The sequence below is a fragment of the Onychomys torridus genome, chromosome 5 (assembly GCF_903995425.1).
Source record: "Onychomys torridus chromosome 5, mOncTor1.1, whole genome shotgun sequence".
In the NCBI taxonomy this organism is placed as follows: Eukaryota; Metazoa; Chordata; class Mammalia; order Rodentia; family Cricetidae; genus Onychomys; species Onychomys torridus.
In genome coordinates, this window is record NC_050447.1 from 84,191,458 (window position 1) to 84,471,244 (window position 279,787).

Sequence of the window (279,787 nt, forward strand, 5' to 3'; positions counted from 1 at the left end):
TCAATCAGTAAGTGAAAAAGGACCAATCTGCCTCCTGTGCTGAACAATCATGTCACCCAAATGGAAGCCAAGGCAACTGTCCTGTCTTCTAAACACCCGATACACTACCTGACACTCAGACAATACCTCAGCAGTTTGTTAAAAACGCAAACATACACAATTATAAACTTGACCCCTCTGATCTAGCTATGGCTGAGCATATTACTGTGGCCTCTGCAGGGTAAGGAGCACATTTTCATGACCGATTAGAATTAATACCTGAGTGGTGTGTGGTTGAGGATGAAGGACAGAATTAGTGCCAGCTACCACTGAGGACACTAAGAAAAGGAGGAAATGAAATCCAGCCTGAGTGATGGTGGCAACGAGAGACTAGGTGATCAGTGCTGGGCCAGGCACGGTGGCGCACGCCTGTAATCCCAGCACTTGGGAGGCAGAGGCAGGCGGACCTCTGTGAGTTCGAGGCCAGCCTGTTTACAGAGCGAGATCCAGGACAGCCAGGGCTGTTACATGAAGAAACCCTGTCTCAAAACAAACAAACAAAAAATGTTCAGTGCTGTGGCTTTTCAGAGGACACCTGTAAGGCGGGGACAGAGCTGTATTCATCAAATAGCAAAGAGCAACCACAGAGCAAACGCAGCAATGAGAGAGAGTGTCAGAAGGAGGACTTGGCCATAGAAAATCAGTGTCACTGTCCCAGTGGCTATGAGCAGAGACCCAGGTGCTGTGTGACTATTTTGAGTCTAATCTAATTCCACACTTGGATTCGGTGTGATGTTTATAAGGAGTGATACCAGCTGGAGTCTGGGTGTTCAGGCTGGTGCTACAAGGTCCCTGGCAGGTTCTGTAGGAGGCAGAACAGGCAGGGTGCAGTCCTGGCCTCTTGCAGCCTGCAAGCCCAGTGCTCAGAAGCGAGCAGCTCACAGCAACCCCAACGGAGCTCATTAAATCAAGCCTCAGTGTCTTTCTCTTGCTGCAGAGATGAAATATTTGGAAAGCCCACGGCAAGGAACTTGCTAGAGACTTGGAGCTTTGTCCTCCCTTGCCTCATGCTTCAGGAAAGAAGGGATGAAATGGTTTGTCCCAACTGGGTGACCCCTTCTTCACATGGGCCTGTGGTATCTTCCATGGAACACAAAGAGACTGCAGGCCCCCAGCCTCCTGCACAGGTGCTTCTCAAGAGGATCCTGTGTTCCAGGAAACTCACGCTTCTGGCTCCCAGGGCAGGTCCAGGTTGCCTGTGGGAAGTTTTTCCAGAGTAAATTAAAGGTATATAACTTGGCTTGAAGGGGTAGCTGTGACCAGAGGCCAGCAGAACAAAGCATCCCCAGCTTTCACAAGCCTGGATGGAGGAGTGAGCCCTACAGACTCCACCAGCCAGTGCCCAACAGGCAGCTGCCGGCCATGCCAGCCAGACTCCTTGGAATGTCATTTTTTTTTTCCAAATACACCAAATGACAAACAAGCCAGGGTGGGTGCTGGTCTACGAACCAGACAGAGGTCACCGAGGGTGCAGCCACTGAGGCCAAGGGGCTGGGAAGACAAAGGCTGCATGGAGACTGAGCTCCTCTCCAAACCTAGAGAATCTTGGGCTGCGCTGCAATTTCAGACATGGACACTGATCTCTTGACTCCCCTCTTCCAGTCGGACTGCAACCAATGCAGGCTGTGAATGCAGCCAGCCCTGCCTGTGCCTGCAGAGTAGCAAACCATGCCTCCCCAGCATGGTGCCACCTCCCTGGTTAGCTGTTCCTCCCAGCCTGGGCTCAGATGCAATGGCATGTTCGAAGCTGACATGTTTGAGATGTTGGACCGCTCAGGAGACTCAGCCTGGCCAACTGTCCAGTGGCACAATGATTGGGGGGTCATCATTTCCAGACTTTCTGGGTATGGAGCAGTTGGGTCTGGGCTGTGGAAGGTGACAGTGGGGGCGGGGGGAGGGGACAGAGCTGCCAGCAGCATTTCTCTCCCTGGGAAAAGAGGCAAAGCCCAAGCTAGCCAGTTCATCTTTCTTTTGCCATCTCTAATTCGCCGCTGGTGCAGATCAAAGCGGCGCTCCTGCGGAGGGCTTTTATTTGTCACTAAGTGTGGGCAGATGTGTCGGCCTTCACTTCAATTCACCTACACTGTGGATCCCTGTGCAGACCCCACTGAGGGGTCTCTGCTCTCACTCCCTGGGGCCAGGGACACGTTTTTCCCTACTTAGGAACGTCAGCTTGGCTCCTCAGTGTTCCTCTGACCCTCATTCCTCCAGAGGGCAGGACCTAGGAGGAAAAGTGGAACTGCCCTGAGGCTGGACAGACAGACTGCCCACTGCCATGTCCCCACTTCCCAGAGGTAGTTCTAAAGAGGAGAGCTGTGCCCTCTGTCCTTGGTGGGGGAAGGGGGGACATGACACACACTGGCACTCCAAACCTGCCAGCTCCCATCCTGGGAGGCAGGTGTGGGAAGCCAGCATTACCCCCAGGGGGGAGCTAATGCTGGTCCATGTAGCAGCACTCTGTGTGTGAGGTTTACAGAAGCTAGTGGCTGATGCTTCCCTCGGTGACCCTGAAGCTCTCGGTGCTGTCTCTGCCTTGTGGACATTTACTGAACCGATTGTCCTCTCCTCAACCCTTGCTCCTATTGCTCCTTCTCGACGAAAACCTCTTCATATTCTTTCTCATTCTTTGAATTCTTACTTCAGGGAGACCATTACTGAGACCCCATCCCCAAGCCAGATCCATGGATATCAATGGCTTCAGGTTGCCATGACAGAGATGAGCGTAGATAATGGCAGCAGAGGGGCAGTGACAGGAAGCATGTCTGCATCTGCAGCCATGCAGGGTTAAGCTTTCTTCTTGACCATTTATTGAGAAAAAGTTGGACTAGATCAATGCTACATCGTGATAGGAATTTAATGTTCTCGGGCCAGGGATTATTAATACATATAAAACTTGTTGTCCGCCAGGAACTAGTTCCAGCAGTCTGCACACATGAGCTTGCACAGCAACCGCACAACACACCCTAGGCTTGCTATCCTGCTCTCAGTATGGCTGCCAGAGGAAGGTCTGAGAGATTCCCAAGGGTCTGAGAACTCCTGAGCTATTCAGAGTATCTTATATGACTTGGCACAGCAGGGATGTGACATCCTGGCTTACCTGAGTGACTTGCCAGGTCCTTAACTGAAGCCCTCATTTGGCTAAGGGTCCAGCATTGTTGCCCTCAGAACAGTGTTGTGGAGGGACTGCCATATTTTATACGACCAGAAGATAGCAGAAGAATAAATGACAATTACGTGGCATCTGTTAGTCACCTTGCTCCAAAGCAGGGTATAAAAGAGCACTCTGTGGTCTATGGAACCTAGGAAATGCCAAATTAACTGAATGTTTCTTTATTCCTAGGACCTCCCTTAGCTTAGATGTGCTGATTGTCCCAGGAAGAAAACAGACAGGAAACATTTGTCATACTTAATAGAACACTTGTGGAACAGTCCTGGGACCAGGTTCTAAGTCTATACTTTGGGAGATACTTCATGTCTGCCCTAACCAATATTCTCCCTTTTAAAGTGGCTATTGGCTTAAGGTTGCCTGGAGCTTGAGGCAGAACCAGTGTCTGATGAGGTTCACATGTTTGGATGTACTTCCAGGAGATATAGAGCATGGTGAAATCTCAGTAGTGGCTGTGTTGGCTGAGTGTACACCCACACCTTATCATAAAGAAACGACATGGTTTGAAATAAATATTTGCTTCGGTTGAAACATTATGCCATGTACATATGTAAAAATGTGTAAGAACATTTGCTATACACTTAAGCACCCTAGTTCAAACTCCCAGCACCTATACAAAAGCCTGGCATGGCTGTGGATGCCTGTAACCCCAGCATTGTGGGAGCAGAGATAAGAAGATCCAGCCTTCCTAGGCAAACCAGAAGTCTTCAGATTCAGTGAGAGACCCCGCCCCAAAGGAAGACAGCAAAGAACGATAAAGCAGGCTACCAAACCTCTTCCTGTGGCCTCTGTGTATGCACATGGGTGTATGCACCTACACATGCATGTGCTGCACACCCATACACCATATACAGACAGACATACACACATGAAAAAATAAAAATTAATGCACAGTATATCCATAAATATATATAACTTCTATGTTTTTTAACATAGCTGTTAAAATAAATTTTAAATAACTTTTCAAAATTTGAGAAGTTAAAAAAAAATACTTACACGGCATTTATTGAAAAACATTTGGGGCTGGAGAGATGGCTCAGCAGTTAAGAGCACTCACTGGCTGTTCTTCCCGAAGACCTGGGTTCAATTCCTAGCATCCACATGGCAGCTCACAACCATCTGTAATTCCAGCTTAAGGGGATCCAACACCCTTAGGTAGACATGCATGCAGGCAAAACACCAATGCACATAAGATGAAGATAAATAAATCATTTTTTATAAAAAGAAACATGGCAAGATTTTGGTAAGCATCCCAAGGCCTTGCCTTATTCTCTTCTCTGTAGCTCTATAATAATTTTGCAAACCAGCAGACTACCAGCTACTCAAGTGGACCAAATAGAAATCTTTTAAAGCCCCATCCTTAGACTTTTATTTGTGGGTAGGAGACACTGGGGACCACATCCAGGGCCTCCAGCATGCTAGGCCACTGATCTTCCACTGAGCTACAACCTAGTTCCAGGCTCGTCTTATCTGACCCAAGGCACACCAGACATCCCCCCAACCCCCGCCCTTAGGATAAGCAATCAGCTGCAGCAGCTGTCCAGACATCACAGATGCCTAAGGCAATGCAAACAATGAAGGCAGACCATAGGCCAACACCAAAGGTGGTTAGAGTCAAAAGAAGGCAAGGAGGTGCCAATAGGGAATCTGAGGCATTCTGAAGCGAGGCCTATGCTGACCCAGAAGCAGCTTGCAGCCTCACCTCCTGACCTCGAACCTGTGCACATGCAAAGCAGAAAGACCAAGTCAGAAGGGGTACTGACTGCAAACTGAAGCCTTACCCTGGTATGATGCAGAAGCCCTTGGCAGGGACTGGGACCCTAGTTCTCTTTCTGTGATCAACACCACAACCGAAAGCAACTTGGGGAGGAGAGGGCTCATTGGGCCTATGCATTCCATCAGAGTCCATCTCTGAGGGAAGTCAGGAGCAACTCAAGCAGGAGCAGAGGCAGAAACCACGGAGGAAACCTGACTGCTAGTTTGTCCTCTGTGGCTGGCTCAGATTGAGGTCAGAGCAACTCTATGTGACCTGGGACGATGACCGTTGGGGAGCAGTACGGATGGGAGTGGAGCGAGGCAGGGGTGGGTGGGTTTTACCTGTTGGACGCCTCTAAACAAAGAGACACCTGAAAGAAAGATACCTCCAGCGAGGGCACGATCCCCGACTACCCCACACACACATAAATATGATCAGGGGTCTCAGCAGGATTTTCTATAGATACCCAGGGGTAGCACCACCCACAATGGGCTGGGCCTTCCTCTATCAATTAGCTATCAAGAAAATGCCCCATAGGCTTGTCCACAAGTCAGTCTGACAGAGACAATTCCTCATCTGGGTTTTCCTCTTTCCAGATAACTCCAGTTGTGTCAAGTTGAACTACCCAACACAACTGGGAATCTTATCTATTTTGGACATTTGAAGTATCTCTGTTCCAGGGATTAATATACAGAAAGCTAATATATACCAAAAAAAGAAGTAAGGGCCAGTGAGTTGGCTCAGCGGGTAAAGGTGCCAGTCATCAAGCCTGACAACCTGAGTTCAATACCCAGGACCCACCCGATGGAATGAGAGAACCAGCTCCTAAAACCTGACCTCTGGCGCCCACACATACACACAGCACATGTGGCTCCCCCACCCACACTTACATAAGATAAATAAAAGTATAATTTAAAATTGTTTTAAATTGTTTTAAATAAGTAAATAATTTAACTATAAAATGGGTAATTGATCTGAATAGGCATAATTTAAAGGAAAATTTGGAAAGCAGTGTAGACTGTAGCCAGTGTAGACTGAGCAGACTCAATGGTGTCAGGGAAATGCTGGCTAATAATGAGCTTGATATGTCTCCTTGTCTTGAAAGAAAAACTCGTTAGCACATTTTGATAATTTGGGGGAGGAGATGTAAGGGGGTGAAGTGAACTTAATCTCCCAGACTACATCCAACCCAAAGAGTATGCTGTCATTTTGTTCATCAAATGGTCAATGAGCAATTGCAAACACTTACAAAAGAGAAAAATTCCAGCCCAGAAATAAGGTGGATAATGAGCTAGCTGCAAGTAGAGACTTCACACCTAAAACAAGCTCAGTGGGTAAGCTCTGGAACAGGATGGGGTGGACAAAGGGAGGGCATGTGGACTTTAGGCTACAACTGGAGGCATTATCCTCTCCAAACACTCCGAAGACGTTCCACAGGCAGACAGTCCCAAAGTCCACAGGCAGACAGGACTTGTGTAAATAAAGGAAAAGATCTGTCATTTATGCTACTGGTGCCTCAGAAGGATGAAGGTGGGGAGATGATGTGGAGAAATCTTTACAAGAAATATGGATGGAGCTTTAAAAAATGTGACAAAAGACATAAGCTTACAGATCCGAGAGTCTGAGGCAACCCCAGACAGGATAAGCCCAAAGAAGTTCAAGTTACGACACAGCACGCCCTGAAGACCTGCTAAGAGAAACAGTATCTCATGTAAATGGGGAAAACAATTAAAAGGAGTTGTACCAGGGGGCTGCAGAGATGGCTGGTGAGTGGTTAAGAGCACTGGTTCAGTTCCCTGCACCCACATGGTGGCTTACAGACATCTACAGCTTCATTCCAGGGGATCCAAAGCCGTTTCTCACACTCATGCAGTTCACACTTGATGCACATACATTCATACAAGCAAACACTCATACACATAAAACACATTTTTAAAAAGTTTAACAAAGTAAAATCCATTGTACTAGAGATGCATGGCTAACAGAAACAGAGATGGTTAATTAAGAAAGGGAAGGACACTTTGAGAATGGGAGTGAGCTAGTGAAGTGGGAAAAACTGCAATCAAATTGCTGGGCTCCTAGTCTCTGAGTCGGCATAGCCCATTTGCATGGCACCTGCCTTCTCTCTGGCTGGTACAGCACAGGCTTTTCTTGCACAGGCTCGGTTGCATGAAGCCCTGGTGAGCAGGGTCTCCGGTCCTTTTGTCAAGAGGCTCCTTTCGTATGTTAATCTGATATCTCCATACCCTGTTCTCCTGCCTCATGAAGACACTGCTCACATGAAAAGACAGAGCTCATGGTCAGCAGATATAACCTTGAACAGCTAAGCATTCATGGTCAGCAGATACAACCTTGAACAGCTAGAGGAGAATCTCAAATAGCAAATGGTTAAGGAGGATTCTTGGCATATCTGGGAAGGACAGAGATTGAAGAAAACAAGATGACTACAGCAGGCCGCCTTCCTGGGTTTTCTAAAGTGTGCTTGTTTAAAGCAAAGATTATAATGTCTTTAATATTGTTCTAAGTACACACAGAGGAAATTTTTAAGGCAATTTTATTATAAACAAGAAAGGGTGAAGAAATATAAAAGAAAATGAGGTTGCTACACTATGCTCAACCTGGTGCAATAATAATACCAGTAGACTACAATAAATTATGCATGTGTGTATAGCACAAAGAGGTATAGTCATAATACTGTGAACATCAAAATCGAATTCTAACAGAATTCAAGTCTGTAGTCAAACAGGGGCAGAAGAACAAAACAAAGTTCCAAACAAAACAACAGTCAGTGCAGGTCCACACATGTCCACAACAACATTACAGGCAAATGATCTATGATCTACTGATAGGCTATTTTCAGAACAACAGAACTAAAGAGGTGAAGGACAGACAAGTGTTTGTCCTGGGGTGGGGATGAGGAGAATGGTCATAGGTGATGGAGTACTCTGCATCCTGCCTACATGATGATTACACATGTACACATGTGAGAACCCAACATTGACGTGTAACACGGTGTACCAAGGCCAACTTCCTGGCTTCAATACTGTACTGTTGTGGCCACGTGGACACCTGGTTCCTGGAATCTCCAGGTGCTATCCTGCAACTTCATGCCAACCAATAGTCACAAGATAAAAAGTTAAAATTTAAAAAAGAAATAAATAGTACAAAAGGATTAAGGCTGCCTGGCTCTGCCTAGCTCCTAATGCACTATTATTTGATATCACAGGGGTGTGGTAGCACATGCCTGTGATCCCAGCCCTTCTGAGTTTGAGATAAATAGCAGGGTTGAGAGCTTGAGGCCACCTTGGGTTACAGAGACCCTCCCAAAAGTAAAACCGAGGTGTCTCGTAGGAACCAGCCACGGCCTCTTCTCCCACCCCCCACTTGCTCACTACAAATTCGATATTTACAAAAGTGCTATCATTTTAAAATCTGTAGCAGTCTCATTTTTCTAAGGAGATGCGGATTATTGTTGACATACACTGTTCCTTTTTCCTGTGGACCAGTAGTGGTAAAGTAAGAATTTGTGGAGCCTGAATATAGTTAAGTGATGGGGAATGATGGACGAGTCCTCTGCAGCCATGCAAGGGAAGGTTGCTTTCTTTGGGGACACGCTTCTTCTGAGCTTCAGTGTCACTGTCCATGCCCAGTGTTCTCATCTGCTTTCTACTGCTGTGATAAAATACTCTGACCAAAAGCTACTTGGGTGCAGGGTGTGGGGTGGTATTTGTTTTATACTTCTAGATCCATCATTGAGGGAAGCCAGGGTGAGAACCCAAGCATGAGCCATGAAGGAATTCTGCTTGCTTCCTCATACTCAGCTCGTTTTTCTATACAGCCTAGGCTCACCAACCCAGGGGATGGTGCCACCTGCAGTGGGCTGGGGCCTCTTACATCAATAAATAATCAAGACAATCCCCCACAGACCTGCTCACAGGCCAATCTGATCTGGGAAATTCCTCAGTCAAGAGTTTCCTCTCAGATGGTTCTAGGCTATGTCAAGTTGACTGGTAAAGCTACTAGAGCACCTGAGTACCATCTGGCTTTCTTAGGTGTAGAGAGTTTTCTTCCAACAGCGATCTCCAAGAAAGGTGACTCAGATCAGAGGAGTGAGGGAAGGCCACAGGTCTGAGAGTCCTTGTACAATGAGGGAAAGACAGAGTAGGGAGCCTGGGTTAGGCTGGTGCTACCTCACAGCAATGCTATGGACAGAAGATTCCAGAAGGTCCCAGTGTAGCTGAAGTTTTCTCCAGTCCTGCCTGGCCCACGGTCAGGACAAACCTCTCTCACCTGCCAATCCCGCAGCCACTCAGACCCAACCTAGTGAACACACAGAGACTTATATTGCTTACAAACTGTATGGCCGTGGCAGGCTTCTTGTTATCTAGTTCTTATATCTTAAATCAACCCATTTCTATTAATCTATAAGTTGCCACATGGCTCATGGCTTACCGGTATCTTAACATCTTCTCATGGCAGCAGCTGGCAGCGTCTCTCTGCCTCAGCCTTCCACATCCTAGAATTCTCCTCTCTCCTTGTCCCTCCTATACTTCCTGCCTGGCTACTGGCCAATCAGTGTTTTATTTATTAACCAATCAGAGCAACACATTTAACATACAGAACATCCCACAGCATCCCAGCACTGGAACGATATATTCTGTGGGAGTGTAGCAGCTCAGAAAATGTTCTCTTCTGCTAAGAAGGCTAGCTCCGACTCTCAGTTTTCAGCTTGTGGATGAATTCTCCAACAGGCCTTTGCCTCAGTTTCCCAAACTGTTAATTGAGAACTATAGTAACTTTTGTGAGCTAGGAACTATAGACAGAAGTTTTCCTGTGTCCCGTAGCTGTTCAGTCCCAAATAAACACACAGAGATTTATATTAATTACAAGCAATTTGGTCCATGGCCCAGGCTTATTACTAACTAGCTCACTCATCTTAAATTAACCCATTTCTATTAATCTATGTTTTGCCACATGACTGTGGCATTACCAGTCTGTTGGTATGTTGCTCCTTTGGCAGCAGGCTGGCGTCTATCCTGACTCTGCCCTCTTCTCCCTGTATTTCTCTTGAATTTCCCACCTGGCTCTTATCCTGCCTTATCATAGGCCAAAACAGCTTCTTTGTTAACCAATAGTAGCAACACATATTCACAGTGTACACAGAAAGACCATCCCACAGCAAGGGTTACAGCTCAGAAATAGTCTGATTAGTTCATGTGGAAGGCCATAAAGAAGATCCCAAGCTCTGGAAATAAGACACACACACACACACACACACACACACACACACACACACACACACATGCTTTCTAGAGCACTCAGAAGAATGTCTTAACGCTGTGTTAAGGTTTGCTATTTTATTATCAATCCAATATACAGTTAATGTCTTCCAAGAAGGCAAAGAAGAGAAGAACTCTGTATAACCTGGGAAGATGTCAGCTTGGGGGCAAGAGGAGTGAATGTAGAGGAAAGCAGGGGTGGGTGGGTTCTGCTTCTATTTGCAGCCCCTGCAACAAAGAGACACTTGAAAGACACCAGTGGAGTAGGCACTATCTTTTTTTCTCTTTATATATTAATATGCTTGGGGATCTAAAGAAAGCAGGCCACTTCAGCCTGTAGGCCCTCAGAGCAGATGCTTCCAGTAGGAGTGGTGAGCTCCTTCCTCAGCTGTGTGTAGGACTGAGTCAGTCCGTTCCTGTTACTGCCACTGAACCATTTGTTCTGCAGCCCTTCTGCAGTGGATGCCTGTGGTTTGGGCGAATTCCATACCACCCATCGCCCCTTCTCTATAAACTGCCTGGACTTCCACCCAGGTATTCACCCTCCTGGAAATCTCAGTCCCCTAATTCTGGTCAGTGAAAAGATGTCTGGGGACATAAACTAAGCTTCACTCCTAAAATAAAGATGCCACAAAGAACTGGGCAGTGAATGCTGGGCCCCACTGCATCTGGGTGAGGTATCTGGAGCAGTCCTGGTATCACAAGGACATATCGGAAAGGAATGTTTCAATGACTGCAAACAGGAGTAATGGAGGAAATGTGGGCCTTTCACCTTGTGACCTGTTGAACTGAGGAACGTTACTGTTACCCAACCTAGGAACTTCTTAGGTGGAATAACAAATTCCAGGTTATTCACTCAGACCTTTCCCTCAAAGGTGAGAATAAGCTCTCCCATCTTTTTTGTATAGTTAGTTAAAAAAAAATTTTTAACAGAAATGGTTAAAAGGGATAATAGACAAGGAGAGGTTCTTCTGATAGGCAGCAGCTAAGACAGAAGAAGCTCTGGCCAGTGCCAGGAAGAAATCTGGCTGTGACTGTGCAGTGTGTTTATAACTAAGATTATAAACAAAATTATTTTAAAATTCAATTAGTCCAATAGGAAGGACAAGAAGGATGAGAAAAGGGAAAGAGCAATGGATGTCAGAAACCCAAAGGCAGAACAGTAGGTTCAGATCTAACTATATCCCAATCACATTATTTGTGAATAATCTAAAGACCTCAACTAAAACACAGAGTGAAATAATCAGTCAAAAAACAGAGATTGTTAGAGTAGATCAAAAAGCAAGTTCCAACTATACTCTGCCAGTAAGAAATGCTAATGAGGGGCTGGAGAGATGCTCAATGGCTAAGATCACCTGCTGCTCTTCTGGAGGACTTGGGTTCCATTCCCAGAACCCACTTGGCAGCTCACAATCACCTATAACTCCAGCCTGGGAGATATGACACCCTCTTCTCACAAACACAGGCCCTTTTGAACAACGACCCAAGCAAGCTAAGAGAGGCCCATGCTTTTCGTGTCCAGTTGAAGAGCCTACATTTTTGTAAAACAGCCACACCACCCTCACTATGCTGGGGTTCCTGTGTTCTTTCCTGCACCAGATTGTATTCCAGAACCTCCTCATGCTACAGAACAGTAAATATCGACCTATTAGCTTTGCTCTATTACCCAGGACTCTCCTTTGACCAGGGCGGGAAGACTGGGAAGGAAGAAGCAGGGTCTGGGGAAGATGTGCCCAGAGATGTTGCCAAGAAGATGCCAAGAGGTACTTCATTCACCTGTAGGGTGATTAGTCCTGGTTGTCAACTTGATTGGATTTGGAACCACCTAGGAGATTGGTGAGGTGTACCTCTGGGAGTGTCAGAGATTTCCACTCAGGAGCAATTCAAAGGGAAAAGCCTCATTGATGAACTGCAGCATCCCATGAGCAGGAACCTGGCAAAGCAAAAGGGGTGTGTGCACACAATAGAGGGGGCAAAGTAGCAGCACTAGTCTTCCCTTCCACTGTTTCCTGGTTCTTTACCATGTTTCTGCCACCACAAACTCTGCCATGCCTTCCTGGCCATAAGGAATGAGATCATCTAGACCATGGGATGAAACTAACTTTCCCTCTGGTAAATTATTCCTCTGTGTGGTTGATATATTGTGCACCCCAGTAAACTTATCTGGGAGTCAGAGAACAGAACAGCCACTATATTAAACATAGAGGTTAGACGGTGGTAGCACACACCTTTAATCCTAGCATTCTGGAGGCAGAGATCCATCTGGATCTCTGTGAGTTCAAAGCCACACTGGAAACAGCCAGGCATGGTTACTCACACCTTTAATCCCACTTGAGATCTCATGGCTTGCTCAGGGAAGACATATGCCTTTAATCCCAGGAAGTGTTGGCAGGAAGCAGAAAATATATAAGGTGTGAGGACCAGAAACTAGAGGCTTTTAAACTTTTAGGCCTTTTAGCAGCAGTTCAGCTGAGATCTATTTGGATGAGGACTCAAAGGCTTCCAGTTCGAGGAAACAGGATTGGCTGAGAAGTTGGCAAGGTGAGGTTAGCTGTGGTTTGTTCTGTCTCTCTGATCTTTCAGAATTCACCCCAATATCTGACTTCAGGTTTTTTATTAATAAGATGTCTTAAAATTCATTGTATACGTCTGCGTTTTTTTCTGTCAGATATGCAAAAATGACAAATATAACCCGCCACCAATACTATCTTGAAACTTAGACTGAATCCCAGCATACCACATATCGACTGAGTGGCCTTCTGAACTACATAGAGCCTCAATTTCTCCATCCATAAAAATGGGTATTTTGTCCTTGTAGAGAATTAGAGATAATATGTGTATAACTCCTTCCCTAGGACCCTGAGCTCATTTAGTAATGGATATTATTGCCATATAGATATTTACATACGCATAACAAACCAACCAACTAAATAAATACAAAGCCATACTTGTATTTTTTTTAATTAACTTTCTGTAACAGAGAATTAATAAAAATAATGAAATCAGCATTTTTCCCTCAATGTGCCTGTCCTAACTCAGGGCATCTAGATCAGTATTTCAAATACTTCTTTTGCAAACCCTGTGGGCACAGGGCCAGGTGCAGAGGGTAGTAGATAAATTCTCCACTGCTCTGCCCCTATGCCCCTGCTGGAGAAGAGCCTGCCCAGGGCTTGCTCTTGTATGATTATGTCTCCACCTTGACAAGGCTCAAAGAGTTCTGAGTTTTCACCCAGCACTGCCAGTGGGTCTTTTGCGTGTGACACTAATTTCCCCTCTTCCTGTAAAGACAATCGCTCTCCCTGGCAACATTGTAGAAGGCACAATGCCGGGTGCCAGGAACCCCCTGCAGCCTGAAGCAGGGCTGCACCATAATATGTCACAAGACTCACCCAAGCATCTCAAATGCGTTTTTAAAAAGCCAAAGGTCTTTCCCATGAATAACCTCTCGAGTGTTTGAGCTTCATTATAATGTCTCTCTAATGGAGTTTGGGAAAATGAAATGAGAGTTATTAGCCAGATGTATAAGACTGTCTCCTGAGAAAATGGGGATGCAAAGGGGCTGACCTAGCAGACAAGCACACTGCTTATTCAGCTGGCCCAAAGACAAAACTGAAATTTACGAAGACAGAAAATATTCTTACCCCAAAAGCCAAGGCATGGTCATCCATGCCTGTAATTCTAGTACATGGGAGCCTGAGGAAGAAGGATTCTACCCCAGCATTCACTACACAGTCAGGCCCCGATTCAAAATACTGACAAGAACTCCCTTAGCCAGCAGCTACTTCCATGCTCCTAAGAGAAGCTAGAGAGAGGACCAGCTTCACTGTCTTGACCTAGAGGCTTTGCGTGCCCATCCCTCCGCAGCCATGTCTTAGAGCCAAGAACCTAAGATTCATTGATGTTAGTGGTCTAACCATAACATGCATGAAAACTCCTAGTGCCTATGGAAGGTGACAGCCAGGTCACTGAAGTGCACATGCATTTTCCATAAAAGAGGGCATCTTTCCTGGAAGATTGCTGAGCAAGGCTCCAGAATGAGAAGGATGTGAGTTCCCTCTACACAGAATTGGAAAGCAACCTGCTGCTGGTGCGGCGGCAGGGGGATGGGTGGTCATGGCTGTGGTGAGGCATGAGTTTGGGAAGGAAGTATAGCCAGAGGACAACACACTGACACCAGTCTCCCCAGGAAGGGGAGGATGGGCAAGAACTATTCAGCCTGTGAAGGGCTTTTTTCCCAATGCTCCTCAGTTTCCTGTGCACAGCCCTCAGATCACAAGAAGCTGAGGGTGGGGGTCTCGGTGGCACAAAACAATGATGCACTCCCTTCTTCTTCCTCTCCTCCTCCTCCTCCTCCTCCTCCTCCTCCTCCTCCTCCTCCTCCTTCTTACTAAGGAATTGAGTTAGTTTGTTTGGGACCCACAACCAAGTACCTCTGGAGCTGGTTTAGTAGTAGATGGTATCCTTGGTTTTCTAATACTGATGCATGAGCCATACAATCTCATACATTTTTAACGGCTTAAACCACAGCAGTTCATTTTTGTTTATTTGGTTGGTTTGGTTTGGTTTTTTGAGATAGGGTTTGGAACTCGCTCTGTAAACCAGGCTGGCTAAAATTTAGAGATTCACCTGCTTCTGCCTCCTGAGTGCCAGGATTAAAGGTGTGCATCACCATATAGGTAATTTTCTTAGTTCTAGTGGCTGAAAATCAAAATCAAGATGTGAGCAAGTTAGGTGTTGAACATCCTCAAAGACTGAGTGTCAAAGGTGTAGTCTCCAGAACGGTAGAATCAGAAGGTTCTAGAAGCTTTAAAAGGTGAGACATAGTAAAAGGTCTTTAGGTCATTTGGTAGTGTGGTAGTCCTCTGAAAGGGACTGTGGGGCCGCAACCTCTTTCTCTTACTTTCTGGCCATGAGATAGGCAAGCTCACATTGTTTTTCAGCCCACCCACCACAAGCCCAAACCAGTGATCCTGCTGATCCTGGACTCAATCCACCAAACCAAGGGCCAAAATGAATTTTTTCTATTTATACGTTCATTATCTAAGGCCCTTTGTCACAGTAATGGAAAACTGACTAATATAGTCTCACTCTGAGGGCCTGGGAGTGAAGACTTCACATGACTTTCAGGCAGAGTTGGAGGAGACTCAATCCAGCCCATAATAGGAACTTTTAGAATTTTCATGAGTGTTAATTAGTGTCAAGCCAGAGACAGGAGTCTCTGTGTCAGCTAATCTTTACCACACTTTATCAGGTAGTATTGTTAACAGTTTAGAGAACGGGAAACTGAGGCATGCTGTGGTTAAGTATGAACCCAGACCCCTGCTGTGTGGGCCTGCACTTTTAACCACACTAGTCTACATTTTTCCTTGTTTGCTACCAAGAAATGTGCAGACTATTAAAGACAAAATCCCACCCATCTTGGCTTATTTTAAAACATAGTTTTAGAGGCAGATGTACACCCACCAGATAGCTCGGTAGGCAAAGGTACTTGTGCCAAGCCTAACCTGAGTTTGATCCCCACGACCTACATGGTAGAAGGAGAAAACTGACCCCTGCAAGTTGTCCTCTGACCTCCAAATTCATACTCGCAAATAAATACAAGTGCAATTAGAAACTAAATTTAGATCCCAAGAGTTTTATGGAACTGCTTTGCTCCCGAGTACTGGTTGGTCTTAGTCACTGGTCTGCTGTGGTAGCCAAAAGAGATCGTCAAAGGTTTAAACTCTGCTTCTCAAGAACATAGAAGGGCCTGAAACAACCCTAAGGACATAGGTCTGGACTGGGTATAAAGGGCACGTTCCTTAAAGGCATGTACAGAAGGTGCCCAATTGAAATTAAAGCGGCCCCATTATCACCGACGTGCTAATGGTAACTCTCCCGGCCAGGGGAACAGATCACCTGTATTCGTTTTCTACATTTTTCAAGTGTTCTATAATGAGCATGTGGACACAATGACCTCTGAAAACCGCAATGAGAACAATAAATGTCATAAGAGAAAAATTAAAGCACGCCCACTCGGGCGGCCGCTCCAGCTCACTGCTTCCACGGGTTCTGAAGGCTTCCTGCACTGAGAAGGGAAAACAAAAGCAGACAGTCTGACGAAATCTATTGCAAACAACATCCTGACTCAGAAAAGCGACAAAGGGGGTGCCTCCCTGCAAACAGCCCGACGTGGCCATTCAAATAGTAAAAATGACGCAGGCAGCTGGGAACAAAGTCTTAGCTTTTGGTGCAGTTTCCTGAGCCAGGGAAAACAGCAAACCCCAAAGAGGAAATCTGCGCTGCCCAAACGTCCCCAGGGGCCCCTTGGCTAATCCCCATGCCAACACCCCTGAGGGCCAAGAGAGTTCATTCTTCCCACCCAGGTGCAGGGTCAGCCCCTGCCCAGGTGCCCTGTAGAACTTGGCAATAGTCAGCCCCCACAGCCCAGCAGCCTGGGAGGCCATGCCAAGTTTTTCTTGCAGGGAGCAAGGTCGCACTTGGATGGGGACCCACTGCCGGCCTGGGTCGTAGCTGGGCATGTGTCCCACCACTGGCCACCTGCTTCCTCCAGGCCTGCACAGCCGGGAGCCTGAGAGGCCTACACAATGGGCTGGACCCACGTCAGATTGTTAGGGAAAGAAAATTACTCTTTGTGGACCGAGAAGATGGGGACAGGATGTCTATGGCTGTTTAAAGAAAAGCCTGGTCTGCAACCCAAGCCTTCCCAAGCACTTCCGAAATGTCGTGCAGCCTGCCCAGCTCTTTAAATATCCAAACCCAGAATAAATGTGCATGCAGTGCCCCTCCCCAGCCCCTCCCTGCCCACAACGTGGGGCTCCAAAGCCGGTTGAGTCAGAATCTCAAAATGAGAAGGCAGGAGAGGACCTTGGAAATCGACAAGCCCAGGCAAAGAGCAGGTGACCAGCACAGAGGGCTCCCCTGAGAAGCAGACTACAGCCCGGTGCCTCACTGCAGGCCACTGCTCAGCCATCTCTCTCTCCCAGGGCTCCGGAACCACCTGGGTGGCCTCTGCCTGCATAGTTCTTTCCTCAAGGGGCTGTCCCACAGTGGAGTGGGGTGGCTCTGGGTTGTGGAAAGCACCTTAAGACCCTGCATCATTTATTTCTCTTAGAGAGCTTGGGACTTTTACCTTCCTAAGCTATTTCCGTGGTTTGTTTCTGTTCTAATTTTTAAGAGGGGGAGGGACGACTGTCATGAGTGGTACATGCCTGTAAACCATATGTGAGAGTCTGTCTATAAAGAAAAAAAAGAAAAAAATTAATTTGATATTTATCTTGTGTGTGTGTGTGTGTGTGTGTGTGTTCCACAGAACAAATGTACATTTGTTTAACTATGTAAAGATATGTTGCATTCGTTCCTGCTGCATTTGTTTAACTATGTAAAGGTGTGTTGCATTTGTTCCTGCTGCATTTGTTTAACGATGTAAAGGTGTGTTGCATTTGTTCCTGCTGCATTTGTTTAACTATGTAAAGGTGTGTTGCATTTGCTCCTGCTGCATTTGTTTAACTATGTAAAGGTGTGTTGCATTTGTTCCTGCTGCATTTGTTTAACTATGTAAAGGTGTGTTGCATTTGTTCCTGCTGCATTTGTTTAACGATGTAAAGGTGTGTTGCATTCGTTCCTGCTGCATTTGTTTAACGATGTAAAGGTGTGTTGCATTCGTTCCTGCTGCATTTGTTTAACGATGTAAAGGTGTGCTGCATTCGTTCCTGCTGCATTTGTTTAACGATGTAAAGATGTGTTGCTGTTTCACCTTGCCTGCCTGATTGGGCTAACAAAGCTGAACGGCCAGTGTGACCAGTAGCTAGTGAGGAGAGGAATAGGCAGGGCTGGTGGGCAGAGAGACTAAGTAAGAGAAATATAGGCTGGAGAGAAGGAGAATGAAGAGAATGGGAGAGAAAGAGAGGGACACGCCTAGGGCCGGAAGCCAGGCAGCCATCAGCCAGCCAGACACTGGAGGTAGCAAGAAAGTAAGATATAGAGAAAGAAAGGTGAAAAGCCCTGAGGGAAAACACAGATGAAGAGGAACCAGTTAAATTATAAGAGCTAGCAAGAAACAAGCCTAAGCTTAGTTGAGAATCCTCCACGGCATGATTTGGGAGCTGGTTGGTGGCCCCAAAGAAAGAGACTGATACAAGCCGGGGGGGGGGGGCGGCGGCGTTGGCAGCAGCGCACGCCTGTAATCCCAGCACTTAGGAGGCAGAGCCAGGTGGATCTCTGTGAGTTCGAGGCCAGCCTGGTCTACCAAGTGAGTTTCAGGAAAGGTGCAAAGCTACACAGAGAAACCCTGTCTCGAAAAACCAAAAAAAAAAAGAAAAGAGAGAGAGAGAGAGAGAGAGAGAGAGAGAGAGAGAGAGAAAGAAAGAAAGAAAGAAAGAAAGAAAGAAAGAAAGAAAGAAAGAAAGAAAGAAAAAGAGAAAGAGGAAGAGAAAGAGAGAAAGAGAGAAAGGAAGGAAGGAAGGAAGGAAGGAAGGAAGGAAGGAAGGAAGGAAGGAAGAGAAAACGACTTAGCAGACAACTGTAGGAGTCACTTCTCTCCATCCACCCTGCAGACCCCAGGGATGGGATGAAGATCATCAGGCTTAGTGGAGAGCACCTTCACCTGCTGAGTCAACTTGCTGGCCTCAAGGCAGAGTTTTATCCTAGGGTAGCTGACATTTTCTGCCAGCCCTCAGGATGTGAAGCACACATAAGCACAACTGATAACTGATCTACTGATATGACCCTGAAGCATCCTTACCCAGGTCTTTACCCACACCCACCTGTCCTAAGCAATGATGGGCAGAGTGCTGAAGACAAGCAGAGGTAATTAGGGGCATGTGCAGCCAAGACAACCCAAATGATCAGTTCTTTCCTTCATCCATCAAGGTTCACTGGGCACTTCCTACCGGATTTTTAATCTTGTGTCCCCCAAACACCCATGTGTGGAAGCCTGGTAGGTCTTTAGATCATTGGTGATGCACTCCTGAAGGGGATTGTGGGAGTCTCTTTTGAGTCCCAGACATAAAGTTAAGCTGGTCTGTTCCACTTTGTTTAGATATGATTTACTGCCCTGCTCAAAGCAATGAGTACAAAACCTCCAAAACCATGAGACAAAATAAACCCTTTCTTTTAATAAGTTTGTCTTGATTACTTCTCATTGCTGTGACCAAATACCCGACTGAAGCAAAGAAGGGAAGATTTACTTTGGCTGACAATTTGGGGGCCAGTCTTCTGTCATGGAGGGGAATGCACGGGAGGACAGCCCCAAAGTGGTGGGAGTGTGTGGCTGGGGCATGTGCACAGGTAGGCAGATCAGCAAGCAGAGTGTTCTAGCCTGCACCCAGAGAGGCCACTAAAGCCTCCAGGTCCACCTCCAATGGGCTGCTTCTCCTGAGGAGGCCACACACCCAGTAAGTTACAACCTCTCAAAACAGCACCACCGGCTGGAGACCCAGTGTTCAAACATAGGCGCTCAGGAGGACTTTTCACATCTGAGCTGTGACAAAGTTGATTTGCTCAGGGAACCCTTACAGCAGTGGAGAGCTAACTCAAATAGTATGTGCCAGCTAGCAATAATTAAAGCAATGTGGCTCTATCCTTCAGGGCTCTTGTGTTCTATGCAAGGAAACTCAGCAAATAAATAGGAAGAAAATCGCCAATATTTCAGAATTAATTTGTCTTCAAAGAATCACAATCAAGATCTAGCCTCTCTAGCTAGGATATATCACAAGAGGCTTGATGGGTGGCATGGCTTCTGAAGAGTTCTGGCATTTCACGAGGTGGAAAAGGGGGAAGATGTTTAACTCCATTAAAAGATTTACCTATGTCCAAAGGTGGGGTTACACAGGCTGGGCCCATACAACTCTGCAAAGTGTATTCACATAGACAGTGGAGTAGTGAGTGCCTCCAGGAACTGGCCATGCAGCTGCCCCAGCAGACAGTCCAGGTGTGCCTGGTGAGCTCGACCTAACCATGGGAAAAAGTTGTATGGAGTGGTAGCATGTCACTAAGAAGGGAGCAGCCTGGGCTACCAAGTGAGTTCCAGGAAAGGCACAAAGCTACACGGAGAAACCCTGTCTTGAAAAAGCAAAAAAAAAGAAGGAGGAGGAGGAGGAGGAGGAGGAGGAGGAGGAGGAGGGAGGCTGAGCCCAGAGTGCAAAGGGACTGGCCTACCCTACAAAGGCCCCGGGATTCCACTTTGCACACAGAAGATGATTGTTAAGGGCTTTTGAGCAGAAACATGACAATGGGTAAAATTTTAGGAAACTGGACATACCAATAGCAATAGTGTACGGTGTGATTAAATGAGAGAGAGAGGCAGAAGGCCATGGATCCTAGTACTCACGTCCAGCAGTTCACTAACACCTGTAACTCCAAAGAGATCTGATGCCCTTTTCTGGCCTATACACACACACACACACTAAGTTGTTTTTTAAAAATCACAAGAAAATCAGCTAAGTTTGATTGACATTGGATGACAAGAGTAAGAAATGGCCAAAGAGGTCAGCAGACCCAGATCTGGGTGCCTGGGAAAGTTGCAGGAATCTTTGTATGCTGAGGGGAAGCTGGGGCCTCCTGAGCCTGCAGTGGGTGTACAGGAAGTGTGATTTGGGTTTAGATGGCTCAAAACAATCAGTTTCAGGTACCAGCTGTGCCCTTAGCAAGGCCTTTAGGAGGGAGGCCCTCGGGGAGGCCTTTAGATAGATACTGGGGTATGCCTCGGGAGAGATTCCTTTACTTGAGAGCTACAGGTCAAGCTCCTCATGTCGATGACAAGGTGGTGTAGTATTGGGGGAAAGGTATTGGTGTCATCCATCTGGTTTTCTTTTCCTTCTCTCCTCCACAGGAAACATGGGACTCACATATGACAGCAAGCTGAAAATGAGACTTCCTTGTGGTGCATACCAGCCTCAGAGGGAAGAGTAAGAAAGGGGAACTCCCCCAGGCCCCGTGTTTTCCAGCTGAGCTGTGCCTGTCAGGACAAACAACGCCAAAAATAACTGCAGTTGCTTGCCACCCGGAATATTATTATCTGAACAGTTGGTGGATATGAACTGTTTTTAAAACAGGCTATCAAAATAAACCCAGAAAGAACATCTGTGGGGCCGCGGGCTGTGAGTCTGCTGAGGAAGGAAGCCACGAAGCTGTCAGCATCCCCCTTGGGTATCTTCCCAGGCAAGGGGACCGCCCCAACCATTATCTGGGCTAGCTGGGGGTGGGGGGAGCCACAGAACTGGAGTGAAGAAAAGACCTGGCTTTTTGCAGATAAACTCAAAGATACAGAAATCCAACTTCGAAAAACAATGACTTGAAGGAGGAACTCCAGATGGTAGGGAGGCCCAGTCACCCCTCATTTCATCAGAACTCAGGGCCTGGGCCAGTCTGGAGTGAAAGTATCAGGTGTAATTTGTAGGCATGGGTTGGAATCCCCATTTGTTATGATTGTAAAAATGAATCATAGCTTTTCCTTCCTTACCTGTTCAGCCTACTATAGAGAGGTGTTGGGGTCTATAACTTCTCCAGTTGGCTTAACCGATTTTCCTTTTTAAAAAAATTCCTGGGTGTGAGAATAGCAAGGGCCTCCTGAAGGGGAGAGAGAGAGCAGAACCATGTGGTGGGGTCCACCATGGGGGCCCGGGGAGCCCCCTCACCCCCACTCATTCTTGTTGACCTGAGGCAGGGAACAGCTTTCAAAACAAATTCTTCAGAGGAGTCTTCCAGGGGCCTTTGTTTGTGGTCTTCGTGTGTGGTAGAAAGGATTTCTACAGGCGGTGGCTTCCTTCCCTCTGCTCCACTCTCCTTATCCCCTAAATAAACTTAGAGACCCCCTCCTTCCTCTCTTCTTGGTCAATTAGCTGTTTTTATTCTCAAAATCCAAACAGTGTGCTATTAATAAAACTGACCAGAGAATATGACCTAATTGTGAAGCCAAGAGGATTTCCAAATACATCCCACTTCTTCATCACCATACATTTCAAACTAGCCTTCTCATTCTTAAATCATGAGGTACAATCAGTTTGTACACAAGAACATCTGGGGTAGCCAAGAAGCAAGTCTCAAAGAATAAATCATGTTATTTTTAAAAACAAGTAAGAAATGAGCTGGCTTGCTCCATTTTCCCACTTCGCCTACTAGACTGTTGTTTAATAAGAATTGTATACAGTATATTTGGATTATATTCATCCCCTTCCCCCAGCTCCTACCAGACCATATCCTACCTCCCTATGGCTGTGCCTGTCCAGCCCCTGGTCCCTGGTGTCTGTAAGTCCTGGTCAGGCTTGGTGCTGCTATCTCAAGAACTTCAGCTTCTGAGCTGAACTCATCCTGTATTCCTCCAGCCACTGTGCTCAGCACCTGGGTGAGTATGGCATCCCCAAACCAGCTCCCCTTTCCCTGTCCACCCACAGCTAACACACACACACACACACACACACACACACACACACACACACACACACACCAGTCACTGCTCAGCCTCCCCACCTTCCTCTCTTCACTCAGTCTTAGATCCATGCAGTTGACTCCTGACTGGTCCTCTCCTCTCTTCCCTAAACAGAATACAGGATGCAGTCTTGAAAGTACATGTCCAGTACTGGGCACCATGGCAGAGACCTGTTACCCCAGCACTCTGGAGACAGAGGCAGGAAGATCACAAGTTATAGCCCAGCCTAGGCTGCACAGTGAGACTCCGTCCCAAAATAAACAAACAAAACATAAGTATAATATTTCCTTCTAGTAACTCTTAGGTGCCTCAAGGCCTTAAAATGTCATTTTGGGGCTTTCTTTGGCCAATCACACTTTCCTTAGTCTGGGTCCAGCATAAGGTTACATTTCTTGAGACAGGACCTTCTACCTCACCCCCTGCCCAGCCTTACTTTTAAAGCTTTGGCTTATGCTCCTCCAAGGTCACATCCACATGCATAGACACATGCACACAGTACTCTAACCACTTACCTCTTTCTTTATGCCTGAAGCTGTCTACAGAGCACTAATACCTGTGCTTCAGAATGCCACATGGGCACCAGATCTCATGCCACCCACACCCACCCCTGCACTCCTCCTCCTCAACTCCCTCTGCTGGGAATGTGTTCTTCCTTTTCAGCCTTCCAGCCTTCCTTTCTCCGCACAACCTGACCTGCTTCCTGGCTGAGGGCATGACCAGGTCTGTCTCTTATTCGGCCACCCAACAGAGGTGGCAGCTTCTACAGGCTGGAACTGCTGTGTGTCCCAAGCTGTTATGGGCCCAGGGTGCTGCTGAGTGACTGGCTGAGGGCTCTAAGCACTCCAAGGCTAACTGTCCCCCTTAGGAAAGCCAAGGACCCAAGAGCCACCAAGCTATGCAAGGCCAGCAAAGAAAGAATCTAGATGTTCGTTAGCCCTGTTGGGTGGTGTCCCCAGGAAAACAGGAGTTAGTTCCCTGATGCCTGCTCCTAACTCAAGGAAACCTGGCTTCCTTCCTAACCTTCCTCCCACTCAGTCTGAGAGAAGGAGAAAGAGCCAGGCTGCCCTGGGCCTGCCCTTATCCCACCCTCCACCAACACACTAATTCCTCCCCATCTGCCTTTCCTTGAGATGGGGCCAGGCAGGGAGCTCATTCTCAGTAGGTAACTAGAGTTCTCTTTGTCTCTCACCAAACTAGAGGGGGGAAAAAAGTCAGAGTATAGGACATCCTCACTTCCGGTGTATGTGTGTGTGTGTGGGGTGCATCTACCCTCCTTCCTCTTGGTAGAAACATTTGGGGGAAAAAAGTCAGAGTATAGGGCATCCTCACTTCCGGTGTATGTGTGTTGGGGGGGGGGGTGCATCTACCCTCCTTCCTCTTGGTAGAAACATTTGCAGGACAGATTTCTGCAAAAAACGCAACGTGGAACCACAGAAGCAGTTCTATTCCTTAGAAGATTCCAGTGTGGCTTAGAAAGGGTTTTTTTTTTCCCCTTTCCTCCCGTTTTAAGAGCCAAGTATTTGGGAAATTACCTCACAGAGCCAGGCACCCAACACCAAATGAGAGCCATCTGTACAGATAAAACAGGGGCTTTTGTGGTACAGCATCGAGCTGTGTAGCTCATTCACTGTCAGAGGGGCACTGGATTCCGGGGTTTCTCTTTTTTTTTTTCTCTAACACAGAAGAATCCTCAGTCAGCATAGGAAACAGGAAGGAACCCGTTGTTTTAAATAGCAAACGGCAGAGAATTGACCCATTCTACTCTGTCCATTCAGAAAGCAGCAGTCAGAAGGACCCTGCATTCCCCAGATGCAGGTCAAGGGGCAGAGCCAGGGTTTTCTGAGCCTGGAAGAATTCAGCGCAGGCCCTTTCAAAGGGGAAGGGTGAAGCCCTAGTTTATCTTTCTAGAGACTTTACAACGGTGCTGTCTTTTTAAAAAGATAAAAATAAAAGCTGCAGAGACTTAGAATACCTGGAAGTCAGACAGCATCCTGTTTCCGCCCCTGCCCTGACTTACTCCATAGTGCAAGCCCGGCTTCCAGGCCCCTTGTTTGTCTTGGCAATGGCCTGTTTTCACTTTTCTGGGGTCTAGAACATTTGGCCCAGGGGTGTGTCTGCCAAGACAGAGGGTCCCACACAAAGGCAATTGCATCCAGGAAGAGGGAGAAAGGCCAGCCCACCCCCACCCCCACCCCCACCCCACCCACAGCGGTGGGGCCCATGAGTCCAAGGGTTAATCTGTCCCAAATCCATCATTGTGACAGCCGAGCTCACAAATTAGCCCTGCCTGAAGCTATCCTGACCCTGCCATTTAATTTTTTGAAGGTGTTTTGTATGGCATCTGAAGTTCAGATTGGAGCCCAGATGTCATGGTAGAAACCAGGAAGATTGAGGACAGGCCCAGGTGTACTGCAGCTCACCTCGTCCTCTGTGCCTCTGTGGTCTTTGTTAACACTGACCCAGAGCCACCAACAGATGCCCACAGTCTCACACTCATATGCCAGCCTCCCAGGCTGCCCCTGCTCTTCACACAACAGATAAGCCCCAGGGATCAGCCTAAGTGTTATACCCCCTTGGGGGGGGGGGGGCTTCCATGGCTCTGGCAGTCATTAGGTCTCTTGCTTTAAGGTACCTGTGAGGATGACTCCTGTCATCAAGAGGAAAAAGCAAACTACCCTCTAGAGGACATTTCTGTGACTCCAAGGGCTAGCATGACCCAGAGAGAATACAGCAAGTTCAAGTGAATACTGCCCTGTCCTTCTTCTTTCCCGGGCATTAGTGGGTGCAGGTGAACCTGGAAGTGCAGATCAAAGGACCCCCCCCCCCCACACACACACACACACCTCATCTCCTCCAAGTCAGTTTGATACCTACAGTATCAGTACAGGCTGAAGAATAAGTCTTGTCATGGATGAAGTGTTAGAGTAACGTTACAATCTGTTGTCTGAATTTCTGGGTCACTGCTGAGAGAGTGAGAGGGCTGTTGGTAACTGTACCAGAACATCTGAACCATGAGCTGAGAATTGGTGCCGGCTCCGGGACTGGACTTTCATTTGGTTTACTTATAATACAATCCTGAAGGTCCTACATGCAAAGAAGTAGACGTGGGAAAGAACAGAAGCCATTAGAAAAGCCTACCCCTGAAGGCCACCATGGTGATCCTGAAGGCCATGGTGTGAGTGGGATTGACTCACCCAAGAAAAGGCTAGTTTGACTACAAATGAGGGAACTCAGGTCCCTACTCTTGTCTGAAGTGCTTCTCTTAGCAAAGAAGCTAAGATCTGAGGCTGGAGCTGCAGGTCCACTCTGCCCACCAGCCTGGAGTCCCTGGGCTACAAAGCTGCAGTTCTTCAGTACCTGCTCATCTCACCTTCTAGTCCAAAAGTGCCTGTACATGCCAGCCATGTGCATGTTGAAACCCCAGCATTTGAAGATATTGAGGTCAAGCCTAGGTTGGGCGACATAGTGAGACCCTGTCTTAGACAAGGAGTCCAGATATCAGGTATTCATCTTCATACCCTCACCCACCCATGACAGCTGCCTGCCCCACCCTGAGCAAGGCCAGAGGGTCAGAAGCCATCCTCTCCCAGACTTCACCCTTGTAACCCCGCCAGCCCACACATCTCAGTAAAAACAATTTCCTCTATCTCCAGAACCAGCATTACCTGAAGTGAGCTATGTTAAAGCTTTTCCTCAGAACCCAAAAGGAAAATGTCACTGTAAGAATAGAGTTTCTTAATTTTAAAAGGAAAACCTTAAATGTAAATGACTTATATCAGTTAAGAATTAGATTTTTTTTATTCTAGCATAGAAACTCTTCACTTGTCTACAAAGGAACATGCTAAGTGGAATATAGTGGTGTCCACCTTAGGACTCAGGAAGCTGAGGCAGGAGGATCATGACTTTGAGGCCAGACTGGATTATAAGACAAGACCTTCAGCAACATTGTAGGATACAAGATCAACTCAAAAAAAATCAGTAGCCCTCCTATATACAGTAGACAAACAGGCTGAGAAGGAAATCAGAGATACATCACCCTTTACAATAGCCACAAATGATATAAAATACCTTGGGTTATGCTAACTAAGCATGTGAAGGACCTATATGACAAGAACTTTAAGTCCCTGAAAAAAGAAATTGAAGAAGATGTCAGAAAATGGAAAGATCTCCCATGCTCATGGATAGGCAGGATTAACATAGTAAAAATGGCGATCTTACCAAAAGCAATCTTCAGATTCAACACAATCCCCATCAAATTACCAACACAATTCTTCACAGAGCTGGAAAGAATAATACTCAACTTCATATGGAAAAACAAAAAACCCAGGATAGACAAAAGAATCCTGTACAATAAAACAACCTCTGGAGGCATCACCATCCCTGACCTCAAGCTCTACTATAGAGCTACTGTAATCAAAACAGCTTGGTACTGGCATAAAAACCGACATGTGGACCAATGGAATCAAATTGAAGACCCTGACATTAACCTGCACACCTATGAACATATAATTTTTGACAAAGAAGCCAAAAATGTACAATGGAAAAAAGAAAGCATCTTCAACAAATGGTGCTGGCATAACTGGATGTCAATGTGTAGAAGGCTGCAAATAGATCCATATCTGTCACCGTGCACAAAACTTAATTCCAAGTGGATCAAAGACCTCAACATAAATCCAGCTACTCTGAACCTGATAGTAGAGAAAGTAGGAAGTACTCTTGAACGCATTGGCACCAGAGATCACTTTCTAAATATAACACCAGTAGCACAGACACTGAGAGAAACAATCAATCAATGGGACCTGCTGAAACTGAGAAGCTTTTGTAGAGCAAAGGACATGGTCAACAAGACAAAGTGACAGCCTACAGAATGGGAAAAGATCTTCACCAACCCCACATCTGACAGAGGGCTGATATCCAGAATATATAAAGAACTCAAGAAATTAGACATCAAAATGCCCAACAGTCCAATTAAGAAATGGGCTATAGAACTAAACAGAGAATTCTCCACAGAGAAAGTTCAAATGGCTGAAAGACATTTAAGGAATTGCTCAACATCCCTAATTATCTGGGAAATTCAAATCAAAATGACTCTGAGATACCACCTTACACCTGTCAGAATGGCTAAGATCAAAAGCACAGAAGACAGCTTATGCTGGAGAGGATGTGGAGCAAGGGGAACTCTCCTCCACTGCTGGTGGGAATGCAAGCTTGTACAGCCACTTTGGAAATCAATATGGCGCCTCCTTAGAAAATTGGGAATCTATCTCCCCCAAGACCCAGCTATAGCACTCTTGGGCATATACCCAAGGAATACTCAATCATACCACAAGGGCATTTGCTTAGCTATGTTCATATCAGCATTGTTTGTAATAGCCAGAACCTGGAAACAACCTAGATGCCCTTCAACTGAAGAATGGATAAAGAAAATATGGTACATATACACAATGGAGTACTACTCAGCAGAGAAAAACAATGACATCATGAGGTTTGCAGGCAAATGGATGGATCTAGAAAAAATCATCCTGAGTGAGGTAACCCAGACTCAGAAGGACAAACATAGTATGTACTCACTCATAGGAGGATACTAGATGTACAACAAAGATGAGTAGACTGCTACACAACTCCAGGGAGGCTACCTAGAAAAAGGGATCCTAGGAAAGACCCAAGGACCACCCAATGACAGAGAAATGGATGAGATCTACATGAACAACCTGGATGACAGTGGGAGTAATGAAGGGCAAGATTTGAGGGAAAGAAAGCTTAGGGGAGCAGGAGATCCCAGCTGGATTAAGAACAGAAAGGGAGAACGAAGAATAACAGACCATGATAAATGAAGACCAATGAGAACAGGAATAAGCAGAGTGCTCGAGAGGTCCCCAGAAATCCACAATGATACATCCTCTGTAGACTGCTGGCAATGGTCGAGAGAAAGCCTGATCTGACCTAGTCTAGTGATCAGATGGCTAAACACCCTAACTGTTGTGCTGGAACTCTCATCCAATAACTGATGGAAGTGGATACAGAGATCCTCAGCCAGTCCCCAGGTGGAGCTCCAGGTGTCCAACTGTCGAGAAAGAGGAAGGTCTGCAAGAGCGTGAATTGTTGAATCCAAGATTGCAAAAAGCACAGGGACAAATAACTAAACAAATGGAAGCACATGAATTATGAACCAAAGGCTGTGGAGCCCCCAGCTGGATCAGGCCCTCTGGATAAGTGAGACAATTGAATAGCTTGATCTGCTTGGAAGGCACCCAGGCTGTGGGACCAGGACCTGTCCTTAGTGCATGAGCTGGCTGTTTGGAACCTTGGGCTTACACAGGGACACTTTGTTCAGTCTGGAAGGAGGTGACAGGACCTGCCTGTACTGAATCCACCAGGTTTAAATGAATCCCCAGGGGTGCCTTGATCCTGGAGGACATGGGAATGGAGGGGAGGGGCTGGGGGGAGGGTGGGGCTGGGGGCGGGAGTGGGGAGGACAGGGGAACCCATGGCTGATGTATAAAATTTAAAACACATAATAATAAAGAAAAAAAAAGAAAACACATACACACACAAAAAGGAAAAGTACAAACTACTACAGTCACTTTGGAAACAGTGTAAAGGTTCCTCAGGAAGCTGGGAACAGATCTACCTCAAGATCCAGCTCTACCACTGTGGGGCATATACCCACAGGGCTACATATTACTACAGGGACACTTGCTCATCCATGGTCATAGCTGCTCTATTCATAATAGCCAGAAACTGGAAGCAACCTAGATGTCTATCAACTGATGAATGGATAATAAAAATGTGGTATATTTACACAATGTAAATACACACAGTTATTCAACTGTTTAAGAAAAATGAAATTTGCAGGTAAATGGATGGAACTAGACACCATCATCCTGAGTGATGTAACCCAGACCCAGAAAGACAAACATCATCTGTTTTCTCTTATATATAGATATTAGCTTTTAAGTTTCAGATATGTGTGTTCCAGTTAAAATACCCATGGAAGTTATGTAGCTGTTAAGGGGCCAGTGAGGAAGAGGGTATCTTCCTATGGAGAAGAAAAAGAATATAGCTTTGTAAAGGAATAAAGGAGAAATTAGAACCAAAGAATTGAAGGAGGAGGAGAGGGCAGAATAGAGGAGTATGGGGAGGGATAACTAACATTTAAGGCCCTTTGAAAAACCATATGGAAAAATCTATACTATAGAAGCTTACTAAAATATATACATATATGAAAGAGTTTAAATGGAGTTACCTAATGGAGTTGTGGTTCCCCAACTAGACATCATACACTACCAAACAGAAACCCCAGTATAAGGAAGGGATTTTTTTTGAGTTATTGGCCAAAGGATTCTCATAGCCCCACCCCAAACACTAAGGGCTATTGCCTATGCTATTGGTTACTCCCCATCACCTGATGGTAAGACCATATTGCTGAAGACATCATCTACTTATACCACAGAACATGGGAAATCTAGCTGGTGCCCAACTAGGAGCTTTGCCCCTATGGACCATTGTCCACAGTGCTGGAAGTTGCTGTACATGCTACCAAAGGAAAAAAGCAATCATCCATCTCACCCAGCTAAAACACTGCAAGTTACAAAAACAACCTGCCTATAAGATGTGTCCATTGATGCAATAGAGCACAAATATTGTGGGAATAACCAACCACTTTTTTTTTTCTCTAAAGACCTGCTCCATGAGATGGAGTCCATAATTGACACTCTTTCTGAGTCCAAGAACCTGAGACCAGGTAGATCATGGGGAAACCTACTAGTAATATTCTGTTAAATGAACATAGCAATAAAAGGACTCCTAAGGACATATTGCTATACCCGTAGGGCAGAGCATTGTTCAACCCTTATCAGAGAAGCATCTTCACGCAGTGGATGGGAATTAACACAGACACCCACACACAGACCAGTTGTAGAGAGTTCGAGAAGCAATGGCAGTCAAGACATCACAATGCTATCTCTTTTAGGGGTGGAGAGGTTGCATATATATACTCATGTGTAGAGATACATGTGGAGGCCAGAGGTTGACATCAGTGTCTTCTTCTGTCACTCACCATCTTATTTCCTAAGACAGGGTCTCTCATTGAACCTGAAACTCACCAATTCATATGGACTAGCTGGACCAAGAGCTCCAGCAGCCTCCTGCCTGCCTCCCTGGTACCACAGTTACAGATGAGTGCTGCCACCCCCAGCCTCTTAGGGGCTGGGAATCAGAACTCAGGGTGTTGATGAGGATGTTGTGCAGCGAGCACGTTCCTGGCTGACCTACCTCCCCACATCGCTTTCCTTTTTAAAAATCTGAAACAAAAGAAAAGCCTTTTGGACTAAGAATGCAGCTCAGTGATAGAGCATTTGCCCAGCACTTGCGAGCCCTGGGTTCCATGCCCAGCACCACACACACACACACACACACACACACACACACACACACACACACACACACTAAATAATTAAAATGTAAATTAATATATTGTGGGCTTTCTAAGGATGAGACAAGAGCACTTACCACGGACAGCAATTACTGACAATGAAGTATTACTGCTCATAATGTAGGATCATCATTAGAAAGTGGCCTGAGCGAACTGCTAAGGGAAACAATGCAAAGCTATAGTGAGTACAGGAAATCAAATCAAATAGTAGGACATGTGAAATTCAACCCCTGCTGCGAAAAAGGCACAAGGAACAAAGCAGAAGCATAAAGCCTCGTGGGCTAGACTGTTGCAAACTCAACCAGGAGGTATGTATGCAGCAACACCGCACAATGGTTATGTGGAATGTAAATAGGCAAACGCCTTGGTTAAGTTGCAGAGACTGCCAGGCCAGCTACGAAGAGGAGTCACGCACTGTTAGTGTGAAGACAGACATGTTGAAAGTATCTGAGGCATATAGTGGGCAATGTCACATCAAACAGAGCGGACTTTAAGACAAACAGTGGGACTAGTTTTTCATAATAAAAATGCTTTGATCCCAGTGCTTGGGAAGCCGAGGCAGGAGAATGTTGTCTGAGGACATCCTGAACTACATAGTAAGTTCCAGGTCAACCTAGGCCACTGAGTGAAACCCTGTGTCAAGAAACAAAAGCAAGCTGCTGGTGGTGATATAGCTCCTGGGAGGCAGAGGCAGGTGGATCTCAGAGTTTGAGGCCAACCTGGTCTACAGAGTGAGTTCCAGGACAGCCAGGACTATTATACAAGGAAACCTTGTCTTGAAGAGAGAGAGAGAGAGAGAGAGAGAGAGAGAGAGAGAGAGAGAGAGAGAAAGAAAGAAAGAAAAAGGAACAAGCCAAGAACAACAAAAAAGAAGATGTGTGCATGCAACTCTCACTAGGTCTCCAAAATACTTTTGAAAAGTCACAAGCAATGAAGGAAGGAATTGATGGAGCCATGGGTAGAGATGGGTTTAGAACACCTTGCCTTCAATGACTGATAGGAAAAATACCAACAACACGACAGAGAGAATTTGAGCATGATCCACTAAGTTCACCTACTGTCCAGTCACAGAACAGCCTATGGCTAGGAATAGACCTAAGTGCCTGCTAACTCATGTGCCATGCAGTGATAGGAGCTCTGTAGGTATCAAAGGACAGAAATGATAAAAAAAAAAAAAAAAAAAAAACAATCATATGCTAGTTAACAAATCCAATCTCCAACTAGAATTTTGATCAGAAGGGTTTCTGTTTATGTTCTCTGATTTCAGTGCGATTAAAAATAAGAAGATCAATATTTTACACAAAACAATGGTTTTTCAAGTCCTAATCACTTAGATACTGAAAAATAATCTCCCAGCCAAGCCTAGTGGAATGCACCTATAACTCCAGCACTTGGGAGGTGGAGGAGGAGGGTTAGAATTGAAGACCAGCCTCAGCTACAAAGTGAGTTGGAAGCCAAGCTGGCCTACCTTAGACTCTGTCTCAAAACAAGACAAAACAAAAACTGGTTCCAAATCTCTTAATTAAAGAAGAGAGTTGGGGAGGGATGTTGTTTTTGTTTTTGTTTTTTAATGAGAGCATTATTAGAGAGAGAGAGTGGGAGGGAGAACACCATACCCTCAAATGTTTTTATTATTTAAAACAAAAGGCACTCAGGAGACTGAACAGGGAGATATCAATGTCATTCAGGCTACATGGTCAAAAGCTGCCCCACACCCCAATAAAGAAAGAGGAGGAGAGGAAAAATGAATTAAACCAATAAACCTAAAACGTGGTTGTGGTACTAGCGAGCTAGCTCCCTGATCACGAGCACTTGTGGCTTTTACAGGTTTGTTCCCAGCACCCATTCGACAGCTCACAACTGTAACTCCAGCCAGGGAATCTGATGTCCTCTTCTGGTGTCGTTGGGCTCTATCTTTCTTAGAGTTTCTATGGATGTGATGAAACACCACGACCAAAAGCAACCCAGGGAAGAAAGGGCTCATTTCACCTTCCATGTCCTGCACATCATGAAGGGAAGTCGGTGCAGGAACTTAAGGCAGGAACTGAAGCAGAGGCCACAGAGGACTTCTTACTGGCTTTCTTCCCTTGGCTTGTTCAGTTTGCTTTTTACATTACCCAGGACCACCAACCAAGGTGTGGCACCACCCAGAATGGGATGGGCCCTCTTGCATCTATCACTAATCAAGAAAATGCCCTTCAGGCTTGCCTACAAGAAATCTGATGGAACCATTTTCTCAATTGAGGTTCCTATTCCCAGCTAGTATCAAGTTGACAAAAACCAACCAGGACAGGCACCTGAATGTATGTACACACACACACAACAACAACAACAACAACAACAAATGTTTTTAAAATAACCAGTCATGGTGGCACACACTTTAATCCCAGAACTTGGTAATAAGAGGCAAACAGTGTTTGAGGCCAGTCTGCTCTATATAGTGAGTTCCAGGTCAGTCAGGGCTACACATTGAGAACCTATCTCAACAAACAAAAGAATACTTGGTTGTAGGACAAGAAACAGAATTGATAACCATTTGGAAATACAGCAAAGAAAACAACAAAGAAAGCAAATGAGGAAATGATAAACATCAGGATAAAGGGATAAAATAAAGCTGTGTGTAATTTTATGGTGCTATATTTGGAACTCTACATGAAGAACAATTTACCCAGCAACTATAAGCAATCAGAGTCAATATAACAAGACATGAGACTCTTGAAAACAACAAACTTAAGAAAGATATGCATGGGTCACCTTCCAAACACCCACCCATTGTAAAGAACTGATTGGGGCTTTTCTGGGAATTGTCAGAAAGGGATAACATAGGCCACATAAACTTTTTCAGAAATATATATATATGCCTATAATCCTAGTACTTGGGAGGCTGAGGCAGGGGAATCACCAGTTCAAGTTCAGACTGGACTATAGAAGGAGAGAGGAAGAATGGGAGGGAAGGAGGGAATAAAGGATGAGGAGGAAAGGGAACACAGGTGATACAAAAGTAAAGGGTGAATAATGAAGGGAGATAATAAGAATGGCCCTCACAGAGCTCCTGTATTTGAATGCTTGGTCACTGGGGAGTGGCAATATTTGAGAAGGATTAGGAGGATTGGGAGGTGTGGTCTTGAAGGAAGTTCATCACTGGAAGTAGTCTTGGAGGTTTCAAAAAGCTCACACCAGGCCTAGAATCAATCTCTCTCTCTCTCTCTCTCTCTCTCTCTCTCTCTCTCTCTCTCTCTCTCTCCCTCCCTCCCTCCCTCCCTCCCTCCCTCCTCCCTCTCCCTCTCCCTCTGCCTCTGCCTCTGCCTCTGCCTCTGCCTGCCTCTGCCTGCCTCTGCCTGCCTCTGCCTGCCTCTGCCTGCCTCTGCCTCTGCCTGCGCCTGCCTCTGCCTGCGCCTGCCTCTGCCTCTGCCTCTGCCTCTGCCTCTGCCTCTGGAACAGGATGTAGCTCTCAGCTACTGCTCTAGCACCTTGTGTGCTGACATGCTCCTTGCTATGATAATAGTGGACTAAGCCTCTGAAACTGTAAGCCAGCCCCCAATTAAATGCTTTCTTTAAGAGTTGCCTTGGTCATGGTTCACAGCAATAGAACCCTGACTAAGGCAAGTGAGGAGGTGATGCAAGAGTAGGGTGAAGAGGGGCTGAGGGAGGGAGTGCCAACATTAAGGATATTTAAAAAGCCACACAGAAAGCTCTTGTGGAATATTACTTTAACTAGGCAAAGATGTGTTCGATTTGTTTATGCTGCATTTGTTTAATTATGTAAAGGGATGTTGCTGTTTCACCTGGCCTGCCTAAGGCACCTGGTTGGTCTAACAAAAAGCTGAATGGTCATTAGCTAGGCAGTAGAGAGATAGGCAGGGCTGGTGGGCAGAGAGACTAAGTAGGAGGAGGAAGTTAGAAGAAAAGAAGGAGAGAGAAGAAAGAACAAGGGAGAAAGAGAGGAAGATGCCCGGGGCTAGAAGCCAGACAGCTGCCTACCAGCCAGCCAGAGCAGGACACACAGAAGGAAAGAAAGGTAAAAAGCACCGAGGCAAATGCAGATAAAGAGAAACATTAAAACAAGAACTAAGACAAGGCTAAGCATTCGTAACTTATAACAAGTCTCCATGTCATGATTTGGGAGCTGGCTGGTGGCCCAAAAGAAAGCCTGGTACAGAAACTTATTGTTATATAAGCTTAGTGTGTGTGTGTGTGTGTGTGTGTGTGTGTAAAGAATGTAATTGGACTCACTCCACATGGGCTATAATAATCCTCCCAGAAGACATAAGTTGCCCAATAAAAAGCCCAATGCCAGGTTTGGGATACCTCCATTGAGTTATAAGTCAGAGGTGCCCCCAGAGACCACCCCAAAGCAATATAGGCCATTGCTCTGTGTTGTTCACCAGACTTGATGGTAAGACAGTAGACACATTGGTCACAGTATATGAAGAAATCAAGTTAGTACTGACCGGAACCTTCTTTACTGCTAGCTGTCATGGCAGTCCACAGGCTGCTGGGGAAGAAAGTCATCAACAGTCTGGACAGCACGAGCGAGCTACAGTAATGACTGGCATGCCAAGATGTACCTGTGAGTGCAATAGTAGACTTATGAGATAACCAACCATTCCCTGATTGGACTTAAGGCCAGCACCGCAGGAGGGAAGGCCTGAATGATACTGTAAACCTGGCCCAGAACCCATGGCTGGGGAGCTTATAGGCCCTAGGGACAAATCTACTACTATTACTTTGCTAAATAGATGTATTATCAAACTACCCTCTAGATTTGTATCTCTGTATCTGTAGATTATTGTGGCTCTCAGACCTCATCAGAAAAGTTTATGCAGTAGATGATGGCTAACACAGAAACTCACAACTACTCAAGGTACAGAGAATAATACCAGTATTCAACTAGACATCTATATTACACTCCCCAGGACTCAGAGACTGTGGGAGGCCAGCTCCCACCTTTTCAAGGGTTCTTAGGAGGAGAGAGGGATAAGAAAATATTAGATAGAAAGATAGAGAAGAGGAGAAAGACAGAAACACAGGATAGCCTCGGGAGGACTTGAGTCAATGCCAAAGGGCCTTTTCCATTTATTCAAAAGGGCTTTTTATAACAATGCCAAGGGGCGGGGCAAAAGACCTCCCCCTTGCTAGATCAAAGCACACCTCAAAGTCAAGTGTGGACCCTAACAAACACTTGGTAACCATGCCCGTGGTCAAATCATCCCCTTACGCAGCCATGCTGGGTAAAGCAAGCTCGGATTCTTGGACCCTGAGTAAGTTCTCACTAGGAAACCTCTGTGGGTCTCCACAAAAGACCATCAAGGACGAAGGGGAAGAAAGGCTAGGAACATCAGAGGTCAAGGGAAGCAGAGCAAACATCTTCTGGATGTAACAAGACTTACACTCATGAGCTCAGAGCGGCTACAGCTGTCTGCACCAGAACAAACCTGTTAACATTCCATTATGGAGGGAGAAGCTCCCCTGACCAAGGAGCTTTTGACAGTTGGTGTCCTCTGGGAGAGGGAAAGACAGATTTCTGGAAAGCTGTGGCTCCTAGCAGGTTGACCACATTCCAGTCGATGGCCCCACACCCATGAGTATATGGGCAGTCCAGACTGGACTCAGTGGGGCATTAAGAGAAGAAAATTGGGAAGTAGAATAGGAAGTAGATCTATGAGGAGTTATAGGAGGGAGACTATGATCCAAGCACATGTATGAAATTCTCTAATTAAGAGAGGGCAGAAAGATGTGGCTCATTTAGGGTGAAATGTTTCTTGTTACCATCAAGACTGTGCACATGAGCAACCTTGGTGTGCACCCCTGATTTGCAACTTCTCATCATAAAATCTGCATGAGGCACCATCAGGAGCCCTGTGTCTCACATGGCTACAAGAATACCTCCTATGCCTCGGCCTCTCCTTCTCAATCACCTGAGACTCAAGGCAGGTCTTGGTGGCTCAGATTTTTTAAACTGCCACTAAAGAAAGGAGTGATTCCTTTCTTCCCCTTTCTCCTTCTTGCTGGCTGGATATTGGGGGTCACACTTAGCTTTAACTGTCAACTTGACACAGGCTGGAAGAGAGACTCAACTGATGGGTTGCCTCCTTTAGATTGGCCTGAGGGCAGGTAGGTGAGGGATTGTCTCAGCTGTTAATTGATACGGGCAAGCTGAGCTATTAATTGATAGAGGGTGCCACGAGGGGCCATGGGGTTGGGTATCATCTTTTGAACAGGTGGGCCTGGGCTGTATAAGAAAGTTAATTAACCTTTCCAGTAAGGCAGCATTCCCCCATGGTTTCAGTTTCAAGTTCCTGCTTGAGTGCCTACCCTGACTTTTCCTCAAGTGTTGGACAGTAGCCTGTAAACTGAAATAAATCCATTCTTTCTCTGAAGCAGCCATCTTGAACCAGGAAAAAAAAATAACAATAAAATATAAAACAGTGAGCTCAGAAGGTAGCCAGACTAGGTACAGTTTCTCCCAAGACTGTGAATCTGTCACTGAATCTAGAGTCACTAGAGAGAAGTTGGAAAGTGGAGGCTCAACACTGTCGTCCTCCATGGAAGGTCTGCCCTGCCCTCTGGGAAAGTTCAGTAGCCCCAGATTCAGGCCCTCCCAGCAAAGCCTGACACCAGGGCCTCCCAGGAAGCAAAGGCAGCTGTTGCCCACTGTGTAGCCAAATGCCACTCTGCTTTGTAATAGCTGAGTGAGTCCTGCCTGCTCTCAACTGCACAAAGATGCCAGAAAAATTGTGTTGGTGTTAAGCCAGGTAGAATTATCACTCTTTCTTGCCTTTATCCTGGATTACTTTAATAACTGTCTTTGTAAGCCTTATTCGGCGCTTCTTACAATTGCTAGCAAATAACTTCATTGGCTCTGTGCACATGAGGATTAAATACCAGCAAACTTCAGAAGCCTGTGTGGGAATAGTCAACATAGGCCAGATGTACCCTAAAACGTCCCTGGGACAAGGAGCCCTGTTCAGTGAAAACACTGCCATAAGAACCCCCGCCTGATGCCCAGGAGCTCACACCCCGGCTTGAACCTCTCACTCTTTTCCTCTATTCTTTCCCAGGGGCCACCTCACAGACACTCCCATTTCTGTGAGAAAGGGAGTGAGACTGTGTACCCTCTCCCCACACTGGCTGGTCTGCAGAAGACCCTGAGGGAGTGCAGTTCCACAAGGACCCCTTATTCTTCATTACCCCTGGCTAGAAAACATCCTCATCTCTCTGAACATACAGCCCTCTTCAGCCATCTAAACTAACAGCAAGATTGGTTGGCCTGAAATGCCCCTAAGGTGGATCCTCACATTGCAAGTCAACAGGTTTCCAGCATCTTATGTCATCAATCATTTCCTCCTCAAGATAGAAGAAGCTGTCTCCTGCACTGAGGAGAGCTACCAAGACTCGCTCTATCTTGTTTGCTTCTGAATAAATCTCTTGCCTCGACCATGGTCCTGCATTGGCTGAGCCTTTTGGGCCCAAGGGAACTTAGGTCTGAAGATAAACAGCTTTTACCATCCCACGGTCTGCTCTCCTCTTCTTCCCAAGCAGAGATAAGATTTTTTTTATTTCATTTTCTCATGCACTGAAGTTTAAAGGGCTCTTTTATTGCTTGATTCTCTGCCAAAACCATGCCTTTCACAGTCTCATTTTGTAGCCCAAAGAGCTTATTCAAGATATTTTCCTAAGGAGGGAAGAAAAAAAATATCTCCTTGAGAATTTAGTGTCGCCTCTGAACAGTTGTTCTTTTTTTCTTTTTTCTTTTTTTTTTTTAAGGTAGAATTCAGGACAGAGTCCATTCAGGGACCCAGCTCTAAGAGGTAATAAACTCTACAAACCATGGCTTTCCCTCACTGTCCTTTTTGATTCCACTGGGGATTCATACCTCGAATCCCATGGCTCCAGTTCCTCCCACACCCCCCACCAATTTCCCCTCCCAATGTGCTCATTTTTTAAAACCTGCTGGGTCCACAAGTTCATGAGCGCAGGGCCAGAGCTGCAGCATGGGCAGCCTGTCTGGTGATGCAGCCAAAGGAAGCTGACTCTCCCTCCCCCAGCAGCCATCCACCGCCAAGAGCTGCTCCACCAGGGGTGTGACTTTGTGAGTCGTCCCCACTCTGTGCTGAAATTTTGGCTGCCTTGATTATTATAGAAAACAAGATGACGTCCCTAAGGGCTTGGTCTCCAACCTTTGGGTGGTTCTTGGAAGATATGGGCCTCTCAAAGTCCCTCTCTGGTCTTTGTCAGAGTTTCTATTGCTGTGACAAAATACCATAACAAAAAAATAATAATAATAACTTGGGGAGGAAAGGGGTTATTTGGCTCACACTTCCACATTGCTGTCCATCACTGAAGGAAGGAAGTCAGGACAGGACCTCAACCAAGACAGGAGGCAGGAGCTGATGCAGAGGCCATGGAGGGGTGCTTCTTACTGGCTTGCTCCTCATGGCTTGCTCAGGATGCTTTCTTACAGAACCCAGGACCACCAGCCCACAATGGGCTGGGCTCTCCCCTATCAATCATGAATTAAGGAAACACCCTACAGATTTGCCCAGAACCCAGTTTTATGGAGGCGTTGCCTTACTTGAGGCTCCCTCTTTTGATAACTCTAACTTGTGTCAAGATGGCATAAAACTGGCCACATATCTCCCGTTCTGATCCCAATCCCTCTTCCAGCTGTTTTCTCCTGGAGCCCCACATAGCCTCTGCTTCAGGAAGACAAAATGCACAGCTCCCTTCTCTCCCAGCCCCATATCTTTCTCACATGGTGTCTCTTATTCCTTTCCTTTCCTTCTCCTAATTTCTTGATATCCTACCCCTCCATTCTAGAAGCCATCTGACATGGAACTAACTGTTGCCCAGCACAGGATCAGGCTGGTAAATATGCAGTGAACAGTCATACTGGAAAGCAAACATACATCATTTCAGAAGTCTTCGGGCACAATTGAAACAAATAGGTCACGGCTTTCTCTGAGAGAGGCGCACAGGCAGCCAGAGAAGCTTGTCTGCTCTTGGTGGATCCAGGAACAAGTTACTTAACCTCTCCAAGCCCTAGTGTCTTCAGCTATGGAATTGGGGGTAATAACCCCTCCCCCATGGGATTGGCTTCCTCACACCCAGTTGGCACAGCAGCTGGGATGACTTCTATAGCAATAGAATGTTAAAATGGATGTTTCCCCATGCTCTTGTAAGTGTTCTACCACACAGGAGACCCTAGAGCAGCTGCAGAATTTCAAAGCTGACAGGATCTTGAGTCTCTGAGCTCACGGCATGGAAAGGAGCTGAGAATGGAAGACTGAAGGGAGAATTTTTTAAAGAGGGTGCTTTATACTCCTGCACCTGCCAGATACCCCAAAAGCCTCACAGGCAGTGGGGGAGACAATCCACACAAGGTGAAAAATGAAACTCAAGTCCATACTAGCTTTGCAGGCAACGGGTCAAAACTTCCGGAGTCTGACCTCGTAGTTTATTCCTCTTATATAGTTAAGCAGGGTAAAACTTTGCAAAGGGGTTTCCATGTGTTAATTATCACAGCAAAGCTTTAGGCATTGCTACATAGAAACTCCCTAGCAAGGTAGCAGAGCACCTGTGACCTTTGCAATAAGAATGAGTGCTATTGGCTGACAAACAGCCCAGGGCTAGGATCTAGTGCCAACATCTGTGATAAGCACAAGGATACGTTCTATTGGCAGGGGATGCAAAGTGCATGGCCCATCTTTTGTAAGGGCGAGTTCTATTTACTTGGGATTAGGTCCTAAACAATGCTCAGGATATTGGGGGATTCTGGTGGAGGCTGGTTCCTAATAGAAGAGCAGAGGATCACCAGGTTGCTTGGCAACTTTCACTCTGGCATTCTGGGTGACCAGGTATCATTCATTTCCTTCCATTGAGGAAAATCAGACAATCCTGGTTTCTCCGATGCTTACTCTAAACTGTGCTCCCAACATGCACCTGAGACTCAGGAATCATTTTAGAAGAGGGAGTAGAAATAATCTAAGAGCCAGATCATAGAGTTTGCTGTGAGATTGTGTCTCCCAGGAATGTCAGAAGCTACACCCATAAAGTCTCATCAACAAAACTACCTAAACATGAACTGAACAAGGACAATGCCAATAGCCATGCCAAAGTGGAAAGGAGGAAGCCCACGAGGCCTCAACCCTACATAAAGAACTGCAGATGACTAAGGAATGCTGAGAATATAGGAAATTGTCTTCCCCAGGGAAGAGCACACCAATTGGTTACACAGTGCCAAGTGCTCAGTCCTGAAAATGCAAGTAAAATTATACAGACTAAGCAGGGTGTATTTATGTATTTAGGAATATACATGTATATCTATGTACATATATATAAATAACAGAAATGAATGAAAAAAAGAATTTGAAGAAGAGAAAGTAGGGGTATATAGGAGGGGCTTGGAGGGAGGAAATGGGAGAGGGAAATGATGTAATTATACTATAATCTCAAAAAATAAAAGAAATAATTTTGAGAAGGAGAATGTTTCAAGACTGTTTGTTACTATGGTCCCAACTTCATCCCAAGCATAGCCATGTGTGTAGGTATGTGTTAGTTACTTTCCTTGTAGCTGGGACTAAATACTTGACAAGAAGCAACTTGATGGAGAAAGAGTTTGATTGAGATCTCAGTTTGAGAAACACAGTCCCAGTGACTCACTTCCTGCCATGAGGCTCCACCTCCTAGAGGTTCCATAGCCTTCCAAAACAGTGCCAACCACTAGGACCCAAGTGTTCAAACATACATATTCATGAGGGACATTTCATATTCAATCCATCATAAGGAGTGTCTTCTTGATGTTTCCTCTAAGTCAGTCCCCAATTGGTGCCTGGGAAAGTCTGAGCATGTGTGTCACTGAGCTGGGGTCACCATTGAAGTAAGAGCTTTGGGTGCTCACAAAATGCACCACTGAAGCTCCGAGCCAGCCCAGGAAGAACATACTGGTTCCCATGACCCTTGGGTCAGAGTGACCTCACAGTGTTTATGTCCCCATGCTTTCAGGCTTCATAGCCTGGTCACGCTGCAACTTCAGAAAAGTCCAAAAGTAGAAATCCAGACCCCAACAGAGCTCTAAAGGCTGGGGGAGGTGCTGTCCACAGCTGATCAAAATGGACCTGAGTTTGGCTCCCAACACCCATATAACTCAGCTCCAGGGCATCTGACTCTCTCTACTGACCTCATGAGTATCTGAATGCATGTAGCAGACAAACACATGCATACATACAAACAAAAATAAATCTAAAATGATTCATATAAAATACTACTTTAAGCCAGGTGGTGATGGCGCACCCCTTTAATCCCAGCACTCGGGATGCAGAGGCAGGCAAATCTCTGTGAATTCGAGGCCCACCTGGGCTACAGAGTGAGTTCCAGGAAAGGTGCAAAGCTGCACAGAGAAACCCTGTCTCAAAAAGAAAGAAAAATTGTAAGAGATTTTTTTTTCCCTACTCCTAGCTAAAGAATCATTAGTCATTGGTGGCTGCTGGGTTGAGGAGAGTCTGTTTTCTTGAGGTAAGTGGCCTGTGCTCCAGCGGAAGATTCTACATTCGTGTGTGTATGGGCAGCACTAACTGGGCTCAGCAGTCATTAACAACAAGAAAAACATGAAGTTCAGGGGTGGTAGAGGTTCTGAGAAGAGTTGGAAGGGAAACTGGGAAGTACATATAATCAAAATACATTATAGACATGTACAAAATATCAAAGAATAAATGTGTATGTGTGCGCATGTGAGTGTGTGTGCGCGCGCGTGTGTGTGCGCTTGTATATGTGTGCACATGTGAGTGTGCGTGTGTGCATGCGCGTCCGTGTGTGTGTGTGTGTGTGTGTGTGTGTGTGTGTGTAGATTTGGGGACTATCAAGAAGGGCTCAGCAGTTAAGAGCACTCGCTGCCCTTCCAGAGGACCCTCGGTCAGTTCTCAGAACCCACATCAGGTGGCTCACAACCTTCTGCAACTCTGGTGCTCTCCTCCAGTCTCCTCAGGCTCATGAACACACACACACACACACACACACACACACACACACACACACACGAATGCACACACACCTTCTTTCACTCTGGAGTTTTAACCTGTCACTTTCTGCACCACACTGAGCCCCAGCATGAGGTACAGGGCGGCTTTCCAAAGCTTTATGCACCAAGACATTAACTGAAGCAGTGTGCACAATGAAAAAAGAAAGTTAGAAAATTGTTCCATAATGAACGTATCAATGAAGTAAGTGGTGGTATATTCTCAAAGTGAATCACTGCACAGTCAATAAAAAAACATTTACAAAGAATTTTTAATGACGTTGGGAACCATGAGGATGAAAAAAGCACAATATAAAATCACACATAGAGTGTGACCTAAAGCATGAAAAATGTGTGGAAAAACTTGGAGCAAAACATACTGCATCAGCTCCGTCTGAGTTATGAGAATTTCCTGATGGTTCCTTTACATTCCTCTATATTTGATGAGTGTGTTCGTTACAGTCGTGTCCATGGTTAAACACCCAACAGAAACTACCTAGAAGTGAAGCCTTTGGTTGCTTTGCCCCAGGCACTTGGACAGAGCCAGGAAGTGACGTAAGGAGGCATAAAGGAGGAAGGGGGTGCGGGAGAGACTGAGGACAAGGTATAACTCAAACACACACTGCTTCCTCCGCTTGGCCCCTCCTCCTAATGTTCCCATCACCTCCTAAAACAGCGCCACCAGCTGGGAAGGAAGTGTTCAGCTCATGAATCTTCAGGGACAGTTCCTATTCAAACCATGGTAACGGGTAAACCTTGCTTCTATTGTCAGGGGAAGAGAAGCACCTTCATGCCCTGGGCTGTTGTGGGCAGTGGGACACCTTCAGTTCCAGCCTTGAGGGCCGGGCTGACTACACTCTACACCAGAACTCCCTAAACATTTTCTGCTCACAACGCTCTTCCACCTAAGAAACATTTACACAACCTTAGGTGAGTGGATCTATATAACAGGTGTGCAAATCAAATGCTTACTAATATAAACAACACAGAATTTTATTTTAAAATAATTCTCTGGTATACATATAATTTCACCAGTTATTAAATCAACCCAAAAGCAAATTTACAAACTAAAAAGATAGATGTGCTTTACCTTTTTTTTTTTTTTTTAACATAAAGAACTAAATCTCAGGCCAGTAAGGTCGCTTGGCAGATAAAGGTGCTTGCCACCAAGCATAAGAGCCTGAGTTCAATCCTCCAGAGCCCGCATAGCAGAAGGAGAAAGCTAACTCCTACATGCTATCCTCTGACCACCACATGTGTATCACACACACAATAAATAAATAAGTAAACAAACAAATAAATTTTTGAAGAATTAAATCTTGCCAAATATTTAAAATACTACAGGACATAATGAATGTTCAACATTTTTCATTGATTGGTTGATTGATACTTTGATTTTGGGGGTTGGCTTGGTTTGGTTTTGGGTCAAGGCTCAAGTATCCCGGGATAATCTTGAATTTACTATGTAGCTGAGGGAAAATGTGAATATCTGCTCCTCTGGCCTCTGTCTCCCCAGCAGGGATGACAAACATGTGCCCATTTTGATCAAATGCAGATGTGTTACACAGTAGATGAGCGCTCCAGCATCTGAGCTACATCCCAAGCCCCTTGGTCACTGTTGTTTTGTTTTGTTTTTGTTTGTTTTGTTTTCTGAGGCAGGGTTTCACACTATACTCCATGCTGGCCTTGAACTTATACGCTATCCTCTTGCCTCAGTTTCCGAGGTGTTGGGTTTACAGGCATGTACTGTCATACCTGGCTTAAGATATTTTGATTTGTAATGATGGATGCTGAGAATACAGTTTTGCATAAATGTAGACCCCAAATGGCAGAAGTTATGTTTATGGTCACAGAAATTGTCGGACGTTCCATCCTGATCCAAAGCCAAAATTCATTAAACAATTTTTTTAATGACACTCAAGTCGTTAACTCAGACAGCAGGTTTTTTTTAACTCAAACATTCTACCACAATAATGCACTAACACACTGACTTGACACTTTCACGCTGTAGTGATAGGAAGACATTACAGTCTTTGTTTTCTGTAAGCATCACAGTTCACAGCAGATGGACTTCAGGCTGAGCAGTGTTCCAGGCAGCGTTCTTTGGTGATGCATGGTCATTGCATGCATGGTGCAAAGTGTGCCATGGCTTGTGCTCAGAGCGGAGGCTGTGGTGAAGTCTGCCACCAGAAAATACCTCGGGTTCTGGATAAGTCTGGTTTTGAATCCATTTTCTATTGTGTGTTCAGAAACCTTTTATTGCCAAATTCTTCACAACATCACATTCAATATAGGGTCACCCCCACGGTTTAAGAAGCCATGTTCTAGAACCCTCTCACCCATCTGCGTTTTGACCCTAAGTCTACGGTGCCTACATGGTCTGTTCTGAATGTTAGTCCTTGTTAGCAATTATCTACCATGGTTTCTCTCCTCAACAGACCAAGCTGTTGTAGCTTCAATTGTTAGTGTGACAAGTGAGAGAGCAGCGGCAGGAGCTTGAGCAGCTAATCACACCACAGTCAAGAGCAGAGAAAGGAATTCACCTATCCTGCCTACCTCCCTGACTAGCCTGTCTGTCTGCCTATCCTGCCTGCCTGCTGGCTTCCTTTCAGCTCGCTCTCTCTACTCTAGTTTTGTCCAGAGCTCAAAGCCTGCGAAGGATGCTTCCTCCTTTCAGCCTCGGTCTTCCCACCCACATTAATTAAAGTGATCCAGACACTTCCCCACAGATGTACACACAGGCCAAGCCAATCTAGATAATGCCTCATTAAGACTCTCTTCCCAGAAGATTTTAGGTCACGTCAAGTTGGAAGTTAAAACTAACCACCACACGGAGGAATCTAGGTCACACAGGCCACAGCATTCCTGTGCTCTCTCCATCCTGTGGTGTCCTAGAGCAGGGCCACACCTCCCTGGTAGAAACGCTCTGGAGTCTTGTTTTCTCGGTGTTAAATTTAGGCCAGTGCCTCATTCCAGGTTCGCTCCACAGTTTGGACGGAGCTCAGACCAGCCTCTGTCTTGATCGATGAGGTGGAAGGTGCAGCTGTCGAGAAGAGGCCTGGAGAGGCTGGTGGCTCCTTGAGTCAAGTTCTCCTTGAGGGAACAACAGGGATTGGGGAGGAGACGTGGAGTCACACAGTTGCTCTTGAGTTACACCGCCAGATGAATCGAAAGACAGAGGAGGGGGCACCAAAGGAACACAGCTCTGTCAACACCTTGACTTCATGATTTCTGATCCCTGGAGCTGTAAAATAACAGATCAGTTTTGTTTGGAGGCCCTAGTTTTGTAAAAGAAAAAAAAAAAAAATGCAATAGCAGCAAATGGAAGCTAACACCCAAGGACAAGGACAGGTGTGTGTCCTCTGTAAAGGGATGACAGCAGTTTGTATCTCACCAAATCACTGAATCCATCCAACCCTTGCTTATCACTGTGTGTACTGAGTGCTTGGTGTGAGGCCACAGTCTCTCACAGCTTTGTGCAGCACTTTATGGGGATCAGGAGACAAAAAGAAATCAGACTAAGCAGAAAAGGTGGCTTTACATAAACATCACCACCATCCAAGTGACACTGAGAACACTCGGGAAAGTCAGGCAAGTTGCTTAAGGTTCCACAGCTGGCTACCAGGAGGCAGAACAAGACGCTCCATTCTTGACCTTTGGATGGGGGGACACTTTACCACACTTGTGACTCTCCACTAGCAAATCAGTTAAGTATGTAAAGGTGCCTACACCACAGCCTGCTATAAGCAGGTGACAGTGTGCCCATGAATCTGCCTCTTGCCAGACTCTTTTTACTCAGGCTAGAGAGAGGTTTCTGACAGCTGTCGAGCTGTGGAATGCTCCCAGTCACTCCCACCTCCTTGGGGAAATGGGAAACCACAGTTACCCTGTTATGTGCTTAACTCTTTATTTTTCACACAGAGAGAAAACTGAACCAAGGATGGCCCACCTGCCTCCCAGTGCAGATCAGCACCACTGGCTTGCTTCTGTACTCACATACAATCCTCTGTGGAGAACATTATAATAAATGTACTGCAGATACCAAGTGCTTGTTGAAACTGCCTAAAGATGGGGCATTCCTTCCTCTGGTGGCAAATTGTCACAGTTCACTTTTTTCAGGATCCTCTGATATTTACTTAAATTTTCTAATCTCTTCCAAATGCCTTACTGGGTACCAGTTTGCACGTCTTTGAAATCAGGAGCTGCACTCTGTTCACTATGATGTACTACTCTAGACAGCTCTGGAGGGGTCCTAGGATGGGTTGCCACTGGAAGCTCCCTATGTTTGCCATGGGTACCCTGGTGAACACATGAACTAAACACTGGTTTTCCCTTGGAGCCCAGGCCTGTCAACACTACAGCCTCTCCTGCCCCAGGAGAAAGCCCCTCTTGTGTGAGTGGGGTTAGTATCGAGAGGCCATCACCTGCCACAGTGATGCCCCAGCTATAAGATCAGTAGACTGGAGTGAGCTGGTCCTGACTCAAAAGCTGAAATTGGTTAAGCAACAAAACAAGAAAGAGCTTGGCAGCCTCGTGGGTACCATGTCACACATGTCACCTTATGTTCTGCTTCCTCATGGTCTGCAAGATCAAGCCCAAACTGTTCTCCCGGGGTGTTCCAGACACTGCTCACTTGTTATACATTCCACCTACCTACTCAGATGCTTATAGGGGAGTCTGGGGAAGTGAGAGAGAGCAGCACTCTCTCGTACAGTGTGAGCAGCGCTGAGCATGGCACTGGACGGCAGCGTGGGCTTCTGTTCCAGAGTGTAGGGGAGACAGGGACTTGCTGGGAAATAGTGCTGGGAACTCTGCCATGGAGCTCAGAAAAGGTATGGGAAGGCTCCAGAAGGGTGTCTCATTGAGATGATAACTGGACCCTAAGAGGCTGAGGTTTGACAGGCAGGGCAAAAGAGCCTGTGCTAAGCGTGAGGAGCCAAGATGGAGATGAAAGGCTTTATACATATGCTAGTAATGGTCTGGGAGAGAGAGGAGAGAAGGAGAGAGACTGGAGCGTAGAGAGCATGTGCTGGGCACAAAAGGGAGTAGGTCTAGCCTTGCCCTAAGCTCTCAAGTAGCTTAGCATCTCTCAGGATGCCAGGTACCACGCACATGCTGACGATTCCAGCTTCCATTTCTAATTTACATGTCCCACCAGATTGACTATAAAATTAACCAACACAGTCTCCCTATTAATATAGGCCCAGCTGGCCCCAAACTCCCTATGATGTGCCAGTCAACTTTGAATGCACAGTCCTCCTGCCTCAGTATCCCAAGTGCTGGGATTACTGGCATGAATCATCATGTAAAATGCCAGAAGGGTTTTCTTGACAGCCCTGAAAACTTTACACAGAGAAGGGACAAACCAAGGTTCCTGAATGGCTAACTCAGAGCAGGGGTGGGAAGGCAAAACCCTTGGTAGTGTTGCTAGGGAGTTCCTTATCTCCTACAGAGCAGGGGGCCAAGCCCAGAAACTGGCTCAAACAATGACAGCCAAGCAGAACCATTAAAAATGTCCACCCCACTGGATTTCTCATGCTTACCATAGGTGGGGACGTGGGACATGTAAGCAGCCCCAGATGTGGCTATCAAGTCACTTCAGGACCCACTTCCACGTCTCTCTTTGTTCCAGACCCACGATGACAGTTTTATTTCAGGATAAGCAAGATAGAGAGAAAGAGTGTGGGAGGAAAGAAATCAGACATCAAAAGCCTGGAAAGGAAATCAGCAGGAGTCTGCAGAGCTGACAAGAAAAGCAGTTCTAAGAGCCTTGGATGGAGAATGGGACATGGAACTCAATCAGGAAGGGTCTCATGATACAGGAGGGTTCACTCGAGCTCTGGGGTCTGAGAAGCTGGCATGAGCACCTGGGAAGCATCAGAGCATTGTTGGCTGACGTTAGCCTGGACTCAACTGTGGCTGGCGATTAATAAGGAATATTCTAGAATTCTGAAGGAAAGGAAAGTGAAGGTTCAGGAAAGTGGGGGTGTTGGAAGGGATTTGTTCTATGCATCATGTTTAGCTACTCCTTAAGCACAGTCCCCCAAGGGCCCAAGGACACTCCTTTCAAAGCCGGTAAGACTGTTATTTCAAAGCCGGTATAGTGCTCACTGGCACCCTGAGAAAGCTCTTCCCAGCTGCTAGCTGTAAGCAGGAAATGGCCCTGGGGAAGCTACAGGGGATTGGGCCCCCTGATTTTAATGGGATCCCAGAAGTATAGAGGTCAACAGAACATAGTTTCCCCAACGAACTTCAAGACTGGGAAGTAACAGTGCTGTTCAGCTTATAGGGATGGGTAGTACCACGTGAGTTATTGTGAGTTCTCCAGGGCTCAAACAGATATAGAGACTACTGGGGCTCTTCTTGAGATATGTAGGCAGAGAAATTCCAGGTCAGATAGGCAAGATCACAGTGGAGATGTAAAACTTACTTACTGTTCAGACCCCCAAACCCAAATCCCTTGCCTTGCCTCAGAAGAGGAGCAAAGAGGCACTCCAACCAAAACCATCTCTTCCCCACTGCCAAGACAGTGGGTCCAGAGTACTGCCAGAACCATGGAGGGATGGGAAATTTTAAAGCCATCAGACACTTCGAAGATGAATGCATGGGATCCTTATCATGTGTTTGTTTGGCTAGTGCGGAAGCCTGATGGACCATCCAGCATGCCTGTAGATCACACAGGATTCTGCAGCAGGTTGTTGGGACCCTTTAGTAAGGCAAATCAAATCACCTAGTACCTGGAATGTAGATCTCTTGCTATAAAACTCCTTCATTTTCCCAATTTCAAGCAGTAAAGATAGTTGCTGTCTTAGGGTTTCTATTGCTGTGTAGAGACACCACGACCACAGCAACTTTTATAAAGAAAACATTTCATTGGGTGGCTTGCAGTTTCAGAGGTTCATTATCATCCATTATCATCATGGTGGGACACAGCAGCATGCCAACAGACATAGTGCTGGAGACAGAGCTATATCTAGACCAGCAGGCAACCGGAAGTGGTCTGAGACATTGGGCATGGTTTGAGCATATACGAGACCTCAAAGCCCACCTCCACAGTGACACACTTCCTCCAACAAGGCCACACCTACTCCAACAAGGTCACAGCTCCTAATAGTGCCACTCTCTTGGGGGGCCATTTTCTTTCGAACACCACAGTTGCCTTCCAACGGTTGGGACAACAGTTACATCCACCAGAGGCTTCCCGCAGGGCTACATCCACTCTAGCCCTCTGCCACACATAGTCTTCAGAGACTTGAACATCTTGACATCATACAGACACTTAGAAGTATTTCACCATAGATGTTGCGCTAGCTGGAACTGGTGAGCAGGACATGACACATGTTTTACATGCCTTAGTAATACAGTTGCATATTCGGATGTGGGAGATAAATCTTGTGAAAGTTTGGAGTCACTCTCCATTGTGAGATTTCTAAGGACTCAAGAATCAAAAGATGTCAGGAGTCAGTGCAAAAATCTGTGGCATCTTGCACTTCTAATTACAGAGAAAGAGACAGGTTTTGGTAGACTGAGGCTGTTGAAGACATGTACCATACTTTGGTATATGCTGCTCTGACCCAGTGAAGCTGCCAGTTCCATTGGAAGCACCACCTCCAGAGATCTTCTGGCTGTAGTGAGGGCAGTAAAAGAGACATTTCTAGCCTATATGAAATGCTGTCTGCAGAGAACTCTTGGGGAACTGCATGGAGATCCCTAGAGTCTACAGTAAAGCCTCCATTGCTGACCTCTATTCTCCAACAGGAAAGTAGCCTATGGCTTGCCCCTAGGCTCTCAGCACCACTGGATTCTCCCATCAGAGATCACCAAAAGAGTAAGTGAGCAGACCCACCCACGAAGAGCTGTATGTTATCTCCTCTACAAAATTAAACACAAGAAAACCCCATATATAATACGTTGCTTAATTTTATTTGTCAATTTGGGTGGGCAACAGGATCTAGACAGCCAGTCAAATCCTATTCTAGAAGTGGATTCCAGGAAATCAGAAGAGAATCACATTTAAACTGATCGACTAAGAGAAGCAGAGTGCCCTTCCTCATGGCTGAGCCTTGTATGATTCCATGAAGACTTGAGCAGAACCACCAAACAACAAGAATTCACCAGCAAACTGCTTTTGGATTTGAATTGCAGCCTTTGTTGAGTTCCAGCATTTCCCCTTCAGAGTTTTGTCTCAACAAACCCTTCACACTCACAAGAGCCAAACCCTTAAAGCCACGTTGTGTATCCTGTTCTCTGATGAACCCTCAAAATACCAGCGTTTTGTGCCTGTGAGCTCTGTGCCTGCTGCCTAGCTGCCTCTCCCACAGCACATGTGCCTGACTCCACGGATAATTTCCTTTGGCTAATTAAGGCAGGGAAAACAAATCGGCAAGACTAGACTACACAGCATCCACGGGCAGGAGAGGACCACATGATGGGCTGTCTCCCAGTGGGCACCACTTTGTGCAGTTTCTCTGCAAATAGAAGAAGCATGGTCTAAAATGCGGCTCTGCATTGATTCATACGCAAAAACTAAGAACTTCAACAAAGCCAGAGGACTGGCAACAAGGGGTACTTTATGGGTGGACACACACGTAGACTTCATTGAGGGTGCAGACCATGAGGATATATAGAACCCATGTGAACACCTACCTGAGGGTGTGCCCAGCCTTAACCACAAGGATGTTAGAAGAAGCAGCTTCCAATCTTTGAGAGACTGTGGGGCCAACCACACACAGCTAACAGCAGAGGGCAGTACTGAGCTCCACAGGAGGCATGATTCCTACACTCAGCAGTGGGCCACCTGGTGGCAGGTTGATGGGGCAAAGATTTGTCTTACTCTGAATGGATTTATAGTCTATATGGTTTTGTTTTCTCAGCTGCTGGCTCTCTTCCCACACCATCATTATCACCTGGGCCATTCATCGTAACATATAGAAAGTGGAGTACATGTGTCTCCCACATACCAGGACATCCAGAAGCAGATGGTTTGGTACTGCAGTGGTGTGACCTCATGAAGCTGTGGGGAGATGACATTCTGCAGAGATGACGCTGTCTCTGGGATCTAGCAATACCTTAAACCAGACTCCATGCTAACAAATGCGGCTATACTGAGCCAGCATCCAACACAGAGTGTTGTTGTAGAGCATGGCCAGAACAGCCAAGTGTAGGAGTTGTGGGAGATGTGGAAGTAGCCACTCACTCTCACACCTCTGAAGTGTCATTTACTGCCTATTGCCAGCCTCTTGAGTCATGCTTATTTAAAATGGATTATTGCCCTCCGATTGGTGTCAATCCTTCTGTTCCTAGTGTTTCTCACTCTCTGAACCTGTGATTCACTTACCTGTGCCCTATGTAAAGGTCCTCAGCTCCACATGTATGCAGCCACCTTAAAAACCTATTGTTTATAAGAAGGACAGTAGTTTTAAAAGAGGCTCCCTGTCTATCTGGCTCAGACAATAGTTTACTTGCTAAGAGTATCTAGAACATTGTGTCTTGACACTAAACATCTTAGGAAGAACATTCCTAATTGTGGAGACTGAGGCAGTAGCTCAATCAGTAAAGTGCATGCTAGGCCATCATGAGGACCTGAGTCCGATTGATGCCCAGAACCCATGTAAGAAGTTAAATGTAGCAATGCATGTTTGTATTCCCAGTGATGAGGAAGTAGAGACTGGAGGATCCCTGGAGTTCACTGGCCAGGCAGCCTAGTCCACAAGGAGCTCCAGGGCTATCTCAAAGGAGTTGGATAGTGTTCCTGAGGGCGATTCCCAAGGTGGTCAGTCCTATGACCTCCACACATGTGTGTATACACACACAAAAACAAATTTTAAAAATAAATAAAACATTCCAAACAATGAGCAAACTGGAAAGCTACTAGTAGTTCTAGGCATATTTGTGAGATGACCCAGGATCCATACCGCAGCTGAGCAGGGCCTGGCTATGCTGGAGCAGAGTGGCCTCAGGATTCTTGGGAGGCATCTAGAAACAATGGGGTCTAATGACATGGCCCACAGACTTGTGGACAGCACTCACAGTGAGCACTGTCCTCATCTGTTGCTCTGCCTTCCCCACCTGACCACGGGGACTTGAGCAGCCAGCCACAGAGTCTGCAGCTGCTGCTGCCACAGTTAAGAGCCCATGAGCTGCCAAGGCTCTGTGCTCCGTGTAGCTAAAAGCATGGCCCACAGCCCTAGAGGGCCACATGGGTGTACTCTCAGAAGACATGCTGCTTGCACTAGCCCCCTCTGTCCCCACACATTAGACATTTCTGTCAAAGTCATGGATGCTGTCTCTCATTTTTGCTGCCCAACATAGCTAATGTAGCACTTCTCCAACAACGCATGATTGCTCTGGAAGCCACAGCATCTTGATTCCACAATAGTAGATGTGAAATACCTTCACTTGAATTTAGAATTCTACTTATTGAAAATCACCCTGAATTTCATAAAGAAAGTGTTATGCAATTCTTTAAATATAAATACATAATAAACATGTTTGCTAAATATGAACATATATATACATGTTACACATAATATCTATAGGCAGATACACAAATACAAATATGTATATTTGAATGACTGTTAAACATTGTCTTACAGGTTCTCACCTACCACTACAAAAGTCTCTCTTCCATTTTCTCAGGTTTCTATGTTATAAATATGACTGCCTTCTATCATGCCTTATGGGCTGGGTCACTGCTTTGGGACACTGGCCACTTCATTCCCCTGCCTCTGATCCCTGCCCTGCCATACAGCACATGTCTGAACCATAACTATGAGTTAAATGCTGAGCTGCACACATGAATTAAAGATCTTCTCAACTCCAAATAACAACTCCCCAAATCCATTCAGAAAATAACCTGCTAAAGAAATTAAATGCATGCCCATGTATATTGTCTTCTGGGGTTCCCCAGTATAAGAATACACCTTAATCTGTGAGGAATCTGGCTGATTTTGAGCAGTAAAAGGAATAAAATAACCAGTAAGTGGTTCAAGTAAAATTCTAGGGCTGAGAGGTAGCTCTGTGGTAAAACATCTGCCTACAATGAGCAAGGGCTGAGGTTCAGTTCCCAGCAAACACACGCATACACAGACACACAGACACACAGACACACAGACACCTTCTGACTCAAGGATCTGATACAACACAGGGACCGTCAGTCACAGTCGCAACAGTCAGTGCTGAGATAGCATACCTTAGTTTTTAGATGCCTAGATCTGATTTTACAAAAAGGCAGTGGGAGCGAAACTGAGTGACAGAGGGGATGAATGAAATACAAAATAAGGATACACAAAATACAAAATATAAATCATGTGTCACTGCATCTTTATAAAAATGCAACAGGCAGGATGAATTGTTATTGTCTGCATTAGCAACCAGGACAGAGTGGTTAGCACAGACTGAGGGAGACAAGGATGGCAAAGGAACACAGAAGGCGGTTCTGTGTGTACAAATTTACCAAGTTGAATTCTTACAATATGTACGGGGGGGGGGGGTTGTTTGTTTGTTTGTTTTTTGTTTTTTTGTTTTTTCGAGACAGGGTTTCTCTGTGTAGCTTTGTGCCTTTCCTGGAACTCACTCTGTAGCCCAGGCTGGCCTCGAACTCACAGAGATCCACCTGCCTCTGCCTCCCGAGTGCTGGGATTACAGGCATGCGCCACCACCACCCAGCAATATGTACGTTTTTAATATGTGTTTATTATGTTCCGGTGAGAAAGTTTGAAGAGCGGAGACAGAGGGGCATGTTAACCCAAAGAGACGGGGTAGGCTGACAGTTCAGTGCAGAAACTTCAGCAAAGATCCGGGTGGCTGACCATAAACGCCATGAAATAACGCAATTGTGTTACTAGAAAAAGTAACCAAGCTACCCTTATCCCTGGGCTACAGCCAAGAATACACACGTGTAGAGGAAACAATTCCACCACAGTGCAGCAGCTCAAGCCCTGATGAGGAATTGGATAACACCGATAAATACTTTATAAAGGATACTAAACTAAAGGGGCTTATGGGGAGCAATAGAGATTGTGGGAAATAGGGTAGTCAAGAAGGCTCAGTAGATTAAGGCCTTTGCTGCCAAGCCGGAGGATCTCCAGAACCCACATGGTGAGAAAAATCAACTCCTGTAAGTTGTCCTCTGGCCTCCACACCCTTACCGGAGACCCACACAATAAATAAATCAATTATTATATACAGTATTTACTTACGTGTTTTTTAAAGGTACAAAAAACATTTAAAATAACGGTTGTTTTAAAGGTCAGCTGGCCCTCCTTTCATGAAGAACTGTAAAAGGACTCCCCTGCTTGTCCTCCATTTCTTTGTCTTCTCTTCTTTATTGACAAGTGAACTTATAAAGCCTAAGTCACCCAGCTGACATTAATTAACTGTTAATGGCACTCTAAAAGAAAAAAAGCTATTTGGTCACTTAAAAGCACTCACTAAAATAGTCGGGGTTACTTTGGTTCAGTGATAGCCTTAAAATAGTAGAAGAGTTTGGAAAAATCACGTTGTTCCTCATCCTGCAGCCAGCATGGAAGCAAATGATCTACAAAGGTTTTCGATGCAATTAGAGGAAGAAGGGACAGGGAAGCAATCACAGGGTCTGGGAGATAGGTAGAACCAGACCATTTAGACCAGGTGTTTCCCCCACCCCTTAGATGTGTTTATTTATTTTGTATCTGTTTCTGTGTGCCTAAATGTGCCACCTGTGTAAGGATCAGAGGACAATTTGTAAAAGTCAGTTCAGCTCTCTTTCCATGTGAATTCCTGGGCTCGAACTCAGGTCCGTGGGCTTAGCAGCAAATGCCTTTACCCACTGGACCATCTCAGTGGCCCTGTTCTTTCTAACATCATGAATTTTATTGGCTCCTGAAGAATGAGTTCGATTTTATTTATAAGAATAGTTTACATGTGTAACCCCTCTATCCGCTCCTCAGGGGCGCTTTCCAACTCATTTGCCTCTGTTCAGAACTTGTTTGGAGTTGATGCTGCCAGAGGACACTATGGGGCTCACTGCAGCTCCTGGGCAGCTGGTGGGCAGGCTCTGACCTGCAGCCCTTCTACATCCAAAGAGCCTGCCAGGACCACAACAGGACGCAGGTGGAGAGTGCAGGCGATCACCCGTCACCATGGTGACCTCACAGCCTGCAGCTGCTCTGCCATCACAAAGGTGTCTGAATGACTTCCTAGGAAAGCTGTGGGCAGTGGGCAGCTCCAGCTGAGTCCAAGCCTAGGGAAGTCCTGGCCACTGACTTAGCAAAGCCAATTGCCTCTCTTGGGGCTCCTAGAAGAAGTCAGGGTTCTCCAGAGGGCAAGGCTTTGCCAGAAAGCCTGAGAAATGCCTCCTGGCACTAATGTGCTCTACTCCCCTGAAAAGTCTCCGGGAGAAAGTCCAAGGATTAGACCTTACTCGGAGGCTGTCTTTTCTCTTGTGATAACTGAATTATGTGGAATCTTAGGTCTAGCTCAAAACTTTATCTCCTTATCCACCTGGCATCAAGTCCATTTTGTAGCTGTTTCTATCAGGAGACCTTCCAAAGCCCTCTAAATACAAACCCAGAAAACATAGCAATGTCTAGTAGTCCCTCACCATCGACATCTTCTGTACCCCTGCCCGCCCTGCCCTTCCAGTCCTGTGCTACAAACTGCAGGGCCAGTATCCCACCTGGTACCTGGCACACACGAAGCCCAGCCAGGGCCAGCACCCAAGGGAGCCCAACAGCTGGCAGGCCTCTCAGCGAGGCTTCAGAAACGAGGGGAGGCCAGTGTGGGCAGGGGGGCTCCTGATGGGACGTCTCCAGCAAGACATCTGCTTCCCTGGCCGGGAGATCTGAAGAGCGGATGCAGGAGATTGGGGGGAGGGTGACAGAGCAGCTTTGCCAAGCCCCACACTGCTCCCACTCTTTGGAGGTGGCTGCAGCCTGTCCCCTTTCAATGCCTGTCTTCTCTCCCTTCCCCCTCATCAGCTGGCGTCTCAGCAAAGAGAAGTGTCACAAGAAAACAAAGCTGTCGGCTGGCAGCTGTCCCAGCCTGGCCTCCACTCCCCCTGTGAAGCCCACTGGGTACCAAAGGCCCTTCCCAGAGCACTGAGCCCACTCCAGGCAGCCCCTGGGACCTGGCCAGGTCGGTATAGGACACCTCCTTGCTTCCGTGGTCTAGTCTGGCACCCTGGCAGGTGCCAGGATTGATGGGTTCAGGCCTTGAGGTCCAAGCAGCTGCCTCGGGGAAATGGGAGGGACGGGGCAGAGGGGACCTGGGCTTGTCTCCTCACTAAATCATGAATCTGGAGCCTGACTGGCGGCCCAGAGAAAACAGTCACCTCAGCCCTGCTTTTGCTCTTCTGAGGCTGCTGGATGCTAGAATTGCAGCTCCTACACCCTGAAGAAACTGGTCTGGGAGTGAGCACTAATTTCAAGGACCCAAAGCCATTTCTCTAAGTTTGATCAGAAGCCTGTATTCCCCAATTAGCACGTGGATTTAAAAATAAGCAGAGCTCAGACCTCACCAGTTTAGAAACTGACAGAAGGCCATAGCCCTTGGGCAGCTTACAATTTTCTTTCATCCACCTAGACTGCTGTCAGTGTCAAGATAGGAAAGCAACTGTCTCATCGAGGGACAGTATTGAAGGTGACCTCCCGGCTCAGTCATGGAGGCAACATTGTCCCTAGTAACCAGTGGCACCTGTGTCTTCCAGAGAGTACTGTCCTGCTGGCATCAGCAGGCCACAGATGTCCCATTTTTGGATGTTCCCAACAGAGTACAATAGCCTAGTGACAAAGCCCTGACTCTGTTGCTCCACTGCCAGCAGCCTGGCACTGTCCTCTGTCATCACTGTCTGCCCACTGACTTCCTGGCTCTGATCTTCCTTCCCACACTCCTGGTGACTCAGAAACTTGTCAGAAGAGTCCCTAGGCATCAAACTTGGCTTATGGGTGACCAAAGCGCAGCCTGCAATGATCCCCAACGTGAATCTCACGGAGCTTCCACCTGCCGTGGTGCGTGTTCCAGAGACTACAGACAATACAAGCCAGACGGGTACAGTGCACGTCAAAGGCCAGCTCAAGCTGAGACACACAAAATGACGGCTAGTCTGGATAGAGAGACGTCTTAACACTTAAGAACACTTGTTGCTCTTACAGAAGGCTCCAGTTCAGTTCCCAGCACCCATGTCAGATACCTCAAAGCTGTGGGGGCCCAGTGTTGGGGTTCAGCCCTGACCTATTGAAGGGTTCCTTGAAGAGGGGAGTGAGGAGTTGAGGGGAGTGAGGAGTTGAGAAATGCCAGATAGAAATATAGATGAAGAAAAAGACAGAGACACAGGATACTTTGGGAGGGCCCTGGGTCAAGCCCCAGCAGCCTCAAGTTTATTTCTAATGGGCTTTTTATACACTAGCAAGGGGAGAGGCAAAAGACCTCCCACTTTCAAGATCAAAGCACAACATACACCCAGTGTAGACCCTTCAAAACGCATGGTAACCATGCCTTTGGTCAAGTCATCCTATTATGTAGCCCTGCTGGGTAAAGCAAGCTCAGACTTTCTGACCTTGAGTAAGGCCTTACTAGGGAGCCTCTGTGGACCCCCACACACAGCTATCTGTAAGTTCAGGTCCAGGTAATCCTGTACCCTTTTCTGGCCTCCTGGGGGTACCTGCATTCACATGCACATACCCACACCCACAATACACATCATTAAAAATAGAAAATAAAACCCCAAACACCAGATGACTAGTGGCAGCTATTCCCTTGCTGAACTCAGACATGTACACACATGTGAGCATGTGCACATGCACATGCACAACCATGCACAAGCATGCCCCTTGCCCCACCCCCCTTCCCATGGTCCACATCTCCATCACTTTGCTAACAACCTGTCTGTCTTCATCTGGTTACTGTCTCCTCCTGTAGTTTCTCGAAGTGGCAGCGGGGGCAATACCACAGTCCACCACCTAGGACAGACAGCCCTTGATAAGTGTTTACAAAGTAATTGAACCCTCAGGACCTGCCACTAGTTCCCAGCTCAGCCACAAACTCCCAAAGTCACAGCCTGACATGAGCTCGCCTGGTTTCCTGGACTCTTAACTTTCTCACTGTCTGCACTAAAGCAAAAGAGGGTTCTGCTTTTACATAAAAACAGGGAAGACACTTAGCCATGTACACTAAATGGGACTATTCTCCCAGTGGTTAGAGCAGAATGTGAGACACGCTCAAAGGAAAAAAGGGGTGATCTCTTGTGCACTATTCCCTCAATAGATTTTGCTGGTTTTGTACCCCAAGACCCAGAAAGACAAGGGAAAGACAGTATGCATAGCAGGGGCCCAGCATTACTATAAAACAACCAGGAAATCTAGGTAACCATCGTGGTGTCCTCAGGAATACCACTTGCCCCCTGTGAACTTATGGTTCCCCTGAGGACAACCATAAGACCCTGCCCTGTCTCAGAAGGTGAAGGCTAAGTGGGGAAGAACCAGAAAGAGCTTTAGCAAACCAAGCCACTGAGGCACAGTGGCTGTGCAACCTCAAAGGTCTCCTGGTGGAGAGAACCTTGGAACAAATGAAAAGGATGTGGCACTGGCCTGCCCCCCTCTTCAGCGGCTCCCTTCCTGTGTACGCTTACTCTGGGCTGAATTGTGTATCCTGCCCCCCTCCCCATGAAATTTATATTTTGAAATATTAACCCCTAGGACTTTAGAATGCAATGGTATCTTGGAGACAGGGCCTTCAAAGAGGTGACTAAGTTAAAATGAGATCATCAGGGCATCTCCTCCACTGTAACTTGGATGTTTATAAAAGATCAGAACACAGACCAACCCAGAGGGCAGGACCACATGACGACCCAGGGAGCCCTGGGAGGAAATCAACTCTATAGACTCATTGGTCTTTGCTGTTCAGCCTCTAGAACTGTGAGGAAGTGAATGCCTGTTGCTCGTCACCCAGGCTTTGATGCCCCCCACACCTTTCTATACCCCTCCTTTGCCTTAGCCAGGGCTCAGCTAGCAACTAGTCCTAGAAGCTCTCAGAAACCACCCAAGAAGCAAGTTCTCAAAGCTAAGCTCATTCTTCACACCAGACCAGGCAAGGCATGCCCATGGGAGGCTCCCTCCACAGGGGCAACTTCCACCACTGCTAAGGGAGAGTGTATTCCTGTCCACCATGACCCTTCCTAGCAACGATGAAGTCCCTGCTCCAATGGATCCCAACCACTGTGGGCTGACTGGCTGAGTACTGACTGACTCCTGAGGTCTCTTGGAGATGCTAAAGCAGACGCTGACAGGCAGGTTCTGGGAACCTCTTCTTTCCAGAGCACAGCCCCAATCCCAGACGGATGAGCAGCTTGCCGCGGCGAGGGGCGTCCCTGCACTTCAGTCAGCGGTAGGTGAGGATGACAGCTTTCCAGTATAGCTGCTCAGAGGATACTGTTAAAACACAAATGCCCAGCATGTCCTGAGAACTGCCTCATGAGGTGGGATGAGCCCCTGCCTCAGATTCCCTCTGCTTGACAGAACTCAGTGAAACATGACCTCAGCCTGGGTAGCAAACAAATCACAGGATAACAAAGGCCGAGAGGCATCACGGGGTCCAGCAGTTAAAGCCTGTACTTATCTGTAAGAGAGAGCAGTGGTAAGAGGTGGCATAACCCTGTGTCTCAGTTTGTTTTGCGGTTGCTAAGATAAACATCATGACCAAAAGCTAGGGAGCTCCTCTGGCGTACAGGTTACAGTCACTATTGAAGAAAGGCAGGGCAGGAATTCAAGCAGGAACCTGCAGGCAGGAACAGAAGCAGAGACCATCGAGGAAGATTGCTTACTGGTTTACATTCCATGGCTTGCTCATCTTGCTCTCTTATAGAACCCAGGACCACAGACCTAAAACTGGCACTGCCCACAGCAGTCTGGACCTCCCCATGTAATCATCAATCGAGAAAATGCCCCACAAACACGACCACGGAACAATCTGATGGAGGCAGTTCCTCAGTTGCGGTGCCTCTTCCCAGGTGACTCTAGCTTGTGTGAAGTTGGTGAAAACTAACCAGCACACCCTGTCTTGCCTACCGAACCAGCTGGAGCGGGTCCTGGCCCAGGCTTCCTCACTCCATGTTCCATTGTCGCTTTCTGCATCTATCTCTTACATCCAGTTTCTGAATATGATTGACAGAAAAGAAAATGGGACCTGATAGGCCTCTGCTTACTAAGCAACTGCATGCCAAGCCCTTTGTAACAACATCCCATTTAGTCCCGATAGACCCTGACACATTCCTCTTCCCTTCACACACACAGGAAGGTGGAGGCAGAACTCAACCCAGGTCTGTTCCACTTCAAGCCCATCATCTGGGCATGAGAGGCCTGGATTGTGGGAAGTGCTGGGTGACCTGTGTGACACTGGTGCTAGTTCTACCCCATCCTCTCTGTGGCCACAGCTGGTCTTCTGAGGAGACTTCCCACTGCATTCCACAGCTGCCTGGCTCTCACACCCTCTGAGAGGGACTAGTATTGCCAGTGACCCCTGGGATCTCTCATGAGACACCCTCAGATGACACTGTCCGGGGTGTCCAGGGTCAGAACAGCCCTGACAGAGGAAGATGCACCCCCGACCTAGCATCTCTGTTTCCTCTTTGCCTCTGGTCACATGAGACAGGCCATTTCCCACCAGTCATGGTGATGGGCGTTTTGTTACATATCCTGAGGTCCTTGCCTATCTGTCCTTGCTACTGTCCCTGAAGCCAGGTATCCTTAGGAGTCCCCAGAGGGCAGCACAGAGGTATCAGCAGAAGATATAGTGCATCCCTACACCCACTGCCTCCCTGGATAGGAGTCCTCTCACCCCTGCCCGTGACCTCCTTAACTTCTCTTTCTACAAACCTCCTACTCTCACCTCTCCTGCCCTGTGAGAAAATTCTGGAATCTTTCTACAACATGAGGTATACTGTGGGGCTTCATCCATACGTTCATTTACACAACAATTATTTTTTTAAGTAGGTGATATATGCCAAGCATGGTAGACAGGGCCACCAATAAACAACACAGACTAAAATCTCTGCCTGTGTGGAGTTTTGTTCTAGCTGAGGAGACAGAATTAATATTAGAGTATAAAGTAAGTTAGTGAGAGTGTCAGAAAAAAAAGAAAGAAAGAAGGAAGGAAGGAAGGAAGGAAGGAAGGAAGGAAGGAAGGAAGGAAGGAAGGAAGGAAGGAAGGAAGAAAAGAAAGAAAAAAAAAAAGCAGAGCAGCAAGTCTGAAGGGACAAGCATGGTGTAAGTCCCAAATAAAGGGCCAGGGAGACACTTTCTGGAAGCTGCTTTTGAGTAAAAGCATGGCAGAGCAAGCAGGAACACAGCAGGTTGGGTATCTGCAGAAGGGTTGGCCCTCTAGGCAGAGAGAATAGGAAGGGCCCTTCTACAAACACAGACTGGAGGATGAAGTGGATGTGGGCCGGTGTGGAGTGGGTCAATGCAGGCAGAACTCCACAGGGGCTGGCAGAGGCACGCCAAAGTCAGCCTTCCCACGGGACAGATTGAAGCAGGCAGAGGACGAGACAGGGGGACCTGTCGGGAGGCTGGGGAGTCCTGGGAAGGTTGGGTGGTAGCTGGCCACAGCAAAAAAAGTGATAAAATGTGGTTGAAACACATTTTAAGAGTGGTGGTAATATCCACTGTTGACCTAGAGGTGGCGCTGTCTATTCCCACTCCTTTCCCCTTATCTGCCCGCTTATACGCATGTCCAAACACAGGTCGCCACATTCCCACACTCCCATATTCCCACACTCCCCACCCCCCTCAGACTTTCACTTTCTCCCTCCCACAGCCTCCGTCCCTGTCCAGGAAATCAGGTCAAACTCTGATGCTTTGTCCAACGTGGTGACCTTGAGATGACCTTGGGCAAGTTATTTTATCCCATCTGGTGCTCTTTTTAACTGTAAAATAGGAGATCACATTTACCCTCAAGAATTATGAACGTGGACCTCGCAGACCACACACCAGGGACATTCCATCATTGGTGACCACTGATCAGACCTGTTCTTACCCACATCTGCACCCCTGTGACCTAGGTGCAAGCCACCCATGCCACCCTGGCACAGGCTGGTCAGCACCGGAGAGCTAGGTGCTGGGCTGCCATAGGATCCAGAGGACACATGCATAGGACAAGAGAAAGGTCAGCTCTGCGGCCTTCCTGGGGCTTTGGTGCAGGAAGCCAGACGTAGCCAAGGTCTGTCTGCAGAGAAGAGAATGGACAACAGCAGCCAGACCCTATGGCACAGCAGCAGCAGGGAAGCAGAAAAGTGCCCTGGCCAGAGGTCTTCCGGAGCTGACACCACAGAGCAGCGCCAATCAGCAGGTTTTCACCGCCCCCAGTTTCCCATGCCTGGGCTGTTCTCCACACTATTTTTGTCCTAGGCCGTAGAGTCCTCAGACTCTGGCCTTTCTCACCTCTGCCTACAAAGATCCTTCCCGGGAAGCTAGGTCTCCTCCTACCTGTGCCTGAGAACCGTGGGGTCAGACCCCTTCAGTTTCAATCACTCACGGGCCACATGGCCTCTGGCCAGTTACTCAACACCCCTGCACCTCCAGTTCTTCTTCCATGAACTGGTGTGAATCCAGGACTCACTGGAGGCAGCAGCTGTGGAATGTAATGAAACCGTCAATTGGAAGCACCTCCCCGGCTCAGCCTCCTGGTAAGTGCTCAGACTTGAGGAATCACCAAACCCTGTAAGCCTCTACTCCGACTCTCCTAGAAGAAAGAAAAGGCATCCTGTCTTCTTTATGACCAAAAATGGTAAATAAGCCCGAGTCCTCTGTTTTCAAGATCTAGGCATTATAGAACACACCTACTTTGGGGGTAGTCCATGCCTTCCCACAGAAAATGTGAGAGGGCAGCTCTTGGGAACACCGTGCATTTAACTAAAGATATGCCTTTGGGCATCTGTGTCATGGTTTGAATCTGAAATGTCCCCCCATAGGCTCTCATTTTGAACACTTGGGTCGCAGCTGTTCGGGTATTAAAACTTTTAGGAGGGAAGGCATGGGGACGGGCCTTTCAGATTACACCCCTGCAGCCAAACTCTACTTGGTGGCTGGCTGGCACACTAACAGCCTCTGCCTACACTACAGAGGGAGTGACCCTGCCAGGCCTTCTCCACTCTAATGCACTGAAACTGTCTGAATCCTAAGCCCAAATAAGACTCTCCTCCCTTAAGCTGTTTCCATTAGGAAGTGCAGTCACAGCGATGTAAGGAAAAGTCCACAGTGAACTCTGCCCAAGTGTTTGTGGATACCCAGGGCTGGACAGCCTCCTCCCTGCCCAGTCTGTCTCCAGCCTCCAAACGCCTGGGTTTCTCTTCCTGCAGGCAGTGTGCCCTGCTAGCAGGTGAAGATGGTGACTGTTCTCCTTCCTGGCTGGGAATTCACAGGCCTCTGAGCCAAGGGGCTGTCTCAAAGACGTCTGGGTGGGAGCCAGGAGATAGAGCAGACAATAGGGACATGCTCTGGGGCCATTTTCCTTTCTGAAAAGATCTTCATTTCTACACTAATTGCCATTTCAGATCTGCCTGTTTCAGACTCAGCTGTATCTGCCGAGTCTTCTGGCAGGTTGCTCCTGGCCTGTTTTCCTCCACCTTTTGCGTGGCCGGACATGGCCAGTACTAATTTAACAGGGAAAAAAACAGCTCTCCAACTTGTGTTGGTACCTTATGTTAGGTTATTATGGCATCTGGGACAAATCCCAAACAGGATTCAGCTGCTGCAGGTGCTGACCTGAACTAACACCTCTTTCCACTTTGCCTGTGTCCCTGCCAGCTGCTGTGGTTTGGATGTCAAACACTCCATGTTGAAGGCAGTTGATGACACCACTGGGGGATGCTGGAACCTTTAGGGAGTGGGGCCTTGTGATAGTTTATATTCATTGTTAGTGTGACTGGATTATAAATTACCTAGGAGATTGGTGAGGTACATCTTGAGAGGTGTGTCTTTCCAGAGATAGCTGATGGGGAAGACCCACCCTGCCAGGCTCTGCCATCTGCTCTTTTCTTGCTTCCAGGACTAAACTGCTCTGCTCCGCTGGACTGAGCCCTCTGAAACTGTGGGCTAAAGGAAACCTTTCCTACCATAAGTTGTTCTGTTAGCATTTGGTTAAAATGATGATAAAGTAACTAATATGAGCTCACTAAAAGGAAATTAAGTCACTGGAGATGGGCCTTTAAAAGGGATGTTGGAACCCTAGCTTCCTCCCCCTCCTTCTCACCACTTCCCAGAATCCAGGAGCAGCTTAGATCCTCTCTATGATCCCTGCCATAATGCTCTGCCTCACCATAGGCCCAAAGCAACAGAGCCAAGGGTCCATGGCCTGGAACAGTGACCCCAAATAGATCTTGTAAGCTTCATTTTCTTGGGTATTTTGTCACAGTAGCACACACACACACACTCACTCACTCACTGACTACAAATGAACCCCATTTTCCTCACACTTTTCCAGGATGTTCCAGGCAAGGATCATGTGAAGACTAAAGCCAGGCTGGATCTCCTGAGTAGGCAAGTATTGAGAGACATGGAGACCTCTCTCCCAGAACTAGACTAACCCTCACATCTGAAAGGCTTTCTTCATTCTTGTGTTTTCTTAGGTCAAAGCACTCAAGGAATAGACTTCAAGATAGACCATAAGTGAGTGAAGAAAGGGGTGTTTGCATGTGGGGAGGGGCTTTAACAGGTAGTAGGTATGTATGTGGGGCAGGACTCAACAAATGCAGGAGCCACACTGTGTGTGTGTGACAGATTTGGTCCGTCAGAGCCTGCTCCACACTTCAGACTGTACAGTCAGGGACCTTGTGACTAGAACTCCAAGGTGAAACCAGGAACCATAAATTTTGAGACCACAAATGTTTATGAGAAAAGACTGTTTTTCAAGGATGGACATAGAGGAGATTCTATTTGCTGAAAGGTTCACAATCTAAGAGTGACGCCTTTGGTGGCAGCCTGTCTCTTCATGCTCAAGGCTGCAAATAGAGATTCAGATAGGTCCACTGCCTGCTTGATGAAATTTGTAGTTGGCCTGCATGGCCGCTAAAGAAGGGCAAGGATATGGGAGGAGGGAGGGTGGGGGGCGATTGTGGAATCCAAAGGACCCAGACCACCCCCTTTTACGGCAGCTCCTCTAGAGACAGGTCCTGGGTGGGGGTAATTGTATTCACTTTGGGAGAAAAAGGACTTTAACCTCTACACGACAGTGAGGGGTAAATTTGTGCTGTTGGCTTTATCTAGAGTATAAAGTCTACAGGTACCAGAAGGCAGATATTGTTGGTGGGCTGGGTCAGCACAGGCAGCAGCAGGTTGTGAAGTCTAGGAATGGTCCTGGGGTCCAGGAGGGTCATAAATATCAGAGGAAAGGGTAGCATTTGTCGTTTGCTTCGAGCCCCTGGGTCCCCGCTGGATGACAATGATGCAGGAGCAGGTGTGGTCAGAGGGTGAGGCCCACCCCCGTAGGGGAACTGCGACAAGCCTGTGGGAGTCTCCAGCTTTCTCAAGACAGGACAGGGTAGGGCAGTGGGTGGTGGGCGGGACCCCACGCGCGGCTGCGGAAGGACCGCCCCGCGGCTCCCTGGCTGAGGGCGGCATCCTGACGAAGCAGGTGCGCCTGCGTGGCGGTCCAGGTGGGCGGTGACTGGTCCTCGTCCAGGATAGCGCGTCTCTGGCAGGACAGGTCCAAGTGCACTGCAGCCAGGCTGTCGGGACGCAGGGTTCCTCCCTCCCGGGCCTCTTCCCGGGTAGCCCGCGATAGGGTCTAGCAGTAACCTACATTGCCCACCAGGGGCGGGTCATCCGGCAGCTCACTGATTCGCGAGTTCTGGCTCCGCCCACTAATTAGCCCCGCCTCCCTCGATCCTCATTGGCCGCCGGCCCCAGCGCTCCACGAAGCCACCTATCCTCTTTTGCATCGACTTACAAAGGGTGGAGAGACTCCTCCTGGCCGAAGTCGTTCCCTGCTGGAGAAATCAGCTGTCTTCCTTAATTGAGATTAATGCAAGCCCCAGCCAGAAAGGCCAAAGGCGACAATATTACCTACAGCCACATAGGTCCAGGGAGCACTGTGAGTGCCTGAGCCCCAATAACCATCCCTGGCCGGTGCCAGTGGCCAAAGAGCCCTCAAACATAGCCTCCAAGCACTAGCTCATTCCCCATCCCAAGGTCTGGCCTCTGATTAGAAGACCCAAGCCCCAGGCCTGGTGATTCAAGCCTTTAACAACAAATCTTGGGAGTCAGAGGTAGGTTGATCTGAGTTTGAGGCCAACCCGGTCTACAAAGCCAGTTCCAGGACAGCCAGAGTGGTTACACAGAGAAACCTGTCTCGAAAAACCATACTTTGTGTGTGTGTGTGTGTGTGTGTGTGTGTGTGTGTGTGTGTGTGTGTGTGTGTGTTCTAACTCCAGACTCCAGATCTCTAAAACAGGACTGTTTAGCATTCAAACCTGAACCGTAAAGCACCTGATGGGAGCTGAATTGACTATTTATTTTTCTGTCTCTGCAGGGAGAGAAATTGCTGTCTCATTCCCCCTTTCCAAAGAGGGAAAAATCAATAGGTTTTTAATCTGCAAGGGAGATGAATTTTCCATTCAAGCCAAGGAGATGTGGAACAGCTCAGGGCTGAGGATTGATGGGACTGTCAGATGTCAGCCAGCAGGGCCATAAGTAATCCAGTGCAACCCCTAGGCTTTACAGATGAGTACGAGGCCCAGAAACGTGAGAAGGCTTGTGCAAGGCCACCCAGCTGTCGAGAACCCACATAGAGGGCCTGTGAGATAGCTCAGCCAGTAAGGCATTTGCTGGTTAGCTTGCCAGTTTGAGTTTGGTTCCTGGATCCAACATGGAAGGGGAGAACAGACTCCAGCAAGCTGTTCTCTGAGGACATGCATGTGTGTGTCTCCCGGAAAATAAATTAAAATGTAACTTAAAAAAAATAAGTCTTAAGAGCCCAGATAGAAATCAGTACCTTTTCTGCTATGGCAGTTCTGCAAGAGGCAGGCTTTGACTCTGAAGGACTTCCCGCAGGTTTCAAGTTCCAAAGTGGCTAGTAGCCGGGCTGTAAAGCTTTAGGTTGGCAGCATCGTGATTGATGGCCAGATTCTCTTATTTCCCAATGACACCGAACCTGCCAGGTTTGATGTCTGTTAAACTTGGCCACCATCCAGGAACAAATGTTTGCATTTCACCAAACCCAGTTCCTGCTTTGCGGGCTATCTTCTTCAGCCTAGCACTGTGTTTATGGAACTTCCATGCCCCCCTCAAATGATACACATTTGCCACTTTCACAAGAAGTACTTGCCCTCAGGGCTCTGTCAGTTTAGTGAGACAAAGCATCCACATTTAAGAACAACCGGGTTGAACCTACCTGGATGGTTCACACACATGGTCTGAGGGTGCAAATGAGATCTCTCAATATTAGTGCTTAATGACTTGAAGGCCCACCGACGAACAGGACCTTTGGCTAGCTCTCTCATCCTTGGGGTCAGGGTGGCTCAGAGTCTCTCTCATCTGTGGTCTTTGGCAATGCCTATTTGTGTAGTAGCTACCTGTGATCCAGGGGCCTAAACACTTTTGAAAGATGTTAACTTCCCCATTGCCAATGATGGCTTCCCTACCCTTACCCCACTTAAGACCCAGCCATTATCTGGGGAGGTTTCTGGACTTGGTACGCCAAGTAACTTCCTAAGAGTCCACACATTCATAGATGCCTTCAGCGGAGACAACAGTGGGTCTTGTACTTATTGCTGGGAATCCTGCAGTCAAGAGCCAGACTGAGTTCCATTCCCTAGGGGACCTGAACTTGATGTCACTCCTGATGGGGGAAGGAAAAAAGAAAAGTGACCTGTTGCAGGATATTTGCTCACACTGTGAACCCCGAGATTGTGTTATTTATTGGAAAAACTGTTTCTAGTTGTGGTGTGGCTCAGCCCTAGCATACACCTTTAATCCAAGAGTTTTCTACTGGACTATTGTAAACAGGATTAAATAAAGTCAACCATAGGTCAAGAGGTGGAGCAAGATACCAGTTGACAGGAAGTGAACATAGATTATTAATAAAAAAAAAAAAAAAAAAGAGTAGTGGAGAGTAGGAGGAAGTCAGTGGGGTGGATAGAGACATACAGGAAGTAGAAGGGAGGAACGCTGAGTTTGAAGAGGATGGTTGGAGACGGTGTAGGATAAGGCTTCTGTGATGTGGAGGAGGAGGAAGATCAGCTGGGTGCTTTCTCTGCCTCTCTGAGTTAGCAGGCTATCGCCCAGCATCGGGCTCCCAAGTTTTTGTTGGTAAAATCGAAAGATTAAGATTGTGTTAAAAACAACAGAGACCAAAATGCATTTCAGTCTTCCCCCAATTCTTCAGAGTTCAGAATCTTTCCCCACTATGTTCAAAGACAGTGCACTGCACCATTGGCTTGCACCTTCATTTAATCAATATTTCAGGCTGCCACTGGACGGGAGAGCACTCAAATGTCTCCCAGGGAGTCTGAGAGCTGCAGTCAGGGGTTCCCAGTGCGGGAACAGTGTGAGGCCTTCAGCTTGCAAGAGAAGAAAGAATGCAGAGTCCAAAGATGAGAGGGGGTTGGAAAGACAGACCAGACCTCACAGTCTCTAGTAATTAGATAAAAGGAAACGAAGTCTTCTTTGAAAAAAAACCATTGCCTTGGTCCAGGCTGGAGAGAGGCACTGATGTTCATGAATAATGCTGCTGTGTGATCAATGGTCACATCATTGTTATGGGTCTGAGGTTGTTCAGAGATTTTACCAGTCTGACTATTAATATATTTTAAGAAGAGGTTTTTTTTTTTTTAATATTCTGATGCCAGGTCTACGCCCTGGACTGGGGATTCTCAGAGGCAGCACACAGTATCCTGAGTCAGAGGATTTTAAAGGCAAAGAATACAAAGTTGCATTCTGTCTATGAGCAATCAGAAGGTCATCTCCTGCAAAGCAAGTTTTTGTTTATAGAAGCAGAAATAGAGCTTTTGTTAAAGTTGTACAAGACCAGGCAATTGCAAAAATTAACCCTTAGCAGCCCTTAACATTTAAAAGCTTTATAGTTCTAAGCACGGTAATTTTAAACTTTTAAACATAAAGCTAGCCATCAACATAATGTTGGCCATCACATTCTCCCCTTGAGTTGTATCCTGAGTCAAATCCTTGAATCTGTGGTGGGTACCTGTTTGTATTGGGACTTAATTATCAACTTAATAGCTCCTAAGTGGAAAGTCTCAGGCCCTTCCTGACTTACATAACTCTGCCATCAGCCATCACAAGGCCCTTAGCACTCCTGCTGATTATGGCAGGCCCCTGCATCATCAATGCCTTAACCAGATATGTAAATTCCCACTTAGGAGCCGAGCAGATGCCATAATAGGCTGCTCAGTCTTCTGTCAGAGATCAGTCCTCAGTTTCAGTTTCCTGAGACTGAGAAAGCAGTTACTGAAAGAACTATGAACAATGGACAATCAATCTTCAGTGTCCCTGACAGTGGGGACAAGGGAGATAACATGTACCAAGTCTGAACCATCCCCTACAGTATCTTAAGGCAATGACCAAATAGAGACAAATCATCTATCCCTCCTTGGAACTTGACCAAACTTGCCCAAAGATGGTAAAACTGTAGCCCTAGCCAAGTAGAAATGTACAAACATAGTTGCCACTTGCTTAAGCCAATCATAGATAGGATGACCTAACTGCTTCTAGAATTCCTTCAGGTATGTATAAAAAGAGCCTGCAAGCCTCTCTCAGGGTCACCATTTTGCCTTTGTGTCTGATGTGTGGCCCCAGCATGCTGGAATTCTTTCTCTAGAGATAATACTCTCTGGCTGATTGCATATGTGGATGGTGGGCTTTTGTGGGATGACCCTAGGACCCTAACAGCATCACAATTTCAACAACAACAAAATGGTAGAAAGAAGCAACTCCTAGGTGGAGAATTGCTACCTAAGAAGACTAAGATTTTGAACCAGATGTGGTAGCATATGCTTTTAATCCTAACACTCAGAAGGCAGAGGAAAGTGGATCAAGGCTACTAGCCAAGGCTGTACAGTGAGACCGTGTTGGGGGGTGGGTGATTTGGGCTGGTTCCTGTGAGTTTCTCTGGAGGTCTTTCTGGAAACAAAAAATAACATCAAGAGAGTGCTAATAGTCATTTAAAGGGGCAACAACTCAACAACACACAGAAAAACATGCTAAATGGATAAATAGTAGCAAATGTGCTTTCTTGAATGGAGCCAACAACTGAGAGCAGGGTAGGGGCTGGGAACCTCTACTGCTGATGAAGTCCGGCTTCCCTGGATGGAGGAAGCCTCCTTCTTCTCCCAGTAAATGCTGATAGAAGCAGCCACAGAACTTGTTCAGGACCTGAAGGCCTTCCACAAGGACTTGCTTTCCTTCTTCCGCAGGTTTTCCAGTGGAGACAAATGCTTCCCACATGGCAGAGGAGGAAGATCTTTCCACTTTCCTTTGATCCTCAGACAGCAGTTCATGAACAATCACCCGCCCACAGACAGCCAGAGTCTGCTCGCAGCCTTCCCACCCCACCTCTAAACAGATGGTCACTTCCCCACCCCACCCTGCATGACCACCATCACACAACCAGAGAGCCCACCGCCTGACTCTCCAGGGAGCTGAGTCTCACAGAGGAAGGGCCAGAGGCTGCCCCTGTGGCCATCACCTGTGATCATGCTGCTTAAAACCCTATTCTTCAAAGCCCCTGAGAGACCACTGCTCCCAGTCAGGCAAACTAGTGGGGAAAGTCAATTTAAGACAAAACCAAGGGCTGGGGACATTCTGTCTCTGTTGCTGGTGGACATGTGCTATGGTTTGAAATCTAGAATGGCTCCTAGAAGCTTGTGTCTTGAGTCCCCCTCAGTCCTCAGGTGGTGGTTTGGAAAGGCTGTACAACCTTTAGGAGGAAGAGTCCTGCACCAGCCCAGTTCTGTCCCACTGGCTTGGCTTCCTGCTCTGCAGCGATGTGAGGAGCCTTTGCAGTGCACTCGTACAGCCAAGTGAATGGCTGCCCTCCTCACCATGATAAACTGAAACCTCTCTGAAACAGTGAGGTAAAACAAACCCTTTCCTTCCTTAAGTTGTCTGTTGGGTATCTTATCACAGTAACGTCAATTATTGTTATCTTTGTAGGGAAACTTCAAGCTATAGTGGCAAACCTAACCAATGCCTTGAAACCAACATACTCTGATTCACTGTCCCCACTTCCTGGAGCCAGTCCCTAGGAAAGAAGCAGGACTGTGGCAAATGCCCTACATGATGCTCACTGTATCATTTAAAAAGTAACAGTACTGGAACTAACATACACAATAATAGGGAGCTAAGATCTTTCCTGTGTTTTGAGTCAACTATGACATAACCTTATGAAAATTAGTATTTGAGCTAATAAAGATATATGTTTTTCATAAACTGTATGAGTACTATTCAATTACAAATATTGCACACATATTAAATGCATAAATGTGGACATTTTAAGCAATGCTTTAAATTTATTTTATTCATTAATACTACAAAATACTTAGGTTTGCAGAGCACAATTTGACTTTGCACATGCATAATTATGTTTTTCTTTTTAAGACAAGGTCTTGATGTGCAGTCTCAAACTCTTACTCCTCCTGCCTCAGCCTCCTCAGTGTGGAGATGACAACTAGGAAAGCACACCCAGCTTCATTTACTTCTTAAAGTTGTAGTTCAACACTTCGTGGTTCAAATACTTCACTACAATAGTTGTTTTAACTGAAAACAAATAGCACCAGTGCATCATTGGGCACATTTACTGTCTCAAGCATACTTTTTACTGAAATTGGACTAAAGGAGGGGGCCGGGAAGCCAGATCAGGACCATGAAAGGTTCCTAGTATCCCTGCCAGATACCAGGCCTTAGTTTCAGGTTTACTAGAGCTTACTGAAGCTGAGTAAGCAGTACTTGGAAAGACCACAATTCAGGGACAACCAATCAGCAGGCGCCCCACAGCCTTCTGCTAGCTAAAGATAACTTTCCCCACGCTGCCCCTGGAAAGTCCCTGACTGCTAGAGCCACTTACCAATCCTATAACAACTCATAAACTTCTTGTATTTGGAGTTTTCTCCAGTCCTGCCTGGCCCACAGTCAGGACAAATCTCTCTCACCCTCCAGTCCCACAGTCACTCTGACCCAACCAAGTAAACACACAGAGACTTACATTGCTTACAAATTGTATGGCTGTGGCAGGCTTCTTGTTATCTAGTTCTTATATCTTAAATTAACACATTTCTATTAGTCTATAAGTTACCATGTGGCTCGTGGCTTACCAGTACCTTACATCTCACTTGTCATGGTGGCGGCTGGCAGCGTCTCTCTGCCTCAGCCTTCCAGTTCCCAGAATTCTCTTCTCTGCTTGTCCTGCCTATACTTCCTGTCTGGCTACTGGCCAATCAGTATTTTATTTATTAACCAATCAGAGCAACATATTTAACATACAGAACATCTCACAGCAACTTCTTGTTCAAACCTAACAATCAGCCCCCAGACTAACCTCCCCTCCCTGGAATTCCCCTAATCCTGCCCAAAAGGAGCCTTTGAGCTTCTCTCAGGGCCGACATCTTGCCTCTGTGTCAGATGTCGGGCCCCAGCATGCTGGTGCCTTTACTCTGGAGATAATAAATGTTCTGGCTGATTGCATACATGGATGGTGGTCTTTTGTGGGACTTCTCCAGGACCCTAACACTAAGTGAATTCCTACCTCTATGATGCCAATCATAGTTTTAAATTTTCTTGTATTTTAAACATTCACATTTCAAAACACTAACATTTTCACTGGCAGACCTTTAAACAAGAAAATTCTGTCTCTACATTTTAAAATGTAAAATATAGGAGTTTTAACATGTGAGTGTCCTTCTAGCAAAATACAAACCACATCATACCAGAAATCAGAGCACTGCCAATGATGTCATGTCACCACTTACTGTTAAGCACCACTATGACTCAAAGGAACAGATGACAGACATTTTTCTTACATTTTTAAAGGTAAGCAACAGAAAATGGAAGCTCACAAAATCCCTAACTTGCCAAGAATGTGGCTTATGACTGTCACCTAGAACTCAGGTGGCTGGGGCTAAGGATCAGAGGTTCATATCCAACCTCAGCTACTTAAGGACAAGACCTTGACACTTCCCCATGTCACTAACTCATCTTTATATTTATTGTTCCTAATTTCATGCAAAATACTCACACAACTTTTGTATGCATAAAGGATATTTTGTTTATTATCATCTATGTCCTTAAAATACTGCAACATTCTCATTAAGTGAGAAGAATGATGGTCAAGAATCTAGATACTGCAGCTGACACCAGTGCTCTGGCTGAATTTATGTCTATAATAAAATATATAATTTATTATTATTATTATTATTTAAATATTTGTGTTAATTCTCTGAGAATTTCATACTACGTAAATACATTACATTCACCCCCAACTCTCCAAGGTCTCCCCACTACCTCCCCATCCACTCCCAACTTCAAGTCTTTTTTTTTTTAAAGATTCATTTATTTTGTGACTATTTTGCCTGCATGTATGTATATATAAATGTATGTATGTAAGTGCTCCATGTGTGTGCCTGTTCCCCAAAGGTCAGAAGAGGGCATCAGATCCCCAGGAACTGGAGCTGTGAACAGCTGTGAGCAGTTATATGGGTGTGGGAACCAAACCTGAGTTCTCAGTAAGAGCAGTAAGTACTCTTAACCTCTGAGCCATTGCTCCAACCCCTTTTTTAAAAGTTACCAAGTCTAACTCATGCTTCCCATATATTCATGGTTTTGAGACCATCCATCAAAGTACAGGTGATTGCCACAGGCTCACCTTTAAAGCAAACTGACTCTTCCTCCCCTAGAAACCATCGACTAGCCATAGCTCCCTGGCCAAGGGAGGGACTTGTGCTCTCCTCCACACATGCTGGAATGTTGTCTGATTTGATTTTGTGTAGGTCTTCTGCAGACAGCCATAGCTGTCAGAGTTCATGAGCACAGTGATCCTGTAATCTCCTGAAGACGATGTTTCACACTGGTCTTCCCTGACCTCTGGATCATACAATCTTTTCACCTTGGTTTCCATGATGGTCCCTGAGCTTTGTGGGGAGGAGAATGGTATAGATGTCTCCTTACGACTGAGCACTTCACAAACGCTCATTCTCTGCACTTTGACTATTTCTGAGTTAACAACCACTGTCTGCTGAACAAAGAAACTTCTCCGATGAAGTCAGAGACATGCAGTAATCTGTGAGTAGAGACATAGGAATTTAGAGGACAGTTCAATGCTGCATCCACTTATAATAACAGTAATAGATTCACCCCTGGAACCTGTGAGCTCCCTAGCCATGGGTGTAGGGGCAGGCTTACAGTATCAGGAATGTGTTTCCTCCTTAAACTGAATTTTAAGTGTCCCTCAAGGGCCAACTTGTTAAAAGTTTGATTCCTGGAGTGCTATTTGTAACAGTGAAACCTTTAGAAAGTAGGGCCTAGGAAGAAGTCTCTGAGTCATTTGAAAATGTGCCCTTTAAGCAGAGGGCGGATCCTGGCCTCATCGTTCTCTTCCTGTCTGTGAGTTAAGAAGTTCTGATCCACCTCAAACTCCATCCACAGGCTCAAAGCACTGTGAGCCAAAACAAACTTCCTGTTTATAAGCTAATTCTCTCGGGCATTTTCTTATAGTAACAGAAACAGACTGACTCTGCATTATTGAACTTGTCATTGTTGAAAATATATCTCCTTCAGTTATCCTTCTCAAAAATGGTTTATAAGCACATACCTCTTGAGGCTAGAGAGACGGCTCAGTGGGTAAGAGCACTTGTTGCTCTTCTGGAGGACCTGGGTTCAATTCCTAGCACCCATATCATAGTTCACGACTATCTGTAACTCCAGTTCCAGTGGGTCCAATGGCTTCTTCTGAGCTTCCCTGGGCACCAGGCACACACGTTGTGTACAGACATACAGGCAGACAAAACACCCATGCGTATAAAATTAAAAAACAGGCTGGGTGGCAGTGGCACATGCCTTTAACCAGCACTCAGGAGGCAGAGCCAGGCAGATCTCTGTGAGTTCGAGGCCAGCATGATCTACAGAGTGAGTTCCAGGACAGGCACCAAAACTACACAGAGAAATCCTGTCTCAAAAAAAAAAAAAAAAAAATGGATTGATCTTTAAAAAAAGGGAATATTTCATTTTTTTAATAAAATATACCAGGTGTCATAACTGAATTGCATTGGAAATATGTACTTTCCTCCCACTATGTGAAAATCTCCCACTTCACCCCATGGCTTCTAATATTTGTTTCTTCAGATATTCAACAACTTCTTTCTATGCATATCATTCATGTATTAGTCAGGGTTTTCTAGAATAACAGAACTTATAGAATGAATATTGCTATCTATATCTGTACACACACATATATATGGGATTTATTAGAATGACTTACAGATGAGTGGAAGGACCAAGAACCCAGTAGATGACTTGCTGGAGAATGGTGAGAGCAAGCAGGCAAGGAGTGAAGTGTCCTTCTTCCCTGTCCTCCTATAGGCTTCCAGCAGAAGGTGTGGTCCAGATGAGAGGCAGGTCCTCCCACCTCAAAGATCCAGATTAGAAGTGGATCTTCCCACTTTGAATTAAGCAAAAATCCCTCCCAGGTATGCACCTCCATTTGGGGTTTTAGTTAATTCCAGATGTAGTCAAGTTTACAACCAAGAATAACCATCACAATATTTTCTTTCAAAAAACTATATTCAAGTTCTTCCCATATTTTTTCACATGATCCAGGGATCTGAGAGTTTGAATAAAAAAGATTATATTCTCCAAACTAGTAACCCTCACAAAATGGCACAATAGTTCAAACTCATAAATGGAAGGAGGCAAATAAAAAGGTTTGCCTAGGGCTGGGTGTGTTGGCACATGCCTTTAATCCCAGCACTTGGGAGGCAGAGGCAGGTGTATCTCTGAGTTTGGGGCCAGCCTGATCTACAGAGTGTGTTCCAGGACAACCGAGGCTATACAGAGTGTTTCAAGAAGAAAAAAAAAAGTTTGCCTAAGAATAATTCATTCCTGCCATCCCTTGTGCCAACCTGCATTAGTCCATTTTCTCTTATAGCAAAATACTTGAGGATAAATACCTTATAATGAAAATAAATTTCTATAGCTCACAGTTTTCAAGGGAAGAAGTCTAAGCTAAGGAGGCCTCCTCGCTCGTTCACCCTCTCCTGTGAGCTGAGCAGCAGCTTAGCACCCCCAGCTGGGGACAAATTTTCAAAACATGAACCTGTGGGAGACCTTGAGACTCAAACCAGAACGAGGTCTCTTTGTTTCCCCAGTTACCTTGATATGAACAGCTTCCCCTTAGCCCAGTCTCCACCATAATGCCTGTGCTGTGCAGTCCCAAAGGGGTGGGGCCAAGTGAGTATGACTTCAGCTCATATAGTTCAACTGTAAGCTCAAATCTTTCATCCTTTGAAGTTAATTTCCTTGAGTATTTCATCAGAGCAAGAGAAGCGATTAACACATGTGATCACCAAAAGGTAAAGAGGGTGTTGTGTTTCTGAGCATCAACCCATTGACAGAGGGGAAGGGGGAGGCCTGGAGTCAGGACTCAGCTTGAGCATCCTTCAGACGAGCCAGGGGCTGTGTGGTAAAACTAAATAGGGACCAGATACATATACTCCAACCAGAAGACAAACTTCTCGGCAGACTGGGAAAGGCCATCAGCCTGGACTTCAGTGAAGACTTGGGTTATCATAACGTTGTCCTTGTGAGGGATGCTCATAGGCACCAATCCTGTTCTCCTGTGCCAGAAGTCAAGGGTTGGGTCCTCCTGGCAGGAGGAGAAAGTTGCTCTTCACACAGCAAATTGGAGTGAAATAATTTGGATCCTGGGAAACTCTGAGCAGCCAGCCACAGCTATGGGCACCAGACATGGTGTTTCTCAGCCCTCCAGCCCCTGGCTCTCAATCTCCCAGCTGCCGTCTGAATGCAGGCTTTCTTTGACCTCTTGACAATGCGTTCAAGGACATGGCCTCTCTCTCATTTAGCAGGTTTTTTAATTACTCATAGGAGCCCAGGGCAGACCACTGAGGTGACTTTGACCATCAGCCTTGGTAGAGAGTCAGAGTCCCACATTTCCTTCTCTGTAGTCACCAAAGGGAGGTTAGATGTCCAAGTCATTCCACTACCAGGCAAATACTGGGAAAGCCTAAGAACCCTGGGGTGAGTGGGAAGCTTTGAGCAGCCCACCAAGCTGCCTGCCCCAGACTTCTCTTGTTATGAACACTATTCCTAGGAAGATGGGAACAAAGGTCTACACACTCCAGACAGAGACTCAACAACAGACCAAAGTCCAGATAACACTCAAGCCCAACTTGGCAAACCAATGAGTTTTATCGTCACTGCTTACAGGAGTTTGGGAGAGAGGATATTTACAGGAGCAGAAATGACTCAAAGAGAGCTGCATCACCAAAGTCCATGCCAGCATGGGTAAAGGTTCACCAAAACTTGGAGCCTTGGAGTTCACTGCATAATGTGTAGGCAGCTCTACATGTCTTCCTCCAGGCCACTGGGCTGGTCTCTGTTTCTTTCAGTGGCTAGTCTGGTGTGAGCCTCTGTCAGGCAGATCAACCTATCTGAGAGCATCTCCCAGCAGGCCTTACTTTTTTTATACACTAAGGGAGGAAGAGGCCTAGTGAACCTCTTCAGTTTCAGGGACTTCCTGAAGCCTCTGAGAAATTTACTTCCTGAGTTTAAGGAGTTTCCAGGAGGACAGAATGTGCCATCTCCCTTTAGAACATCCTCCAAGATGGAATGTTTTATCTCAAAGGAATTGCTACACAAAACTTCCCCATAAGACCTACAAATGAAATCTGAGGTACTGTGGTCCCGCCCCTGAGGCCAACACTGGGCTCTCTCAATATGTGTGAGCCTCAAGAGCCTCTCTTTCCCAGACTGAAGCTTTGAACCAAAGATGTAATCAAATAATATTTTTTCACTTTAGCCACAGTGTTGAGACCGAAAAAGGACTTCAGGGTCCAACCATGACCCACACTCTTTTCCCACAATCCCACGAACATCCCCACTAGGGTGTGCTCTTCTGTCTCAGTTTTCTAGATGAGGAAATTGCATTCAGGAGTTAGGAAATCATTTTCAGGGACAAGAGAAGTAGCTCTGGGTTAAGAACACTTGCTGTTCCTGGGGAGGTCCTGGGTGACGGCTGTGCTCATGGCTGGCCAATGGTGGCGGAGGAATCGCGAGCCATGGTTACCTTTTGAGAGAGAGAGAGAGAGAACATGGAGGACAGAGAGACTATGGAGAGAGTGGGAGGGCACGTCTGCTTTTTAGGCTGGGGCACTGTCGCAGGCTGATGACAGAATAAGGACAGAATCCTTACACTGGGTTTGGTTCCAAGCAGTCACATGTTGATACACAAGCACCTATAAATCTTGTTCCAGGGACCTAATGCCCTCTTCTGCTACATGTGGTGACTGTCTGTGCAGAACACCCATGCACATAAATAGAGAAGGAGGGGGTCATAGGACCAGGAAGTAGGGAAGCTGGGACTGAAATGAATCCCTTGTCCTGTCTTCTGGGGAGTGCTATTGGATTTGGTCCTGCAGGTAATTGTAAGTGCCAGTCAGGGGTCCACCCTGACATCTGCAAGGTGGAGGGCAGACTGGTGTGGTAGGCCCAGGCAGCCTTTAATGACCAGAGCTAACGAAAGCAGGGGTAGGTAAGTAAGAGTGTGTGATATGGGGCTGAGGATTTAGCTCAGTGGTAGAAAAAGGCCCTGGGTTCGATCCTTTGCTCAAAAAAAAAAAAAAAAGTGTGTGAGATATGTGTGTGTGAGAGAGAGAATGTGTATGTATTTGTATATGTTTGGGGAGTGTGTGAGAGAGAAAGATTGAGAGAGAGAGAGAGAGAGAGAGAGAGAGAGAGAGAGAGAGTCTGTGGAGCCAGATTCCCAGCCACCTGAGGAGAATTGTGCTCTAATTTGGGACCCTTAAAGGCCAAACTGGAGTCTTGCGCTCTCACCAGCCTGCTTTGTGGATGAGGAGGAAAGCCCCACACAAACTTAAAAGGCCACCTGGAGAGCTGATCGTGATTTTTAAGAGCTAATGGTGCCACCCGCAACTCACTGCTGATGGACGGCCCTGGCCCTCTGTTGCTAATCTAAACTGTGTGTAAGACACTGTATATTCATGGGCCATCCGAAGCAGTGGGTGGGCGAGAGACAGTCAGCGCTAATCAAGGTGCTGGGAGTAGACAGGGCCCCACGGCTGCAGGATAAGAGGAAAGCTGAGACCAAACAAAGCCAGGCAGGCAGCTGCTGCAGCGGCAGCTGTGTGGGGGCCCATTGAAGGTGGCAGATCCCGTTAAGTTATGCGCACAGGAGGCATGCCTTGTAAATCAACAACAGACCCTCCTCAGGAAAACTCCTGCAAACCGTGGATCCACGCACCATGCCTGGATAAAGGAAACGCAGATAAAAGGGGTCTGTCGGTCCAGAAGATGGCACCTCCAGCAAGCTTCTGAGGGTTGGATGTGGGGCAGGACTTCCAGGGATCAGAGCCCTGGGAGACTCTACCTGGGCCCACTGCTTCTTCTTGGGTCTCAAAGGATCGTAGGGGCCCCAGCCACACTGTCCCTGCCGCTGGGAGGGACAAGATGGGGGATTTGCTCAGGGTGAGACAGTACCTGGCTGGAAGCTGAGGTGGGCTCATCTATAAAATGGGGCAGAGGGTGAGTCTCCTTCCGTCTCTGCTCCCACACCAAGACTCTGCCTAGAGACAGTCTTGCTTAACTGGCCTCCTTCCCTTCCCCTCCTCTGCCTCCCTTCACCCCTTACCTCCCTCCCCTCTTCCTCCCTTTCCCCCCTCCCCTCCCTCACTCTCCTTGCCCCCCTCCCCCACCTTTCCCCTACTTGCCCCTTCCTCTCCTTATCTCTTTTCCACTCATCTTTCCTCCTAATCTTCCTTTTATTTTTCTTCTTTGTTCTTCCCTTGTTTCGATTTTGAGGCAGGGTCTGTGAGGGAGGGTACAGTGGCTCACACTCCGGCTCCTCCTACCTTACCCTCTAGAGTGTTGGGGTTTAAGGCTTGTGCCACCAAGTCCTGCAGGAGGCTGAGTTTCTAGAAATCACCATTGCCTCTTGGTTCATGGCAAAGCTGAGGGCAGAAACTACATTTCTTGATGGCCACCCTGACGCCTAAGCTGAGCGTGACCCAGGCTGAGTGTCTGCTGTGCAGATACACTAGGAAATCTCCCTTCTCTGAAATGACAATAAAACAAAACTTCACAGGGGGATGTAAAAAAAAAAGAAATCAAAACAAGTTTCCAGCTCCAACTCTTTTTTTTTTTTTTTTTTGAGCTGAGGATCGAACCCAGGGCCTTGCTCTACCACTGAGCTAAATCCCCAACCCCCAGCTCCAACTCTTTAGTGTTGCTTTGCACCTACCCCATCATCTGCAGACGGAAGGTAGAATTAATTAGAACAGTTCGTGGAGTGCTTGGTTCTGCAGGCATACAGGCCACGCTTATGCCTCAGAGAAGAGGTGAACAACCTCTGAGGACTGGCTTCCGGTTCTGTGAATGCAAAGGGAGGAGAGATGGGAGGGGGAGATGGGAGGGGGAGATGGGAGGGGGAGATGGGAGGGAGAGATGGGAGGGGGAGATGGGAGGGGAGAGATGGGAGGGAGAGATGGGAGGGGAGAGATGGGAGGGAGAGATGGGAGGGGAGAGATGGGAGGGAGAGATGGGAGGGAGAGATGGGAGGGAGAGATGGGAGGGGAAAGATGGGAGGGGAAAGATGGGAGGGGGAGATGGGAGGGAGAGATGGGAGGGAGAGATGGGAGGGGAGAACGCACCAGCACGGGACTTGGTGGCCTGAGCTTGGCTCTGCAGCCAGTGGCCGCCTCCTCCTGTTTGCTTTGTCTGTAACATTGCAAATTCCTGGACTCACAGGCTCCAGGGCAGTCTGCCTCCTGAAGGTAAACATCACTTGGTATTTAGAAAGACAAAATCTGTTTTGGCAATTAATGGCGGTATTTTCCAAACCACAGGAAGCTGCATGTCCATGTGAAAGTACAAAAGCACTGAAAGGTTCAACCTGGGCCAATGAGATGGCCCATGATTGAATCCTGATAGGATAAGGAGAGGAGACATACGTAGATAATTAAGATGGCAAAGTTCTGGCTTTACTCTTGACCTTCCTGACCTGAAACAAAGGCCTGGCCTCTTGAGACCAAAGCCTGATAGACTTTTTCTCCCCCTAGCAGGGCCCCAGCAAGCCTGACAAGTTCAAGAATAAAACAGAACATGTGTACCCAAAAGTTGTGGGCCTAACAGCTTCCCTGTATTTGTAAGTTGCTCAACCCTAGATTAGGGGAGAATGGCCCCTCGAAGTCCCGTCAAAACTCTGCTGTGAAGAGTGCACAGTGCTAGGTGTAGACACAGGCCACGTGCTGCTGGACCCTGTAGTGGGTAGCCATCCCAGCATTGGCCTGGAAGTTCCAACCCCCATTGAGGCTTCGGTAATGGTCACGCCCACAAGGCAGGGTGGAGGAGGAAGCGGAAGACCAAGGATCCGGAAGAGCCCTCGCTCTTGGTTCCCGGACCCTGGACGCTGGAGGTAGACCAAGCAGAGTTCTCCAGAGAACACCGCCGGATTGCGCTATACCTTTGCCAGACCCTGCAACCTACCCCTTCATTTGTAAGTTAGCCCACAAAATAAACCTCCCTTTTAACTACGTGGAGTGGCCTTAATAATTTCACCAATAGGACCCCCTGAAGAGGCACAGAAGCCATGACTGTGTGGTCTCAGGCTGGCAGGTACATTGAAGCAACACACAGAGCCACGTCCCAGAGAGGACGTGATTTCAGGATATGCCTTTCAACTTCCCAACACCATCACAAACACCCGGCTAATTAATTAACCTCTAAAAAGAAAGGTTCTTCTAGCTCATTTTTTAGGGGTCCCAGCCCAGGATCAATTGGCATCATCACTTCCCATCTGTGATGAGGCTGCACACTGTGGCGGGAACCCTGGGCAGAGCAAAACCTTTTCCCTTGTGGATAGGGAAAAGAGAGTCTTACTATGCCCTTCCCCTTCCAGGCCATACCCCCAGAGATGGAAGACCTCTCACTAGGCTCCACCCTCACAGGTGTCCACCACCTCCCAATAGCAACACTCTAGAGAATACACTTTCACTACATGGACCTTTGGGTTCACTTAAGATTAACACTATAGCAAGGACCAAGGCTAGGAGAGGCCAGGGGCCGGAAGTGCATGTCAAAAAGGATGATTTCAAAGTATACATGCCTGATGTTCCACAGCAGCTCATCATGGCTGACTGACAAATCACTACAGGGACTCAAACACACTTGCCCTCCAGTATACACAAAAGTGTTACCATAGACAGACCCAAGCCAGACATCCATTGATAAGCATGTGGATAAAGAAAATGTGGCATGTGCCCACAAAATAATATAAATATAGGCAGAAAATGGAATGAGGGTTTGAATATGTGACATCATAGATAGGACTGGAACATGTGATATTGTTTGAAACAATCAACAGACAGAAAAAGGAAAAGTATGAGTCTTCTTAAATGAGGTTACCTGCAGTGGCCATATTCACTGATGCAAATAGAGAGGTGGAGGTAAGTGAGATATTCACTGATGCAAATAGAGAGGTGGAGGTAAGTGAGGGTCTAATGGGCAGAGTTTCCATTCAGGGCAATAGAAATCTAGAGCAGGACAGAGAAGTTGATGCACAATATGGTGAACCTATGTAATATCATGGAAATGTACACTCAAAATGGTTTAAATGGTAAGTTTATATTGTATATGCTTATTACACTAAAAATAATTTCTTCTACTGAATTCCTCCCAAGAAGAAAAATACAAATCTCCTGTGTGTGTGTGTGTGTGTGTGTGTGTGTGTGTGTGTGTGTGTGTGTATTCTGCCTCCATGCTAAAAAGGCCTCCTCAAGCAAAACACAGCAGCACATGGCTCAGAGGCTGTTTGATTTCTGCAATAGCATGCCATACTTTTAGAGCATGCTGCCCCCTGCAAAGAAACAGGAAACAGGATAGAATAAAGCCAACTCTTTAGAGGCTCTGCTGGGCTGGCCAGGGAGCAGCTCCCCAGCAAGAGGACAAGAAGAGGGAGGGAACCCAGAAGCTGGCTTCACCCTGAGGGCTGAGGCAGAGGCGGCAATAGCAGGTTTAACTCTCTAAACAGAGACCTAGATGAAGGTGTGGCACAGCTGAGGCACACCTGTGCAGGGTACAGGGGAAAAGGAGGGACATGCCTAGCCACACCCCTGTGTGGTGAGGACATGGTGGCCCCAGCTTGGCCCAGTTCCCTTGGCAAACACAGCCATGGCCACTCGGTCCACCTTCACTCCCTCTGCTCTGCCTGCCCTGTCCTCTGCCCTTGTGGCTCTCTCTTACTTCCAGGAAACAGCTGTCTCCTGACGGGGGGCTGTCCCACAGGGCTCTGAACTGTCTGAGACCAGCTTCATCCTCCTGAACGCATCCTCTTGACTGCAACTGCAGCAGCGTTTCCTCAAGGACGCTTGTTCTGACCCCAAGTGTTAGCCTTGTCCCTTGTGAGACCTTTAAAGACCTGAGCCCCTTAGCTTCAGAGGGCTTGAATTCATTTTTAATTCTGCATTTATTGGTGGGAAACATCTATTTAATATCTCTGTTCCTCACTGAACTGTATCACCCCACCTGCCGATAACTAGAAGTCTATCTGGTAGCCCTCCTAAGAATTTATCAAAACTGTGCTTCAGCGGATGAGACTAGGGTGTGTCCCAACCTTATCGCTTACTTTGTGCCTTTGCCTGGCACTTGAGTGTTCAGAAATTTAGTTATAAAAGGAAATTAAAAGACACACCCCAACTGGTGGAGCAAATAAAACCCAAGATATAATGAATGGGATTCAGAGACTGGAAAAACAGTGTCGCCTGTAAGAGTACTTGGTATATAACTATGAGGAGCTGAGATTGGACCCCCAGACCCCATTTTAAAAAGGCAGGCACAGTGGTGTGTGCTGTAACCCCAGCAGTGGGGGAGGCAGAGACAGGAGAATCCCTAGAACCTGCTGGCCAATCACTCTAGCTGAATCAATGAGCTCCTGTCTCAAAAACCGAGGGTAGAAAGCCATTTAGAAAGGGGCTAAACAGGGCTGGAGAAATGGCTTAGAGGTTAAGGGCACTGGCTGCCCTCCCAGAGGTCCTGAGTTCAATCCCCACTAACCACATGGTGGCTCACAATGATCTATAATGAGATCTTCTGACTTTTGGACATACATGCAGACAGAACACTGTATACGTAATAATTAAGTAAATCCTTTTTTAAAGGATTTATTTATTTATTGTGTATACAGAAGAGGGCACCAGATCTCATTACAGATGGTTGTGAGCCACCATGTGGCTGCTGGGAATTGAACTCAGGACCTCTGGAAGAGCAGTCAGTGCTCTTAACCTCTGAGCCATCTCTCCAGCCCCAATAAAAATATTTTTTTAAAAAGTTCACTTATACTTATCCACCACAAAAAGGAAAAAGCTATGATGGAATTAAAACTAGGAGAAAACAAGGCTTTATATTTTTATTTTTTCATGACTCATGTGAATAAAAATGTAGTTAATAACAAAGGTGTAAAACCCTAAATGAAGCTCCATAGCTTCAGAGTGGCCACTCTGGATGTGTGAAAGTTTACTGAGATGCATAGATTAGCTTCCCTAAAGTAGCTGTGCCATGTTTTTATTTTCGAGCTAATAAAAATAAAGTGGTTTTATTTATTTTAAAAATAAAAAAATTAAGAATTAAAAAAGATCTACATACAGGTCTGTGTCATACATGCTGTATACATAAAAAATAAATAAATCTTTAAAAAATATATTTGTATTTATTCCTTGACAATTTGATCCGTGTATATAATGTATCTTGATTGTGTCCACTTGCAACTCCCCCTACTTCCCTTCCACCCCACCACAACACATCACTCTCCTACCTTCATGTCCTCCTTACACTGAGTCCAATTACTGCTGCCCACACAAACATGGGCAACTGCCAGCATCCATGCCCCTAAAGAAAAGTGACTCCTTGCCCCAGCAACAATCGATGGCCAATAGCTCCTCAGGTAGGCCGGAGCCTTGTGAGTCTCTCTCCCACCAGTGCTAGGACTCTGGCTGGCTTGGCCTTTACAGGTGCTGGCAACCACAGCTGCCATGAGTTCATGAGGGCCGTGGTCTTGTCACATCCAAAAGACAGCATTTAACCCTCTTCCATCCCATTACCCAGCGCTTACACACCTCCCTTTCTGAGATATCCCCTCAGCCTTGGAGTGGGTGACACGGATGTTCTGTTTAGGAGGGAGCCCTCAACGGCCACTTGTCCTCAGCACTTTGACTAGTTTTGAGTCTCTGCAATAACTGCTTCCTACTACAGAGAGAAGCGTCTCTGACCAAGAGCCGCACCACCTGTGAGTAGAAAAGCAAATATTTATAAGACAGTTTGACAACATGTCCATTTAGCAAAGCAACACACACGCACACACGCACACACACACACACACACACACACACGCACACACACACGCACACACACACACACACACACACACACACACACACACACACACGCACAAACACCAAGCCTATGATCTCAGCTATTGGCTTTCCACCAGGTTTACAGTACTAGGCAAGACATCCCTCCTATAGAGCAAGCAGGCTTCAAACCCAATAAGAAAGGGGTTGGTCATCCCCATAATGGTCATGCCACTCTTGTACCTGTGGACATTACATTTTTAAAGTAGGTTTCCATACGGCTTTTTCATTCCTCAGTTTTAGTCAACCCATTTCTCACCTCCTCCTCTTCCTCCTCCTCCTCCTCTCCCCTCTCCCCCTTCCCTTATTTCCACTCCAACCTTGGATTCCCAGTACCTACTTCACACTTCAGGTCATATGTGTTCTACACCTCCTTCCACAGGAAGGCCTCTTCCCCTCCCCCACGTGTGTCCTTTCTAGCTTCTTGACCTCTATAGAAGCCCCATGTAAGCACACACATCAATGTTTAGACATTTGAAGCATGGATCCATATATGTGAGAGAACATGTGGTGTTTGTCTTTCTGGGCCTTGGTTACTTCATTTGTGATAATGTTTCCTAAGACCATCCATTTGCCTGTAAAACTCATCATTTCATCCTTTTTTTTTATACTTGAATAAAATTCCATTGTGTGTATGTACCGTGTTTCCATCATCCATTCATCAGTTGGTGGATATCTAGGTTGACTCTATTTCCTACCTATTGTGAACAGAGTAGCAGTAAGCATGGATGTGCAAGCCTCTCTAGTAAAACATGGAGTCTGTAGCACGAATCTTAAAAGTTCTTATTAATAAAAATAAACCCAGGAGCCAGGTATTGGGGTGACTCCTGGATGATCAAAGAAGCAGAGCAGGCCACAGCCACCTCACCTTGCCAATCCTTCAGCTGATCCTGTTTCCTCAGACTGGAAGCCTCTGAGTCTTCATCCAGAATGAATCTCAACTGAACTGTGCTGCTCCAAAGCCTAAACGCTTAACCTGTCTAGTTCCTGGTCCTCACGCCTTATATACCTTTCTGCTTTCTGCCATCACTTCCTGGGATTAAAGGCATAAGTCACCATGCCTGGCTGTTTCCAGTGTGGCTTTGAACTCACAGAGATCCAGATGGATCTCTGCCTCTGGAATGCTAGGATTAAAGGCATGTGTGCCGCCATTTTCTGGCCTCTATATCTAGTGGCTGTTCTGTTCTTTGACCCCAGATAAGTTTATTAGGGTGCACAATATTTGAGGGAACACAGTATCACCACAGAAGTCCTTTGGGTATTTGCCCAGTCTCACATGTTAGCTTTATTTTTAGCTTTGTGAGAAACCTCCACACTAACTGCCATTGTGGCTGCACAATCAGTACATAGAGTTTCTCCTTTCCCCCAGTCCTCAACAGCACTTGTTGTTGTTTATTTTCTTGAGACTAGCCATTCTGACTAGGATAGGACAGAATCTCAAAAGTGATTAAATTTCTATTTCCCTGCTGGCTAAAGATGTTGAGTATGTCTTTTAAAAAATGTTCATTAGTCACTTGTATTTCTTCTTTTAAGAACGTTCTGCTTCATCCCAAAGGTCATTTTTAAAAACTAGGTTCTTTGTTTTCTTGATGTTTAGTTTCTTAAGTTCTTTGCGTAAATCTTTTTAAAATGCCTGCAATTTGCTTCAGCTGTAACTAAAAACTGTGGAATCTGCATATACTCCATCTGCCTCAGGAACCATACACATTTACTTATTTGCTTACTTAGTTATCACATCACAGACAGGATATGACTATATAGCCCAGCTGGCCTTGAACTCACATCCTCCTGTCTCAGCCTCCCCAGTACCAGGATTACAGGTGTACACCACCTGGCTACCGACACACCATGCAGCTGTGCCCGCCACTTCACCCAAGACATCCCTGAGGCTGAGCGTCCATCTTGGAAGTGACCACCAGGTTGGGCAGCAGAGATCCTCTTCTATCTGTGACTTCCCAAAATCACCAGGAGAACTCTGAGTTCACCAGAGCACAGCTGTGAAGGCAGTTTGGCAGGGAAAGCCAGTTTGAGTTACTGGGATGAAATTCCTCCTAAGAAAGACGTCTTTAGTTCAAAGTCCAGGACTGGGTAGCCTCACTTGGTTTGGCCTGTGGTGAGGACAGATGGTGACACATGGGGGGGGGGGGGATATGTATGAGTACACGAGGCCCCTCTTGAACTGGAGCAGAGAGAGCGACAAGCCCCTTGGAAGGACACAGCCCCAAGGACTGAGGGACCCTCACCAGACCTCATTCTCAAACATTCTGTCACTTCCCAATAGCAACATCTGCAAAACCAAGGCTGCAGCCACATGGTCCCCGGGACACATGTGGTTAAACAACACCCAGATCACAGTACACCCTGGCCTGTGACCTCACAGTGCTTCTCCCCCAAGTCTGCTGACCGTCTTGCCTATGATCTGCGTTGTTTCATAATGGCTTCACTTTTGCCTTCCACAATGGAGTCAGGGCAAGAGTCCTCCAATGTGGAAAGATCAGGCAGGAAGGTTTTAAAAATCATCTCAAGCCTCCAATAGCTTGGATCTGAAGTGTGCCCTAAAGCAGCTCCCTCCACCCCGGTGAGAAGTCTGGTCCCCAGTGTGCATAGCTGGGAAGGGGAGGACCTTTAAGAGGTGGGCCTGGGTGGCCAGAGGAAGTGGAGCCACTATGTCTGCCACCAGGAAATAGTCTCTTTGCAAGTGCTTAGTCTCACAGAAAGGAGAACTTTAAAACACACCCAGACTCCGTTATTGGAGTCTGAGAAATTAAAAGCAGCATTGCAGGCACTCTGTGGAGAAAAGGGAGCCGCCCAGGTGGAGAAGAGAGCCATGCTGTCCGATTTATAGACCAGGAAGTGGGCAGGTTCAGCTGTGTGGAGTTCTGCACACAGCTTGGTGGGGAGACTTCTTTAAAGAGGGGGTGCCCAGTGTAAGAACAAGTAGACTTAGGATTTGGACCAGTGTCTGAAAAGAAAGGTAGAAAGAGGGAAAAGGAGAAACTATGTTTGCTGAGTTAGAACTCAGACATGCAGGCCGGCAGAGCTGGGAAGACGACATAGGAAACAACTGTACTGAGGGAGGGGTGTCCACAGTCTGGAAACACACAGCACACCAAGAAGACAGCTGTTCTCCTAATGGTAATACCCTTTCTAGCAAGTCATGTTTCTTGATACAGCTTCCCATCCAGGTGACTGACAGGCAGGTTTGGGTGAACTCTGGAGGGAGGGGACAATGGTATGTCTTTATAATTTAACCTCCGAGCGGTTTAGAATGTCACGTTTCCACCCAGTGCCTGAGTCACACCTCAAATCCTATTCTCCTGACCAGAAATCATGTAACAGGGTAGATTCTTTGTTGGCACCCATGGGAGGCCTGCCCCTTTCTGAACAGAGGTAGAGGAAGGGGTGTGTGGGGGAGTCGGGAGAGGGGAGGTGGGGGGAGGAAGCGGGAGGGAAGCATCGGTCAGGATGTAAAATAAATGAAAAAAATTAAGAGAAACAAACGCAGAAGTCTCTGAAATAGTCACCCCTTAGCAGGAGTAAGCAATCTTCCTGCCGGTCTGAGAAAAACCTGTAATCTCCACTTTCTCCCTCCTGCCCGGATTTTAGAGACAAGACCGGCTGTGATGTCCCTCCCGTTTCTTGGTATTTAGAATTCTTTTTTCTTAGATTTATTTAACTTATGTAAGATATGTCTGGTGCCTGTGGAAGCCAGAAGCAGGAGTTGAGTCCCCTGGAACTGGAGTTACAGATGATTGTGAGCAGCCTTGAGGGAATCAAACCTGGGTCCTTTGGAGGAACAGCTGGTACACATAGCTGCTGAGCCGTTTAGCATTCTAAGAGCACTTGTGATGATTTTTCTTTCTTTAAGAGTACAGAGATGTCAATGAGACAGAAGGTGGCCCCAAAGTTAATCATGGGTGAGGGGTCCACGTTCAATGACTCCAAGCCTCCCCCTTCTCTGCTTCATGACATAAACTGGGTGCCACCAGAGGTTCCCTGCCATGGGAGATGCTTCAACACAGGCCCCCAGAATACGACTCTACCTGACCATTGACTAAAACTCAAAAACAAAAAAAATAATCTCTTAATGAGTTGATGGCATCAGGCATCTCGTTACCTTAACAGAAAACTGACTATAATTTTAAGATGAATAATCTGAAAAATGTTTTAAAATTTTTGTCATTGTCTCTGCATCCAAAGGCAGTGTTGCCTAAGCTTTAAAACAAAAACAAAAACAAAAACAAAAAAACTTTAGTTATTATGGAGTTGATTTACAGTTTCTATTTTGTGCTAATTTAGAAAGCTTTAAGTACATTTCACAACGTGGTTTTCAATTTCGATTATGTAAAGAACAGGGAAAACCTTGTGTTTGGTGCCTGGCCTAGTAATGTGTTCATGCATATACATAGAATTCCTTAAGAAAAACAGTGAGCTCAGGAGGCAGAGGCAGGAGGATCTCTGTGAGTTCAAGGCCAGCCTGGTCTACAGAGTGAGATCCAAGACAGCCAAGATTACACAGAAAAACCTGTCTGGAAAAAAAGAAAAGAAAAGGAAAAACGAAAAACAGTGACAAACAGGAAAAACCATCAAAGCTAAAAGAACTGAGTTTGATGATCAGTTTTGAATGTGGAACTCAGTTATGTATACATGGCTAGCTTTAGGCTATATATACCAAGTTTCCTTCTGCAAAGAGATAGTTCCAGGTACTGTCTTACATTACTTAAAATTAAAACAGATACACACACACACACACACACACACACACAGGCGTGTGCGCACGCATGCAGAAGCAGACACACGTATGTGGTCATCTCAGTGTGTTTGGTGCTAAAGATAATGAGCAGAGCAGACAAATGACTCTGACAGGTAATTTACCATTCTTGCTTGATTTCATCAGCCGAGCCTCAGTGCGTTATGAACCGGGGAAATTAGACAAGTCAAGAAGATAGCATCGGTGTTTAATGATTATTTTCCTTTACTTGACAGCACAATTATTCTCAACAAAATATACCATTATCTAAGAGAAAAAGTTTAAGCAGCCCAATAATAAAAACAGTATTATAAAGTTTTAAGCAGGCTTGACATCTTGGAGAACACAGAGTGTGTCCTGCTTTGTCTTTTTGTCCACTTGACATCAGCTAGACTGATCTGGAAGAGGGAACCACGCTGAGACAATGCCTCCATCAGATTGCCTTATAGGAAACTTAATTAGGGACTGATATGGGGCAATCCAACCCACTGTGGATGGTGCCCCCCTGGAGCAGGTGGTCCTGGGGTATATAAGAAAGGAGCAAGCCAGTAAGCAGTGGTCCTCCAGGGTCTCCGCTTCAGTTCCTGCCTCCAGGTCCCTGCCTTGAGTTCCTGTCCTGACTTCCCTCCATTAAGAGTAGAAAGTGGAGGGCTGGAGAGATGCCTCAGCCATTAAAGGCTAGGCTCACAACCAAAAACATGAGTAGAAAGTGGAAATGAGCCCTTTCCTCCCTTTGCTCCTGGTGTTTTTATCACAGTAATAGAAACCCTGTAATAGACAGTGTGCATCTTCTTGACTACAGACATGACACTATGTCACTGCATTTAGGGGAGGCAGAAAAGCCGCCAGCATACTGTGTATTCAAGTAGCAAGAGATGTTTCTCTCTTTCCTTTCCTTTTGAATGTTGAGCAGAATGTAGACATGTTAACTGAGTCAACAGCTCTGTGCTGGTTATGCCAACCCATAACTGCACAGGAGTACGTCATTGGAAAGCTATGCCAGCTGGGCGGAATGGCACTCGACTTTATCCCAGCACTCAGCCTTGATCATGGCCATCTCAGCTGGTGACCTAGCTGGCAGCAAAGCACAGGCTGAGACAAACGTTCCGCTATTCGAGGCAAGCATACAAGGGGAAGCTGACCTGTGTGGTACCCAAAATTCACATGAAAAAATGAGCAAGTAAACCAAGGGGGTTGTTGAAAAGAGAGATCATAGGAAAGGGGAAAGTAGGTCAGTAAAACTATACCTCAAATTTCAACAGGCACACATGAATTGATAGACCAGTGGCACAGAGAAAATGTCCAAAGGCACAGAACTCAGTATATGATAAAGGTGTCATCTCAAGTCAGTGGCATCACGATCACTTAGAAAAATAGCTTATTTGGGGGCTGGAGAAATGGTTCAGCAGGTAAGAGCACTTTCTGCTCTTGCAGAAGACTTGGGTTTGGGTCTCAGCATCCACATGGCAGCTCATAACCATCTATAAGTCCAGCTTCTGGGAAGCCAATGCCCTCCCTTTGCTTCCATAGGCAACAGGCAGGCACTTCATCCACACAAAATAAAATAATTTTAAAACCAGCTATGTAAAAATTAAGATAAATAGGATAAAAATGCTAAGGAAAATGAATTGACCAAAAAAAAAAAAACAACAACAACAACAAAAACCCATTTCAGTTCTTTTTTCCTGGGACCTGCTAGGCATCAGCTGCATCAAGACGAAGCTGAATTTCTCTTTGCAGCCACCAGCTGTCAGAAACTCACGGAAGTGGACGATGACCATAAATGTCATGCTTTCCATGAGAAGAAGTAGCTGCTAATACTCTGGATGAAGCGTGGAAGGGTTATGTGGTCTAAATCAGTGGTGGGAATGACAAGCAAGGTTTGCCCATGAAGCAAGGTGTCTTGACCCTCTGCAGAGCGGTGGTGAATGAAGAGCATTGTCGTTCTAGACCAAGGAGAACTGGAGAGAGGAAGTGGGAGTCTGTTAGGGGATGAATTGTGGATGCCAAGCTGAGTGCTCTCAAATTGGTTATTGTGGGAGAAATAAAAAGAGAGAGAAAGAAAATCCTGGACTGACAGATACCACTGTGCTCAGCAGTTGGGGATCACAAGAGCCAGCAGAGTCTGAAAGCTTTCCAATCTCTCTACAGATGATGTCCACCAGTATGTGGTCAGAAAGCCCTTAAACAAAGAGGGTAAGAAGCTCAGGACCAAAGCAGCCAAGATGCAGCAGCTTGTTACAACACACTAAGAAAAATAGAGAGGGCGCTGTAGAATATGCTAAACTTTTGGCCAAGTGAATGAAGGAAGCCAAAGAAAATACCAGTAATTTGGATTGCCAAGAGACAGAGGCTGTCCGCCCTGAGAGCGTCTACTTCTAAATCCAATAAAAACCAACGAATCTAAAAGCAACAAATAAATTATCAGACCTTGAGGAGAGAGGGGAGAAAAGACTACCACTTACACCATGAAGTTGTTCACACATGAAGTTCACACCATGAAGTTGTTCACACCAGGAAGTTCACACCAAGAAGTTCACACCTAAGATTCCAGCTCTTGGGAGGCTGAGGCAGGGATGTTGCAAGCTCCAGGTCACCTGGGTTACCCTGTGAGATTGCTCAGAATGAACATCGCTTCTCTGGATTCTATCTCTTGCTGTTCATCATATTAAAAGCAAAGACACAGAGCTTAAAATACTATCAAAAATAAATCTAGTTCAGGTCATGTCTTATGAAAATAAGTATGTTTTCAAAACAACACAGCTATTCTTTTATAAATTTCTAAAGTTCATTAATACTTGGACCAACAGGAGCCAGGGGTTGTGGGGTCTATTTCAGCATTTGATCTCTTGCTCTGGTTGTTTGGTCCCTTTAACCTCCCGTAGCCAGAGAAAGGAGTGTTTAAACCACCTTTCCCAACCCTCGCAGGGAGCGTTCTTTCACACTACACCAGAACATGGCAAGTAGAATTCCAAGTTTCCATCCTTTACTTGCAAATTAAAACCTACCTTGCACCTTGAACAGACCTAATAACTACCTTCATAGTCTTCATACACTGGTCTGCACTGGATGGTGTAGGCTCACCCAGTGTACATCTTTCCAGCGCTGACGAATCCAGTGTGCAAGGCAACAGCACAGTCAGCTTCATTAACACCAGCACACCCCCATGAAACCATTTTTTTTTTTTTTTTTTTATAATTGAGGCAGCTATTACACGCAGAAGCACTGGGGCCAAGTGTTATCTAAGACATTGGGTGCAGTTTCATACAAGGCTTTGTTGATTACAATATTTTTCAAACCTTTTTTTTCTTCCCCACGGCCTCACTACGCAGCCCAGGCTAGGCTCAAACCTATAATCATCCTGCTTCAACTTCCCTAGTAACTTCAATTTACATGTGCCCAGCACCACGCTCAATAGTTTTCCTTCCTAAACTGATGCTTGTGGATGCTCTCTGCACTCCCACTCCAGCATCACGAACGTGTTTTGGGTTTCTGTCTACAGGTTCTTCTAGAGAGAGAAGTGCACCACAGTTGGTCTGGTCTGGAGATGAGCCCATCTGAATGGCTGGCTTATTTCCATGGCTTTCCTTGGCTCTGGGATCCATCCATCTCTGCCTTGTTTTACCCAGCACTGCTTGCTGGGACTCTGGCTATAGTTCAGAAATGCCTTCTCCTGAGCAGCTTTTTTAATTCACAAAGAATTCCTAACATCCTCGTAAAGCCGTACTGTAGTGTGGGCATCTTGATGATGTGCTCCACGAGGGCACCTTCAGTTCTTGCTGTCACCTGTGTTTGTCAGAGCGTCCCAGACAGGCACACCTCCTTGTGTCTTTGGTCTCCTCCTCCCCACCACCCCCCGCTCTCATTAAAAGTGATCTGTAATTCCCACCAGACAGTTTGCTTTGAAACTCTCAGGCCTCTGAGTTTGCTGACATCAGATTCTGCATGGCTGGCTAAGTCTAGCACCTTATTCCATTTCCTATGATCTTCAGAAGAAAGGGATCCTGGCCTCCCTCATTTCCACACCCACACTAACATTGCCAAAAGTAACCATATAGCTGTGACCTTCTGAAGGTTAGCATCAGGGTGGGGCTTGATTTCAAACCTCTACTCTTTGTAAGGATGAATGAAGGCCCTTGATTCTGTGACTCATACCTGAGCATGTTGTGTAGTCCACACTAAGTAAACAGACCCCAGTCCTCCTCCTATGTGGGTGGCATTGTGTACATATGCTTCATTGTAGCAAAACTCCATGTTCTTGTGCTAGCTTGCTCCTCTGTGGCTGTAATAATTCTATTACCTTGCTAATAGCAAAAGCAACTAACATTTATTACTAACATTTACATTTCCAGAAATGTGCTGTTTAATAGCTAGCACAAAATACACATACATAAATGAATTTGGTGATGCATATTTTATTTATAACACGCTTTATGGCAAATTCCACATGAACAATTCATTCTCGTGTTTTTATTGACTTTTCCCAAAAATTCTTGTCCCTGCAGGTATCCCAGTTACAATTGATTAATGACTGTAATCCGGCATGCATGTTGGCGGATATTTCATTTGCATCAACAAGAAAGCAAAAGAGGACAATTAAGGCATGTGTCAGCACTTCCCTTGTGGGTGATCCGTCTTGCTCTGCTGAATGATGTCACCGTCTTGGAGTATGGGAGAATATTCTGTCTGTTTTTGTGCCGCTCACAGTGTGAACCAGACAGCCATGTTCTCAACCCTCATCAACATCAACACTCCTTCCATCGGCTGTTTTGACAAATCAACCAAACAAACCATGAATCCAAGTCGGTCTAAATGCTACCATGGTGTCACTACACACTGATTAGGGGAACCTTATGGGGTGTACACATTACAGAGGAATTCCAGCCCATACAGTATGCCCTCAAGTGCAGATAAGCTGGACAAGGTTCAAAGTCTTTGAGCCCAGCCCTGGAGAGACCAAGGCAGATGCAACTCTATGAGCTTGAGGCCAGCCTGGTCTACATAGAGTGTTCCAGGTCAGCCAAAGCTACTTAGTTAGACTCTGTCTCAAAAACAAACAACAATAAAGAACAATAGAAAAGTGCAGATAATAAGAAAATGTAACAAAATGCCAAATAATTAAATTTTGGCCCTTGACTTTGTTTCTAAACCATGCTTAAGTCTTAACTGAGAAAAAAGATACACACATTTATCATGTCCTTCTCCACATGTTCTTTTCCTACAGTTTGCCCAGTCTGGATATTTCTGATAGGGGGGGCTCACGATGTAGTCCTCTGTCCTCTGAGTTTGCTGGGAGGTGAATTCAGACCCTGACCCAGGCTCAAGGTCCACGTCCTGTGTGATAAAACCAAAGAGGTCTTGCTTTCTTCCATCAGGACCCCTGGACACTAGTTACCTCTGGATGCTGCCAATAGCAGCAGTTTCTTGCCGCATATTAATTCAATGGGTTGTAACTGAATACCTGGTATTTTCTCACTTCCTTGTCCATCATTAGCTCCTCTGCCATTGGTCTCTGGTACACCATGGGTAGGACGAACTGGATTTTCTCCCTTTATTTACAAGATGATGGCAATATTCCCGCTCACCACCCCAAGGTGACCAATCTAGTTTTAAATGAAGTTGTGCAGTTGAGCATAGGAACCAGTTTCGATTCATTACAGTTATCGCTGAAGCTGAAACTGTCCTGCTTTGGCCCAGTGGTATTCAAGCTACCATCACGACGCTTGTGACAAAAACCTTGTCACATTCAGTAGGTTCTTTGCCGTGACAAGACCTTGCAGGATCATCTGCATTCTTTTTGCTTCACACCTGGAATCAGCTTTATGTGCACAAGCAGTGCTGTCATTTAATGAGAAGGGGACTTCAAAGTGCAGATGCTGGGGACTCTCCTTTAGTGGATCATGTTTTGGAGGGCTCTTTGGTAGCCACGGTTAATAAATTACTGTGTGTTCTTTTCCATACATAATATGGCTTATGGACCCTACTGCGACTGCCAATTGAAATTCAGTAGTCGAGAGTTTTGTTTTTAGCTTGACAGCTGTAGCTCTTTATTCCATTCTGAGAATTTGGTTAAAACCCAAATATCCCACGTGAACATACTTGCTCAATTTCATATTACATATACACTACAGAGACGATACCAAATGATGTTGAAAACATTTTTTAAATGTGTATTCATTGTAAAAACAGTACAAAATTTTTAATTCTGTGACAGTATATAGTGTAATTTCTCCCTCAAAGTTCTTATTTCTATGAGCAATTAAATATCTCATGTTCAAGGACTATAATTTGGATGAGTATCCTCCACAGATGGGGTATAAAAGCTGGTCCCCAGGGTGATGCTTTGGGGTAGGGTTGGTTCCTAGTAGAGATGCTCATGTGACTAGGGTGCTCCCTGAAGGGAGCTGTGAAATCCCATTTCTATTGTTTGGCTTTGGGTGAAGTTTGCTCTCTCACATGCCCTTGGCAGGATGTGCAGCCCTTGACAGAGTCCCAAAGCTGCTTCCAAATGGTGGACTAGAACTCCCGGAATCCTGAGCCAAAATAAACCTTCTCATAAGTTTGGAATAAAGGTAAACAATCCTATGACCAGAGGTTTGGGACAGCAAAGTTTTGTCAGAAGTTGTATCATAGGAAACCTATGGCAGCCTGCCAAACGCTGGACCACTCTGAGCACCTCTACGTACCATCCCTGGAACTTGTTTTTTATTTGTTGTTTAATATTCCCTTTGCAGCTTCTCTTTTGAAGCATCATTGTACCTGCTCTTATGTTTCTACTCTGCAATTCTGAATTTTAATCTCTAAATCTTTTCTGAGTTCTCTTAATCTAATTCTAAATATTTTATTTCTTATGTGTGTGTAGGGGATGGGGGTGTAAGCCATGGTGCATGTTAGGCCAGAGAACTTGTGGGAGTCCATCCTTCCACTAAGTGGATCCCGGGGATCAAACTCCAGTTATCAGGCTTTGTGGCAAGTGTTTCTACTGCTGAGCCATCTTACTGGCCCATTTCTAATTCTAGCTATTCCATGCCATTGTTGTGCTGTTGTGAGCTGCAGTTTCCTGGGTGTTTCTGGCGTGCTTGAAATCCCCACGTGTTAATCTGTTCCCGTTCCACTTACGGATGTGACCTTGATACTATTTTTGCTTATTTTTATGCAAAATTAGTTTCCCCAAAGTACTGAGATGAGACTAGACCGAGGTCCCTGTCACCTTCAGAGTTCATTCTGGTGCTGTTTGTACCCTCTATTAAAATATCCTGCAGCTGGCTTTTGGTGTCTTCTCTTTCCCACTTTCATCCACATCAGCTTTGTCACCGCCTCCATCCTGTCCTCTTACTCACTTTCAGCACATTTTCTTTAGTGCAAAGCTCCATCCTGGAACTCTGCAAACTTACTGGTTATCATTTAGAGGCACAAACCACCATGCTCAGCCCTGAGGGACTTTTAAAAGAGCTACTGCAAGCCGGGTGGTGGTGGTGCACGCCTTTAATCCCAGCACTCAGGAGGCAGAGGCAGGCGGATCTCTGTGAGTTCGAGGCCAGCCTGGTCTCCAAAGTGAGTTCCAGGAAAGGCACAAAGCCACATAGAGAAACCTTTCTCGACAAACAAACAAACAAACAAACAAAAAGAGCTACTGCAACTGGTCATCTTCAATTCCTCCGAGATACAGCAGCCATCATCAATTTCAACTGTGAATGTGTGAGCAGCCCTGTTTGTTCTGGTTACGATTGTAGCCCCAGAGGACAGCATAATCCTAAACATCAAACAGATGCACAGAATTTGTTCAGTGAGTAAGGGAGGGTTTCCTGGTATCTTGTTCACACTCTTTCCATGGGTGTTTCTGGACACATGGTTTAAAAGAGCCACCTCATACGGTTTTGTTTTGTGGAATTTGATGGCAGCGGGGCATTGACAAAAACAGTTTGATGGCTAAGGACGCCCAGCCATGGTCACTGGCAATGCTCAGGGGACCAGTTTGACTAACAGTGGGTTGGGAAACAGTATGTAAACTGTGTATCAGGGATGTTCCTTTTTGGTTCTTTAACCAAAGGCGGATTTACAGAACACATAGAACTATTACCCAAGGATGCTAGGATTCTTGCTTGACAGAAATGATCTAGTTTCTTTTGATAGGAAATCACAACGTGTCCACACGGTTGGACTTGCCCAGCAGACCGCCTAGTTATTTCTGGTTCAAAATAGCCATTTCCAGGTCAAACATCTCGAGTGGCTAGGACTCCGTGGCTTTACATGGTTACATAAAGTGCGTGCAAGAGGCCATGTAATCTATGCGCATGCGTAGAGTAGCCACACGAGTTCCTGTACGCATGTGCGGCCCTACCTTTATAAAGCTGGCGCCATCTTGCATGACTCTCTTCTTGTCTCCTTAAGCACGTGTGTGTTTCACACAGGCCTGTCACATTTCCCTCTATCCTCTCTCAATAAAAACTCTTCTGTGGTCTTGTGTTCGGGATGTGTTCCTTGCGGGGTAAGAGCGCCAAAATAACTAACATCTTTCTCAACATGATGGTGCTGGCTTTTTTGACACCCCCACCCCACCCATGCCTTTGCCACTTGAGTCCATCTTCTCCAGGAAAAAATGGACACTTTGAACAGTCCTCAGGAAGTCCTATCACAGCCTCCAGGGGAGCAACTCAAGTGTGAAAGCAAACAATGGGAACAGAGTAGGAAGGGAGAAGGTTGACAAGAAGCTTCCTGTCTGTCCCTGGGCTCTTGTGAAAAGCAGGGGTGAGTCCACCATTCTAGAGAGCAAAGCCAAATTCCCACGATCTCAGTCTGAACTGAAACACAACAAGCTGGATTGAAGGGAACCACACTCCCTTTCCAGAACTTAAAGGACCCTATTCATAGAAAGCCTTTAGAACAAGGTTAAAAATACATCCACAGCAGCCTCTTTAACTAGAACATCGTATGTTAACTATGCATGAGTATTACCTCTAGAAAAACAAAAAAGCATGGCCTGAACTCTTAAAATAAACCAAACAGTAATTTGATAAAAAAACAAAAATACAAATTGCCCACCTGTTCTGGAGGCTCTTCCTGTGAAGTTTAATCCACACTTCAGCAGGCAGCTGATGCAATCACATGCAGACCCAGTGACTCATTTCGAGAAAACCAACATTCTTCCACTCGTGCCTGGATGTTAGGCAACCAGAGACCCCTCCCCGGCTATCTCCAGTACACCCCTGCAGACTGCAGGGGTGGAGTGAAGCAGCTCGGATCCCAAGGCTTTCACTGGATCTACAGAGTTCCTAAAATAGGATTTAGAAAATCTCCCCCACCAATTTCTAACATTTAAATCTAAGTTTGCAACACAGTTTCTGAGAAGGTTCTCAGTGCAGCCCACCCCCTGACGAGAATGAAGTTTCTTTTAAGACAGGTCCAACATGTCTTTTTTTAAACCCAATTTTGATGAAACTGTAACTGGAAATCACTCCACATTCTGCCCTCTCTGGTAGCCCTAATACATAAGATAGGTCCATGTTGTGACAGGTCCTCAGGCTTGGAAACCCTCTATATTAACTATATTCCCTCCCTAACGTTAAACTCTAGTGTCTTAAGCAACAACCAAACATTCTATGCCTTAGTTCTTTTACCTAAGACCTTGGTAAAAATTTTTGTTTTGTAATTATTCTTCACAACCAATCTTCTGGAATGTTCTCTGAGGATGTTACTACTGGGCATCTGAAATGTGGTTACTGTACCACAAATTGCTAAATGGTCTTATTTTTAAAAATAAATAAATAAATAAAAATTAAAAAAAAAACAACAACCTGGAGCCAAATATTTGGGTAAATTCTGAAAGATCGGAGGAATAGGAACAAGCCACAGCCAACCTCACCTTGACAACTCCTCATCAGATCCTGTTTCTTCAGACTGGAAGCCTCACTCAAAAGTGTCTCCGCTGAACTGCTGCTAAAAAGCCTAAAAGCTTAAAAGCTTCTAGTTCCTGGTCCTCATGCTTTACATACTTTTCTGCTTCCTGCCATCACTTCCTAGGATTAAAGGTGTGTGCCACCATGCCTGACTGTTTCCAGTGTGGCCTTGAACTCACAGGGATCCAGATGGATCTCTGCCTCCGGAATGCTGGCCTCTATGTCTAATCTAGTGGCTGTTCTGTTCTATGACCCCAGGTAAGTTTTATTAGGGCACACAATATATTGGGGGACACAATATATCACCACATGTTACTATACTAAGGAGTTATTGAGAAGAACAAGTCTTCTGAAATGACAGTGGTTTTGCATCCTCAACAGGGGACTGCTAATCGGTGCAAGCATTCCAGTCTCTCCACATCCTTACATCTATCTTTCCTGCAAGCAGCCATCCTATGGGTGTGAGGCTGAAATCTTTTTCCAAACTTCTTTGACCAGACACTGGGCTTCTTTTCACAGGCTCAATGGCTATCCATGTGTTTTTGGGGAAATATTCAAGTCCTTTGCTTGTTTTGAATTGGGTGTTTTTGTTTCAGTTTTGCATCTCAGTTCCTTATCAGATATGATTGTCAATATTCTATCCCTCTTTGTGGTTCTCCCCTGCCTCGCTTCTAAAATTTCTTTTAAACACAAAATGTCATGACATTCAATTTGTCTTGTAGTCTTTGGGTCAGATTCAACAACACTGCCAAGAGTCTTTTTTGCTGTTGTCAATCAGGGTCTCATAAGGCTGGGTCTTATTCTGTAGCACAGGCTTGGCCTCTAACTCACAGAGATCCTCCTGCTTCTGCTTCCCACCAAGTCCTGGGATATAAAGAGATAGTTATCCATACTGTCTTCTAACAGCATTATACACAGTGACCAAGACGTGGGAACTACCTTGCCTACCGATAGACAATGAGTGAAGAAAAAAAGTTATTCAGCGTGTAAAAGGATGGGAACCCCATCTTATACTATAAATGAAAGTACCTTAAAGACACAAGGAAATGAACAGCCAGTCATGAAAAGGCAAATAGTGTATGACTCCATTTCAATGAATTAGTTACAACTATGGAGACAGAAAACAGAAATGTATAGGCCCAGGGCTTGAGGTGGAGGTGGATGTCACTGTTCAATAAGGGGGCAAGTCTCAGTAAGGTGAAGCTGTGTGCACATGGCTGCACAGGATGAATGTTCAGCCATGCAGTTACCTGCTTAAAATAGCAAAGCTTAACTGTGTTTTACCATCAAGAACTTTCACATGTGGTTGACACCTACAGTATTTGGATAGCTCTTTATACAGAACTAACTGAAAGTCCACACACTGAAGTAACGAATACACACAATGGTCTGTCCAGGAACACTAGTGGGTGCAAACAGAACACTTGAGTCTTAATTCTTTGCCAGGGAGGGAGGGAGAGAGAGAGATGCTGGTTTATTTTCTATGCAGCCAGAATGAAGAGATAGCAGAAGCCAGGCCCCACCCCATGCCACCTACATAAATGACCATAATGTGTAAGAGTAGAATTTCAATGTCACATAAAATTATCTCAGTCTCACAATAAGACCACAAAATGAGCCAGGTAGTGGTGATGAACCTTTAATCCCAGCACTCGGGAGGCAGAACCAGGCAGATTTCTGTGAGTTCCAGGCCAGCCTGGTCTACAGAGTGAGATCCAGGAAAGGCACAAAGCTACACAGAGAAACCCTGTTTTGAAAAACAAAACAAAACAAAAACAACAAAAGAAACAAGTTTTGCCCTCCCAAATGTAGTATTGATCTAGAATGTGCCTTACAGTAACCCCCTCCTCTCACACTTTCTTCCTGTGATTACGGCTGCTTGTGACAAAACTGTACAGTGGTAGTTCTAAATTATTAAATGGAAAAATTCAAAAAAAGTTGATAAATTTGTTCATTGTTCTGAGTAGAAAGATGAAATCTCTATTCTGCCTGAGACAAACGATCCTTTTGTTTGGCGAAGCCACACTGTATAAACTACTTGTATCACCCGGTAGTTATCTGGGGCTATGAGATGAACAGCAGTATACCAGTGTTTGCTTTCAAGTTAATTTCTTTTACTTAATACGATGGCCCCACAGTGCAAGTGTAGTGATGCAAACAAAACAAAACACAACACAACACAACAAAACACAACAAAAAAGGGAGGCCAACACCGAGTCATAAAAACAAAACTTGGAAGGACAGATTAGTGCTGGTTGTCCATGACAATGTTGCAGGCTACACGGGAAAAAGTGCCTTGATCTCTTAGTTCTAAGACTGACTGTCTTCCCTAGCAGATACTAAAATCCACAGAAGCCTAGAAGCTACAGTATTTACTGTATTACAGTTTTGAGCCTGTGCATGTTCCCATATAATTTAAGTCATCTTGACCACTTACAAAATGCAAATGTTTGCTATGCTGGATATTTCTGATCGCTGGTTGGCTGAATCCACAAATACAGAGCCCACACATAAGAAGAAACAAATATATGTGAATAGATGGATGGGTAAATATAGGTAGGAATAGTTTGGTACTGTCCAAGGCTTTAGGTGGATCTGTCCAAGGTGGATCATTTATGAATAAGGCACAACTCAAATTGATGTTAAACTAACAATTAATCAAAAGTAGTTCCTCATAGCAATGACAACTCCTAATGACTTGCTGCTTTACCCATAGTTCAGTGCATTGCTCAATCCTCATCAGAGAAGCGGCTTCTTCCATTACAAGGAAATCAAGAGATACACAGCTGGATAATGTAAAGACAGTGTAAAGAGGAGCACTCAGTCCTAAAGGAAACATCTTCATCAAAGCCCTCCCCTCAGGGCTCAGGATCTACACAGAAGAGGAGAAGATTCTAAGAGCCAGAGGTGGTGGGAAACTTCAAGTGTCATACAGACACAACGGGGCTGATACACATATCAACTCACAAACACTGTGGCAGCCTAAATAAGACCTACATGTGTTCAAGCCCAGATGGGTCCTGGCATGAAATGGGGGGCAGGGACAATAGACACAGGCTTCGACTCTGTACTAAGAAGCTATCTGCAATTGATATCCACTGGCAAAGGAAGAACCAGTTTTCTCCAATGCAGTCTCGCTGGGCATAGCAAGCTTGTATCAGAGCATGTCCCATATCCAAGAGAAGCTGGCCAACACAAAATGAACTCCATGTGGTACTTTTGTCTATTTATTTTATGGCTTTTTTTTTCCATTTTGTTTTGTCATTTTTTTTTTTGTCTTAATGGTTGTTTTGATTTTCATTTTTTGCTTTGTTCTTTTTTGAGAGATAAGGAACATGAAGTTTGGTGTGTAGGGAAGCAGGGAGAATCTGGAATAGAAAAACATGATCAAAATATATCATATAATGAAAATGTTAATAAAAATAACTTTGATCAAACAACCTGGAATTTACTAATATACTTAATAGATTTTTATTGATGTGGGGGGGACACGACTAGTTCCTTTCAGCCTCAGGCTTTAGTTGATTAGTATGCTTGTAATTTGGGCATTCATAAGCAATCCAGGCCTGTTAAAACAAATCCCCCATGACTATGAAGGCTCCTACTAGCCTTTCATTTATCAGTTAAAAAGACTGTTTCCCATTGTTCTTGTCTAAATGTGAACTTTCAAAATGCCCCAAAGGGATAAAAGGCCTTGAACGTTATGCAGAGCCTCCAGGTCACTGAGCCACTTCTTCACCTGGAAGGGGCCTGCTGCTATAGCTGCTGGGCACTGCGGGTCATTCTGATGTCTCTGGAGTTCAAGCGTGTATGGCTCAGGACTCATTTCAGTGCCACTTGCCATGAACCACAAGTATCAGAACTACTTGGAAGCGCTGACTATCAGCCTCAGCAATTACACATCTTTACCAAAGCATGCTTATCTGAGTACACGGGCAGGAAGTAAAATAAAGGGAGCGTGAAGGAGGGAAAAGACATCAGACTTCGCTAAGTCTATGCTGTGGTTTGTCCAGTTGTTACCTTGTTCTGCAACTGCTGTGTGGGAGCACTGAAAGTGCCCTGCTCACATGGCGCCATGGGAGAAGGGCAGCAAAGAGGAAATCAAAGGGTTCATTCAAGTGCCAGACCCACATAAGGCTAACGTGTGAAAGTGCAACCAAGCTGAATACACTCACCCTTGGTCAACAGAGCTGCATGGAGAAGACTCATTGGGATTCTTCAGCAGACTCACTTGCCCTGGCAGTTAGAGACCATCTCATCAGGCATCCTGTGCCTCCCCTTTCTCCAATGGCTCGGCCTGACTTTAAAGCTCATGGATTTCCAGGAGACTTCAAAACACCATTTTTATAAGTGTACTGATTTTCTGTACCCATTTGCTTATTTTTTTTAATTTTATTTTAAACTAAAAGTCACATTTAAGAGGACTCTATTAGTTGTACTAGAAAATGTTTTTTAAAAACTGCGCTCCATTTCTAACACTAATGAGACACAAACTGAACATCGGGCATATTAAATACCTTTTCTAGCTGTATACTGGAGGTGCATTTCCTGAATGAGAACCGTCAGATCAGGGCTGAGAGCTAGAGTTTAGACACAAAGTGAACGACACAAAATCCTATTTTCTAAGCACTTTCACACGTCTGTCCAAGGGCAGTATTAGAACATGCGATTTTTCCTAGGCCAGTGGGAGCAGGCTGTCCTCTCTGGACATTGTCCTATTCTGGACACTGCTGTATACTCCTATAGAGACGTCTGAGGAGTACTAACTCCTAGAAATTCCACATTTACTTTCGTTCGAAGCTTCTCTTACAAGGTGGAAAAAACCATTCTTGGCACAAGTACAGAGAAACTTTTTCTGCTGCTGCTGCTGCTGCAGACTATCCAGTACTGCAGCTTTCAAAGTTGCAAGCGCTGCCATTAGAAGAGTCACAGGTCTCCAGGCATCAGCCACTACTATTTTTAGTGAGTTTCACATCCATAGGCAGCAACTACAGACATACTTATGTGTAGATGTAGTTCTATGAACAAGGCCTCTCGGCCATTAAGTTTGAAGTTTGGCTGAACTTATTATTTTATTTATAGTCATCACAAAAGAAAAAAAATTAGTTGGATTCACCACTACCTAAAACAACAACTTTTCAGAGATATTTCATAGTCTTCAGAATAAAAGGTAAAATACCTCATTGATACAAAATTTAAGGAAGTATTTTTCAACTAGAATTTTTTTTTTTTTTTTTTTTGAGCTGAGGACCGAACCCAGGGCCTTGTGCTTGCTAGGCAAGCACTCTACCACTGAACTAAATCCTCAACTCCTCAACTAGAATTTTAATAGTGATTTGAATACATTTTTTCTTTCAATTATCTCTTTTATGATATTTTGAAGAAAGGCCTGTTAGTAAATGAAATTCCACTGATAACATTTATTTTTAACTTTTAATATATTTTCTGCTAAAAAGTCAAGTTGTCAAGACAGGAAAATATTACTGGTTTTTGTTATTACAAAAACAATTGATAATTTTTAATTCACAAAGAATGAAAACACAAGACACTGATCTCATTGTACATAAGCTATTACAATACAATTATTAGTGGTAGAACAATACAACATTAAGGACTTTGCATACACACATGTACTTTGGAACAAGAAACACAGGACAATTTTAACCCTCTGACATGTTTATGACCACCAAGAGAAAACACCACAGATCACAGACTTAAGTCTAACTGGTTTCCTGGCACACAGTCAGGACACAAGAGCTCTAAAGCACACTGCGTTATTAACGGCACCTGCAGTTCTACACGTGCTGATCTGGAACTTCTCCCCACCCAAAGCAATCTGCATCTGCTGGCAAGCAGCTTAGTTATGTATTTAAGAAGATTACAGCACAGACAGTATCATAGCCACAAGACTTAGGAAAAAGGTTCTGCACAGATCATACACACACACATAAATTGTTCCCCAGGAAGGCAATCTGGAAATTATAAATGCAGTCCTAGGAAAAAGAATCACAGTCACAAATCATTTCCTTCCAAACGCTGAAGAAGAAGTGTGTGGTGTTAGGGAGCAGAAAGAACAGAAAACAGAAGTGAGAAAAGTCGATTTGCCACAGGAAATATGGATTTGGATGATTTTCTGAAATGAGGTATAAAAGTACGTCAGTAAATAAAACAACAACAAAAAATTAAGAACCAAAATGCACATCTCCAATGGAAAAAAAACTCTAAGCATATTATAGTTTCCTTTATTAGATTAGACATTTCATATACAGCAGTTAATCTAGAAAAATACATTTAAAAATCTTCAACAGACCATGCCTCCCTGTAACAAAACCTTCCAAACCCTGTTTTATTATACAAATCAATCTACATTAGTAATGTAAAAAGAAAATACTCAAATTTCGCAGTGTCATTTTCTATCCAACATCCATCTAATTTACACAGGTTTCCACTATTCAAGTGGGGGGTTAGAATTCTATAATGATTTTCCTAATGTTTTCTGTACATATTAAATAACCTAAAAAGCTTCTCTTGTAGTGTGTTCACTATTTAGCAAGTCTATTCAGTCAGTATTTCCCAGTACCATTCTCATTGCAGTGATCTGCCTGTAAATGTAATTAAAACCTAAAAGTGCACGGTTTAACTTTCCCAAATGATGGCCTATTTCTGGAGAAAGCCTAATATTCATAGAAATGGTTACCAATGTCATGATTAGAAACATCGGGTTAGATGTACTCTGAGCCTATACAACGCAGATATATACATAAGCTAAATTATATTAAGTCCTTAGCCCATATTTACATCAAACAATATCTGTTTCCACAGGGTCATACCAAGAACTCAATATGGCACTAAATATAATCAGGATTGTTAGCTATAATTCAGTACAGCAAGACAGGTACCAAATACCCTGATTTGACTTAGACTAACCAGAACTCCAGTATATCACAGTGTTTTAAGTACTGTCAGTGTGCTGTCCCAACAAGCAACTAAGGTTCCAGCAAGGATGCCGTGGGATAGCAAAATTAAACAGCAAACCTTCACCCAGGGATTCTACCTGGGTTATGAGCTTCAGCACTTAGGACTACCACTCACAAAGAAACCCTGAAAAAGGCAGTACACAGGTCTCAAATGGATCAACTTCATTTGTTTCAACGCCCAGGAGTGTTTTTTAAAAAACAGTGACTATCATTGTACCAAGTAAAGAGCTTACAGAGCATGAGAAGGAATCTACAGTATCCAGTTTGGGGACAGCAAGGGCAACAACACAGGAACCCACACAGTTTTCCTTACCAAATTATCCAGTGTATATGACTGGTTAAAATTCCAAGATTTGACTTTCACTGATATTCAGAGTATGAAATGCAAGCATCCAGGATAAAATGAACCCAAAATTACACACACTCATAGCTTGCTGTTTGCTGTTTGTAAGCAGCAAATGAGGGCCCCGCTGGCATCTCCACTCTCCTCTTCCTCTCTGACCCTCAAAAAAGTGCAAAATCAGTCTCTGCTTGGTCCAAAATGAAACACACCATGGGTAAGACTTGAAATCTCTGGAATCCAGCTCTTATTCCACAGGTGGTTTCTCATGAGTCAGCGTCCAAAGACAGTGCTTAATTCCAGGAGAATCAGCTCTACAATCTGGTTTTGATACACAGTATGAACTGCTATGTTACCAGTCTCTCTTTCTGGCTTTAGTAGAGTGGGCCCAAAAACAATTGCTATACTCTGATAGGTCATTCGGTTTTTTTCTCCATTTTCTATAACCCTAGGGAGAGAAAACAAACGTGTTTAAAAACCACGAGGAGAATTTTGAATTGTATTACAAACCCAAAAGTCTGCATTTAGAAGGAGAGAGCTGACTTTGCTGGGGTGACACAGGCAGGGCTTAACCATGTAACTTCAACCTGGCTGCTACATGAAGCCAGGTTCTTAATCAACAGCTGAAAGATCAGCATCATACATACTGTGGCAAACTTCAAATGTGTGGTATTTTAGCTTCATTTTCAGAACAGGATATAGACTTAAATGTGTGTTGTAATTCAGGTAACAGTGACCTATCCTCTACGTGGGGAGGGTATTTCATCAGGGAATAAAGATTACACCTTTCAATTTAATATTATTAAAAAGTTGTCTCTAATTGGTACTTTAATATTTTATTACTTTCACATTTATTTTGTGTGTGTGTGTGTGTGTGTGCGCGCGCGCGCGCACGAGCCACAGTGCACATGTGGAAGTTAAGAGAACAACTTGTGAGAACCAGTTATCTCTTTCTATCGTGTGGGTCCTGGGAACTGAACACAGATCCTTAGATTCACTGGCACAAGCCTTTACATGCTGAGCCGTCTTGCCAGCCCTACTTTACTATTCCAATGTTCCAAAGACGAACAAAATCACTTATTAAAGTAGCTGTGAAGTAGTAATCCAGAGCCACGCAAGTTGTGTTTTAAAATAATGTAACATGCCTCACTTAAGCCATCTCATCTTCGTGTTAATTAACTTCAATCTCGTTAGAACACCTACTGTGAGGTGAACACTATATAAACATTTTACATAAAATACCAACTTTAACAAAGTCTTCACACTAAAGCTTTTTACTAGAAGAAATAAATGCTACAAGTTGAGTTTCTTTTAAAAACTTACAAAGACAGCAAGTAACACCTGCCTCTTGGGCTCTCCTCCACTGTACTATCCCACTTCCTACCTACCCATGCAGTTTCTTACCTTTTGAGGTGTCTAAACAGAATCTGCATTGTATCTTGATTTGGCTTTGGCAACTGTCTGATTAGGTCCTTAACGGCAGTGACGCGCTGCCTCGGATCTTGTTCTAAAAAAGCAGGAAATAGAATGAAAGGCAGTGACATAGTCTAGAAGCTGGTGTTTGGTGATACACAGTGACATCTGGCGGTCACACTTAAAATCTCTGGAGTTACACAACCCATTGAAAAAACTTGTTTAAAAAAGACCAAACAATCCAACAGTTTCATTTGTAAAATGATTTTCAGTATTAAGGGAGAAAAAACTGAGTAGAACAACATACTTACTAATTGCATTAACAAAATCATTGAAATGATTAAATGTGAAGAGGGGTTCTGGTAGTTCTCGAAAAAACATTTTGAGTGCTCCAGTGACGACATGAATGTCTTCCCATTTACTGTCATTCAAATCCAGTCTCTCATCTGAAAAACGGTGGGAACAAGACATTTTTAAAAGCTGCTCTGAGCCAGTTCTTTAAGTTCTAGGCAGTGCTGGTGGACATAACAGTAGGGCGTGCCCTCTTACCATGATTGACTGCAAATCTCAGCTTCTGGATGACTGCAAGGTTGCCACTTACTCTGTAGATACCATCAACATCCAAACCTACAAGGAAATAATAGTTCGTGTTTGAAAGGAACTCACTGCTGCTTCTAAAGATGCATAAATGTCTCCATTTGGGCATTTTACAATGTTGACCAGGCTAGCCTCAATATCCTGGGCTCAAGCAGTCCTTTGCTTCCACTGCCCAAGCAGTTGGAGCTCCAGACACACTGCATCCAGCTTCAGAAGTCTTACTCTCTTTCTCTAAATGGCTTTTTAGACTCTTGGCAGGGGAACAAGGTGGCAACTTACTATGAATTCTGTTTAATGAACACCAGAAAGCAAGTACACTGTAGCTTTGCTCATACAAAACATCTCACAAAACCCAAAATACCAACAGCTGAGATAAACTGAGGATGGTTTAAAAAGCAAACGTTTTGATCCATTTCTGTACACAACTTTAAAATGTAAATGCATATACTAAAGAAACAGGCGCTCTTACCAGTGTCTGTCACATCAATTGCTTAGGGTAGACTTATCAAAAGCTAGTAACTAGTGGTTCTATAGAGAACACATCATGTGATAATACTTATTCTTCCAGGTATGGCCAGAATCATTTGAAATTCATATCATTAAACCAGAAAAAAATTAATATTCATTAAATAACAAAGCTGTACACACCAAACAAAGCACATTTGTAATAATTATTAATTATTTAGCCTCAAATAAAGCAAGTAAACAGTGTGAAGCCTTGACTGTCATACTGACAGAGTCAATGGGCCAAAGGTCTGAAACTGGCAGGCGTTCCAAATGAGGTAACACAAGCTGCTAACTGCCAGATGCTTCTGGTACACACAGATGCTGTGACTACAGTCAGTACACTGTCAGTCATAAGACAGAAGAAGCTAGAATGAGTCCATGTTAAAGTTAAATAAAAAGACTAATTCCTTGGTCATACTCTCAGGAAACGACCTCTAAGGGCGTTGGCATCTCGACACTCTGTAGTTGAGCTCTCCTTTCTATGCTAACACAAGCCTTCTCTCGTTGAGTGACCAGCATCCTTGGAGCAACCCCACCAGCACATCAGCCCCTGAACTTAGTTAGCTTCAGTCACCAGGGCCTTCATTTAAGCACTCCGAACGACTTGGGCTGATACCATAGTGACGTATCAAACACTGAATGATGCCTGAAGGCCATAATTTAAAACAAGTGAAATTATGTAATATTTCTGCACACAAATGCTTCATTTCTTTTTATACATTTCAGGAAAGGAACTTCTGGTTGCCTCACTCAAAAATCATAAAATCTTCTAAGAGCTTTTATTACACTTATTTACTATGTGTACATGCGAGGGATGCCACAATACTTGTGTGAAGGGCAAAGGACCTTGTAGAAAATGTTTTTTTTTCTCTCTCTCTTAGTCCTCAGCCTGGTGGCTAGCACTTTACCAGCTGAGTCACCTTGCTGGCCCAGCCCTAGGGATTCTGGTGCTGAAACAATGAGCTGTTTTGCTTCATGTGAAAAATAAAACTTGGAAGCATCCTCTTACCATGTTCTTCGACGTGCTCAATGCATAACTTCACAAATTTTGGCACTGTCCCATTCTCTCTCTGACACAGATTGGCAAGGTTAGACCCAAATACCTGATCTGAAAGAGATTTTTTAAATGTATCACACTGCTAAACGTCAGTTCAGAAAACAGCTAAGTTCTTCAGCGTACACACACATGCCTCCTTCAACCTCACATCAATCTTCCCAAATAAATTCTAAGACTACAATTCACTCTTGCCAAGAAGGCTTTGTGTTTTTATTCCCCTGCAGACAGCGTGGTCCCTAAATATGGTTCCCTTTGTCTATCCCTGGTTTCAGGCAAAAATCACCTCCTTAGAAAAATCGTACTATCCTTTCCTGAGATAACCAATTCCAATCGCTTTCTACTGGATTACTTACTGGAAAAGGCTCACAGTATTCACCACTGTTCACATTATTACCCTGTCTGTCTGCCTGCCATTCCAGTAAATCCTGGGGGCAAGAACCTTGCAGCTCTTACCAACTAGTGCTCATGGCTCCTATGCTCATGCACAGCACTTAGAAAATACCCAAATAATTTAAAAACTACCAAAACAAGCTATGTACTCTTCTTGTGCTGACACCCAATTCCACCAAATTATGTTTCAAAAGCTGTTCCATTAATCTTTTAAACAAACAGTTTAGAACCTGGGCATATATGCTAAGTACTGATGATACCAAAAGTCTGAAGTGCTGCAACTCCACAAGGAGAGGACTCAGTCTTTCTCAGTGAGAAAGCCTGATGAACTTAGTTGTTTCTATGACCCTCCTCTGTCTCTTTTTTGAAGGCTCTAACCAACAAACCAACCTATATGCTTTATCCATTAGTACTTATTTGTAACTCCTAAGATTGTATGGTGGTTTGAATAGGTATGGTCCCCATAGACTGATGTGTTTGAATGCTTGGCCCATACAGAGTAGCTCTATTAGGAGGTGTGACCTTGTTGAAGAAGAGTGTCACTATCAAGTGGGCTTTGAGGTCTCATATATGCCCAAGCCACACCCAGTGTGACAGTCTCTCCTTCTGCTCCTGCCGATCAGGATGTAGAACTCTCAGCTCCTTCTCCAACACCATGTCCCACCATGAAGATAATAGACTAAACCTCTAAAACCGTAAGCCATCCCCAATTAAATGTTTTCCTTTATAAGAGTTACTGTGGTCACAGTGTCTCTCCACAGCAATAGAAACACTAAGACAGATTGTTACTTCGTTTTGTTTTGTTTTGTTGGGACTTTAATATTTTTATTTTGTGTCTGTGCATGGGTATGTGCATGTGTCCATGGAGGTCAAAGGCACTGGATCTCCTAGAGCTGTAGTTACAGGAGGTTGTAAGCCCCCTAGGGTGCTGGGAACAAAACAGTGCTCCTCTGCGGGAACAGTACACATTCTTAACCACTGACTCATCTCTTGAGCCACATTTTCCTGTTTTTGCTTGTCTGTTTTTTGCAACATGGTCTCAACCCATGCTGAGTTATACAGCTGAGGATAATCTTGAACTTCTGATCTATATGCTTTCACCTCCAAGCACTAGGAATATAGATGTGTTCCACTAAACCCAGGCACAGTTGCTAATGTGAATCAGTCAATTCTTACATATTTTGGAAGTCTTATATCCATCCTTAATGAGATTCATCTTTGCTTTTCAACTGAGAAGATGCTTTGCAAACAGATTTCCAGTGAGAGTCTCTGTTACAAACCTCATAACCAGACTCATACATGCACATTATATATTACCTTCACCTTTATTTCTGAATAAATGCCAGTGACATGAGTCACAAATTTAAAATTGTAATCTTCGGTGTTAAACACAGTTATAAGAACTGTAGGTATACAAAGACATATGTGCTTTTAAGAAACACTTTCCTACTTGCTGGTGCATTACAGTGATCATAAATGAATTAAGAAACATACAATTGGGGGAAACACCTTTTACCAATTTTAAAATTACCTCACATTAGACTAAAAGCAATCAGGGAACACAACTATTCATTCCTGTTTGCTCTCATGCTGTTAGTGGTTGTCTGTCACATTTCTAACTTCTGATCCTTGCAACGCAAAATCAAAATTTTTCATGACATCTAAGAACTCCAATCCCCACCCAGCATCATCTCATCTGTCCTTCTCTGATAATGGGCTTCAAAAAAATGTAGTCTGGGATTTATGCCTGGTTCCATGTTTTAGCTACACTTTATACATACATTAAAAAAAATCCTAATTATTCAAATGCCTTCGTCTGTGTACTTGAAAACTTAAGGGATAAAAAAATGAAAATGTTAGAAATGTTCAGTTTTAACTTCAAACACCTTATTTCTGATTCAGCTAACATTCATTATTGTAAATACCACTTCTTGCACATACCTTTGATATAACCTTTCTCACGAACAGCTTGCAATGTGGGGCGTCGGGTAAGAAACTTCTTTAAGTTTTTCTTAGTTTTCTTCTGCTCTGAAGAATCCATGCTGGATCCTTTCATTGCTTCAGACAAACAGATATTAGGTTATTTCAGGAAACTTTTCTAGTAAAAGTTTTTCCACAGATGACTCAAAACATGTCGATCCATGGCCCAAAAATTAAACAAACATCACAGAAGAAATGGTAATTTTAATTTTAAGCAAAACTATCATTTTTATCACTAAACGCAGGCTACACCTGTACTTTCTTTGGTATGAGTCAAGATCTTAACAAGTGATTTTACTTTTCCATCATTGTCAGAAGGTAAAAGACCACACACACAAAATTCACAACATAAACCAAAATTCCTATTCTAGTGAACTGCTTAAGAGTCTGAAAAGTCCACATATTTGTATCTGATGCTTTTATGATTATCTGTACTCTGACATAAGAATGGAGCACACAAATCCTGTTCTATAATACCTTTGATCCTGATTTATGAGCTACACTAACATGAAATTCTTAATTACCTATGTTAAAAATAATTATGCTTGGAGAACATTAACAGCAAAGAATATATCAATCAAGAATACACAATTTGGGGTTGGGGATTTAGTTCAGTGGTAGCGCGCTTGCCTAGCAAGTGCAAGGCCCTGGGTTCAGTCCTCAGCTCTGGCAAAAAAAAAAAAAAAAAAATTTAAGACAGGCTTGGTGACATAATCACATGGAGGCAGGAGGATCAAGAGCTCAAGGCTAGTCTTGGCTTCACAGGGAGCTTAACGACAGCCTGGTCCACACAGGACCCCTTTCAAATCATAAAATTTTGTGTTAACATTGTTGCGTGGTGGTAACGGTGTGTGTGTAAAATCTTCATTATATTGTTGGAAAACAAAATAGAATTGACTTTCTAATCATTCAATTAGGAGGTCAGAAAATCCTTAGTTAAGCATGTGGATTAGTTAAGATAAACGGGGAAAAGGTGTGGAGTCACGGCTAATGGCCAACATCACTAACATACTTCTGCGCTCAGAACTGTCCTTAAAACTGCTGGCTTAGCCCTGCTCTCGCCTGTCTGTGCTCTGCAGATCGGAGCGCATGGCTGTGTGCATAAGCACATGACAGTGGGCTGCCTGCCTGGTGCCTGGGGTAGGAGTGGAACAATCCCCCTTGGCTTTGGGCTTCCAAATGCCTAAGACTATGCAAAACTATGTATTTTTAACTTAACAAAGTCCAGCTTCCTAGAGGCTTCAAGAGAAGTGTACTGTAGAGTATGATGGTATCACATGGATGGACACTGTGGTGAAAAACAATGAACTAACAAGATGGCGCTTCGCCCTGTCGATTTCTAATACTGGAAATTGCATTTTAATTTAATACTGGGCATTGATTTAAAACCTAGGATCCGCCACCAGCAAATGAGGGAAGAGCTTACAGCGAAGTTTTTTAAGCTCCTTCTGGTCCTTTTCTTTATCCTGCTTTTCCACTCCCGGCGAGTCTGGTGCATCCTCTTCAATTGCTTCATCAGCCTCTGCTGCCTGTTGGCGAGAGGTTTCCATGCACACATCACTTCAAGTACCGCTGTAGCTGAACAGCCTAATTTTCAGAATGAGCCACGATTGACTCTTACCAGTGATTTTAGGAGACAGTATGTAGTATGTATGATCTAGGTATTTGATCAGTCTTTACAAGTATGTTTTCCTTTAATGACACTAACTTCCACTTCTAAAACAATTAGAGGTATAACTGCCTCACTCGACATTACAGGTGGCCGGCACAAACAGCAGCTAGGAAGTTGGGGGCCAGCAAAGACAAAGCAGCTACTTTCTGCACAAAAGGGTCAGACTCACACTCCTGGACGTGACAGCCATGTTGCCTGCGACAACAGTTTAAGAGCATAGTATTACACTGTGGAAACAACTGTAAGACACTTAATGCTCACAGATGGTAGGTGCTGGAAAGCACCCAGGACTCTTCTAGGACCTCCCTAATGTAACTTGTATGGCATGAAAAAGTGGACTGAATTCCCAAAGCTAAGGACTTTGTCTCGTCCTTCTCACTGGGGTCTACTGCACTGATGTGTCTGTTTATGATATAAGAAACAGTTTCCTTTTCTTCTTGGATACCCAGCTGCACCAGTATTGTTTACTACAAAGCATATTCTTCCTTACTCCACAATGCTGTATCTGGCACTTTACTCTGTTCCACAGGTCTGTATATGTACCCCTGCTTAAATAGGCAGCTTCATTGCTTAATACAGATTTATCAAGTTCTAATATGCAATACATCAGATCTTCTTCTTCAAGTAAGTCTTGCATATTTTTAGCCCTTTTTATCTCTAAAGGAATTTTAGAATAAGGTTCTCAAATTCTACCAGAAAAACTTGGAATTTAATGAGAATCAAAATTCTCCAACCTAGAAATTGTTTAGGAAACACATCTTTACATCATTGTGTGGTGATATTGTGTTCCCCAAAATACTGTTCACCCTAATAAATTTATCTGGGGTCAGAGAACAGACAGCCACTAGATACAGAGACCAGAAAATGGTGGCACACATGCCTTTAATCCTAGCATTCGAGAGGCTGAAATCCATCTGGATCTCTGCAAGTTCAAGGACACACTGGAAACAGCCAGGCATAGTGACTCACACATTTAATCCCAGAAAGTGAGCCTTTAATCCCAGGAAGTGATGGCAGAATGCAAAAAGGTATTTAAGGCGTGAGGACGAGGAACTAGAGCACTCTGGATGAAGACTCAGAAGCTTCCAGTCTGAGGAAACAGGATCAGCTGAGGAATTGGCAAGGTGAGGTTGGCTGTGGCTTGTTCTGCTTCTCTGATCTTCCAGCATTCACCCCAATACCTTGTTTTTATTAACAAGACCTTCTAAGAGACTTGCTAAATCATTGAGTCTTCTGGACTCAGTGTCTCTCAGTGACATTGTGAGTGTTTCTTCAGCTCAGCTCTCTCCCCGGCTGGGCTTGCACTCACAGCCGTCTCCCTGCCTCCCTCCAAGGGCTAGGATTCCAGGAACAGGCCGCCGCCGCATCTGCTCTCTTTATTTTCTGGCACCATGGAAACAGCAGGCACTTTCCCATTTCACCGTAAATACATATACTTCCTCTCTTCCATGTTCTGCAGTGCCTTGCAGTGTCTTCCTAGACTAGCCCTTCTTCACATTTGTGTAGTATGTTACACTCCCTCATCACCACAGTACATTACACATGACTGCATGTACAGTTACCCTCATCACCACAGTACATTACACATGACTGCATGTACAGTTACCCTCATCACCACAGTAATTACATATGACTGCATGTACAGTTACCCTCATCACCACAGTACATTACACATGACTGCATGTACAGTTACCCTCATCATCACAGTACATTACATATGACTGCATGTATAGTTACCCTCTTTGGTTATTCTGTCTTTGCTTGTAACTTTGGCAGAGAAAGTTGTATTACAGTACTGCTTGCTGCCTAGTACACAAGCACACATGTACTTACTAAACGCAAGGATTCATGTACTGTGGTTACAACTGAACCTACATGGGCTAGAGGAAAGGGCATACCCAAGTGGATGGAGACAGGGCTCAAGCTGCTAGATTTTAACGAAGGTCATAGGAGGTTTCTAGGAATGAACCACTGGCCACCAAAACATTTAGACTGTAGGGGTGAGCTCTGTGGAAGCATACACAGGCCTTAGGCTGATCCACATTACCAAAAACAAGCACAGCAAACCCAGAGACAGACAAAAAGATCAGTATGTTAAATTAGGAAAAAGATTTAGAAAGTTATTCTTATTTTGGTATTAAAATAAAAGTCAGTCATGGCTTCAGAGATTATAATAGAAAAGGATAAAAGTTAAAATATTATACTTACACAATATTACATTATATATAGTTCATGATCTATCTGCTAGAAAAGCTAACCTCTCCCTTAGAAAGTGTTATCTTGCATTTCTCTCAGCTAGATGACCCTCAAAGTGAGAGGTGGTTCAGAATGCAGGAACAGAGTCCTTGGCAGCCCAATGTGGAAACAAGGAACATCCTCGGAAGAGAAGGAGCAGAAGGGCAGGCAAAGCATCACTAGAAACACACTGATGAGGCCAATGCTGCATACACTTCAAAACTCGACCTCTGGCGTCTCTCCATCGAACAGTATCCCTTGCAACAGCTCTGGAACTGAGTAAGTACTATGCACTGAGCGCTGTCAGTCCCTTTCTTCGTGAACCAATGCCTAATATAAACACTGCTGCAAATCCACAAACATTTTATAAGTGAGAATGTTTAATCACATCATTAGACACAGATTGCTAAAGCTTGCCTTTCCCACCTGGGTTAGCACATGCATGCACACATTCAGTCTTTCCATTTGTAAATTGAAATTTGCATATACAATAAGCAATGAAAGAAAATTGAGAGCCGGGCGGTAGTGGCGCACGCCTTCAATCCCAGCACTCAGAAGGCAGAGGCAGGAGGATCTCTGTGAGTTTGAGGTCAGCCTGGGCTACACAGTGAGTTCCAAGAAAGGCTCCAAAGCTACACAGAGAAACCCTGTCTCGAAAAAATTTAAAAAAAAAAAATGAAAAAGAAAGAAAGAAAATTGAGAAAGGGTCTCACAATGTAGCTCTGGCTATCCTGGAACTCTCTATATAGACCAGGCTAGCCTCAAATTCAGAGATCCACCTCCTCTGCCTCCCAAATGCTAGGATTAAAGGCATGTGCTACCTACCACACCTGGCTCTGCAATAAAAATTTTACTTAGGGGCTGGAGAGAGGACTCTGCAGTTAAGAACACTGACTGCTCTTCCAGAAGACCTGGGTTCACTTCCCAGCACCCACATAGCAGCTTACAACTGTCTGTAATTCCAGTTCCAGAGGACCTGACATCCTTACAGACATATACACAGGCAAAACACCAATGCACATTAAAAAAAAGAGTGCCGCAGCAAGCCCACTTCCCATAAATAAATGTAATAAAAATTACAGAAAAAAATTTACTTAAATCAAATACATACCTGGTTATTGATAGTACTACTAAGAACTTTAAACCAATCATTAATAACAGCATCGTTATCAGACTGAATTAGCAGTTCTGTTCCGTGGCGAGTCTTCAGCTTTAGAGAAAAGAGGGGGGAGGGAAGAACACATCAGTGCTTTCAACACAACAAATGAAAACATGTACTTAAAGCTTGCCCCGTCTCCAGGGCACCAGGTCTCATCCTGATAGGAACTGAGGTATCTAGGCAGCTAGGAATGCCAGTCTAATTATTTTAAAGCGTGAGGTGATTTTTGTAATAAATTCTGAGTAAAAATCTAGTAATTCAGGATCCCAAAGTAATACAGTTTGTCATTTAAAAATAAACACAAGTACCAAAGTAATGCATTTACAATTAAAACAGAAACATCCGCAAAGAAATAGAAGTCTGGGATATTTCACACAGCTTAAGAATTTTTTCATAGCCTGAGGTTTTTTTTGGTCTGGTTATGAATATAAATATAGAAAAAGACTATATAAATGTTAGGTTAATATAAATATAGAAAAAGACTATATAAATGTTAGATTTTCAGTATTTTCTACTTAGCAGACAATGATGACTGAGTATAAAGACAAGGCACAAATGAAAATGATGTCATACCCCTCTAAAAATGTATACACATCAAATTTTATACATCTATTAATTGAATTCATTTATTTATTGTGTGTGTTCACATGTGTACCGTGCCTGTGTATGGAGGTGAGAGGAAAACTAGTCAGTTCCTCCCTCCACCATGCCAGTCCCAGGGACTGAACTCAAGTCCTCAGGCTTGGCAGCCAAGTGCCTTTACCTGTTGAGCTGTCTCAACAGCCTTCACACCCCTTCTGAGCAGAACTATTACTAACTGTCCAATCATGAACTGAAGTACAGATATCCATTATTTTACATGAAACCCAAAACAACTTAAATCTCTTTGGCCTCAATTTTTATACTTCATTGAAAAAATCTGTGACCTGTGAAAGTATCCCTCACATTTCCTGGCTAGTAACTGAGTTTGTTTTTCTAGAACATTTGGCAATTTCCTCCCCAACAATGCTCTGAGAACCATTTCCCCCATAATTTCCCAAGTAATATTTAGTAAACTTATTCCTCAAATACTAAACTTAAAATATGATGAAATATTAACTTGGGAAGTGCTGGATTAAAGAAGTCTAACAAGATGCTCTCCTTTAAGAGTTCTCAGGAACTTGACAGTCTAGAGAACACTGAAACTGTCTAAAAGAGGGATAAATATATATTATTTCCAAAATGTATTTTGTCATGGATCCTTTATTCATTCAGAAACCAGCCTATGAAACTGCAAAGCTGATTCAGGAAGTAATGATATCCTTTTGATGTGGATATCGCCTTGTATAAATAAAATACTGATTGGCCAGTAGCCAGGCAGGAAGTATAGGCAGGACAAGAGAGGAGAGAAGAGAATTCTGGGAGGTGGAAGGCTGGGTGAGAGAGACACTGCCAGCCGCCGCCATGACAAGGAAGATGTAAGGTACCAGTAAGCCACGAGCCAAGTGGCAAAGTATAGATTAACAGAAATGGGCTGAATATAAGAGTAAGAGCTAGACAACGGTAGGCCTGAGCTAATGGCCAAGCAGTTTAAATAATATAAGCGTCTGTGTGTTTGTCTAACAGGGCTTGGTGGGGGCTGGAGAGAAGGTCTCCAGCTACATCCTTTCATGCATGTTTCTAAACAGGAGGTCAAGCCAGCACCCCTTTATGGTGATATTTTATTTGTACTGAAACGTGATTTTATTTGTATGTTAACAAAGTTGCCTTGGGGTCAGAGCAAGCCACAGCAGAAGCTGGGTGGTGGTGGTGCATGCCTTTAATCCCAGCACTTGGGGGGCAAAGCTAGGTAGATCTCTATATGTTCAAGGGCACAGCCAGCATAGAGACACACGCCTTTAATCTCAATTCCAACCATAGAAGACCTGGAGGTCTGTACAGACAGGCAGTGTCGAGGAGGTCATGTGGTTGGGTTTACAAAAAGACAGGACACAGGAAGTAGACCTCTTGCAGAGAGGAAAGACAGCAGCAGCAGTGAAGGGTAAGGTTTTCCGCTCTCAGCTATTGCTCTGACCTCTTGGCTATTAACTCTGTTTTTGGCTCTATGTTTCTTATTTAACAAGATGGTTACATTCTTGCCCCAGCCTTCTCCCTCCCACACACTGAAAGTATGCTGCTACAGACAGGGGAGGGAGTTCCTAATCAAAGTTAAAATAGAATCTTAAAAGCAAAACAAAGCTAACCACGCTAATAACCTAAAGGTTAATCTAATCTAGGACAATTTACAAATGACGTTAAAGACAAAGTATACTAAAATTTAACGTTTTGTTTTTTTAAAGTAGCATCATTATTGCAGCATCTGTCTTAAGTCTTGGAGATATACTGCATTTGAGAAGCAGAGGTTGGTGTGGGTTAGTACACATGACCCAACACACAACAAGAAAGAGTAATCACCAGGTAGGTTCTCCTTGGAAAACACTGACAAAGCCAAAGTGTCTGATCTCCAATGCATGAAAGGCTATAAAGGACAGGAGCTACAAGACAGCTTACAGACACATCCAGGATTTCCTCCAGCCTTCTGCAATGGGACTTTACTGTTCCCATTCCAGGTGAACTTAGTACCCAGGGCCCTGAATAGGAGCTAGACTTCTGAGCCGTGTTAGAAGAGTACACTGTAGGTAGGTCGACTTCCAAGTCTAGGCCTTGAGAAGGCTGGTCATCCCTCACCCTACTGGAACCCTGCACGTGGAGAAGCCTGTGTTAGCTTTCTTGAAAGAGAGAGGTCTTAGGGAGAAGGAACCTTCCATTAGCTATAGCTAATAAATGAGGTCAGGCTAACTATCCACTCTCTCCGAGACTCAGGAACAGTCCCAGGTGAGAGCACAACAGCCATTCTCTCATCCTCGACTGACTGTAGCAATCGTGAGGCCCTTCTGCAAAGCTGGTGAGCTTTGCAGTGGTCTGCCAAACGGTGACAACTGACATAGGACCACGAATACAGTGGAAGGGTTGAGCAACAAGGAAGAGAGGCTTCGTTTCTGTAGAATAGTTTTAGGGCCACAGCAACACTAAGAAGGCACGAGATGCCCCACAGACAGACAGACAGACAGACACACACACACACACACACAGCTCTCCAAGAAATACCTCCCTAAAGTTATTTTCTGATATTAGGGAATCACATCCTTTTGTTACTACTAGTAAAGAGAAAATCTTGAACAAAGGCCTGAAACCCTCACTTCCTGTTAACATGCAAATGAAGCTGATTTCTCTCCCTCTCTGTCTCTCTCTGTCTCTCTAACACACACACACACACACACACACACACACACACACACACACAGCCCTTACAGCATGTTACAGATGACTTATACACTTTGCCTAAATTTGTCACAGCAAAACACTAAAACAAAACATATACATACTAAAGCCAAGAATGTGAGTTCTTTAGGAAACGATATTTTACCTCAAATACATTCTTCTTGCTGGATTTGTCCTTGGATGCCATCTCAATTGTTGCCCCCTTCAGGTCCACTGTGAATTCTGGTTTGGACTGATTACTCCCAAACTTCATTTTAGAAAAAAGAGAAAAGACTATGTGATATACATGCCTATGTGTATGTATCAAAAAAGAAGACTAACTAAACAGATGATCTTAAATCGTTCTTTTTTCAGATTTAAAGAAGTTTAAGTATATCCAAATCTGATGAACCTGTAAACAAATAGACCCTCAGCCCCAATCTATGATCACGGTAAGTCCTAGAGAAGGAACTCGGGTAATGCTGTTATTTGTAAACAGGCGGACACAGGTATACTGCAGCTTCACAGTCCTATTTCTTGGAACTATGCCAGACCCTATGTGGCTATATAAAAGATTATGTTGAAAGGCAACGCCAGACTCTCACACATGTAAGTCACAAGCAGATGATGCCAGGCACATTTTCTAAGAAACATCCCCTAATCCTGTTTTGTACTTTCAAGAGTCACCTCCTTATCAACTACTTATGTTGCCAATAACTAATGACTTACAAAAACACAAAACCATAAGCCACATCATTTACTCAAGATTTTGCTAGAAATTCTAAGTCAGATGCTGAAAAGCCTCTAGCAATGTGGTAAGATCTGTGAAAAAAAAAACAACAACAACAACAGGAAAACAGGTAGCATGGGTAGTTAGGAAAAAGCACTTAGCTATTTATTATGTTTTGTTAACTACGTCAGAAAGGGGTTAGCAGGAATAAAATGTGCACTAAATACATACTTATTCTGTTGACATACCTCTGATAATTTAAGATTCCTACTTAGTCTGTCCCATAAAAATAGAAAACCAGTATACCTATGGTACCACAATGGTTTGTTACTTTAAAACTTAAGGACTACAATCTACAAGTAATAAAGCTTATGGCTATTTCCTGAATTGACAGAAGAAGTTTCATTTGTTCAAGGTTGTCATGTCAGTCTGCGCTTGCCTTTGGAATCACGCCCACCCACTGGGGTAGGTGACCGACCGCTGTGACGGCAGTCCTCTACTTAGCAGCTCTGCACCGGAGAGATGACTGGACTTCAACTATTCCGTGTCTCTTCTGCTTCTCAGTAAGAGATACAGACTTGCATAATGTGCTTGTTATAACCAAACAATAAGGAGGGCCAAATGGAATTTATTACTGAAACCACTAAAACAAGTAAGGTTAACTTTTTAACATTTCTACCTCTGTAACTCAAACAACCCACCATAAAGCCTCCACAACAGACATTCTAGACAGAACTGGGAAATCCGAAATGTTGCAGAGCTTGAATATAGTTGTAAAACAAAAGCAGTTACTTAATTAGTTGCTAGTATGTTTTGTAGACGATGAGGATGATCTAAGATCACATATAAATAACCAGTTAAACGTAACAGTGAAATGAAAAATGACAGAAAAATAGAATCTGTATGTTTGGCAAGATATTATCCTCATTCTTTTTCAAAACATAGTACCACTTTACTGAAATCACCTCCCTGTCAATGTATTTAGGGCACCAAAAACAAAATAACAAAACCCCAACCAGTGTAAGGAACACAAACAGTGACAGAATCAGACTGCACATCTGATGACGAACAAATCTTTTCCAAGAAGAAAGCAAGAACTCCCAGACTGAACCCTATTGGCAGAGGGACTTGATGGGGCAGGAAAAGGAAATGATTTCCTAACAACACCCAACGGGGTAATGGCACACACAAGAAAGAGCACAATGGAACCAGACAGCCTAAGAATCCAATAATTCTATAAGCAGACACTATACTAGCAAAGCTAAACTCCCAAATATGTTTGCCAAAGACCTAAAACTCTTAGAGGATTTTGTAATTACAGAAATCATGTTTATTTTTAAGATGAATCATTTACATAATTTATCATAAGTAGGTCCATCACAACAGAACATGTAGGAGTTAACAGAAAGGACTCACATGTAGCTCTTTGCCACCTTGCCAACCTCTCTGCTCAGAAACCCCTGGCCTTCCTCCTGAGGACTACTTGCCAATGTCCTGTGGCCCCTTCCAAGTCAGCTCCTGCATGTGGTCTTATGCAGCTTACCTTCCCCTTTCTCTAGAATACCAGGACAAAAGTGACCTTTGTCTTCTGTGAGACAGTTGACCATGTCAAGTCCTAGTGAGAGGTGGAGGTACCAGTCATCTGCTAACACCTCAGTTCATAGGACAGTCCCTCACAACAGAAATGTGTGTCCTAAAACGGTTCTACTTTGGGGAAGTTTTAAAGTACAAAAGAATGGTTCATGGGCTAGTGACATGGCTCAGTGAATAAAGGTGCTTGCTGTGTAGGTCTGACAACCAGAGTTCGGTGCCCAGAACTCTGCCTTCCATGTGCACCTACATTCACATAGTCTCCCTCCCAAGTAACTTTTAAAAGAATGCTTCAGTAACTACTGGTATTTGTGGGGTCTATTATTTGTGTATATGTGTGCAGCTTTCGCAATTGCAGGTGGAATGCGTGTATTTCATTTATTCAACTGTAACTACTCTTTGAAAAAAATTAAGAGCATGATGGTTTAAAAAGAAGAAATGTAAAGAGTGTGGGTGAGCATGAGTCTGGATGAGTGTAAGTTTGAGAGCCTGCTGTTTCTTCCAGTGATCTCTTGGGATTTAGAATGGTTAGATCTTGCAAAGACCTATACTCTTACAATGCAACCCCTTTACATACACCTCAAACTCAATGAAAAACAACAACGGGGAACTGCAGATGGCTGGGACAGAGCTCGGCTCCAGCACTGCACCTTCTAAGAGGCACTGAGAAGCTGTTTCCACCATTCCTGTCTCTGTCTCTCGGGCCCTTTCCAGTTTCAAACTCTCATCTCAGGTAGGAGCGACTCCACTGAAGAAAGGGACACATTTTCCCATGTTCACTCTACTTGCTGACTGAGCAGAGAAACAAAACTACAATTCTTTCAAGTCATGACCAGTAATCCCAAGAGGTATCTTGCATATCCTGCCAAACCTTGCTATTTATGAAGCTTTTGCAAAGTACATTATACAGACTCATATACTTCTTATTTAAATATGACTACTTATATTTACTGGACCACTTAACTCTGTTTTTATATGAATTTGATATGAATTAGTATATGAATTGTATCCCTCCCACGCCTGCATTTGTCCATATTAACACATGTTAGTAAAGAATTCTGAATTGTGTAAAAGTGTCCTGTAGCAAAAACTTCAAACAAAATACAAGTATCCCATGAAGGAATGACTGTGTGCTGTTGTGTTCACCTGACATCTGTCATTTCCAAAGTTGTTTATATTTTTGTAAAGAATCACATACAGGTTGAGGAGATGGCTCAGTGGGACTGCAGCACAAGCCTGGTAGCCAATCCTACAAGGTTGTCCTTTGGTGCCACATTCAAATTATAGCACCCATATGCTTGCGCTCTCTTTCAAAAAAGAAAAACTTTAATCACATACAAACACACCTGTCTAAATGACCTCCATCACCACACTGGTCTGTCTACTTGCATCTTATCTACCACAGCCTTCAATAGTTAAGCCTCACTTAACTGTCAAATAAATGAATGCTATGCAACTTGTTTCAGGCACTAGGTTATTACTTATTAATCTTAACTGCTTTTCCATTCCTTTCATTCATTCATTTTCTTCAGTCAGTTTCTAATAAAAGTTGAGCCACAAATACAAAAAATAACAATTATACAATTCCTCAGAAATGCATTAACACAAAGAGCACCACACACTTTATTTCAGTGGGAAAAGGAGGAAGATGTAACCTACTGCAAGAAAGATGGGTCAAACCAACATTTCCATCTTTTGATATGAATGTGTGTTTAAGTCATTTCCACTACACCCGCTAACCAGATCAGAACAAATTCAAGGGTTAGTGAGGCACAAAAAGAAGAAATATTCTAGAATGCTCACATTCCTGCAGAACTGATTTGGATTTCTAGAGCGTACTATTAGAGAGGCTGAGAATTAACAAGCATGGGGACTTGTAGCTTAGCAGGTTCAGCACAGCTCTAAATGACTGCATCACAGATGTACAAAATGAAAAGCTGATCCTATTTTGATTCCTAATTTGAAAAAAAGAATCAGTATTTGTCAGAAAATGCTGGTCAGCGTTGGATATAAAACACTCCACATACATTTAGGATAATTTCATTTTTCAATTTTATTTTACTTGGATACTGACACTTTAATTGCAATTACCAAGAGTTCTAGAAATACCCAGAGTGTGAACTCTGGAGTCAATCCCAATGTTCTAAACCCAGATTTGTGCTTAGTATTTGTAAAGTTTTAAAGTTACTTGAATGTTTGATTACCTCGATTTCTCACCTATGATGGGAAAAAAAGAACAAGAGAAATGGCTGTAGGAGTAGAGGGATAAGACATACATAACCTTTGCATTTAGAACAGCTGACACACGCCAACATTCAACTTTAACAATTGATGTCACAACTTGGGTAGCACTGTATGTAACTGAGTAACAACAGTAATAAAACACTAAAATAAAAACTCACAAAGGTGGGCCCAGCATATGACTACCCACTTTCCAAATAAGGATCTGAAATAATAATTATAAACAAAAAAGCTTTCTCATCCTGAAAAGGAGTCAATATTCTGCAATGCTCAAGTTGCGAGGTGCTGGTTCAAATGATAGCGCCAACTGCTGAATTTAACACAGCCAGCCAGACTTTTCTAATAGTCTCCTGCAAGTACACAATACATCTTCAGGAAAACATCTTTTGTTTTTATATGCACATGCGCTTCAAAGACTTCGGAAATTCAGACTCTTGACATTTAGATATTATACACTCACATAATTTAAGTGTATAACATGTATACAGTGGAGAAATACTTACCCAGCTTGTACTACTTCCTTGAGTTTTGGTAAAAAGTAAAGATGAACCCTGCAACACTGCCCAAGAAGATAACCAGTTCTTTCTGCAATTATACAGATGAAAAGGAACACTGTCAATCAAACATTAGAAACCAAAGCCTACCTAGTACTCTTCACTGTTATCTACAATTTAGTGATTAGTACTTGAACTATTTATACTAGATATATGATTCTAATGGCATCTATAGTCATTCTAGTGCCTCAATCAGACATATAGCATCCCCCAAAACAAATGAGGTTAGTCAAAAATGTAAATAATCAATATACCTATAACCCAAATACCCAACTGTTTTCACACAGATGAAACATCCTCGGAACAACAGGCAGTATATCAAATACATTAAAAGTACATAATTACTGACTACTCACTAAGATGAAAATTTTTAAAATTTCTAAATTACAAAGGCAACACATATATGTAAAAACTCCGAATATAAAAAATATGTAAAGGACAGCCTAGTGAGATGGCTTATCAGGTAAAGACACCTGCTAAGCTCGGTGACCTGAGGACCCACACATTATAAAAAGAAAATTCCACAATTCTCCAACCTCCATGTGCACACTGTCAAAATATGTAAAGCAGTGGTTCTTAACCTGTGGGTAGCAACCCCTTTGGTAGTTGAACGACCCTCTCATAAAGGTTGCCTAAGACCATGGCAAAACACAGATATTTCTATTACAATACTTGACAGTAGCAAAATTACTGTTAATGAAGTGGTAATGAAAATAATTTTATGTATGGGGGTCACCACAACATGAGGAATTGTATTAAAGGGTCACAGCATTAGAAGGCTGAGAACCACTGGTGTAAAGAAAAAGGCTCCCATTTCTCTTCCAATCAATATTCCAAAGGTAACCAATATTAAGTGTTTTGTGTATATGGGTCTTCTTTCTTAAGTGTATATCTCCAGATATACAGGTAAGGTTCACAATAAACATGTATAATACAACTAAGTTCCTACTAATAACTTTAAAGGTAACTGACGTTATACTCTGGTCAGAATTAACTCAACTTCCCTGCTTTGTTATCTTAAATTTTCCAATAAAAATTTTTTGCTTACATGTTTCTCCCATTGAAGGGAGTCTTACATTACTTCAGAATTTACTTTTGTATCTATTTCAAGCCTAGAAAATTTCTTTTCAAATAGCAAACATAGATCAGTATTTGCAAATAAGATAAAATTATAAGAGAATTCAGTTGCTGGGGGAGGCAGAAAGAATGTTAACTCCAAGTGCTACAGATTTAGTATGGCTTCCTTCTCCTTCCAGTTATACACAGCCAGTTCTGTGGGGACTCTGCAAGGACGCACGCTGGCTTACTTTTCAGAATGTAGAACTCAATACCTATCAATGAGATCTACTTTATTACTTTGTATACATACTTGAATTTCACAGATGAAGTTTTTTACTTTTCCATTTATTTCCTGTAGTTATACATAACTTTTTCCCTCAATAAGGTGTAATTAAATATAATAAAGTGTAATGTGTCCCAGGGCTGGACTTAAACTCAACATGTAGCCAAGGACAACCTTGAACTTGTTTCTGATCCTCTCTCCACCTGTGTGCTGGGGGTTAAACCCAGAGCTTTGTGTATATGGAATACACACTACAGCAACTGAGCTACATCCCTAGCCTCTCAATGGCTATTACTCATAAACCATGAACTGATTCACAAAGCTGTTAATTTATGCATACATGTATGCATGTGCATATGTAAGTATAGCATATGTGCATGTGTGTAAGTGCATGCACCTGTGCACACCCACAGACTAGAAGAGAGCATCACCACTCTATCATATGATCTATCACACTCCACTTTATTCCTCTGGGGCAAGGTCTCTTATTTGGGGCTAGGCTGGCAGCCAGCAAATCCTAGTGATCCTCCTGTCTCTGCCCCTACTGCACAGGGGTTACAAGTATGCGGTGAGACCATGCTTGGCTTATTACAGGGTGCTGGGATTCAAACTCAGGTCTTCATGGTTCTGTAAGAAGCACTCACACCTACTGAGCCATCTCTCTCACCCCTTGCTTTGCCATTTTACAGTATCCATGTTTGTAATGCTTCAAATGCTCTTCCCCTTTACTAGGTTCCTATGCCTACTTTATTTTTCACACTTTAACATCCCTGCTCACAGTTCTAAATCACTTGAGGCTGTTTTTAAACACAGTCCTGTCTTTCAATCTGAGAACTCACTGTTTTAGTAGATCCAAATAGTCTAGGTGCATGTTGGATATAGTACAGATTCTAGCACTGTTCATTAAAATTTACTTCCGATTTCATTTTGTGTGGAACTCTTTTATGCTGTTTTGAGGGGCTTTCATTGATTTGTGAACCTGATCCATACTTGAGCTTCTACTTCTTTGCATGGCATCTACTGGCCTTCCTTCTCCACTGTGAAAGATATTTTTCTCCCTTTCCAACTTTAGCTGTAAAGGGAGAATTATTTTCCTTTCTTTAAAAAAATGTTATATGTGCCCAACGGTAGCAGCACACACCTTTAATCCCAGCACTTGGGAGGCAAAGGCAGTGGATCTCTGAGTTCAAGGCCAGTCTGGTCTACAAAGCCAGTTGTAGGACAGGAAAAAAAGAGAGAGGGATGGAAGAAGAGAGGAAGAAGGAATGGAGAAAGGGAGGGAGGGAGGGAGGGAGGGAGGGAGGAAGGGAGGGAACGCTGTGTGTGTGTGTGTGTGTGTGTGTGTGTGTGTGTGTGTGTTACTTGCATACAAGTGTGCAGGTGCACACAACTATGTATGCACATGCAGAAGCCAGAGCCTGACGCTGAGTGACTTCTTCCATCACTCTGCCTCACAGTCTTGAGACAGAATGCCTCACTGAACAGGAACTCATGTTGGCCACACTGGCTGGCTGACCAGCGAGACCTTGGGATCTGCCTATTTCCAACCCCTGTAATGCTGGGGGAGCCAGGTACATGCAGCCCCACCTGGCTTTTTTGTTTTGTTTTTCCAAGACAGGGTTTCTCTGTGTAGGCCTGGCTGTCTGGAACTCACTCTATAGGCCTGGCCTGCCTTTGCCTCCGGAGTACAGGGATTAAAGGCATGCGGGGCCACCACCACCACATGGTCCCATCTGGCTTTTGTATATGGGTAGTGGGTATTTGAACTTGGGCCTCCATACTTGCAAAGCAAGCACTTCTACCCACTGAACCATTTATATACTTTCAAAATTATCTATGCAAAACACTCATGTTATATTGTGTGTAACAGCAAAAGCTGTAAGCACCCTTAATGTCTGCCAACAGCAGGCCTAGTTACATTCTTGCAGATAAATAATGATTAACTCGCTAGTGATTAACTATACTGCAGCAGCACATGCTGTACCAGCTCTGATGCAATGAAGCAGAACATCTCCAAGACAAATGTAAAACAGAGCATGTTCAATAATGTCATCTAAGTGCATACAAACATCCACATGTAAATTCTCTCTAGAAGAAAGCACTACTGCTCAGGGGACCTGAGATGGGAACACAGCTGGTAAAGGCTTTTCCTACAGTGCTCAGTGTGTCTTTGGTTGTTTGGTTTTTTGAGACAGGGTTTCTGTGTAGCTTTGGAGCCTGTCCTGGAATTCACTCTATAGACCAGGCTGGCCTCGAACTCACAGAGATCCTCCTGCCTCTTCCACCAGAGTGCTGGGATTAAAGGCGTGTGCCACCACCGCCCAGCTGTATCTTTGTTTTTTATTATATACCACCACTAACTGCCTGTTGAAAGAAAAAAATATCGAAAGAAAGCAAATGTTTCTTCAGGGTCCTCTTGTTTCTGAATATTACTTTTTAAAGATGTTAACAAAGAAAATATTTTATGGAAAAAAAGCTAGAAAATACATGATTGAAAATTGTTCTAAACCGTTTTATCAGTCCTACTAAAATGTTCATTTACTTGAATCAGATAAACATCAAGAATATTAAAGATTTTACACTTACCGAACCTTTTTGCCATTTTCAGTAATTTTTGTTACATTTAACAATCCATATTTCTCCTGACCCTATGGAACAAAGTGATACTTTTTTGAGGCATTCACACAGACAATAATACTCAAATTATAATAATCAATGGAATCCGAATGGTCTTTCAGTCTAAAAACTTAAAAGATCAGTTAGTATGTAACACACCTATTATTATTAAAGTGCTTTAATCATTTCACATTTTTCTAATGTACTGTCAGAAATTTATAATTAAGGGCCCTCCCCCCCCCCCTTTTTTTTGAGAAAGGGCTCTTGCAGCCCAAGCCGGCCTGTAATTTGCTATAAACCCAAGCCTGCCCTTCCTTCCTCTACCATTCACAGGTAGTAGGGAATCTCATAGACATGCCCAACCACATCCGGCAAAACACCTTTTCCTCCTGAGTCACAGCAGCCATCAGCTTCTAGCAATGAAGAGTTTCACAAATAACCACCAGAAAAAGGGTTTACATCTTCCTATTCAAAGAATATGATGTTATGATGATAAACAGTACAAAAATTAACAAAATTAACATGTGGTGGTTTGTGTTCCCCAAAATATTGTGTACCCTAATAAATTTATCTGGGGTCAGAGAACAGACAACTACTAGATACAGAGGCCAGAAAATGGTGGCACTCACACCTTTAATCCTAGCATTCCAGAGACAGAAATCCCTCTGGATCTCTGTGAGTTCAAGGTCATATTGGAAACAGCCAGGCATGGTGACTCACGACTTTAATCCAAACAAGTGAGCCTTTAATCCCAGGGAGTGATGGCAGAAACAGAAAGATAAATAAGGCGTGAAGACCAGAAACTAGAAGCTTTTGGCTGGTTAAGCATTCAGGCTTTGAGCAGCACAGTTCAGCTGAGATTCATTCTGGATGAGGACTCAGAGGCTTCCAGTCTGAGGAAACAGGATCGATCAGCTGAGGAACTGGAGAAGTGAGGTAGCTGTGGCTTGTTCTGCTTCTCTGATCTTCCAGCATTCACCCCAATAACTGGCCTCAGGTTTGATTTTATTAATAAGAACTTTTAAGATTCCTGCTACATTAACATGTGAAAAATAATGTACCAATCTTGTGATAACATAATAATGACTAGGCAGAACAAATGAAGGGACTGATAAATTACTCAGAAGCACCTAGTATGCTACATAGACTTTAATGTGCTATAAAGAAGCATCAATCAGTATGTGCTTCATTAAACATATTACCATGTGATCTGGGCCCCGAAAACTAGATTTATTTGCCAGAAAAAGTGACACAGGCTTTATCATTAACCATCACAAGTTGTTGTTATCTTAAAAGTCTTACAGATAAAAATGAAGTAATACTTTCTCACCCTATTAGTTTCCTATATAAATGGGATTAACCAAAATGAGTTGGTGGCTATTATAATTATAAACACTCCAAATATGTACATGAGACAACAAGCAATTATATAACTCAACTGAAACATATATACAGAGAAAATAAATTCAGAATTTCTTTTTTTTTTTAATTTCATTTATTTCCAATTATGCCCATGTGTCTGTCTGTGGGTATGTGCACACAGATGCAGAGGCCTGCAGAGGCCAGCAGTGGGTGTCAGATCCCTTGGTGCTGGAATCACAGGCGTGTGAATTGCCTGATATGAGTGCTGGGAACCAAACTCAGGTCCTCTGCAAGAGCAGCAAGCAAGCCTAACCACTGAGCCATCTCGCCAGCCCCAAAATTTATTTCTATTTGACTGATTCCTCAGCAAATTCAAAATATGAATCTTTTTTGTATGGCAAATAAACATAATATTGAACATATTTGCAATGTTTACAAGATGTTTGAAACTTTGCATCTTTAGCTGAAAATTTGTTAACTCCTATTTTTGGCATATTGAAAACTTGGAAATAATGTAGTCATAATTTTTCCTCAATCATTTTACAATGCATAACTCTGTTTGATCTCAGAAATGCAAATTTTATAAGAATCCTCTTGCCTTTCAACCAAAATGTCAATGGCACAATTTTAAGTATGTACAAGATATTACATAAATGCAATTTTAAGTATGTGTAAGATATTAAATCGGAGCCTTCTGAATTTATTGTTCTTCCATCGGATACAGGGAGAAATTTTCCAAAGAATGACAGCGACAACAGTAACCCTTCTGAACGGGCCACTTCACGTGAATTGACAGAAGAGGTCTGGGATTTTTTTTAAGCCACAGCTGGCATAGCACAAAAGCAGCAGCAGGACAGATACGGTTGTGAGAATAAAGAGGGAAAATGAACAGCAGTAGAGACAGACAGTGTATGTGCAGGAATGAGAAAGAACAAAATCAGGGATTCTTACCAGAGTCAATGGATGGTTAAAACTGACTAGAAACAAAACAGACCAACAAAAAGCTGCATCTGTTTAGGCGCTGTTCAAAAGGTCAGAGTTTTCAGGGAATTTCCACAGGGAGTAAGACAGAAGTACCGACACTTGAAGTATTAAGCACTCTCATATGACAATAAAAGGACAAAACTTGCTACATCCAACTGTATAGAAAGTACCCCAAACCAATCATTACACAATATGGTGAGGGCTATGAGAAATGGACATCTATCTCAACCCGGACAAAAGAACTGAATTCACCCTGGAAGACAAAGAACAGAATCAGAGCAGCTTCCTAGAGGAGCCGCCCCTTGAACTAACAAGTGCAGTCAACAAGATGGAGACAGGAGGTAAAAATTAAAAGCAAGAACACACCCCAGGGCCTCCAATTATGTAGCAAGAAGAAAGGCACTAAGAGTCTGCTGTGTGGCTGAGAAAGCCACACCCATCTCCTGACACTCTAAGAAATGCCAAGGGTCTGAGCTCACCCAAGAGTAGTGAGAAAGAGGCTACATTCCAGAAAGACACAGGACGTGAGGAGGCAGGGTGACACACAGGGGGAATGGAGGATGCCAGGGAAAGTGCCACATTTAAACACCTAGGTAGACAGCATAATCTGTTTCAATGTCACATTTCCAGAAAACCTCCTAAACTGTACCTTCATTCCACTAAACATTTACACCAAGATTTTAAACTCACATAGAGGGAGAAAGGGAAACAGGTTTGTAGTTCCTAGGAAGAGACAGACAGGTAGGACTTAGAAGCAGGGCAGGCAGAGGAGGAGAGGCCTTCAAAGTAGACACCCAGGAGAGAGGTCAAAGGGGCAACAGCCTCGATGGGAGGCAAGAGAGCAGGAGGGTGCACAGGGAAGGAAAGCAGTATGCTGTTTACGTGGAAACACAGTGGTCCAGGCAGTCAACACAGCTGTTCTGTGTTAACAGAGGATTCCAACAGAAGGCACACTGGCAAGGCAGTTCCTATGTTGGCCATCAGAGGGCACCCTGCATCCAGGACAGGTTAATGGATGTCAAGTGGACAGGGAGAAAATTGGCAAACAATTCTTTGAAACTGTATGCAGATTTACAAACTCGTGTTTCTACAATTACTTAGAAATTTGTTTCTATTAAAACACAGTCTATGAGGAAGTTTCTGTGAACTGTGTATTACCTACATTTAAAAACAGGTTTAAAGACAATGTTCTGCTTTTATATCCTTATCTCTTAGCTTACTTACTGCTAATTAAAAATAAAAAGGAAGTATATACAACGTGATGGGAACCACAAAATATATGAAAGACATGAATATATTTCCACATACATATGTGGAAAAGGGTAAAACAGAGGTCAGAATGATTGGGAAAAAGTGAGGCATGTCTGGAAATCCAAGCCTGTACAGAATTGACATAATTTCCATCAAACAGTAGTGATGAAAGTTTGTCTTTTAAAATGTTACAGCTGCATGTATAACTCAGCAAGCATCTGCTGAGTGAGCAGTGAGCACGAGGCTACGCAGTAGGAATGGGCATTCCCAGTTCTGCCAATAGCGCTCCTTGGTGGGGAAGGCAGTCAGAGACAAGCTGGTCCAGAGGGTGCCTACTGCTCTTCGCTTTACAAAGTAAATAAATAGAACTCATGCTAGGAAGGACATCACAGAGAAACCTCACCTAGCCTAGGGGATTGGCCTACATTCTCTGAGGAAGATGTTTGAACTTCATTCTGGTGAATAAGCACAGGGTGCCAGGCAGAGGTGTGGGGGAGTCTCAGTGGTGGAGGAAAGGTTGAGAGACTAACCAAAGTGTGGGGGAAGAAGACACAGGAAGCATGAGCTAGGGGACACGGCCAGGAGCCCAAGCATGTAGTCTTGCTGTCCTGTCCTTAAAAATGTTAAATGTCACCCAGTAAGGGATAGCGGTGCAAGCCAACTGCAGATCAGTGTGACAGGAAGAGCCAGGAAGAGCCAGAGAGTGTGAACATCAGGTGGAGACCAGGTACACTGTTAGAAGGTTTCCAGTCAGGCCACTTATCTCCAGTGCTCCCTGGCCACACTGATAAGGCCTTCCATATCACAGATGCATAAGGGCAGCCATGCTGCTCAGAAGGAAGGACATATGTCTTACCTTTAAACTGCTGGCCTGGGAAAGAAAGTGAAGTTTAATTGTAATATTCTCTGGAAATTTTCTGTTGTTGTTTGTTTGTTTTTCAAGACAGATTTCTCTGTATAGCCCTGGCTGTCCTGGAACTCATTCTGTAGCCCAGGCTGACCTTGAACTCACAGAGATCCACCTGCCTCTGTCTTCTAAGTGCTGGGATTAAAGGCTTATGCCACCACTGCCAGGATTGGAAATTTTTATTTTTAAAAATCAAGTATAAATTGGTCACTTAGAAATATGGCATATAATACTGTATTTTGCACTAAAGGGGCCTTAAAACAAATTAAAATTTGATTCTTATAACTACTTTAATTATATTTTTCTAAAAGGCCAATAAAATTTAATAGAGGCATAGGAAATAATTCAACATTATATTTTTAAAAAATTAATTTACTGAAAGTGATTGAAAACTCTAGGCTATTTATTTTGTATGTTTCTAATATACTAACTGGATCTTGATGCTTTGATGAGGTAGGAGAAGATTCATTTTCAGGTAAGCAGAGTTTTGTGGTAGTTGGAGAATCCTACAAGAAATAAGTAATGAAAAAACGTTACTCTATTTTAAACATGTCTGTTTTTGCCTGTTTTGCAGTGGGAGAGCTTAGCTAGGCAAACAAAGGAAACTGTTTCCTTGTTATTCTATCTCAGTTCTAAAAGTAGGATAGCACTGAGCTGAAAACCACAGATTTTATTGAAAGTTGAAACTATGGCATGTTTTATAGCAACTATGTTGACTAAAATAGTATCACTTTTAATTAACCCTATTTAAAACTACTTATGCACTGGTCACCATATAACATGTTATTAGTATGATAGACACGATTATTGAGGGCTGTGCTAGAAACATTCACAAGAAATATGTGTAACTGACACAATGGAACTTTTAGTCTAAAGTAATCAGAAAATAAATTTAATTGTTATCCATATTTCAAGGAGTTTATAGTTACTTTCCAATAATTATATATAAAGATAAAAACATACACCATAGAAATCTAGCATTTAAAGATTAGTGATGCACTAGGGGGAATGTTTTCATGCTTAAGTTTACAAGAATATCCTAAGAGCAAATGAGCAAGAGGGTCAAAACTAAAAGATAAGTATTTCTGATGAAGGATAAGACAGAAAAGTAGTTTTTGTATCAACACCTACTTTGACTTAAATTTTCTTCATTCTCCTCCTAGATGCTTTCAATAATTTGAGGCAAAGAGAATGAGAAAAGTCATGCCAGTATCTCTTACTAATTTCCAATCCAACCAAACAATGCCTCTGAACATTCATCTCCACATTTGTTCATCCCAACGTCTACACTTATGAAACTGGAAGATTCTGACAGCAAACCTAGGAATGTAAGTAACAATGCAAAACTCTGTCTCAACACTCATTCACTAGAGAAGCATCTTCAGGTGCGCCTGGTGCAATTTATATACACAGAGCTGTGCAGCAATCAAGACTGACAGGGAACCTCAGAAAGGACCATCTTACAACCAAACAACCAAAGCTAATACCACTGGTGGGCAAAATATTCAAATCCTATCCCAAATTCTAGAAAAACAAACTAAGCTTATCCAAACTTCAGTTCAACCTCATTTGAGTCATTTTTCTGACTTCAGTCATATTACTTCTATGTATATTAAAACAGTCTGAAAAAGTAAAGATTTAATGAACCACAACTATAAAGCAATTGAAGAAAAGCAATATAGGTCCTACATACATAAAATTCACAAATAAGAGTAATAATATATAATTATAACTACAGTAAAGAAGCAAGTGTACACTTACGTACCTTTGTAAGTATATATGTATACATACATCTTTCACATCCATGAAATGTTTTAGTAAGAACCATACATAAGCAGAATCAAGGAAATCCATTTGGATGTACTAAGCATAATCATACCCACAACTACTTCTTTCAAGGTTTTCTGCCAGCTGAACAAGGATCCATGTTGTTGTAACAGAACTTGCCACACAATAGTGGGCTATTCAATATAAGTTATATATGCCCAGTATGCACACACTTGTTCTAGTGCAGTCCTCTTTCATAACCTCAAAGACTGCCCTATTTTAAGAAGGCATATTTAGGGTGATAAAAAGAAATGGAAATATTTACTTAATGAAGCAATTAGCTGTGAATCTATTTCAAAGGGCAAACTGGAAGGGAGAGATTTCTACTAAAAATAATAAACGTCTGTTCTCAGGACAGTCACATTGCTGCTGCCTGAGGGCAATTATGAAGAAGGACATGAAGTAATACTTGGTAAAGGTGACTTCAAGGATCAGATTAAAGCTGAAACTCACAGAAATGTGTGTGTGTGCATGTGTGCACACACACCCCTGAATGACGAAATATTTGACAATAGGAACTCTAAGTATATCTTACCAAACTATCCATTTTTATTCTCACTGGAAGAGGTAGTGGAGGTAGTTCAACAATGGCTCTTGTTAACGAGTTTTCTACAGCCCTAGAAATATAATCCAATTCCTGGAGTTGATTGTATTTTCCATTAAACAACTCTTAGGAAATCTTACTTGCCTAGGCCAATCTCAATACTAGTGAATTTCCAAATACATCAATAACACTGATTCTAAAATGTGATTCATTTAGTGTGTCTTCCAGACTTCTGCATTTAGTTATAAAATATTCTTGAAAACAAAAACCAGAAATTGGTCTACTTTCATTATTATTCTGTAAGTCCACATTATAAATATGGAAAGTGTGTACACCACTTTAAAAATCTACCTTGCTTTACATACAAAGACTAATTTACACTCAATTGCACTAACACAACCTCTTCTTTTGAACTGAATGAAATCACGTTGTTTATAAAAGGATTTAAGACTAAAAGTAGCCAAACATGGGGGAAAAGTACCAACAAAGTTCATTTTAACCAGGCATAGTGATGTACACCTACAATCTTAGCACTCTAGAGGCAAAGGCAGAAGGGTCACCGTGGTGCCTTGAATGAAACCTGCCCTTGTGGGCACGATCACATATTTGAAAGCTTGATCCCCAGTAGGCTGAAGTGTTTCGGAAAGATTAGGAGATGTGGCCTCACTGGAGAAGGTGTGTTACTGTCGGTAGGTCTGTTGGTCCCTCCCTTCCTCCCACCCACTTCCCCCCACCTCTGTCCCTTCTACCCACTCTCTCTCTCTCTCTCTCTGCCTTGTGCTTGTGGATCAGTTGTAAGTTCTCAGCTACTGTTCCAGCACCATGTCTGCCTGCTTACTGCCAGGCTCCCCAGCATGATGATCATAGAATATAGCTCTCTTAATTGTGAGCCCCTAAATTAAATGCTTTCTTTTATAAAGTTGCCTTCATCATGGTGTCTCTTCACAGTAATAGAAAAGTTACTGAGAGTCACCAAGTTCCCAGTCTATGCTACAGAGAAAGATCCTGCTTCAAAAGAAAAAAAAGGAACAAAACCGTGGAAGACCTGTCAATTATGTTACAAGAGAAAAGTGGCGGCAGCTTTACAAGAGAAAGCAAAGAGTCCCCAGTGTCTGAGCTCTTTTCAAGGTAATATATTTCAGTTTAAAATGTTATCATTTCCATCATCTTCTAACAGGGGTATGGCTGATATTCTACAAATGCACAATAAACGTCCACCATGCCCTGAAAGGAAACTATGTTCTAACAGTGTAACTGAAGAAGTTTAAAAAACATCTTTTCTGAAACCTGCATCAACATTCATCCCCTCTTAGAAACAAAGAACATCACTTCTCAGATTGATAAAAGCAATACTGTGTGAGAAAATCAAGCAGGTAGGATCCTAGCCTTTCCAGGGACAGAGAAAATGAAATCTTTACTGGATGAACCTTCCTGGAATCAAAGATAGCAAAAGTGGCTTTAAAATACTGTAAGAGTGAGTGTATAGAGTAATGTAGGAGCACATACATAGTATAGTGTGTGTGTGTGTGTGTGTGTGTGTGTGTGTGTGTACACACACACACACACACACATATGTACACTAGCTCAAATGTGTCAAGTACATACATCAGACTTCAGTAGGTCTCAAAAAAGTTGGTCTATTATACAAAATCTGAGAATACTATAAGCCAAAAACTACTCCATAATAAGCTGATGCTAAATACAAATGCACGCCATTTAGTTAAGAAGAAAATATTTTCACAGGGCATGTTGACAAAAACACTAACTTGCATGCAGGAATTTAATGACTATTGAGTGCTCTGTCCTAAACAGAATAACTGTACCACTCCTCCAAGGCTCAGGGAACATCAGGGAAGAGAACACAGAAAGAACTCAGAGCCAGAGGATGGGGAGAACTGATATGAAACTTCTGGATTTCTAGTGGCTGTTGCATCCATAAACTCAAAGCAATAGGGAGTACCTGCATAAAGCCTTGACAAGATTAGGCATCAATCCATGAAGTCTCACCCCTCCCTGAGGGAATATGGGCAGCTAATGGCTCGGGATGAGGAAGTATCAGTCCTCAGGGGTGTAACCACTGATAAATTGCCCTTGCCCAAGTAAGTATCACCCAAGCTCACTCAGGAAACTCTAATTAAATGTAGCAGGCTGTAAAAGCAAACAAATGAAAGTAGGGAGATTTGTTGAGAAGGGATTCCGTGGGAATAGTACAAGAAAGGCTAGAAAGGGGGCAATATAATCAAAGTACATTTTATACATATATGTGTGAAAAATAAAACATTAACTTGTGTTCAAAGGAAGTCAATATTTTGCCAAGAATTGCATTTAACAACAGTAAAATACTACATAAACATTAGTACAGTGGCTAGAACTCCCTGTGAACAATGTAATTCCCAAAACACTTGCCGAACTTCTCAACACATTTTCTCCAAGCTCTTACCTTGTCATTGGTGTCCAACACTATGGTGCTATGTCTCCACTTTGTTAACACTATTGGTTCTTGCAACCGCCTGTCCAAGCTCCTACTTTTAATTATTTCTCTTTGTTGCTGGGATGAAGCATTGTACTAAAGAAAACAGAACACACTCCATAAGTAAAAGATACAAATGTGAATCTACAGTGGCTCCTAATGACACATGATCACTAGGCAATGTTCAAGTGAACACCACTAAGAATTGTCTGGTCTCAGTTTCCTTACTGAGCAGCCTTGTGACATGACTGAGATTCTAGATTCTACAGCTGGATATACCCAGCTGCTGTTATCTTTTGTAAAATATTTGCTCCCTATAAACTGTTCTTCAGGTGTAAAAAAAAAAGACAGAGCAGACCTGTCACCTCACAGAGTTGCTCTAAGAGCAAATGAAGTAGAAACACCTGGTTCTTCCTAAATACTACCATAATTATCATAAGGTTTACAGGAGGTTTTTTTTAATTTTTATCATTTATTTTATTTATTTGTTTGGTTGGTTTTGGTTTTTTGAGACAGGGTTTCTCTATATAGTTTTGGTGCATGTCTTGGCTCTGTATCTGATCTCACTCTGTAGACCAGGCTAGCCTCGAACTCAACAGAGATCTGAACATACTTATTGTGTAGAAAGAACAGGACAGACAATCGCTGCCAAAAGAAAACTTCGTGTGAAGTTAATGTGTTCTCAGTGCAGTAGTAAACCATGGAGGAATCTGGAAAGTTACGTAGAGCACACAGAAAGATGGAGAATTATAAAGCTTTGAGCGTTGTGTTATCTTATGTAGGCAACTTAAATGCTTTAAGTTGTAATAAAAGAACAATAGCAGTCAACTTCTACATAGGTGCAATCTTTTCATGAAACTCAAGGAAACCTTGTATCACTCCCCTCAGCCCTACAAATAGTCCATCAAACCTTAGCCTTTAATTATGATTTCAACAATTATATTTGGAGTATGTTTTCTCTGCACAATATGTTATTTTTTGACTCTTCAAACTGAATGCATACAAGCCATCTAACAAAGCTGTTACTCTTTCTTCACACTGAAATTGGGCAAAGATGTCAACACATATGGGTGTTTGTTTTCAAGTCAGCCTTTTCTGACAAACAGCAGTTTTCAGATTATCATTTCTAGACTAAACAATGATGCTGCTGAAAGACCACCAAATTCCTGTGCCAGACATTTCAAATGTAAAGAGACCCAACTGTTACACAGGGCTTCTCTGAAACACAATCATCACTAGCAATCACTGTGTGGTTGTGTGTAAACTTGTATATGAAATTTCATAGGCCCTTGCCTAGCTTTTGAGCTTGTAATGACTACAATTTAGGCAAGTCTTTCTATGTGGCAACAAAAATAATGTACAGCTAGTATGGGTCATGGTCACAGTTTCAAATGTGCTCACAGCTTACTAGGAGTGGAGCAGCCACAGGAGCAGACAGCACAATGAGAGGCCTGCTGACGGTAAAGCACACATACCAAGGAGAACCACAATTATAACAGGCTGCTCTCCCATCCGTAACCCCAGATTCTGGGGATTTGACTCCCTCACACAGACACACATATAAAACACCAAGGCATATAAAATTAAAACAACAACAACAAAAAAGAACCTAACACTGAGTTTTACCATTTTAACATAAGATACTTGTTTCTAATGATTTTTCTAAGGAAACACAGTAAGAGAAACACACATTTGATGCCTTCTGAATACAACTTCCAGATACCAGGTCTTTCTTTCCCTCCTTAGCTATACTATATGATGAACACAATGTTCATCATCCACATGTATCTCATATTTTGATAAAAATCTTAGTATCAATATATTTTTAAGTTTCAGTATTTTATATAATATAATTATCATTCTTTAAATTCATTTTTTTTTTTAACTTTTCATGCTGCTTTAAAAAAATCTATCTCAAGGAGCTGGAGAGATGGCTCAGGGGTTAAGGTTGCTTGTAGATGCCCCAGGTTCAGTTCCCAGTACGCATATGGAGGAGCTTGCCATGGCCTGTAATTATAGAGATCCAGCACCCTCTTCTGGCCTCCACAGGCAATACTGATAACGTAATGCCCATGTAAATAAGCAGATTGTTTCATACATACTTAAATCTTTTTTTAAAAATTGATCTTGAATGTTTTTACTTATGTTAACACATTACACACATAATATACTGTACAGTCTTGCCTTTGTGTTACTATGGACATAATTAATACCAATTTATAATACTGCAGCAAAATGTGACACATTGCACAACATCCTATGTTCATTAATACCTGGCAGTGGCAAATGTGGGGGTAGGGGGTGAAAGGGGGGTAAGGGAGAGGGAGGGAGGGAGAGGCGGGGGGGGGGGGTCAGTGACTTGATTCACCTACAGACACCTTCACTGATGATGATCTTGAATAACATCACTGTCCTTTCTCCTAAAAAGAACTAAATACAAGGCCAATTCCACATAAGAACCTCAGATAACTAGGCACAAGCTAGCACTACTGGCACTAAGTAGAACTCTTATTTCTAGGGATAGGAGACCAGTTTCAAGCTAAATCAAAAGATTTCCTGAGTGAGAATAACCAGGAAGTGATAAGTGTGCATCTCTGACAATGTTAGGGAATCACAGGGTTGCAAATGAACTAAAAAACCAATCTAGCTGCTTTTTAATGAATGAAACAAAGTGAAGAATAAATCTGCAAAGTAAGTCTAAAGCTACTCTAGTCTACCTAGGGAGCTTCCGACAAGCCCGAGCTACAGAGTAAAAAGTAAATGGAGTCTAGTGCAACTGTCTTCAGACATTCATTATGCACATAAGGTCAACATTAAGCTTCTTACCTTTGGCAATTCCCATTCTGACCGAGATCCGTCTGCACTGTAGTAATACTGTCTACCTTGATCATCAACATGCTTGAGCCACTATAAAAACACAACAGGTTTTTATTTATTTTAAATAAAGGCTACTTTAAATGGCTACTATAAGAGTTATTAGATATCATTCTCAGGAATTTCATCCTATTTGTAACAAACTAATAAGTAAATAAATGAACTCAACAAGCTTATCACATTAACAAACTGCACTTAAGTTCAGTGAGTATAATACTCGCTATATTATCAATTTCTCCTTCCTCAAATGTTAGGTAGTAATTCAACTATCACTTAACAACATAGTAAGAAACATATGACATAAAGATTCATGAAGACACACATCTGTTAGCATAGAGTACAATCCATCTTGAAAACAGGTTTGAAACATTAAAAATTACTTTCAATATTTAGATATACAGTTTTACAACTTAAGCCTTATTTTACACAAATCCTTATTATTTCCCTTAGCCAGTGCATTGTACTCAATGCATTTTAAGTAATAACAACAAGAGGACTGCACACAATCTAATACAGGACATGAAGGGAAAAAGACTACTGCTGACATGACTACATAATCTTTCTTATTATAGAAGACTAAAACACTAGCTTCTATGTATTCTGGAGCTAAATCAGGGAAGCAAGGAAGAAAGCTATTTACCTAACCCCCTACCCTTAACTAGCAAACCACTTAGCTACCATTTAAAATGACTTCACAAGTGAAAAATAAAATTTGTTATTCATTCATAAACTAATTAATCACAAAATACTAGATTCATGGTTTTTGTTTTACAGATTAGGTCCTAATGGAAAAAGGAATATAACCAGTGTGAGAGTGTGTAATAACAGCAGGTTGAGAAAAATCATTGGGGAAAAACAAAACAAAAAACCTCAACTTTCCCTAAGAGAAATACAAACAGTTTTATTGAAGAAGCCTAAGCAAATTACAGCAGGCCTGCCCTCAAAGATCCATCCTATTGAGTTATCAGTACCACAAAGTCACCATTGCTGGAGCCCATTTAAACTGGGAAGCAAGCTGGCCAGTGGTGGCACATGCCTTTAATCCCAGCACTCGGGAGGCAGAGGCAGGTGGATCTCTGTGAGTTTGAGGCCAGCCTGGTCTACAAGCAAGATCCGGGACAGGCACCAAAACTACACAGAGAACCCCTGTCTCAAAAAAATAAAAAAATAATAAAATAAAATAAAATAAAATAAAATAAAATAAACATACAAACAGGGATCATAGTGTAGCTCAGTGGTAGAGTGCATATTATGTGTGAAGTCCGGTATCCCATCCCCAGCCACACAAACAAACAAAACCATGAATCAGTAATATTACTAAGTACTCTATTGTAAAATTACCATAAGGAATACTTCCCATGAGATTTTCTGAAGAAAGAGTTTTGCTGATCAATCCAAACTAACCTCAAACTCAACCCCTCACCACCATCTCTGCCTCCCAAGAGCTGGATTATAAACATGTACCTCCTTACCAACTTAGTTTATTTTATTGCTATTAAAACTCAGCATACAATTATCTCATGAGAGGATTCTCCCAAGGTATACTAGATAAGAAAAAGAAGAAAAAGAAAAGTACCTTTTCCTTAGTATAGTCACTGGTATATAAGGTATGCCCACGTTCATCCAACTCTTCTGACCAACCCCTTGGAGAAGAACCACACTGACTATCTGACTGGCTGTAACAACTGCTGTAGTAGTTTTCTTCTGATGAAAAAGGCTACAGTCAGAAACACAAGGATTTTCTTCTTTCAATACAAATATGCAGCAAGTGAGAATCTAAAAAGACTGATTTTACTTGACTAAAAATACTAGGATATCTTGAATATACTAATATTCAAATATTTAATTTTTAAAATAAATTGTCTTTAGTACATTGTAAGTAGGGAAGTAAAATTAATAATGGTAAGTTATTTGATATTAATGCAATCATGGAAAAAGCTCTGACAGGAAATAAAAATAGTTACATTCACACACAAAACAGCCTAAAAGGCTTTTATGTGTGAAAGGCTCTTGGTGCCACTGAGAGGATGCTAACCATGCAGATTAAAGATATCCATCCCCGGATTAAGGCTGAATGAGCTATTAAAGGGTAGGACTGGCTTGGGCAAACAGGGAACAGGCAGTCTGCATTTGAAGGGTGTATCTTGTCCCTTGATCCTCACTCTGTCTCACATCCTCCTTCTCTCTTCCCTAGCAGCTATCTTGAGGTGAGCAGCTTTCTTGCTCTAAGTCTTTCTACTATGATAGTCTCCCCCCAAAACAGCCAGAAATAACAGACCCAACTGACCAGACTGAAAACAGGAGCCCAAATAATCCCTCCCTGCTTTGGTTTGGTTTGGTTTTCTGCAATGTGGTGTCACAACAGAAAGATGATTATCAATGGCAGCTTCACCATTCACATCCTAATGAGATGACAGAAAAGTAAATCTGAGCAACTAGCAAGAAAAGACAGACTACTCTTTCTAGGATAAAATGACAGCTGAGTTTTCAGTATCAACAAAGGAAGCCAGAAAACATGAGAACAATGAAATTAGCAAATCAAAAATAACCAAGTTAACAGCCAACGTGGAACTGTATGTAGAAGTCCTTTAAATAAAAGTAACTCAACACTGTGTTTGCTAAATATGCCAGTAAAAAAATCACACACACACACACACACACACACACACACACACACACACACACACACTTTCCAGACCAAAAAATTAAAAATTAAAAAATTCTATCACTAAGAAAAGCTCACAAGGAAATTTAAAAGCATGTACTGAAATCGGAAGAAATTTGAGGGAAAAAATAAAATTGAGAATGAATTGTTGAGTTGTAATACACAACAGAGAAACTACACACAGAAATAAAATACGCAGCAACAAGAGCATGTAACAGCTGGCTTTAAGGGGGCCGGTGCACACATAAAGGTCAGCCGGTGATAAAGCAGACATGGTGCATGCCCAGGGCAGCAGTGGCAGCAGCACTGCTGTCCTCAGGCCAGACAGCTTTTGCTATGACCCACTGTCATGTGCCGTTAGGCAGCAGCAGAACCTCTGGCCTCTGCACAATAGTTCCTCCCTCACTGTGATAATCAGTCTACAGAAAGGTCCTGGAAAGCACACTTGTTCTGCAGAGCACTGTCACCACGTATGAACCACTGTTCTAAGAAAACCACCAGATAAGTTTCTAAAGCAGCAGTTCTCAACCTGTAGGTTGTGATCCCTTAAGGGAGTCGTATATTAGATATCCTGCCTATCAGATATTTACATTAGGATTCATAACAGTAGAAAATTACAGTTATGAAGTAGCAATGAAAATAATTTTATGGTTGGGGGTCACTACAACATGAGGAACTGTATTAAAGGATGGCAACATTAGGAAGGTTGAGAACCACTGCTCTGAAGTAAGACAGAGGCGAGATCGCTTACTTTCTTACAAATTTTACAAAAATAACTGCAGTGAATTATGTCTACAAAGATAACACTCCCACAAGAACAGGAAGAACAGAGCCTGCAGATAAAACACCTCAACTAGCCATGCAGAAGAGAGCAGGGTCTAAACAGGCAGGCAAGTGAGTGGGGGCAGCGGAGAACAGTGAGCTCTCCGCAGCAGGATTTGGGAGATGGTTCAGGAACTAACAGCACTAGAACTGGGGTGAAGGTCAGGTACCAAGGAAGTATCTGAGAACTGAATGCTGACATGGACACTCTGGAAGCCCCCATGTTGTAGGCAGAAGAACTGAAGACCTCTACGGAGACCAGTCAGTCCATAGGGAAAGGCCCAAAGGGTCTGTCTAACAGGGGAGAAAGCAATTGACCCAGATATCCAATTCAAGTGAAGTTCACACCACCTTGTAATTGAGAGAAAAGGTCATTTCCAACCTATAATTCTATACTCGGGCCTTTGATTAGTTAAATGCAAAAGCAGAACAAGACATTTTCAGATACAGAGTCTCACTTTTACCTCCATGAGCGCCCTTTTCTAGGGAGGTGATAAAAGATACACTCCAGAAACTCTGAAAATACCTATTCTTACACTACTGTACTGAAAGTTTAAGTTGAGACCCTACTAGACAAATTATTTTCATTCACAAAATTAGAAAGGCAAGAAATGCATAGATATTTCCTGTGTATATCTAAATTTGTCTACTATTCTGTAATTTAACCTTTCCTTAATAATTATAAAGATTTCACTACTGATATACAAGATGGTTTCTTTTCAAATCTTTCAAGAGCTGTAATCCAGACACAAGTTTCCTAGTTTTCTCAGTGTAGATGAACAGTTTTGCTATGGTCTTTCTATTTTTATTCTCGTTTGTAGACATTAAAAGTGCAAGTCACCACAAAAGAGAACTATGAATAGCCCATTGAAAAGTAGGGCAAGAAGGGAGGCCTAGCTACAAAGCTCTTAGGTTCTGCTAAATGCAGGACAGGTGACCCAGCTCCTCCTGGAGCTCAGCACTTACCCTGTAGCTAGCTGTGAGACCCAGTGTCCCTGTGGATGGCCCGGCACAAAATGGTGGGGCTTCACTGCATCCCACCAATTTCAGCCACCTATTACCCACACATCTAAGCTACAAAAACCAAGTACTTTGCTAAAATGTGAACTAATCACGTCTCTCTAAGAGCCTGTGGTGAGGGGAGAGGAAAGCAGGAGAAGGAACAAGTCATCTACCCCTAGGAGAAAGGGGTTGTGAGGGAATTATCCCCACATTCAACAAACCCTACCACAGCAAGGGAATTATGACTTCCCTTAATCAGAATTAAAAGGTCACCTTGTATCCCACTGACAGAAAAACATGCAGGAGTTTGATGGTCACAGAAAACTAACAAGGAAAAGAAGGTGATTGCTTTGATAAGTAACTTTGTTTTTACTTCTCTGGCTAGGTCTAGTCATGTATGTTCTTTCTTTTTTATTGACTTATGCAAAAAGCATACTTTTGGGGGTGAGGGAGCTATTGAGATGGTCCAGCCTCAAACTTGATATGCAGCCAGGACTGGCCCTGACTGTGATTTTTGGGCCCCAATCCCCCAAGCGTTGGGAGCCCAAGTGCCCACATCTGCTGTGCTGGTGCCTCCTGATGCAGTAAAGAGAGGACCGAGCAGAAGACAGCTCTAACCCAGCCCAGGAACCATCGAATGCTCTTTAAACCCAGCATCTGTGCAATAGTTAGAGGTTAGAAAGAAGCCTGGGAAAAGGTTTAGTATCTAGAGATAAAAGTGTTCTACCACACTGACACCAAGAAACTAAACTTTTATTTCTGAATAATGAACAAAAACTGGGAGCCTTACTGGGTGCCTCTACTTTCCTCCTACCTCTTGCTCTCCTGGGCTCTGGAAATCTCGGCTTGTGCCAGGATCCCGAGCCCATCGGGGTGGTTTCCAGGTTCGCTCCTGGGTTGCACGATTATAGTAGTAGCAACGGCCTGAACTGTCTTTGTGAGTTTCCCATTCTCCATTAACTTGAATTGCTGGGCTGCCAGGAAGTGGAGGGAGAGCAGACTGTGATATTTTCAGTTCCTGCAGGTTAGCATATACTGGAGAATCTGGCCTGCCTTGATTAGGGGGTGTGGTTGCCTGTAAAATAAAATTTAAATTTCATGTTTAAAATGGCATAACATTTTACAAATTGAAATGACATTAAGAGACTTAAAAATAACAATACTAATGTATTCCAAAACTTGGGACAATATCAAGAGCTGGGGTTGTAGCTCTGTGATACACCCTTTGCCCAGAATGTTCAAGGTCGAATTGTCAGCACTACAGAAACAAATGAGCAAGTAAGTATTTCAAAACAATACATGAAAATGACCAAGAAATTTAAAGGAAAAATGAAAATATATAAAAGCATGGGCATAAATGCTGATTTAATATTCACAGCCAGTTTTAAAATATAAGTACCTTCAGACAGAATCCAAAATGTGTTTGACAGATAGCCCTCCCGTCGAAAGCAATAGTTAATTAACTGACAGCTGTGGGCTCTATTCAAGATCTGTTGAACAGAGGTTGTACTACACTGGTGAGACCACTTCACCTATCCAAAAGTGAAATATTTAACCCATAAATGAAAGGGTGGGACTAACCACTAAGGTTTCCTTTAGCTATAAAATTCTAAGATTTTAGGCAATTAAGATTTATTTCTGTGTATGTACATGATGCTAGTAGGAGGTGTCGGACTCCCTGAAGCTGGAGTTACAAGTGTTGTGGGCTGCCCAGTGAAGGTGGTGGGAAATGAGTGAGTCCTCTGGAAGACCACCTCTCCAGCTCCTAGACAGTTTTTAAACTATATTTTTATATTCTTAATCAGATACATGATAATCCAATCACTCTCAATTCAATAAATAATTAGAATATAATTGAAAAATGTAATTGGAAAAAGAAACATCCATCACTTTAGGAAAACAAAGAGTTAACTACTTAGAAACAAATCTTAAAAACCAAATGAGAATACATAGAAAATTTTCCTCCAAGGACAGGCTCAGTGGTATATAGTGTGTGCTTAGAATTGCAAAACCACACAATCATTCCTCAGCACACAGAAACGTAAACAGACACAAACCCCCGTTCCTATTTCAAAACTAAGTTACATGTAATTCTCTACAAATTAATATACAATTTCAGGGGGTAGTATGGTTAGTACATTAGAACTCAGCAGATAACAAAATTATCTGAACAATGTCCAAACCCAAAACTAAGGAACTGGAACTGCTTAGGTAACAGAGCAATCATTTCTAGATTGAGGAGAAAGACGACCAGCTGTGCCCCTATCTGAGAAACATCTCCAAATGAATTGAGCATCATGTACAAACACAAATAAAAATTCTGTCTTCTAGGATCTCAGAACAGAGTTAAGAACAGTGAAAGTAATCATTTGAATAAATAATAGACAATGTTGAGACTACACGGGGACAGGTACTTATGGGAGCAAAAAGAAGCATCCTGAGCATGAGTGAGTAGGCCTTTGGGATGAAAAAATTAAAGGGAGCTGGCTGGGAGGCAGCAGAAACAGGTGAAGAAAACAGTATGGCAGGAAGCTGGATGTAGTGGCACTTACCTTGACCCCAGAATTCAGGAGAAGGAGGTAGGGGGATCTCTGAGTTTGAGGCCAGCTCGGTCTTCACAATGAGTTCCAGGACAAAAAAAAAAAAAAAAAAAAGGCAGGGGAGACAGAATGGCACCTGTCACCCTGTCACAGACTCATACTAACCCACAAAGAGTGTGATAGAGTAGCAAGGGGAAAACCTAAGGAGAACAAGAATAAAGATAGCCCTATGTGCCATGTTTAAAAGCATTAATGTTGCTAATGGTGTAACTCAAAAGTACTTGTCTAGCATGCACAAATCTGTAAGTTCAACTCTCAATATAGTGCCCTTAAAGAGAAAAAAGAACTACCATAGATGCCATCCAATATGGTATTTAGGAATTACCAAGGCTTTAAGCCAGAAAAAAAAACATCTAAACTATTATAACATTAAAAGGAATGCAAATATTGGATGTACCTCATGGCAGAGTGCTTGCCTAGCATACACAAAGCCCTGGATTTGATTCCCAGCACAGCACAAAATCAAATGTGGTGATGTATGCCTATAATCCCAGCAGTTGGGAGGAGGCAGGTTCAAGAGTTCAAAGTTATCCGCAGCTACATAGCAAGTTCAAATTCAGCCTGGACAACCCTATCAAAGGGAAGGGAGGAAGGAGAGAGACAGACAGTGTCTCCCTCCCCTACACCCCTCTCAGGAGATCAGCTGGAAGGTGGGTACCAATAGCACGGAAAGAAGATGAGGAGAGCTGCAATAAAAATGGTGGGAATGCACAAGTGGGACTGGAGTCCAGATATAACCAGGTAAAATTATCATAGAGATGTTACATTGATGTGAAATAGTTTGCTTTACATTTTTAAATTATAGATTAATGTCACAATGGAGAACAGTACAGCAAGAGGAAAGAAAAGGAGACATTCCTTGGATTATATAAATGTCCAAACTGGAAATGCTTAGACTAGATACATCAGCTGGGAGCTGAGGGCAAAATTGGGCAAAAATTATAAACATAAAGATACTGGGTCAGTAAGTCAGAAGCACATACAAGAGAACCACAGAAAACTGAGAAGACAGGAACAAGTGAGGACGGGCTATTCAAACTCAAATTCAAAGCTATCAATGGTCTAAGGGGTAGTAACTTCTGGTAACAGATGAGACCTGGCAAAAGTATCCAGTGAGGGGGGATAAGGAGTAAGGGATTTCTACAGCAAAATGCTGCACTGGAAAGACAAAGAAGCTGCTGCTTCTTCTTTTTTTTTTTTTTTACATTTTTTTTTATTTATTAAAAATTTTTCCATTTTACATACCAACCCCAGTTCCCCCTCCCTTCCCTTCTCCCGCCTCCTTACCTCCCTCCCACTCTACCCCCATCCACTCCTCAGAGTGGGTAAGGCCTCCCATGGTAGTTAACAAAGTCTGGAGTACCAAGTTGAAGGAGAGCCTAGCCCAAGGAGGAGCTTCTTGACGATGCTCCACAGTGTCAAACCCATAAACCTTACCATGCAGGGCTGGAAGTCACCTGACTCAGCAATCAACATATCACAAAGTCAGCTATCGGCCTGGAGCATCTGGCCTACCACTCGCAGAGCAAGTGGACCTAAGTAAGAGGACCTAAGTTCTGGTCCCCAGCCCCACATGAAAGGCGACACACATGTAACTTCATCACTGTGGATCAGAGACAGGTAGAGCTGGGGCTCACAGGCAGTAAGCTCAGCCTAAGCAGTGAGCTCCCAGGTTCACTGAGAACTTGTCTCAGAATAAGATGGAAAGATGATTGGGAGAGATTCCAGTGCCAGCCTCTGATCTTCACACGGACCCACACAGACAAGTGCACATGCATATAACACACATGCATACCCCACACACAGAGTCTCTAGGAGAAATATTAGCCCTGTTTAATCAGTTTATTCCATATTCATAATCTACTTGCTCTTTTAAGATTACTCATTTACTGTGGGGGTGAGTATATATGCATATCATGGATGGAGGTAGGGTGCATGCACCCGTATTAGGTGTAAGAGACGGAAGACGGTATTGAGTGTCCTCCACTATTCACTTACCCAGTTCTTTGAGGCAACCTCTCCCTAAACCTGGAGCTCACATTTTATTGGCTAGACTGGAAGCCAACAAGTCCCAGAAATTCTCATGCTTCTGCCTACCTTAGAACTGGGGTTATCCATGTGTATCCAGCTTGTGTGGATGTGAACATCTGAATTTAGGTCCTCAAGATTCCACAGCAAGCACTCTAACTGCTGAGCCTCTCTCCAGCTCCTAGTTTCAGTTTTTGAAGTGGTATTTCACTGTGTGTCCACAATGGTCTTGAACTGAACTATGTAACCCTGCATGGTCTTGAACTCACAGCAATCCTCCTGCCTCAGTCTCCCAGAGTACTGAGATAAGAGGCATGTGCCACCACACTAGGCTTAAGTCTTCAGTTTTCAGAGTGTATAGAAAAAGAACAGAACCCAAAATTTGTGTAATTCTGAGTCTCAAACATCAAAGAACTACATATATTTGCTATCAACTTCCTAAACTAATAGGAAAATTTAAAGGAATTACCATCCTTTAAATCATCCAAACTGCTGGGCAGTAGTGGCGCACGCCTTTAATCCCAGCACTCGGGAGGCAGAGGCAGGAGGATCTGTGTGAGTTCCAGGGAAGGCACCAAAACTACACAGAGAAACCCTGCCTCAAAAAACCAAAATAAATAAATAAATAAATCATCCAAACTATTTTGATAACTCCTGAAAAAATAAATTCTTGGTATAAATAAATACTTAGTATAAAATATCAAAATAATTTTTCATTATGTACCCAAGCAGCAAGGATTAATAATGTACTATTTTGTCTAGCGAACACATATACACATTTAATTTTATCTATTTGTGTATTTGAATGTGCTTGTGCCGTGGAGGTCAGAGGGCAGCTTGCAGGGATTGGTTCTCTTCTATTACTACGTGGGTACAGAAACACTCTGGAAGCAGCTGGTCAGGATGCTTCACGAACTTCTAGAGAGCTGGTGAGAGGGCTCGGCTCAGAGGGCAGAAGTGTTTGCTGTGTGAACCTAGCAAGCCTACGTTTGATTCTGGAGTGTGAAGTGACTCCTCAAAACTGTGCTCTGACCTCTGCATGTGCACAGTGGCTCAGGTGCCTACACAGCATGTCCATGAGCACACAGATGAAATAATTACTTAGGGGTGGGAGGCTCAAAACGGGTTTCTCTGTGTGGTCCTTGCTGTCCTGGAACTTGCTCTGTCAACCGGGCTGACCTCAAACTCAAGATATCTGCCTGCTTCTGCCTCCCAAGTGCTGGGATTAAAGTCGTGTGCCACCACACCCAGCTAAAATTATTATTTACTTTATATGTATGGGTGTTTCGTCTGATTGTATGTCTATGCCACATGTGTGCAGTGCCCTTGGAGACCAGAAGAGGGTGTCAGATCCCCCAGTACTGGAGCTGCCATGTAAGTCCCAGAATCGAACCTGGGTCCTCTACAAAAGTAGCAAGTGCTTTACAGCACTGTGCCATCTCTCCAGCCCTCGGTATATATATATATATAAATATAAATTTTTTAAATAATTCCTTTGATAAGACTTCTAGGCCTGGAGAGATAGCTCAGAGATTAAGAGTACTGACTGCTCTTCCAAAGGTCCTGAGTTCAATACCCAGCAACCACATGGTGGGTCACAACCATCTGTAATGAGATCTGGCGCCCTCTTCTGGCCTGCAGCCATATATGCAGGCAGAACAATGTATACATATAAATAAATAAATCTTTTTTAAAAAAAAAGACTTCTAGAAATATTTTTAGAATCCTTTACAAAAATAAAAATAAAAATTCCAGTTACAGAAAATCCTTTCCTAACAAAGATGTTCACTGTACTGTTACTTAGCAGAGTAAAACTGAATACCTAAGAACAAAGACCCATTGGTTAGTACTATTTAGTAATATTATATAAGCTTTGAAAAGACCATGTGTAATTGGTTTAAAACAGCAAAATTATGAGGATAAGGAAAACAGAACATAAAACTTCACAGTAAGTCCCATCTAAAAATGAGAAAGCATGAAGAAAACCCAAACAGTTTTCTCTGAGTAATAGGTAGACCTTCTCTACTTTTCATCTCCTGACGTTATCAGCATGAGGATGATTACCCACAGAGCTTGCTTAGGAACCAGAGTCTAGGGACACGAGCACCCGCTAGGTCAGGATTAACACAGTAACAACTAGAGTTTCCCTAAGGGCAGTCAACGCAGCATCTGTATCAGTCACTTAGGGGTGTTACAATTCTTGTGCTGGATCACAGAATTACAAACAGTGGTGGGAGCAGTCAAGAGCCTACATGTATAAATTATCATATACAACACTGTTCAGAAGACCGATTAAACTCAATCAGTGGACTTAGTCCCCTTGATCTAAAAATCAAATATTTAAGCACAAATCTTCAGTCTACACTCTAGCTGCCTCTTCCTACACAGGAATCAAAGCAAGAATTAACAATCATTCAGAATATATGAATCAAAGTAAGATTAGTTTTCTAACATTTATAAGAAAAACCCTGTTTGTATATTGTCATCAACAAACAAAGGTGAGTTTTTCATGCAAAAAAAAAAAAAAAAAATCAACCTTTAAAAGGAGAACAAAAAAACTAAGTTAATTGTATATGCTATATCTGTCGTTAATTAACAACTGAGTTGGGACTAGTACCACTGCTCATGACCCGATTTTACATTTAAAAAGACTTGGCCTGTCCTACTTTACCCTTAAAGGATACCCAGGAAGGAACTCTGGGAAGCATATCTAAACTCGTCTCCAGTTCTATGTCAATGCAGCAAGTACTATTTGTCTTTTACCTTTGACGTCAACTTAAGAACTGTATTAGAATAAACTTCAGAGAATGACAGAATCCAAGTCAGCCAAGGAGAAACACCTCATTTATTAAACAATATATGCTACTCAGCATAATCCTTAAATCTTTACCTTACTAGAAATGCAGAAATATACTACCAAGTAGGATAAATCCTTATAGCCAATAATCATATTGATTTAGGATGGGGATGAGGGAGGTAAGGACTATGCTCCAAAACTGAATTTAAATTATTTTTTAACTCTAATTCATGCAACAAAAACATGTGCGTGCATGTGTGCGTGCACCAGTAAAAGCGGCGCAGATTTATAATCCCAGTACAAGGGCAAGAGGAATACCTCAAATTCAAGGCCAGCCTAGTCCTCATAGTGAGCTTCAGAATAGCCAGGATTACAGTGAGATACTATTGAAACTAAAGCAGACAGATGAACAAAAGTGTGTATATGTCTTTTATTATTTAGTTACTTTGAACAAGTTTTGTTTTTTGTCTTTTTTTGCTACAACTTTTTTTTTTACATTGGGCCAGTTAATAGGACAATAGGGAACAAAACAAAACATACTAAGCAGCCAACAGTAAAAACATGGCTAAACCTGTTTTTGTTTTTGTTTTTTTCCCAAAACTAAAAATCAACTATCAACTTTAACTCCAAAGCAAAGTTTTTCCCCTAAGGCAACTATTAGAAAAAAACAGCATGGTACCCATTTAATGATTCTGAAATATAAACTTATAAATCCAAACACTACCTTAAAGTACAGTAGCCTCACCGAGGCTCCAAGCTCTGCACAGCACACTGCTATTCTTGTTTACTTATTTAATATTTAAGCACCACTAACAAAGAGGTCCCAAGAAGGAATTCTGAAACACAATAAATGCTCATGTCTAGAAATCCTACAACAAACTAATGAAGCCATTTATGAGCTATTAACCCCCAGTAACAGGCGCAAATTGCTAACACTGTCAACATGCCCCAACAGAAACGAAAGCCCGGGGAAGTGGCTGTACAAGACCAACACATCACTGTCATGTTAGCTTCCTTCCAGTCGGGAAGCTTATCCAGTCAGTTTAACTGAAAGGAATGAAAGAAAACTCTCCCTTCAGCTCAAGACACCCTGGGCGCTCCTACTTATGCCCTGACAAGCACCCTTTCCTCCAGCTTCACTGCTCTATAGCTGACTGTAAGGGCGCTTAATATACCACTCTCAGCCCAGATTTCCTTGTCTGCTTTTCCCTCCAGAACTCAATTACCTCTAAGGCAGAGGTCTGCCTGGCTTATCCCTTCATCTTCAAAGCCTAGCATCTATGCAGATAAGCATTCATCACCTTCCTAGGTGAAAGCTACTTTTATACAACTAAGGAAGCCTGTTAAACCAGGAAGCTACAGTGGAAATCAGTCTAAAATCAATTCCTCTTCCTGTCTTTACAGTCTTCATGGGAAATCTTACCTATCACCATTTCTTCAGCAAGACCAACATCTTTCCCTCCAACACATCTCTCTTCCTGAGCCACAGGTAAAGTCTGAACACACACTATGGCTGACAGTTTACATATACTGCACACTCACTGTGTACTCTGTCTCAACCCTCTTCCACGGAATCCTACCTCACTGCACTTGTCAATCACATAACCTCATTACCTGAAGTCATTCTGTGACTAACAGCTTTACTATTTTCCCATTATAACAACAGTTCAATTCTTCCCACCCAAAGTAACTACCTAGTGTAGGCCTCTTCCTTTTGCTGGAATGACTACAACTACCTGCAGTGAGGTGTGAGGTGTCTACTGACCCCATTTCTTTGTCTTGTCCAATCTCCGTAGTACCACTAGCTAATCTCCACAGATTAGGTTTCTCATTTCTAGAAACACGCTCCTTCTTACTCACGTGCGTAACTAAGTCCAGACCCCACGGCAGAAGTTCAAGCTCTTAAGCACTCCCATTCCTTGCTGCTTCCACTCACTCAGCGCTCCTTGTTCAACGCTCTCCGCCCCTTGCTACTCAATCCTATGAGCAAGCCCAAGCTACTCTCTTTATCTTGAAATCTTGACCTCTGAAGTCTCATTCCCAGCAAACCATGCATAAAACTACAAAGCTCGGGGTGTGGCTCACAGCAGAGTGCGTTTCTTTCATTTCCTTCTGTTCACCTAACTGGATTTTTCAGATTAACTGCCTGGGGCTTTGGTTTCTATAACAGCCTAAAATGCCTGGGGTTGGACACAATCGGATGAAAACTGGCTCAAATCTCCAAGCCTCTGCTTCCAGAAACAGAGTTCACACAGGTTTCTTGTGCATCTGAAAAACACGAATAGAAATATACCAAGAGCCAGGTATGAAACTTAAGATTTTTCAGTAACCACATTAAAAAGGTTAAAATGAAAGATACTAATAATGTATTTATTTAATCTAGCATATCCAAAATATTATCATTTCCTTACATATTCAACATAAAATATATCCAGTTTCTTTTAAACTTATGTTTTTAAAACTCAGTCTACATCTTACAGCATATTTCAATTTAGATCCTAAAGATTCATTATGACATATTTATGTTTCATAAAACTTACAGTTGAAAATACAACATACTCGAATTAATCAAAATTCTTAACTTTCCAACAAATGAACTTATATTAAGTAAAATTTAAAATTTAAGCTGGGGGCCAGAAGATGGCTCAGTGGGCAAAAGCACCCGCTGAGCAAGCCTGACCATATGTGTTCAGATCCATGCTGATGAGTTTATCCTCTAACCTCCACACGTGTACTGTGATGTGTACACCCTCACACACCCATGTGTACACATACACAAAAATAAGTAACAGACTTTAGTGAATCATATTTCCTCCTTGACTTTTTTCTAAATCCATGGAGTATTTTAAAAAAGAAAAGCAAAGGTGATGGCTATAAGAAGCAAATATATACTGATGACATGTCATTTTGTTATGCTAAAAAAAAAAAAACAAATAAGTTTGTCTTTGTTCATCCGCCAAGCACACACAATTCTCCAACAGGACATTATGCTGAGGTAGCAAGATTTAGCTGCTATTTTATGCTGATGAAGCAGCGGACAATGACCTGGTCCTCTGCCATTCACAATTACAAATCTCCCTCCCAAGGGACTTGAATGGTAACTCCATCATCAGCATTCAGAGAATGACTAAAGATACTTTGTTCTAACATTTCTAAGGATTAAAAGCTAATAGTGGGGGCTGGAAGATGGCTTAGTGGTAAAGAGCACTTGCTGCTCTTTCTAGAGGATCTGAGTCTGGTCCCCAGAACCCATAGCAAGTGGCTCACAAGAACCTGTAAACTCTGGCTCCAAAGGATCCAACACCGTCTTCTGCCCTCCCTGGGCACTTGCGCACACACTGCACATACACAAAGACACACACACACAAAAAAAATCTGTTTTTAAAAGGTTAATTACAGATTTGGAAAAAAGGGCTTCTGTGACTTACTTATTGAACACATACTATACGTATAAGTCTAAGTTTAAAAGTTGGGGGTTCTGACAGACCCAAAATTTTATAAATCCCTAGTCTACAGTTTTATATTATGTGTTTAAATTCCAGACATGCCATAATTCCTTTTCTTTTCTGTCCAGAGATTATCTCTTTTGTTTTATGAAAATATTCTGAAACAAAAAAAAATGTTCAATCATACAGCTTAAGGAAAAGAATTTATAAACTGTTACTTCAAGCTTTAATAAATGGCTTTCTAGAATACCACATGTACCAATTCATTAACAAGTTTGCTTAAGAACTCTAGACCACAGCGGCTTAGATAATCTATTAATTCCACACTGAATGTGTAGTTAATACTCTTAAAGTGAGATTTCCTAAAGCTGTCTTGAAAACCTTAAAAAAAAAAAAAAAAAAAAAGATAGTAATATCGGCAGAAACCTGGTGTGTTAACCTCTGGCCACCACACACATGGGTGAGCATACCTCCTCCACGCATGCATCACTCCAACCTCCGGTGCTAACACACACATAGCAATTTAAGTTGTTTCTCTCCACTTCTTCATATACCCTTACTGAAATTAAAAAGTGCAGGATACACAGGTGCAATAAATAGGTTCCACTCTTTAAAGAGCCATGTCTGATCAAAACTGCAGCTTGTTTCCCAAGACCTTTAGTATCTTTTTAAGACTATTACAAGCTTCCTTTTTCATCAAAAACTGGCTCTCAATTCAGATTTGCCTGTTTTTTTGTTTTGTTTTTGTGGTTTTTCGAGAGTGTTTCTCTATGTAACAGTCCTGGCATCTGCTTTGTAGGCTGGCTGGCTTCCAACTCACAGAGATCAGCCTGCCTCTGCCTCCCAAGTGCTGGGATTAAAGGCAACCCCCGAAACCAACTCAGGTTTGTTGAGAAACATTCCAAAATACAAAAACATCCATCTCATAAGTCAAATTAAAGACTGTCTTTTTCCAAGGCACCCAAGTTGTGTGTCCATCCGCACACATGGTACTTGAACACACAGACACCATGAAAGGCAAAACTTGGACAGAGATTTAAATTCAGCTAAGATGTACTTCTTGCCCAGCATTTCCTTTTGGTCTGCCATTGCTCTTTGGCATGAAGAATACTGAGAGGCATGAAAACACCTGGTTCCTTTTCAAGGAAGAAAGTGCCACTCACAGGACAAGTCTGTACAGTCTCCAGTGACAGTACTAACATGAAAATGATGTGCCAGCAGAAAACTGCAGGCACTAGTCCCATGTGAGTGCCAATTACTAGGTTGACACTAACATCTACCAATTCCCTCCCTGTCTTTAAACTCACAGCATTAAGTCATAAGATCACATACCTTCCTGTTTGATTTTATTTTTAAAGCTGACCCTACTTACAAGACTTCTCATTGAGAATATACTAACAAAGCTTTACAGAAATTAGCTGACAAGTGAAGCGCAGGCTCTCCTTCCCTGACACTCTAGCCCTAGGTGTACACATCCTGAATGCTCATCAATACTAGCTATGACAAGGCCTCTCAAAGCAAGCAGTCAAAATCAATTTTTATTTGTGTCTCTGAGTATGCCCGTGTGCATGCAGGTGCCTACAGAGGGCAAACGAAGGCACTGGATCCTCTGGAGCTGAGCTTACAGAGGATTGTGAGCTGCCCCATGTGGGTGCTGGGAATCCAACTCCAGTCTTCTGCAAAAGGAGTGCACATTCTTAACCACTGAGCTGTTTCTGCAGCCCCATTAGCATTCAAAATAAATAAAAGAAAACCCAGCATGCTTAAAGAAGATATCTAAATAAAAATAATTAACAAAATTTAAAGCCACAATTGCATCACTAGAAAAATGATATATTAAGCTACCTAGAACATTCCCCTTTAAATTATGAAATAATTTAATGATTAATAAAATAATAATATAAATACAATAGGAAAGTAAGTTAGCCAATACAGAGAACTAAAGGGAAGAAATGCAGAAAACCATCACATCCCACAAGTGTGACTTCTGTAGCTATCTTAAATGACAAGGTAATCACAGTTGATTCAGGTGACCTTTCACACAGAACAGCGGACTTTCAGTTTGCCCTTTAGAATTCCATAGTGAAACTCCCAAAGCTCCTTCCATAGTCCAAGCAGGACAGCAGCAGGACTTCCAGTGCATACATCTCAAGGTGCCATCTATCTGTGTGATATATGTTTTGCACTTGGGACATTTTATTTTGTTTTATACTTTCTAAGATATAAAAATCAGGACACCCAACACCTCCCTCCCCCCAAAAATCATCATAGCACTTGCCTCTGTAGAATTTCCTAATACCACCAGACTATGCACCTGTGAGCCGCTCACTGTCTGCTTTACTAAAGACACGATTTACTCACAACACAGCATCTCTTAAAAATATCTTGGGTCTGGAGAGATAGAGTGCTTACTAACTTTGAAGAGGACCGGGGTTGTTTTCCTGGCATCCATGAAGATCTATAGGCAGACATGTGTCATACATACATACATGCAGGTTAAACACTCATACACACAATATTAAAAAAACTAAACAAAATGTAATAGTATTCCCAAATGTGATGGTCCACAACTGTAAGCCCAGCACTAGGAGTGGGGATAGGATGACCACAATTAGGAGAAGGCCAGCTAGAGCTATACAGTGAAAACCCGTCTCACAAAAAATAAAAAAAACACAAAATACACAGCTAATATTCAATAGATATTTGTGTAATGAATTTATGAATGAATTAGTCAAATAAATCTGAAATCAGCTAATGCTTTATTTTCCTCTTCCTTTCAAAATTTAAAAAAATCATTAAAATATTTAACAAATCTAAGGAAAACGAACTAACAGTCTTTAAAGCCTTTTGCTCACATTATGTGTTCAAAATTTTTGCTTCCTGTTAAGCATGGTAGAGCATACAGATAATCCTAGCACTCAATAGATTATGAATTTCAAACACAAGCCGACAAAAAACTGTTTCACTGCTAGGTTGTCCCTGCTATTACATCAATCAGATACAAACCACAATCCTGTAACTTTTACATTCATATGCTCACTTTGAATGAAAAAAATAAAAGGAAGGAGGAGAAAGCTTACTGTAGATAAAAGGGAGAGCATAGCCAGAGGCAGGGACATCTGAGAGAGTCCAGAGTGGACATGACCTTGAGGCAGGCCATGAGAGGACAGGGGTTAAGGTAAGAGACAGAGGAGGGGAGTCACTCATCAAGAGGGGCAGTATGGGCCAAGAGATGGACCAGGGGCCAGATAACCAGAAAGACTGGACTATATAGGAAACGGCAGCTGGGGTAAGGGCAGCCCAGCCCCTGGACTAGAGAAGTTTAGGGTAGGGGGTGGAGTGTACCCGCCATACCCTGCAATGGATGGCCAGGATGAACTTTGATATGTTAATGGAACCTCAGCCTTTTGACTCAAGTTTGAAGCCTAACTAACCTAAGTTTTACTTTCTGGGTAAATACTAAAACACAGTTTAGCCATTTTTCCTTTATTCTTAAAAAATGTCAAAAATAAAACAAAAAATATCACAGAATATCTTAGTGCTGCCTGCATGGCTTGAATTCCATATATGTGTGTGTATTTGTATATATATATAAAACAAGAACACTGACAGCCTTTACATAGCATATTTTGTCAACTGCCCACCATTTTAAAAGCTGATATTACTGAGTGTTCATCAAAACTGTATGTGCTAGTTAGTTTTGGTCAACTGAATACAAACTAGAGTCAGGGAAGAAGACCCTCAACTGAGAAATGGTCTCTATCAGATTGGCCTGTATGTGAGTCTATAGGGCATTTTCTTAATTAATAATTGATGTGGGCGGGCCCAGCCCATTGTGTGTGGTGCCGCCCTTGGGCATGTGGTTCTGGACTGTATAAGAAATCAAGATGAGCCAAGGATGGTGGTGCAAGCCTTTAGTCCCAGCACTTGGGAAGCAGAAGCAGGTGGATATCCGTGAGTTGGGAGGCCAGCCTGGTCTACAAAGTGAATTCCAGGACAGCCAGGGCTGTTACACAGAGAAATTCTGTCTAGAAAAACCAAAAAGAAAAAGAAAAAAGAAAAGGGGGAATAAATAAAGGAAGGAAGGAAAGAGGGAGGGAGGGAGGGAGGGAGGAAAAGAAGGGAGGGAAGGAGGGAAGAAAGAAAGAAAAAGAAAAAAGGAAGAAAGAAAACTGAGCAAGCCACGGGGAGCAAGCCAGTAAGCAGTATACCTCCATGGCCTTTGCTTCAGTTCCTGCCTCAAGCTCCTGTCCTGACACCCTCAGTGATGGACTGGAAGTGTAAGATTAAATAACCCCTTCCTGCCACATGTTGTTTTTGGTAATGGTGTTAATCACATGAACAGAACAGTTTCTAGGACACTGTATGGATGTCACTACTTTAACCCCATTATACAGATAGGGGGGAAAAAATAGTTGAGAAAAGTTCAGCTACTTGCCTAGGGACAAAACTGGAAAATGATTCATCCAGACTCAGAACTCAGGCCACCTGACTTAAGAATCTGTGTCCCCCATCTTCCATATGCTACACTTACTGCCTGTAACACTTTACTGAAGGATAAACAGTTTATTAAAGCTAGGAATTTAATATAAAAATTAACAGTGACTAGAAAAGGTTAATGATTATAAGCTATAAGAAGTAAACCATAACACAACTAAAAATTCTTCAGAAAATCACAGATTAGACCATAAAAAGCAGAAATATTTCAGGCAGAAAATCAAACAACCCTCCTGTTTGAGTATGCCTTATTATGGGAAGAAAAATACAGTTTGGGTCTTTTGATTTTACTAGTGGTTTTTTTTTATATTCATTCATTCATTCATTCATTCATTCATTCATTCATTCACTTTCTCTCTACTTTGGAAAATGTCCATTACATCACTGCTTGAATTTAAGAATGAAGTAACAGACCCAAGGCCTGTCCTTGAGAAGCTTTGTGAACAACCAAGAGATCTTCCCAAACTTCACATAGTAAGTTTCCAAGTGCGTTTATCATTCTCACAAAATACAAAGCCAGACAAAGAGCTCATTGTCACACACAATGTGACAATGGCAGGTTAAAAACTAACAAGCAGAGCCTGTAAGCTACTCAAGAAGCCGAGGCAGGAGGATTATCACAAGTTCTAAGCCAGCCTGGGCAAGTTAGCAAAGCTCTGGTGCAAAAGAAATGAAGAGTAGAGCCAGGGGCTAGCTTCTGGGGGTACACTTGCCTGACATGTGGGGTCCTGGGCTCAATTCTTCGTACTATAACAACAAATCAATTAATTCTAACTTAGAAACTACATTTTCAAAAGTTTTTGCTTAGTAGTTAAAAGTCTTTTTTAAAGACCTCAAAGAGAAATTCATAAAGCCTTGAATTTTTCTTTTAGCCAGATCAAAACCAACAATAACAGTTAATGTTATCAAATATTTACTCTGAGGCTAATCTGACTTACTTATTTTGTCAACTGCCTCAACAATCCAGGCATGTATTCCTCTTTATGAGGAAGTTACAGAAGCACTCCAAAGTCCAGACTGTTAGTAACTACCTGCACTGCCCCACCAAATAGAACAGACTATCACAAGTCACTTCTCATTCTGTGCTGAGAACATGTGTCACCACAGTGTACAGGATTCAAGAACCCCCATACTCTTCTTTCCCTGTAGTTACAGAGAAATACTCCAGAGACCAGTACTATATCATTTCACATGAGTTCAGCTTGTCTTTTTAGAAGAATTAATTTTTCTGTGTCAGACATGTTTGACACAGTATAGGTAATAATATTTCAAATAATTAAGCAATGATCTTTCTGTAAGCATGGCAACCAACAGGCCAGTTCATATCTCAAATATTCTCTCCTGTACCCAAAAGCACATTCCCACTTCTCATAGTCATCAAAGCAACTTTCATCTTTGTCTGGAAAATATTGCTCTCAAGCCTGTATCAGTGCCAGGAGTTCCCATTCAACATGTTTCTATAGCTAGCTTTGGTAAGCAAAACAAAAGATGATTATCACTTTCCCAAGTGTGTTCTGCTGGCACCTTAATATGGAGACATCTAACATGGTTGAGGCACTAGTTAGTTCTTAGTAAAAGGATGGAAATAATTCTCAAGATTAATTCTCATGGTTTCTCAGTATCACAAAGAATACTTGAGCTAAGAAATTACAAAATTAACTGCCAAGACAGACACACCAATTTCTTTTTAAAATGAGTTTCAAGCACATTTCTGACAACACGCCACCCTGACTGCCTCTCGCACAGCTGGGCACAGGAACCTCTCCTACCACCAGCAGCTCAATCAGTTTTCCAGATGGGGAGGGACCTTAAAGTGGGACTGGAGCTTAGGAGCTGCTTCTAAGATGTGTAGATTGCTGCCTGGAAATAAGAAAACCAGACTTAAACTCTGCAGTGACATCTACATTCAAAATGTCAGGCGGAGCCCACCTAATCAACAGCCAGCAATCCATCAGGCAAGTGGTACTTCTTAGTATATTGTTTTTCTCCAAAGTAACATTAAATATGTGAACACATTACAAACTAACCATAATAATATATACCTGTGTGTAGGGGTGTGTGTGTGTGTGTGTGTGTGTGTGTGTGTGTGTGTGTGAGAGAGAGAGAGAGAGAGAGAGAGAGAGAGAGAGAGATGCTTCAGTGGTTAAGAGCACTAGCAATTCCCAGCACCCACATGACAGTTCACAACTGTTAACTCCAGTCAGGGGATCTGATGCCCTCTTCTGGACTCCAAGGACACTGTATGCATAACAGTGCACAGACATACATGCAGGCAAAAACATACAAAAGTAACTTTTTTTTTTTTTTTTTTTTTTTGGTTTTTTGAGACAGGGTTTCTCTGTAGCTTTGGAGCCTGTCCTGGACTAGGTTTTGTAGACCAGGCTGGCCTTGAACTCACAGAGATCCACCTGCCTATGCCTCCAAGTGCTGGATTACAGGTGTGTGCCACCACCGCCCGGCTTTTTTTTTAAGCTGAGGATGGAACCCAGGGCCTTGTGCTTGCCAGTCAAGCACTCTACCACTGAGCTAAATCCCCAACCCTAAATTTTTAAAAATAAGTTTAGAGTGGACTAAAATTCATGAAATTATGAGTTCTTTTTTTTTTTTTTCTTTTTTTGTTTGTCTTTCGAGACAGGGTTTCTCTGTGTAGCTTTGCGCTTTTCCTGGAACTCACTTGGTAGCCCAGGCTTGCCTGGAACTCACAGAGATCCGCCTGGCTCTGCCTCCGGAGTGCTGGGATTAAAGGCGTGTGCCACCACCGCCCGGCGAAATTATGAGTTCTTTGGGTCAGAAACTCTAGACAAGACAGAATTTTATCTACCATGTTCTAACTCTCCAGTTAATTTTGCTATGGAAAGTAACAGCAGGATCATTAACATTGCAGAAGTGTGTTCTGCTAGGAAACAGCCTCATGACATCAATGAAAGCTGAATAAAGTAGATGGGAAGCCAAGCCTGATGGAGCATACCTGTAATCCTGGTACTTGAGAGTTAGAAGCAAGAGGATCAGAAGTCCACAGCTAGTCTGGGCTACATGAGACTCTACCTCAAAAAACAAAAACAAAACAAAAAGACAAAAACAAACAAACAACCTTAATAAGAAATTAGATATTGAATATCCATCCCTGTTTTATTAAAAGGAAATTCAATTACACAAAAAGCCCCCCCGCCCCCAATTGACAGACCTGTTATGTTTGCCCCTTCTACAGCAAGAACTGCCCAGTACTTGAGAACACAGAAAACAGAAAAAGACTACAATGGGCAGAGGCTGGCAGACTAAATCAGTCCATTAGCAAGTCCAAACTACCAAAGTGATCAGATTCGGCTCAATGCCTAACCAAATAGTGGCATTCTTCTCAACGCCAGGGAGGGAAAAAAAAAACTTAAAATCCATAGAGAATCATGTAACAAACCCCAATAACCCAAGAAAAGTGGGGGGGGGGAGCTTTACACTGTGTGACTTCACAACATGTCTGGAAGCATAAGTCAAACAGCATAGCATTAGCCTGAAACAGAACAAGAGAAGACCTGGAAGTAAACCAGCCATAACAGGTCTTTGTCCGGAGTGGAAAAACACAGGATGAAGAAGGACAGCCTTCAAAACACTACTGGCAACCATGGATATCCAGTCAGAAGGATCCTATCTCTCGTCAATTACAAATTCAAACTAAAGCTACACTGAGACATAACCAAACAGGTGTGCCCTGCTGGAGAGAGGACAGAATCCGCCATACTAACACAGAGTCGCAACCAAACAGGTGTGCCCTGCTGGAGAGAGGACAGAATCCACCATGCTAACACACTGTCAGGAAGAGTGCTACTATACAGAAACTCCTCAACCACATGACTCAGCAATCACACTTCAGGAAGTTGAAGAAACATCTTTACTATCATGTTTAATATCAGTCATAATAGCCAATATAGTAATCAGTGTCCAGTAACAAATAAAATGGGTAAAGAAAATATGATAAATTGTGTGGTGAATCCTTGAAAAATATGGTGAATATGCATCATTTTTATTCAGCCATAAAAAGGAAATCCTATCTATCATTTGTATAGCAACATACATGAGACTAGAGGACATTATGTTCAGTGAAATAAGCTATCCGGAAGGGTAAATATTACTTGATCTCAGTCATATCTAGGGTTTTTTGTTGTTGTTGTTGTTGTTGTTGTTGTTGTTATTTTTAAGCTTTTCTCAGGCCAGTAAGATGGATCAAAATGTAAATAGTCATGTTGCCAAGCCTGACAACCTGAGTTCAATTCCTGGAACCCCATACATGGTAGATGGAGAAAAGTGACTCTTTCCTGCAAGCTGTCCTTTGATCTCCACATACAAGCCATGTCATGCACACACAATGCACATACGTATGTGCAAAAAATAAGTAAGTAAATAATTGAACACAAAATTTACTTGATAAAAGTTGAGACTAGAATAGTGTTTACCAAGGCTGGGGCCAGTAGAAACAAGGGGGAGGGGAAAGCTTACACTGAGTATTCAATCAGAAAGAGAAGTTTGTATCCCACTGTGGAGTGATTGACGTAACAATGCACTGTATACTTCAAAAAGGGAGGGAGGAAAGAAGATGGGGGGCCTGCTGGGAAGATGGGCCAATAGGCAAAAGCACTTGTTGCCACGTATGACAACCTGAGTTCAATCTCTGGAACACATGATGGATGCAAGGAGAGAAATAACTGACCTCCTAATGTTGACCTCTGACCTCCACACAATTGCACACCTACACCCACACAAAAATAAATTATTGGGGGTGGTATCGTGTTCCCCGAAATATTGTGTGATCCTCGAAATAAACTTATCTGGGGGTCAGAAACAGAACAGTCACAATATTAAACATGAGGATAGGCAGTGGTAGCACACACCTTTAATCCTAGCATTCCAGAGACAGAAATGTCTATGGATCTCTGAGTTCAAGGCCACATTAGAAACTGCCAGGCATGGTGACACATGCCTTTAATCCCAGAAATCCAGCCTTTAATACCAAGGAGTGACAGCAGAAAGTAGAAAGATATGTAAGGTGTGAAGACCAGAAACAAGAAGCATTTGGCTGGTTCAGCATTTGGCTGGTTAAGCTTTTAGGCTTTGGAGCAGTAGTTCAGCTGAGACCCATTCTGAGTGAGGACTCAGAAGCTTGCAGTCTGAGGAAACAAGACCAGCTGAGGAACTGGTGAGGAAGCTGTGGCTTGTTCCGTGTCTCTGATCTTCCAGCATTCACCCCAATAACTGGCCTCAGGATTGATTTTATTAATAAGAACTTTTAAGATTCGTGCTACAGGGGGGCACTAGAACAAAGGATTAGCAATGCTTTCATCACAAAGAAATGACAGATATTTTAGTAGGTGTACTTACCTGATTCAAACATCATACAATTAACACATATATCAAACAAAACATCACAGTATATACCCCACAGACATACAATTTTTACATATCTATTTTTTTTAAAAAAATAAAAAATATTTAGTCCTTTAAGGCTTATATAACTAAATCACTACCTAAACGCTTCAAATTTTTGTTCAATAAATTAATAAAAGGAAAGAAATTCACATTATGTGGAGAAAGTCTATCCACTGACTACCCCATCCCTCACTGCACAGGAAGCTGGTGAAGAAGCCAATACAGTACGTTTTCTTAAGCTTTCCAACACCAGCACAGAGATTGTTCAGTCTTCTCTTTCTGTCTTCCTCACCAAAGACATGAATCTTTCACTTCTCGCTCTTCATTTCACATCATGAACAGAATATTCTTATACACTGTACTTTCCTCTTGGTTTTTCCAAAACAATGTTTCTCTGTACAGTCTTGGCTGTCCTGGAACTCGCTCTGTAGACCAGGCTGTCCTTGAACTCAGAGATCCGCCTGTCTCTGCCTCTACCTCCCAGTTGCTGGAATCAAAGGTGTGTGACACCACTGCAGAGTTTATATTAGCACATTTTGAAATGGCCCTCTCCCTCTCAAATAATAATGGCCTTGTTTGTGTTTCCTTGTCATCTGGAGTCTCATATCTGTTTCTGCATTCCAACTGTTGGAGGATGTTGCCTGGGCTGAAGTATATAAAAAATAATAGCTTTATATTCTCATGTGAATATATCTTATTTGCCATTTCATAGAATTGTGAGCATTCTTAGTTTCTTAAGGATTAGTGGAATCTAAAATCACAAAAACTAAATATCTGTATACAGTTACATTAAAACTGCACACTTGCTAAAATTTCACTATCTTAAACAAGTAATAAAGAGACAAAAAAAAAAAACCTTAAAAAAAAATCACACTTTTTCATCAAGAAAAGCTTTACAAATATGGCAGCAAATACAAGTTCTCAAAATTCTATTTTGGGGACTGGAAATAGTTCAGCATTAAGAGCACTTGCTCCTTCTCCAAAAAGAACCCAAGTTTAGTACATCTGTAGCACCCATGTTGGGGGCTCAGGAGTGCCTGTACCTTCAGCTCCAGGGGTTCTGAGGCCTTTGGCCATCATGGGTACCTATTTTCTTTGAAGTGGCAGCTATATTTTGCCTTTGAGAAAATGTTCAATGCGCCGCTGTCAGTCATCCTGTCAGATAGAACTGGCAATTCTATGGATAAAGTGGCTGGCTCAGCTCAGGGTTTGCACAAACAAGAGTGTCACTGTTGTAGAAGTCTCTTGACTTCTGAACTGGGCATGGGAGCTGTCATTCAATGTAAAACAAACCAATGTGTCCCTCTCCCTCCACAGCAGCTGAGAAGCCACAACTCAAGATGTTCAGTGTTTGCTTCAGGACCCATCTGCCCTTTTTGGTTGGTTCGTTTGTTTTGTAGGCTTTTGAGGGGAAAGTGGGAGACAGTTTTGCTATGCAGCATTGACTGGCCTAGTACTCAGTATGTAGCCTCAAACTCACAGCAATGTTCCTGCTGCCGCAGCTTCTCAGGTCCTGGGATTACAATCTTGCACTACCACATCCAGCTCCCAATGACTTTAAGTCACTGAACTCAGATACGAGAGAAAACAGAATCAACAGCTGGTGTTCAACCACAGGTGACAAGGTTTCAACAGTCAAGTGCCCGTACAGCACACTGGCCAGAGACCCAACTGCTCTGACTGAGAAGCCAGTTCCTTTAGAGCAGGTTTCATCCAACACTTTGCAACACTCAGACCTGAAGTGTTGGGTGCACTACAGCAATTGTGGTGTCTAAGTGGTCATTCAAATGCCACTATCTGGCTGGCTTAACTGAAGACATGAGAAGGTATTCTGTGCATACCTGAGGTTTGCTTCTGCTGATCCAAGTCACCTAGACAGGAAGAAGGCAGGTAGACAACACTAAACACTCTGGATGTAACGCTACTCTCTAATAACACATGAGTGTGCATGAGAAATTTCTCAAACTCCAGCTGACACTGTGATTTTAACCAACCTTTAAAATAGTATCTTAGACTTTTTAAATTGTAGGTTTAAGCAATGACTGTTCCAATCTATCAGAATGTGAAGGAAATTTGTATGTCACCACTTTATAAGGTATCCAAGAACTCTAAGACATAATGAATATATTGGTTCCATATTCTGAATGTTACATGTAGCTGAATGCATAGCAAAAAAAACCTGTGCTATTATGAACACACATCATTTTTGCACAGGCACCATCCCCACACTCCTTCCTCTGGTTATCTGCTCTCCCCCCAAACTGATACAGTTCATTAGCAGTGCTAATGACACTGTCCTGCATACCTCACACCCTCCTGAGTGCTCATCTAGTCTGCCAGAGTAACATCATCAACCAGGATAGGAAGTCTCTGCAACGGATTCTACATGTGAACTTCAGTCCTTTCTTGAGCACCTAACTGTGGCGGTAAAAACTTAAGGGTGGCCGGGCAGTGGTGGCACACGCCTGTAATCCCAGCACTCGGAAGGCAGAGGCAGGTGGATCTCTGTGAGTTCAAGGCCAGCCTGGTCTACAGCGCTAGTCCAGGACAGACTCCAAAGCTACAGAGAAACCCTGTCTCCAAAAAAAGAAAACTTAAGGGTGTACAACAGCTATACTCTACTTTTTAGTAGAGTTTCCAAGGAAACATAGCAAACAGGGAGAGTGTATGTGTATGTTACATACACAACCGGGAATGGGATTTAAGGATTTGAGTTACATGATCAAAATCTTTGCAGATCCAAAATCTGCAAGATTGCAAACAAGATGATATCCAGGGAATATAAGGGAGTCACAGTCCAGAGAATTCCTTCTTACCTAATCAGTCTTTGTTCTATCCAAGAATTCTGGATAGAACTGGATGATACCCAAACATTATAGAGGGTAATATTACTGAAAATCTAAATACAGGTTACTCTCACACAAGAGATGTCTTCACAGAAATGTCTAGAATAATAATGAGTCAAAATATCTGGGCAGTGCCGACTGGCTGAGTCAGCACATGAAACTATCACAAGTTTATTTGCTGTCAACTGTACACAAACCATACTAAGATGATTTCCATGTGTATGTATGTGCAGGTTTGTGTATGTAGGTATGTATGTGTACACATATGTATGCCTAAATATGGAGGCTTGGGAACAACTCAAGTGTTGCTTTGGGAAGTTCTGTACGCCAAATATATTGCTCTGATTGGTTAATAAATAAAACACTGATTGGCCAGTAGCCAGAAAGGAAGTACAGGGTCTAAGTGGCTGCAGGACTGGCAGGTGAGCGAGATTTGTCCTGACCATGGGCGAGGCAGGACTGTAGAAAAATCCAGCTACAAATGGCACCCAACGGCTTGAGTTTCCACCTTAAACCTGAGAATATTTAATAAGCAATTCAAACCAGGGCTAAAAATAGCTTCCTAGTTGTCTCTCTCAAGTTAGCGGGTTCTAGGCATGTGTTTGACCAGCAGTATGGCAGGAATGAGGCGTCTGCAAGTATCACATTATGCTGCCTGGTGGATCTAGCCTTTGCTAGTACAAAAAAAAAAAAAAAAAAAAAAAAGTTTTTTGGGCTACATGCTGCTTTGATAGAGGCATAGACCCACTGCCTCTAGCAGTGAACATGGTTCCTCCAGAGCTGGAGGTAAACTGTACCACCGCCATGTTGGAAAGCTGAGGGGGGCAGAGCCATCAGCCACAGCGACATTTCAGTCTTAGAATGCTGCAGTTTAAAGCAATAGGTTCATAATAAGACAGATTCAGATGGAATAGTTTACAATATGTGTAAAAATGTACGTAGGCTTGAAAGAGAGAAAAAAAATACAGTTATATGCAGTTATATCAACAAATAGATAGTTTTAAAAAATAAAGTCTTTAAAGAGACAGTAAAGGTAATATAAAAAATAAGCCACATAAAGATGGATATTACACAGAGAATCTGGACTGTGTTGTCTTTGGGATTTTTAACTGCAGAAAAACATTTGATGGTAAAAGCTGTTGAGTTAAACCAATATGTATATTTTAAAGGTACCTTGACTTCAAAATTCGGATGTAAGGATATGATGCTTTGGAAAGGAAGCTCTACTTTTGTTTCCACAGAAAGCCAGAGGCTATGGATTTGTTCCAGATTAAGATACATCAGGTTTGACCAGCCAAGACCCCCGGAAAGGTCTCTAATGACACCATGGCCCAGATGATCCAACATCCAGAATGGTTTCAAGGCAACTGGCTCAGACGATACACCCTCACGGACTACTCCATAATCCTAAAAGTTTCTTTGTGTCCCCATAAGATACAGCACTCCCCTCCAGCAGGAAGTAGTAACTAAGAGAAGCTATGCCCAAATTCCCAAATATATCAAGCTGGCTTTGGAGATGGAATTGGCTCACTCCTTCTCTAAACCCAGGCATATTGCTAAAAGAAAAGGTTAAGAGATTCTTGTGTCCCAAATCAGAAGAGCCAAAAAAAACCCAATATTTTTATTTAAAACAGGTTGATTATAAATGCAATCTCTAAAGAAGAAAAGGGGATAGTTTAGATATGATAGGATGAAAGGGTAAATTAATGAACCTACTTTTAAAGAGCAACAACTTGTTTGAAATGTTTTACATTGGTATAGATTTTAGTTCATTGATACAAGTTTAAATTTAATTTTGTTATACTGTATATATACTTCTATTCTCGTTTGAGGTATTACGCTTATGGAACTCTTTTAGATTGTAATGGATAATTAAGAAATAAAGATTAATAGTCTTCTATGATAGTTAAACTTGTAACATGTTAGTTAAGTTCTCTAGGTATACATAGATATATTTCAGATAGATAGGTAATCTTCAAATACTTCAAAGATCTACAGAATATGGCATTTAATTTTTTTTTTTTTAAATTTAGACTTTCTGGACAGTGAGACATGTCTGCTCCTGGCAGCACTGATTTACTTCAGAAAGGAGGATGGGTATCAAAGACACTCCATATGGAGTTTATCTTCTTCTTAGCAAAAATAGCCATTTGGGCAAGAAACTGTTCTTGCCTGGACTGCTTGATCAACTGGACATGCAGGACCCATAGAAAGGTAACCACTGAACTTTGCTTGGCAAAATGGTCCTTCAGGTTCCTGCTTTGCAGAGGAAACTGACAGACATTCTACAGGACACAGAGAGAAGTGACTGAGAGACTCTAGACCTGTGGGTTGAAGACAGATGTCCCAACTTTACAGAAGAACTTTGGATGACTGTCCAGGCTGGCAGCTGCCTCTGTCTACTCTTACAAGACTCCGGAAAGTTGCTTGCATCCTTCTCCCATTTCTCAGGTAGTATTATATCCTTCTGAGGTCTTTGATGTAGTTGAAGACTAGAGATAGTAATAATTTTCCTTAGTTATGATAAAAGATAAGTTAGATATGAAACCTTAGACTCACAAATATAAGATCGATAAATAAAAAAATCTTCTTTAATTTTGACAAATAGACTAGTTATTATAAATAGACTAAATATTATAACTGTAATTCTTGCTTGATAATTGTTCTGTTATCTGTAATTTTACTATGTGAAAGTTAAAACCTTCCTTTTTGAAAAAAAGAAAAGGGGAAGTGCTGTAGGATGTTCTGTATGTCAAATGTGTTGCTCTGATTAGTTAATAAATAAAACACTGATTGGCCAATAGCCAAGCAAGAAGTATAGGTGGGACAAGCAGAGAAGAGAATTCTGGGAAGTGGAAGGCTGAGGCAGAGAGACACTGCCAGCCACCTCCATGAGAAGATGTTAGATATCGGTAAGCCATGAGCCATGTGGCAAGGTATAGATTTATAGAAATGGGTTGATTTAAGATATAAGAACTAAATAACAATAAGTCTGCCACGGCCATACATTTTATAAGCAATATAAGTCTCTGTGTGTTTATTTAGTTGGGTCTGAGCAGCTGTGGAACTAGCGGATAAGAGATTTATCCTGACCAAGGGCCAGGCAGGACCAGGAAAACTCCAGCTACAAAGTGTCATTACTTAGGCACCATTCACCTCTTATTTTTTGTTTTATTTTTTGGAAACAGTTTCCCATTGTCCTGGTACTGGCCATCTGACCAGCTGGCCCCAGCAATCTACCTCTCTCCAGTTCCCCAGAGCTAAGATTACAAATGCACCACCACACTTGGCTTTCTTTCATGTGTTCTGGGGATTGACCTCAAGTCCTCATGCTTGCAACACAAATTTTAACAACTGACCACTTCCTCAGCCTTATGGGTTGTTTGTTGTTGTTGTTTTAAACCGAGTGTTGCTAATAGATATATTCTGTAATAGTGATTATCAAAATGACAAAATCTTTGGCATCGAGAAATTTCTAACTAGCGGAGTCAGACATGCACATGTTCACTCAAAGGTATTTTATTCTTTTTACTTTATACCACTTAAACTCTTGTATCTTCCAATTTTCCTATTTGGCCCAGAGTAAGCTTGGGAACTTTACTTCCTGCCTATACTCTCCCCTGACCTTTACAGGAGTCGGTGTCAACTGCCATCCTGGCACAGAGTAAGTATAATGTGGGAAGACCTAGAAAGTGTAGGCAATATTACTTTGTCTGCCTGGCACCACTCCCTAATTCTGCAAACAACCTATCTACAAGCTTCTTTGGGGGAACTCTTTTTCAAATTCTAGCTATGCAGTTTGGATCCGCTTCAATCATGCCCCCAGACATAAGTCAAACCTCTGGCTGTTAAAAACAGTACAAGCATTGCCTCAAATCAAGCCAAGCCAGACTCCTCCAAGGTTTGCTCCATTAGAACTAAGGAAAGAAAACCAGATTGTTGAACAGAAAAACTGAGGGTATACCTGGCAGTTGTTGGTAACTTGCCTCTAGTCAGGGGGATGAAACATCATGGACAGACAACCATCGCTAAGAGCATGGAGAATCCTCACTGTGTACAGGTCCCTGTTCTGATCCTTCTACTGCCAGGTGAAAAAAGCCATTCCACAGTTCACGTTCAGAAACAAGGAAGTTCTTCTCCTTAAACTATTCATGAATGAGTTTCTAGTACTTAGTAAGCACTCTGACTAATGCACAAATATGAAGGAGGGTGTGGGGGAACAAACAAATATAAAAATAAAACCAACTATATCTAGGAATCATAAAAAAAAAAGGGCAAGTACTATTTAGAAGATAAAACAAGCCCCGTTTGCTCGGCAAAGAGATAATGAACTGGGCATGGTGCATGCCTGTAATTCCAGCACTTGGGAGGTAGAGGCAGATGGATCACAGGTTCAAGGCCAACCAGGACTATCCTGTGAATCTGTCTCCAAAAAAAAGGAAAGAAGGGATGAAGGGGGAAATGTTGAAGAAAGATAAAAGCAAGGACCACTGACACAATGTAAAAAGGTAGGAGAGAACAGAGGGTTTTCATGTGGCCTGTGAGCTAATAAACCATAGTATGAACAGACACAAACACACACAGAGTCATTCTCTTAGAAGACAATCCACAGCTTTGTGCTCAGTCTTTAAAAAGGTCACAACTAAGTGAGGAAGGAGCCTTAGGAACAGAGCTATCTCCAAATAAAGGGAGCTTTTTGCTCCGGGGGAGCTGGCTAAAGTATTTGTGTTCTAGTATCAACAGGTTCTTATGGAAAGACCCCAGTTGTTATCTTCCTGGGGCAGGAAACTGTTGCCAAAAGAAAGAGATCACTCTTCCCAGCTGAGTCAGCTTCGCCTTCCAGGTTCATACAAATGTAATTTCAAGTCTGTCTTGTTTCACTCTCAAACTTTCTTCCACCTACTCATCTATGCCTCCATTTTCTTGAAGTCTTGCTGTTTTTTATTCTGAAATTACTTGGTCCAGACCACTCTTATTTGGGTCTCTGGGTACCTTGAAACTATAGTAAAATGTGATAAAAATGTGACTTTCCTAAGAAAGAAGTTCACAGTTCTCATGAAGTTTCAAGTCTTCTGATTTTCTGAATACACAGTCAAATAAAAATCTAAGAACTACTGTTCTTTCACGTTTTAATTAAGCAGCAAGATTTGACAAGGAGATGACTACAGCAGGAAGCAGAAAAAGAACATGGCATCTCCAGGATGTTATTCACAGAGGAAGGCACAGTTGTCTGCATGTGGTTTGCTTAATCTCACTTAGGTTGGTTTATAAACCAAAAATTGGTCAAGTGAACAACTTTTCCCATGTTACTGTTTTGTCTGTCTTCTTCCTATCAGGAGAATTTGTGGTTTTATATCATCTGTTAATCTCAAAGTTTATAGTTATATTTAATGGGAAATAGGAAAAGGTACATTTATTCTTCCTGAAATTGGAAATGTTCTATTTAAAATATAAATGTGTTTTGTTTTGTTTGAGAAGGGTTTTCTCTATGTAAACGCCCCTGCTGTCTGGAACTCAGCCTGGCCTCAAACTCACAGAGATTCATATGCCTGTCTCTGCCTCCCAAGTGCTGGAATTAAAGTCATGTGACACTACTATTTAAACCCCAAAATTTAAACCTTTCTTTTAAGGACTTATTTTTATTTGTGTGTGTATGAGTGTATGTACATGTGTGCATGCTTGTAAAGGCCAAAAAAGAGTGGTATGTCCCCCTGGAGCTAAAGTTGTGAGCCTCCAGTCAAATGCTAAGCCATTTCTCCAGCTTTTTTTTTTTTTTTTTTTTTTTTTTTTTCTCTCTCTTAACAAGCTTGCTTATCCCCAGCTTCAGCAGTTCACACTTCCACGGCAAGCTTCCACTCTACCTGTGGTTTCCCTCCGTTGTGCACATCACAGTTGTGACTGCTTTCTCTTTCTTCTACTAGTTTGTAATCTCCAGGCCATACTTGGTTATCTGAGTATATTATGGTGCTTAGTGTAGTACCTGGTATTATCTGTTGTAGAAAAGATATACTAAACCACAAACACAGGCAGGGTTTCTCTGTATAGCCCCACCTGTCCTAGAACTCAGATCTGTAGGCCAGGCTAGCCTTAAACTCACAGAAGTCCACCTTCCTCTGCCTCCTGACTACGGGGATTAAAGGTGTATGCTGCAACTGCCCAGCCACCAATACATAGATTAAGAGATCTAGATGAATGCTGTTTGCTTTTGTTTGGAAAACTGTACTGTTATAAACAGCTATTTCCTTTGTTACTTATTGTATGTATGTGCCACAGTACACGTATGGAGACCACAGGACAACTTGTGGGAATTGACTGATTTTTTTTTTTTTTTACTTCCACAATGTGGATCCTGGGGATGGAACACCAGTTGTTAGGTCTGGTCCAAGTACCTTTAGTAACTAAGCCATCTCCTCTACCTGATAGAACACAACCTTTAAAGAAGAACATTAGATGGGAATCGAAAGAAGGTGTAATTGAATGCAGAGACTCCACAATTTGAACATGGCAGCATGATGCAGTACTGGAGAAATAGCTCAGAGTCCTTGCAGGCAGGAAGTTGACTGAACAGTCCCACTAAGGGAAGCTTGAACAAGAGAGACCTCAAAGCCCACCTCCACAGTGAAATACTTCTTCCCACAAGGCCACATCTCCTAATAGTGTCACTCCCTTTGGAGGCCATTTTCTTTCAAACCACCACACATCCCAATCCTCTTCTCTGCTGATCTTTTTCTTAGGTCCTCCCCACCAGGGTACTAGGGTCAATAGAGACTCTTCGCTTTCCCAAAGCTTAGAGTGATATGTGCCTTGACATCTGCCTGGCCTTCCACAAACTTCCTACTTAATGATGCTTTATTGCTTGGAACCAGTGCAAAGTCTTAGTTTTAGGGAGAGGGCTACTTCAGTAACAGATCTCTGCCTATTTGATGAGTTTGTTTGAAGACCCAAGCCTGGTATGGATACGGTGGTTTGCTGTTGTGAATTTATGTTGTTTAAGTTCTAATTGTCATACTTAGGAAGCAACCTGTTTGTAGACTACAACTGTCTGTTGAGCACAAGTGTAACTGCTGTTTAATTTTCTTTCTTTTAAATTTAAGAAAGAATGATGTCTGAATTTGAGTTAGGACAGATGTAGGCTTTGACTGTCATCTGCTTTGATATATGACTTTGGACAGGCCATTTAATCTCTAAGCCTCAAGTTTTTCACTTGTTGCTAGGTTGAAATGGGACCTGGTGTATGTACAAAATCACTTCTGAGTCTGGCACAGGAGGAGCCACGTGACATAGAATGTTAGTTCTACTTATCAATGTGCATACCCTGTGGTGTCAGAGATCATAATGACGAAGCACAAATAAGTGTCAAGGTCTCACTGCACTGTTTTCTATCATTTTAAGGGATTACTGGGGTTTAAAACACTACCAAATCTCTCAGAATGTTTTAGAAAGTAGAAGGTAGTACTTGGGTGCCAAAGTGAGCTTCACATTACACCCTTAATTATGATTGATAGATTCTGTTGTCTGATGTACTTTTTGTACAGAAACTAAGGTAAAATCACTCAAAAAAGGTGATATTTGCTGGCAGAGTCCAGGTGCTGCACATAGTCTTACATGGCTTGCAGAATAGCTACACTGCTGCCCCTTTGCCTAGAGTATAATAAATCATGACAACTATACTTAGGTGGTGTTTGTTTTTTGTTTTGTTCTGTTTTTTGTTTTCCAAGACAAGGTTTCTCTGGCTGTCTTGGAACTCACCCTGTAGCCCAGGCTGGCCTTGAACTCACAGAGATCCGCCTGCCTCTGCCTCCCAAGTGCTGGGATTAAAGGCGTGAGCCAGCACCGCCCGTGTACTTAGTTCTTTAAAAGGTAGAAATACTTAGTTTGAGACAGTCATGAATGGTTTAACATGTGACTTGATCTCTAGAAAGTAAAACTACAAGAGATGGAAACTAGAACTAGCATTCAACTCATAAAACAAACAAAACAAACCACGTACATGTGTCTGTGTGTGGGTCTGGGGAGCACACCATGTGTCACGGCACATATGGTGGGCAGAGGACAACTTGCAGGAATGGTTCTCTCCTTCTACTAATCCTGAAATTCGCCAGAGAAAAACAAGTTCCACCATTTTGGCCAAATTAAAGCAAGTATTTATTAAAGTGTTGGATACTAACCAAGATGGATTTTGGTCAGGACCATCACCTGGAAATCTGCCAGGTGAGTGGCCTCCAGACACACACTGGTGGAACTTAGATGGACAAAACTCATAGGTCACCGTAGTTTCCCATGAGACTACGCTATTATTTCCCAACAACCACAACTCCCAGAATCCCAGGAAGTTAGCTGGTCCTTGGGTAGGTGGGGCTTACAGGTTAACTTAGGGTCTAACACTTCAACCATGCTGGTCCTGGAGATCAAACTCAGGTCATGAGGCTTGGTGGAAGTGCCCTTACCCACTGGGCCATTTCCCTAGTCATAGCATTAGTTTTAAATAACTAAAAAGATAAAATACTCAGAATAAGAATAATTACGAAATTGAAGATATATGTAGTAGTCTTTAATGATGCCTGCCTATAGAAAAGTAAAAGTATTAATGTGCAGTCTGAAGAGGGAATAATCAAATAGCGTTTTTAGTATTTTCTTCATTCATTTTTTTATTGTTCTTTAACTGCATCTCTGAGTTAATGTGAAAGATGGACATTTTAATTCCGTTCAATTGTCTCTATTACCCTTGCTTTGTTCACAGAAAATATTAATGGGGGAGTAAGATGGAAAAAAAAGATACACATATTTCACAAGAATGCTCATGGTTTCTATACAATGAAGGCTGGTTCTATTTACATTGAATCTTACTTGAGTGGTATTTTAGTGAAATCTGAGAGTAAAAAAGTCAATGTTCCTTTGTTGTTATTCATTTGACTGATGTTGGTTTATAGACCAGCCTAAGTGAGATTAAGCAAACCACATGCAAACAACTGTGCCTTCCTCTCTGAATAACATCCTGGAGATGCCATGTTCTGTTTCTGCTTCCTGCTGTAGTCATCTTCATTTACTCTTGGTTTCCTACATCCAAGACTTGGAAAGGAAGTCAGCAACACCAACAAACATAGTAGACCCAAAAGTCCCTGAAAGAAACCCCTGCCCTATCAGGCAGAGACCAAAAAAGAGACATTCTAGCTAAATAAAAGCCTTCGCATATATAACACTCTACTCTAGGAAAAATGCCACAAAGGAAGGGGGGGAAAATCAGCCTCACCTACACTCACCAGGCTCTAACCAAGTACCCCAACCACTGCTGGACTAGTGTCAGAAAGGCAGAGACAGGAACCAGAATAATCAATGCAGGTCAATAGTAAGGCATCTACTCACGCATGCACGCACGTCCAGACTACTTTTCCACTAGAGAGAAGGCCTTGCAGAGAGTAGAACTCTTATTAACACCAGTAGTAATGAAAGTCACATGGCCAAATAAATGGAATACCAAAACCTGACAAGTAGAACTACCTCCTTCACCGTGTAATAATAAGGAACTATCTGCTGTCAGAGTGAGGCAGCTAATCTAAAAGGGCGGGGAATGTCCCTCTCTGACAAAAGTGTTTGCTTAGCATCTGCAAGGCCCTGGGTTTGACACCCAAATCTGCAAAAATAAATATTAAATAAAAAACATTAAAAGAAAATATATACGTGACCACCTGACACACCCAGGAAGACAGACCCTCGACTGAGGAATTGACTCCATCAGATTAACCTGTGGACATGTCTGTATGGTATACTTGAACTGCTAATTGGTGTAGGAGGCTGAAACCACTATGCCATCTCTAGGCAGGGAGGCAGGCCTGGGCTGTATAAGAAGGGTAGCTGAGCAAGCCAGGGAAACAAGCCAGCAAGCCTCATTCTTCTGTGGTTTCTGCTTTAAGCTCCTGCCCTGAGAGCGCCTGTCTTGGCTTCCCCTGATGATGGGCTGTGACCTAAAGCCAAATAAACCCTTTCCTTCCCAAGTTACTTTTGATCATGGTGCTTTATCATAGGAACAAAAAGCTAGCTAGAACAATATGTATATGGAGAGAAATGGAAACAGACACTTTAGAACTGAAAATCATAGAAGCAATACACAGAATGTTCAACATCAGAATGGAGTGATGGAAAGATGAAGAGCCCACTTGAAGTACTTGCTTTCTGTGACAGAACCTAGCTATGCAGCCCAGGCTGACCTCAAGTTCCACATCATTCTAACTATTAACAATAATTAGCCAATCCCATCAACAAAAAGAAAGCAGAAGATAAAACTAAACAGAGCATCAAATACCCATGAAACCGTAATAAGTGATCTAACATTCATTCATAACATCAAAGTCCCAAAAAGAGAAAGCAGGAGTGAGAGAGTGTAGGGCTGAAAAAAAAAAATTGTAGAATGTCAGAAACTTACCAAACGGGATAGGGGGTGGGGAGTATCGAACAAACTACAAACAGGATAAACCCACAAAGATCCACTCTAAAATCACCACAGTCAAACTTAACAAGACAAATATAAAAGCAGTTACAAGAGAAACAGGACTCATTTATAAAAGAAAGTTAAAAAAACAACAACAACAAAAGGCTTCTCATCAAAAACCATAGAAGTCAGAAGGTATGAGTGTTTTTGAAGAGCTGACCCTAAATGAATAATTAAGCTTGCTGTTTCTCTAGGCAAGATAGAAATGGTGAAAGGAAAGATCTGGAAGGCAAAAGAAGAAGAAAGAATTCTGAGTTCACCCCTAGAGCTTCTAGACTATGTTTAGTAGTTGAACAAAACAAACAAACAAACAAACAAAAATACAGTGTAAGGGCTTTTGTGTTTAGGACAGGACAGTTACAACTGGTAGAATAAAAAAATCCAGGGAGCATGAACTCATAAACTAGCAATATGACACCAGCAGAATGACAGCCCATGCCCATGCATGGAGCAAGCACTAAAAACCACAAATGAAAGCATCCAAAAGGGAACTCTGAAAAATGCCCCAAGAAAGCCAGTGTAAGAAGAAACAGAAAACAAAATGTAAAATGGCAAACTTAAGGGTTAGCTAAAACGGCAGACTTAAGGGTTAGCTATCAATAATTACTTAAATTCAACTGTCTGTGCCCTTGAAAGACAAAGATTGGCAGAACAGAGTGAAAAGAAAGAATTTAAAAGGCCTACCTTGGGTTGGGGATTTAGCTCAGTGGTAGAGCGCTTGCCTAGCAAGCCCCAAAGCCCTGGGTTCGGTCCTCAGCTCAAATAAATAAATAGATAGATAGATAGATAGATAGATAGATAGATAAAAGGCCTACCTATATGTTTTTATAAGAGCAGATAAAGTAGATCTCAAGGCAAAGAAAACTGCCAGAAACAGACTATGAATATTTATAAAGACATCAAATGTACAGGAAAGCATAATAATCTGGAAAAGTGTATGTATTGAAGTATGCCACAGGAAATGATGATGAAAATATATGAACCCCCCAGCAGAAAGACTTGAGAAGACAGATCCACCTACCAGCAGGACTCTTCCAGCAAGGAGGCATAAAATCAGCAAGACCAAACTAAAGGGTCTCATCAAAATTATAGACCAACAACAGAATAGACTATTTTAGTGTCTATAGAATATATTCCCAGATCCTTTCCCGGACATTAAACAACTCTCAACAAATTTTTTTTAAAAACTGAATCACAGATTGTTACACAAACACAAAGGCACCAAACCATAAAACCAGTAATACAAAATTAAAAAAAAAAATCTCCAGACACTTGGAAACTAAACAAGATACTTCCCCAAGCATCCCAAGAGCATAAAAGCAAGTCTTGAGAATTTTAAAATGCACTGAATTCAACAATATGAAGACAAAAGACAGCACATTTGCTGGATTTGCATGTTCATATTAGGAAATGGGGAAAGTTTCAAACCAATTAACTAAGCTCCCACCCACTTCAAGAAGCTGGAGTAAAGGAGGAGCTCACCAATGAGAAAGAATCAAAGCTAGGGCAGGCACAATGACGCACACCCTTAATGCCGTCACTCAGGAGGCAGAAGTTCGTGGATCTCTGAATTTGAGGCCAACCTGGTCTACCAAGCAAGTTCCAGGACTGCTGGGGCTGTTACACAGAGAAACACTGTCTCAAAAAAATAAAAACAAAAACAAAGAAAAAACATAGCTAGGCATGGTGAGAAATGCTTTAATTCCAGAAGGATTGGGAGTTCAAGGTCATCTTACTTCACAGTTCAAAGCTAAGTTGGGCTACAAGAAACCTTGCCTCAAAAAACAAGACAAAACAATGAAATCAGTGAAATTTACAGCAGGAAAATAAAATCAATGAAACAAGTACTGCACTACTTGAAAAGGTGGCTAACCTACAAAGCCCTTGAACACCAACAAAGAAAAGTGACAGAAAGAAAAACAAACATGGTGAATAAACTAGAAACATAAATGAAGACACCATACATAGGGAAATGGCAAGAAAGGAACACTGCCAGGGTAAATTTGATAACTTCAATGAAACCTACCAATTCCTTAGGGTCCTAATCTCCCCAAAATAAAATGATAATTTTTAATACCTCAGTAACTATTTTAAGAAATGTTCTTTTTTTTTTTTTCCTATGAAAAGTAACTTAAACCTTCCCCTTGATATTGATTCGCCAAACTAATCAGATTGTGAAGTCAAGTTCCACCAATGGGATGAGTGGCAGGCACCACCTACATCAGGGATAAAAAGATAGAAATCATCTTTTCAAATGTGCTTGCTAGCTAGCCTCAATGGGTTCTGGTGCACCCTTTTTACAAAAAGACACTGCCTTGCCAAGCTACATTTACTGTTCCTATGTTCCCATGTCCCATGCCACCATTATTCTTTGTTTCTAACATTATTAAAGAAAGCAAACATGACACCCAGGACGATTCAAAAGAAAACACTATCAAAACTACACATCCTCTCACTAAATACAAAGAGGGAGTACTTCCCCACTCATTTCATTGATATCCCGATTGAGCAACAGATCACCCACCAAAAAAGCAAACCAACATCTTTTTAGTACAAATGCAAAAGAAAATTTAATAGATGGATTTCAGCAATACATAAGATCATTGGCCCAGTTAGACCCCTCATGTGACCATGGCCAAAAATAGTATTAGCTGGTCAGTATTCAAAAACCAACCAATATACTATACATTAATAAACTAAACAGCAACAAAACCACAAGATGGCTCAGTGGATAAGTTCTTGCCATAAGAAACTGCCTGAATTTGTTTTTTGTTTGTTTGTTTGTTTTCTTTTGGTTTTTCAAGACAGGGTTTCTCTGTGTAGCTTTGCGCCTTTTCCTGGAACTCACTTGGTAGCCCAGGCTGGCCTCGAACTCACAGAGATCCACCAGGCTCTGCCTCCCAAGTGCTGGGATTAAAGGCGTGTGCTGCCACCACCTGGCTCTGCCTGAATTTGATCCTTAGAACAGTGGCAGGAGAAAATCCAGTTGACCTCCACATGCACACCCACACTCAACACACATATTCATTTTAATTTTTTTTTTTTTTACTCATGATCCTATGGACTTCCAATTTTAGTTCTAATTTGCAGAAAATATCAAAGTCATCACTCTCTAAACATCAAGACAAAACCAAGAATCAAACAATTCATGATTGCTGGCATCCATCAGACAACCTCTCATGGCAAATTATTGCCCCAGCATTTGGAAGGGTAAATCCAGAGTTGCAGAGGAGATGCAACTAAACAGAAACTACTAGAGTTATAAACTTGTTGGAACCCCTAAGAGAAGCATGATGAATTAATGGACACACTAGAGGGACCTAGATTCTCTGAGAGACCCTGGACTTTGGTGGGGTTTAGTTCCAAAGCCACCACCAGGTCCCTTCAGTAAAGGTTTAACAAAAACATTTTCATGGCTCTGATAAGAGGAGAAAAGGTAACCCAGTGATCTAAGTCCAGGTAGTCCTGCTAATACAGACAGGGACATGACAAGACACACCTTCAGTAGAATTTATCCAGTCTGGAGAAAATGGTCCCCGTACTCCAAAGCCCTCAGAAGAGGCTCTGGTCTTCCCTAAGGGAAAAAGTAAAACTAAGAGAGAGGAAATTCACAGCCCAATAGCAAACAGTGAAAGACTGAGACTAACCACAGGATTACAGAATACTATGACACTTCCCCCACTGTGGGCTCCAGTGGACCACAGAGAAGATGTCAAGAAGTAAGTACCTAAGCTCTTAGAAGAGACTAGGCACAGTGCCACCACACACTTGTGATCCTAGCATTTGAGAGAGGGAAGCAGGAGGAAGTTAAAGGCCATTCTTGCATGTTTGAGGCCAGTGTGGGCCTCATTGAGACTGTTAAAAAAAAAAAAAAAAAATGAATACCCACAAAAATCCCCAAAGCAACTGAGCCAAATTCACAGATACTTGAATTTCAAGCATCTAGTAATATACAACTACAACAAACATTAAACCAATTTCTGGCCAAATTAACCTAACACCTCACACTATGGGCATATTTAATTCAGTTACTATTACTTGATACATATCTGACTTTCAACCAAATTGCAAGGCATGCTGAAAGGTAACAAAACACAGTAACGAAAGCAAGTAACACAATCAAACTTGGATGTAGTAAAGATGCTAGAATTACCAAGACAGAGAACTTCAGATACTGTTAATACGTTTAATGTTATTAAGGGCAAAGTGGACAATATGCAAAGACAAATGAGTCATAGGAAAAGATTTTTTTAAAATCCCACCAAAGAATCAAAATGCAAGCAAGAAGTTAAAAAACTGTAACAAAAATACCAGATGATTTGATGGTATGAACAGCAGACTGAACATGGCTGGGTAGAATCTGTTTGACAATATCCCAATCCAAGTTTTCCAAACTGGAAATAGGATGAGAACCAAATACCCTACACACAAGCATATCATATTCAAGCTACAAAATCCAAAATGGAAGGAAATCTTGAAGGACAGCAGAGAAAAAAATCTTTATAGAGGAACGAAGACAAGAATTATACTTCTCTAAAAAAGAGAGAAAAGTGTGAAAGAAAAATAACAAAACTAAACAAAAAAAGATTTCTGTATCTAGAAAATTATATATCAACATGAAGCATACTTTCTTTTTAAATTTCATCTTAATTATGTATACGTGTATCTGTGTGTAGGTATGTGCATGTGTGTACAGGTGCCCATGGAGGCCAGAGCTGTCATATCCTCTGAAGCTGGAGATGCAAATGAGTGTGAGCCACCTGCTATCATTCTGGGAACTGAACTCAGATCCTCTGCAAGAGCAATATGCATTCTTACCTATTCAACCATCCTCCAGGCCATAACTTTTCCTTGAGCTAATAAATCTGAAGATTTCAGCCTGAGGGGAGTAAGATGAACAGAAATGGATACTACAAATTGTTGTACAGCCTCAAAGACAATCTCTACCAGGATCTCAGCTAGTTTATTTCTAGGAACTGACAAGCTAATTCTAATACTGACACGGAAGTTAAAGGACCCAGAAAAGATGCAACTCTTAGGGGAAAAAAAAAAAAAAAAAAAGGAAGAAGGCTAACACTTCACAGTTTGAAAAGACAACAAAACAGGAGCACTCAGGACTGTCCCTACAGGTGTAAGTGAATAAATTAACAGGCAGGCACTAAACGTCCTGAAACCATGACACTGTGTCTGAGGTCAACTGATTTTCAACAAGGAGTGCTGAGCTACCTGATGAAGCAGATGTCTTTAAACGAACTGCACAAGAAGGACTAGACACTCACTTTTAAAAGGAAATTAATTGGAGGGCAGACATGATGATGCACACCTGTAATCCCAGCTCTCAGGAGGCAGAGGCAAGCAGATTTCCATGTTTGAGGCTAGCCTGGTCTACAAAACAAGTTCCAGGACAGCCAGGGCTATACAGAGAAACTCTGTTTGGGGGTCAGGGGCAAGTATTAGATGCTTATTTCACACTTTATTTAAAAAGTAACTCAAAAAGATTAAAAAACCTAAACTATAAAACTGTCAGAAGGCGCTGGGCGGTGGTGGCTCACGCCTTTAATCCCAGCACTAGGGAGGCAGAGGTAGGCAGATCTCTGTGAGTTGGAGGCCAGCCTGGGCTACAGAGTTCCAGGACAGCCAGAGAACCTTGTCTTGGAAAACCAAAACAAAAAAAAAAAAAAAAAAAAACTGTCAGAAGGCACAGAGTAAATCTTCACAACCTCAGACTTGGCGATGGATTCTTGTATACAACAACAAAAGTACCAGAACAACACTATTTTCCTGGAGCATCAGCCTGCCAGGAAATCCATGGATTCTGAACTTTGCAAGTCTGCATGCTTATGCAACCAAGTGCTTAAAATATACCCCCACCTTGTGTATGTGTGTACTTAAGAAAATACATGTGAGCGCGCGCGCACACACACACACACACACACACACACACACACACCCTAATGATTCTGTTTCTTCAAATACCTAAAATTGCTATGCTATGAGCTCCCAAACTTAACAAAGCATGACCCACATAGGAAACTGATAAGCTGGAGTTCATGGAAATGAAACACTGGTTCTGAGAAAGAGCCAACCAAAGGGATAAAAAGAAAAGTTACACAAGAGAACAAAATATTTGCAAGCCATCTATTTTTTTGACAGATGACTAGTATTCCTGACTATTAGGAACTTTCAAATTCCCTTTTAAATGGGAAATGGTGAGGGGACTGGGGAGATGGCTCAGTCTGTAAAGGAAGGAGTAATGTCGCAACACAGGAAAAGCAGATTTACACACTTTTACTAAATGGGGAAAATACAAGTAAATCTAAATTCTAGGGAAGATGGCTCAGCAGGTAAAAATGCTGACTACCAGAGTGCCTGATGACTGGAGTTTGAGTCCTTTGAACCCACATAAAAAGCTGGAGGCACCCAAAGTGGTGGTGCACTCATTTAATCCCAGCACTTGGGAGGCAGAGGCAAATCGATCTCTGTGAGTTCGAAGCCAGCCTGGTCTACAGAGTGAGTTTCAGGACAGCCAGGACTGACTACACAGAGAAACCCTGTCTGGAAAAAAGAAACAAAAAGCTGGATGCTGTAGCAGTATCTATTATGCCAGCACACTCCTATGGCAAGATGGGAGGCAGAGACAAGAGAACTCCTCAGATGTTCACAGGTCAGCTAGCCTCGAATACACAGTGCAGTGGCAAACAAAGAGGCCTTGTCTCAAAAACAAGGTGGAAAGCAAAGCACCTGGGGTTGTCCTCTGACTTGCATGTGGGTGCCACACACACACACACACACACACACACACACACACACACATATACACAAATAGAGAGAGACCGATATATATAGATAGATAGATAGATATATACATATATATGTATACACACACACACACACACACACACATATAAAAAACACACTAATAGAAAAGACTTGACAGTGAGTCTGAACATAACACCCTATTTTGCAGAAGCTGGTAGAAAAGTAAAAAGAGCAAATATAAAGAAAGTACACTTTAATAGAACAAGAAATGTTTGCACTGTACCAAGAGAAAGGCAATTGCCAACACAGCTGTTCTTATAGATTTGATGGTGGAAATAACAGTAGAAATGACAATCATAGTGGCAAGTGTGTTTTACTGAGTATCTGTTAACAGACAACCATCAAGGTATTCCTTCACTAATCCTCAAAACCTGTTACTCATATTCCTGTGCAGTCTCCAACAGACAAGAGGAATGAGCTACATCATCAACAGGATACAACAGTAGGATTTCCATGATCAGGAACTGAAGATGGTGGAGCTTCTACCATGCTCCCACTCCTTGACTGCTCATTCAGGGGAAATCTACTTGCTATATTCCAACAGTTGTGAGGATGCTTAACTAGCAACACTGTAAGCAAGACACCATTACAAGTAATTCCTCAGCTTAGCTTAGTTTGCCTAAGATTACAGCCTCAAAGAAAAGACATGTTCTCTGGTTTGTTGCTGTTGTTGTTTAAAGATTTATTTATTTATTATGTATACAGTGTTCTGCCTGTATGTGTCCCTGCAGGCCAGAAGAGGGCACCAGATCTCATTAAAAGTGGTTGTGAGCCACCATGTGGTTGCTGGGAATTGAACTCAGGACCTCTGGAAGATCAGCCAGTGCTCTTAACCACTGAGCCATCTCTCCAGCCCCATTCTCTGTTTTAAGCTGATAAACTTTGTAGTTAATTAAAAGCAGCAACAGATACCTAATGCCCTTATTATGTGCTTCAACATCCCTGTGACTATTACAGGTTAAGGAATTTTCCCCTCAGGGCCAGAGAGGTGGCTGAATTATGATGAGCTCTTGCAGGGGACCCAGGGTTTGGTTCCCAGTGCACACAACCATACATACATAACTCCAGTTCCAGGCAATCTGCCACTTTCTCTTCTGACCTCTGTAGGCACCAGGCACATATGTGGTGCACATACATGCATGAAGGCAAAACACTCACACATAAAATCAATGAAATTTCCTTAGATTTGGGGTGAGCTCAGTGGTAGAGTGTTTGCCTAGCATGCACCAAGGCCCAGGGTTCACCCACAGCATTACAAAATGAGCAAATTTCCCCTATCACACAGCTGGCAAATGCTAAAAAATCAGATTAAAAAGGAAAGCCAGCATTATTGACTACTGCGCAAATGTGCTCCCTATTTCTATACCATGACTCTTTTGTGTGTTGTTTGGGGATTTATTTCCTGCTGTGAAATATAAGGCAAAGTGATCTGATAAGAGCAGAGCAAAGTATAAGTGATTCAGCAAAAAGAAGAAAATGAAAAGATTTGAGACCATTGCCATGGTGAGTTAAGAGCCTGCCAAAGAACTCCTCATAAGACTTTCAAACAGTGCTACAGCACAGAAGAACAGGAGCCATCAACTTCCAGTGCAGGGAACTGAAGACTATCATAACCAAAAGAACACAGGATTGTTTGTGAACACAAATGCAAAATACATCTTTAGCTGTGAAACAGTGGTTGTGACTGGATGGAACAGAAAACACATCTTTCCCAAGGCCTCCAGACTCCATAAAGAACAATGCACACAAAAATTTCAGAAATCCCTCTCTCCATATATATGTATGTATATGCAAACACATACACATATTTTAAAGACAAGGTCTCACTATGTAGTTCTGTCTGGTATGGAACTTGCTATATAGACATCCTGGCTTCAACTCGGATATCTGCCTAGCCTCGTTAAGTGCTAGGATTAAAGGCGTGCCACCACATTCAGCCTCAGCAAATACTACACGTTCTATATCAGAGTATCACACTAAAACTGAAGAGCCCATGGAAGACAATGATAGTGCTACTTCATGCCTTGATCTCAAACACTGGAAGTTTCTCTACAGAACTCTCTCATTTCCTATATCCACTCAAAAATACTCTAAACAGAGTTACAACTTGTAGAACTGGACCATATCTAAGAGCAGCCTAATTAATTGACTTGACCCTAAATAATTTTATTACAAGGGTTAGAAGAGGTTAGCTCAGCAACAGAGTGCTTACCTACTAAGCCCAAGACCTAGAGTTAAGTTCCCAGCATCAAAAAAAAAAAAAAAAAAAAAAAAGGGGAAAAGGAGTTAGAGGGAGGTTCTCTTCACTCTGAACCAAACAAACAAACAAACAAAACAACCCAGAGACAGCACAACTTCAGACCAAAAAGTTACATTTAAATTTATTTTAAACTGGAAATAAAAAATTTACTTTAAAAATCAGAATTGCCAAAATATATGAGGTTTCAATTTCATACATGAGCTTTTAAAATGACTTCATTTGAAAAATAAACCAGCATACACAATCTGAAAAGAAAGCCAGGTAGGGGAAAAAGTAAAAACCAAACCAGGAACACATTTCTTTCCCGGCAGTATTGCGTACCATCAAGGGGAAACACCTAAGACACAAGCAAATGACTGGAAGTAGGGTTACCCACTCTATGCTGCTTGGAATTACAGGGTAGCAAGTCTCGATGACGCAAGTTAGCCACCTATATGCCAGTGGTAGCTTTCCTCATACAGCCATGCAGTACACCTGAGCCCTTGCTAGAAACAAGTCAAAGTGAGTACAACCAGAAAACAGATCTCATTCTCTACCAAAATAAGCATCACCCACCATTAAAGGAAGAGCTTCCTGCCTAATGCACATCAGCAGGGAGAAAAACATTATCATGCTCAAAGTAGCTCCAGCTCCACAGGGATATAAGAATTAGGAATAGCACAGAGGAACCCTCTGAGAATGTCACAAACGATTTCACAGGTTTTTCTCTATTTAAATCGGGACAGAATCCATGTGTTCTGAACACATAAAGACGAACAGCCCATTCTTAACCCTATGGTTTGAACGAAAGTACCATTTTTATTGAGGCGAGCTCGCATTTCACCCGACTTCTCTCTTACCCTCATCTGCTCGGTGGAGCTGCTGCTAAGCTCATCTCCAGACTCGGAATCCTGGTGTGTTCTTTCAGAGCCTTCTCCAGCTGAGTCACAAGACTGCTCCTGAGAAAAGCTAGTCTTCTCTACGTCCAAGAACTCTGGCCCAGGAAAGTGACCAAATAAGCGTGTCCTATTCTGGCTGGAAACTTTGGGAGAATGTGAGTCACTGTTAAATTTTCCGTTATTATGGGTTAGGTCCAGGCTTAGATTGAGAGTCTGGCCTGAATTATAATTGGATCCAAAATTCTGATTGGCATCACGAATAAGACCTGTTCCTTGAACAGATGACGGTGGCTTCCCAAAACTTGAAAGCTCCGGCATTTTGTTCACGTTTTCTGTCGATCTCTGGAGGTGCATGCTCTGTATCGGCTTCACAGAATTATTTGGCAGCCCAGCTGCCTGCTTCACGGGTGGCATCAGCGCTTTGCGGGTGACCTCCTTGACATACTGCGCTGGCACGTAAAATGCTTTGGAACTCTCGTCCCGCCTGACCTGCCACCAGTCGTCATTGGTCTTCTTCACTAAGAGGTACCGCTCCCCTTGTCTGATGACAATCTTCCTGTCCTTGGCTTCATACTCATAATCATATTCCACCTCAATATACACTTGTCCTGCAGCAGTCTTCCCGCTTCTCTCGGCCATTTTTTACTCAGTAAAACTCACTCTCATAACTGATGGTATGCCACATTATGCCTTGTGCCTTGCTTCGTTAATGTAACACTTCAAATGGAGAAAGAAAATAAGAAAAAAATTAACATAATCTAGATTTGATAGTTATAAACATTATACATACCATTGAAAGATCATTACCTTCAAATCTCAAGCGCTATAAAGTAAACATGTCTGAAAGCACATGTATCATCCTACATTTAAGACACTCATTCTAGTTCTTCCGTTATTTATGGTCCAAGAGGGAAGAGTTAAGCACTGCTACACTGGTGTAACCCGTGTCCCACAGATGAGACTGCCAAGTCCTCACCCCAGGACTTTGAAAGGTGATCTTCTCTGGAAATGAGGATCTTTGCCATGAAAGGTAAGACAAGATCACCATGGTGGTGTGAATGAAAATGGCCCTATAGAGGCACATAGGGAGGCACTATTTGAAAGAATTAGGACATATGGCCTTGCTGGAGTAGATATGGCCTTAATGTAAAAAATGTGTCACTGGGGTAGGCTTCGACGTTTCAGATGCTCAAGCCAGGTCCAGTAGCTCACTCTCTCTTCCTGCTGTGTGCCCATCCAGATGAAGAACTCTCAGCTACTTTTCCAGCACCATGTCTGCTTGTGTGCCACCATGCTTCCCACCATGATGATAATGAACTAAACCTCTAAAATGTTAGCCAGTCCCAATAAAATGTTTTCCTTTATAAGAGTTGCCATGGTCAAGGTATCTCTTCACCGCAATAAAAACCCTAAGACAGTCATATTTGATTAGAATGTCCTAAAGTCCCTGTGTCGCTGTCTTTTTGCTATATGGTATGTGTGTTCATATATGTGTGTGTGTATGTGTGTGTGTGTGTATGTATGTATATGTATATGTTTATGTGTGTTTGAGCACCCATGTGTGCATGTCCATGTGGAGGCTCAAAGTATTTCCCTCTATTACTCTCCAGGATATCTTGCTAAACCCAGAGGTTTGGCTAGTTTGACTGGTCAGCTAGCTCTGAGGATTCTGTCTACAGCTCCTATGTGATAGAACTGTAGGCAGGCTGCCACGCCCATCCAGCACTGCCTATGAGCTGGGGATCTGAACTTTAGTCCTCAGACTTGTATAGTAAGCATTTTACCAGATACACCTTTGCCCCAACCCTCCAGCTGTGCCTCCTCTCACATCTTTAAAAAGGAAGGAGACATTTAGAAACAGAGATGTAAGAGTAAGAGGTGGTTCAGTTGGTAGTGTGCCTGAATAGCACACATGAAGGCCTGGAGTCTGCTCAGTACCTGTGGCTCTTCCCAGCACTTCTCACCCCGCCCCCTACCCCCTTAAACTCTAGCCCAGGGGTTAGGCTTCACTTCCCTTCCTCCAGCTTCTCATTCCTATATAAACCTGCCATTTTGGCCATTCAACCTCCTGTTCTTCTCTCTTGGTCTGCTTGCCCTCTCTTCTCTTGCATTCTTGCCCCCTCTGATTCTCTTACGGCCCAGTTCAGTCTGGACCCTTCCAGCTGTCTCTCCCTCATATCTACAATAAAATCCTTCTCCTCAACCATATCTAGGAGTGGTCATGTCCTCATCTTTATTCACATCCTAGGCTACACAGCAAGTTTGTGGTCAGCCTGGATTTATGAGAGACCTGTCTCAAAAAAAAAAAAAAGAAAGAAAGAAAGAAAGAAAAAAAGGAAGGGAGGGAGGGAGGGAGGGAGGGAAAGGAAAAAGCAAAGAAAGAAAGAGAGAGGGAAACAAAACAGAAGCATCAAACAGAAGACAAAGACAGAAAGTGGCAGAGCATCAAGGATTCCCAGCACAAGCAGCTATGATGAAGCAAGGCAGGATCTTCCCTAAAGTCCATAGAGGACAAGCACACTGCAATACCAATACTTGGATACGTGTGGATAAAGGCTCTCATCATGTAGCCCAGGTGGGCCTCATCAAGATCTGCCTGCTTCAGCCTCCCCACTGCAGAGATTAACGTCACTGTTTAAAAACCACCCCTTTACAGTACAGTAGCACAGACCCAAAATTTAAAAAATTTGAAACATTTTGCACATTAACATGGCCCAAGTGGGGAATTCCATGCCTGTTCCCAAGTGATGGGTCACAGCTTGAACACAGATGTAGGTGTTACTGTACACTGTGTGTAGAAACAATCACTCTCCTAAGGACTATCATCTCTAAGATAAAGCCAATAAGCTGAGGTGGTAAGTAAATTGATCACCAACACAATTTCAGCACTTGTGATTTATTTCCAGACAAGCTGCTTGAGTTAATAAATACAGTAACACTGTTTTAAAAAAAAAAATTAAACTTACCTTAGAAGGCTATAAACATCTGGTGTTTCATTTAAACCTATAAAAAAAAATAAAAAGCTTTATTATCTCTAACCAAGATTCCTTAAAGGAGGCTAAGCACATAATGTGTATAATTCTGAAGCATAATTTTGACGACAGTGATAAGGAACATAAGGGAGTATTACATGATTTCTCAGTGCCACACTCCAACAAACCACTGGGGCCACTGAGATCCATGTGGCCACTACCTTCGCTTGTCGCCATTACGATTTCAGCATCCCTTACTTTATTCTGACAAACAGCAATTTTTTTATTTTTGACTTATGATAAACAAATTTGGTAAAATTGCTAAGATAATTGTTTCTCCAAGTTCATGGTATTCTGTGGGCACAGATAATAATATGTGTTTAAAGTTAACACATTTTTCCCACAGATTTTCCACTTACTCTTTACAAAAAAGGAAACAGACATCATGCTTCTTCTTTTCAATCAAGAATTTTAAACCAAATGATCACATCCATCCATCAACAGTGAATACCTAAATAAGACACACCTAAAGTGCAGACTGTCATCTGTACTGTGTGTTTCACCTCACGCAATGGTTACATACAAATCCAGAAGGCAAGGCATTCCATTAGACAATGGAACTAAACTCTTCAAAGAGGGAAGAGACTCCTCAAGATCAGACATTTCTATAAGCAAAACTGTTTGGTTGGAAGTACCTAAAATTTACCAAATCCAAAATCTACTTCCTGCCTCTATACCACCCCTATCCTGTCACATCTGCTCATCACAGTAAAGAGAGCTTCCAACCTTTGAAATGTTCATCTCTGCTTTCATACACGACTGAACATTGGTCACTCTGTGCTGTAATCCCTCACACATTTTTCACATCTTTTCAAAAGTCCATCCCGAGGGCAGCGGAGATGGCTCAGCAATTAAGAGCACCTGCTGCTCTTCCAGAGGACCTGAGTTCAGATCCTAGCACCCACACTCACAGCTATATGGACTCCAAGTCCAGGGGATCCAATGAACTCTTCCGGTTTCCACCATGCCACCCCACCTCCCCCACCCACCCACCCACCCACACATACAGAGAGTTGTAACACACACAGACAGATACAGACACACACACTCACACACATACACACTAATCATTTAAAAAAAAAAAAAAAAAAAACAGCTGGGTGGTGATGGTGCACACTTTTAATCCCAGCACTTGGGAGGCAGAGGCAGGCATATCTCTTGAGTGCGAGGCCAGCCTGGTCTACAGAGTGAGTTCAGGACAGCCAGGACTACATAGAGAAACCCTGTCTGGAAAAAAACAAAATAAAGCCCGGAAAGTTCATACTGAATCATACACATGTGCAGTACAAAAAACAGAGGCAGATAATAAATACAACAGTGGTTCCTAAGTTGTCGATAAAGCTGAAAATTGTTGTCATGGCATCCTAACATCCTAGTATAACACATTAGTAGTCATGTTTGTAGTAATACTGATGTACACACAACTACCAAGGTGCAGGAGTATAAAAGGCATAGAGTAAACAATAAAATGCAGAGCATAGCACTTGATGATAATAAATGACTATTATAGTTGTATTTCTATACTGTATTTTATTGATATTTTAGAAACTATCATCTAATACATATACTTGTTTTTTAAAAAGTTCCTACAACAGTCTGGCCATGTAATGCTGGCAGCACCATCATACATCACCCACTGACTGCATCAATAAGGCATATGAAGTAAGTGACTGTCCAGGTCTGTGTAAACACACTGATGGTCCAACAATGAAGGAATCAGCCAATGACAGATTCTCACAATTCTACTGTTAAATGAAACATACTGTACTTTATTATGAGGTGACTTGGGTCCCCCCCCCCCCCCCCCCCCCCCCGCCGCCCAGGGAAACAGAAAATAAAAAGTACCTTTGAAGACGTAGAGATAAGTAGGAAAATGTAGCTACTTTTCACAGGTTACTATAGCTTAGAAACATCAAGACTGCTCAGACAGTGATTGCTTCATGCTAGTATAGAGAGGCTGTAGCACTGGAGAACAGTAGTGGATTACAGGCCAACCCATGTTCCCTCTACTGCCAGGCCTTATGACTGCACCCACCCTAGTAACTACAAAGACAAGTATGCACAAACAGAAAGAGAAGGATTACACAAGGGAGTCAATTTCACTAGTTCAACTTGAAACATCCAATCTGCAGCTTTAGAAGAAGGCAGTAAGATGTGAAAAGGCAAGGCAAATGTGGCAGTTAAATGATATACTCTACATAGAGAGGTAGTCTCCTATCAAGGAGGATGAAGTGAATGAAATGAGCAAGACAACACAATGGAAATAGAGAATAGAAGCTACACATAGATATTAGTCTAAACAGAGGGAAGAGATGGGAATAAAACTAGAAAGCTCTAAGATAATTGTTAAAATCATAAACATCTAAAAAGCTACATAGATTATACACTACAAACAATTCCAGGAAAATCAGACAAAATGAATGAAAAGTCTTATTATAAACTGTTGAAAGATTAAGGTATTCATGGGATAGCTCTAAAAACAGATTTATGAGAGAATTACATACAACTCGTGTGAATCATTTATTCTATTTTGTGTAAGAACAAGCCATATTAAAATGAAAGCTTACTTTGATTTGGATTTATTTCTTCCTCTTCTCCTTAGATTAGGTCAAAAGCTGTTTATTCTGATAACTTTAGATAGGATTTTGCTTATTTAACTAGAGAACTCTTTCACCAGAACACTCCTGAAATAAAATCTATTCAGTACTTATTACCACATGCCTCTGTGTTCATCCCAAACACAAATTGCTAAGCACCCAATCACCAGAACATTCAGTTTTTGCATATCTACTGCTCTGAACACCCCCTGCTTTTCTCAGCAATTTTTTAAAAGTCCACACGAGACTTTCAGGTCTCTTGCCAGTCTTCCTTCCTTGTTGCAATCACTTCTTCCATATGTTTCAGCAAACACAGACACACACATAAGCACCTACTTACATCTTCTGTATGTATATGGGGGGTGAGAAGCTGTGTGTGTGTGTGTGTGTGTGTGTGTGTGTGTGTGTGTGTGTGTGTGTGTGTGTATGATCCACCTTGCCATATCAACCTCAGGTATTCTCAGGTGCCATCCACCTTGCTATTTTTTCTTTTTATTTTTGTTTTAATTTGGGTTTTGTTTGTTTTGTTTTGAGACAGTCTCACTAAGTAGCTCTGACTGTCTTGGAACTTGCTATATAGATCAGGGTGGCCTTGAACTCACAGAGATCCTCCTCCCTCTGCCTAGGATTAAATCTGTGAGCCACCACAAGAGGCTTTGCTTTGCTGGGGTTCTTTCTGGTTTTTGGTTTTTTGAGACAGGAACTCACTGGTCTGGAACGCACCACTTAGTCCAGGCTGGCTGACCAGCAAGCCCCAAGGATGTACCAGGTCTCCATCTCCCCAGGGCTGGGATTACAATCAGGTGCCATTTTGCCTGGCTTTTTATTTGAGTTCTGCGGACCAAACTCACGGTTTCCCAATCGGGCCATCTGATGAGCCCTACCACATCTACTGCTACTCTATTCTCAACTCAGACTCAGGATTTTCTATCTCAGTACCTTATCATCTGATAACCCTTTTTCCCATCTGTTATGTTTTTTAATTGTCTTTCTCATGTAAATTACTAAGAAGCCTACCACAAATTATACAACTCAGCAAATGTTATCTTCCTCCCCCAGGACATCTGCTCTAACCAACTACATCTTACTAGATATATCCAAAACAAAATAAACAAGAAAATAAAATCTTAAAGAGAAACAAAAACTTAAGTAAATACATCCATAATTAAAAGTTTATAATTTAAGACTAATCTAGGTATGCACATCACATGAAGTAATTCCAATACTCTAGTACTTAAAACATAAAATGATAATATGCCTCAAGCTTGTAAATACTAAGCAATATAAAAATATTACAGCTAACTCATTAATTCTTGGCACTATGTTCACATAGATTTTTTTTAATATTGCTTAAAATTAATTAGTAAAAAATGACGCCATAGCTCAGTGGTAGAGCACTCTCTAACATGTATGAGGCTCCAAAACAAAAAATAATAAAATAACTGGAGATGGGGAGTTAGGGGAGGTGGGATGGGGATAAAACGTGGAGGGTAAGTATGACCAGAAATACATGCCTTTACAAAATTGTCAAAGAGTAAAATCAATATTTCTTTAAAAAACAACAACAACTGGAGATGTAGCTTAGCTGGCAGCATTCTTGCTTGCCTGCTATGTAACCCAGCACCATGAAAGGAAAAAATAATAAAAATCCCTGAACAGGCACCCACAAAAATAAAATCAAATTTAATGAGCACAATAAAAATCCACCAACTAGCTTTCAAAGTTACACATTTATAATCATCAGGCAGTAGTAAACACTTCAAGTTTTTTCTTAATGAAAACCCGTTTTCTATGAATGAACAGATACACAATATAAAATACTTCTCTGAACTGAAACATCCTATGTGAAGAAGGAAAGGCAAATATCATAAACCTGTCTGGCTGTAAAGAAATAGCAAAAATAGAACACAGGAAAAAAGCTGATAGCTGTAAAGTAGTGAAGGAAGCAACAAAGGAGAACCAGGGAAGGAAATGCAAACTCAAGACTTCACAGTCTGAAACAAAAATGAGGAAATAGCAAAAGAACCATGTGGGGAAGTGAGCATATTCTAATAAAAAGGAAATTTGTAAAGCGGGGCATTTAATCCCAGCACTTAAAAGACAGAGGTAAGAGGATCTGAATTCAAAGGCCAGCCTGGTCTACACAGTAAATTTCCAGGTCATCCAGAGTATAGTGAGACTATGTCTCAAAAAAAGGAAAAATAAAATGTAATTACAATTCTTAGAAAGAAAATCTGCACAGGGTATCTGCAGACAGAATGACAGAATGACAGAAATGGGGCCATCTCAATGACTTTTCCCGGGAATGGCTTCTCGAATGGAGAAAGTACTGGAGTTATAATCAGCAGTACCCAGCATGTGCAAGGTTTACTGTACACATGGAGGGAGCAGGGTGGTGATTCAATACAAAACAGAAACCAGAACTACAAGCTTAGATTTGGCAATGAATTTTAACATATAACAAACTCATAATCCATGAGGGAGAAAAAACTGGACTTTACTAAAATTAAAAACTTCTTCAAATCAGCATGCTGAAGAAGCAGCTGCAATTCCATTTTTATTACAGCTCTATTTACAACAGCCAAGAAATGGAATCAACCTATTTCCACCAACAGATGAATGACAAAAATGTTGAGTATACACAATAAAGTAGCTGGCCATAAAAAAGGATGGAATTCTCACTTGTGACAATATGAATAGAACCCATAGAACATATGTTAAATAAGTCAGAAATAAAAAAAGACAAATCCTTATATGAAGTTAAGAGAAGAACAGCAGTTACCAGAGCTTGGGAAAGTCAGGAGAGAGCAGGTTAGGGAAAGTATCTAGAGCAGCGAGCGGGTCTCAACCTTCCTAATGCTGAGACCTCTTTAATACAGTTCCTCGGCTGTGGTGTCCTCCAACCATAAAATTATTTCGTTGCTACTTCATAACTAATTTTTCTACTGTTATGAATCATAATGTAAATATCTGGTAAGCAGGATATAGAAGTGACCCTCGAAGGGGTTACGACCCACAGGTTGAGAACTGCTGTTCTAGAAACCACTTCTGACCTCTACATGTGCTCCATGGTACATGCTCCCACACAACCACACAATGTAACAACATTTTTTGAATATATATAAACAGGGGCTGGAGAGATAGCTCAGGGGTTGAGAGCACTGGCTGCTCTTCCAGAGGTCCTGAGTTCAATTCCCAGCAACCACATATTGGCTCACAACCACATGTAGCTCACAACCACCTGTAATGAGATCTGGTGTCCTATTCTGTATAATGTATACAGTACAGAACACTGTATACATAATAAATAAATAAATCTTTAAAAAAAAGAAAATATATAAACAGTTGGGTGGTGAAGCAGGACGATCAGTAGTGTTATGCACTGTTGGGAGGAGTGTAAACAGTAGGGAAAATAGTGTGATAGCTCCTCCAAAAAAAAAATTACAATTACCATTACCCAACAATCCCACTCTGGATCCAAGTCCAAAAGAACTGAAAGCAGAGACTCAGGTATTTGCATACACTGCTCACAGCAGCATGATTTATAATAGCCGAAGTGCACAGAAACCAAAGACCCACAACCACTGGAAAAGATAAGATGTAGAATACATTCACAATGAGTACTCAGTTCCCCCACCCCGTTTTTTTTTCAAGACAGGGTTTCTCTGTGTAGTTTTGGTTCCTGTCCTGGATCTCACTCTGTAGACCAGGCTGCCCTCGAACTCACAGAGATCTGCCTGGCTCTGCCCCCCCCACCCGAACCCCAGTGCTGGGATTAAAGGTGTGTGCCACCACCACCAGGCAGTCTTTTTTTTTTTTTTTTTTTAAGATTTACTTTTTTTGTTATGTATATAGTGTTCTGACTGCATGTATGACTGCAGACCAGAAGAGGGCACCAGATCTCATTACAGATGGTTGTGAGCCACCACATGATTGCTGGGAATTGAACTCAGGACCTCTGGAAGAGCAGCCAGCCTCTTAACCTTTGAGCCATCTCTCCAGCCCTGAGTATTCAGTCTTTAACAAAAAATGTTTGATACAGTACAATGAGGATGCACTTTGAAGTTGTCATGCATGATTCCACTTACATGAGATACCTAAGTAGTCAAATGCATAGAAACAGAATAGAGAATGGCAGTTATCAAGGGACAGAGAGACCATAAAGAATTACTGTTGAATGGGTATGGAATTTCAGTTTGTGATAAGGAACAAGATAATAATAATGAATGTACAACAATGCAAATTTACTAGATGCCATTGACAGATACACATAAAAATGGTTAAAATGGGGTTAGAGGTGTAGCTCAGTGATATAGTGCCTGCCTAGCATGCACAGGGCCCACAATTCAATTCCCAGAAACACACACACACACACACACACACACACACCTTGAAATAGGAAATTTTAGGCACATTGTAACTTAAGAAGAGTGATTATAGGGGTAAGATACAGCTTGGTGATAGAAAAAAGAGTGGTTACAGAGTACAATTTAAATCACTCACCTACTCATATAGTTATTTTCAAAGTAAAATATTTAAAAAGTAGACATACTAACTTTCAGAAAATTGAAAAGTAGCATTTCAGTAGCACACAAGCAATCATGATTGTTCCCAAAGCCCTAGAGCTTTCTGTCCTCTACTTTTTTAAAGAGGAATCACAAGCCAGGTGGTGGTGCACACCTTTAATCCAGCACTCAGGAGGCTGAGGCAGGCTGATCTATGAGTTCCAGGCCATCCTGGCCTACAGAGCCAATTCTAGGATGAAGGGCGGGGATGCAAAATTTAAAAAGAGAGAGAAATATAGGCTGGAGGAAAAGCTTAGCAGGTAAGAGCTGCTCTTGCAGAGGACCTGGGTCTGATTCTCAGCACCTATATGGTGGTGGCTCACAACCATCTGCAACTTCAGTTCCAGGGAATCAGACACCACCTTCTGGCTTCTGCAGGCACATAAACACATGCAAGCAAAACACATACAAATAAATAAATTTTTAATTAAGAAAAAAATGTTTTAAAGAAAATACTGGACTGGAGAGATAACTCAGTTGGTATTCCATGCAAGCATGTGAACCTGAGTTTGGTCCCACAGAACCCATATAAAAAAGCCACACACAATGACATATACCTGTAGTACCGGCACTGAGGAGATAAATTCAGAAAGATCCCTGGGATTCACAGACAGATTATTTGTCACAAAAGTAAGGTGAAAAACTATGAAGACACTTGAGTCAACCTCTGACTATAACATACACATTCACAAACACACACAAAGAACTACTCCATAGGAGCTGGAAAGATGGCTCAGTGGTTAAGAGCACTGACTGTTCTTCTGAAGGACCTAGATTCAATACCCAGCACCCACATGGCAGCTCACAACTGTCTGTAACTCCAGTTCCAGAGGATCTGGAATCCTCACATAGACATACATGCAGGCAAAACACCAATGTACATAAAATAAAAATAATTTTTTTTTCTTTTTTTTATTTGTTATATTTGTGTTTTAATTTTACATATCAGCCATGGGTTCCCCTGTCCTCCCCCCACTCCCGTCCCCGCCCCCACCTTCCTTCCAGCCCCTCCCCTCCATTCCCATCTCCTCCAGGGCCAAGACTCCCCTGGGGATTCAATTCAACCTGGTGGCAGTCCCCTCCTTCCAGGCTGAGCAAAGTGTCCCTGTGTAAGCTCAAGGTTCCAAACAGCCAGCTCATATACTAAGGACAGGTCCGGGTCCCAATGCCTGAGTGCCTCCCAAACAGTTCAAGCTATTCAGTTGTCTCACTTATCCAGAGGGCCTGATCCAGTTGGGGGCTCCACAGCTTTTGGTTCATAATTCATGTGCTTCCATTAGTTTGGCTATTTGTCCCTGTGCTTTCCCAATCTTGGTCTCAACAATTCACGCTCTTACAGTCCCTCCTCTTTCTCGACAATTGGACTCCTGGAGCTCCACCTGGGGCCTGGCTGAGGATCTCTGCATCCACTTCCATCAGTTATTGGATGAAAGTTCCAGCACGACAGTTAGGGTGTTTGGCCATCTGATCAGCAGACTAGGTCAGATCAGGTTTTCTCTCGACCACTGCCAGCAGACTACAGTGGATGTATATGTATCATTGTGGATTTCTGGGGACCTCTCTAGCACTTTGCTTCTTCCTGTTCTCATGTGGTCTTCATTTATCATGGTCTGTTATTCCTTGTTCTCCCTTTCTGTTCTTGATCCAGCTGGGATCTCCTGCTCCTCTAAGCTTTCTTTCCCTCGAACCTTGCCCTTCATTACTCCCACTGTCATCCAGGTTGTTCATGTAGATCTCATCCATTTCTCTGTCACTGGGCAATCCCTGTGTTTTTCCTAGGGTCCAGTTTTCTAGGTAGCCTCCCTGGAGTTGGGTAGCAGTCTAGTCATCTTTGTTTTACATCTAGTATCCTACTATGAGTGAGTACATACCATGGTTGTCTTTCTGAGTCTGGGTTACCTCACTCAGGATGATTTTTTTTCTAGATCCATTCATTTGCCTGCAAACCTCATGATGTCATTGTTTAAAAAAAAAAAAAAGAATTACTCTAAAGATCATAATTTTTACTAAAAAAAAAAAAAAAAAAAAAAAAGTAGCTAGGCTGTGGGGGCGCACGTCTTTTGTCCCAGCACTCGGGAGGCAGAGGCAGAAGGATCTCTAAGTTCAAGGCCAGCCTGGTCTACAAAATGAGTTCCATGACAGCAAGGACTAAACAGAGAAACTCTGTCTTGAAAAAACCAAAAAGAAAAAAGAAAAATAAATAAAAGGTAAGTTAAAACCTAAATAAGATACCACTATTCGCTGGTCCTGGAGGTATGGAGGTAGGAGAGCTGGCCCCACTTCTCACCAGCTGCAGCACTGGGGAGAACAGGCTCTGTGCCTCAGCTCAGCAATGTGACAGAGCTGGCCCAGGTAGAGTGGGCATGGGAGAGCACATGGGTGACCAGCAAAGTGCTTGTACACACTGAACTGAGGTCAACATCAGGGTAACATTTGTGAAGTATTCCATACTTTTAAAAAGGAAACAAAAGAAAAACAAAATAGTAGCAACCAAAACCAAGCACCACATGTACACAACAAAAAACACTCTGGCAAAGGAACAGCAGTAAGCACAACTGAAGAGCAGCTGCTGGGAAGGCATGGCTTCCTACAGCCCACACTCTGGGTCATGAAACAAGTTCCAAAATATAAAGGACAGAAATTATGATCACAATGAAGTTAAAAAATTTCGAAACCAAAAACCCGCAAATGAGGGCTGGTGTGCAATTTGGAGGCAGAGCACGAGTAACAGATCCTTGGTTAGATCCTCAACACATTGAAAAAAGTAAAAGAGAGCCGGGCAGTGGTGGTGCGTGCCTTTAATCCCAGCACTCGGGAGGCAGAGCCAGGTGGCTGGTTCTCTGTGAGTTCCAGGCCAGCCTGGGCTACAGAGTGAGATCCAGGACAGGCACCAAAACTACACAGAGAAACCCTGTCTTAAAAAAAAAAAAAAGTAAAATTGTTGCTATTAAGACAATATACTTCCAAATAACACAGTCAAGGAAGGAATCAGACAGAAAGCCTGCACTGAACTCAATGGTACACAAAGTAAAAATAGTACTCAACATTTACACTATTTAATATTATTACAAAGAAAAAAAATTTAATCTCTACTAAATGACACCCTGAGAAACTAACAAAAAGCTAATGGATACAAAATTAACAGAGGTATTTGATAAAAAGTAGAGCAAAAATTAGTAATAGAAAACAGGAAAATGTTAGAAGAAATCAGTAAAACCAGATGTGGTTCTTCTAGATCAGGAAACTGGTATCTTACGATCACACTATTCATGAGCAGAAGAGAGACACAAATTACCAGTGTCAAAGATCTTAGGAATATACTTACAGGTTCTAAAACACTGGGAGAAAAATCAAAGAATTATAAAATTTATGCCAATAAATTTGATAAGTAGGATAGAACAAAAGTTTTAAAAGATAAAAATTATCAGAACTTGCTCAAAAAGAGATAGATAACTGAATACTCTTAAGTTTATGCGACAAAATGACTGATATTTAAAAACTAGCCACGGGCTGTCAAGATTGTTCAGCTGGTAAAGTGCTTGCCCCACAAGCAAACAATGTGAGCTGAGTCAAATTCCCAGAACCGTGCAGAAAACCTAACATGATGGTACACACTTACAACCCTAGGCTGGAGACAGGAGGATCCATCCCTAGGGTTAGCAGGCCAGCCAGCCTATTGATTAATGTGCTCCAGTCCAGAGAAATTCAGTCTCAAAACAACAGAGAAGTGGAACCTCTGGCTTCCACACACATGCCCACACTTATACAAGCACACATGCATGACATTCACAAAGTAAATATTAAAAACTATCCACAAAAAGAACTCCTAGCTGAAATGGTTCAGCTGGTGAATTTTACTCAAAATTAAGGGAAAAACCTTATTTCTACAAAAACCCTCTGAGAGAAAAAACTGATGCTAATCAGTATCATTCAAGAATACAGATACAAAAATTGCTAGTCCAACTGTAACAAACTGGATCCCCCTTACCCTCATTTCACGTAGCCCGAACCAGCCGTGAACTACCTACGCCTATTGACCCCAAACTCTTAATCTGCCTAACTCCACCTTCCAAGTTCTGGGATTCAGGCACGCACCATCATGCTTACCTTCCAACAATATTTTCAAATCATAATGTATCAAGTCCCAGAACAGTACAAAGTTGATCATTTAAAAATCAACATAGGTTGGAGAAATGGCTCAGAAGTTAACAGCACTGCACCAGCTGTTCTTTCAGAGAATCCCAGGTTGAACTAACTCCCAGCACCCACATGGTGGCTAAACTATTTAACTCCATTTCTAGGGGATCCTAAAGCTGCCTTCTAGCCTCCTCAGGCACTTGGCTCACAAACGGTATCCAGACATACATGCAAGCAAACACCCATACACATTAAATAAAATAATAAAAAACTTAAAATCCACCGGGCGGTGGTGGCGCACACCTGTAATCCCAGCACTTGGGAGGCAGAGGCAGGTGGATCTCTATGAGTTCGAGGCCAGCCTGGTCTACAGAACAAGATCCAGGACAGGCACCAAAGCTACACAGAGAAACCCTGTCTTAAAAAAAAAAAACAAAAACAAAAACAAAAAAAATTAAAATCCATCTATTTAATGAAAAATTCTACCCAAAAAATAGGTCAGGGCTGGAGATGGTCCTGTAGGTAAGAGCACTTACTGCTCTTGCAGAGGTCACAAGTTCAGTACCCAGCACCCATGCCAGGCAGCTCACAACCAGCTATCACTTCAGCTCCAAGAACTCCAATGCACAAGCCTCCACAGGTACCTACACTCAATGTGCAAACACAGATAATACAAAATTAAAAATTAATCTTAAAAAAAAAAAAGAGCCAAAGACCTTAACAGATACACAGATACCATATAAACATATCAAAAGAGACTGGCAGCAGGGCCCTGGTAACCCACACCTCTTATCCCAGCATTTGAGAGGCAGAAGCAGGCGATCTCAGAGTTCGAGGCCAGCCTGGTCTACAGAGCAAGTTCCAGGACAGCTGGGGGTCGGGGGAGGAGGGGGGATCAAACTATTCATACCATATACCATCAAGGAAATGTAAATTAAAATAACAATGAGATGTTACTGCATACTTATTAAAAGAGCAATGTCCAGAATATTGACAGCACCAAGTACCAGCCAGGATGGAGTTCCAGGTACTCCTTCATTGTTGTTTGGAATGTGAAATGGTACAGCCACTATGGAAGACACTGGAAGTTTCTTTCAAAACTAAACATGTATACTATTAGCACATGCTGCAGCAATTGTGCTCCTGGATTTTTGTTTTGTTTTGTTGATTTTTGTTTTTGTTGTTGTTGTTTTTGTTTTTAGAGACATGGTTTCTCTGTATAGCCCTGGCTGTCCTAGAACTTATTCTATAGTCCAGGCCGGCCTCGAACTTAAGAGATCCACCTGCCTCTGCCTCAAGTGCTGGGATTAAAGACATAAGTCACTACTGCCCTGATAGCTCCTATATTTTTACCTACAGAAGATAAAATCTAAAGTCTGCACAAAAACCTGCATATAGGTGATAACCCCAATGATGTCTACAATTACTACAACCTAGGAGCAAATAAGATATCTTTCAGGCAAATGCATAAACTCTGAGACATCCAAAATTTAATTTGTTTTGTTTTGTTGAGACTGAATCTCCCTATTTAGCACAGGCTGACCTCAAATTCTCCATCCTCCTGCCTCATCCTCAGGAGTAATATAGTACAATGTAATTTTAGCTCACACAAAAAAAGTTATTAAGCCACAAAAAGGCATGGAGGAAACATATGACCAAGTAAATGAAGCCAGTCTGAAAATGAAATATGCTGTATGATTCCAACTGGATAATACCCTGAAAAGCACAAACTACAGAGACAAAGATCAGAAAGGCAATCGGGGATTGTCACGGCTACGAGACGGGAAGATGAACAGTGTAGTCCCCAAAACCTGGGACTTTTGTAGTGAAAATACTGTGCATTTTATTATAACACTGGATACACAAACTCCTATAATCTACACCACTAAACTCAAACTCCATTTGCGTAAATTACCATTCAGGGATAACAACGCAGGCTCACTGATTTTTAAGAAATATACCACTGGGCTTGGGGGCCCACACCTTTAATCCCAGCACTCAGAGGCAGAGGCAGGAACATCTCTGTGTTCCAAGAAGCCAGCCTGGTTTACATGAGTTCCAAGACAGCCAAAGCTGTATCTGTATCTGTATCTATATCTGTATTTCTCTCTCTCTATCTATCTCTCTCTATCTATCTCTATCTCTATCTCTCTCTCTATCTATCTATCTCTCTATCTCTATCTCTATCTCTATCTCTATCTCTATCTAGGTGGTCCTAGGGATCCACCTCAGGTTGCCAGGCTTGAAAGCAAACACCTTTACCTGCTGAGTCATATCCATAGTCTGACACTGTCAACAAACAGTAAAAATTCAACATTCATATAGCATTCTTTTACCATATACTTCACAGGAAACAGACTTTTAAAACCTTATAACCAGGAAAATATTAGTGATTACTGGTTTGGCAAAGTTTTATTTATTTATTTATTTTTTTCCCAGACAGGGTCTCACCATGAAGCCCAGCTGGCCTCAAACTCACCATTCTTATCCTCTCAACTACTGGAATTACAGGCATTCACAATCACACTGAGCTTTGTCAATGGTTTCGTCTAATGAACAACAACCAAAAAAATTTTAAGAAAAAAAAAAAAAGGCAAATATTCAAACTGGATTTCACCAAGCTCCCTTGGGGTTCCTCAGCATGTGGCAACAAAGGCATGAGTTGGGAAGATGCTAACTGCCCTCAAAACTAGCCATGTCCACTTTGTCTCATATGAAGTAATAGGTTTAATGCAACCCTTTCCTTCTCTTCTGGTGTATCATCAAGACTTCATCTGTAGTTCATCCCTTGCAGCATCAGGCCACTAACCAACAGGATGATCCACAGACTGAATGTTGCTCTCCTCATTTTACTTTAAAACTCACCTATGTCTGACTTCCAGTCTACCAATTTAAGAGGTCCTAATTGCCACTAGCAAAATGCCTCTAACAAGAAACAGCTGGTTTCACTATAGTGAAATGAAAAACAAAAAAACAATGCCACCATACACCTACTATGGCTACGTGTGGTGGCTTGAAAGAAAATGGCCCCCAAAGGTAATGGCACTATTAGGAGGTATGGTCTTGCTGGAGGAAGTGTGTCACTGTGGGGACAGGCTTTGAGGTCTCTTTTCTCAAGCTTCCCTCAATGTGACAGCCAGTCGACTTCCTGTAGCCCGCAAGATGTAGTGCTCTCAGCTCCAGCACCACATCTGCCTCTGTGCTGCCATGCTCCCCATCATGATGATAATGGACTGAACCTCCTTACCCGTAAGCAAGCCACCCCGATTAAATGTTTTCCTGATGAGTGTTGCCATGGTCATGGTATCTCTTCACAGCAATGAAAACCTAAACTAAGATAATAAGTCACATCATACTCTTGTTTCTGGGAATATGGAACAGCTAGAACTCATTGCTGGTAAGGATGTAAAATGGTCAAAAAAAGAAGGAAGAAAGAAAAAGAAAAAATACTTGACTACATTTATCAAATACTTAAAAATTTAACTGTGTCACATGACAAAAATTCTACTTTTAGGGATTTACCAAGAAAATGAAATGAAAGCACAGTTTGCATTTAACAACAGTAGGTTTCTTAACAGCTGATTGCCCAAGGATCAGTCAGTAAGTTTATGGACAGACTGACTGCAGTATACCCACCTAAGAAATGCCATTATTCACTAATAAAAAGAGTGGTCTAATGCCACAACAAACTAAATCTCAAATAACTTTATGGAGATAACCCTAAGGCAGTGCATGAGAGTTCATCCGTACAAAATTCTAGAAAATGTAAATGTGGCTATATACTGTGTACCCTAGTAAACTTGTCTGAAGATCAAAGGACAGAGCCAGCCACTAAATTAGACATAGAGTTCAGGCAATGGTGGCACACCAATCCTACCACTCAGGAGGGAGAGATCCATCTGGATCTCTGTGGGTTCAAGGCCACACTGGGCTACATGAGACTGATCCAGTGTAGGAGAGAAAACAGAGCCAGGCATGGTGGCACACACCTTTAACCCCAGCACTTGAGATCTCATGCCTCTGCTTGGAAAGCACACATGTCTTTAATCCCAGGAAGTAATATGGCAGGGCAGAGAAAGGTATATAAGGTGTGAGGAAACAGGAACTCACTCTCTTTAGGCTGAGGATTTCATATAGGTAAGAACTAGTGGATGGCTGTTCTGCTTCTCTGATCTTTCAGCTTTCACCCTGGCTCTGAGTTCTTTATTAAAAGATCATCTAAGATTTGAACAATATCTGGTGACCAATGTGGGGCATGAATTTGCAAAAAAAAAAAAAAAAAAGCCGCTTGCCTGTGGCTTCACAGGCCTCGGCTCAGGCCTGAGCTGCATGTGGCCAGAGTCTCCACCCCACATGGGCCAGAGTCCCTAACCCACTGGCTAAGTTTTTGTTGCAGCCTCTCTGCGGCAAAATCCATAGGTTTTGGGGGGGGGGGGCTCCAAAAAACCATAGGAGTTAGCCACTTTCTCAAGGTCCCTCGTGCAGATGGTTGCCTCTGTCCTCTGATCCTCAGACAAGTTTACTGGGGTATACAATGTATCACCACATGTAAACTAACTTATAATGACAGAAAACAGATGAGTTGATGCCAGAAAACAGGACAAGAACTCAAGAGATTTGGAGGTGATGGAGTGTTAGGTGCACTCACGTCTTGGTAATGGAGATGTCTTCTGTATTGGATTTACATATAATAATACCTGAGGCTGGGTACTTAGATCATGGTTCTGGAGTTTAAATATATGGTGCTGGCACTGCCTAGGCTGTAGTGAGAGCGCATAACAGACAGCTTCAAAGTGGTAAAAGGACAATAGAGAAGGGAAACCACAGAGCAGGAAGCCAAAGCGCTGACAAGGAGAAGCCAGGCTAGGCGAAAGTCACACTCAAGAACTTTGTGATTGAATTTTTAAAACCACACACCCAAAAGCATCTTGTTTTAAGTTAGACTACAATTTTGTTTGGGGCCACCTTTATAGCTTTGGGGGGGGGAGGCTGTTGAGACAGGGCTTATCTGTGTAGCCCTTGCTGTCCTGGAACTCACTCTGTAGACCAGATAGTTCTCAAACTCAGAGATCTGCCTGATGAGTGCTGGGATTACCATAGTTTATCTTTGTGGAGGCATATTCAGACCTTGTTGGACATACTGGAAACTCTGAATCACCCTACAACACCACCACCCTAAGAAGCAAGCTCCAACACATAAACAAACTCAAATCATGTTCCAACTACAGCATGTTTACAGGTACATACATATTACTAAGCACATCAAACTGCACATTTTAAGTCAAACAGTCAGACATTACTACTTATTTACCTTTTTTTTGGGGGGGGGGGTTTCAAGACAGGGTTTCTCTGTGCAGTTTTGGTACCTGTCCTGGATCTCGCTCTGTAGACCAGGCTGGCCTTGAACTCTTAGAGATCTGCCTGGCTCTACCTCCCGAGTGCTGGGATTAAAGGTGTGTGCCACCACCGCACCACTTACCATTTATGAGTGCCAGAGGAAAAGGTGTTTCACCAAATTTAGCAAAAATGACTTTTAAAAAAGTACTCTTGGGGCTGGAGAGATGGCTCAGTGGTTAAGAGCACTGACTGCTCTTCCAGAGGACCCTGGTTCAATTCCCAGCACCCACATGGCAGCTCACAACTGTCTGTAACTCCAGTTCCAGGCCTTCTGACACCCTCACACAGACACACATGCAAGTGAAACACCAATGCCCATAAAATTTAAAAAATAAAAATAAATTTTTTTAAAAAAGTACTCTTTAGGATAAGAACAGCAGAAAGTGGAATCTACACTCATCATTGTAAGAAGGCAAAATGATACAGCTATTCTAGAAAACAACTTGTCCGTTCCTAATAAAAGTAAGCATATGCTTACTGTGTAAACTGGTAACCCACCCAAGAGAAACCACATCTGCCAGCGAATACCTAAACAAACTCTGGTACACCCCTCTGTAAAAGAGTAAACACAAACCCTAAAAGGTTTTTGAGAGAAAGATAAAATGTGTACTAATGTATCTACTAATTTAAAAAGCATGGTAGACAGTATCCCATTAGTCACTGCTTGCCCAAGGTCACAAAAGTTGTGATTGATTGATTGATTGATAGATAGGAAGGAAGGAAGGAAGGAAGGAAGGAGAGAAGGAAGGAAGGAAGGAGAAAAGGAAGGAAGGAAGGAGAAAAGGAAGGAAGGAAGGAGAAAAGGAAGGAAGGAAGGAGAAAAGGAAGGAAGGAAGGAGAAAAGGAAGGAAGGAAGGAAGGAAGGAAGGAAGAAAGGAGAAAAGGAAGGAAGGAAGGAAAGGAAGGAAGGAAGGAAGGAAGAAAGGAGAAAAGGAAGGAAGGAAGGAAAGGAAGGAAGGAAGGAAGGAGAAAAGGAAGGAAGGAAGGAGAGAGAGAAAAAAGAAATCACAGGGGATCAAACAGCCTTCTGTGCTTCGTTTGTATCGTTTAGAATAATGCTTCTGGGGGCTGGAGAGATGGCTCAGAGGTTAAGAGCACTGACTGCTCTTCCAGAGGTCCTGAGTTCAATTCCCAGCAACGACATGGTGGCTTACAACCATCTATAATGAGATCTGGCCCCCTCTTCTGTATACATCATAAATAAATCTTGAAAAAAAAAAAAAAAAGAAAATGCAGAACTTAAAAAAAAAAAAAAAGAATAATGCTTCTAAAGTACATCTATGTTGTTACACGTATTTATTCATAGGAAGTTTACTCATTTTTATTAAGCATTAGTGTATTTCCAATGCATGTATACTACACCTCAATAAAAATAAGCTTAAATATGGGCAGAGGAACATTATACATACAACCTGGAATCTACTAAAGGTGCAGGTAATTCCCCTGCTCATTAAGGCTGGAGAAACCCTAGATTAGCAACAAGGCAGAGAGCCTTCAAGACTTCAGTACTTTTTTAGCAGTTCAACTACAAAGCAAATCACCTATGAACTGAAACTGCAGGGTATCATTCAGCTCGATGAAAGCAACAGGAAACAGCTCAATCACTAGGATCTATCACAATTACACCAGTTAAGCCAAGACAGGTCAAGTGAGAAAGATGGCAGCCCAATGGGTCCCACACTGAAGATGATATCAAGTACAATGCGTCTCGCTGTTACAATCATTCATTGCCATTTGTGACGTGGTCTACAGAACAGGACACAGGTTAGTCTACAGAGTGAGTTCCAGGATAGTCAAGACATTACACAGAGAACCCTGTCTCGAAAAAAGAAAAGAAAAAGAAAAGGATATTCTACATTCTGTGTGGTAGAAGAGAAAAAGCACAGAACTCAAGGTCAGAGACCTAAGGTTTAAAACTGGGCTGTGCCATTTCAGCTCCTTGGGTATCCTATCTGTTTAATAAAAAAAAATTTTTTTTAAATTAAAAAAGAAAAAAACCTCAAAAGATCCCTGTGAGAGAGAGAAAAGAGAACTTTGTCAATGAAAACATGATACACAGTATCCATATTAATAACCACATACCTAGGAAGCAAAAGCTGTGAGTAGAGAAACATGATACAGTGAAACTAGTCCCTGTCTCATTGGCTATGTGATCTAAGGGAAGGCACTGAACCTCTCCAAGCCCCTGGTTTCCCACTGCACATCAGGCTGCTTAGTAACACGCACCACATATTGGGAGAATTAAATGTACAGGTAACTTTGGGGGTCAGAGCGGGAGGTCTTGGTTGTCCTGGAACTGACTCTGTAGACCAGGCTGGCCTCGAATTCAGAGATCCATCTACCTCTGCCTACCAAGTGCTGGGATTAAAGGCGTGTGCCATCTCCCCTGTTTTACGCATAGATATTTAATACGGTAAGTCCCTCCTAAATTTTATCTCCTCTGGCAAAAATACTCAATACTAAATTCCATTCTGCCAAACAAAGCTGCAGAAGGGCAAGTCATCGGTGACTCAGAGCACTAATTCTCATACGTGGAGGAGCAATGGCATCACCTGGATCATCTGTTTTCCTTAAATACATTTCTGATTTTAGAAGAGTTTAAGATTTATAGAACCACCCCCCCCCCCCCCACACACACACACAAAGAAAAAGAATCCCAGCACTCAGGAGGCAGAGCCAGGTGGATCTCTGTGAGTTCGAGGCCAGCCTGGGCTACACAGAGAAACCCTGTCTCAAAAAAACAAAACAAAACTAACAACAATAAAGATGTATAGAATTCAAGCTGGTATACAGCTTAGGTAGAGTGCTGCTCAGCATACCAAAGACCTGAGTTCTCCTCCCAGCACAGCATAAACTGTGTGTGATAGCAAACGCCTATGATCCCAGCACTTGGGATCAAGAGTATCTTAAATTCAAGGTCACACTCAATGACATATAAAGTTCAAGGTCAGCCTGTGCTACATAAGACCTTGTTTCAAAAAGAATTACCACAATAATAGTTCAGAAGGGTTCCCATATGCCTAAGACCCGATTTGCCTCATTAAATGTTACACTTGGCACACTTTTCTCAGTCTATAAATCAAAATCATAATCAACTGATGCATAACAATGTCCATACTTGGTTCAGATTTTCATATCCTGGAGAGTTTTTAAACCAAGGGGTACAAGTCCCAGTTCTAGAAATGACAGAATGCAACTGAGGCCCCAAAATCTACACTTCAAAATCAACACATTGCAAAGGACTGGTGCTGTGATAATCTGCAAACAGTGTATCAAGAATTCAGACTACGGGCTGGAGAGATGGCTCAGCAGTTAAGAGCACTGACTGTTCTTCCAGAGGACCTGGGTTCAGTTCACAGCACCACATGGCAGTTCACAACTGTCTGTGACTCCAGTTCCAGTGGATTCAACACCCTCACACAGACATACATACAGGCAAACCACCACTGCACATAAAATAAAAATAAATAAAATTGAAATTAAAAAAAAAAAGTTCAGACTAACCAACAATATACAGGATAATACAATAGCCACTGTTGATATGAAAATTTGAAACACAGGCGGAAAAACTTTGTGCTCTAAGTATAAGCTATACAATCTATCAAAAATGAGAATAATTTTCACAATAATTATATATTTTTAATATACTAGGTGAAATAAATTTATGTTGTGTGGTTTTCTCACTTTTTTTTTTGTAACACAGTACTAGAAATTAAAATCACTGGGTAGCTGGCAGTGTATTTCTATGACACTACAGTTGTCAGCGGTCTGGATGCAACAGTATATATGTGACCTGGGGGCTAAATAGAAGAGTGATCCCCCTGTACTTTAGGGCGAGCGAAGCCCCAGACTGTCAACAGGGGTGAGGAGGCTCCAGATGAAGCCGTCAGCATTTGTTGGCTCAGTTCAAATCACCTACAAACTGACACCACAGGACATTCACTGGGTCTGTGGAAGCAATGTGGTTCTGGCACAATTAGACCAGTTAACCAAAGACAAGTGGAGTCACAAAGATGGTAGCCCAATATTTGGGTCTTCAACTGAAGGTGAGTTGAAGTACAATGAATCCCTGTAACAAAGACTCATTTCCATATTTGACTTATTCTACAGAATAGAACATATTTATAATTATAACAAATATTTATTGGATGTTGTTTTTATTAGAAAAAACACTCACCTAGCATGTCAAGGCCCTGGGTTTGATTATCAGTAGCACACACTCCCAAATAAGATTAAAACTGTAAATACAAAATGTGATAAGGGTTTAATTTCACTTTTCTCTCTTTATTACAAAATTGCAATGTCCATTTTCTCAAATACATAATAATACTATTTAGTGACTTTATAGATCACTATCTCACTTTAATCAGTTTAAAATTATTATTCTTAGTTGGACATGATGGGTGCACACCTTTAATCCCAGTTCTTGGGGGAGGGAGATCTCTGTCAGTTCAAGGCCAGCCTGGTCTACATAGTGACTTTTAGGCCAGCTGGGGCTACAAAGTGAGACCCTATCTCAAAAAAAAAAGTACATAAATAAAATTATTACCCTTAATCCCAGTAATGTCAGTTGCACTTTAGGGGCTTAATTTAGCAAAGCTCATTTTTTTTTAAACCAGGCCATTTTTTTAAAGTATTGAATAAATATTTTCTGAGTTAAAAATGTCAAATGATTACAATAATAAACTGTTCTGCAGCATTTACATATTTCATTTATGCCTCACAACTGGAGTATATTCAAAAACTAAAAGATTGATAATTATATAAGCACAACTATCTACCCAAGCGGCGTCAAATCATGATTCAATGAGCAATCTCCAATTCCATGGTTGATTAAAAAAAAAACAAAACAGGAGATTATCAATAATAAATACTAAGGACACACACACACACACACACACACACACACACAGCATTATGCTTTGTTTCCTGGACAGAATGAATACTAAGGAACCCACGAACGAACACACACACACAGCATTATGCTTTGTTTCCTGGACAGAAAAACACCTCAGAAAGGTGGAAAGTTATGTTCGGCCTGTGGCCTAACTTCAATGTCATGGCTAAATCATACCTTCACAAACCCGTCTGGTTTGGAGTTCCAAAAACTGTTCTGAAAGGCTTCCAGTGCAATTTTAAAATAGAAAATAGTGCACCTGCAGCCAGACTCAGAGAAGTGCAGAAACGGAAAGAGGATCCATTCCACAGTACACCCTCTTAGAGATCAGGTAAGCAAAACCGGACGTGAGCAAATGAACACCTCCAGGCACCATTTCTCAGCTTTAAGTACAAAAGCAGCCCTGCTACAGGCTAGCTACTCTGAACAGTTTCTCACTGAAACATTCGGAGTGACAGTCTCTCACTGCAACATTCGGGGTCTTCCAAGGTCTCACCTCTCTAAGTCGGACAGCAGAATCTGAACGAGAACCCGGGTGACTCCTTGTTAATGCTCCTTCCTCCAAGGTACCTCCCTTTAGGAATGTGTGCCTAAATGGTCAATAAAATCTACTTCCGCGTGTCAACATGAACCACACACGGCCAACCTGGTGACCAGTGTTAAAAACCCTTACCCGTGGCACTTCCCTTGGAATGGCATTCCAACTTTTAAAAAACGGTATACTAGAAACATTTAGCTTTCGCCTATGCAAAGCATTTTAAACTGCTGCTGCAGGCAAAAAAAGAAAAAAAAAAAAAAAAAGGAAAACATCAGCCGCCTCTGAAACTGAAGGGCGTGCCTTTCTCCCTAATGACCACCTTGTGGCCATTCTGTCTGCGAGGGTCTGCAGTAACTTCAGACACAACGTGTCAAGGGCAGCCTTTCCGGAAAGACAAAACAAGCGCCCGAGACGGGAGGCAGGCAGCGCGCTGGCAGCGGGGGTCTGTTGTTTCGGTTGGATTCAAGGGCTCGGAGGACTCCTCGGATCAGAGCCGGAGGCAGCAGACGCACTCCTCCGGGGCCGGGGAAGAGCCAGCCGTTCGCGTCCACAGTCCTCGCCGCGGCCCAGGTGGCAGGTGTGTCCACCGGCCGCAGGCGCGGGGGGGCGGGCCGGCCCTCCCGCCCTCCCGAGGGCCCGCTGCCTGCAGGCAGGAAGCCCGGGAGCCCAGGCTGAGACCCGGGTCATGTAAACCTGTTTGCCCCGTGGGCCAGGCGGCCGCCGCCCTCCCCGGCGCAGCCTTCAGCAGGCATAGCCCGCGCCCCCGAGCGCCTTTGTGCGTTCCGCGGGAACCCGCGCCCGGCCTTCTTACCAAGGGTCGGAGACTTAGCGACGGGCAGCTCCCTCCTCCGCCGGCGCTGTGGCCGAGCGACGGAGAGACCGCCTGAAGAGCGCTCACTCGGCGGCCGCCACCGCCGGGCGTCCCCGCAGGCTGGTCTCTGAGGGAGGGTAAGTTCCAGGGCACGTCGGAGCGCGCCGGCGCGGGGGCGGGGCGGGGCGGGCGGGCACCGAGGAGAGGGCGGGGCGTTCTCTGCCACGTGATGAAAGGGGCGGGGCGGTCGCTGGGGAGGGCGTGGTGATCGGGTCACGTGATGGAGGGAGGCGTGGTGAGTCACTTGTGAGGGGCGGGGTGGAGGGCCCACGTGATGAGCGGGGGCGTGGCAGGTGTTGTCGATGGGCGGGGAGGGGGGGGGAGTGATGGGGGTCACGTGTATGGTGGCAGGGGGCGCTGGCGCTGTGAAGCGCGGGTGGCTCACGTGACCGCTGGAGTGGGCGGGGCTCCAAGCTCCCAGCAGCAAAGGGCGGGCAGGGAGAGATGGCCGCAGAGTTCCAGATGGGCGGGGTGCCTGGAGGTTGGTTAGGCAGGTTGGTTAGGGGGGTGCGGAGGAATTAGGGAGGGAGCGGAAGCCGGCGGCCGAGTGGGTGTCAACACTTTGTAAACATCTAGTGGGAAGTGTTGGGAAAACGCTAGTGGGAATAGGAGGGGGATGGAGAGCTGGAAGTACTACAGCAGCAAGGAATCTGCGGTCTAGGGTTTAATGGCGCCCTAGGTCACGGGTCCATAGGCTGGCAACCCCCTGCTAGTCGGGGAACATGCTGCACTTACATTGGCACGAAATGGAACTCTGGTGATCTTGAGCTACTAGGTCTATGCCGAGCTAGTGGTGGCCTCAGCCTTGCCTAGGGTGCTGGACGAGCAGTACACAGGAGCGGCGTGGCTGCCCTTTGAGTCCGTGGAGCCTGCTGTTGTGTGCTCACTGTGTTTGCAATGTGGCAGCGTGGAACCCGGAAGTGGCCCACAGTGAAGGGTTTGGGTGGTGATCATGTGGCGAGAGTTACTAGAATGAAAATCCGCCGAGGCCTGGCTTCTGCGATTAATTGTCACTTAACCTGCACCTCCACTATCACGTGAAGACTGTAGACTTAAAATCTTCCGGCGCTAAAATCGAAAGACTTTGAAAAAAAAATATTAAGTATGGGGAATTCAGAAATTATTCATTAAGCACTTGTTGGTTGTGCCTCTTAAGATGCCCAGATCAGATTTCAATAACACCAGAGAAGAGGGGAAAGCCGCACAGGGTTCAAGAGCCAGGTTCTGGAAAGAGCTCTTTTCTGGTTTCATCCATAAAGATGCAGCAATGTCTAGCTTAACACAAGCTGAACTCTGAAGTGTTTGTTAAGTGATAATAAATAAATCCCACTGGGATGTTGGCAAGGTTTCTAACAGCTGTCTCTCATAGTCCTTATTAAATCTAACCGGGCTAATGTTCTAAGAAACTCTCCCCTTAGATTCTCAAGAAGAAAATTTAAAAATAGAAAACTATACTGTATCTTTGCACTTGCTATTCCCTTTCATTGGCTTTCATCATGTTTCTGGTCTCCCCCAGTTTCTAACATGTTCCCTTTTCCATGCCCTTGTTCAGGATATACAAAATATGCCATTGTTCGGCATACATAATAAGGTTGTGTGCCTCTGAAACTACTTTGCACAGAATCCCCTTTTGATCTCTTTCCAAAAACCAAAACAAGGACAGTGTGCAAAAAGGAAACTGTGCCTTGATAAGAATGTGCTGATGGCTCTGTCTTGCCTCCTCCCAAGCCTGAAGTGGGCACCCAGAGTTTCAGCAAGAGATAGCAGGGAACAGTTTGCATACACTTGCAAATCTGCTTGTAACTCCACTTCCTATTTCACAACCTAATCTCAGCTGATACCGAAGTGCCCACAGTATGCTGATCACTACCAACAGCAGATGGAGGCAGATAAAAAGAGCTCTCCGGTTGGTATGTTGTTGGAAGAGGACCTGACAGAGTGGTGAAATCATGGGCAACATTGCCCCTAGTTGGTTTTTAAATAACACTTTGTAGCATATGTCTGGCTCCCATGTGGAGAATCTCAACAGATCCTTTTCAGGATTTTGACATTTAACTGGCTTCTTAGGAAGCAACAAAGAACTTCAAACTGTAGAACTCAAGTATAAGTTCCATACACAGACAGAGACATGAGTTTGAATTGTTGGGGTGCATATATATTTCAAGTGCCTAAAAGCTCTTGGCATGGGGTAGGTTCAAAAGAAATTCCTGTGGAATGTATTTTTGAGTGAAAATTAACTCTGCATTGCTGAATATACTTGTCCTACTTTCTAATTCTTTAATGAGAAACCTACTTACTTGGCATATTTCTAACTGAAAAGCATTAACATCTATGTAGCATCGCTACTTTGGCGAGGCTAGAGCAAAACAGGAACTGGCAGCATCAGAATTACAAATGCATATGAATTTGGAAAGACGTATTTCTATACATAAGGACGAACAGCTTTTTGCACCAACACGCATTCCAATGAGGATGTGCTGCCTGATCACAAGTTCAAAGCAGCAGGACCAAATCAATCATGCACTCAAATCTTCAACACTGGCAACAAAAACAAACCTTTTCAATTCGAAGGTGACTTGTGTCCTGTATTTTGTTTTAGTAATGAAAAACTAACATGAGAGGGCTGGAAAGATGGCTCAGAGGTTAAGAGCACTGCTTGCTCTTCCAAAGGTCCTGAGTTCAATTCCCAGCAACCACATGGTGGCTCACAACCATCTGTAATGAGATCTGGTACCCTCCCTGGCCTACAGGGATATGTGTGCACTGTATACATAATAAATAAATAAATTTTAAAAAAAAAAAAGAAAAGAAAAAAGAAAAACTAACATGTACTGTTGTTAGCAAAATATTGGCTACAACATAAATGTACATCAATAGAACACTAAATCAGTTATGATACTGCTTTATGTTGTGTAACTAGGAACTGAAATAAAAAGCTCTTTCAGGTTCAATATTAAGATTTCAAGTTTTTAAGTGAAAATGCAGAAATAGTCTCCTTTATAAATTAGCTTATTTGGGGTATGCTAACTCAGTAAACAGAAAACAAACTACCATTAGTTTTGAGACTAAGTATGTTCTTTAACAAATATGTGTAAATTTGTCTTCTTTCTGATACAGTCTAGAAATGATGGAGTCTAGGGGTCTTGATCAGGTTTGATTTTTTTCTCTCAATTAAAGAATTAAAAGGCGCCGGGCGATGGTGGCACATGCCTTTAATCCCTGCACTCGGGAGGCAGAGGCAGGCAGATCTCTGTGAGTTCGAGGCCAGCCTGGGCTACAGAGTAAGTTCCAGGAAAGACGCAAAGCTACACAGAGAAACCCTGTCTCAAAAAAAAAAAAAAAAAAAAACAGGAAGAAAAAAAAAAAAAAAAGAATTAAAGGCAGGGAAAATCTGACGTGCAACAGGTAGCTGCAAAGAAATCTCAAGCACCACAAACAGAATCAGCAGTTGAAGAGAGCCATTTATTGGGGTGAGGAAACCCGCACACAGCAGACACCCAGAGAAGACCTTTGACAAGGCAGAGGGGGGACTCAGAAAACTGAAACTCCTGTCTTCTCCTGAGGCCTGGGGGTTTTACAACCTCTGAAGAATCTTCCTCTCCTAATCTAGGGTTGGTCATTTAAAGACAGGATTGTTGACAGTCCAACTGTGTGTGATCTGTCCTGATCCGGCCTTGAACTTGTTGAGTGAGTCTGTCAGCAGGGGCCTGCTAGTGGGAGACAAAAGCTGAGAAGAGATTGTACAGGCTGGTTTTCTGTCCACTTGACACAAACTAGAGTCATCAGAGAGGAGGGAACCTCAACTGAGAAAATGCCTCCATAAGATCCAGCTGTATGGCATTTTCTTAATTAGTGATTGATGGGGAGGGCCCAGCCCATTGTGGATGGTGCCATCCCTGGGCTGCTGGTCTTGGGATCTATAAGAAAGCAGGCTGAGTTAGCCATAAGATCAACAAGCCAATAAGCAGCACTCCTCCATGGTCTCCACATCAGCTCCTGCCTCCAGGTTCCAGCCCTGTTTGAGTTCCTGTCCCGGCTTCCTTCAGTAATGGACTAAGGTGTGGAAGTATAAGCCAAATAAACCCTTTCCTCTCCAGCTTGCTTTTAGTCATAGTGTTTCATAGCCGCAGCAATAAAAACCCTAAGACAGAGGTTGAGGAAGAAGCTGGCCATCTTGGGAACTGTCCCCCTTCTTATCCAGCCATGGTCCCTCTCTCTAACTGTCTGCCTACCAGAGAGTTGGCTTAACTCCAGGTCTCTCACTTACTTGGTTTCCTTCCCACTACTGGGGGATTGAGCACAAGACTCCATGCAAGGAAGGCCAGGACTTTGGCATTGTACTACCATCCTAGCCCCTGTACATTTTCAGAAGTGTTTTAAGTGGATCCTTGTTTAAACAAGTTTTAATTGCTTGGCTCCTCTAGTGTAAACATTAAAATTAAAATTTCACAGGCCATTTTTTGGTCTGCTAATTAAGGTCAAGAAAAAACGACTAGGAAAAACTCCAAGGCTGTGTATTTCTTTGTGAGTCTATTCCCTCGCCCACTTTGTAACATCAACTGCCTTTTGTTTCCATGGGTTACCGCAGATGCCCTGTAAGCAGTGTTAGCTGAGATGTTTCATATTTGATTGTGCTTATTTCTAAAAACCTCAGATGTAATTATGGGTACAATAGTAACTAAATTAACAGAACACCATTTCTTTAAACATTAATATTTTCTTATGAAATATCACTGTTTTTACTCATGTGATTGGCTTTGTAAATTGCCATACAGAGCTTTGTTTCCAAAATTACATAGCCTGGGCTGCCAATTAAAAGAAAATCAATGTAGAAGAATGTATCCTGTAATCCTGGCACTTGGGAGCTGAAGCAGGAGGATTGCAAGTCAGCCTTTCTTAAATCAAATAACACACAAAAAACAAAAAAGAAAACCAGTAATTGGCCTTCAACTTTGAGCAGTGCTTAGCCAGTCAATAATTTACCAATACATTCGTTGGTAAATTGTTCTGCTGTGCTCTTTATAGTAAAAGTGAACTCATTTTAGTTTTGCATATAACTCAGATAAAGTCACTAAACAGCCATTAAAATTTTGCTTTATAAAGCCAGGCTTAATGGAACATGTCTTTAATCCTAGCAATGGGGAGACAGAAGCAGGTAGATCTCTGTGAGAGGTCAGCCTGGTGTACACAGTGAATTCCAGGACAGCCAGAGCTACACAGTGAGAGCCTGTCTCCAAACAAACAAACAAATGTTGTTTAAGCCTATTCACATGGCAGGTAAAACTGTCATTGTTTGTCACAGTTGGGTCACAGAGAGAAATAGCATGGTTTGTTTCCTTGATACAGGAACAAAGCAAGGACTTCTGCCTTGGCCAATTCTAGTCATCCTCACCCCGAAAGCTCTGGTAAATATCCAGCAATATGTCCATTTGAATAGAAGACTTTAGGAAAGTTTTAGCATTTGGCCCAATAGATAAAACATCCAGACAGCACATTGTTAAATGTCTAATCAGTGGATCGGGATGTGTAGAGGACCAAACCAAATAACAGATCAGCACATTCTTATCCCGGCACAGCTTCCTTTTTGTTATCTGTCCTTGGTTTGGTTTGAGAAAGAGATAAGAGGAATACAGGACAGGAATCTCAGAAGCAGATCCGGAAAATAGTTTCAGAAATAAACATGGGCAAATGGTAGAGTATAGGAAATGTGAAAGAAACCTTTTTTTTTTTTTTTTTCAACGCTTTTGTTGTTGAAAGGGAAGGGTTCCATGGATCAAACCTAGAGCTTCCTGCTCAGCTCAAATTGAACTTGACTTTGTGGGAGATTTTCAATGCAGAGCAGAGGATACAGCTAGCTATCCTAGTTAGAGCTGGGCTATTTTGAGTTGATGGTGTGAGATTTCCATTTCATGAGAGTTTGTACTGACAATTCACCCCTACCAGTGTGCATAGGATTGGGTTGAGAAACTAATTCAGGCAATTTTTATTACAGACTTAGAAAAATTGTTTTTGAGTTGTTAAAAATATTCAGGTTGGGGCTGGAGAGATGATGGCTCAGCCATTAAAGGCTAGGCTCACAACAAAAAATATTCGGGTTGGGGATTTAGCTCAGTGGTAGAGCGCTTGCCTAGCAAGTGCAAGGCCCTGGGTTCGATCCTCAGCTCAAAAAAAATTTTTTTTCATTTATTTATTTATATCTGGTGTGATCAGACTCCAGACGAGGTAGGAATTAAACATGGTTCCTCTGGAACATCAGTCAGTGTTCTTAGCTGCTGAGCTGCCTCTCTCCTCTAAAAATATTAGAATAGTAAAATGCATGTTGTCATCTTTATTGCTACAGAAAGCATAACCTTATCATTTCCCAGTGTCAATAATGATCTGATCTGCAGGTGTTGCCTCTGGTAAAGCCCTGTCTTAGATGCCCATGGCCCCCGGTACTACACACAAACAAAACTAGAAAGAAGGTGTAATGATCAGCCAGGTGTGGTGATTCGTGCCTTTGGTCCCAACACTCCAGAGGCAGAGGCAGGAGGATCTCTGGGTTCAAGACCAGCCTGGTGTACAGAGCGAGTTCCAAGACAGCCAGGGCTACACAGAGAAACCCTATCTTAAAAACAACTAAACAAAGATATAGTAATATGGTCACAAAACTGTAAGTCAGATACGAGACAATATCAACTGTCCAAATAGCTGGATAACAAAATATAAGAAAAAAGGTGGGTTACTATGGTGTATGCAATTAAAATTCTCATATGTCTGATTATTCTCCATTTGCTTTACCAATTTTCAGATTCTTTCTCTACCCCTCTGTGTCCTGGAGGCTGATTCCTAGGAACTATATCAATAAAATAAGACTTCCTTGTTCTGTTGTTCTGCCGTTCATGGAAAGCCATTCACAGCTAACAGCAGTGGGAAGACAGGAAAGCCACATTTCATCTCCCTTTGTGCTCTGCCTTGCTCGGTTTCTAGAAGGAGCTGTTCACTTCTACAAAGGCCATTTGCACTGGACAGTCATTCTTTCATGCTATCTGCTCCCCCTTGACTCCTGCCTGGAGGCCTGGAGTGGATGGAGATGGGTCCAGACCGCCCTGGTCTCAGGATGCCTCATTATCTCCTCACCTGTTCCACTTGACCTTAGCCAACCCTCTTTGCATGGTCCATTCCTTATATTAAAAAAAAAAAAAAATTTATTTTATGTGCATTGGTGTGAAGGTGTCGGATCCCCTGGAACAGGAGTTTCAGACACTTGTGAGCTGCCATGTGGGTGTTAGGAATTGAACCCAGGTCCTCTGGAAGAGCAGCCAGCTCTTAACCGCTGAGCCATCTCTCAGCCCCACCTTACATTAGTTTCTATTAAGTCCACTTGAGTGGGCTTTTTCCTGACAACATTCTGATTAACACCCTGACTTCAGTGTTTTCCAAACAAGAAGCATTTTAAGACAGAACAAGTCTTTGATAAGTGTTGTGCAAATGAAAATTATCAGTGTCACACTGAAGAGAAGTGCACCCTGAATGGTGGGAAGAGCAGGCTTGCACACAGGAAATTCCAGACTTATGAAGGGTGCAAGTCCTGACTGTGGATTGCAGATCACAGCTCGTTAGCCAGTGCTTGGTAGCCAAATGAGAGAGTATGGTGAGACTGGGGGAGACCATGCTGTGTATCACACAGTTAAAACATGAAGGTGCCCAGAGCAAGGCCCCCCAAGCTTTGTGGTTCTTTCTTCCTGGAATAGAATGTCACACACACCTCACACCCCAGAAAAATGCCTGCCTGTCTCCATTATGAATTTAGGGTCATTTTCACTTGAAACCCTTCTTGGGGTCAGTCTGTTTTTCTCTCTTCCTCTCCATCTCCCTCTTTCTATCTCATGTAGCCCGGGCAAGCTTTGAATTCTCTATATAGCAACAGGTGACAATGATTTCCTCAGTCTCCTGCCTCCAGCTGGCTTCGAACTCCCAGAGATCCACCTGCCTCTGCCACCCTAGTGCTAGGATTAAAGGCATGTGCCACCACTGCCTGGCTTTTTTCTATTGTTTTTAAATGTTTTGTAGTGTGTGTGTGTGTGTGTGTGTGTGTGTGTGTGTGTGTGAACTCCATGTGTACAGGTGCCTGCAGATGTCAAAAGAGTGCATCAGATCCCCTGAAATTGGGAGTTACATGCAATAATAAGTTCCCTGATGTGGGTGCTGGAGGCTGAATTTGGATCCTCTGGAAGAACAGCAAGTGCTTTTAACCACTGAGCCCCCACACTGCCCCCTTTGATGGAAGCCTTTTGGCAGATAGCATTGATGGTCAAGTTATGTACCATAACAGCATCAGAGTGGCTGGCTCATCTGATGCTGTATCAGAGCCTTGGATGCCAAGGGCTAGTGAAATGATTCAGCAGGTAAAGGCACTTGTCACCAAGCTTGACAGTCTGAGTTCAATCCTTGAGATCCATGTGATAAAAAGAGAACCAGTCCCACAGCCTGTTCTTCCATCTCCTCACAAGATCTACATAGCATGTGGGGCCCCTCACCCCACAAAATGATGAACAAATGGAACAATGTTTTTTAAACCTGGAGGGCTGGAGAGATGACTCTGATTAAAAGCACTGGCTGATCTTCCAGAGGACCCAGGTTCAATTCCACGTGGCAATTCACATTTGTCTCTACCTCCAGTTCCAGGGAATTTGATGCCCTCTTCTGGTCTCCTGAAGCATCAGGCTTGCAAGTGATACACAGGCATATACCTGCCAACAAAACACACACACAAATAAAATTCTAAAGATAAAATTTAAAGAAAGAAATGATCCTTGAGGCTGGTACCATTTGAGAAACTGAAGTCACTTGCTAATGAGGGGCACCAAGTACCTGTTTGTTCTGAACCAAAGTCTCTTGGGTTTAGCCCCAGGGAGAGAAGGAAACAGCAGGGAAGAACGGTGGGGGAGGGGCGCAGCCAGCTGAAAACAGCTGAGAAATTGGTGCTTACTCATCTGAAAGGGCCATTTGAAGTCACCCCCTTTATGAAAATTAGCCGGTTTTAAAGTTTGAACGCTTCCTCTTCCACTCAGCTGGAAATATTTATCCAAGTACACCGTGTGGAGATGTCACAATACAGACACTGCCCTGCACACCAGAGGGGACCCAATGCAGTGAAGTTACATTGAGCAAGGGACTCTGGTTGGCCTCCAACAGCCTGAGCATGGGAAGGTTGTTGAGGTACTTACTGCAGGCTCTGCCAGTTTCTAGCTAGGACCCAACATTCTTTTAACTCTCCAACAACCAGAATTCCTAAAAAAAAAAAAAAGAAGAAGAAGAAGAAGAAGAAGAAGAAGAAGAAGAAGAAGAAGAAGAAGAAGAAGAAGAGGAGAAGAAGAAGAAGAAGAAGAAGAAGAAGAAGAAGAAGAAGAAGAAGAAGAAGAAGAAAAGAAAAGAAAAGAAAAGAAAAGAAAAGAAAAGAAAAGAAAAGAAAAGAAAAGAAAAAGAAAAAGAAAAAAGAAAAGCCACACCTTTGGGAATGCCCTTGGCTCTCATCCTCATTGTCAGGGGAGTTGGGGAGTTGTCATCAGTGCATGCCATGGTCCCTCTGATTAGGATAGAGATTGCCAGGAGGTAGCACCTGAGCCGTTACTTGGAGAATGAAAGCGGGTAGGCCGGCTCCCCAACAAGCACTGTCCTCCCATTTGCCAGCAATTTAAGCAGTCCTGGGGGCAGGGCGCACATTAGCCTAGACATAGTCTAGAGATTTAGGGTCTCATTTTTAGGTAAAACTTTGGCAAGATTAAAACAAGAGATTAAGATTGTGCATCCCTCTGAGGCTCAGGTATCATTGCAGAAGAGGAAACAGAAAGACTAGAGGAGCCAGGAAAAAGGAGGAAGAGATACCAAGTGTCATCTTCTGCAATCCAGAATTCACAGCCACTCCGCAGGCCTCTATGGATCTGCAAAAGAATGGGCCATCGGTAGTCAGGGGGCATCAATAGAGGAGGGTTCAATGGTTACTTACTGCTGAATTATTTGCTACGGACAGATTCAGAGAAGGGAGCGCTCGCTGGCTTCAGTTGTATCCCCACTGATGACTAGTGGGTAGGGGTAAAGTGATTAGAATGTATTATAGACATGAAGAAAAACAGAATCAAGTAATCAAAACCAAAGATTAGTATTAACAATGGCACAAAGGGGTAGAATGGAATGAATCTGGCAGAAAAGGAAGTTGAAGCTAACGCCGCGGCTGAGGTCAGTAGAAGACCTCGGTTGTACATAATAAGCATCTCCTGCCCTAGCAAGTCTCTTCTGAGTATTTAAGGGAACGAGGAGCCACAGACACATAGAGTCAAGAAGATAAATGTTAGTGCTCCGTTTGCTAATCTTAGAGGGTTTTGTTTTTTCCAGTTAGGTTAAAAAAAAAAAAAAAAAGCGGGGGCGGGGGGCACGGAATCTATCATTCTGTAAATCAGTGTTGTTTAGTAATTGAAGAAATACAACTAACTGTTAGAGTGGTAAGTGTTTCAGAAGGGAGAGACTTCAACTTCCAGGGCAGAGGGAACAAAGTCTGTGGATATTACTGTGACAGCGTTTGCATAGCTGTCCCGGCAACCTTCATTTAATCCTCCAGTAGTGACTTGGAACACCCAGGCATCCCAGGAAGTGAGGAGGGTGAGTCAGCGGGTGGCACACTCCTGCCTCTGAGTCAGGAAGGCACCAGCGTCCTCCCTCAGCATTGCCAGAGGCACCCTTTCAGGGGGTAGAAAATGAAGCCACTGTGTGATCCCTGACACTTTGCCTAAGAGCCAAGTGCTCACTTCGTTCCTTCGTCTGCCTCTAAAGTCAGCCTTACTGGCTGAGTTTACACTTTGTCCTGACACAGACAGGGTCTTTATTTCCTGTCTTAGGTCTTTCAGTCAAATCACAACATGTCGCTTTCCTCTTTGGGACAAGGTTGGTAGGGATGTAAAACAGCTCTGTTACTTCCTTTCTGACTCCTTACTTGAAGGCGAGTGAGAGAAAAGATCGAAATGAATGGCTACAGTGAGATGCTGTTGGTGTTTCTTTCCTGGTACTACATCATAGACGGGAATCTCCAGGACCGCCAGATTCACATCGGGAGTTGTGGGAAAGCTCCTGTGACTTGTGTGTTTCCCACAATGCGAGAAATCGGCATGAACTGCAGTTTGAACCATTATTCTCTACAGTGTGTTGAATTCAAGAGCAGCACATTCTTACCCAGGGAGCCATCTCTCCAGTCTGCTTTGCATTTATTGATTTTTAATTGCTGTGTTTTGTTTGGACTTTTGCTGTGTTGCCACTAGTCTGGTACTTACTATGTAGCTGAGGCTGGCCTTGAACTCACAGCAGTGGTTCTGCTTTAGTAACTCTCCCAAGCATTGGAATTACAGGCATGCACTCCCACACCACACTCAAAAGATTCATTCTAACAGAAGAAATAAAAATAGGCAAATAATTTGGCTGCATTGAAAAAGGGCCAGGAACGTTACTGAAGGGTAGAACTTGCTCATTGACCTTCTCTGTTGACTTTTTGAGACAGGATGTCACAGTTCAGGTAACCTCCTGCCCTCCAGGTACTCAGGTTCCAGACCTGTATCCTACACCCAGCTCTATTTTTTTCTATTCAGTACATTTTTACATTTCTTGAATGTGTGTTTGCAGTGAAAGAAAGAATTTTGTACAGCTCAATATTTATTATACATTATTTAGATTGGGTGAAATCGATGAAGGAACATAGAGGTTGTGAGCTAGTAAAAGAAAACGAGGAAAAGAAGAAAACCTTCACTCAGCTTTGCTAAGTTCTCTGGCAGCTCTCCATCTGCCTAGAAGGTCCCAATCAGATGCTTAAAAGCATCTACTAATGTACAGTTTCCCACAAATCCATTCAAATAAAGCACCTTGCTCACCCCTCCCTATCTTTTGTCAATAGTGCCTCCATCTATTGACTCTGAAGCTCCTTTCCAGCCCATATATATCTTAGACTCCACTGAAATGCCTGAGAAGAAGGTTGGGTCCTCACCCATGGTACTTATTCCTCCGAAGTCACCCAGAGCCTGCCTTCTTGGTGTTATCCATTTTATTTTTTTCTCATATTAACCAATCTGTTGAAACAAGATTGCACACTCTCTGTCAAACTGGTTCCACCTCATTTCAGTGACCTTCGTCCTGCGTGTTTGCACTATACGCTGGCTGAGAGAGAATGGTATTAGCCTGAAATATGACTCTGGAGAGGCTTGGCTTGATTAACATCTGCTCTTTGATACTTATTTCTCAAAGTTTTAGACGTATGACATCTTGTTTCCATACATTCACATTTTATTGTCAGAAAATCTTTTATCTATATCTTTTAGCCTATTTTAAGTAGTTTTTTCCCCCTTTTGAGACTATAGCCCAGGCTGTCCTGGGATTCCCTGTGTAGCCCAGGCTGGTTCTGAACTCACAGTTCTTCTACCTCAGACTCCCAAATGCCACCATTCACACAGCTCCTTCTCATCTTTAATAGAGATTGTTTTTATTGGTTCCCTGTCCTTTCTTATATGTTTCATAGGAAAGAGAGAGAAAGCATGGTCCTGCATGCCTATAATCCCAGACTCAAGGAAGCTGAGGCAGAAGTTTCAGGCTAGCCAGAGCTAGAGAGAGAGGAAGAAAATAATATGGAGTCCCTTACCTAATAGTGCTTCAGTATCATGAGTGGTTGCTGTACCACTGAGTCACACTTGAGCGTCATTATAACATAACCTTGGGGGACTGGAGATTTTGCGGCTCAGTAGTAAAGCTCTTGGCCCAGCATGTGCAAGGCCTTGGGTTCACTCACCAACACTGTGTGATGGTTTATGTCAATGGTCAACTTTATAGGATCTAAATCCACTTTGGAAATGGTTCTCAGGGCATATCTTTGAGGGATTTTCTAGATTAGGTTCCTTGAGGTAAGTAAACCCATCAAGAATGTGGGCAGCACCATTACATTCCAGACTCATAAAACAGAAAAGCTAGCTGAGCACTCATATTTGTGACTTTCTGTCTTCTGATACAAATACAATGTGACCAGTGCCTTCTGCCCCTCCTGCCCTGTCCCCCACCCCCCCCCCCACCCCATACCCCACACACCATAATTAAGACTTCTTTTCCAATAGTAAGCTGAAATAAACCCTGTCTTTCTTTTCTTTTCTTTTCTTTTTTAAGATTTATTTATTTATTATGTATACAGAAGAGGGCGCCAGATCTCATTACAGATGGTTGTGAGCCACCATGTGGGTGCTGGGAATTGAACTCAGGACCTCTGGAAGAGCAGTCAGTGCTCTTAACCACTAAGCCATCTCTCCAGTCCAAACCCTATCTTTCTTAAGTTGGTTTGGTCAGGTACTTTTCATAGCAGTGAAGGAATTAAAACACTGCAAAAAAAAAAAAAATTTAAAAAAATTACTGGGTGAGAAGAACAATTATTATCCCTATTTTTTATATTTCCTCTAGAAATTTAGGGAAGTTGTTTGACAAGTGTGATGATGGATGTTACAGAGTCCCTGTCAGCATTTGAGGCCTACTTCCTGGTCTCAAACCCCGGCAAGCCAACAAGCCTGGGTCAGGACATTCCCTAGCACACAGGGAGAACAGCCCAGTTGACCCACATTCACTTCAAGCCTGGGAGTCTCTATCTATCTACCTATCTATCTATCTATCTATCTATCTACCTACCTATCTCTATCTCTATCTCTATCTCTTTTTTTTTTCTTTTTGTCGGAGCTGAGGACCGAACCCACTTGCTAGGCAAGCGCTCTACCACTGAGCTAAATCCCCAACCCTTATATCTCTTTTTATACTTGTTCCACTGGCTCTATACCCCAGGCTAGCCTGGAGCTTCAAGCCCTGCCTTCCCCTGTGTGCTGATTCTGCAGGCCGCCATGGTAGGCCACTCACAACACCTTCTGAAAGAGAAGTGTCAGGTGTCGGCCCTGGCAGGCAGAGCCCGCACTTCCGTGAGCAGCTTTGCTCCTCTTCTGTCCCCAAGCACTTCCTCTCGGAATCTGCTGCTTCTGTTAGGAACATTCACTATCTTTTGGGTACTGAATGTAACTAGTTCAATTTGAATATCAACCACTCCTCCACCCTTTAACAGCTGTTCTGTAATATGTGGTTCTGAAAACAAAAGTTTAAAGTGACAAAATGGGCGAGGCGGTGGTGGTGCACTCCTTTAATCCCGGCACTTGGGAGGTACAGGCAGGCGGATCTCAGTGAGTTCAAGGCCAGCCTGGTCTACAAAGCAAGTTCCATGTCAGCCAGGGCTGTTACACAGAGAAACAGTGTCGAAAAGCAAAACAAAACAAACAAAATGACAAAACGGTACAGCACTTTTTGCTCTTAACTTATACATCGAAAAGGAAAGGCACGGCCCCTTTTCATGAGGCTGGGTGCAACGGCGCATTGTATCCCATCTTGCCCTGGTGCTCATCACTGCTCTCACACTTGGAGCTCATGCCTTGGCAATACGCATCCCCTGCATGCTGTATGCTGTCCATTCACCCTGCTCACCCTTTGTGGATTGTTGCCATCTGCTGGAAAAACAGGGTTGGCCACCAGAGGGTAGTTTTGAAATTTATGTAGCAAGTAGTCTTCCTTGAGGGAAAAACGTGTTTATTTCTCTCCTGGATGTCCTGGGGTTCTAAAGTAAGAGATCTTTTGCTCTGTTTCACTTAGGGAAGTATTTAACAGGTTTGGTTACTGAACAGATGACAGATCTATTTTCTTTAAAAACCACAGGACAGTAATACTTATGAAAAAGTTGGACCATGTTTTTATGTAACTGTGAACCTGAAACAAAAATGACAAAATAAAACAGAGCTGAAATCCTTCTGCTACCTCGCCTTTTGCTGAGGAGGAAAAAAAAATCCTGCTGCTAAATTCTATAATAGCACACTTGAGTTCCTGAGCAATTCTAGGGCACACTGGTTTGTAAACTGACGTTTATTTGTGTTCAGCATTTAACATTTTTCGGAGTGACAAGATAAATGTAAGTCTAACGCAACGAGGAATTTCTCTTTCAGAAGTTGTCACAGAATTTGCTAGCGCTCTCCCAGTTCTTTACAATCGACAGTAACAAGATAGCAGGTGTGAGTTGCTCAAGATTGTTCCACTAGAAACAGGACGGAATGTTCAGGCTGCTATAAAAAATACAGTAGAGTGAGCTTGGCAGGGTGGTACCTGCCTATAATTCCAGCGCTCCGGAGACTGAGGCTGGAGAACCAGGGGTTGGAAGTCAGCCTCGACTAAATATCTAGACCCTGTTTCAAAAGATTATAAGATAGGTAGTTACTAAACACAGTGAATGATTCTTGGTTGGACTGGAATCTATTAAAAACACTTGATGGACTAAGCTATCACTCAGTCCTATAGTAGCTAGTGCTATTGTGTCTGCATTATATGCAGATGTATATTGTAATGTTTCTTAGGTAGACTAAGGTTGTGACTTTATAAGAGAATGTCCTCTTCTTAAAGATGCAGGATAATCTTTCCTTCAACTGATTGAAAAATTTTTAAAGGACATAAAGTATTTGTGGTAAAATACTAAAAGTTAGTGAATCCAGACAAAGACTATTTGCATATTCACTGGTCAATGTTTTAAGATTTAACGTAAGGCCAGGTGTGGTGACACCTATGTTTAATCCCAGCACTCAAGAAACAGAGGCAGCTGGATCTTTGTGATTTTGAGGCCAGCCTAGTCTACCTAGTCAGTTTCAGGCTAGCCAGAGCTTATATTGTGAGACCCTATCTCAAAACAAACAAAAATAAATAAAATACAATTTCACATAATTTTCACATTTTTTCTTTTTCTAAATAAAAGGTTGTGAGGACCGGGCTTCGAAGCACATGTCTACAGTCCCAATGTGTAGGAACCAAGTGGATGCCAGCCTAGACTACTTAGGAAGACCTTGCCTCAAAAGGGAGAAAAAGGGACAAAAAAGACTTGGGAGGGGAGAAGATACATAACTTAGTGTTCTCTGCAAAGTTCTCAAGAGTGGGTGCGGTTCCTCACACATATTGCAGTTATCTCTGGGCTGGGGGTGCAGTTAGGTGCTGGAGTACTTACCAAAAATGAGGTCTGGTTTCAGTCCTTAGAATCCTAAAAACATATCACTAATGAGGGTGAAAATGGGCTCAATTGTTGCTCTAATTGTAGACCCATTACTGTATTGCCAGTTGGCAGGCTGTAAGGAGGTCACTTAGTCGGACCAGAAAGCATTAAGTAGTTTCTGCTTCTAGCCATGGTAAGACAAGACTTGAGTTTACTGTCTGACCTTAACCAAGAGACTGAACATGTATGAAGCACAGGTTTCCACACAGTGACCAGCATTCACTCCGGACAGTGATCCCTGGAAGAAGAAAAGAAAGTGTGCTGAGCCCTAACCTGGTCCCAGCTTACTCTCTGAGAGGAGCATCTGGGCTTTGTTTGGCTCATGGTGAGGTAAACACAAATAAGATCTCCTGGATTCCCTGGCTTGAGAAGATGGAGTTGAAAATGACTGAGTTGGAGTGAACACATGAGAATCTGTAGTACAAAACCAGGCACATTCCTGTAATCCCAACACGAAGGAAGCAGAGGCAGGTGGATCTCTGTAACTTCAGGACTAATCTAGTCTACACTGTGAGTTCCTGGCCAGCCAGGGCTACATAGTGAGACCCTGTCTCAAAAACAAACGAAAAAGTAGAATTTGTAGTAGTAGAGAGGAAAGAATTGTATAGAAAGACAACTTCATGGAACTTTCTCTCAGGTCTTCACCGGAGTACAGATCAGCACACACCTGTGAAGGAATCATCTGAGAGTGGAGAGTGTCCCACCAGGAGAGAGGAAGCGACATCTTCACTGGAGACTGCCTTGGGCAGGTGTCCTCTGGCATCCTTGTGACCAAATGCCTGACAGAGGCAACCAAGAGAGGAAGAGCTTTATTTATTCTGGCTCACACTTTGAAAGGCTTTTAGTCCCTCAAGGTGGGGCAGGCCCAGAAGAAGCGCATCAGTTCATGGCTGCAGGAACATGCGGCAAAGGCTGTTCACATCACAGTGGACGAGGAGGGCCAGGTATAACCTCCAGAGGCCCACCCCAGTGACCTACTGGTATCAGCTAGGTCCCATTTCCTGAAGGATCATGGAGGCATCCACACAGATGCAGAGAAAAGCCCGTGAGACGAGGCATTGTGTAGTGGTGCTGGATTCCCTCCGGGAGTCCCAGGTAAGACGAGATGTGAAGCCGTGAGGACTAAATTTGATCACCAGTGTAAATCCCAAGATGTTCCCAAAGGCTTCACAGACTCCCAAACAACATCACCAGGGGAAGGTCAGCTATTCAAAACATGAGGTGTGTTGGGGTGTGTATTTCAGATTTTTTTAAAAAAAGATATATTTATTATGTATACAGTATTCTGCCCATAGGTACACTTGAATGCCAGAAGAAGGTGCCAGATCTCATTACAGATGGTTGTGAGCCACCATGTGGTTGCTGGGAATTGAACTCAGGATGTCTGGAAGATCAGCCAGTGTTCTTAACAGCTGAGCCATCTCTCCAGCCCCCGTATTTCAGATTTAAACCATAAAATCTGTTCCTGAACCCCAAAGACTCATGGGGCATCAAATAATGCAGAAAGCATTTAATCTAACTTTAAAAGTCTCAAAGTCTTAACAGTCTAGTGTTGTTCAAAAGACTAAGGGCAAAGTCTGTATTAACACACAAGGTTTTTGTTTTTGTTTTTTGTTTTTTGTTTTTTAAGACAGTCTCTCTACATAGCACTGGCTGTCCTGGAAATCACTGTGTAGTTGTAGACCAGGCTAGCCTCAAACTCACAGGCCTGCCTCTGTCTCCCGAGTGCTGGGATTAAGGTTGTGTCCCACCACGCCTGGAGGCACAAGACAGTCTTTAAATTTTGAGTCTCTATAAAATATTTGAAAAAGTTGAATACATCTGATATACAATGGATGACTAAACATCCCTACTGTAAAAGGTAGGAAACCAAAATGTGACGGAAACTGACAGACACACATTTACCTCTGTAGTTTCATATTTGAGCAGGTATGGCGTCATCGGAGCTCCAATAGGCACCGGTACTTTTACCTCCGTGACCTGGCCGTTTGTAGCCCACGTGACTCCTTTCTTGGGCTGGCTTTTCTTAGCAGGCAGCTCTAGCAGTATAGAATCTCCAGTACAATTTTGGTCTCACTCTTGCAATTTCATACTGCCTGTCAGGAGCTCCCTGCTGGGAATCCAACATTGCCACACAATGCCTGTTCTCATAGGCGCTTCTCTGGAATCTCGGAAGAAGCCTTCTTCATGATCCAGTGACTCTTGTATTTTTCACAACTGCAAAAACAGTACCACATAGATGATGCCAACTCCTGCTGGGGCCCTCTTGGACGATAGCTGCAGTGCCTTCTGAATGCCAGGGTGGCTGAACCTATGAAAACAGAGCAGAATGCAGTGGGAGCACCCTCTTTTTAAAAGACAATCCCTTAAATGGGTTTGTAGTTTTACACTTTACAGCCTGCAATGGATGGGATCTTGTTAATTCTTAAAGGATGTCTTCAAGGTACCTTTCCTGTTGTCCCATTGCAAAGTGCATGGCTTTCCTGTAATGAGCTAATAATCTTCCTCTGTCCCTTTAAAAGGTATTCATTTGTTGTGTGTATAGGGCGGCGGTGCTGCACACCTTTAATCTTAGCACTCAGGAGGCAGAGGCAGAGGCAGAGGCAGGAGGATCTCTGTGAGTTCGAGACTAGCCTGGTCTACAAAGTGAGTTCCAGGACAGGTTTTAAAGCTACTCAGGGGGGACCCTCTCTTGAAGGAAAAAAAAATGTCAGTTTTCTTTCTTTCTACCATTCAGGCTCTGGACATTGAACTCAGATTGTCAGGCCTGACAGTCAGTACCTTAGCCACTGAGCCATCTTGTGAGCCCCCTAATAATCTCTTTAGACAATTCTGCTTTCTTTCTCTCCAGCTTTTTTATGTAGTTTTTCAGTTAGCATGTGTATTCATTACTTTGCTGTTGTGATAAAATACCATGTCCAAAGTCCAAAGACAACTTGAAAAAAATTTATTTTGGCTTGTGTGTCCAGAGACTGGATGTTGATAATGGTGGGAAAATCCTGGCGGCAGAAAGCTGAAAGCTTACACATCAGCCACACACAAGAAGAGGAGAAGGTGAGGCAAAACTACAAATTCTCCAAGCCCACACACATCCTGAAATTCCATAACCCCCAAACAGCATCGCCAGCAGGGGATCACGTGTTCAAATGCCTGAACCTATGGGGACATTTCTCATTCAAACTGCCATAGCACACAAACTAATGTTTCATTATGGCATTTTCATACATTTGTGATATTGTACTTCCTTCTTATTTACTGTTCACAACTTTACATGCCCTTTTTTCTGACCAAACTGTGTTTTCCCCATCTTTCTCTACTTGTTCCCAGTTCTCACTGCAAACCTGGCTAAAGGCAGCCAGCAATAACCATGTCACGGCCTGGATGCTATCCTCTCTTGAAATTAGCAAATTGTGGGGTGGGAGAGATGGCTCAGAGGTTAAGAGCACTGACTGCTCTTCCAGAGATCCTGAATTCAATTCCCAACAACCACATGGTGGCTCACAACCATTGGTAATGAGATCTGGTGCCCTCTTCTGACCTGCAGTCATACATGCTGTATACATAATAAATAAATAAGTCTTTAAAAAGAAAGAAAGAAAGAAAGAAAGAAAGAAAGAAAGAAAGAAAGAAAGAAAGAAAAAGAAATTAGCAAATTGCTTAGTCCGTGACTTGTGAATTCAGTCTCACTCCATTTTTAAGGACACAGGCAAAATGTAGCCAAGTTATTTGCCAGATTGTGACACAACTGGGCTGTAGTTCAATGCCCACTATAGTTCTTCTTTCCACCTGAAACCTTTTTTTGTTGTTGTTGTTTTGTTTTTTTGAGACAAGGTTTCTCTGTGTAGTTTTGGTGCCTGTCCTGGATCTCACTCTGTAGATCAGGCTGGCCTCGAACTCACAGAGATCCTCCTGCCTCTGCCTCCCGAGTGCTGGGATTAAAGGCGTGCACCACACCTACCTGAAACCTTTTGATCCGTCTCTTTTTGGTCAATATTTCTATTGACTTTCTGGTCTTTTGCCCTTCAAGCTCTGCTGACAGGACTGCAGGGCTTTTCAGGCTACTGATCCAAATTCCCTTTCCAAAGACCAAAGAGCCATGGGATCAGGCGTGGGAAGAGGCCCCACTTCTCTTATATTAGTTTTCCAGTCTCTGTGATCATAATTCTTGGCAGAAATATCTTTTGGAAGGAAGATTTGTTTTGATTCATGGTTTTAGAGGGTTTCCTTCCATTTTGGCAGGAAGCCACAGGAATGCATCTCAGTGGTGACAGGAGCATCCGCAGGAGGTTGGTCACATCCCTGGAGAACAGAAAGCAGAGGAAACACTGAACTTTCAAAGCTGTGCCCCTTGGGAAGTACTTCAGCAGATAGCTATGCCCTTCCTCCTGAAGGTTTCATGACCTTCCATAGTAGATCCCTCTCTGGGGAACTAGTGTTTAAGTCCTTAGCCAGTGGGAACATTTTATTTTCAAACCTTAACAGTGAGGAATAACTTGTGTTCTCTGAATGAAAGACCTCATAACTATGGAACATTGAATAAAGTACTTAGAAGGGTATTCCCATTCAATAGCTTTTTTAAATTTTTATTTTTATTCAATGTATTTTTTTTTTCCAAGACAGGGTTTCTCTGTGTAGCTTTGCGCCTTTCCTGGAACTCGATTTGGAGACCAGGCTGGCTTTGAACTCACAGAGATCTGCCTGCCTCTGCCTCCCGAGTCATGGGATTAAAGACGTGCACCGCCGCCGCCGCCACCACCACCACCACCACCACCTAGCTCAATGTATTTTAAATGTATAAATATGTATGTACACAACATGTGTGCAGTGCCCACAGAGGCTGTTGGATCCTGTGGAGGCCCACAAAGGTTTCCTAGTGAGATTTGAGATTGCTTTACCAAGCAGAGCTGCATTAGAGGATTGCTTGACCATGTGCATGGTTACTAGGTGATTGGAAGGGTCTACACTTGGCTGAGCTATGCGGAGGTCTTTTGCTGCACTCCTTGGCATTCCTATAAATAGCCCTTTAGAAGAGACAGAAGAGGCTGGTGGATAAAGATCTAGGCCTTCCCTAGGCTATCCTGTGTTTCTATCTGTTTCTCTCCCCTGTCTCCTTTTATCTAAATCTCTTATCTCTTTCTCCTCAAGAGTACCCTGGGGTAAAAATGTGGGAGGTTCTCCCAGCTGGCCTCCCACAGGATCCCTTGGAGCTAGAGCTACAGATGCTTGTGAGTCATCATGTGGGTGTCATGAATTGAATCTGGGTCTTCCGCAAGATTAGCCAGTGTTCTTCACCTCTGAGCCATCTCTCTAGCTCTGAGGTATTGCCATTTAAAGAGATTAGATTAGTACCAGCTAACTACTGATGGGTCCCAATGAACATTAACCTTGAGCCTCGAAAAGATAAAATTAGGGCCAACAAGATGGCTCAGTGTGTTAAGGCTCCTGCCACCAAGCTTGAAAACCTCAGTTCCATCCCTGAACCCCCATGAGAGGAGAAGAGAACTGATTTCTGAAGGTTGTCCTCTGGACCTTCACATGTGCACCATGGCATGTGTGAGCACACACACAATGAGTGTAATTGAAATTTGTATTTTATGTTTATATGTGTTTATTTGTGTGTGTGTGTGTGTGTGTGTGTGTGTGTGTGTGTGTGTGTGTGTGCACATAAATGTCATGGTGTGAACATGGAGTTCAGAGGACAACTTGTGGGAGTGAGTTCTCTCCCTCCTCCATATGAGTCCTAGTGTTGGAACCGGGGTTGTAAGGCCTGATGGCAAGCCCCTTTGCTCTCTGAGCCATCTCACTGAACCTATTTTTTTGTTTAATTAAAAAAATAAAATTATATCAAAGTTAGTTAATTGTGTCTCAGGACAAAGCTCATAACACGTAGGGATACCAAACAACAGTCTACTAGGAAATATAAAACTCACAAAGTTCAGCATCCAAATGAACCACAGCATTCAAAGAAGCACGGGGCTATATCCCATAGTGACAAGAAAAGTCAGTTCCTGGAAACAGATGTGGAAATGACACGTGATAGAACAGGTAGATGAAGGCATCAGTATAGTTGTTACAGATGCACTCCACATATTCCAGAACCATGAGAGATACAGAGATGCTACTGGCCCACAACAAACTCCTGAATATGGCAAATTAAAAAAAAAAAAAAAATCCCATTGGATGAAATCAATGGCAGATGGCTACCACACCAGAGAAGACAGTGAATTCGACTCTATCACAATGTCACCCAAAGTAAAGCACATAGAGAAGAAAGACTTCAAGACAGAATTAAGCAGAATTCAGGGCAACAACAGCAGTACAATGTATGTGTGAGCAGACTTCCAGGACAGGGATGTGGGGGAGCAGAAAGACACTCAATATAATGACCCTAGATTCCTACACTTGATGAAAATCATCTTCCTACAAGATTCATGTAGTTCAGTGAGGCATATGAAATAGTAAGCTTTATTTCAAGGTATTATAATTACCCCAAATTCAAGATTCATGCCCTTGTGAATCAGATTAGTAGCTCTCTTAATCTATGTGTGTTACTATCACAGAACACTGTAGACTAGCTAGTTTATAAATGATAGAAATTTATTTCTGTAGTTATGGTAGCTGGGAGTCTGATATCAGGGTGCTGGCATCATTGGTGTCCTGCTAAGGGCTGCTCCCTGGTTTCCAGGATGACACTTTGCTGTTGTCCCTTTGGAAGGGAGGAATGCTCTCCTCTCGCCTGAGAGAAGGGACAGAAGAGAGCATTCCAGTCAGCCTCAAGCCCCTTCATAAGGGCATTCTTTGTATCTTATCCACAAGATAGAGCCCTAATGAAGACTCTCCTCCTAAAGGCTATACGTCAACGTTGCTGCACCAAAGGTTAAATTTCAGCGTGACTTTAGAGAGGACTGGATACACCACAGCCACACTTTTCCAAAGAGGCCGCAGAGAGTGCCACAATGCTTTGTGTTATCCCGTGGAAGCTTTCATTTTAGGTGGAGCAAATGCAGGAGAGGGTGTCACAAGGATTGACATCTGCCATGCTCCTCTGCCTGAAAATGCTCTTGGGATTTGACTGACTAATTCTTCATAGCTTCTTTGGATGTGTCTTTGAATTTTTATACCCTGATAATGTATAGTAAGCTAGCAGTCTTCTGATGAGAATTTTGCTCATTGATTATTTTTCTTTGTAATGAAAGACCTCTCTCTCTGTCTTTCTTTTTCTGTCCCTCTGTCCCTGTCTCTCTCTCTATATATATATATGTATATAGATATAGATATATAATATTTTTCAAAGTCAAAGTCTCACTGTTTAGATCTGGCTGTCCTGGAACTCACTACGTAGACCAGGCTGGCCTCAAACTCAGAGACCCTCCTACCTCTGCCTCCTGAATGCTGGGATTAAAGGCATTCACCATCACACATAATATTCCTTTATTTTAAATACTCATTTGTAAAGATTCATTTTTTCCTTTTATTTATGAGGATTTTGCCTGCGTGTGTGATTGTGCATGCAGTGCCCAAAGCAATAGGCTTGGATCATTGTGTGCTTTTTCAAGGCATCTGCGGCGTGTTCAGAGTGGCTGTATTGGTCCAAGGGTGGCCTCACTGGCTGTTCAACTGAGGGCCCTTTAAAGCAGTCAGTACAGCAAAGGAGAGTCCAGCAGTTGCCAATTAGGGAGTCAAATTGCTCTCCCAACATCATTTACAGAACATTAGGAGTGCTGACTTTAAGACCTTACTCATCATCAACACGTTAATGATGTTTTAAAGACTTATTTATTTATTCATTCATTTTCTGTGTATGTGTGTGTCCTGAGTGTACGATGTGTACCACATGCATGTGCACAGGTGTCCACTAAAGCCAGAAAAACATCGTCAGACTCCTTGGAACTGATGTTCCAGATGGTTGTGAGCCACTACATGAGTACTGGAGACTGAAACCAGGTCCTCTGCAAGAGCAGCCGGTGTTGTGTTCTTAAGCTCTGAGCCAACTCTCTAGAGCACTGTTAGTGACCTGAGCATTGACAGTGTTTTAACAAAAGCTTAAGACCCAGCCTGCACTCCAGGGATTGGCAAGATCCCATCTGAGAGTGTCTTGAATAAGACCCAAAGTTTTGCATTTCAATGTAAAGAATGCCATTTTACCTTTTTTTTTTTTTTTTTTTTTTTTTCTTTTTTGGTGGTGGTGGTGGATGGATGAGAAAAGATTTCTCTGTGTAGCCTTGGTTGTCCTGGAATCAACTCTATAGACCAGGTTGGACTCAGAGATCTACCTGGCCCTGCCTCCCAACTACTGGAATTAAGTGTGTGTGTCATTTAACATCTTAAAACAAACAAACAAACAAACAAAAACAAAAACACACACAAAACCCAAACTTTATTTTTTAAAATAATTTATTTATTTTTACTTCATTCACATTTGTATTTTGCCTGCATGTATGTCTGTGTGAAGGTGTTGGATGCCTTGAAACTGGAGTTACCAGCAGTTATGAGTTGCCCTGTGGGTGCCGGGAATTGAACCCGGGTCCTCTAGAAGAGCAGCCACTGCTCTTATTGGCTAAGCCATCTCTCGGGCCCATCAAGCTTTATTATTATTATTTTATCTATGTGTCTGCGTGTGAGTATGCCCTCATGCATGGAGGTGCCTGTGGACAGGAAGGACATTTGATTGTCTGGTGCTGGAACTATAACAGGTTGTGAGCCATCTGACATCTCAGAAAAACAGACAGGGTCATGCTAGAGGTCAGAGGCTTGTCTGGCTTTACATGGGTTCTGGGGACCTGAACACGTGCTGTCCAGCTAGTGCTACAAGCACCTTTACCCATTGAGCCATTTTGCCACCCTCATGAATCATTTTGTTGACTTCTATGGATGGCATTCTCCTTCGACTGACTGTCCATCAACATTATGGGTATTTTGAATTCTTCACTGAATAATTCAGAGATCTCTATTTCCTTAGCAATGACCTCTGGAGATTTCTCTGTTTCTTGGGTTTCTCTGTGTCTGGCTGTGTTTGTATGCCTTGTCATCTTCTGTTGAAATCTGGGCACATGGATTCCACTTGTCTCTTTGGGTCTCTAGAGATTGGCTTCATGCAGTAATCCTTGGTGAGAGCGTAGTGCTGGGATCCAGCCACGCAGGTCATGGTACCTGCAGCCTCCTGCCACAGATCCCTGACAGGAGCCACACTAAGACACTGGGAGGCCCTGTGAACTGACTGCTCAGTGCCAGGAACTCTCACCAAAGCGGCCCTTCCAGTTCCCTGGCCTTCCCTGCCTCCTGCTGGGAACCGGGGAACCTGGCTATAGGCTGCCGCTGTAAAACCTGCCCATGCTTAGAAAGTGTGAGAACAGATTCCCAATGCTGCCGTGGACTCTGATTTCTCTCTTTAGAGATGCAGCATACCATTGTCTGTCTGTCTGTCTGCCTGTCTGTCGATGGCATTTTAAACTTTTTTTCTTGGGATGCGTGTTTTCTATAGTGTTCTGTTTGCTTGTTTGTATTTTGAGATAGGCTCTTATATAGCCCAAGCTGGCCCTGAACTCACTACATAGCCGAGGGTGGACTTGAACTCTCCATGCTCCAGCTTCCACCTCTTGAGTGTGGGCTTTACAAGTAGGTACCACCAAGCCCAGCTGTTTTCTGGGTTTGTGTGTTCAATTTTCAAGTTAAAGACGTTTGCCTCTCTTTTCTGTCCTGAGCATGAAAGTTCTTCCTTCCCCGATGTCTCTGTTGTGCTTTAGCCTCCCTGGTGGCTTGTGCTGGAGGACTCACCTTTGTTTTCATGAGCCCTTCAGTGAGCAACCAACTGTGCTGCTGTCTCTCCATCAGCATCTGAGTCAGATGGGCCGCACTCCTGTGGGTACCTTACCATCGCATGCGCATTTTCCGCTCTCCTCTTCCCTCTGAGGGAGAAGCCAGGAGTAAGGATCCTCTCTGGATCATTCCAGAAGTTAGTGGGGACAAAATTCCATATACTTCCCTACCTGGTTTTTCATTTTGTTTGTATTGTTTGAGATAGGGTCTGAAATAGCCTGGGCTGACCTCAAACTTGCCATCCCGACAAAGAGGGCTGGACTCTGTGTCCTCCTCCTGGATGCTGGGATATAAGCACCTAACAGCACACCCAGGCTTCTTCCTCAGTTGATGGAGTTATCTGTGGCTTTGTACTCTAACCTAGATGCTTTTGCCCTTTGACTGATTTCTGGGGTTTCTGTATATCTGAAGACAGTGTCTCCATGGGTGAGCATTATTTCAGGCCTCCCATCCCATCCTTTCATGGATATCCCACTCTTTACATCATGATTTTTAAATTTGGTGCAACATGTTCTTTTAGAAAGAGCATATGTTGCTAACTTGGATGCAACTGAGAACTATCTCAGTTACCAATAAATCGCTGAATTGGGTGTTATCAGCAAGTTCACAGTAATAATGAAATGATGGTTTCAGTGTTAAATAAACATGAAGGAACCCCAAGGGAGCAAACCTTTAAGCGCGGTACCTGTGTCTTTGTCTCGGCTGTTGTTTATTTATGCTCATGGAGGCTCAGGAGGACAGACACTGGTTCCAGACAAAAGCTTTTATTTCAGCTCTTCTATTGTTTAGCCAGCTGTGGCCAGATCTTTAAGGTGTGGATAATACAGTTCTGATCTCATGGGTTATCTGAGGATTTAACAACTTCCTTAAGCTAGTTCCTGGCAGAGTACACGTTAGTTATCCATATACAGGTTGTTGTTAGAATTCACATAGAAAAAAAAAATACTTATTACTCCAATCATCAATTGAGAAGAGAGCTTATTTTCTTTTGCTTTTTGAAACAGAGTCTAACGTAACCCAAGCTGGCTTTAGACTTGCTGGGTAGCCAAATATGGCCTCAGCTCCTGATCCTCCAGCCTCTGTCTCCCAAAGGCTGGGATTATAGGCATGTACATTTAGCCTAAAAAAATTTATTTCTATCTGGGGAAGAAATTTTAAGAATTTATTTTGAGCCAAGCATGGTGGCACATGTCTTTAATCCCAGCATTCAGGAAGCAGAGGACAGGTGGATCTTTAACTTTGAGGCCAGTCTGATTTATATAGCCAAAGCTACACAGCGAGACCCTGTCTCCAGAAATAATGTATTTTGAGAAGTTATTGTTACTCTTTTGCCATAAATTTTCGACTTCCGTTTATATTAGCAGAGACTGTTAATAGTATAATAAGATAGCTGGGAAAATATGTGCCCCTGGTTACGTACTGTAGAGGATAATCCTGAATTTAGTTTACTTTTCTTTTCTTTCTTTTTTTTTTCGAGACAGGGTTTCTCTGTGTAGTTTTGGTGCCTTTCCTGGATCTCACTCTGTAGACCAGGCTGGCCTCGAACTCACAGAGATCCGCCTGCCTCTGCCTCCCGAGTGCTGGGATTAAAGGTGTGCGCCACCACTCACTGCCCAGCTTAGTTTATTTAGTTTGCTTTTCTTAGTGTCATTTAACAGACTGGATTACCCAAAAAGCAGTGTGTGGGAGGGAAGTGTAAGAATGGGTCATTTGGTGTTAAACGCCGGCTGCCCGCTGGTGAATGTTAATAATAAGTGTTGGCATGCATTGGGTATTCCCTGAGTGACAGTCACTGCTCTGAGCACTTGCAGTAACTCTTTGAACTCTGACGACACAGGCAGAAGCAGATGCTATAACCGTTTCCCTCCGGCAGATGGAGAAACTGAGGCCTGGAGTGGCTAAACAGCTTGCCCAAGATTATGTAACTCATCACTTGCAGAGCCAGAAGAATTATGTGTGGCTCAGTGAGCAGGAACTCCACCTGACAAGGAAGACAAGAATGCCATGAATTACAAAGAAGCTTACTTTGGAGGAATTTAGATATGATGTGTGTTAATGGCAAGAATATCGGTGCCAATCTAATTTCAAGTGACAGCTTTCCCTTTCTTTTTTTATTCTTCTACTTTTTATTCTCTTTCTTTTGAAGACAGGGGCTCAGTATGTAGACATCTAATTCACAGAGATCCATGTGCCTCTGCCTCCTGAGTGCTGGAATTAAAGGTGTGTGTCATCATGCCAGCTAGAAGCTACTTTTCTGTTTATTATTTTTATTTACATTTTGGGTGTGTGAGTATATGCCTGTGTGTGCCTGGTGCCGGTAGAGACCAAAAGAAGACATCAGATTCCCTGGAACTGGAATTGCAGGTGGTTGTAAGCTACCATGTTGGTGTTGGGAACCAAACCCAGGTCCTCTGCAAGAGCAGAAAGTGTTCTTAGTCACTGAGCCATGTCTCCATCCCCATAGATGGTATTTTTCTTAAAGTTGAAGTATATAAACTACATGAGGAAATGGACGTAGAATTATTTAAAAACAAGTGTTTTTATATTACACAATCCCCCCCCCACTACAGTTAATAGCATCAAGATAACTAGACATTTCTATCCCTTTCTTAGAGATGACTTCTTTGAGCCTTGGTTTAGTAATAGTACATCAATGGTTTGACCTGTCTTTAAACAAATTCTTTTTGTTATAAATTTTGACTTTCCATCTGTGTGGCTATGTGAGAGGAGTTTCCAACTAACATGTCCTCCCCTACCTTCTGCCCAGGAATACTGGGGCATGTCTGGAGCTGTTTCTTGCACACACAACATGGAGGAGCAAGGGAGCACTCATATTTAGCAGATGGAAGCCTACAATTCCTCTGAGCACCCTGTAATATGCAGGGCAGTTTGCAAAACAGAGTATATCAGTAGTGCCAAGTCTGAGAAGCACCAAGTCTGTATCATTTCTGCAACACAATGGTAAAAAGGAAATTTTAGATGATACCTTCTTTTCAAATACAAACACTGATTTTAAAATATTTATTTTTAGTTTATGTATATACATGTTTATGTGCCTGTGTGTGTGTGTGTGTGTGTGTGTGTGTGTGTGTAGGCACCAAATGTATACCTGGCACCCCATGAATGTTGGAAGATGACATTGGATCCGCTGGAACTGGAGATACAGAGGGTTGTGAGCTGTCATGTGGGTACTGGGAAAGGAACCCAGATACCCTGTAATAGCAGCAAGTACTCTTAATTACTGAATGAGTCTCTCTCTAGCCTCTGATTTTGTTTTGTTTTGTTTGGAGACAGGGTTTCTCTGTGTAACAGCCCTGGCTGTCCTGGAACTCACTCTGTAGACCAGGCTGGCCCTGAACTCAGAGATCCACCTGCCTCTGCCTCTGCCTCCTGAGTGCTGGGAATAAGGGTGTGTGCCACCACCACCCAGCTCTCTAATTTTTATTTTTTAAGAACAGTTTTCATGTAACCCAGACTGGTCTCAAACTAACTATGCAGCTGAGGGTGACCTTGAACTTCTGATCCTCCTGCCTCTAACTCCCAAATTCTAGGATTACAGGCTTGTGCCGCCATGCCATTTATGTGGTATTGAGCCTGGAACCCAGGGCTTTGTGTATGCTAGGCAAGCACCCTATCAATTGAGCCACATCCCTGGCATCAAGTACTGTTTATTGTTTAGTTATGATGATTAATTCCAAACGTATTGTCACTAATAAGTTCCTACTGTGCACTGAGAAGCTCTTTGCCAGAAGCCAGCATGAGGCTTACTGTATCTCTCCAAAAAGACCAGAACGATAGTTTTTAATTACATTTGTTTGTGTGTGTGTGTATATGTGTGCACGTGTTCATGTGTGTCCATGTCCGTGTCCGTGTCCGTGTGTGTGTGTGTGTGTGTGTGTGTGTGTGTGTGTCTGTGTCTGTGTCTGTGTCTGTGTGTGTGTGTGTAAGACAGAGAGAGAGAGAGAGGGAGACAGAGAAAGCACATGGAAGCCACGGCACACAGATGGAGCTCAGAGCACAGGTCTCAGGAACTGGCTCTCTTCACACTGCCTGGATCCTGAGAATCAATCTCAGGTCATCATATTTGGTGGAATGTGCCTTTATCTGCTGAGCTACCTTACTGTCTCTCATTCATTTTTTATTAGCCTAAGGTAGGCTGCTTCAAGGTATATATTCATTTAAAAAGGAGGGCAAGAAATCAGCCGCCAGCTGGCTTCTGGTACAGGTATAAAACCAAAGGAAAACAAACGATATAAGATGGGGAAGCCGCCATCCGTCCTTGAATGGGTTCTTGAGAAGGTTGAAGATACCAAACCACTGAGGTGTTTTGCTGTTTTCCTTAGTGAATAAAGTTCCCAGGTGTCATTGCTCCTCCTGAAAGTGTCTGTCTTTAGAATGAGGTGGAACATTACACCTGAAGCTCCTGTTATGGTCTCTGCTAATCTTACTTGTCCCATTCAGAGACACTCTGATTGGCATTCAGGGCATGGCAGAGTTTACCTTACAGCAAAGAGAGACGTGTGGCTGAGGAGGAGGTTCAGTGCTGTTCTTCTAGACCAACAGAGTTCTGTTCCTAGCATCCAGTTCTGGTGACTCACAATTACCTATAAGTCTAGCTCCTGGGGATCCAACACCCTCTTCTGTCCTCCATGGGCACCCACACACACCCAACACACACACACACACACACACACACACACACACACACACACACCTAACACACACACACCCAACACACACACACACACACACCCAACACACACACACACACACACACACACACACACCTAACACACATACACCTAACACGCATACACACCCAACACACACACACACACACACACACACACACACCTCTTCCTTCCTTCCTTCCTTCCTTCCTTCCTTCCTTTTTTTCTTCCTTCCTTTCTTCCTTTCTCCCTTTTTTTCTAAGACAGGCTCTCTCTATGTACTCCTGCCTGATCTGGAACTCTATGTAGACTAGGCTACCTTCAAACTGGCAGACATCAGCCCACCTCCACCTCTTGAGTGTTGATATTAAAAGTGTGTACCACCCTATCATGCCTTAAACGTTAAGAGAAATTCATTCAGCATGCTAGAAGCATTCCAGCATTGGGCAGTGCTTCCTTTGGATGAGGACGTATGTATTCAGGAGTTCCTCATTCAAGTTCGAGAGGTCAGGAATGAGGGAGAGGGGCTGGGAAGAGTCTGGTCATCTCGCTTCCCTTGGAGATTACAGAAGTTGAGGTGTGAGAGCAAATGGCTCAGTTTATCAAAGAGCCAGGCACAGTGACTCACCCTGTAATCCCAGCACTCAAGAGACAGAGGCAGGAGGATTGCTGCAAGTTTGAGGCCAGCTGGTCTACATTGTGAATTCCAGACCAACCAGGGCTACAGAGCAAGACCTTGTCTCAAAAAATAAACAGAACAACATCAACAAAATCAGCACACAACAGCAAACACCTTAACAAATTGTAAAACAGCAGGTTAGAGATGGGAAGGTAGACAGCAAAAGGCTAGAGTGGGTCTTACCTGAGTGCTGGGGTGAAGGAGAAACTTACTACTTACTGGGTATGCACATACACACAGATGTTTTATTTTTAGACTATTAGCATATCTTATTTACATACTTTAATGTGTGTCTGGTACTTGAGATGAAATCAAAGGTGTGTGTGTGTGTGTGTAAAATTATTTCTTTATTTTCTTATGTTTAGACTGCATCTTGCTATGTGACCCAGCGTGACCTTAATTTTCTGGGCTCAAGTGATCTCTTGTCTCAGCCTCCTATGGAGCTGAGATATTTGCCCAATTTCAGTTTTCATGTAGAGGGGAAAAGAAAGCATTGACGCCCTGAGTAGATTGATATACAAGCTTCATAAACAAAGCGCTGGAGCTGGAGACCGGTAGACACTGTCACAGACAAAAGCATAGATTATCCACGAGGGAATCTCAGACAGCTGACTCTTTGCCTAGTTAAGCTCTCTGTCTGTTTCCTTGAGCAGCTTCCTGTGGTCCAATGCACTATAGGACTCTGAAGTGTGACTCTATTTTGAGTGATGGGGAAGGGTTTCCCTCCATGAACTAAATGATGAGCTTGTTGACTTGGCAGTTTATTCCTTAGCACCGTTTCAGAAATCTGTAACATGCTGGGCAGGACTGGAGAAAACTTCAGCTACAGCTGAGGATGTTGTTGATGACACAGTCGATTTAAAAAAAAAAAAGCAAAGCCAGAATTTGAGAATAGAAAAATGTGTAAGTTCTAGACCAGTTTAAGGGCAGCCCTATATGAACACTCAGAACCAGCAGTGGACATTATTGACCTCTTTTCCGTCTTTTATAGAGTGTTTCACTGCAAACTTTTTTTCATTTGTTCATTTTTGAGGTGGAGATCTCATCGGATTGACCAGGCTGGCCTCAAGCAATGTGTCTGTCTTCGTGTCTCCAGCATCTGGGAACACATGTGCAGTCCCCCCCTCCCCGCTTTCTTGCTCTGTGTTTATTTAGCTAACGGGTTTTGAAGGTTTGAACGCAAGGTGGGGCGGCTCCATTGCTTTGGGCCAGTGGTGAAGACCGAAGGCTGCAGTGGTAGTATCAGTTGTCAAAGGAACCAGGAAGCAGAGAAACAGAGAGACTGGCATCTCCCAGCCCCTGACAAGACTGCCTGGGAACAGAGGAGCCTTCCCTGGGCCCCACCTTCTAAAGTTCAGTACCTCCTGGAAACCAAGATTTTAAAATAAAATAAAATTTCACTTGTTATTGGGTGTGGGGGCACATGTGTGCCGTGGAGCATGTGTGGCAAGTCAGAGGACAACTCAGTGAAGTGGGTTCTCTCCATCCACCTTTCTGTGGGTTCTGGGAATTGAACTCAGGCTGTCAAGTTTGCACACCAAGTGTCTCTAACCATGGAACTGCCCTCCCAGCTTGAAGTACATGAACTTTGAGCGACATCCCTGAAAAACCATAGCACAGGGTTGGGGGAACGTAGCTTAAATGGTGCAACACTTGTCTAGGAAGTATAAAGACTCTGCATTTTATCTCCAGCACTGAATAAATAACAAAATCCCACAATGCATTCCTGCACCCAGGATGAAGGTTGGGTGTAGTCTATGAGTCTGTCTGGATCATTGCTGGGCCAGTGGATTTTGTCCTCAGGATATGGAATCTAGAAGGTCTTTGTTTTTTTGTTTTGTTTTGTTTTCTTGAAATGTTAGGGATCGAACCTAGGTTCTTATTTGTGCTAGACAAATGCTCTACCATTGAACTACATCCCCAAACCAGCATTTTAAATTTAAAACTCAGAGAAAATCAAGCTAGTTTCACATGGGGAGGCTGAGGCAGAGGTGAAATGTTCATGTTCTCCACCATACAAATTGAGAAGCAGAAGGAATGTCTGTATGGGGGGGGGGGTGGGGTGAACACAGAGACAAGTAGATGCAGAACCTGGAGAGACAGATCGGAGAGAGTTCTGGATCCCCGTGCTGTTCAGCTTCTCCTTAAATTCTGTGACATACTGGGGTTTGTCACAAATATGCAAAGGCCTAATCTTATTAGTGGTGATGCATTTGGTTTGGATCGTGTTGGAGGGTGAGCAGGGGCTTGGGCAGCAAGTGCTGCTCAGTTCTCTGCATTTACACTGAGATCCATGGGACTGAGTGAGACAGATATACCAAAGCAGGTAACTGTTTACCTCTTCAGCTGGGAGACCAGGGTCCTCCTACTAGTCCCCTTCCAAGGGCCCTTATGACCTAAGATACATAAGCATGGAGGACAAATACCAACAATAATAATTAGAAAAAAAAATCAGTCAATAGAAACAACACCCAAGAACTGATTCTTTTAATTTGAAAAAGATGGAGCTAATTGACAAAAACATCAATATAGTTGTGGAAACTACCACATAAAGGAGGGATAAAAAACTAGAGATGGGCTCTAGGGACAAAAACACATTAAAGAGGCAAAACCAGAAAGGTCTAGGGTTGGGTAGCTTGGTTGACAGGGCACTGCCTGGAATACACGAAGGCCTGGGTTCGGTCCCAGCACAAAGTCTTGTCTGGTGGTGCAGACCGGAAGGAAGCCCCAGCCCCCGGAAGGCAGAAGCACAGGATGGGACAGTCAAGGTCATCGAACTTCTTTGTAAGTTTGAGGCCAGCCTGGGCTACATGTGACTGTCTTCAAAAAAACAAGATCCAGAGAAAGTGCTCGAGAAGGAGCGTCTGTCCACCCAGGCATGGAGGTGTGGAGAAAATCTAGGAAAAGAGAATTTTGCAGAAAAGGCAGGTAGTGAGGTGGCTCAGAGGGTCAAAGTCTTTTCTTCACAAATGCGATCCCCAGAGCTCAACCTGGAAGGAGGGAGCCAACTCTACAAAGTTTTCCTCTGACCTCTACCGTGCACTGAGGTACAACCGAGCATGTGTGTGTGTTCAGACACACGGACTTACACGCTCAGACACATAATATACACACAACAATACATATACATTTTAAAGAGAAGAGGGAAATCTACAACAGTACAGATTCCTGAAGTATCTAGAACATTCCTGACCTTTGATATCAACCCCAACTGCCCACACTTTTCACACCGCTTCTTTTTTTCCTTTTCCATATTTACCACACATGAATCAATATTTCTGTTTCTGACCTCAACTTGCTAACTTCCCTACAACATGATTTGACTTTAACTCTTCAGTGTCCTGTAGTAGCAAGGGTAGATCAGCAAGGAAGGAAGGGAGGAAGGAAGGAAGGGCTTAGCCCTTCTCCCCCAGAGTGAGTGAGTCAAGACAGGATCTAGAAGAGATGTATGGTGTCAATAAGAAAGAGCTGAGCCGAATGCATCCATTAAAAGCCTTTTTTGGAGGCACATGTGCTCATGGAAAGAAACTGCTGAATGGTGTCTATTTAGATTTTCAAAAAGCCTTTCACAAAGTTCCACACAAAAGGCTGTTTTAGAAGTGGAGTCATCATGGTCGGATGGGGACTGGGTGATGCAGGAGGAGGTTGCTTAGAGACAAGAAACAATGGTTTAGGATAAAAGGGCTTGTTGGAGGGCTGAGCATGAGCACTGGCCTCCCCTCCCTGTTTTATGAATTGTTTGGGGGAGGGAAGGCCAAGTGGCAGCAAGCTCTCCTGTTTAGGAAAAGCCTACACATACTGGGCCAGCCCGTGTAGACGGAAAATATTGAACCAGTCTTCATATGGGCAAAATAATGTGCTGACTGCACTTCGGGGAAAAACAATCTGAGCTGTACTTAGACGATTCATTAGTTCGTTCAATAGTTGCTGAGGGTGTGTCATGTGATCAAACACTGCTCTACGCTGAAGATTGCAAGATTAGGAACACAATAGGAAATGGGAGGGATTTGGTTTTCTACCTGTTAAACTGTGAAGACTGAAAAGAAAATGTAAATATACTCATTATATTTAGATGTGATTGCACAAAAGGCTGGTGTGGTTTCAATAAGGGAAGCAAGAATGGGGAGACACACCCCTAACGTCTAGGTCATTTTTGTTTCAAGAGGTAAACCTTCCAAGCCAGATGTGGTAGCACATGTCACCCCAGCACTTGGACCCTAAGACAAGCTTGCAAGGTCAAGCCTAGCTTGGGTCAGATAGCAAGTCTTGTTTCAAGACATATTAACAACAATGAAAACACAAGATTTTTTTTCACATTAGGAGAGTTTCAGACTTCATGGGGCATAGGAAGGCAGGGCGTTAGAGAAGCTGGTGTAGCTCATTAGCCCACTACCCCTCAGCTGGGTTGGCTTTTGTTTGCTTCCCTTCTAGAACTTTGTTCCCACAAGGAGCAAATGTGGCCTCTGTGAAAACATGGAAACTGGAAAAATACTCAGTTTCCTGTGTCCCGCAGCGCCTGTGATTGCAGATCCTCCCCCTGCCCCAGCACCGCCCGGCCAGCCCCACATGAAGGGAACAGGATTCTGAGTGGCCAGCCCATCCCTGAATCACTCACTTAGGTCAGACAAGTTGAAATTTTGTTCCCGTTCAGGCCAAGAACACCGAAGCCCCTGCTCTAGGAGCCAAGATGGCTGCAAATTGAAAAAGGAGTCATTTCCTAAATGGATGGTTGGGAGAGAGAAAATGGTTTACGCAACAGAAAACCGTCATAGACCAATGTCCCTGTGGTTAGCCACTCCTATGATAAGTGATCTTGAGTCCCACTTTCTGGTATTCAGACTTTTTATGATCCTCTCTTTTCCAGTGTAGGCTGATTGGCATCTAAAGATTCAGCAGAACCAATGGTCTGTCTCTTCTGAGATTAGATTGTAAAAGACTGTAGGCTCCATCCATGGTGAGTGTTCTTATCTGCTCTAGCTTTCTCTGGAATGTTGGTTCAATGGGGAAAGCCAGCTGCAGTGTGGTGAGTTAATTCCATTGAGGCTTTTAGATGTAACAGTCTTATTAAATAAGAAACACAGAGCCAAATGCAGAGTTAAAAGCCCAAGAAGTCAGAGCAGTAGCTAAGAGCTGAGACTAAAAAACCTTTCTTACCCTTTGCTGCCACTGTCGTCCTTCCCCTCAGAAAGAGATCTACTTCCTATGTATCTGTCTTTTTATTGACTTTCTGTTCGGCTTTCTCATTGGTTGTAAACCCAGCCACATGACCTCCTCATCACTGCCTGTCTATACAGACCTCCAGGTCTTCTATGGTTGGTATTGAGATTAAAGGTGTGTGTCTCCATGCTGGCTGTATCCTTGAACACACAGAGATCTGCCTGTCATGTGATTGGGATTAAAGGTGTATGCCACCACCGTCCCTGGCTTCTGCTATGACTTGCTATTAGCTCTGACCCCCAGGCAACTTTATTTATTAACATACAAATAAAAGTATATTTCAGCACAAATAAAATATCACCATAGAGGCCTGTGATAGTGATCTTGGAATTAGCATTTCTGAAACTAACAGTAACCAAGTGCATGGTCTAGACAACGGCCATCCACTAATCAGGTCTTCTGCTAGGATGCAGACAAGACTGACAGCCTGCGGATAACTTCCCAAGAGACCTAAAGTCCCAGGGATGCTGTTCCCGTAGTCCTGATCCACACAGACTGAGAGGTCACTGAGTGTTGTGAATATTCCTTTGCACTGTGTGAAGATATGTCACTGTGATTGGTTTAGTAAAAGGCTATATGGCCAATAGCTAGACAGGATTTCCAGGGCAGAGAAAATGAGAAGAGGAAGGTAGTGTCGCTAGCTGGATGCAGAGGAAGCACAGCATGTAGGAGATGAGGTAAGAAGCTATGAGCCACATGGCAGTACATAGATGAACAGAAATGGGTTAATTTAAATTATAAGAACTAGTTAGGAACAAGCCTAAGCTATGGGCCAAGCTTTCATGATTAATAAGAAGTCTTCATGTCCTGATTTGGGAGCTGGCTGGCAGGACAGAGAAAGACTAGCTATAACCTCATCTTATTTTTATAGGGCACTAAGTTTGGGGGCAGTTTGTTGCATAGCAGTATATAACCAATACACTTGTATGGCTTTTTCTAAAATTTAACTTCTTTTTTTAACTGACACATAAAACATTAAAAATATAAACATGTTCACAGGGTACCATGTCATTTTTTAAAAATGTGTGTTTCTGTGTGTGTGTACACATGTGTGTGTGTATGCAGGTCCTGAGAAGTCCAGAAGAGGGCTTTGAATCTCCTAAAGCTAGAGGTGTGGGCAGTTTCCATCTACCTGATGTGGGTGCTGAGAAACAAATTTGATCTTCTTCAAGAGCAGTATGTGCTCTTAACTCCTGAGACAGCTCCCCAGGAGGGGCTAGAGAAATGGCTCAGCCATAAGAGCATTTGTTGAGGACCTGGGTTTGGTTCTCAGCACCCACATGGTAGCATCTGGTGTATAGACATGCAGGCAAAACAGCTATACATGTAAAATAAAAATTAATGTTTTCTTTTCCCTTTTAAGTCAGGGACCTAACTGTCCTCACCCTGTAGACTGGGTGGATATCCATCACCCAGCTGAAATTTTTTTTAAAGGAGAGAACTATTTGGGAAGAGGGAGAAGCCATATGGAGGTGGGAGGGGGCGTAAGAGCAGTAATGTGGGGGGGGTGAATATGATCAAAGTGAATTTATAAGTGTATAAAATGTCATAATGAAACAGATTCCTCTTAATATATGCTACTAAGGAAAAGAGGAAACCTCAATTTTCTTTGAAACTTGTCCTTTCTCTGCTGGTGGTTTCACAATAAAATAAAGCTATTTTTAGGTTTATACGTTGTGCAATCTGAGCATAAACCCCAGACTGCTGTGATGGGTGTAATGAAAGTGGAAGCTGGAACTCTGGGAGCTAAAGGCATAACAGAAACGCTACTGAACCTGGCCAAAGTGCTTGTGCCTGGCTGCTGTGTTCAGAGGTTTCTATATACCCTAGAGCACTTTTAAACATCTATTTCATTTTTAGGTATGTATGTTTTGGAGGAGGGCTACCCACAGAAGCCACAATCAGATGTTGGATCCCCTGGAACTGGAGTTACACGTGGTTGTGAGCCACCTGCCATGGGTGCTGGGAAGCAAATCTGGGTCCTCTGGAAGTGCAGCAAGTGCTCTTAACTACTGAGCTGCCCCACTTAGGGCATTTTTAACTTCCACGTAACTTTGAGTGAGATTTTCCTACCCCGATTGTCCCTATAATTTAGAAATTTTTAATTAGGAACTAATTACCATTCCTCCCATCACCACAGGACTCACTGCTGCTGCTGACTGCTGTCTTCCCAAGTGATGGGCAGCTTGCAACATGTCCTGCTAATTACACAGTCCAGGGAACAATACCACATGCTGCTACTTCTGCAAGAATTAACTGTGTCCAGACAGGCAGTGGGCTTGTTGTAGAACCAAAAGAAAGGCTTTCACTTTTGGTAGGTTCCAGCGCTCCTGGCAAGGCATTGGAAATGGGTTCTTAGACTCTGCTGAAATCCAGTAAGTAGAATTCACAGGTACTCATTCACACGGAGCTCACTTGTGTGAATGAAGAGGAAACAGAACTGACATGGCTTTCTTCTCCCCAGCTCCTGAGCCCACCTGGTGCCAAGGCAGAAAGGGGGTGCTCTCATGTACCCTACCTCAAGTTTGGCATCACAGAGCTGAGGTTTGTGCTCTGGCTGTTGGTAATGACAGAGAATGGTTATGATGGAGAACTAGCTTGCTTAGTATGAGTGACAGCTATGTATGGCCAGGAAGTCCTCGAGGGAAGAACTGTTTTAACACAAAAAAGATCAAGACATCGGCAAGTCACAGAGTGGCATAAATACACCCAAAGGGAAATGAGCAGACCAGAGATGCTCACACAATACCTAATAACACAGTGGAGACCAAGGCCAGAGGGAGCAGAAACCTTTTCTAACCTGTAGATATAAAATCGGGGTTTTGTTTCTTTTTTCTCTGCTGGGGATGGTGTCTGGAGGTGTTCACCATGGTATCGTCTTTGGCATGTGTGCTGGCTAGTTTTGTGTTAACTTGACACAAGCTGGAGTCATCTGAAAGGAGGGAGCCTCAGCTGAGAAAATGCCTCCAGATCAGGGCATTTTTCTTAATTTGTGATTGATGGGGGAGGGCCCAGCCCATTGCAGATGGTGCCATCCATGGACTGGTGGTCCCGGGCTCTATTAGAAAGCAGGCTGAGCAAGCCGCGAGGAACAAGCCAGTAAGCAGCACCCCTCCATGGCCTCAGCATCATCTTCTGCCTCCAAGTTCCTGTCCTGACTTCCTTTGATCTGGAAGTATAAATCAAAAATAGCCCTCTCCTCCCCAAGCTGCTTTTGGTCATGGTGTTTCATCACAGCAATGGTGACCCTGACCAAGACAACTCACCACTGAAGACAGTCAGAAGCTGGGCTTCTGGGAAGTCACTGGATGATGAGGGCTCTGACTTCCTCAATGAATAGTAGCTCAGTGAGTTTGGGAAGGGCTTCATTGTAAGGTGAATTTTCTCTCTACCTTCTGGTCTTCATGAGGTGAACAGTTTGCTCCACCACACATTCCTGCCGGGATGTTCTGCCTCGCCACAGCCAGAACCAACAGGGTCAAGTGACCGTGGACTGAAGTGTCTGGAACCATGAGCCAAAATAAGTCTCTCCTCTTTTAGTGTTGGCAGTTTCGTCTCTCACGTTGTGCTGAGGGATCCGAGCTCCTCGGGCAGTTTCATAAAAAGAAAAGCACATGTCTACAGGGCCAGCAGTGCCTCTGTGCACTAACCATACCTGTGATGAGACCAAGCAGGCTTTGCTCATGGAGGAGCAGAAAGCTGTTGTAGAGGTGTTAGAGGCATATATACAGCCACAGGTACATTTAAAAATGAAGCTGGCACAATGGTTTGCCTGGTAAAAGCACCTGCTGCCAAACCTGGGTGGAAGGTGTGAGTCATCATGCCTGGCTGTTTCCAGTGTGGCTTTAAATTAACAGACATCTGGATGGATCTCTGCCTCCCAAGTGATAGGATTAAAGGCATGAGTGCCACCATTTTCTGACCTCTGTATCTAGTGGCTATTCTGTTCTCTGACCCCAGATAAGTTTATTAGGGTGCACAATATTTTGGGGAACACAATACCACCACAGTGGTGTTGTGGCCCATTTGCAGTTCCAGTGCAGAGGAGAGAACTGCCAGAGTAAGATGGCTAGCCAGACTAGCCAAAACAGCAAGCTCTGAGTTTAGTGAAAAACCCTGCCTCAAAGGATCAGGTAGAGAGCTGTCAAGGAAGGCACCCAACACCAACCTCAGGCCTCCACAGGCTCACACATACATGTGTGTGCCCAAAATAAGAATACACACACACACACACACATACACACACACACATACACACACATACATATGCAAAAAGAGTTCAGTGTGTGTGTGTGTGTGTGTGTGTTATATGGTGAGTGGTATGTGTATGGTGTGTATGTGTGAGATGTGTGTGTGTGGTATGTGGTGTGAGTGGTATGTGTGTGTGGTGTATGGTGTATGTGTGTGTGTGTGTGGGGTGTGTGTGTGTGTGTGTGTGTGTGTGTGTGTGTTATATGTGTTCATGTTCATAAGCTCCAAGCATTGCTGCTGGATGCCTTCTTGAATTGCACTGCGTCTTACATTAGAGACAAGGTTTCTCACAAGACCTCCCCAGTTGAGCTGAGCAGTGAGCTCTGGAGCTCTTCCTGTCCTCTCCCCCCACAACACTGAAGTTACAGGTGTGTAATAACACAGCCAGCTTTTCTGTAGGTGTTCCTCTGAACTCGGGTCCTCATGCCTGCACACAAGCACTTTACTGCAGAGCATCTTCCCGGCCCGAGGTTTCTTTTAAGTCAGTAAAGAGAAATCAGAGCCTGTTTTGCTGGCATATGCACCCCAAAGCCTGAGCATTGGGAACCCAGCTTCTGGCACTGCAGGGCTGAGAGGAAGCACCGGTGTGTGTGTGTGTGTGTGTGTGTGTGTGTGTGTGTGTGTGTGTGTTCCCACAGGCCCGCCTCCCTAAATTGACTCAGAAGCTCATTCTAGGGGTGACTTTGTCCTCTGCTCTGCTCTGCAGTCTAGCCATCATGTCATGGCACCGCAAGAAGACCTTCTCCAAGGAGATGTCCAGTCTAAGATGACTTCAGGGGAGAAGAGTAGCATAGGGAGATTATGAAGTAGTGAAAATAAAGAAATACTGTCGCTCCATTAAAAACCACAGTGCCGGGTTGGGGATTTAGCTCAGTGGTAGAGCGCTTGCCTAGCAAGCACAAGGCCCTGTGTTCGATCCTCAGCTAAAAAACAAAACAAAACAAAACAAAACAAAAACAAAAAACACAGTGCCAAGGAAGAACTAACTACCAGCACAGCAAGTACCCATCATATTGTCAGGTGGAAAGTGTTGGATGTAAAGACACTAAATACAGCAGAGCCCCAATTGTAGAAAAACCATAGAATATAGTAGTTCGGGTTTCTAACTTACTTTTCTCTCACTTCCCCAGCCCCTTTTCTTGAGATAAGGTCTCTTTATATAGCTCTGGCTGACCTGGAGCTTGTTATGTAGATCAGGCTGGTCTTGAACTCAAGAGATCCTCCTGCCTCTGTCTCCCAAGTGCTGGGATTAAAGGGATGTGCCACCATACCTGGCCTATTTTCATTTTAAAAAAAGATTTATTTTTATTCTGTGTGTATGTGTGTGTGTATGTGTGTGTGTGTGTGTGCGCGCGCGCGTGCGCGCGCGCAGACTCATGAGTGCAGGTGCTCTTGTAAGCCAAAAGACAGCACTGATTTCCTGGAGCTGGAGTTAACAGGTGGATGTGAGTTGCCTGACGTGGGCAATGGGAACTGAATTCAGGTCCTCTAGAAGAGCAGCAAATGCTCTTAACTGCTGAGCCATCTCTCCAACCCGACTTTTAAGCTTTTATATTGTTTCTTTCTTGAAAACAAAACAACAAAAAAAGCAATATAAATACTTTATTTAGCAGTTGCTGGTCATCCCATGGGCCAAGTGGTGGATATCCAGGAGCAAGGTCAGCGCAACCTCTTGAGTTTTTCTTTCTGACTCCAACAATCACCCTCTCAAACGAGGCCTTTGATGTTTCAGATGATAGAGTGGCCGGTGTCATCCATAAATTCCACACGCACCTGTGTGTACTGTCCCTGCAAATCAGTCCTACCTAGCACTTTGGTTGCCCTAGCCAGCTTGATGGGCTGCATGTGACTTGTGTCCATGATGGTGGTGATCCAGAGGAGAGGAGTATGATATCGTTTCTTACGCTGTTTTTTAAGCTGGTATACAAAATAATGGGTTTCATTATGGTCCTTCGTGCATGTGTTATTGTACTTTCTCACACTCACCCCCATGTTCTGTGTATTGAGAACGATGGGCTTACATTATGATTTTAACACACTTTGTGCCATCTAGACCAGGGCTTAGAAGCATAGCATTATCCTACATCCTTATAACATTCAGGATTCCTTTCATTTCTGGGTTTTGGAGACAAGGATTCTCTGTGTAACAGCCCTGGCTGTCCTGAAACTCACTTTGTAGACCAGGCTGGCCTCGAACTCACAGATCTCTACTTCCAGAGTGCTGGGATTCAAGGAGTGCACCACCATGCCCAGCTCGTTCCTTTAATTTCTTTGGGAATAATTTCTCTCTCTCTGCAAGCAGGGCCATTTTTACCTTCCAGACATTACATCTACGTATTAGAGCAACCCAGGACCTTTGACCCTAGAGACAGCAATACATCAGTGATGGAGTTTCATTGCAACAGCGACATTGTGCATGGGGATGGGGGCTGCACTGGTGTAGGTCTTCCAGAGTCTGGGGACTTCTTGGTTCCCACCCTCCCCCAGGCTGGTTTTTCTTCTCCTACTCATGGGCCTCCGTTAGGCTGCCAGTGAGACCTTTTCTCCTTAAGTTAGCTAGGGTCTATTTCTGTTGCTTGTAAACAAAAAACAAAAAACTTCTCAATATACTAATTTCAACACCTGGATAATGAATAAAGCAAGTACAAACGTGACAGCAGCTGCAGAGCCATTCTTTGTGGGGATCCCCTTAACCGCTGACCCATCCCTGCAGCCCCCCAGGATCGCTTTTTAATGTTGATCCACATTGTTGATTTCTAACACCGTAGCGGGATAGATATTGAGCTTTGTGCTGGGACAGTATGCCCCAGGACAGGGCCAGGCTCCGTGCTTGGTCTGCTGTGGCGGCAGCAGTGTGTCCGTGGACACCTGACGTGGCAGCATGACGTTGTTTGTTTTCTAAACTCTTCCAGCCGGCTATTAAAATGATTATAGCCCTTGGTACAGGTAAGCACTAGGTCTCCAGCGCACAGCCGCGGCCCTTAGCTTCCTGACAGTTCCGAGTCCCAGCCTCTAAAACCTCTTGGTTCCCCTTCTCCAGCACCCTGCGGGTTTTCTCCGCAGTTCTCAGGAAGATGCCTTCCAGCAGTGAGTCTGGCCTGAAACCTTGTCACATTTTAACCCTCAGAGGATTCAGCACATTTAGGAGGCAGCAACCATCCATTAATGGCTGTAAATACAAATTTCACTCAGTATGCAGGTTTTCGTCAATTATAAGCACAGTTTCTCAAGGGCAGCAGGGACCATTTTGCTTTAAATCAATGCATCTCAGTTTGATGCACCCATGTATCATGGAGCAATCTTGTGAGAGTGTGGATGAGGGCTGAAGGATTTTCTGGGTGGCTGCTGCCGCCCAGCAAACCCTCCCAAACACATCACACCAAAACAGTCATTAAATGACTAGTCATTTACTTTGTCACATCCTGAAATTTGGGCAAGGCTTGGTAGGAATAGTTGTTTGTTGATGCTGGTTGTCAGTGGAGACCACAGCTGGGGCTCCTGACCATAAAACACACGTTTCCTCCATGTGTGGATACAAAGCTTCCCGAGAGCATGGTTGCTGAGTTCCACCAAGGATCCCCGCAAAGAGAATGAAAATGTGTGGTACCTTTCAACCTGACCTCCAAAGTCAGGCAGCCATTTCTGCCGTAGCCCTGACCAAGGCCATCCTAAAGGTCTGCCAAGATTTAAGGGAAGGTGTGATGACATCAGTAATTGATGGGATGGGCGTAAACTCTAGAAGAAGAGCATGTGGAATAGAGCTTACCACAGTGGTCATATTTATAAAATAGCATCATTTCTCTAATAGCCAGATGATCCCAGTGCTGCTGACATTGCACCTGAGCTTTGAGTAGCAAGGGTCTAGACTGCTTTTTAAAGTCAATATATGGATATTCTTGAAAGATACTGTAATGGTTACTTTGCTGTGGTAACACTCCATCCAAAGGCAACTCAAGGAAGGGGGAGTATACTTTGGCTTACAGTTCCAAAGGATAAGCCTCCGTGATGGTGGAGTGGAGGCATGGTACCAAGCAGCAGGAATGGGGTTGGAGCAGGATGCTGAGAACTCACATCCTTTACTGTCAGCATGAAGCAAAGAGTGGACTGGAAGTAGCAGGAGGTTTTCCGCACTGAAATCTCATCTCCAGTGATGCTTACTCCAACAAGGCCACACCTTCTAAACCTCCCCAAACAGTGCCACCCACAGGACCAAACAGTCCAGTGCCTGAGAGCATGGGGGCATTTCTCATTCAAACCACCACAAGTGCCAAGTAACATTTTTGTTTAGTCTTTTATTTTCTTACAACGTTCCTTTTCCTTGTCTTATTTAATCTTCTTTCTCTGAGACGCTCATCAAGAAAGGAGAAAAGCTCCATGAAGCTTTGCTTAGTGTCTAGTCCATTTTCTATTGCTGTGATGAGTAGCATCAGCAACAGAATCCTGGAAAGGGTTCACTTCCTCTCACAGCCCATCACTGAGGGAAGTCAATGTAGGAACTCAAGAGAGGAACCTGCAGGCAGGGCCTGAGGAACTGAAGCAGAGACCATGGAGGAATGCTGCATTGCTGGCTTGCTCCCCATGGCTTGCTCAGCCTGCTTTCTTTCTTTCTTTTGTAATGTAGCCCAGGCTGACCTGGAACTCACATCCTCCTGCCTCCACCTTTGGGGCTGAGAGTCTAAGCAAGAGCTATATGCCTGGCTTACCAAATCTGTTTCTTAAGGTCAAATTTATGCCTGCTGAAACTGGTTAGTTTTAAGCTAATTTGTCTTTATGACAGTGATTGTTTGTTTTGCTTTTCTTGTTTCTTTTTCACAGAACTGAAGATGGAATTCAGGGCCTTGCACTTGCTAGGCAAGCACTCAAATCAAACAATGAGCTAAATCCTAGGCCCTTGGATTTCTTTTGTTGTTGTTTATTTGTTTTGTTTTTAGAGACAGGGTTTCTCTGTGTAGCTTTGGAGCCTGTCCTGGAACTCACTTTGTAGCCCAGGCTGGCCTCGAACTCTCAAAGAGCCACCTGGCTCTGCCTCTCGTGTGCTGGGATTAAAGGCGTGTGCCACCACCACCCGGCCACTCTTGGATTTCTTATGTTTTGAACGAATCTGTTGCTGGAGCATCAGAGAAGTGACAGAGCGACTCAGGAAGGCCACCTGAAGAGTCTCTTGTGTCCAGTCACTGAACAAATGATTGCTGTGGTCCTCAATGAGCTAAATACTGTTCTAAGTACAGGGACGCAAGATTCCCGCTGCCTGAAGCTTCTATCTGCTGGGTAGTATTGGGAGAAGCCAACTATAAGCAAGCAATGAGTTAAAGTGTGAGGTTGTTGGGAGTCCCCCAAGACTCTTTAAGAAGGACTTCAGTGTTGTGTCTGGGTAAAAGATCTGACCAAAGTACAAATAAACACTGGATTTTAATAAAGTGGAATGTGTGGAATCCACATTTCAGTTCACCTTTAAGAAACTTGGGGAGTTGGGGATTTAGCTCAGTGGTAGAGTGCTTGCTAGGCAAGTGCAAGGCCCTGGGTTCGGTCCTCAGCTCCGGGGGAAAAAAACACAAACAAAACTACTACACATCCAGTCTGCATGTAGGATCAGAGGAAAATATCCACATACCCACCTATGCTAGGGTAAACCATCTCCAGACACTTCAGCCAAAACAAAAAGTTTCTTTGCATGCAACAGCAAAGGAAAAATCAAGCTTTCTGGTCAGCAAATATTAAAGAGATTTGCAAATGCAGAAAACAATATTCTTCTTACTTAATTTTTAAGATAATTTTTAAACATTTTACAGTTCTGTAGGGACACATCCATGACACAGGGAGCACAAGTTCAGAGAATAAACTTCAGTAGCTGGTTTTCTCCTCTACCATGTGGGGCTTGGGGCAAGAGCCTTTACCAGCCCTAATTTTAGTATGGAAAATATACTTGAACTTACATAAAATATGTGCTAGAGAATATAACACAGTGATAGATGGAGCAGTTGTTAGTGTGCACAAAGCCTAGGTTTGAGCCTTAGAGAACACTCACACACACTAGGATCATAAAAATATGCTGTTTGCCTCATGCCTATAATCTTAGCACTCAGGAAGCAAGGGAGGAGGATTGCCCACAATTGTAAGCCAGCCTGCTATACATAGTGCGTTCCAGGAGAGCCAGGGCTACATGGTGTGTGAGAGTCTGTCTTAACCCTGCCCCCATTAGAAACATGCTATTTATGTCTGCATATGAAATTTGTATTATTTCAAATCAAATATAACTAATATGGGCATATGTGAGCCACATCAATGGCTTTGAATGTCATTCCTACACTCTTTGTGTTCTGAGGCAAGGTCTCACTATGTAGCTCAGGCTAGACTCAAACACTGGTCCTCTTACCTTACCTCTGAAGCACCAGAATCACACCACGCACCATCTTGCCCTGAAACCTCCCACACTTAAATCATATCACATGTCCTCCTGGGTGGCTATCATGGATTATACTGATTGTCAACTACAAGAGCTAGAATTGTCTAGAAAAGATCCTCTGAGCAAGTCAGTGAGGAGTTATGTAGATTAGGCTAGCTTCTGGGCAGGTCTGTGAGGGATTATGTAGATTAGGCTAGCCTCTGGGAACCCCTTTGAGGGATTAGGTAGATTAGGCTAGCCTCTGGGCATGCTTGTGAGGGGAGATATATATATATATATATATATATAAATATATATATTAGTCTAGTTTGGGGGCATGTCTGGAGTGACTTTTTCTATTAGGTAAATTGAGTTGGGAAGACCAACCCTAAGTGGTGATGGTAGCATCCCAAGAGCTGAGGTCCTGCATCCTGACAGTTGATGCAGCATGACCATCCACTTCATGCTCCTACTGCTGTGGCTGCCCCACCATGATGGCCTGTGGTACTGTGGAACTGTGGGCCAAATAAACCCTTCCTTCCTTAAATTGCTGTTGTCAGGGTATTTTGTCATAGCCACAGAGAGGGTAACTAATGTGGCAGCCACTGGGGATGTCACATCCCATGTCTTGCTGTGTGGTTTCAAAGAAGTGACTCATAGCCATCCATAACTCCAGTTCCAGGGGATCTGACGCCTCTTCAGGCCTCCATGGGCACCAGACACTCATAGGGTACACAGACATACATTCACCCAAAAACCCACACACATAAAATAATACTTTTTATTTATAAAAAGAAAGAAAGAAAGAAAGAAAGAAAGAAAGAAAGAAAGAAAGAAAAAGAAAGAAAGAAAAAAAGAAAGAAAAGCTGGAGAGATGGCTCATTGGGATTTTGTTTGTTCATTTTGCGACAGGGTTTCTCTGTGTAGTTTTGGTGCCTGTCCTGGATCTTGCTCTGTAGACCAGGCTGGCCTCAAACTCACAGAAACCCACCTGCCTCTGCTTCCTAAGTGCTGGGATTAAAAGCGTGTGCCACCACCGCCCCGCAGGCTCATTGGTTAAGAGCACTGGCTGTTCTATCAGAGGACTGGGATTCAATTCCCAGCACCCACATGGCAGCTCCTGGCTGTAACTCCAGTTCCAGGCAGGGTACCCAACACCCTCCCTCATACAGATATATATGCAGGCAAAACACCAATGCACATACATTTTTTAAAAAAAGCATTAGAAACAAAATGAAAGAAAGAAAGAAACCCTGTCTCACAAAAAGAAAAATAAAAGAAAAATTCTAAAAAAAGAAAAAGGGAGAGAAAGAAATAAGAGATAAGCAAATCAAATGAAGCATTGGAGAGATTAGAATCTTTGTGTCCTATTAGTGGGAGTGAAGAGTGGTACAGCTATGTAAAATGATGAAGAAATGGCCCAAAATGTTTTTCAAAAAAGGACTATCATGTTATTTTGCAATTCTACTTTTGGGTAAATACCTGGAAAGAAAGCAGAGGTTCATGTTCATAACAGTATCATTCACAATGACCAACACGTGAAAAGAGCCAACCCAAATGACCTTCAGCAAATGGAGAGCTGCAATAGGATATACATGGGCCCTTCCGCTGCCTTACAAAGGAGCAGCATGGGTAATGCTGTCGCACACTGCAACCGAGATGGAAGTGTGAGAACTTCATACTAAATGAAGGAAGCCAGCTACAAAGGGAGAGATACGGTTCTAAAAGCCAGAAGAGGTATTTGAAGTAGTCAGGCTTTTAGAGATGGAAAGCAAAATGGTGACTGCCACAGGCTAGGGGGGGTGGCAATGGAGTTATTATTTAATGAAAGATGGCTCAGTGGTTAAGAGCACTGGCTCTTCTTCCAGATGGCCCTGAGTTCAATTCCCAGCAACCACATGGTGACTCGTTTGTAATGAGATCTGGCGCCCTCTTCTGGCAGACAGAACACTGTACACACAATAAATAAATCTTAAAAAAAAAAAAAATCAAGAATGAAATAAAAGCCCACAGAGATTGCAGAGTAGCAAGGAAGTTTATTTGAAGCGAAGCCATGGGGTAGGTTAGAAATACACTAGCAAGAGTGACAGTGGGCTGAGTGAGTGAAGGTCTTCAAGGCCTCCATTGTTGGAGCTTCCATTTATGGATTTCAAGTAAAAGCTTGGTTCCTAAGTGCGGTTTGAGTCGTTCTTGATTGGCAGATAAAGTTATATAACCATGTCTCTATTGCTCATGCCCCTTCCCATAAGGCATCTGATTTTAATCAGTGCATGCCGAATTATTGTATAGGCACAGATGGTAAATAGAGGACTCTTCCTAAGAGTTCATTTTGAGGACAGTTTGCCTTATTGTGCAGGCACTCAAAACCAGTCTAGGCTGGATTGGCCTGTTGCCTAGAGTTCCTGGATTGTGTTCCGGGATGTCTTTGAATAGAGCATTATCAAGGGCTCTTAAGAGGAGCAGCTTATTTCCATTGTTTAAAGCAGGTACATGACTGGTGGTGATGCACACACCTTTAATCCCAGAACTCAGGAGGCAGAGGCAGGTGGATCTCAGGAGTTCGAGGCCAGCCTGGTCTACACAGTAAGTTTCAGGACAACTTGGCTAGGTAGAAAGACCCTGTTTAAACACACACACACACACACACACACACACACACACACCCAAGAAATGAAGTTGGGGTGGAAAGATCTTGGGGGAGTCAGGGAAGGAGTCAGGATGAATGTGATGAAAATACATTGTATTTATGTACTAAATTCTTTTTTTAAAAATTGATTTATGTTTATTTTATGTGCATTGGTGAAGTGTCAGGTCCCCTGGAACTGAAGTTACAGACAGTTGTAAGCTATCATACAGGTGCTGGGAATTGAACCCAGGTCCTCTGGAAGAGCAGTCAGTGCTCTTATCTACCAGGCCATCTCTCCAGCCCCAAGTATGAAATTCTTAAAAAAAAAATAACCATATTATTGAAAGGAAAGCAACCATTGACATGATGGGGGATCTGAAGGAGAACAGCCTTCAGAGAAATCCCCTGAACAAAGGGGCTAAAGGACTTTGTAAAGTTTTTGGAAGTTGGCGTAAGTTCCACTTAACGTGGCTTAGTCCATATGATGGTTCTATGAGCAGAGCTCGGTACTGGACAGGATGCCAAATTTCTGTTGCTGCTTTGAGGGAAGGGTCTGATCTGTGAGGCCACAGAACAATGTGGCTTCTCAACTCTACCCCAGAAAGAGAGCTACAGGAGAGTGATGTGCTCTCTAGGAGGGAGAAGGGCATCTAGAGGGTCGTGATCTAACCGGACTACCAGTATTTAAGAGATGAACAGCCAGGCATCGTGGCGCACACCTTTAATCCCAACACTGGGGAGCCTGAGGCAGGCAGATCTCTGAGTTCGAGGCTAGCCTGGTCTACAGAGTGAGTTCCAGGACAGCCAGGCCTACATAGTGAGAAAACAATACAAAACAAAAAGCAAACAAAGAAAGAAAGCAAGAGTGGGAGACAGAGGGGGGCGGGGAGAGAGAGGGAGAGAGAGAGAGAGAGAAGTCCATGATGCCTGGTGTTATAATACACACCTCCAGTCCCAGATATTCAGAAAGCTGAGGCAGGAGGGTCACGTGAGCTCAGGGATAGGAGGCCAGATTGGGGAACACAGCAAAACTGCTTCCAGAAAAGTCCAAGGGCGCAGGAGCGGCTTGGCAAGGAAAAGCACTTGCCGTACAAGCCTGATGACCTGAGTTCAATGTAAGCATTCCACGGTGGTGAGAAAGAACACCCAAGGGCTGTCTCTGCCCTCTACGTGTATGTGGTGACCAGTGCCCCCACCATCACACACATGAGCGCAAGCGCAAGTGCACGCGCGCATGTGCGCATAAACACACACACACACACACACACACACACACACACACACACGCACACACGCGCGCGCGCGCACACGCACTGAACACACACACACACACACGCACGCACGCGCGCACACACACACACACACACACACACGCGCGCGCGTGCGCGCGCATGCACACGCACAGAACACACACATTTTAAGAGTTCTCAAGGGCTTGAAGGGATGGATGAGCAGGTAAGAGCACTCAGTGCTTCTTCTCTTTGGGCATATGCAGCCACCCCCACACACACACACCATAGACTCACTCAAACACATTCATTTCAAAGAGTTCGTGAGTGGGCAAGTGCTGAGTAAGGGGAGCTGGACCAGCAGAAGTATGCTAGTCCCTGGGCCGTGGCCAATAACCACAGCCATGGAGGACACAGTGGCCCGTGGATGGCCGGGAGGTTCTCCACAGAGATAGCTCTTGGGATTCACAATGGATTCAGTCTTGTGGAATGTACGTGTGGCACTGGGTGGGAAGAGCTTCGATGTTCCCTCTACTAAGAGCCTCTGGACCTCAGCGTCCCTTAATAACCAGGCATCTTCTCAGTGTCCCTTTAAGAATGGGGCAGGGCCTCCCCTCCTGTAAGAGTACTGGTTAGTGGTCCAGAGAAGTTTCTGGCCCTCTCCACCATATCTGTGGGACAACAGCAGTCCAGACCTTTTGAGAAACGAGGTGCTACAGTGGTGTGGAGGCACCTGGTCCTCCACACAGGTATGGGCCACGGGAGACCTGGAGATCTTTCAGCTTCTTCTGTTTCCGCAGGACTGTTCAGAGAGTACTAGTGTTCAGGCCCTTCGGAACCAGAGACAACTGACAGATTTCAGGTCTGTGTTAACCCATGTGGTCGCCTGTCTAACAGAAGAAAAACCCCTTTGTCACGTTCAGCTGAATGTTCTCAGCCTTAAAATGTGGGCCTTTGTGCATTCTGATTCGCCTACATCTGCCTAAAACAAAAGTTCATTTTCAGAGCAGTGAGAGGGAGGTTTTGCACAATTCTAGTCATTGTACAGGGAAGCTGTGTGCCTAATGTTTTGTTCAGAGAGAAAATAACATATTGGAGATGTGAACGTGGTGATTTTCTGTGGTGTGTACTGGTGGCATCTTGTCTGTCTCAGGAAACAATGGGCACCCAACTTGGTTGCTTGGACTTTGCTGTGCGGCTTCCATTTCAAATAACTCTGAAATAAATTGGTGGAAATGCCAATTTCTTAAATGTTTTAAATAGTTGTCATTGATTTTAATTTTAGCTATGGAAGAACAGTTTGAATGTATGGCATAATATTAATACTACTTTGGTAAATTAATAGAAAGTGAAAACCTTTAAGCAAGTATTTTGGTTTGGGTTATGGAACATACTGTGGCAAGTTTATTGGTAGAGCTAGAGAGATAGGTAGGTGGGTGAAGGCACTTGCTGCCAGGCCTGACGCCCTGAGCTTGGTCCCTGGGATGTGGTAATGTGGTAGAGGGAGGGAGTGACCCTGGTAATATTGTCCTCAGACATACACAAGCATGCTATGGCATATGTGCATGCACCACCCTCCCCAAACAAGTAAATGTAATTTGTTTTTTTGTTTTTCAAGACAGGGCTTCTCTGTGTAACCCTGGCTGTCCTGAAACTTACTCTGTAGAGGCGGCTGACCTTGAACTCACAGAGATCCACCTGCCTCTGCCTCCCGAATGCTGGGATTAAAGACGTGCGCCACCACCGCCATCCCCACCCAGCTAAGTAAATGCAATTTTAAAAAGACACTAGCTTTTCTAGTTCTGAACCAATTTCTGTGTGCATTTCCTTGGGGGTGAGGGGAGACTCCTTCCTGCATATGGTATACTTGAAAGTGGCCCAGATGGTAAATATTGTATGTATATGTTTTACCACAATTAAATAAAGTACATTTCTCTTTCAGATCTTCAAAATCTGGAAGCACTCATTTAAAGAAAGGAGTTCTTCCATATCTGCTTATTTAACCCTGAGTAACTATACTCCAGATGGGTATGGTGATGGGAGGTTGAGGCAGAAACATTGCTCCAAGTGTGAGACCAACCTGGGCTCCTTAGTGACTACAGGGCCAACGTGAGCTACAAGTTAGAACCTGTCTCAAGAAGGATAGCAGTAACTGTAAAGTTGGTAAGAAGGAAAGACGGACAGAGAAGGGGCTCAACAGCAGGGGTAAGACCTGCAGAGAGGTGCTCTAGTCCAGGGGACCCAGAGCTATGCTCCACTCACAGCCTGGGATGGTTAGGAGGAGGGGCCAGGGGACTGAATGTTTTCCATTTCTTGGTCCATGGTTGGTGGTTGCTGGGAGTAGGAAGAGAAACTAGGTGAGTAGAATTTCAGAATGTCAGGTAATGGATAAACATCTTTTGTGGCCTCCGTTTCTGGGGTCAGTAGGGCAAGAATCTAGAAAAACAAGTTACTTTAGCGTGGCTTTGGCTAGAAATAGCAAGTCTCACAAAGTCCGAGATCTTGTGGGCTTGTTCTTATCCAGTCTGATTATGAAGGCTTCATTAAAGCAGGCCCAACCCTTCCTTCCCTGCTACACTGGTAATTTCAGCAAAGATCACTCAACATCTCAGAATCAGAGCAACAAGAAACCTAAGGATCACCCTGAGGTTTTCACATGACAATTTACTGTTCCACAAAGGAGCAGGGAAGACCCACCCTGAATGGCAAGCTGTGACAGCATTCATCCCTGCCTGCCTGTGGGTGCCATGTGACCAGCTGCCCCCTCTTCTGCTGCCTTGACTCCCAGACACGGACTGAACCCGTTACCTAGGAGTCACAAGAAACTCTTCCTTCTTGAGGAAGCTTTCACCAGACATTTTGTCATGGCAATGGAAAAGGGATTAATACTGTCAGGAATCCAGGAGAACCACACAGCAAGCCAGTTGGCTCCAGGATGCCTGTTCCATAGCCACAGCTCCCCAGTCCCATCTCACTTCTTTGCTTCCCAGGAGCAAGCAACCACTTTTCACAATTTTAATCTCCAAACCTCTGATACTTCTGAATTATCCATTCTTAGGCACCACCTATTACTCACTATGAAGATGAGGAGTGAATTTCCACCACTGCTCCACTGCCCCATCTCCCTCCTTCTCAATTAAGAATTTTGCTAATCTGGTGAACTGTGAATCATAGCTGAGCCATATAATATAGTATGATGACGTTTCCTTTCTTGTCTGACCCCCCCCCCCCAAGTGCTGGAATCAAAGTTAGTGTCTTGTATATGCTAAGCATATGGTCTTACCACTGGGTTATATGGAAAGCCCTATGCTTTCCTGAATCAGTAATTTTTTCTTTGTGCTTTATGTACTATTTTCTCAGTCCTAAGCTACTCTAATTATATTAACTCTCCTATCAAAATGATACACCAATTAATCTGTCCCATTTTTTCTTAGAAACTTACCGCTGGCAGCCTGCCTGAGCCAGGACTGACTGTCCTATATGCAGTCACCTTGGCAAGTTCTCTCAAAGACTTTTACTGTTTTGAATTATGTGTAGGTACATGTGCCGGCAAGTGTGCATGTGAACGTAGGTGCAGGTGCCCATGGAGGTCTGAAGCTGGAGTTACAGATGGTTGTGAGCAGCCTGATATGGATGTTGGAGACTGAATTCAGGATATCTGGAAGAGCAGTTAGTGCTTGCTGTTAATGGCTTAGCCATCTCTCTAGCCTCAAGTCTTTTCTTTTGTTGATTTTACTTTTTTAAAAAATACAGGTGTGTGTGTGTGTGTGTGTGTGTGTGTGTGTGTGAGTAGTAGTAGTAGTAGTAGTAGTAGTAGTAGTAGTAGTAGTAGTTCTTCTGGCTATCCTGTAACTCACTCTGTAGACCAGGCTGGCCTCGAACTCAGAGATCCGCCTGCCTCTGCCTCCTGAGTGCTGAGGTTGGATTACCTTCTGGAAGCCTCCAAGTGGGCTATGTATGAAGTTGTGAGACCCCAAGATATTGGAGAGACCAACATAGACAGTCTGCTGAGGAAAGCTGTAGGCACTGAGTAGAACAAGCAACGGATATAAGGGAAGCTCATTCAGGTTCGGATCGTGCTACCATGTAGCCTGGAAGCTGGACAGATTACAGAGAATGTAATGCTTGCCCTGCTGCATTTCAGCCTTGCTGTGGGTCCCATCTTGCTGTTCCTCTGTTCTTCCCTTTGAGGACAGGAATGCTTACCCCATGCTGTTGTATATTGGAGGTAGCTCTGTTCTAGAGCCTGGCAGTTGAAAGTTTGCTTTGAGGGCTTGTGAGGCGGTTCAGTGTGTACAGGCACTTGCACGTAAGGCTGATGGAATGGGTTCAGCCTCTGGATCCCACAAAGTGGCTGGAGAGAACTGACTTCTGAGAATTCTCTGATCCACACACATGCTGTGGGACACACACATCTGCACTCACACAATAGGTAAAGTGTTTGCGTCTTAGCAGACTGACCTTGGAACACTCAGTGTTGGATCTGTTAAAATGATGGGCTTGATGTTAGCTTGAATACCATGAGCCTTTGGGTCTGGGGTGGGATTCTCTGGTCTGAGTTTGCCGTGTGCCCCGCAGGCTCAGATATTAAGCAGTGGCCCCCCAGCCTGTAGTGGTGCCACTCTGAAGGTGGTGGAGACTTAGGAGATGCGGCCTGGCTGGTGGAGATAGGGGGGATCTTTGTGAACAAGCCTCTGCTGCATGCTCCTACTGCCATGACAACCCCAAACCTCTCTACAACTGTAAGTCCAAATAAGCCTTTCCTCCATTATGTTGTTTCTAAGGTATTTTGCTTATAGCAATGCATGAGTAACTAATACCACTGGGACACAAACCTGCTAGGCTTTAGTGTGATCCAGCCCAGGAAAGAGCTCCACAGGAGCTGCAGACTTAATTGCAAGCAGCCCCATCACATGTACTAGGACCAGAAGACCCAACGACACTGGAGATACCAGTGCTGGGACAAGAGGCCAAGTGCAATTAGTGGCAATGCCCAGAGGCCAAAGTCCCAAGCCCCAAAGCTCTGTAGTAAGATTGTAAACTCTACAGTAAATTTTATGCTCTTGGAAAAAAACAATTCTGGTTTAATGCTGGGTCTAGCAGAGATGGAGACCTGAACACAGAACCCAAAGTGGCAGCCCACTTTGAAATGACACCAAGAGATGGAGTTTACCAAAGCCAGAATGTTACAAGGTCAGTGGTGCATTCAGGACTGAGCAGGAGCAAGACCACAGGTACAAGCAAAATCCAAGTGCTGGTCACCCAGACACCAGTATGATTTATCACTACCTTGACAGTACCTTCCCCTTACTTCACACCGATCATCATGTGAGCGATCCCATGTGAACTGGAGGAAAACCCCGGGTTTGTGTTACAGATGGGCTGTTTCAGTGAATACATTCAAGTCAAATATGGGCTGCAGTATCTCATGTACAGTCTTGAACGATAGTGACTTGGGGAGACTTCTGGTTTCCAGTCTAACAGATCAGGAGCTTGGAAGACATCACTCCATTCTCACAAAAGAAGAGCTGGACCTGACGTTGTCCTCTTCAACAGTGCTGAAGATGGAGCCTGAGCCTTGAGCATGGTAGATATGTGGTCTCCCCAAGAGACACGGACAGAGTGCTGGTCCCCAAACTGGAGACACCAGAGAACACAGAGTCTTGGTCAACTGGAGAAGTAGCGATGCTTTTAGGAGTTCCATGCATGACTCTTGGAGCCAGTACTCAACTTCGGACCAGTACATCATGTCCAGCTTTTAACAAAATATTATAAGACACTTCTTGATGGAACAGATACAGAAAAGAATCAGGAACATATTCAGATATAGTATATATAGACTTTGGATCAGACTAACAATTTAAAATAACTTATGAGGTTGGGGGTGCAGCTCAGTTGGTTGAATGCTTGCTCAGTATGTTTAAAAGCCTGAGCTTGAGCAGCACTGCATAAATGGAATGTGGTGGCCCACACCTGTAAGCCCAACACTAGGAGGTGATAACAGGGAGATCAGAAATTGAAGGCTATCTTTGGCTACAGAAAGAATTTGAGGATAGCTTGGGCTACATGAGACTGTTGTTAAACAAACAACAAAACTGAAAATGTATAATGGATATACAGAGTTGGTACAGTAAATGTGAGCAACACAGAAGAGTGGGAAACTCTTAACCGTCAAAATCCCACAGATGTAGTCAAGGGGACAACTCAATAGACTAAGAACTTGCACAATTACAAAGGCATCAATGTAACGACAACAAAGGAGTGTCTGAAGCAGTAACAACCTAAGTTTCCTACAACTAGGGGTACAAACCCACAGATCTGGTCAGGTATGGTGCTGTGGACCTACAGTCCCAGACCTGGGGAGGCAGAGGCAGGGGAATCACACTGAAGGCAGCCTAGCTATTAGAAGACAGTCTCAAAAAACTAAAACACCACAGATCCAGTTACTCCTCAAAACTGAAAGGGCAGTACTTCTTAGATAAAGCTAGAAGAAATGAGTGTCACTGGAATGTTAAAATGAAGAGCTCAGTCAGGCCTATAGAAAGGAAGAGTGTGGGGAGGGAACACACTAAAACCAACCCTAGTCAGAAGGGAGCGTCCTCCTGTCATATAACACAGAGGGAGTCAGCACCAGCTCCTATGGTAGAAAGATCAGGAAGTATCAATCTGTGTGTATTCACAGGTAAGAGCAAATGGTGTGCCTTAAAATAATTAGTAGTTTTATACTGTTGCTGTGACAAAAGCAACTGGCTTATAGTTCCAGAGGGGACAGTCGGTCATGGGGATGATGGCCTGACAGCAGAAGCATGAATTCAGCCTGCGAGACTGCATCCAGACTGTCCCGAGTGTACTTCCTCCATCAAAGCTCTGCCTTTCAGACTCCAGAACCTTCCTGAACAGTGCTGCCTAGGAACAAAGTGTTTAAACACAAGCCTATGAAATGAACACTTCACATTCAAACCTCAATGACTAGCTGGATGAGAACAGAGGTTTAGGCTGGAGCAAAGCCATGAAGAACTCTTTAATATGAACTAATACGCCTACCAGGAAGAAGCATTCCTACACAGCATGGAATGGTACTTAAACGGAATGCCAATAGTAGGCTCCATCAAAATCACCCCTGCTCCTAAAACAAGGACACCAACTTAGGAAGTCCGATCCAATCACTGCTTTGGCGGCATGTTCTAGCTCTTGGCCATCCTTGAAGAGATCAGCTAGCAGCCTGGTGGTAAGCTGACTACATTGTCTACTACCCTGGAAGGGCTGGAGATTTGTCTCTTCTGCTTCTGGATCTTAAGCAGTATTGACAGAGGTTACAACAGTTTGCTCATTCTAAGATCAGGCCTCTCATTTTACAAAGAGGTACAATGTGGACCCATTGATCAGATCATACACTTCAAAGCCCACAAGCTGCTGGCATGGTAGCGTTAAGAGTAGTTTGATGATGGTGTTAATTGAAAGGCCATCTAAAAACAAAAAAATTTCAAGAACGAAGTACTATCCTTCAGAACAGTACACACTCATCTAAGTACTTGAGTTCTTTGTTTCCAAAAGGACACAGTTCTAGGAGAAGAAAGCACCAAAACCCCACTATCACCCCACCCCCTGTCTCTGTGACCATAGAAACATTTGTCCCCTTCCCTATAACCGAGAGGTCCTGATCGTCAGAGGTTTACAGCACAAACTTAATCCTGCAGTACTCCACTACTTCACACAAATTCTTTGTGTGTACATGAATTTGTAGGTCAAAGGTCAACCTGAGTAGCCAGTCCCAAGATATCACCGACTTTGTTTTTTGAGACAAGGGCCTCTTATTGGCCTGGGACTCATTATTCAGGCTAGGCTGGCCTGGCAAGTGAGCCCCAGGGATCAGTTTGTCTTTGCCTCCCCAGCACAGGATCAAACTGAGCTTTTATATGTGGTTATTGGGGATAAAACTCAAGTCCTCACTACCAGCTGAGCTATCTTCCAGCTCCTGCTGTATGTAAATTTCCACTATCAATATTTGAATACCAAACTATAAATTCTCTGTAGCCAAAGTGAAACTTAAATTTCAAAGAACAATGCCAATTTTTATTGCCTGTACCTGAGAATTAGAGCCATGGGTTCTGATCCCTCTAATGGTTGAGGATTTGTCATTACTTATGACCATCACTTCAAAGGCATTAGAACTCCTTTAAGTTTTGCATCAACTACCTAGCATGAAATAACCAAATTCTCTGGTCCTTCCTATCATTTAGATACTGAAATGTTATCTATTCCCTTTCTGATTTGCCTCATTAATGCAAGCATACACATCTACACTACACTTATGTCTTTACTTTACTTGGACTACTTGTAAATTTTGTTTGGAAACTTCTTTTTGTTTACAGTTCTTCAGAAAAGGAAACACTCTGAAGACTCATGTAACACCTAAAAAACAAAAAAAAGGGTTGGGAAGATGGCTCAGTTGGTAAAGTGCTTTGTAGAATAATTCTTTACACTGTGAAGATGTGTCACTTGGATTGGTTTAATAAAGAAGCTGACTGGCCAATACCTGAACAGGATAAGGTTAGGTGGGAGGGCCAAACTGAGAATGCTGGGAGGAAGAAGGGTGGAACTAGAGAGTTGTCAGAGATGCAGAGATGGGCATGCCATACTGAGAAAAGTGACCGAGCCACATGGCAAAGCATCGATAAGAAATATGCACCAAAATAAATGTAAGAGTTAGCTAGTAACAAGCCCGAGCTTTTGGCTGAACATGTATAATATTAAGACTGTGTGTGGTAGTTTAGAAGCGGGTTGGTGGGGCAGGAAAACTCCTACAGCACTTGACAGCTGGGGAGATGGAAATGGCTGGCTAGCTAGTCTAGCTGAATTGATGAGCTCCAGGTTCAATTTGAACCCTATCTCAAAAATGGTAGACAGCAACTGAGGAGGAAAGCTGAATTTGCTTCATGCCTCCATATGTACATTCACATGTGTATATACACAGAGAGGAACCTGAGCAACCACCTGCTCATCACTAATGATGAAGAGAAGCAACAGATATTTGAAACTTAAGAGAGACTTGGAACAGAATCAGGTATTTAGTCCATCTTTCTTATGCAAACTAACCTTTGGGAGGAAGAGGGCAAGTTATTCTGAAGCTAACAAAAGGAATGATAGGATTACAGTGGTGCCATTCAGTAACTCCTATTGAACTGGAACATCTATGGCATTATTAAATGCCTGATAACCTATAAGAGAGACTATAAGGTATTCTGTACCACTTGATGTAACACAAGTAGTACTATTGGTAAGTTCTCTAATGAAACAAAGTACCTAAATCCCAGTGGATCTAAAATCAAATGCACAGAGAATACAAACAACAGAGTGATGTTAATACTCAAATTTCAAGAGAAAAATAATAGAAGAGAATTCTGCAATATGTGGGTGGCCTTTAACTGGATTTTGATGCAAACAAAATTTTTACAAAAACTAAAAATGTGGTTAAGAAATTATTTCTGCTGGGCAGTGGTGGTGCACACCTTTAATCCCAGCACTCAGGAGGCAGAGGCAGGCAGATCTCTGTGAGTTCAAGGCCAGCCTGGGCTACACAGCAAGTTCCAGGACAGGCTCCAAAGCTCCACAGAGAAACCCTGTCTCTAAAAACCAAACCAAACCAAACAATTCTATTTTGGTGTGATAATGATATCTGGTGTGTCTCGTGTTCTTTTTAAGACAAAGCATACAGCCCAGGCTGACCTTGCTCTGCTTCCAGGGTCTGATATTAAAGGCATGCTCCACCATACCTATCTTTGTTATATGCTTTAGGGCAATTTTATTTTTAAAAAGTAGACAATAACAGCATCATGAAAATACCTTTAAAAAAACTATGGGCTAGAGAGATGCTTCAGTGGTTAAGACTACTCACTAGCTGCTCTTCCAGAGGTCCTGAGTTCAAT

At 43.3% G+C, this 279,787-nt stretch overlaps 1 protein-coding gene and 1 pseudogene across 6 annotated transcripts; one reads left to right on the plus strand and one right to left on the minus strand.

Annotated features, from left to right (window-relative positions):
* The first annotated feature begins 90,651 nt into the window (after positions 1-90,651).
* LOC118584604 lies at positions 90,652-93,895 on the plus strand (annotated as a pseudogene).
* A 13,711-nt stretch (positions 93,896-107,606) lies between these two features.
* Arhgap12 (Rho GTPase activating protein 12) lies at positions 107,607-219,131 on the minus strand. Of its 6 annotated transcripts, XM_036187615.1 has the most exons (20): positions 218,818-219,005; positions 216,749-216,809; positions 195,810-195,846; positions 192,805-193,560; positions 149,586-149,846; positions 145,859-145,999; positions 144,235-144,315; positions 141,379-141,504; positions 136,999-137,073; positions 132,034-132,095; positions 128,055-128,136; positions 123,157-123,258; positions 119,664-119,762; positions 116,072-116,174; positions 114,607-114,723; positions 112,228-112,326; positions 110,664-110,741; positions 110,426-110,560; positions 110,106-110,208; positions 107,607-109,149 (listed from the first exon to the last, which is right to left on the minus strand). In XM_036187615.1, exons 4-20 carry the CDS (start codon positions 193,480-193,482, stop codon positions 108,975-108,977), a joined length of 2,517 nt encoding a protein of 838 aa, XP_036043508.1. In that variant the 5' UTR covers positions 193,483-193,560; positions 195,810-195,846; positions 216,749-216,809; positions 218,818-219,005; the 3' UTR covers positions 107,607-108,974. The 6 variants fall into 6 exon arrangements, with proteins under 6 accessions (XP_036043508.1, XP_036043507.1, XP_036043509.1 ...); XM_036187614.1 differs by lacking the exon at positions 216,749-216,809 and having other exon boundaries at positions 218,818-219,131; XM_036187616.1 differs by lacking the exons at positions 136,999-137,073; positions 216,749-216,809 and having other exon boundaries at positions 218,818-219,131.
* Positions 219,132-279,787: the final 60,656 nt, after the last annotated feature.

Bases quoted from the DNA above. Each gene is read 5' to 3' on its own strand.
- Arhgap12 (XM_036187614.1), bottom strand. From the start codon at position 193,482: ATGGCCGAGAGAAGCGGGAAGACTGCTGCAGGACAAGTGTATATTGAG. The intron at 141,505-144,234 runs GTAAGAAGCTTA...TGTTTTCTTTAG, and splicing joins CAGAATGGGAATTGCCAAAG to TACAATGCTTCATCCCAGCA. The intron at 137,074-141,378 runs GTAAGAGCTTGG...TATTTCTTGTAG, and splicing joins TGTTGGACACCAATGACAAG to GATTCTCCAACTACCACAAA.